The sequence below is a fragment of the Camelus bactrianus genome, chromosome 20 (assembly GCF_048773025.1).
Source record: "Camelus bactrianus isolate YW-2024 breed Bactrian camel chromosome 20, ASM4877302v1, whole genome shotgun sequence".
NCBI classification, from domain to species: Eukaryota; Metazoa; Chordata; class Mammalia; order Artiodactyla; family Camelidae; genus Camelus; species Camelus bactrianus.
The window spans coordinates 19196195-19439987 of NC_133558.1; the positions used below are offsets into that span (position 1 = coordinate 19196195).

The following is a 243793-nucleotide window of genomic DNA, read 5'->3' on the forward strand; positions in this document are numbered from 1 at the left end:
AGGTAAGAACCTGCAGAGTATGAAGGAACACACACCCCACTTGGAAACAGTGGAGTTTTCAAGATTTAACTCAACTCTTGTTATTTTTATGACTGTAAAGTGGAAATAATTATACTTATATCAGAGAGTTGTTTTAAGGACCAAAGGAAATAATTTATATTCATTTATTCAACAAATGTTTATTAAGCACCTACTATGTGCCAGATACTATTGGGAGGTAGGGACTCAGTAGAGAACAAGGCAGACAAGAATCTGCTTCCATGGGAATTATACTCTAACGGGGAAAACAGATAATTAACAAATAAATAAGTGAAATGTACGACAGGTATCAGAAAACAACATAAAGCTTGGAAGGAAGATAGAGGTACTGCATAGGGTGGGCAGGGTTATAATTTCAACAGGTAATATTTGAGCAAGGATTTGCAGCAGGTGAAAGAATTAGACAATTGCTTATTTGGAGGAAGACTGGTCCAGACTGAAGGAAACTCAGGGGCAAAGGGTGAGAAGCAGAAGCAACTGATGTGTGAGATTTAGCATGAAGGCCATGTGGCTGGAGCAGACGGAGCAGTGGGGAGAGTGGGAGGAAGTTAGAGAGGTGATGGACTGACTGTGTGTGGTCTTGAAGCCATTGTGAGCACTTTCTTTGGCACTGAGTGAGGGGATGCAGGGAGGGGAATGAGGTGGTGAGAAGGGGCTGCTTCTGGATATGAGTTGATGGAGAGCTGACAGGGTTTGATGCTGAGTTGGATGTGGGATATGAGAGCAAAATAGGAGTCAGCAAAGCTCAAAGAGATTTGGTTCAAGCATCTGGGAGGATGGTGCTGCCAGTGACTGAGGTGGGGAAAACTGTGGGGAGCCAGTGTGGGTGGGAAGTCAGGAGCTGAATGGTGGACGTGTAAAGCTGAGCTGCCTGTCAGCTATCCAGCTGCTTCATGAACTGTGCAATGTCAGAGGAAATACTCAATAACCATTCTATAATAAGGCTGGAAGAGAGTTTTATTCAACCCAGACTGAGGACTGTAGCCTGGGAAACAGAGATTCCAGGAGCACTTGAATTGCATTCTGCCGGACTACAAAGTGAGGGAGGCTTATAAAGGCAAAAACCACAAAGTTACGCAAGTTGTTTGTCAAGAATTAGAATTGGAGCTGGCAAGAAGTAAGGGTGCCTGTTGAATAAGGATTGGTTGGGATTTGAAATGGTTGCATAGTTACAAGGAGAGACCTTGAGACCATAAGGTTGCAGCTGGCAGCTGCCAAGAGATACTGTTTTGAGAATGGCTGGTGGTGTTTGATATAGTTCAGAAAATTCAAGTTCTCAGTGGTGCAGGAACGCATCTGAAACAACAATCACAATGGCCACCCAGCTCTACTTTGGATTCCTGAACCACAGTTACTCCATTTTAATTTTTTTTTGTCCCCTTCCTCCTCTATTTTAATTTTTAAATGCATTTTTTGATTTTTAAATGCATTTTTTCTTTAATAGTCAGAGCAGATGTCTAATGCATGCTTGACAGGCCATAAGACAGGCTGTTCTAGTTAGCATAAAGTTCACACAAATCATGCGTAAACCAGAATGACTTCCCCATACTTCACCATATGAACATTTCTTCCATCAAGCCCATGTAAGCATATGACGTTATGAGTAGTGGCAGAGCCAAAAAGAATAGTTTGTTTATATAGAAATTTGTAATCTTCAAAGTGTCCCCTCCCCCTCTTTTTTTTTTTTTTTGTTTTACTTTTTAAATTTTACTAACTACTCCATGACAGTGCATAACATCTAGTTACAGGGAAGAAACCAGGGTCCAGGTGTGCTCGTCCAGGGTCAAAGGCTGCAGGGGGCAGAGTCGACGCTGGGATTCAAGCGCTTCTCCCAACCCAGTGTTAGAACCCTGACTCCTGACTCCCCGGGTCAGACACAAAGAGAGTCAGAGACACAGACTATGAGTCAGAGAAATCAAGTCAGAAACATGAAAGGAAGCGTGAGGCAGAGCAGGGACACCCGTGAGGGAGACAGCAACACAGAGAGTGACCTAGAAAAGCCTAATGAGCTGGCGAGCAGTTGAGAGGAGCCCCACGTGCCTCTCAGGTCTTGGCCCACATGACAGACTCTCCCTCCCTCCCTTCCTCTTTCCAGGTGACCTGTCACCAAAACATCACTGGCACGCTGCTGGCATCCAGCCTGCCAATTAGTTCAGGAGCCCCTCCCTTTGACTTCCTCTGGGGCCTCAGGTGTACTCCCTCCCAACACACCCCTCCAGCCCCGTGCTGCCCTGCCTTGCCTCCGGAAGGAAAACTGGCCTGGGGACCTGAGGACTCTGCGGCTCCCCTCACCAAGCCCCGCCCTGCGCGGAGCGTGGCATCTCGCACCCTTTTATCTGCCACCTTTGAGCTTCTTGAAACCAAAGCTTGGTAGAGGCATCAATGGCCACGCCCGGCGCCCCCGCCCCATGGTTGGGGTATGGGGGGGTGGGCAGGAAGGGCAGGGAGGGGCTTCAAGGAAGTGGAGGGAAAGGACCTCACCAAAGCTCGTGGGATGGCGTTGCGGAAGCTGTGAAAATTCATTTACACCTAAGAGGAGAAAGGCAAGCCTGCGGAGGAGTCACGGGAGGAATTAATGGAGAACAGTGCCCACCAAATTAGATAAAGAGGACTGGAGGGTGAAACAATAGCACCAGAAATGAATGGAGGGCAGAGATGGAGAGGCGAGAGATGATCTCACAGAGTGACTGGGCTTGGGGAAAAGATTTGTCAGAACTCAGTTAAGTTGGAAGTGATTTTGGAGAAAGGGTTGTAACACTTGTTACTTTTTAGAGTGTTTTTAGATATTTTCATTTGCTTTATCCTCATAAAATAGATATTTTTGCCCCATTATACAGATCAAGAAACTGAGGCTCAGAGAAGTTAAGTGACTTGCCCCAAATCACACAGCTGGATTCTAAAAGCTCTCCTGTATCCTTGATACTAGAAGTGCAGCTGCTTCTGTACTAGAAGAGAGATTAGAATTTTAGGAAGTTGAAGATTTTCATGCAACAAACATTTATGGAGCCCTTTTTATGTGCCAGGCAATATGCTAAGCACCAAAGATGCTAAGACAGTCTGTCTTCAAAAGGCTGAGCTTAACTGGGGAGGAATGTGAGTGGTACAAACAGGACAGGAAGGCAGCCCAGATGACTGAGGGCTCTTCTCTGAGGGAGTGCAGCTTTCACAGAGAAGGTGACGCTCGGAAGAAGGGAAGTATTTCCCCAGTGGTGGTGGGAGAGGGGAGGAAGAGGGACTTTGAGGCATAAGCAAGCAGTGTCTGGGAGCACTCCAAGGAGTTGAGTGCGTTAAAAGAGAAGAGAGGAGGGCTGTGAAAGGAACCGCATGGAGATCAGTGACATTTAATTCAGTATGTACTTAAAACCATTGCATAGCTGTAGCACGGGCTGAGGAGGAAATCTTACAACTATACTGTTAAGGAATAATGAGAATGTGTCTCCATTATGTTGGAGTAATAGAAACTTACATGAAGTTAAAGAAACATTCATGGAGAATTTCTATGTGCCAGAGAGCATGCATAATCATATACATTATCTAATCTAATCCATGTAGCCATTAAAAAGGATGAGGAAGACCTATTTGGACCGACTTGTGAAGATTTCTAAGACCCACAGTTAAAAGAAACAGTAAGCGCAAGATATTTTGTACTATGAGTTGTGAGCCATATTAAAGACACACAGGGCAGGGTTTGGTCAGAGGGAGCAAGGACTACAGAGCCAGGGAAGCTCATGATAGCAGGGTGTGTCTCTATGGTGAGGACGGTGGGTTGTGTCTGGGGCTGGAGCTAAAGGCTTCATATTAGCCCTGTTCTCCTAGGTGGGTCTCAGAGAGGTTGTTTCTTTACTTTTTTTTATTTTTGTTGAGTTGTAGCTGCTGTACAATATTATGTGTTACAAGTGTACAAATTAGTGATTCACAATTTTTAAAGGTTACACTCCATTTATAGTTATCAGAAAATATTGGCTATATTCCCTGTACAATGCATCCTTGTAGCTTATTTATTTTAGCCATAATAGTTTGTATCTCTTAATCCCCTCCCCCTCTCTGGCCCCTCCCCTGCCCCTTCCCCCACTGGTAACTACTAGTTTGTTCTCAGGGAGTTTAAAGTGGGAAAAACACACTGTGATGAAGCATGTTACAGAGGTGGTTCTGGCCACAGGTGGAGAAGGGACTAGAGCAGGGAGCGGGAGCGCGGGGGCTGCATAGGGCTGGAGCGTGGGATGGAGAGGAGGAGGATGGACCTGTGTGAAACTGGTCTGAGGGAGTGAGGAGGGGAGCAGGTCTCAACATCGCTGATGAGAGAAGAAAGAGGAACGCAGAACCAAGATTAGTTTTGGGGAGTGTAGTCAAAGTTATACACAGGCATGAAAAGTCAAATCATGAGCTAATGAGGAAAACTAGCAGCCCCACCCACCTCCATCACTTTTCAACTTTTTTAGCTGATTGGCTTTTTGGTATTTGTCTCCATATCTGTAAACAGGATTTTATTACCCTATTTTATTTATTGCTCTTTCTATTTTAGGCATTATCTATTTGCTTTTATGAAAGAAACAACCTTTTTTTAACCATCAACCTCACTTGGTCCTCACCTTCCCTACCATCCTCACTTTAAAGCTGTTTAAAAAATACACACACACATTCATATATATATTTCCGTATGTACATAAATATGCACATAAATGCAGAGAAAAATGTCCTGAAAGACCATATCAAATTAGGATCCAAGGGGGCACTGACTGCAGGAGACTTTCTTTCTACCTGTCTGGTTTACATTCTTTACAAGTGAATGTATACATTAATTACTTGTGTAGTTAAAAAAAAAAACTAATCCACACAATAGTAAAAGGTAATTATCATCACCCACAGTTTACAGATGCAAAAACTAAAGCCCAAAGACTTAATTAATTTGTTCAAAGTCTTACAGCAAGCAAGCACAGCTGGTAAAAACCAGACTTGAGCCTGAAGGAGGAGAAGGTTGCAGCGTCGGGACACGACAAAAGGAAATGAAAAAGGAAGCCAGGAATCTTTAACAGGGGAGGAGCCACCTTTGGCAGAAAGGGGTCATGAAGGCAGAGGCAGGAGGCGGTAAAGCATAGCTCCTGATTGGAAGGAGGTGCCAAGGGCTCTGTGGGGGAAGGGATCGCACTAGTACTGAGACAGAAACACTGGACTACAGGACGCAAGGTCACGCCTGTCCTTAGGGAGCATCCCCAGAGAACTCAGGTGCCAGGCATCTGCAGTGAGTCACTAGATCCCAGAAACTGACGGCAAGAGTGAGATCATCACCTCAAAAGGCAGAGAGCAGAGACAACAAGGCCCTTGGGGTCCAGGGAGCTTAACCTGTCTGGTCAGAGGTCACTGTCACAAAACCAACAAAGAATTCATATCTGATAGGTTTTCCTCAGGGCTTAAATGAGTAGGTAGGGGAGTCACTGTGAGGCTATGATATCAGGCAGGGTGACAAACAAAAACAGCCAGGCCAAGGAAACCAGCTGCAGAGTCTGTGCTGGGAGAAAGAGGGATGTCTGCGGAGCAGAAGCCTGGGAGAGGTCACAGCCAAGGCAGCTGGCCCCTCACTAATTGAGACCCAACTTCACCAGAGCCTGGGGTCACCTGTCCCCTCCCATGGCCATGGGGGCGGTGACCATGAGGGCTAAATGTGTCAGCCCTGTGACCTGGGATTATATGACTGAGTTGGGGGCTGGACACTGCAGATAAATTCAAGACTTGATATATTTGAAAATTTCTTGCATTGAACATAAAAATAAACACACATGCGCCAACTCCACTGATTCATCCTTTCCTCATTTCCCATCCCAAACACTGAGAGAACAGCCCAAAGAACCAAAGAACAACCTCTGACATTCAGAAGCTGGCTTGACACTCACAGGTAAACCATGTTGTTCTCCTATTAGGTACAGAACAACAACCTCAGACAAATTTACTCTGAAGTCATATGAGAAAAAGCAAGACCAGTAATCTGAGCACAGACAAAAAAACGAGGTCACTACGCCACCCACAAAATACTAAACACTCCCTCCCTTGGCCAAAAAAAAAAGGCTGCTACTTCTTTACCGATTACAACTCTACCTTCGTTCTAGTCTCCCCTTCCTGTAGGATTGATTGAGATACCCAGTCATAGAATTTACCCTACTTCCTGACAGCATTCTATCTAGAGCAAATCCTGCTTCCTTAGACCCTCCCCAAAATTACCTAACCAAAGGCCAAATCCTATAATAGGTTTTTGTTGTAATACTCTCTCACCCAGATGTCCCACATTTCCCTGTGGTGTGAGTTCTCTTTTGGTGCAAAGAGTAATAAACCCAACTTGTCAACTACAGCTGTGTTTCTGGGGGTCTTTGGTATCTGGAGGACATGGGTAACACCCAGTGTTTCTTTTCTTTATTCTTACCCTCTGGGATCTACACTGAGGATCTGGACCCAGGCTGTGTGGGAAATGGTGGAAAGGCAGGAAGTGCTGTCAGAAGGGACATAACAAGACATGCATTCACTCAGCAAATATTTACTGGGCACCCACGCATGCCACACACTGTTCTAGGTGCCAAGGACAATAGGCAAATAGAGTAGGATCCAAGATTTTTCAGGAAGCTCTTTTGGGGGGGAGAGACACATGAACACACCATTATGATTGACAGATAATCACAATGATTGAGAGATGCCCTGGGGGCTGCTACCTGCTCAAGAAAAGAGGCATCCACACTAGTGTAGCATGGGAGGTGGGCTTTCTGGGGAAGGGAATGCTTAAGGCCTTGGAGGCTGAGGACAATCTCATAAGAAGGGACTAGGAGACCAGGTAAGGGCAATGATAAACAGCGTGGTGAGTGGGGAAATTTTCCATGCCAATGATTTCATTAGAGTGAAAAATACTAAGCAGATTGGGGGAGGGATTAGGCTGGAAGCACCCACAATCGTGAAATGGAGTTGGGGGTTTGGCCTTTATCCTTTAGCAAAAGGGAGCATTATGGAAAATCTGTTAAAAGTTCTCTAAGTCCTGACATGATGAGGTTATGTTTTTAAACATTATTTGAATGTCTGCAACTTACTGGAAAATGCATAAAATGGTAAGACAGACTGACGGATAGATAAAGGGAAGGATAGATGGAAACATTTGATAAGGCAATTATAGTAAAATTGTCATGTTAGAATCTAAGTGGTGGGGAGTTGGGTGGTCCCTGTAAAATTCTTCCAACTATTCTGTTTGAAAATGTTCGTAATTAAATTGGGGGGGGGGGATGTGAATTATGTTGGCCTTGGTCATGGAAGACAGATTGAGCAAGATAAGTCTAGAGGCAGGGAGATGAGGGAAGTAGCTGTCATAATGCAGATGAGTGCTGATGCCCTGATCCAGGCAGCAGCAGGATGATGGCTTGATCTAAGCACCCAGAGGATGGAGGGAAGTGCGTGGAGTCCTGAAGTAGGAGGAACATCAGCAAGGCTGGAGCCTGTAGGACTGTAAGACTGAGGAAGAAGAAGGACTTGGAGTTTAACACTCAGGTGAGGGTGACTGGGTGGGGGATTGTGGCAGCACATGAGTAGAGAATAGGCAGTGGGAACAGATCTGGGGAGGGGACAAGGTGGCTTGATGGTCATGAAGTGTCTGCAGAGACATGTTTTGGGACTCACAGACTCCTGGCTCCTTAAGGGAGCCTGGCTGGTGGGAGAAGTGGGGCTCATCCCTGTGGGTCTCCTTCTCTTGACTGTTAGCCCAGTTTACACTGGACTTCCCCAAGGGTGGGTGGTGTTGCAGGGAAATGGGGTGCGAGAAGATGGCCATGTCCCAGGTCCTGGGCGAGTCCCTGGGATGCACCTCATCAGGTGAGGGTCCTTGGCTTTGCACAGGAAAGAATTCAAGAGGGAGCCATTTTAAAGTGAAAATGAGTTTATTCAGGGAAATACACACTCCGTAGGCAGAGGCAGCCGGCAAGAGGAGGCCTCAGAGCATGGGGTCGTCTAAGAAAGTGAGATCAGTCATGAGGCAAGGGGGGTGGTTAAAGTAAAAATAGATACACACTCCTTAGACAGGGTGTGTGCTGTCTCAGGAGGCAAGAGAGAGTAACCACAAGGTGCAGGGTTGTTAGTTTTTATGCACTCAGTAATTTCACAGGCTAACAAGTAGGAGGGTTATTCCAACTATTTTGGGGAAGGGACAGAGATTTCCAGGAATTAGGCCCCTGTCCACTTTTTGACCTTTTATGGCCAGCCTGGAAACTGTCATGGCACCTGTGGGGGTGCCATTTACCATGCTAATGTGTAACAAGAGCGTATAATGAAGGTCAAGCTCAACTGGAAGTCAAATCCTCCACCACCTTGGGCCTCAGTGTCTGTGGGAGTTGAATCTACCACCATCTTGGGCCTAAATGAGTTTTGACCGGTTTATGTCCTATCCTCAGTTGCTGTGTCATTCTTTTAATGGTTCTGTCTGCCCCATTCCCTCCTGTCTCAGTGGCACTGGTGGACTCTCCCTCCCTAGGGAGCAGCTCCTCTGCCCTCCTAGTGCCTCCTCAACTCCCACTGTGCTGTTTCCTCTTCTGCCTTTGGAAGACCATCTCTCTCCTTCCTCTGGAAACTAATACAGGGGTTGAGGGTGTCAAGGTAGAAGGCAACACCATGGAAAGCTTATTATTTGTTATAACCATACTTTTGTATATTTTATGATATTTTATCTTTTCAAGATGGCTTTTGTAAGTGCTTTGAGTTTAAGCATCAGTGTCATATCTGGAAAGTGGAGGGCTAAGGGATACCTAGTTCAAGTGGTTGTGAGGAACAAATGGAACAATGTGTATGAAACGACTTAGTAAACTGTTAAACTCTGTAAACGAGTTGTTGCTAGCACTGTCATCACCGTGTAGAGGAGTAGAAAACACCTTGAACTAGAGCATGGAAATGCAGTCCCTTGGTCTCAGTAACCACTTGACTTCCCAGCCATGTCCTGTATGACTGGCCAGGACCTTTTTCAGGTTTGTCAGCTTCTGGAAGATTCAACAGTGCTCCTCTCCCCAGGGGCAGAACAGGGAGTGGTCACAGTTCAAGGTTAAGGCCAGGTGGGAAGACCTCCCCAGAGGTAAACTGTGCCACAGAGCATTCCTTCATTCATGAAGAACTGTGCAAGAAGGGTGGGAGAATGAAGCCAAGATGAGTAAGAAGCTGCTTCTGCCCTCGAGGAGTTCTCAGTCTACCCAGGTCAGTGCTCTGGCTTTGGAAGCGTGCACACTTCCTCAGAACCAGCCAAGAACTCTGACTGAGGAGGGCGTCCTGGAGGAGGTGAGGTAAAGCTGGTCCACCAAAATTGAGTGGGATTGCCAAGACATTTGTCTTTTGTGGGAAAAAGGAATTAGGAGACGATTTCAATTTAGTAAACATTTATTAATCAGATAACTCCTTCTAGGATCTGAGCTAGCGTCAGGGGTTAGAGAAAGAAAGTATGAAATCAACATAATTCAGTCCAGGAAGCTCTCTTGTTTTAATAAGGAAGCTAAATCTGCATAGAATTAAAGGAAACAACTTCATAAAGGGTGTGACATCACGGCGAGGGCTTTGAGTTCCTAATACAGGGATTGTGGACTGTGCCGCGGGGATGATTCTGAATGAATGTTCCGAAGGGGTTTCTTGAGGGTCCTGGTCTGCGTGTCCCTAGTCGTCACCTAACAGGCAGATGAGAGCTGCTTACGTAACCCGACGGCGCCTCCCGGGCGACCAGGGGAACTGGACTGGGGAGCCGGGCCAGGGCTGAGTGCGCGCTCCTGGAATCCGCGCTGGGGGTGTTGGCTCACCCCGGCCCGGCACCTGGGTCCGCCCTCCCACCGCGAAGACAGGCGCGCGGCAGCCCTGAGGTCGGCGGGCGACTCCCTACGCCTCCCACCTGGAACCGGGCGGCTGTAAACGCCCGGCAAGCCCGCCCCGTCTGCCTACCCCTCTCCCCGCCCTGTTGAAGAGAGTCGAAGAGGAAGAAACCCATAATAATCTTGAACTCTGGCATACATCCTGGGTCTTGCTCTCCGTAGGTCATCTTGTCGTCCGGTTGGCTCTGGGTTTCCAAGCCTCTAGCCCATTTTACTTTTCCCAGATCACCCTGGAAACAAGGGCCGTCCTTCTCTGAGTTAAACTTCGATCCCTCACTTGGCAACAGTGTAAAAAGATTTTTGTTGCGCGTTGTGGTGGTGAGGGTTACAGAGGAGGATGCACCTTGTCCTGAGATTAATTTTGGTTTCTGAGTATGAGGAAGTAGAAAAGACAGACAAATTTGTCTTTGAAAGGGAAACTACATCCTCTCCCACTCTAGCCTAAACCAATCTTTGATGAGAATCAACATCTTTTCATACCTTTGAAATGATGGTTAGGTTCTGAGTCAGATTCACTCCAAAATATTGACCGTGGGAGACCACACTTAGAGGATGTCTTTACATTTCTTTAAAGTGTCAACTTTTTTATTATGGAAAATTTCAAACATACAGGATGTAGAGAAAAATAGTATGATGAACTTGTGCACCCATCTCCCCTTCAACAATGGTCAACTCATGACCAATTTTGTTTCATCAGTTACCTCCCACTCATCCTCCCCCTTTTCCCAGTGTGTTATTTTGAAGCAAATTCCAGACATTTTATTGATAAAACTTCAGTATACAAAAACTTCCTTTTAAAAAAGCACAATTATCACATCTTAAAAATGCACAACTCTTTAATATAAATGTACAGTCAATGTTCACATTTCTATTTCACATTTTAAAAATTAGATTACAATTAATTTGTTCAAATCAGTATGCAAACAAGTCCACCACTTCATTTGGTTGTTATGTCCTTTAAGTCTCTTTTAATCTATAGGTTCCCTTTCTTCCTCTCTTCCCTGCCCCCATCCCCTTCTTTTTTTTTTTTTTTTTTTTTTTTTTTTTTTTTTTTTAATTTATTTGATGAAGAAACTTGTCCTTTGCTTGTGAATTTTCCCAAACTGGGATTTGCTGAATGCATCTCTGTAGCATTGTTAAAAATATTCTGATAGAGCCAAAACCCTGATGGATTCATCATTTTTGGCAAGTACACATCAAGTCGTTACTTCCTGTTGTATTACAATGGAAGGCACGTAATGTTGGATTGTCTCTCTTTTTATACTGTTAGGACTGATCGTTGGGTTTGGGTGTTGGCAGTCTGATTCATCATTGTAAGTTTCCCCACCAGCTTTTTCATATAATGTTTCTAGCAGCTGTTGATGAATATTGCCTAGATCCATTATTTCATTAGATGTTACAAAAGAATGATATTCTTGCATCCTTCGTTTATTAGCTAGAGTTTGTATAAAGAACTGTCCTTCAACCATTTGGTTATCTTAGATATATTTGTACAAGAATGGTAGCATAGTTTACTATACAGAAATTATACTACAATAAAGCTGTTTAAAAAAAAAAAAAAAAAGAATGGGAGCAGAAAAACTGAGTCTTTACTTATCAGTGTTCAGAAAGTTATACGGGTTCCTAGCATCCTCCAAAAATGACCAATGAGTTTATTTTTTAGTTATCACAATGAACAGATGGAATTTTTTTTTTGCATATTTGATGTTCTTCAATCAATTGCAGTTATTATCCTTATTCATGCTAAAAGTATCCCATCTTTAACCCTTCAAGTTGGCTCCTGAGTCATTTTTGACATGACCTCAGTAGCTTGCTCACAATCTGCTGTGACAAGATGCTCCAGGGTCATCTTGTATATTTCTTCTCCCAGACCTAGAATTAAGCAGGTTTTTCAAGGAGCCATTTTCTTTTCTGTGGAAAATAATAAGACCACCATCTGGGTGTAAGCAGTGCTTGCTCAGTGCATCTAATTAGGCTATTATTATTAGGTCTTCTTTGTGATGGGAGATAAGGAATACAGTTTATTTTGTTTTTTTAAGAGAAAACGCATCATACATTTTCCATTCAAATTTGGGATCACTATGTTTTTATTTCTCTTCTCTTAGGTCATAATCATAAGACAAAACCTAATCCTTTCTTTTAGGTTGAAAATCTTGGTTCCTGGTAACATTAACATAATTGCTTATTTTCTTTATCCTACTATATATGTGTATATATGTACATGTACATAATCTATAATAGATTCATAAGAACAATAAAATATTATTATCAAGATGACAACTGAAAATTTTAAGTTTTACTTACAGTTCTTTTTGTCATTAGACTATATCCCACTGAGGACATGCAGCTAAATTATTGCATTTTAAAGTCACTTAAAATAATTTCTAAGGAGTTACCAACTACAGAGAATTTAAGCTACCAACTGCATATGCAGTTAGGTTCATTTTGTCTTATTTTAATTTAATTTTGTTTTATAATGATGTAAAACATTTACATGATTTCAAAGCCAAAAGTACAAAACAAAGTACATTTAGAAAAGACTAATTTCCATCCATTCTGCCCAGTTTTTCTTTCCCCCCATTGGTGGGAGGGGGAGGTTTCTGTTAGGTTTTGGTTTATCCTTCCACTTAAAAAAATAAATATGTCAAAAATGTATATTTACATTTCTTCTTTTTCTAGGTAAAATGAGCATACTGTAGGCACTGTTGTTCTCTACCTTGTTTTTTCACTTAATATATGCTGGAGGTCATCCTATGGTAATACATAGACAGTCCCCATTTGCAAAATGGCTAGAAGGCAAGGGGGCAAGCCTGGCTGAGTCACCTGGGGAGACGATATCCAGCAGTCGAGAATCACGTTTTTCGAACCCCAAAAGGATGAGGTCTAGATAGGCCAAGCCTGCGTACGCACTTACAGGCTTCGGTGAGTGAGGTGGAGGGGAATGAGTTGCCCGGTCCTCTGTATCTGCATCTCAACCAGGATGCAGCTGGATGCTTTTTCATCGCGAAATTTTCAACCATCACCTATCAATTTCCATTTGAGTTATTTCCAGTCTTGTTCTATCACAACCAGTGCTACAATAAACAGCCTCATGTGGAGTCTTTTCGTGTATCTGAAGCTTCCCCCCCACCCCCGACCTAGACATATGGGGGAGGGGGGACTGAAAGAAAAAAGGAGAATTTAAAGTGGGTCACAGGCATCAGAACTGGACCAGGAAGCCCGAAGAGTGTAACCTTCTCAAAGGGCTCCTGGAAGTCTAGCTTCAACCTTACCTACCAGCTGCACTACATCCCAAAGTGAGGGGGTAACGGGAAATAGACGGAGAGGAAGGTAAAGGAATAACTGTAGGGACTCAGGGTGATCTGGGTGCTGGGAAACAGGAGCCATAAAAAGGGGAAGATCTGCCCCAAGGAGGCCTGGAAGGTGTAAATGTGGTTGCTCATGGTGGCGTTGTAAAAGACTTCCTCCCTGCACTCGTGATTCATGCGGACGCCCACTTTACTGGCACAGAGCGAGAGATCTTCCCAGGGGCTGGCCTTGGTGAGCGCCTGGCACGAGAAGCCCGCGATGTGCATCGCCCGGAAGCCGGTCATGGGCTCCATCACCAGCATGCCCCTCCGCTGTACCGACTCCGAGGCCACGCCCACCACGCAGCCCCGCCCCCGGGCCCTTGGAGCTCCGCCTCCCAGCTCTGGAAGCCGGAGGAGAGTCCCGGCAAGCCCAAAACTCAGCGGAACCGACAGAAACGCGCGAGGTCGGCGGGCTCAGTCCAGCTGGTCTCGGAAACCGGGTCCAACATCACTATCTTCAGATCCTGAGAAGTTATGAGGTCTGGGTGAACCGAGGTAGCATCGAAGATCACTGGGGCTGCGGGAAGATGAGGAGGAGAAAGAAGGGCAGCCCCAGGTCAAGTCGTCCAGTCCCCTACCTCTTAGTGTCCTCTTTCTCTACCAGTCACAGTTCCCTTTGCCCCAGAGAAGTCCTGGCACCCCTCCCCCTCCTTGAAGTTAATCCCTAAATTTCATCATATGCTGCTCCGTGGGTGCTCTCCACTGGTGGTGAGGGGGTATCATTTCAACACTCAAAGCTGAGACTATCTCCTCTTCCTTCCCCTTTTCCTGTGGTTCTCATATCTAGAACAAGATTTGAAGCTTGTATAAGAGATGTTGAGGCTCAGACTGAGCTAAATCACTGTCTTAGTAATTTTCTAAAATGCAGCCCCTCAAAGACAGGGAGGAATGGAGGGTTGGAATACAGAAGGCGGAATAGTCAGCCCCCATCTCACCACACACGCACATTTTGAATTGGATTTGGACATTGAGTCATAGTTTATCAAGGCTAGGAGGCCCCCATCCCCCGTCTACAATGGCTTGTGTAGCTGTGGTTCCAGTCTTTGCTAAAGGCTTAGGAATGGGGGCTGCATTCTATCTCTTGAATTCTTATCTAATCTCACTCCCTCCTACTGAAATTACTTAATTGTCCCTTGCTGGATGGGGATAGGAGGGAGTGGGAGAGATGGAAGATGTGGGAATGTGGGGAAGAGGAGAAAGAGTGGCCAGGTCCATGGGGATGAGTTAGGTGGATTGTGACCCAGGCAGTCTTTGCTGGTCTCTAGATTCCAACCTGGCTGAATGGATTGTAGGTAGTTTTAAAAAATGTTAAAAAGAAGCAGAAAAAAAAAGAGGGGTCAACTATAGTGACTTCCTTTATCCACCAGGCGGCACCACAGCCAAAGCAATAAGCAGAAGCCAGCGCTGGGGTTTCCAGGTTGTCTTCCTCTTTTTGCTCAAGAACACCAGCTTTCTTCTCCAAGTCCTCCCCACCACCCCATCTCCGTTCTCACTAGCCTCGGCCTCTCTTCCACGCTCTACTGAGTCAGGGACTCTTGACTGCTCTCAGCGCCTCAGTGCCACCTTGAGCTCTTCAGTCTAGGCCTCTCCAGTGCTCCCTGGGTTTTCAGAGCTGGCTTGCTTTGGTAAATACGAAGCAAAAGAGGCCCTGTTTCTGCTCCGGAATAGGAGTTGCAATGAAACTGAGAGTGTGGGTATTGGTGGTGCTGGTTTAGTTGTCCCGTCACCTTTGAGGGAGAAGGAGAGGAGAAAAGGGTGGTCAGTGGGAGCAAGGTAGCAAAATCCCCCATGAGCAGGAAGTGCTGCAGAGCTGTAGACACAGCAAGAGGGGTAAAGGTTAGACGCAGAGAAAGTGAAACCCTGCCCGTTACCGTTAACAGAAGCTGGGGACTAACAGAAATTCTTGAGCTTGTCTTACAGAACCACAGATAAGGGAACAGCTTGTTAAAAACCCCTTTGCTTGTAAACTGCCTTCACTGATTAAGCTCGCTTTAGTTATTTTTTCCCTCTCTTTAATTGCATACCCTCCAAGCTTCATGTAGCCTAGGTAGTATATCACAAGACTCATTAGCCAGCCCTAGATAACACCTCTGACATACGGGTTGCTATAGTAACTTAAGTTGTTTTTTAGGAACTTGGAATCAGGTCTTGTCAAGTTCGAGCTGGCTAAGACTGGTTGGGACCACCAACGCTAAAACTGGGCCTGTGCAGATGTCTGATCAACTTTTGACATCAGAGGGCCAAAAACTCCACCCTCAGATTATGCTAAGCACACCCATTTTTTAACATGTGTCCCATGAAGAAGCACGTGACCAATATGCCTGGGCAGAACACTGATTACCTCACCATTTCCCTACCTGCAGTCACCTTTCCCCATGCCCAGACCACCCTGCTTCATGATCCCATGAATATCTCAAGCCCCTCGCCTTCAGGGAGGCAGATCTGAGACTTGCTCTCCCATCGCCTCTTTTGGCTGCCTTACGGATAAATTCTTTCTCTGCGGCAAACCTTGGCATCTCAGCATTTGGCCTGCTGGGTTTCAGGCAAACAGACCTGGTTTGGTAACAAAAGTACATCTGAACGAGTTAGGAGTAAACTGATGAAAATTTGTATTATTTCCTGGGAGAGGTATAATCCAGGAAGGCGGAGAGGAGATGGATGAAATGCCTGCTCTCCCACCCCCATAGCTGCCCATGCCATCTTAACACCTGAAGTCTTCAAGAACTCTAGATTCCGTAGCCCCTCCTCCTCTTCTCCCGACTCCCAGGCCTTCTTACAGTCTCTCAAAATCCGGAGAGGTTGTGCAAGGAACCCATGACCACACAGCAGGGCACTGATTTGAAATGCCTTGGAGAAGCGGGGAGCTGGATTTGCCTCTCATATTCTTAGTGGACCGAGGAGGTATAAAACAGAGAGATGTCATTCCTGCTTCCTCTGAAGTGGCTCTGTAGCCCAGCACTGTCCAGTAGAAACATGCTCTGAGCCACAAATAACATTTTACATTTTCTAGTAGTCACATTAACAAAAAGTCCAAAGGAGCTGGGCAAAATTAATCTTAATTATATTTTCTATTTAACCCAATATTTTAAAAAATATTGCCCTTTCAACATGTAAGAAATTATTGCTATACTTTACATTCGATTACCCTACTCAGTCTTGTGAAATCTGATGTGTTTTCTTCACTAACAGCACACTTGAATTTGGACTAGTCACACTTCAAGTGCCCAAGTGCACGATGAACCCAGGACATCATGCGTGCTAAGTCCACTACCACTGAGTGCTCTGCCAAGACCTTTTGACCCAGCAATTTCATGTCTAAAAATTTGCCCTACAGAAAAATCAAATATATAAGTATTATATAATAATATATCACATAAATATAATAATATAATATAATTATATTTTATTATATTGTATATATTATTAATACATTAATATAATATTAACAATTACTGATTATATTAATTATTAATAATATATTATATATATTCAGGGAAAAGGGAAAAGAACTGTAACTTATTTGTTCATGACAACAGATATTTAGTATTTCTCTGTGCCAGACTCAGTTCTAGGCCTAGTGATAGAGATCACAAGTGGACAGAGTAAACTGAAGCCTCAGCCTCTGAGGAGAGCCAGAGAAATTAGCTAACCAAATAAGTGATACAGTAAGAGGTAATACATCTTACAGAGGAAAAATAAAGCAAGAAGGGGGCATGGGGAGCGGGTGGTAAGCTTCCACTTTTCAATAGGGTGGTCAAAATGTGCCTGAGGTGGTGATAATTGGGCAACAACTTGAAGGCAGTTAGCAGCAAAATGTCAAAAGCTGTTATTGCTGATTGGTGGAATTATGGCTAATTTAATTTCTTTTATACTTTTATACTTTTCTGTACTTTCTGTATTTTCCAAATATATTACAATTAATGTAACTCACTCCTACAATGTAGGAAAAAATGCACAATAAATATTTTTATAAAACCATCTTCAGTCAGACCCGTTTCCACAGGACAAAGTCTAAACTGCTGACAATACTTCAAGGCCTCTTCCCTTCCCTGTAAGCTTATCTTTAGTTCCTCCTGAAGACAAACTGTCTTTTCCAGTCAGACTGATACTCTTGTGACCCAAATGTGCCAAGTAGGGTTGCCAGATTCAGCAACTAAAAGTATAGGACACTCAGTTAAATCTGAATTTCAGATAAACAATGAATAATGCAATATTTGGGACATATTTATCTGCAATTCAAGTTTAACTGAGCAGCCTGTATTTTACCTGGCAATGCTACAAGCAATCTTCTTTCCCCATCTGCTGGAATAATCTCTTCCATCTTCCCAGACCTTTCCAGTGAAGCCCGAGGGTGGGAGTGGCTCCTATATAAAGTATACACTATGCACAGGGTGTGGGTGGGGCGGAGTGAGGGGCTCTTCCTTTACCTCAGGCTGGTGACTCCCCTGTAGACAAAGAATGCACCTTTGATCAGATGCCCCTGACCCTGGAGTCCAGTAAATAAGTGAATGTCCAAAGACTCTGAAGTTCTCCCCAAAGAGAAACTCAATTTTAGTTTACAGGACATTTATTCAATCTTCCAGCTATCCTAATTCAGGTAAAATGTCCTTGGTCATTTTTTTTAAACCCAAGAGTGTTTAAAAAAATGTACATTTTATGCTTTTTTTCAGATGTTGAATAATTTAAGGAGGCTTTAAAAATGGGCAACTTTTGTTCCAAACAAGGTGCATCTGTTCATGTGACCTACCCTTTGCACTGTCCCCCACCCCATCCGTTAGTTTCATGGGGCCCTGAGAGCACCTTAAGGCTGATATGAGCCCACCTCACAGTCAATTCAGTTTCTGCTAAGTCTGCAAGGGAAAGGCTGATACTCGTCCCTCTCCTGCAAGACAGCAGTGTGCTCTGGCCCAGACATGACACAGAAGAACCTCGGGGCCCAAGTGACCAGAAACTCCTGGGCTTATCTCCAGCATCTCCAGTGCCCAAAGCGTCTAACACTGGCCAGCTGTTCCAATGCGTCACATCACAGACAGATGCAGAGCAGTTGGATGATCATTCAGGCCAAATTCTAGAAAATCCCTCCCAAAGCCAAATTTTAGAAAAAATTTCCCCTTAAGATTGTGAGAATAAAGATTCTTAGCCATGGCCACATTTTCCCATCTCCACATTCTCAGCACTTAACATGGTACCTGGTGCAAAAGAGCTCTTTTTTATTGGCATATTAAACTGAGCCAATTTATAGGGGCTCTGTGTACTGGCATGACAAAAAAACTTTAGGTTATATTGTTAAGTGAAAATGGAACATTATTTAGCATGCAAAGTTTTGCTTTATAAAAAAGAAATACAAATATATATACATATGTAGATTATGTACAAATATACAATTGTATGTACTTGTACCTACATAAACATTGACAGGATATGCAGGAAATTAACAAAAGTGTTTACCTGTAGGGTAGGGGTCTGGAGGAAAGTGACAGATGAGGTGAATAGGGGCAAATCTTCTTGATGTACCTCTTTATATTAGTTTTTGAACCAGGTGAATGTAAAACCCTTAAATTATATAGTTAAAATTAAATTACATGGTTTTTTGTTGTTGTTGTTGTTATTTGGTTATTATCATTTTGTGATATCAAAAGCTGAGCTAGAAATAAAAAGCTACTCTCTCCAAATCTCTGTGATCTTTCTTTCTTCCTAGGTTCACAGATGGACCAACAAGACTATCAGTTTCCATGACTTTAAAACTTCACTGCCCATGACACTCTCAAGCTAAAAGTCCTTGTTTTATTTTTACATGTGCTATGCCACTTGTTACAATTCCTAGTTCTCTGCCAGATCTTTCAAGTTTGGCTTTTGTTTCTTTGAACGTAACAAAGTCGTTGTACAGTCTGTGTCAATAATGACAGTGTCTGAAGTCTTTATGGGTCTGATTCTATCTGTTGCTTCTGCTTTTCTTATTGGTAGTTTCTTGTCTGTTTGGTGTCTGGTTATTTTTGCTTATGTGCTGGATATATCTGAAGAAGTATTTGTAGAAATAATCCAAATCCTAGGATTATGTTAGTTTCTTCCCAAAAGGATTTTCTTTGACATTGCAGTCAAGAGTCACTTTAAAACGAGTTCAACACTTGATATTTTGGGGGCTTGGGACTCTAGTTCCTTAAGCCTTTAAAGGTCGCCAAAAATGCAGTTTGAAATCTCAGCAACCTGCAGGATCAGCAGATGTCCCCAGACGGAAGCAACCCCCGGTTCCAGGTTCACCTCTACAGATTCCTTTCCTTTCCCAAATTTTAGCCCAGCAATTCTTTACTGGCCCTTCGAATTTTTAAGATACTTTAAAAATATTTTATCCAGCTTTTTTAGTTGTCTTCATTTGGAGGAAGTCTGAGTTACTCAGTCCACTAATGGGAGAAAAAACCCTTCCGAGTCAGGCCTCAGCCTTTTCAGAAGAGTGGTTTGCTCTTCTTTGGACTGTAGCTTTCAGAAAAGTTTTTTCCTCTTTTTTTCCCTTTTGTAGTAAAGTCTATATGAACGTTTTTTGCGCGTGTGTGTGTGCGCACGCACACACACACACACACACACACACACACTGCCCCCACCACACCCTCAGATAGAGCTGAAATAGAATCTTGCATCCTACACACCTAATATTCCAGAAGAGCTGGAGTCAGAGAAGTCCTCCTTACCAGGCTCAGAAGCAAAAAAACTGTGTGCACATATTCAGGTTGGGGCCTTGAAAACGCAAGCACAGGAGGCAGTCATGCGAATTCTAGCTTCAGCACACCAGCGTAAGGAGTTGCCCTGTGCCCTAAGGGCCCCTGACAGGTCTCAGTTTGCAGACCAGGATGTGACAAGGAGATTGGAGCTGCAGACAGCACTAGAGGCAGAAGGAGGAGCCAAACAGAAAACACTCAGAGGTGCTAATGATGCATTAAAAACCTGTAAGCCCATGTAAGATTTCTGCAGGCCTCACTTCCGAACAAAGCTTTTCCATTCCATGGGTTTGGGGGTGAGCTGTTCCTAGCTCTTTTGCTAAATGGTTCAGTATAGGATGCCTTGAAGGACTGAGAGCCCCGTTGGGGAAAAAGTCCTGAGGCTGTTTTTCTGAAGCTGCCTCTGGTGTAGGAAATCAAGTGTTAATCTTCCCAGAGTCACTTACAGCACTTGCTTTTGGTGACCACTCCCAGGGGGGCTTGGGGCCCGCCTTTCAGGACCCCAGGCTTCAGTTTCTCCATCTGTAGAATGGAGATGGTTACTCGGCAGGAGGTCCAAGGCGCGAAGGACCGAAGTGGGGCATCGACGCTGACACCCTACAGTCTGCAGGGTCAGGAAGGGCCAGGAGGAGGCGGCAAGGAAACTGGAGACTGGAGACCACTCGCTGATGGTGGGAAGAAGAGAGTTGGGCACTGGCGGCGGGCTCCGCTGCAGTGATCGGCTTGGTGCGCAGACAGGCTGGATGGGCCGCCTCCCCCGGCAGGGGCTGGGCCAGGAGTGCCGAGTGGGGCGGTGCGGGTGGCTGTTGGGGACTGTTAGGGTGGTGGGGGTGAGGACCGCCCAGTGGACCTGCTCAGGAACGAGCTGGGAGCATGCCCCCTGGGCCAGAATGACTGAGGTTTTAAAAAGTAACTGGGTTGGGTGGGTATGGCTCAGGGGCAGAGTGCGGGCTTAGCATGTATGCTGTCCTGGGTTCAACCACCAGTACCTCCACCAATAAAAAAAATAGATAATATACAAAGCAACAGATTTGGGGGTGGTCCTTGATGGTATTACCCAAGGTGAGGTGGATTTTTTTTTAAATCCTAATGTAACGGAGTAGGACACTGTGGGGCTTTCCAGAGTGAGATCCCTCACCCATAACCTCTGCTTGCTGATGGAGATCGCGTAGCCCCCAGACCTTCTGGAGCCTAAGGGTTGATAGAGTTGAGTGCCCTGTTCCCTCAACATCAACCAATTAGAGAATCGTGCAGGAGCTGATCAGGTACCCTGAGACCCCCTCCCTCATACCTGGCCTTTAAATATGCTTTGCTGAAACCTTCGGGGAGTTCAGGGTTTTCCTGGGCATGAACCATCCCATTCTCCTTACTTGGCCCTGCAATATACCTTTCTCTGCTCCAAACTTCCATGTTTCAGTTTGTTTGGCCTCATGGTGGGGCGGAGGACGACACAGGAACTGCCTTCGGTAATACTAAAGCACACAGTTGACAAGGAAAGTTACAAAAAAGGTTAGTGAGATGGGGCTGAACACCTGAGGGCCCAGATGCATGTTGGTGAAGGTTTTCTGCAGACCACAGGGTGCAAAGCTTGCCTCTGGAATTCTTGAGCCACTGCAAAGATAGGCACAGAAAACAGCCCAAGCATGTGGAGCTGCAGCCCCCTCCCCGAAAGGGTTATGAACATTCAGCAGAGACCTCCTTTGGATGCACTCAGTCAGGGAGGGGACTCTGCATCTCACCTGTCACTCCATCCGCTGAGTCTTGCCAGCCAGTGCTCCCAAGTCACCTCTGTTCCCCTTCGGGTCTCCTTTAGGGCTTCCTGATGGAAATCGGCTCCATCTGTGGCGCCCACCTGCATCACTGCCCAAAACTTTTATGGGGGAGGGCATCAGGAAGGGGTCAAGTTTGTGCGACCTGAAACTCATGTATTGTTGGGCCCTCTTCTAGAAAAAGAACACAAAATTAAAAATATACAATTAGTAAGCCAAAGTGAATATTTACTTACAATGAGAAAAGCAATGACAACAAATTACAACTTTTAAAAAGCTGACAAATGCTACAAACATAAAAAAAATCCAGAAAAATATTTTTAATTATCTGCTGGACCACTACTGTAATTCCACTATATTTTTAGCTTTATACTTCTTGTCTGTCTCTTCATTGGATAACAATTTTGTAGTAAATTTTCTCTGGTGAGAATGAATCATTTGGTATTTCCTTTAGGATGGTTAATACATTTTTTAAATTGAAAGTTTAGAAAAGTTTATTTCAGTTTCACACTCATTATTGGTAATAATATATCAATTTTTAGTTTGTAAAATTGGGGAAACTTCTGTCAAAATTTCTTATGCAAGCGCAAAGATTTCAGGACAATTCAAATTTTCTTGGACAGTGACTAATCTTAACTCTTTATATTGCTAAAGGTCAATGACCTGTTTATTGTTAATTCCTTGTTATAAAAGGATATTATGAATTCTAGATTATCTTTGTAGATGCCAATATTTCACACCAAATCAACAAGAAATTTTTTATTCTTATTTTTTATTGAAGTGTAGTCAATTTACAATGTTAGTTTCAGGTGTACAGTAAAGTGATTCAGTTATACATATGCATACATATATTTTTCCAGTTTCTTTTCCCATTACAATAAAATTTTTTTTTTTACTGAAATGTGTTTATAGGTTCATTCTTCTTTGTCAGTTGATTATCAAAAAATCTAGGAATCTATTCTTTACTTCTGTTTAAAATTGATCTCTTCCCCTCAATTATCGATTTTGGTTTGAGCTGAATTTTTTTTTTCCAAATCACTTTTTGATGTCAGAATGACTTCTATTGATTTCATGTAGAAATATGTAAAAATTTTTTCTTTTGTTGTGTGTACATACTTGTATATGTTACTTTGCTAAATATATTCCTGGAGAAAAGGACTTCAGGAAGTCAATTTTGACTCATTTTGACTAGATGGTGATGAGACTAAATCCTACACTTACAATTTTCTACATCTGGGGGTTGGAAGGATCTATTGGCTCTGCTGTGCACAGAGTTCTGGTGCCTCATGTCACAGGACACGTTCTTTTGATGACACATTCCTCACCTGGCACTTAAGTCTCTGATGTCAGGTGAGTTGTTTCAGTGGATGCTAGAGGTGTTCCTGGAAGCCATTTCTACACTGAGACACCTACCAATAACTTACAAACTTACTAAGCAATAACTTGTGAATGTTAGTAAACCCAAATAATGGAAGCCAAACTTAATTTCTTTTTAGCTAAATATTGTCCCCCAAAGCTACCTGATACAAGGGAAGATGTGACGGAGGGAAGTTGGAGTGGAAAGAGACAGCAATCTTAACCATGGGTAAAGTAAATTACTTCTGCAAATTTTGCAAAAGAGTGTGGTCATGTCAACACATTACTAGGGCGATCCCAGGGCACTGGGAAAGGTCAAAGCACATGAGGAGCTTCATGGTTGATGGTCATTTGTATACTCTGCCACTGCAGCAAGCTTTTCTCTGAAGTCTTCTCTCCGCTGGGGTCTTCCTTCTGTTTGCCCCCCGACTCTCTGCCTTACCTAATATCACTCTCTGCCCTTGCTGGCTCCTTTTCATTCTTCTTTGTACCTCAGTGAGTTTGGAAGTTCATAAATTTCCCTATGTTATTAATTGTGTAGCTCCATTTTTTTTGTTGAAACAAGTGTGTCCAACCAAGTAATGACAGTAAGTCTTCCACTCAGGGTGGATTCAGCCCTTTCTGCAACCTCTACAACCAAGGAGTCCCTACAGATCCATCTGGCTGTGCTTCTCGGGAGAAGCTGTTCTGTAGGACTCAAAATAAGGACTCTTTATCAACCTGGTGAATGACCAATAGCCAGGACGTTGCTCCATGCCATTGCGTAGAATCCACGAGTTCCACCAAGGACGTGTTCCTTTCACTAGCAGCTCCTCAGTCCTCTGCTGAATTCTCCATGTCTCCTGTTCCTCACTCTCAACTTTTTTTTCATAATCTTGGAGCAGATAGCTTAAAGTTCCATATTAGATATTCTGTTTTTTAAATTCCTTGGCTGCTTCTGCCACAGGACATTTTTCACAGGCAAACTCTCTTCCTTGGTTGCCTGCCTTCTGCTGCCCCGCGGCTATGTCCTGGGCTATACTGCCTCTTCCTTTTGCAGTTTTATGCCCCCCTTCCCTTCCTCCCTCCCTCTCCAGAGCTAACTCTCCACAGCCAGCTATTTCTTGCTCTGAGGAATTACAAGGCCAGATATGAAGGTGTCATTTTTAATGAAATGTCCCAGTGCTCTGAGTCATGGTAGATTCTCCCTCCCAGAGAGGTGAGAATAAAGCTCTGTTCTGTTTTGGGAGACAACGCCACCTACTGCCCACTGAGAGACAGCTGCCAAACGCACAGCTGAAGGACCCTTTCTGTTTCCTCTTCTGGGCTGGGTGGCAGATAATCCAGGTAAGAATAATTTAGAAAGTATTTTGAATTAGAGATGGTGATGAGACATTCAAGGATGCACAGGAATTTAAACTCAGTAAGGACATCAAGACCATAGGTGAAGATCTGGATGGAACTGGGGCTCTGGGAGGTTATAGGACCTGCTTAAGGTTAACAGCTGCAAATTGGCAAAGTGGAGATCTGAATCTTGTCCATCTGCTTTCGAAGTCCACGTAGCTCTACCTCATTTTCTAGGAGGGAGTGGATCTCCTTTAATGAATGGTTGGAGAGGTGAAAGGAAACCCAGGAACCAGCGGAGATGAGAATTTCGAGGAAGGGACTGCTGATGATCTCATGCCTCAGAGTCATCAGTTTGGATGTGGGCTGAGAAAACATCACTGGGATTTGAGTTTAGGGTTTAGTTGGAGACTTTTGAAAGAGTGACTTAAGATGCCTAGCAATGGGCTAGGCATCAGAGGGTAAGCAAAACGGGAAGACATAGCCTCACCTCTCACATAGCTAAGCATGAACCAAAGTAAGGGAAGTCGACAGAAATGTAACAGTAATCAATTAAGAGGTGGTTCAGGAAAGGGAAAGGTGGTGCAAATTAGATGGACCCTCCCCTTCCTCAGTGCCAACACTGCCCTGTGCCAAGGTCCATGGCTTGGTAAGTAGACTGTGGGCTGGGTCTCAGCCCCGACTCACCACCTCTCCAGGCTGCTCTTGTACAGTGAACAACCTGCCCAACTGTAAGTGGAGGCCCTGGAAAGAGGAAGATTGAGTAGTTAGGAAGGTTTCATGCAGGAAACTGGGACATGAGCTGGGCTTAAACTGATGTGAAGAGTTTAGAGCAGCTGCAAGAAGAGGTAGGAGGGCTTCTCTGCCAGGGGGTGTCAGAGCAGAAGCAGGAGAGAAGCAATGAAAGAGAAGGAAAAGATGCAAATCACCCAATTCCTGGCTCCAAAATTTTAAAATAGATGAAATTAGGTAAGGTCACTCATTCAAAAAATTATCAAGCATCTGCTATATGCAAGGAGCTATGCTGAACGGGCTGTGAAGCAGGGGAGTAATAATAACTCCTAATAATTGTGCACTGGTTTGTAATATATAAAGCACATCTATTCCAAGATATGACATTTGATCCGCTTTCCTGGGAAGGAGGCCCAGGTTGTGGCTGTCCCAGAACATGAAGCTCCAACTCTCAGAATCAGGACCATAATCCAGGTCTTTTGGGTAATCCAGAATTCCTTTCATTGTAGCCACTGATTCAACTTCTTCTTTAAATTTAAGTAATTATTTAAATAGATGATACCCTTACTTGGTTCCAAATTTAAAAGTTACAATGGGAACATAGATGACAGTCCCCACCTCCCCACTCCTGTTCTTCATTCATCCAGACATCTAATTTCAGTGCCATTTTAATTTGAATTTTCTTCCAATAGTTTGCATTTTCATATGAGAGAGATTGAGTGTCTTTTCATATGGCTAGAGACACTGTTTTTTCCTCTGACGTGTCTGTTCATTTTCTCTGCCAAGTTTCATACTTGGTAGCTAATAACCTTTTTTTAATTTGTAAACACTCTTTATACATTAGAGAAATTAGCCCTTTGATATTGATGGTAGTTGTAAACATGTTTTCTTTATACATTTTCATTTGTCATTTGTCTCTTGACATTGCTTCCGTAATTTTTTCCCTGCCATGCAGATCTTTTAAAACATAGTTGTGTTTATGTCTATTCTTTTATGATGTCTATGTTTGAACCATTTTTAAGTTAGTGTTAACTTAAAGACAGTAGGTCCCTGCCTTCAAGGTGCTCGGTAAGGCAGCAGGAAAACCAAGAAAAGTACCTAAAAGACTACGATAGAAATTACCATATGGTCAGTACTGCAAGGTGGTACAAATGGCTATTTCTTCATCTGCTGACCCAAAATCCAATTACCAATCTATCTATCCATTCACCTGTTCATTTATTAAGGCTTTACTGAACTCCTTCCAAGGGCAATAAAATGCATGAAAAGATGACATTTTGTGGTGATGAAGCACGTGGGCAAGGATGACAGACATCCGGGTCCAAATCCCAACTCCCTGTTTACCCCTCTGCTGCCTTGGGCATGTTACTTAATCTCTCTACATCTTTGTTTCTCATATTTTCTCATGAGATATAGCAAATGTGGTATGTGGAAGGGTCGAGGAATAGAGACTGATGGGCAGATGTGGTAGTAAGACACTTAGGGAGACAGCTGTCAGACGAGTCCAACGCCTCTATCTGTGATTTCAGGTGGTGAGGTCTGTTCTGACAAGGACCAGCGAATGGTCACCGGGGTGGGCAGCAAAAATAAAGGTCATTGGATGTGAGCAAATCAAGTTGCTGAAGGACCTAAGTGTTGATGGTCATCCACATAGTCCTTGAAATCACCCAGGAGGATGGCAGGACGTGGGGTAGGGAAGAGCCTGCGAGCCTTGATGAATCGTCCTCAATGACTCATCCTCAGTGAATCAAGGGAGATGGCTCCGTGGAGGACAGCACGGAACAGCAAGAACGTGGATGACCAGAGATCTACAAACAGATATTTTTATCTGACTCTTGGTAATCAAGCTCAGGAGGTGGTGGTACAGAGTGAGGAAGGTGCCCACCTCACCCCTGACTCTGAGACTCAAGAGAGCTCTCTCCCTTGAGAAGAAAGCCAAGGAACTGTGACTTTGGAGAAAGTGACTTTTTATTAACAGCACCACAGCTGACAGTGGACAAGTGGGATTAAGGAAAGATACTATGGAGTGAGAGCTGAACAAGAATGTTGGACCTTTCAAAGCCTGAGCAGGCAGCTCTCATTAGTGTTACCCACTGCAGACTCCCCCAGTGTCAGTGCTAAGACCAGCCTGACTAGAGGGAAATTGGAAGAAAGTAGGGTGGGCAGTTGGTGTTCTGGCATGATGAGCAGATGCCATGGTCCTGTGACACCTCTATCCAGAAGTACTGGCATCTCGGGGTCTGGGAGGTCTCCAGTCTGTGCGCTGACTCTCACTTCATATCATATTTACATCAGAGGCACCAAGACTTTCCTCCCCCCCGTGCGCAAACAAGCCACACCTTTCACCAACCAAAGTCCATCTCGCCTTCAAGCTACCCTAGATTGGTCACGCAGCCATGGAGAGGTTGGGCCTCTTCACCTTTCCTCCCATTTTACTAACACGTGAGTGTATATAATCAGCAGAGTTTAAAAAGAACCATTCACCTGCTGACCATCTCTCCAGATCTGGAGCCTGAGAAAATAACCTGAGGTCATAGCAGGAGAAGTTGAGGTAGGATCCCAAGAGAGCTTCTCTGAAGGAGGACTAGGCAAGAGGCTTGGGGATGAGGAAAGAGAAGTAAATGCCCAGTGTTTAAGGGAAGAGAGGACAGGGAGAATTTCCTCCTTTGGGTCATCTTTGGAGATGATTTGAAAGGCAGGGAAAGGGTACATTGAAATATTACACAGCTCTCTGGTCTGCTCTGTGTCCAGGTCTCTTTCTCTTTCCCTTTCATTGTAGAATTTGTACAACCCTGAAAAGGATGCTGGTTGGGAGAATGAACAGCCGACAGAGATGCTGTTGGAAATGGTTGGGTAGTGGATGATAGCAGTAGTCACATTCTTAGAGTGTGACTGTGCGCCTTCAAGCATCACAGGGTGGGAGAGGACACCCCATTTCCTGCCAGATTCTCTCAATTGAGGGCAAATCGGAGAAGACTTTCAAGTTTTTGATGCCCTGGTTTCTAACCAGGACACTCTGGCCTTTTAATTTTGAGCTGTAAAAATATTCACAGAAAGCTCTGAAGAGGGAAATAGAATTGGTTTTTGAATCACCTGCTTCCTCCAGGTGTATGAAAAATAAAGAATGATGTCTAGTAAAGACAAGGAAACTAGAGGGCACATGTCAAAGCTGATGATTTATTTCTGAAATTCGTGCAGCATGGTGGTTTCTGTGGTCCGTGCTACGGCTCCATTGATGGAGAGCGGGCCGTTGACTGAAGTTGGAGAGCTGAGTCGTGTCCTCTAAGCTGCTCCAGGGCTGCCTCCTTCCAGCAGGGCCACCTTCTCTGGACTGTCTACTGTGGCAGGACTTCCAAAGCACCAGTGGGGAAGGAGGCCCTATAGGCAGGCGGCTGGTAGTGTAGAGTGGAGCCCATGGTCCCTTTGCGCCAGGACATCCGGGAAGAGGGCATCTGCCCCATCTGCCAAGAGTGCCTGAAGGAGGCGGTGAGCACTGACTGCGGACACCTCTTCTGTCGAGTGTGCCTGGCACGGCACCTGGAGGAGACCTCGGCCTCCGGAGTCCGCAGCTGTCCCCTCTGCCGAAAGCCCTGTTCCGAGGGGGTCCTGGGGGCTGGCTACACCTGCCGCAGACACCAGAAGAAGGTGTGCTGGTTCTGTGAGGAGAGCAGACATCTTCTGTGTATGGAATGCCGGGTGTCCCCTGAACACAAGTCTCACTGTGAACTGGCCATTAAAAATGCCATCAGCCACTACAAGGTAAGGGGTGGGGGGGTCATCACAGCCAACCACTGCCACCACCTCCCTGAGTTACTCCTTACTCCCCGTCCAGTACTCCTGGCATATCCTAGAGGCTCGGTAACTGACACTTTTCTTCGTCTCTTCAGCTTCATCCTATTTTGGACCCTTGTCTTTGCTTTTCTGTGTTTATTTTGCTACGGATGTTAAAGTTTCAATGCACGCGTCTAAGAGGGGATTCTGACACTGTGATGTCAGATTCTCAGGAAGCATGAGCTCCTCTCACTTCGCTCATCTGTAGAAGGAAGGAGTGGGACTAGATAATGCAAAACTCTTTCAGTTCTAAAACTATATGGTTCCCCTGGTTGTTTGTACTAGAAAACTGGCTAGAAATGTAATCAGGTTTTACATATGTTAAACACATAGGTTGAAACTTGGAAATTAGTACATGATTCTCTCTTTCTCTTCCCTCTTCCTTTGTCTTTTCTTTCCTTCCTTCCTTTCTATAGTGATTACTTTATCTTATTTTATTTTTTTATCATAAAAGTGGTACATTCAAACAACACTGTAAGGTATAAAATGAAAACTAATAATCTTCCTGATTTCCTCCATTCTCAGTCCTCAGAGGTAATCATTGTTAGATTTTGTGTATCATTCTTCTAGAAAATTGTGTGTGTGTGAATTTACTCTCTAACACACACACACAAAGTTTCTTTCTACTGTATTTTTCTGTAGCTCATTTTTAATATCTAAAAATACATCTTGGACATTAATCTGTTTTCGCATCAGTACATACAGATCTTATGAATTCTTTTCAACAACTTCATAGTTTTGCATTATCTCCTCCAACCCCAGCCTCCACCTGTACATGTCCAGTGATGCGGGATTCTTCTTCTTTTCCTGAAGCACACATTTTAAGAGTTTTTAAGAGGAAATGAGGTAAAATGACAAAAATAAAAAATGTACCAATAAAGAGCCAACAACAACAAAACTACCCCCTACCCATTTTTTTCTGACCTGAGGTGAGAAGGATTTACTTAATGAAACACATACTCTCTGTGTTTTGTTTTGTTTGGTGGGGAAGTAATTAGATTTACTTATTAATTTTAATGGAGATACTGGGGGTTGAACCCAGGACCTCACACATGCTAGGCAGGCACTCTACCACTGACCTATACTCTCATCCCCTACCCTCTTCATTTAATAGCACGTTCTTATCTTTAGTCCACAAATCCCATCCCCCTTTTTTTCTGGTTTTTTCATTCCATTTAATCATCTTTCCTTCTTCTCCATGGGCAACCACTTAAAGTGTTCATTCTATTTTTATTTGTAGACAGTTTGGTAACGTACACATTGCTGCATTGGGTGCTTGTGTATTAACAAAATAACATCATAGGCCTCATTCTATTTCTTGTTTTTCCAACCTACCATGCTTTTTAAGATCCGTGCATGTCTTGTGGGTCACGTAGTCCATTGTTTCTGACAGCTGCATAGTAGTCCACAGCGGCACATGCCGCATTTTACTCATCCATCTCCCTGGGAGTGGACTTTACAAGACTCCAAGTCTCTGTTACCACAAACAACATTGTAGTGTGAACGTCCCCTTAGAACCTAAGTGAGGAATTTTCTAGGATTTTTACCCAGAAACAGGACGACTGGACCATAGTGGATAGCACACTTAGGTGACCAGGACCCTCTCCAGAATGGCTGCACCAGAGTAACACCTCAGAGCCCACAGTGTGGTCCTCATATCCACATACATCCCCCACCCCCAGGCATTATCCAGCTGTCTAATTTTTATTAATCTGATGGGAGTCAAATAATATTTCACTGTTATGTTAATTTCCATTTTTCTAATCACTGGTGAGTTTGGGCATCAATTCATTCTCTCTTCTGTGAATTAATTGCTCATATTCTTTGCAAATTTTTCTCTTGGGTTCTTGTCTGTGTTGATTTCTGGGCTTTCCTTCTATGGTCTGTATATCAGTCTCTTGTTGGGTTTCAGACATGGCAGCTATTATCTCTAACCTGTCATTTCTCTGTTCATTTTGTCCATAGTGTTGTCATTGAAGAGAAATGTTTAATTTTGAGGCAATCAAATTAAATAATTATCATGATTTGTGTTTCGAGGATTTAGTTAAGACATCTTTCCCTACTCCGAGGTCACAAATGTATTCTTTATTTTCGATTAACTTCATAGTTTTCCTTTCACACTTAGGTCTTTAATCCATCTGGAGTATACCTTCATACACGTTTCTAGGTGGGGATCTGGCTTTATGTTTCTCCATTGTTGTAGCCAGTTTTTTTTTTCTTTAATGGAGGTGCTGGGTAATGAACACAGGACTCGAGTGCTAAGTGCACACTCTCCCCCTGAGCTATACCTCCACCCGCTGTAAGCCCATTTTCTCAACACTATCCCCCTACAGATTCTGTCCCTTTTATCACTGATCTGTGTACTACTTTTTCTTCTTATTTTATTTTATTTTCTTCCAGTTTCATTTATTTATTTATTTACTTTTTGTATTTTGATGAAGTAGCATATTTTATAGCAATTTGGAATGCTTTATTTTGTGGTTTCCTAGTGAGCTCATTGGGAAAGGTACATTTCTTTCTTTTTTGTGTGTGTGTATATATGTTTTTATTGAAGTCAGTTTACAATATTGTGTCAATTTCTGGTGTACAGCATAGTGCTTCATCATACATGAACACACATGTATTCGTTTTCATATTCTTTTTCACCACAAGTTACTACAAGATATTGAATATAGTTCCCTGTGCTATACAGTAGAAACTTGTCTTCCAATTTTACTGAGATATAATTAACATACAGTACTATATAAGTTTAAGGTGTGCAGTATAATGATTTGACTTACATGCATCATAATATGATCGCTACAATAAGTTTAGTGAACATCCATTATCTCATGTAGATACAAAAGTAAAGAAATAGAAAAAAAATTTTCCTTATGATAAGAACTCTTAAGATATTTATTCTCTTAACAACTTCCATATGTAACATACAGCAGTGTTAATTGTATTTATCGTGTTGTCCATTTCATCCCTAGTACTTATTCATCTAATAACTGGAAGATTGTGCATTTTGACTACCTTCATACAATTACCTCCCCCCCACTTCTGGTAGCCACAGATCTGATCTCTTTCTCTATGTTTGTTTGTTTGTTTGTTTGTTTGTTTTGAAAGTATAATTGACCCACAACACTTTGTTAGTTCCTGTTACACAACATAGTGATTCGATATTTCTATTCATTTCAAAACGATCACCAGGATAAGTCTAGTTACAGTGTGTCACTGTACAAGGATATCTCATAGTTATTGACTGTATTCTCCACACGTACATTCATACCTATGGCTCATGCATTTCAACTTTTTCTTCTTAAATTCTTTTGTAAACACAGATCTGTGCCTGAGCTCTCTCTTCTTTCATTTTCTATTTGTTCTTGCCCCAATACCACACCATTTTGTTATGATGGCTTTGTATGCCCTTTTATCTGGTTGAGCAAATACATTCTGTAACTAAGCTGACTAGAGATTCTAAGAAGAATGTTTTCAGACTCTTTTGCTGACACCCCCATCCTGCACCTTTCTTCCATTTTGATTACTTAAAGGCCTACGTTGATATCGGTATCAGCTTTGTTTATTTTTCCTTCCTACATAGTTTATCAAAAATCAGAAAGTGAATCTTTTACAAACTGAAATCATTCATTATGTCCTTAGCTTCTGGGACACAGTGATCCCTCCTGACACTGATTTAAGATGTAGAGAGATGTCCCATGCTTTCCTGGTCTATGGGTTTGCCTCCAACAGAGGATTCTTGTCCATCCCAGCCAGGATGGGGGAGTGGTATATGAGGCTTTGAGTCACCTCTGTAAGTCAGTTCTCTCTAGACTGGCTTCACTTGTTAATGGGAAGTAGTAAGAATTATCGGTGATCAGCACACAACTTTTAGATGTTGACAGAAAAATATCCTGAAGTCAAGTAGAAAAGGTTCTTTACTGTTATTTTTGTGTAGTTAAGACTTTTTAAAAAATTACCCATTGCTTTCCCCCATCGTTATCCATGAAATAAACTCTCGTGCTCCTTACCCCAAGCATGATGCCTGGAAGGCTGCCTCTTTTCAGGCAGTATGTTACTCTAGCCTCATCTTGTGATCAGAACCCCTACCATCTGTCCCGAGGGCACCGCCCTCATCTCCAGTCTGACCAGCACGGGTGTCTGTCTCTCTAGGAACGACTCAATCGCAGGAGCAGGAAGCTCAGAAAGGACACCTGCGAACTCCAGCGGCTCAGGGCTCAGGAGGAGAAGAAACTGCAGGCTGTGCAGGTGGGGCTCAGAGTCCTGGGAAGGACTTCTGGTTCCGGCCATCTGTCTGTCTGGAGCAGTCTGCTGTCGGGGCAGGTCTTGGAGGCTGGAAACATGGGAGCTGGGCTCTCAGCCTCGGGGTTTGCTGGCTGAGTGACCTGGGGCAAGGCAAGCCCTCTGATCTTCACGTGGTTTATATGTTCACTGAAAGCCAGTCCTGCCCTACTTGGCTCACAGTGAGGATCAGAGGAGACAAGCAGCCCCACAACTGCAAGTTGCTACACAAACCAAAGTCTCCTTCTCATCTCTGACCAGCTATCTTCCTGCTGAGTGGGGTGTATGTAGGTGTGAGTGTGTGCGCGCTACCCACGTGTGACATGGGATCTGTGGATGTTCACAGGAGTGCAAGGTGGGGAGGGGAGGTGTCCCTGCCTTCAAGAGGAACACAGCTGCCTCTCCAATACCTGTGATGTGCAGAGGCAACACCATGAGGTGGGGAGGACTGAGGAATCAACATTCTCACTCAACATTCAGAGACTGAGGGTTGGGGAGCCATGTGACATTGACTCTTAGGGAGTCCGTTTTCTGTAGTTTCAGGTAGACTGTGGGACCCACAGGCTGGAGGCTGAGTTGGAGACCCAGCACCAAACCCGGAGACAGCTGGAGGCCCTCTCTCAGCAGCAGCCAGACCAGTTGGAGGATGTGCCAGCAGAGATGTCCAGAATCTTTGACATCTCCAGGGCAATAGTGCAACTCAGCAGGCTGGTCACTGATCTGGAGAGGATGGCCAGGAAACTGGATGCCAACCTGCTGAAGGTGCAGGCCCTAAGGCACTTCCCAAGGCCCTGGGCTCTCCCCAAACAGCTTACCTGTAGCATCCTTCTGAGAGGTGTAAGGAGAGGCTTCTCTGTGACATGTGGCAATGGCTTGTCCAAGTTGCAGCAGAGCAGGGTACACGGAAGGGGTGTTATTCCCTCTTGTTCTCAAGGTGACAGCCCAGAGGGACATCCACTAGTGGGTGGGAGAGGGGGAATTTGGAGGTGACAGGAACCTGAGAACTGATTGTGATTCTCACTCTCTTTCTCCTAGGACGCCAGTGACTTATTGAACAGGTATGAGCCATCCCATCTTCCTTCCCACGGGTGCTTATACACACAAACCCACCCAAACATAGACGTGTGCATGGGCTTTATCAAAGTCAAGGAGCGCCACTATTCCATTAACCTGCATCTTCATGCTACTTGGACAGTGGAAGGTCCAACAGAATATACTGAATGATTTCTTTGTTTCTAAGGAGCACACCAGAGCAATTAGAGGCTGTTTATCCCAACTTAGAGAAGAGACTTGACGAATCACTTGTTCAGCCATCCTCGGCAGATCTGACCTGTTCATCCCTGGGCCACCTCATCTCAGACTCACCTCAGCCTCCTGGCTTTCATTCTCCCAACCTGTCCAGCCTCCCATTGGGTCTACCTAGTGCGCCTTCAGTCCTGCCCTGTCCTGAGCATGATCCCCTCTCCTCATCTCCACAGTTGTGACCGGATGCCTGACCCTCTGACTCCTGGACAGTTTCACAGCCTATTTCCTGAACCAGGCTCCTGCCTGTGGCTCCCACTGCACAGGTCAGGATCCAAGATCTCCATTTTGCCTGTGAACTGATGGTAGCACCCATCTCTCACAATCTCGTATTAAACTAGGAGTCCCCAGGAACGTGGATGGCATGAGCTCACCAGTGGTGAGGCCACTCTGCCTATGGAGTGGGCATGTCTGTTGGAAGGAATGCTCCTTCTGAGCTCCTGTAGCACCTGTTGTCTGTACCACTCACCTGGCACTTACATTATTTTTATGGTGGGCAGACTCTACTGTGACCCCACCATGGTCCTCCCTTTTTGGTGTTCATGCCTTCATGTGATTCCATGACTTGCTTCTAATCAATGGAATATGGCAAAGGGGATGAGATGTCACTCCCATGGTTAGGTTATGTTATGTGGCAACGGGGATGGAATATCACTTCAGTGACCGTTACACTGGATGGGACTCCTCCTTGCTAACAGACTCACTCTTGAGACTCTCCTTGCTCTGCGGATGAAGTACGTGACCCTGTGGCCAGCAGGCAGCCTCTAGGAGCTGAGAGCAGTCTCCAGCTTTCAGCCAAGAAGCAGGGGCCCTCAGTCCTGCAGCTGCAAGAAAATTAATTCTGCCAACAGCCTAAGTGAATTTGGAAGGGGATTCTTCCCTAGTTGAGCCTCCAGATGAGAACCCAGCCCAGCCGATAACCTCGATGGCAGCCTTGTGAGACCCTAAGCAGAGAACACAAATTTCTGACCCACAGAAACTGTGAAGCAATAGATATCATAGAAACAATGATAGAATAAATGTGTATTGTTTTAAGATACTACATTTTATGGTAATTTTAATGGAGCAATGAGTAATACATTTTTATATTAATTACTTGTGCATCGCTTCTTTGGTTAAGGACAGTTCTCTGTCTTTGTGCCCCCAGGGTTTAGGAGAGTGACTAGCTCATAGTTGGTGTCCAGTGAAATTTATTAAGTGGATGCATGAGTGAATTAATAGAAAGTATAAGGGCCTTCTTGATTTTCCATGTTTAACGAAAAGAACTTCTAACTAGTCTCTATTGAGCCCTTACAGAAGAAGTCAATACTATACTAAGTACTGAAGGATATAAAGAATAAAACATGGCTATGAGGAGGGGCTGCATTGTGGTGGAAAGAGTAAAAACTCAAGAATCAGACTTGACTGGGAGAGACTCGGACAGAGGAGAGAGAGTGAGGCTGGCAAAGCCAGGGTTGGCTTCATGGGGGTGGGATTGGACAGGCAGCAGAGGAAGGCGGGAGAGAAGGGTGAGCATCCAGGATCCAGGCTGGGATACTGCACAAGTGAAAGCGTGGCGGCAGGGAGAAGCCACAGCACATTTGCAGTACAGGAGACTGACCCAGTTAGTCTGGAACACCCGGGAATGGGGAGGATCAGAAGCCAAGCAGAGGGTTAGATGAGTGACACCAAGACATAGGTAGCCATCAAAGGCTTTTGAATTAGGAGTGAAGGGAACAAGAGGTGTTTAAGGAGAACCACTCTGGACTCTGGGTGCTAGAAGGATTGAGGGCAGGGAGTTGAGGGCTAAAAGGGAGAAAGGAGAAGAACCTAGTGTGGATGTTCAGAAAAAGAAGTTACTAGACAGGAAGCTGTAGGTCTCAGGGAAACATGAGACCCACAAGTCTACAAACAAGACATTGGCCAAGGAAAGAACACCCCTGGAGGTGATAGCTAACAATTCCCGTGTTCTAGCTGGGGTTAACGTCTCACAAGAGAATTTGTCCAGAAGCATCCTACCAGGACTGGGAGGAGACTGACAAGCTCCCCGGGTCTCTCTCCACTGGAGACAGTCAATTACCTTGCAGGTGCCTGCCAGGCACTCTGTCCTTTTCTGATGTGACTACAAGTGATTGGGCCGGTGGTCATCTGAGCTGCATATGATTGGCCAAATCAGCCTATAAGCTGGCCTGCCGAGAAAGATCTTATCGAAAAGGGATTATGATGATTAACTGATCATTGGGTTCTCTTGGAAATTCAGAATGGATCTATGATGAATGCATCACTAGTTGGCAGGAAGAGCAGCAGTAGAGAGAATAAGAACTGCACACGTGGCCGTGTCCTACAGCAGATGTCCATGGTCCACGTCACTGAGTGGCCAGAGGTTAATCTAGTCTCTAGGCTGCCTTGGATCTCAAGTCCCCTTCCCACAGTTCTTGGATGTACACAGGCTGTATGGCTTAATGGTCATGAGCATCGACTTCGGAGCCAAACCGTCTGTCTAATGTCTAGCGTCTAGTGTGTATTATTGCTGTGTTATTTACTATCTGCTGATTTAGGACTAGTTACCCAACCTCCATACGTCTCAGTTCTCTCATGTATAAAACGAGGCTATTAATAATAGTACCTACCTCTTGGGTTGTTGTGAGGATTAAATGAGTTAATATATAAAAACATTTATTACAATGACTGGCCAGAGTGAACTCTATATGCTGTTGTTGTTGTTGTTGTTATTTTTTTTAAGATCTCTAGTTCTTCCTTTGGGAACTACTTGTGTTTCCCCATCACTCCCACCACCCTCACCATAGCTTTCTGCGAGAACTGGTAATGGTGCAAAAATCCCATTTTCCTCATTTATGTGCCTGTCCTTGTAATAAATTTTCCTATTATCTGAACTAACTTGAGCTAGCCTCCATTCCTTATAATAGAGGGAGCTGCCGCAGTGTAAGATGTGAAAAAACCAGGTAAACTTGTGAATGTCTCAAGAAAGGTGCCCCAATCCTTTGGAGTCTTGGAGAGGGCGATCGGGAGGTTGGGGGTCCGGACTTCAGTACTTCTCTGGGGGAGGGAAGCCCGAGTCCAGAGTCTGTGACAGGCAGAGCATGCAGGCTCAGGGAGCTGCCTTATCTTGAAGTTATTGTGTTTTAGGACCTACGCACTTTCTCCGCAGTGAGCCCACACTCCAAAACAAGTCAACTTCCAAGTAAAATTACCCTGGGAGAGAAGCAAGTGCTCATAGACCAACATGAGTATTTTCACTCACTAGCAGTTTTACTTCTCAGCGTAAGAAATATAAATTGCCTTTCTGAATCCAAGTCCCTCGTGGGGAATGCGGCCAGCAGTAAAATATTCACACCCACCAGGGCACTCGTTTCTGGCCAAGGCAACCCAGTGGTTAAGAGCTCTTTAGTCAGATGTGGTTTAAAATCCTGGCTGCATGATCTTGGCTGAGTAAGTAACCAAAATTCCCCTGACCTCAGCTTTTTAAACTTTAAATTGGGGATACCAATAGGAGCTGCCTGGCAGGGTTACCAAGGGTAGGTGACGTAATACACACCCAGCCCTCCAACAGGACAAGGTCTTCGTACACACTTACCCTGGAGGCTAAGAGGCATTTTAAAAGACCCAGCTAAAATCAATAAAAAATAAACAGAAAAATACAATCCACTTTTTGTTGGAATCCCAGGTTTGGGGGCTTTTGGTATGTTTTACCATTATTTAGGGACTTGAGTGTGCTTATTTTTCTTTTTTTAATATACAACCTTTCATATGAAATACCGAACACACCCAGCTAAAGGAACCGAACTTGCCTCCAACTCCTGTCTCCTGATCTCCCAGTCTTTTCTACCTGCTAAACTGAGGATAAAGCGCAGGACTTGGGGGATGACTTCTAAGCCTGGGCCTCAATCCACTGTGCCCACCCTCTCTGAGGTTGCACCTGGATGGTTCGCTCCCCCAGGGGCCCTGGGGGCAGATGATAGAACCTTTTAGTTTTTGTCTGAGCAGAGACAACAGAGAGAGTGTTCAAGAGATGGTCAGTGAAGGGTATGTTTAAGCAGAATAAATGATACCACCAACAAAAACTAGAAAATAAGGTAAGACAGGGCTTTTATTTTGCATAGGGTTTATAATTCCTTGGGACAATGGAAATCATTTTACAAATTTTACAAATTCTAGGCAGCCATGTGTCAGTGCTTGTTCCTGTCCCAGCATCAGCACCAGGCAGGGGGATTTCGAGCACCAGGCAGGGGTGCTCAGTTTCTTCGTGCCACCCATGGGTACAGCTTCTGCCAGTACCACCTGCTCTCCTCCAGCTCTCTGCCCCAAACCCACACACCTTCTACAAATCCTTAATTGTCCCCCTTCTCTTGCCCCGACCCTCAGATGGCACTTCTTGTCCAGGCCTAGAGCAGCCCCAATGCTTTGGGCTGAAAGTCACAGCTCACCCAATTCACCCCCTGCCTCCACCCGGCTGTCTATCACCCAGCCCAAAGCTTACGATAGTGCTATTTCTGTGCTCCGAACTGGGCTATCTGGGACTCATTCCTTCCCACCATCTCATTCCTTTCACCTCATTTGTCAACCTCAGGTGGTGAGCAACAGATCAGGAAGAAGATTTTCCCTGGGGGTTGAGTGAGGTCCTTGGGCTGTGGCTTATGGCCATGCCTCCCCTGTCCCCTCCCCACCAAGGCCCCGCACTTTCATCTCAGCCGGAAGTGACACCACTAGGACAAGGGAGGCATTGAGTGGTGTCAGGGGTGGGGGTGGCAGCGCATCTGCTCATGAGGACAATGAATGTGACCCTGTGTCTCATACAGATCATCCAGCCAGTTCTCTGTGGTCCCTTCTTCCTAAGATGCTTCTTCCACTCCTTGAATCATTTACCACACTCATTTTTCAGACTCATCTTTTCCTGACTGAACTCCTGCCTCCTCTGAGCTTCCCTAACACCCCTGTCACAGCGCCCATCACACTGTGCTGTCCTTACCTCCTATGTCTCTGCCTTTTCTCATGAGCTCCTTCTCATTCAGGACATTTTTTGTTTTGTTTTGTTTTTTTCATTTCACAAATGGCTACCATACTGCTTGGTTCATAATTAGCACACAATAAATGTTTCTTAAGGATATGAGTAAATGAACCTTAATATTTGGGGGAGAAAACAAGATGAAGAGAGATGAGAGGCCTAGTTTAAGATCATACAATTAGTTGATTACAAGGCTGGGTCTAGACCCCAAGTCTTCCAGCTCCAAATCTAGTATTCCTTCCTCTACACAGCTGCTTCCGCTCCAGGTGGGGATGGTGGTGGGGAGGCCGGGCAGTGGTCTGAGTCCCATCCACTGGGCATTGTGGAAAGGGTTTGATCAGCAGATTGAAGGTCATCCCACCTTGTCCCTTGCCAAAGTCCCGACTCTATCACATCACCTAAAGTGTAATTACTGTTCCAAATCTCCCAGGTGACCCAGTCAGGGTCAAGTCCTTAGGCCCTTTCTCTGAGTCTTGTGTTTTGGGGAGAGTAGCTGACCCTCTCAGGAGCTCAGGGAGAAACTGGACCCTCGGCCCCAGAGCCCAAAGAAGGGATAGACCTTCTGGGTGAAGGAGGCAGTGAAGGTGTAGATGGGCTCTCGAGTGACAGCATTGACAAAGATTACCCAGCCCACCTCATAGTCAATAGACACCCTCACCTGCCGGGGCTGTTCCTCCAGAGCCAGGCGTGTAGGGAAGGAGCTCAGGGCCGAGATGAAGCCCCATGTCAGCCTCAGGGCCCACACCCCCTCCTCTGGCCGCAGCCGAAGCTCCCCCTTCCGCCGGATGTCCTTACTAACCACACCCAGTGTGCAGCTGCCCCCGTGAGCCAAGTCTACACTCACCACCCATGTGTGTCTCCCCCCTGTGAAGCCATCATGGGCCAGGACACAGGTGGCCTGGTCAAAGCGCTGGGGGTTTCCTGGAGAGTTCTGCCATTTGTAGGAGAACCAAGCCTGCTGGTGGTCCTCAGACAGGAGGAGCTTGGGGTGGGAAGTCTGGGGGTCTAGGGAGATGTGAGCTGTGGGGAAGACCAAAAGGGACACAGATGTCAGAAGACATGCTATCACCTTCAAGAAAAACCTAAAAACTCCCCTTGGCACCCCCCCTGTTGGTGTGATTACCAACAACATATATAGCATCTGCAAGGACCAGCAGCACAGATGTCATCTGGGAATGTGCTAGACCCTCAAACTCCACCCCAGACCACCTGAAATAGAATCTGTAGTTTAACAAGATCTGCACGTGATTCCTATCATGCTAGTGCCTGCCTCGGAGGATGCCTACCTACGTTAGTTGTTAGTTCTAGTTGTTAGTTCATTAGTTAGGACATCCATGCGCTCATCTGGTTCTGTGCGATCCCCTGGAAAGCACTTCTACTCGGTGCAAACTGGCTGACTCCCAAAGCTGTGCGTGCCTGCTCTGACCTCCTCCTACTGCTGACACATCATGTCGCGTATCTCGGAAGGCGGAGACATTCTCCCTTGAGTCCAAACTTTATGATCACTCCCTGGGCACTTATGACTCATTTACACAGCCTGTGCTCCCCCGGCAGGCTCTCTGGCTCACCCAGGGGTTATTCCTTCTGCCTCAGTAATACAAAAACTGGCAGAGTCTGAGGACCACTTTTTAACATCAAAAACTTGTGCAGACCCCAGCATATTGTTACTTTGAATATTCATAAATTGGGACCAATTCATAAATTCAGATATGTCTATGAGTTAGAGAGTCTCTTGCAAGAACTCTATGACTTATCAGGGTCTTTGGCTGATAGACTGGGAACAATAGCCTTGAATGGGGTCCAATCTATTCATTCTTTTCCCACCCACAGGCTGTCCTCCTAAATGGCATCTATGAAATTAACACTTGAGTGGGAGGAGTGGGTCCTGACACATCTAAGAATGTGATTCTTAACCCAGATCAAACTTCCCCTCATCCAGGAAGACTTTCCCAATGGAACTTGTCCCATTCCAATTTAATCGTTCTATTCTGTCATCATGTGCAGATCAGAACATGTGCTTCACGCCAGGTGTATGTGTGTGCTTGTCCCTTTTTCATGGTTTTCCCACAAGTCTTACAAAGGCAGTCACATGTGTCACTGCCATGTGTGACATATGTGTGTGTGTACATTTATATATATGATATGCATGTATTTACTATTATCAGTGTCCAGTGTAAAACCCTGTAAAAGTAACTGTCCTTTTCAACTGTAGATTCCTCACTCCCTCCCATCCTGATGTAGGCTGCTTACCTGGCTCATAGTCCAACTCAAAGCAGAATTTTTCTGTAAGGAGGAAATGAAAAAGGATGAGGTTTCATTAGTCTCACAAAACCATCATAGAACACTTTATGAAGAGGAAACTGAGGCCCTGAGAAGAGAAGGGACAAAGAAGGATGGAAGCTGGAACCCTCCAGACCAGTGGTTCTGAACTTGAACTTGCATCAGAGTCCCTGGAGCACTTGCTCAAACACATGTGTTTTTGATTCAGGTGGCCCAGGGTGAGGCCGAGATTTACATTTCTGGCAAGTTCCCAGGGGACTCGGATGCTGCTGGCCAGGAACCCACTTTGAGCCCCGTTTCCCCAGCTCTGAGTAGGCAGGGACCATGTTTGCCTTCAGTGACTTGCACAGGGCCCAGGACATAGTAAATGCTTGAGAAACATCTATTTAATGAACAGCTAAGTGGGTTAATTTCTGTCTCCTTCTGCTTGGAAATAATTTGGAGGAGAGTCAAAGGTCAGCCTTTGATTAGGGTAGTTTCCTTCACTGCCAGACCACTGGGAGTACTTGGCAGGAAGTGGACTTGTGGGGAAAGCTCTTCTAAGGTGACATTTTGGTGGGTGGGTCATTTGGCAATAGGTGGCATCATTCATGTCACGTGGGAGGAAGAGGAGGTGTTGGCAGCGAGCCACCATTCCCGACTCTCATTTCAAGCCATCCACACCCTCTCCTACCACCACTCCCTATTCCCGGAAAAGGGGAACACGGTCTCCACCAGGGCGGTTCAACTCTGAGAACCAGACTGATGACGGCGGCAGGTGGGGTGGGGGGGTGGGGGTGGGGAGAAGAGGAGGGAGGAAGTCAGCTACCATAGGGCAAAGAGAAACACTCTTGCTGGTTATTAGTTAACAAAGTTCATCATCTAAAACTTATCATATATGACGAATGCCCCTGTGGATTTTTAAAATTATTGACAATGACAGATTTTGTTCATCATTATCTTGTATATCGCTTCATGCCAAGTGATTAGCTATAATTATTTTTCAAATCAGTTGAATGTTTTCTGGAAATCTTCACTTTTATTAGCTCTCTTTGTTGTCACAGCAACCTGATAAGCAGATTTGATAAAGATCTGCCAATAAGGAAACCCAGGCACTGAAGGGAGCAAGCTTTGTCAAAGGTCATGCTTATCGGGCCAAAGAGCATGGAAGACTCAGGCTTCAGGCTGTGCTCCGTGGGGTCCTCTTACCCAGAAATATCTTCATCTCCCTCTGCAGCGGCAGGGCCTGCTGGGAGAAGTCCCGAATCCTCTGGCCCAGCTCAGGGGTTATAGCCTCTGGTTTCCGGCACCTTCTGGTTTCACATCTACGGAGCACAGAAATGGCGGGGTCTGGGAATTGCCCTCCTTAGCGATGCCTCCAGACGCAGCTGGTTGCCTTCTCCTAATTAGGCTTGGAGGTGCCGATTCCCAAGGGGAGACATATTTCCTTTAGGATGGACCCCCTCTCCCACTGCCCACTCCTGGGCAGTGCCACACAGGGGTGTGTATCTACAGCTAAACATGGGAATGCATTCGAGTATTTTGTGGGGGGAGGATTAGGTTTGTTTATTTTTTATTTTTTTAAATGGAGGTACTGGGGATTGAAACCAGGACCTCATGCACGCTAAGCACACACTCTGTCACTGAGTTATACCCTCCCCACAGGAATGCATTTGAGTACGTGAAAGTTCACATGTGAATTTTTAATCCTTAACGTGAGACTGTACATTTGTATGGCAATAAGTTGTACATATGGTGCATGTCTGTACGTGTATATATGAAAAGAGAAGAGAAGAACTTACCTTATTAGAGTGCTTCTGATATGCTAGGAGAAAGAGAGACAGAAAGCAGGGATTCAGTTTCCACTTTCTCCCTCCCACCTTCTCATAACTGGAAAAGACAACATACCGCATTCTCAGCCCTGAATAGAAAAAGGACACCAGATCCATGGAGTCATAGCGTTTTACGGTTTACGAGGCTTCAGGGATCTTATACCCTAACCCCTTTATTTTATAAGATCTGGATGGTGAAGTGACCTGCCCCTGACAGTTAGAGGCAAAGGCAAGCCCCACCCCAAGGTCGTCTGCTTCTCAGTCCCAAGTGTGTCCCCCTAAATCATGCTGCATTTCTGATGCCTTGTTGGGGACCACCCCTGTATCTCTCCTCCAGTGCAAGGAAGTGAAATAGACCAGAAAGAACTTTCTGACTGGTGGGTAGCGACACAGAGAACAGTTTGCCTTGGAAACAGCACTTGACATTTGTTCGCATAGTGCTTGATGCATTTCAAAGTGCTGCTTTCACTTGCATTTTATTGTTGGGTCCTCACAAATAAACAAAATATTTGTGAGCTAAATAAACAAACTGTCTTCCCTATTTCATGGATGTTAGGATGAAGAGACCAAAACCAGGGAGCAAAATGACCAGAAGATTCTTGGGGAAGCAAAGGCTCTTAGAATTTGGAACTTCCGGTCCTGTGACCCATCTTCCCCTTGGGAAACAGAGATGTGTGAGTGAAGGAGAGACGGCTTAACGGGTAAAGATGCAATCACAGGTGAGCACGGGTAAGCGGGGGCGGGGCTCAGGTCTCACCGTCAGGAGCTCCCTTGCCGGCCTCTCGTTCTTCTCCTCCAGTTCTGCAATCAGGGTGCTAAACCGGCAGATTTCCCTAGTGACCAGGACATCAAACTCATCCTGTTGCTTCAAGATGTCTCTATCCAGACTCTCCAACTGGGCTAAGAGGATGTTCCGCTGTTCTTCCAGGAACTGGCTCAGATGTGCAAACTCAGATATCACCTTTTGTTTCTTGGTGGCCACCTGAGTCTGAAGGACAGGAGGAGAGGCCAGAAGGAAGTTATTCCTTCTCTTCCTCTGCTTCCTTTTCCTTCTTTTCCCTTAATTCACTCCCATCTCCCTCCTGGCCTATATCCACATCCTCTGGAGTTTGGTGGTAATGTCAGAGCCCCCTTCCCTGGGTGCCCAGAGAGACTTGGAACAATGGTATGGTTTTCTTTCCACTCACCATGCCCCTTCTGGGTGCTCCACTGCCCAGCATCACCTGGGCTCCTGCAGGAGCTTCTAAAAGGGTGAGGCTCACATGAGGTGTCAGGGAGGTGGTGAGGAGACCCTACCTCCTGCCTTTTATGAAGTGCACATTTTGTGCACAGCACTAAGCTGGCATTACAATCCTTAGAGCAATTCGGTGTCATAGTGATGATTTTTAATTTCCACTTCACAAAAAGATAAACTGAGGATAGAGAGTTGTTTGAGGTCATAGAGCTAGTTAACGTCAGAGTCAGGATTCAAACTCAGAATGACTTCAAAGCCCTGAATACTACGTTGCCTCAGTGTCAGAGAGACACTGGACCCTGAGGAAGGGAAGACGACCCGGGGAGGGATGATGACCTACCAGGAGGACTTGTGTCCTTTGATTTTCTCTTGATTGGATTCCTTGAATCTCCTCTCTCTCTCTTCTTAGACACTCGAGACATTTCTGTATTTGTTCCTGGAGAAAAGGAGCATAAAATATTTAAGCTGTAGAGGGGAGGGATAAATTAGGAGCTTCGGATTAGCAGATACAAACTGCTATATATAAAATAAACAACAAGGTCCTACTAGATAGCACAGAGAACTATAGTCAGTATCTTATAGTAAACTATAATGGAAAAGAAAGAATACAGGGAACTGTATTCAATACCTTGTAATAACCTCTAGTGAAAAGGAATATGAAAAAGAATATGTATATATATGTATGAATCACTATGCTGCACACCAGAAGCTAACACAACATTGTCAATCAACTGTATTTCAATAAAAAAGAATATATAAGTATATATATTTCTGAATCACTTTGCTGTATGCTAGAAACTAATACAACATTGTAAATCAACTATACTTCAATTAAAAATTTTAAAAATACTGAAGATGGAAATGATTTGTTAAGAGGTGTCATTTCTGCCCCTGGGGATGGCATGACAAGGGAAGGAGTCACTCTCTTAGCCGAAAAAGCCTGGCCCTTTATTGTCCTTGACAGCTTACTCTCTTTGGTCTTTTCCCTCTTGTCTTGTCCTCCAAGAATTTTGATCAAGGCTATCTCTTTTTATCCTGCTCCATGTTTCCTGACTCCATGTTCCCACCTGAGCCTTCCTGTCTGCAGGCTAAACACCCTAATTTCTTTCTCCTGTAGTGAGTAGTACCTGGGACCTGTTCTGAGCTTGATATGCCCTTCTTTGAAATTATCCCAACTTTCTCACATGTCCCAAAGGGAACACATCCAAACAACACCTCTGGTGAATGGAATAAACTTTCTGGGTGTGATTCTGGAGGGAACAAGAAACTCGTATAATGCAAAAATAATCAATGAATTGTTTTAAAAATTGCTTGCTCTAGAATAGAGTTTGGAACAAGTATACACACATTAATGACCGAGTAGATACATTCCAAATACATTTAGAACTCTCACCAATAAACGTTAATTAACTAATTGACACGTACACATAGACACCCCCCTGTACTAAAAATGCAGCACGTACACAACACACACTCATTTAATGACAAATAAAATTACATACCACATATATTTACCCAACCTGCATATACGTAAACACCAATTTATTCACAAACATGAGTACTCAGTTACACATACGCACTCAAGTATCCAGATCCCCCCCAAATACACTGCATGCCCTGGTAAATGTGCGGACATTAATACTCGCACACACTGTACAGTCATTCCCTCAAGTGCAAGCCCAGACATCCTCAGACACACCTGACTGATCTATGATCCAGACACACACGCTCATGTTTTGGTGACTCATTCCTTCCACATGCATTTATTGAGCTACTATCATGTGTTGGGCACAAGTAAACAACATCAGACATGCTTAAAACATGAGCCCGATCTTCCACCCCTGGGTCTATTCCCTGGCTGATAGAAGCAGGGGGATGGAATTTGGCTTCAGAGTGGCCCAAATAATTCACAACTCCGCTCTGATTCTCTCAGTCCAGTCCAATCCCAGACCCACCCTGGGAACTTCTCAGTGTCCCCTGTCCTACCCTGTAGGGCCCCGCTGCGTCCTCCAGGAAGCGCACGGTGTGGGTGCGATGCTCCGGGGCCTCGCGGCACACCACACACAGCTGCATCTCATCATCCTCGCAGAAGAAGTAGATTTTCTCCCCGTGCTCCTGGCAGACGTCCTCCTCCTCTGAGCCCAGCCTGGACGCCAGCTCCAGACGCTTGATGTTCTCCACCACGCTGGCCAGCTGCCAGTTGGGCCGGAAGCTCCCTGGGCGGAAAGGCCCCTTGCAGAGTGGGCAGCTGGGGGGCTCCTCGGGGTCCGGGCCGGGGATCTCAAGGTAGCGGGTGAGGCAGCAGTGGCAGAAATTGTGGCCACAGTCGATGGTGACCGGCTCCCTCAGGGTCCCTTGGCAGATGGGGCAGTTGACCTCATCGGCCAGGCTGGTCACTGAGGCAGCCGAGGCCATGGTGCTGCTGCGCTCGTGGCCTCTTCAAGGTCACCCTCTCTGCTTGGCTTGGGGTGAAGGGCCAGGAGAACAATGAGGACACACACCACACACTCACACACCCACAAGCACACACCGCCGGTCACAGGGGCATTTTACAAACCCACTGACCCCTTCATGGTTGCACACACGCGCACGCGCACACAAGGGCAAGGCACCCACTTGCATCTCTGGCAGCCAGGGTTCTGCTGCCCCCTCCCAAAGGAACAGACACACACCCTCCAACAGCAGAGTTAGAGAAAGAGCGGGAGGATGGGGTCACAGCATTCCAGAGATGACCTCAGTTACTCCCATGACCTGGGGGTCGCTGCTCCTTCCCGTCCATCCAGAGACACTCGCAGTAGAAGGAAAGTGGTCGTATCTTAACCATCCACAGTTGAAAGGGGCTGTTCTTTGGGGAGCAGGAGGGAGACTGGGTCCCAGTGCAGTGCTGCCACCCCAGCCTCCCTGCAATATGACCAGCTGGCTCCAGGGAGATTGGAGGTATCAGCCAATCCAGGGGAGTGTGGAGACCCAGATAAGGGCGCAGTGCCCTGGGGGGTGGGGAACATGGCACAAGTAACTTCACCAGTGATGCCCCAACCAGCCTGCCAGAGGCTTCCAAAGGGGTTGGAATGTACTCTGTGTGGGGGAGGAGAAAGAAAAATAACAGCTGGCATTTATTTACGATGATGGTATTCCTCACGCTGCTATAAGTAACTTAAACTTATGATCTTATTTATTCCCCCTGTCTGCTCTACAACATCGGTGCTATTAGGATATTAGCTGGGCTCAGCCAGGTTACTCAGCTTGCCCGAAGCACGTAGGGAGGCGGGTGGGAGGCCATCGTTCACCCTCAGATCTGTCTCAGAGCTGTGTTGTCCCAGAGACATACAATGTGAGCCACATGTGCAATTTCAAAATTCCCAGCTGTCATATTTTTAAAAGCAAAAAGTGAAATGAATGAATGTTTAGCCCCAAACAGTATCAACATGGAATCAGCAGAAAACATTCATCATGAGACATTTTACATTCTTTTAAATTTTTTTAAACTTTATGACTTTTATCCACTTGGGTTTTTTTTTTAAGGGGGGTGTAATTAAATTTATTTATTTATATTTATTTATTTTAACAGAGGTACTAGGAATTGAACCCAGGACCTCATGCATGCTAAACAGGCACTCTACCACTGAACTATACCTTCTCCCTAAATTTTTAATTTAATTTAAGTCTTTGAAATCTGGGGTGTATTTTACACATACAGCACATCTCAGTTGGGACCGGCCCCATCTCAAGGCTCAGCAGCCTCGTGTAGATGGAGGCTCTGGTGCTGGACAAGGGCGGCTCCAAGGGCAGTGCCCTTGGGGGCAGAGGGCGTAGGCGGGGTGGAAAGGGAAGGTGTTGTACAATACAGATGGAGTGAAAGGGGAGTGAAACAGCGAGGGGCGCTGATCATCCACTGGGGGAATGGAAAGAGTTTTCCTTGGTTTTATCCACAAATGTAGGTGACAGCTGAAGAACCGTGGCTGTTTGATCATTGTCTTGGCTCGGAGTTTGGGAGGGGCACAGGGCTGGAAGCCAGGAGACTTAGATTGAACCCAGCCTTGTAACTTTCTAGCTCTGTGACTTTGGGGAAGTCCCTTTACCTTTCAGTTTACATTTCCTTCTCTGTAAAAGAAAAGTGATTATTCCTGCCCCAAAGGGTTGTTATCAGATTGGATGTAATAATATGAAAATACTAAGCTTTAGATAAACGTGGTTGAATCTGTTTATCTTTTTGAGTTTTCTAAATAGTATCAACATGAATTAATTGTATTATGATTTCTTGCCTTCTCTCTGCTGCAGTTAAAAACTAAAATTGAACTACAGTGTTACCCAGACTCCAGGAGGGACAGTGGCATGGGGAGGTGGTGGGGGTTAGGAGTTTAGGAGATACCGGCCTGAACTGGTGAGACTAGGAAAGGAGGGCAGAGGAGGGGCCCCAGAGAGCCATCATCACACTTGCAACGTGTGAACAGAGCCCCTGGGACAGAGTCCCCCGGAAGTCAGACACCTCCCACTCCGGCTGAACTTTGCACACCTCAAAGCCAGAAGTTTACGACTCCCACATGCTCAGTCACACAGGAAGCAGTGTCTCCTCCCCAGTTCTCCCCACCCAACTATGGTCAAGGGAGGGATTCCAGGAAACCCCATCTCCCAGTGACCTCATGGCATGCCCTGCTCCCCACCCCAGGGGCCAGAAGGACCAGAAGGAGTAGAGAAGGGGCTGACCCCGCCACTGATGGGAAATGCTGGGTAATTCGAGATGCCCTGGAGTTTGGACTCACTCAGCTGATAAGTGGTGGCTGGGACTCTGGGAAGCACAAGAGGTGGAGCCAGGTGGCTTCTCTGTCCGGTCACTCCCGCCTTCCCCTCGCTCAGCCTCCTGTTCCTTTCCCTCTGTGACTCACGTAAAAGTGAGTCAATTTCAGGGAAAGAGAATTCGTGCAGACTGAGGCAGAGGCCTGCGTGGACGGGCTGGGGAAGTTATCACGATGCCCTCAACACCCTCTCACAAAGGGGCTGCCTGTTCTGACTGCAAAGGGCCCCTGGAGGATGGAGTGACCGCCACCTGTGGACACACCTTCTGCCGTCTGTGCCTCCCCCCGCCCTCCCAGATGGGAGCCCAGCCCTCTGGCAGGGTCCTGCTCTGTCCCCTCTGCGAGGAGAAGGAGCAGACAGAGACCCTCTTGGTCCCCGTGCCTCTGGGCCCTCTGGGGGAGACTTACTGCGAGGAGCACGGTGAGAAGATCTACTTCTTCTGTGAGAATGATGCCGAGTTCCTCTGTGTGTTCTGCCGGGAGGGACCCTCCCACCAGGCCCACACCGTGGGCTTCCTCGATGAGGCCATCCAGCCCTACCGGGTAAGAGGCATGGGGTCAGCTCAGGGCCAGCTGGGGAAGGACTGTGTCCTGTGGTGTAAACAGGGCAAGGATATGAATGAAGGGCCATGGCTTCCACATCAGGGGACCCCAAGAATGTTGGGACACTGGGGAACTCCTAGACAGAGGGGCATGTGGTTCCACTTAGACGTGTGGTCGTTCACAGTCTTAGGGGGAACTTAAGCTCCAGCTGTGAGAGGACACCACGGTGACAGAGCACAGAGAATGGTAGCCATGGCTTCACTCTCTAGGGAAGGAGAGAGAACAGGTTATGGGCAGGGAGGACTTGGTCTCCCGGATCCAGACTGGATATGAGGTTTAGCAAGACCCTGGCCACTTGGGCTTGGAGGGAAGAGAGGGACGAGGAAGGCGTCCCACAGCACCGCTCTTCTTTCGGATAAAGGGAGGTGTGGCAGTAGCCCATCTGGTCCTGGGGACATTATCCACTTCTATCTGCCTCTCAGATCCCTCTCATCACTCAGCCACCAAGTCTGGAAGCGGCTTCCTCAGAAGTACTTCTCAGTCTTTCACTCTGCATTATCCCCACAACCGCCACTGAATCCAGGCTCTCAACATCTGTCACCCAGAGGCTCCAACAAGGTCCCTGTCTCCACTCTCCAATCACCTTCCAATTTGCTGTGAGGCAGCGCTTCCCAAAACACAAAGCTGATCACGTCACTCCCCTGCTCACAGTCCTTCCATGGACCCCTAGGGTCCAAAGGAAGCCCAAGTCTTTAGCAAGGCATTCAAGGCCACTTGCAGTGGGGATCCTGCCTTCCTGTCCAATGTCTTCTCTCAGCCGCCCTCCCCTGGCATCACATATCCAGACAGACTGACCATTAGGTACCTGCTGTTTTCTGAATTAACACTCTTTCCTTTTGGCATGTACTTCCCTCCTGGAAAGCTCTCCTCTCCCCTCACTTTTTTTTTCTTTAACCATTTTACCAGTTGCTAAGTGTACAGTTCAGAGGCATTAAGTACTCTTCTCCTCCTCCTCCTCTCTCTCTCTCTCTTCTTTTAATGGAGGTTCTGGGGATTGAACCCAGGACCTCGCGCATAGGCTGTACCGCGAGCTATACCCTCCACCCGCCTCCTCTCCTTCTCTAAACCAATTGGATATTACCCACTGTAACTGGATTCTGCTCTCTAAAGCCTCCCCTTGTCCCTGCAGGCAGAACTGCCCCCTCCGCTGTGCTCCCAGCTCACTACCCGCACACCTTGATTACTGCGTTTGTCTGCATTTTTATCACTTGTGAAATACTCCTTCCCTAGGTGGTGGTCTGTTAGGGACAAGAACTGGGCCTTTTTCACCTTTGAATTCTTCAGCACTTGACAGTGTGCCTAGAACAGGGCAGACAATTAACATCTGTGAGTTGAACGATGAATTAAGCCACCTCTGTCTGCCCATTCTTCGCTCCACAGGATCGTCTCAGGAGCCGGCTGGAAGCCCTGAGTGTGGAGAGAGATGAGATTGAAGCCATGAAGAGTCGGGAAGATCAGAAGCTCCAAATGCTCCTGGTAAAGGCCATGTCCTTGGCCACCTCTCCTTTCAGGGTTTTCTTTTCTATTTGTTTATTTTCAACTGTTCAGTTTCTATTGTTTTCCAAATATGCTTTTTCAGTTCTTTTTTTTTTTCTCTTTTAAAATAAATTTTATTTTCTATTTTCCCATTGTCTTTAATTAACCCTTTTAAATGTATTTCTTTGTGTGTGTGGGGGGGTAATTATTAAAACAAATAATTACTTATTTTAACGGAAGTATTGAGGATTGAACCCAGGACCTTGTGCATGCTAAGCATGTGCTCTACCACTGAGCTCTACCCTTCCCCCAGTAAGTATATTTCTAATATCTGAAGTTTATGTGATGTTTAAATTCTTCTGACCCTTCATTCCAGTAGCTTATTTTCTTGGGAGCTTTCCTTGTGGTTCCCACATTTGGGGATCCCACATTTGGAATGGCTCAAATCAGCACTTTTCTTTGTTCATTCCAAGGGGGCAGAGTGGACAAGACACACAGGTATGAGGTCCCTGTGATCAGCCAGTACCTGGAAGAGGCATTGGCTTCTTGGTTTGATCACTCCTCTGGACACTTCTGATTTACTTCTGATACTGAAGTTCCCAAAATTTCCCATCAGCTCTGTCTGGCATTTTAAGGATTCTTGTAACTTTGGAGAATTTTTTGTTGTCTGCATTAAATGACTTCAGCAGGCTAGATATAATTTTGTTCTCAAACATCAAATATCCACCTAGCATCCATGAGTGAAATAGTTCACTGAGACATCTGTGGCAGAACAGTGTCTCGTAAGAAATTCTGATTTTCTTGGTTTAGAAGACCACCCCCCAATATCATATGATAACATTATTTGTAAGTGTAATTATTTTCTTAATACTTGAAAGTGTTTTTATGTTTTGCACAAGTTTCTGAAGTGGTAATCCTCCACTTAAATAAATAACACATGTGCATGGCCAGAATTACTGTTTTTTCTTTTTTTTAAGGGTGCGTTTTCTCTCCCACCCCAGCTTTATTAAGATATAATTGAAGAATTAAAAATGCATATGCTTAAGGTGTGGAACAAGATGTTTTGACATAGATATGTGTGTGTGTGTGTGTGTGTGTGTGTGTGTGTGTGTGTGTGTGTGTGTGTATACTTATAAAATTTAGGTAGTTAGAGTAGAAATAGGTGAATTTAGGTCTTTTGTCTCCAGTCTCTTTTTAGCACTTCTTTCACTCTGTAAAAGTAATCTCAGTTTGGGTTTTCTATTTTATCCAGTAGCTATTCAAAATGATCTTAAGTTCACTTTTCACGTGGTGAGGTAGTCCTGGTTGATTTTACATTAACTGAAGGTTTTTACTGTCATTTCCCAGGGCTGAGAAAATATGACCTGTAGGATTCTGCTGTCAGATTTCATTAAGTTAATGATACCATTTTTAGGTCTAACATCTTGTAATCTTAAATAATATTCTCTGGAACTTGAAAATTACGTCCAACCTCTGTGCTCAAAAATGTTTCTCATTAGTCTACCTGACTAACTAGTCAACCTTTAGAATAAAGTTACTGAGTACTCTTTACATTTCCGTTTTTAAAATTCACTATATTGAAACAAAAACAGTTCACCCATTTCTCCCAGTTGGAAATCCCCATTTAGGGATTTTTCTTAACAGACTCTGGAGGAGCTTGTTGTCTGCTATTTGTTGCCAGGCTGCGAACAGGCAGACTGTTCCTCCTCACCCCCTGCCTGTGCAGAAGGGTATGTGGGGTCAAGGTTGTGGAATCTTAGAACATCAGAGCTGGGAGTGGTTCTGCCATCTTCTAATCCAACATCTATCTTGCCAGCCATTATTTTTCTGAGCAGAAAACTGATGTCCAGAAAAGTGATGCTCCCAAGGCTACACAGCAAAGCCCAAGTTCATGATGAAATGGCTAGAACCTGGGTCTCTTGACCTTTAGTCCATTGCTCTTCCCATTACAGTCTGTCTGCCTGAAAGCCTTGACTTCAGATAGGAAGCATGGGGCCAGATAATGTATATTAGTGTCTGCAATCTATACTGCCCGCCAGGTTGACCCCGAGGACTGTAGGCCAATGGTGTGCTTATGCCTGGTTCCCTCCCATCGCTTTCTTTATGCTACAAAGTTATGCAGGGGGAAATCCACAGTGTGCGAATTTCTGGTACCTTGACCAAGGAAACAGAGTTTTGGGACAAGATCTCTCCAGCATCCATCACTTCCCAACAAAATATGCCCCATAGATGGTGACCTCAGTGGCTAAGACCAATGCCACACCATTCTCTTCTGATAAGTTGTGCTCTAATCGCAGCTTCCTTTTGCTCCAGTTGCTCTCTAAGGAATCATCTCCACCCGACTCTAGGGATGATATGGGAGGGTTAGGATGGTATTGTAGATGTGAAAGAATGTTTGAGAAGTTCAACGTAGCTCTGAGAGTATAATGTGCATTATTAATAGAATCTCTAAAAATCTTTGCCGTCATCATTGCTAAGTCTGTCCTGACACGTATACTTTTACTACGGCATTTTTGGGAGAATGAATCTTGGGACTAGTTACTTCCTATCCCTTTTAATCAATAGCAAGTATATAGATGATCCTCCTGGAACCCAGCTCTGTGAGCTTCTCCCTGACCACATCTGTCTCTCTGCCCCTTGCAGACTCAGATTGAAAGCAAGAAGCAGCAGGTGGAAGGAGCTTTTGAGAGGTTGCAGCAGGAGCTGGGGGAACAGCAGCGTCTCTTGCTGGCCAGGCTGACGGAGCTGGAGCGGCAGATCTGGAAGGAGAGGGACAAGTATATCTCAAAGCTCTCCGAGGAAGTCACCCGGCTTGGAGCCCAGGTCAAGGAGCTGGAGGAGAAGTGTCAGCAGCCAGCAAGTGAGCTTCTACAAGTGAGAGACACCCCACCACCCCGTGGGATAGGAGAGGGATTCCACAGCAAGGGGACACCATGCTGGGGGCTGGAAGATGTTGAGAGAGACCGGAAGGGGAAGCGGAGATTATTTCTAATGGGAGGGACTGATGGTTATTGGGTTCCTTTGGCCCAGAGAGGTTATGGAGATGCAGTCCCAGAAAGCTGGATGACTTCTTGCCCACGTCACGCACTACGGTCATGCCAAGGGCTTTGGAATCAGATGATCTTGGGCCTGAGTATTGGCTCTTCCAGTTGTGTGACCCTGGAAAATCTCATAACCTCTCTAAACATGGGGCTAATAATAGCATCTCCCTCATGGGGCTGTTGCAGATTATAAAAAAACAATCCATGCAAAATGCTTAACATGGTCCCAGGCTCACAGAAAGAACTCAGTAAATGGTGCCTGTTGTGATTAGCATTATATTATCCTGTTTCACATCAGGCCTGGCTGATAACTCAAGGCCTGGTCCCTGCTCTCCACCATCTCCTAATTGTTGGAAGCAGAAGACACTCCTAGGATAAGGCTGAGACAGACAAACCAGTTCAAATGAACTGACTACACAGTCCCACATTAGTAAGGAAGCATAATGTAAATGGATGGTCTGATGAGTAGGTAATTAAAAAGATCAGCTCTCTGGAGGAGGAATTTGGGGCTGATATGTTAAGAAAGAAAGAATTACAGAATCCCTGGTGGGAAGGATGTGTGGAAACTAAGCGTATCTTTTTCTCTTGTAGGATGTCAGAGTCAACCAGAGCAGGTAGGGCCCACTCTCCAGTCCCACCTGCTTTATACTTGACATTGAGACTGAAGGGGGAGGGCACTCACTGACTCACCCAGCCTCCGCAGATGGCTACACAGAAAAGCAAAAGCATACTCAGTGACAGACACACTTTGTCATTCACTCATGCATAGACAGCCCTGATTTACTAAGGTTCGTATTCTAAAGATTCTTTTTTAAATTGATTGTTTGGTATTGGGGACACAATCTTCCCCTTAGAAGTGAAAGTTATAAATAATGATTATGTTTTTAGGCTGAACCAGGAATATCTATTTAATTTTTGAAATTATTAGTCCTAGAGTCAGTATTTAACTTCATTTAAAATGTCATTCTAGGGGGGAGGGTAATAGCTCAATGACAGAGCATGTGCTTAGCATGCATGAGGTCCTGGGTTCAATTCCCAGGACCTCCACATAAAAAAAAAAAAAAGCCATTCTAAGTAGAAATATTTTGTAGAGAATATGATAAGCACAAAACTTGGGAAGACCAGTATGTTTTTTGAATCATCTTTCCCATTCAACTTTCCCATTTCTTCAGAATTTCAAATGCTACTACTATAACAGGACAGTCACCAGGAGCTGGGAGGCCTTGCAAGTAGGGGCTCCTTTCCTTTCAAACATCAGCAGTCCACCCCGGGCTGAGCAGAGACACAACTAGGGAAAAGCTGTCATGTAATGGGTAGGGCGCTGAACCAGGTGTCCATGAATCAGGAAGTTCTCTAAACATACTTTCAGAGAATGTCAGAGATTTAGATCTAAGTGGGCCTCTGGAGGTCTTCTTGTCCAATGAAGAAGCTGAAGCCTAGAGGGGAAGTGCTTGTTCAAGGTCACACAAAAACTGACAGGCAAGCACTGAGCTGGAACCAGAACTGAGGGCTTTTTCACTGCAGTATATGTTTTCTTTCACCTACTTTTTTCATCTCCCCTAACCTCCAGCCCCTTTCCTTTCGTAATGAACAGCGCAGATTAGACTGGTTAAGGCTGTTTTTCAAATGGTACTGTACTGCCCTCTAGAGGTTCATGGGGTAATGATCTCCTCCCTTTTGGTCTCCACATGCCCAAATGTTCTGTGGTTACCATTAGTTCCTCCTAGGTCTAACGTCAATGCCTCTTGCTTTAGCAGCTAAACATTTCCAGCAAAGGTAAAGAGATGATACTCAATCTCATTATTCATCACAGATGTCAAGATTCCTTAGTCTGACTTAACCTCACTCTGTCTGGATGACCCAAACATCGTTTTTGAAGTTAAAACCTGACTGGTTCCCAACTTACCTGCAGATGTGAAATGAAAACTTTTGTGAGTCCAGAGGCCATTTCTCCTGACCTTGTCAAAAAGATCCGTGATCTCCACAGGAAAATACTCACCCTCCCAGAGATGATGAGGGCGTTCTCAGGTAAGGGGAAAGGAGCAGCAGCTTTCCCCATTCTCATCAGTTGCCTTTCTGCCTTCCATCCATCTCCATCTTTCCCCACCTTCCAAACCTGGCTGAAGACGTCTTCCATCCCTGAAGCCTTCCTTTAGTGATCCCACTCTGCCCAGAGGGACCATTCCCTAGAGTGTCTCCTCCTTTTCCCAAGGACGGGCACTGCGCTGAGTCCAGGAAGGTGAGGACTGTGTTTCTTTCATAGCAGAAGCTGAGCCTTCTCTTGTCCTCACATTGCTCCCAGGACACAAGGCCTTTCAGGGCACCTGTAAGAAATAAAAAGTCACAGATCTTTCTATTTTTGCTTCCCTCAGAAAACTTGGTGCATCATCTGGAAACATATTCAGGTAAGTGCCTGGGGGTTTGTGAAGCCATTCATCCATTCAATCCAAGGCAGCAAACAGCAATTAAATATATGAATGCTGGAGCCTGATTGCTTGGGTTCTCTGTTCTCACTTTTGCTAGTTATGAAACATTGGGCAAATCATAAAGTCCTATAGTTTCTTTATCTATAAAATGGAAAATATAATAGTACCCACCCCATAAATAGCTGAAAGTAAATGAATTATTATATGCAAAAAGCTCAGTATAGTACCTGGCACATAATAAGTGTTCAGTTAATGTTAGTGACTTGTATAAACCTAATTACCCCCCCCAATTAAAAAAATGTTAGTTACTTGTGTAGATATTATTTATTTATTCAAAAATATTTATCAGGTCCTTGTTTTTTGCCCAGCATTGTGCTAGACTTTTTTCAAATTGAAGTATAGTTGGTTTAAGTGCTAAACTTTTTATTAACTTGGGCAAATCTTGTACAATTTTAGAAGACAGCATTTCCTTTTAAATTGGTGCTTAATTTAGAAACTATTTTCAGAAGCATCACCTCATTCTGCTTCTGAAAATTAATGTACAGAAAACTCACCTGGAAGGGGTGGGGGAAGGATCTTGTTAAAATGCAGATTCTGATTTAGTAGGTCTGGGATGGGGCCCAAGATTCTGCATTTCTAACAAGCTCCCAGGCAAAGTGGATGCCACTGGTCCGTGGACTGCCCTTTAAGAAGCAAAGCGTTTCAGCACAGCACCACTTGCGGGTCAGATAGAAGAGCTATCATCCTCCGTTGTGCTGGAACAAAAGGGGAAACTGAGGTTCTGAGAAGCTGAGCCAACGACAGGCTGCACAGGGCGGGTGCGCTTTCTGCCTCCCATACACAGCACACGTGCTCTAGGAGTATACCTGGTGCCTCCAGCTCTGTTGATGTCCATGCCTTCCTCCCTCTAGGGGTTGTCACACTGGACCCTCAGACCGCCAGCCGGAGGCTGGTCCTCTCCGAGGACAGGAAGTCAGTGAGATACACCCGGCAGAAGCAGAACCTGCCAGACAGCCCTCTGCGCTTCGAGGGTCTCCCGGTGGTGCTGGGCTCCCCCGGTTTCTCCTCCGGGCGCCACCGCTGGCAGGTGGAGGTGCAGCTGGGAGCCGGCGGCGGCTGCACGGTGGGCGTGGTCGGGGAGGAGGTGAGGAGGAAGGGGGAGCAGGGCCTGAGCGCGGAGGAGGGCGTCTGGGCCGTGATCCTCTCGCACCAGCAGTGCTGGGCCAGCACCAGCCCGGGCACCGACCTGCCACTGAGCGAGGTTCCGAGCCGCGTGGGCGTCGCCCTGGACTACGAGGCGGGGCGCGTGACCCTGCTCAACGCCGAGACCCGGGCGCCCATCTTCACCTTCACCGCCTCCTTCTCCGGCCAAGTCTTCCCTTTCTTCGCTGTCTGGAAAAAAGGTTCCTGCCTTACGTTGAAAAGCTGAGTTGGAGCGGCCAAAGGGCGGTGTAGCGGAGAAAGCAGACCCCTGGGATCCAGCTCCAACCTCCGGGGCAAGTCGTTGTGCCCAAGACGGCAGGAGGATCCGGGATCTCAGGGCCCCTACAGCTTTGTAATTTTTTCACTTTATTTATCTTATGTCTTTCAACTCCCTGACGTTCCTGGTCCCCCCACCCAACCCCCCGCCCCAACCGCTAACGCTCCTGCTTTATGTGCGTGATGAGTGTAGAACCAGAGGTGGGCGAGGCTGCGCCTAGACCAGCAAAGCTGGGGAGCGGGGTGGGAGTGGGGGGGTTGAGAAAAAAAGACTAAAAAAATTTTAAGCTTCTAAGGAACTGTCATGGGAAAAACAGAGCTTTGTGGATCTTGCCCTAATTTATTCAGTTGACTGTTTTTACTTGGGCATATACATGGAGATGCTTTGGCCTTATGGCTTCTTCATCCAGCCCTGTGGAGACGCAGGTCCTCTTCCATTCTGACACCTTCAGGTCTTTTTTCCATAGAGAATATCCTAATAAAGTGTGCGACCCACCCACGCTCCTGCATTTCATGTGTCTAATCAGTGTTGATGGGGCTGAAGGAAAGGCTTTAAAGTCAGTGGAATCTCTGTGACCAAGACACATCCTGCCCCTTCTTTTACTCAGGACTTGCCTGATGGCAGTAGGGCCAGACCTCATTGTCCAACAAAACAAGGCTTGTGTTCAGTTCTAACTAGCCTCTTAGATATTCATTATTATTACTGCTGTTATTATTGGACACAGAAACAGACCACACATTAAAATAACTTTACGAAGCTAAGTATGAATTTCTGTAACGATGATGATTTCCACACCACTACCACCACCCTTTCTGATTCTTGCTCTCTCTCCTCTCAAGTTTAACACTCACATTCCCACTGTCCCACCCAACCCCCGAAAAGATCTACCTTCATCCTCAATCAGGTTCCCTCTAGTATAAGTCTATAAGTATACCTTTTATATCGTATGAGCCTTGCTCAAGTGTGGGGTCAGATGTTTTAAAGACACTCTAAGTGCCTGTGCTATATGTGAATTTCATTACAAGACTGTAATATGATTCACTGGGATTGTGAATCATTACCCCTAATTTACCTGAGCAAATAGAAGTCCTTGATGTAAAAGAAGCCAGAGTTTTGGGGTTTCTTCTGTCCTCCTGAGTGACAAGCAGAATGCATTGCCTAATATTTATTATAAAAGTGGTATATACTGCTGGTTAAAAAAGGATTCAAACATTTGCACAGAGTGTAAGTGAAAAGTCCCTCTCTCCACCTCACTTCCTCTTACCATATTCTATAGGTAAACACCAGTATCACAGTTTGTATAACCTGCCAGTTTTGTAGACAAGTACATTTAGCTTTTTTTTTTTACCCAAATGAGATTATACCATAAGTACTCCTTGCAATCCACCTCCAGAGAAAAACTATATACAACACATGCCTTACTGTAACACTTGTCAAACATTACCGAAGTCAAAAGTTATTTTGCAAAAATACACATCTTCTTTTGAATCTTATAACAAACCTGTGAAATACAGAGATCTCATTTTGTTTTTCTCGCTCTGTGGTTGAGAAAACTAGCACACAGTTAAAGGAACTTGTCTAACAGGTTTCACAGCTGGTCTTCATAATCTGCAGGAAGTGGAATCCGCAGATCCTGGTCCTCGTGCCTCAGTCTGGTGACATTTCAACCACGCTCAGACTTTCCGAACAGACGGCTCATGATGGGGCTTTGTTTCATTTCCTCTGCCCTGAACCAGTGTTTTAGACAGGCAGGGCTTTTTTGGGCTTTCTTTGTATGAAATAGAAAAAAATAAATGAACAACCAACACTATTTCCAAGCTTCTGGTGCTTTTCATTTTAGGGTGGTCTGGGAAATGTAGGGCTGTGGATACACACAAGTGGAGGCTCTGGGCCAGAATTAAATGCTTTATTGCCCTGCATAAAGAAAAGAGAATTTAGGAGTCTAAGGAGAATGTTTAGGGGTAGCCAATACCCCCAGATGAGGACCGGGAGCTGCCTGGAGGGAAAGAGGAGGAAATTAATCCATTCAGTAGCCCGCTGGAGAGTTTGAGGATATCTGTGTTGCGGTGTCTGTGATGTAAAACCATCCTTTATCTCTGCTTACAGGATCCTTGTGGATTTTTTGGTAGAGAGCCTTTATCTAGTTATCAAGTTAAAGAGTGTTTTTCTGTTTCTAGTTTTCTTAGTTTTTCAAATAATACCTAAGATTTCAGATTTATCAAATACAATTTTTCATGTTTCAAGATAGTCATTGTGATTTTTCTCTATTTGTCTATGGAGGTGGTGACTGCTTTGTCAGATCTTCTGATGTTACATTACTATTGCCTTTCTGAGACAAACTCTACATGATAAAGTATCATTTCTTAATAGTTCACAGCTGGAATGTTGCATAATTACACATAGGTTCTTTAACTTACCTAGGACATTCTCAGCTTTGCTGCCACTGTCTACCTCAGTGCTTCTCAAACTTTAGGGTTTAAAAGTCATCTGAGAGTCTTGTGAAAAGTCACATTCTGACTCAGAAGGAGTAGGGAGGAAGCTAAGAGTTTGCATCTCTTAAAAGCTCTAGGGTGACGCTCGAGCAGCTGACCCTGGACCACACTGGAGTAAGACTCTATCCCACTCCTCTGCATCTCACCCTTCAGGTCCTACTGTAGCTATTCAAACTCCAAACTCCTGAGAAAGACTTCTGATTGGCTCAATACTGGTTTTTGTGCCAGACTGAAATCACTAGCTAGTATGTTTGGATGACCCTACATAAGATAGCCATCTCAGGGCCAATCATTGTGGCCAAGGTACAGTTCACAGCCCTTTGACTTTGTTATAAAAATAGTTTAAACTCCATCTCTGCTGGAAGCAAGTTTACTTAATGTCTCTGAATCTTTAAGTCATGTGAAAAAGAGATTAAAATACCTATTCTATAGGATTGTTATGATAAATGTATTCACACATGTAATACGGTTCTGGAATCCAATTCCAATGTGGGGCAGCGGTGCGGGTGGGGTTTCCTCACATCACCAACAATTCTCTGGACACCAGCTGGGTGTCCTACCACCCAACTCAATTCTAACACTATCTACCTGGAGATAGCATCAGATTCCACAGGTTAAGGACTCAGCCCCACAAGACCACCCTCCACTTCAGATGCCAGTCACAAGGCCAGGTTGTTACCTGTACTTCTGTACATGTGACATGTAATGAATGGCCCAACACATAATGGGCCTGGTACAGTGCTTGGCATTCAGTAAGCAATTAATGTTGGCCGTGGAGTTGGGGCAAACTCCCTTAGAATGAGATTCTGGACGTGTCTCATTGATAGTGATTGATGTATCAGATGACTTGTCTGCAGAGTCAGAATTATACTGTGTAAACCACTTAAATGTGCACCAAAAAGAATCAATTTAGAAGCAAGAAAATCTTTACTTATCCATTCTTTTTCTCATGTGTGATGGAGAAGTCTGTGGTCAAAGTTGAAAACTTGGGGTAAGTCCAGTCCAGCACTAGCAGAATCAGAACCACAGATACTCAGAACCATGGGTGAAGGAAGGAGTGGGGCCAGGGTTGGCCTCTGGTCATGGCCAACTGTCCTGCATCTCTAGGGCTGGATGTCCCCTGAATTCAAAAAGAAGTGCAGTTTCGTTGCCTGGGGGTTAGAGTAGGGTATTGTTAAAAATGTATTCTAATCCACAGAACAAAAAAATTAAAGATAAAGAGGACTGCTGTGTAGATTATCTTTAATTTGGAACTATGGGGTTATTACTTACGAATATTATCTTTGTAAATTCTCTCCTTCCTACCCCCATTAGAAAGAAGACACAAGAGCTAATTATCCTCATGATAACAATAAAGCCATTGCCACCAGGATCATTCCCTCACAGCAGTCTCTTTGTCTAGGGACCCCGAGACTGGGTGAGTGGCCCTAAGAACTATGCAGAAGTAACAGTGAATACAAATAAGTCTAGGCGCCCAGCCCTGGGGATGTGAAGGCCTCCTGTTCTGGTCTTGGCTCAGCCAATGACTGACCTTGGGAAAATCATCCCATTTGCCAGGGCCTAAAGCGTGATGGAGTGAGTCCCTTCTAATTCTGAGACCTTATGACTTAATTCCCATCCTCAGGGCGCTGGCCATCTAAGGGAGTGAAGAGTGAGTGCTGCTTCTACCCTCTGAGCATCACCTTGTTTCTCACAGGAATGGGGGCCAATGTCAGATATATTCTTCTAGTCTCTTGGGAGAGCAATGACCTCATACCTTTGTGCTCAGTGAAAACCATGGGCTTTAGAAACGAGAAGACCCTGATTCATATCCTGACTCACGTCTTACTTGTGTGACTTAAAGAGGTTTACTTAATCCCCCAGAGCTTCTAGACTCCTGGTCTGAACACTGGGAACAAGAAGCCACCTTAGAATTGTTATCAGGGACACGAGAAAACACGCACGAAAGTGCGGGGCACATTGCCTGCTGCAGTGTAAGCACCAATGATGATGCTGCCGAGGGTAACTGTGACCTAAAATCTTGGAGCTGGGAAGAATCTCAGAGGATAATCGGACCCAGGATTTTATCTTTAGGCAGAATCTAAGGACGTCCATTTTACAAATAGGCAACTAAAATATAGAAAATTTATGTAATGAGAAAATTGTATTTCCTCTGATAAATGAGACCTGGGGGAAAAGACCATTTTTCCCCCAAGATCAAGGGCTATCGGGAGCTATGTGCTCCTCGAAGGCCTCATTCTCTCCTACTAGAGTGTGTGTCAGGATCGCATCACCTTCCTTGTTGTGCTGTCTTCTTGGGCAAATTCACAGAGGCACAGCAGATTAGCTGTGGGAATTTTTGAAATTTTCATCTTGAATGAAGTTTACAGCTGATGAGTGTAACTCACCCGAGCTTCACCATACTGTAAGCTATCATGTTAAAAACAGTAACATTTCTGCCGTGGCACTGTGAGTTTAGCGGATGGTTAGAACTTTTTCTTTTTTTTCAGTTTCACAAGAAAACAGTTGAGGACACTGACATGCTGACACTGACAAGGAATTTTATTTTTACTCTTTCAATCCCGAGCGGCTGTGAGTTGAGGCCACAGTGGCTAGAGTGTGACACCTCCTCTGCTCCAGACTCAGGCCCCAGGGAACAGGTTCCACATCTCTGAAAGGCCAGCAGATGAAACCTTAGACCAGTAACAGGCAGGGAGTCACAACTGAGACTGGCATACAGCCCGGTCCCCGTGAGGACTGCACACTCTGAGAAAGGGTAAGTTGGAGGAAAACCACCCAGTGGTGCAGGAGACAGGAGGGGAGCCTTTCCTGGGAACCGTTCTGAGAAACAGAACACCTGGCCTAGTGTATGGTTAGTGTTTTGGTTTGTAGGGTAGGAACCCCCGAGCCAAAAAACAAACATAAAATGCTATCGGACTGGTGTTATATCTGGGTTCCCTGCTAGAAGCACTGAATAGAATGCCCTCAAAAAGCCTTGCTGAAGATGAGCACAAAATAAGATATTAAAAACACAAAAATGACCCCCTTCCACATCGTTAAGACACAAACTGGTGGCGCACAACCCCAAGAACTTCAGCTCTAAAACTGTAACAAGCACTGTAGGTCTACTTGACCATATGTGCAGGTGTAGTTCATAAAAAACCTAAAATATGAATATACAAATAACAGAAAAATATAAAAAATTCAAAATAATCTGTTGAACAAATCTTGCCAGCAACCTTCTATACTAAGATGGCACTGTAAAATACACATTTTAATTATCTTCAAGGGTCTTGTATGCTGACACTTTATCTTCTACAGTTTATTTTGAGAGCATGACACTTATAAAACTCACTAAAGCAACAATGACTTGGAAGCGTTAATATTTTGGCCAAATGGAAATATTGCCTATTTAATAACTATTAGCTTTTTATTAAACAATAATCACCTTTAAAAGTTTCAGAAATCTCCCATCATTGTATAAAAACTCTTTCCAAGAAAGGGTAGAAGGCATTTTGAGAATTACAAAATTATTTCATAAAGACTAGTAGTATATAATTTTAGCGGGCAATTCGTACCAATCAAAAAATTTTAAATTTCAAGAATATGCAAGGAATTATTGTCTCTCAGGATTCCAATGGGAGTTAAGAGACTATAATAATAATGCATGTCATTTCCAATAACCCACACACTTTGCACACATGTATTTAGAAAGAAAAAGTAAAATTTTTAAAAAGGGGAAACATGAATGAGTCCACAAACGAGAGTACAGGGAGGAAATGTGCTCTTTGCCACTAGTATGATCTTGGAGGTACTTTGTGTAACCCTCCTTTTTCTACCTTTAAGATGGCAATTTAAGAAAATCAAAAGAGGACAGGAAATGGTCAGATAGTTGAATGTACTGGAGACAGCACTGAATCTCTGTAGGTGACATTTCCTTTGGGGCAGTTTATTTTCCTAGGAAGGATTGTGGGTGTGTCATGCCGGACGTCACCCTTCTCGTGGGAGCCCCACACTCCACAGACACGGAACCTCAGTGCAGGGCCACCACTGCAGGAGAGGAAGAACGAGATGGAACCTTGGCAATGGCTGATTAAGTGTCCCATGGAAGGGCTCTTCTTTGGGGACTTCCAGAAATGACATGCATGTATGAAGATGACAGTAGGCAAAGCTGCAGAGTTCTCAAGGACCCAGAAGGGGCCCAGGAGAGAAGCCCTGGGCTACCGCTGTCAGCGGAACCTCTTTGTAGCCACAGACTGCAAAGGTTTGGTAATATCTGAGTTATAGACGAATCCCAGGCTGTTTATTCAACATGTTTTTATTGAGCACCTACTCTGTGCCCAGCACTGCACTAGGTGCTATGGAAAATATAAGAGAAGTATAAGATACAGTATCCGCCCTCAAGGAGCTTACAAAACTAGAGGCAGAAATCAGATGTGCATGACTCAGGCAGCACGTGAAATACACAGAGTGCAACTTCAGATGATGTCGAGGCGAAGAGACCACCGAGATCCACAGCGGCTGGGAACAGTCTCTTAGAGCAGGGGGAGGAGTTAAGACTGGCTAAGCTGGGTGCTGGCAGAGTGCTTGGGATGGATGAGGTCGAAGGCTGCGAGGTAATATGGCTGGAGCAGGAGCTTGTGCCAAACAGCAAGCACTAGCAGAGCCTGGACAGAGACGGGGACGTGGGTTGGGCCCGTGGGCAAAGAAGATACGCTTTGATTCCTCTCTTGACATGAAGATTTGTGGGTTCTTGAGGTGGGGGCACCTGCTGCCTTCTCCTGGCACAGCCATCTTGCCCTCCCCAGCCCCGTTCCTGGGAAAAAGGAACCTGGATCTTGAGTAGGGCCAATGATGGAAGCTTAATATCCTGCTGCAAAAACAGATCAGGGCTTCCAAGGCAGGACAGGTTTTGCTTGACTGGATATTTTCTTTGCCCTGGTGTTTTTATATGGACTGACAATGACAAGAGCAGGATACCCTGGATTCTTTCAAAAACTCTCCTCCTGAGGACCATCCCCTAGAGGTGATACTGTTACCCCAAAGCCGCATATATCCCGATCCCCACCTCGGCCCTTAGATGCTTTCAGGGAGGCCCCGCTCCCACTTCTGGAAACCCCACAAACTCAGCCCTGGTCTCAGAGAAGCATGGACTCTGGACCTTACGAGGAGATGCTTTCCACGGGCATTCTAGGCGGCTTCAATGGCCTAGGACGCCTCAGTGGAATTCCACTCAGCTCATTTTCAACATTTTCATGTATGACTGACTCTGAGTTGGGATGGCAGTAGGTGTGTTGAAAGTACCAGGAAAGGCAGGTGGCAAAGTGGGCTTGGGCAAAGGGAAGGTATGGGATTAGAGAAGAGTAAAATGGCCCTGGGTGTAGGAGTCAACTGGTCTTTCCTAAGAGCAGCTGGCATTGGATGCCACACTGGGCAAGAAGATGCTGCCTTGCCTCTTACTGAACAAGGAGATGGCAGAGCTGGGTCAAAGGCCATGGGCAGGAGGGAGGGAGGAGACCTCAAGGACTTCATGGTCAGAAGTCAGCCTGGGAACCCCTGGAGGTGGGAGAAGAGCTTTAGGGCAGGATGGAGGGAACAGCACGGAGTGAGATCTCAAGGGGGCCACAGCCACAGGGAGGGGAGTGGCAGCGGACAGGGGTCCCACCTCTCTCCTGATCTGGGTGCTCTGGCCAGGCACCTCCTCCCCTGCCACAGAGCACTGGAATTCCAGAGAAGTGAAGCATCTGCAGGTGTGGGGCTGGGAGCAGGAGTCGGGGCTCAGGGTCTCAGCAGGAGGCGTGTTCCGGGCCACTTGAGCCACAGGAAGGGCAGCAGGCGCCGGGTGAAGGTGGCAGTGAAGGTGTAGATGAGTTCTTGCGACTCTGCATTGGTGAAAGTCACGGTGCCCCCTTCGTAATCCAGGGCGATGCCCACTCTCCGGGGCCGCAGCGCCGGGAAGAGCTCAGCCTCGGGGCTGGTGTTGGCCCAGATGCCGGCCGAGGAGAGGCGCAGCGCCCACACGCCGTCCTCCGGCCGCAGGGAGAGGTCGCCCTTCCTCTTCACCGAGTCTCTGGCCACCCCCACCAGGCAGCTTTCCAGAACTTCCTCCTCCTCCTCCTCCTCTTCTTCCTCTTCATCCCCCAACGATTCCTCGTCCTCATCCGTTTCCCAATAGTCGTATCCGTCCCCGTAGTCGGCCTCCTCTTCCTCCTCCTCCTCTTCCCCCTCTTCCTCCTCGTCCCTCTCCTCTTCATCCTCGGACCAGCCCTCCCTCTCCACCTCCACCTCCCAGTAGACCTTGCCCCAGGTGAAGCCCTTACTGCCCAGCACCCCCGGCTCACAGTCAAACTGCTGCGGGTGCAGGTAAGCGCTCTGGTACAGGCTGCTGTAGGTCACACATTTCCAGTCCTCCGACAGCTGCAGGTACCCACTGGCCGACTGTGGGTCCAGGGTGACACTCACTGTGGGGACAAAGGAAGAAGTAACAGTGTCATCAGCAGGCTGGGAGGGAACCCCCAGTCTCCACGGTGTCCATGGCAGGACTGCCACACTGCACGATCCAATGGGCTCTCTCCACACCTACGGCCATGTGAACAGGCCCCTCGGGTGTGCGGTGCACGACCTGACGGCAGGGCGGAGGCGGAGGTCAGTGGCTGGGCCTGGGGCAGAGAGGCCTCTGGCCTTAGGAAGCCGTCCCAGTTTGCTCTGAATACAGGAGCCACGTGATAGGGCAGGTAAGAAGGAACTCAGTCGCAGGGAAAAGGACTCACCGTGGCAGGACCTCTGAGGACAGAATAACCAAACACGGGGCCGGAAGGGTCAGACTAGCAAATGGGGGCCTCCAGTGCAGACTGGAGCAGCAGACTGGCCAGAAAATGCAAGGTGGGGGCTTTAGATGTGCAGCTGGTGTAAGAGAGTGGGCTACCTGCGGGCAGCAAGGCTCCCCGTGGGGAGAGTATTGTTTATTTGAGGGAAATCTGGGGACGACCCTTTAGATACTCACCTGTCTTATATTCCAAGTCTCTCAGCAGCCTCCCTGGGGAGAAAAAAAGGACAGTGACCCTCATGCAGTGACCCTCAAGCCCAGCAAACTTATGGGTCCTTTCTCACTTAGACAGTACTAATTTCACAACAAGGCTCCAGCCCTCAGATCCTAAGAAGAGAAAACAACCAGGAGGCCTCAGAGGAGTGAGGGCAGAGAATCAGGCAGAAAGGAGCCGGCACCCTCTTCTTGAAGCAGCACCCATGCCCTCCCCAGTCCTCACCTTGGAATTCTCTCAGGCCTCGCTGCAGAGACAGAAGTTTATCTGAGAATTCTCCTGTCCTTTTTTTAACCACTCGAGCAATGGGTTTCCCAATCCAGAACTTCTTCCGTGGATACCTGAGAAGATGACAGACAAACCTGTTACTCAGATCTCCTTACATTACTCTCAACTCTCACACGTGTGGAGGGGGAGGGAAAGGTATGATCATCCCCAGGCAACAGAAAGACAGGGCCTCAGAGACACTAAGTGAACTGCCCAGGACTGAGCCAGGACTTACGACCATCAGCAGACTCAACATCCAGGGCACTTTTGTCTGCCAAGCCACGCCCTACCCTTGCCACCCTGTCCCATCACAGATATAGATCGTGGACCCAGGAGTTGGAGGTAACAGGGAAGATGCTCTGGTACAGAGCAAGTCTCCGCCAGTTCTCAAGGATGTGTTCTTGCTTCCCAGGAGGGAAGGTCGTCAGGATGAACCATGGAGTACGGGTCCCTTTGGCCCCACATCACTCCCCATTAACTGAAATGGACCATGGTCAAGGAACAGGGACAAGGACACAGGAACAGGAAAATGAGGTGCACTGTGGAGAGGAAACTCTTGTACCTGTTTAAGAAGTCTCTGGTGTCCTGGAAGAGAAGACAGCATAAGCATCAATGTGACTCTAAGAAGACATCATTCATACGCATCAACACTATTAAAGACCGGGGATGCATCACTGAACAAAATAAATGCGGCCCCTCATTATGGAGCTGACATTCTAGTGGCGGCACTGGATAAAACAACAAAAAAATAAAGTAAATAAACAAAGTAATCATAATGACAGAGGGAGGGCAGGGGATGACAGCCAACTTCTCTGAGAGGATGACACTTGCACTGAGATTTGAAGAAGGTGCTGGCCAGGTGAAGAATGGGAAGCAAGCAAGGTGGGAAGGGGCTTGGGAGAGGAGGCCAAATCATGCAGGGCTGGACAGGCAGAGCAAGGAGTTCAAGTTCCATTCCACATTCAGTAGGAAGCCACCAAAGGGTTTCAAGTAGAGGAGTGCTATATGTGATCTGCTTTCCACACGGCTCAGACTGCTAAGTGTCCTCCAGGACCCATTTCCCCCTTCTTCCTTGTAATAACAGAACCCGTGGAGTAATAGCTGGGCACAGGGCCACCCAGCAAGACTACATTTCCCAGATTCCCTTGTAACCAGGCCTGGTCACGTGACTAAGCTCCAGCCAACACGATGTGAAAGGAAGCAATGACTATAATTTTGGGGTCACGTCCTTTAAAAACAGAAATCCCATTCTACTTCCCCTTTTTCCTTGGCTCTATTTTGGATACAGTGGTGGTGAGCCCAACATTGACTACACAGCTCAGGACAACATCCCTTGAGGTGAGTGAAACTACCAGATGGAAGTAACCGGCTCTCTGGGTGACCGCATGGCAGCTGCCCTGACAGCTCTAGACCCCTCACGTCTGAATATTGTTACCAGGAGAGAAATAACTTGCTTGATTCAGCAGCTGGCCAAATCCCAAGTGATCAATCAGATCAGAATGGGTTAAGGGAAGCACTGTGAACATGGCAGCGGGGACAGCCAGGGGTCAGTGTGGAGGCTATTTTGTGGACCAGGTGAGAACTAACGATGCCTGAACTCACTGGAGTCAGGGAAGCTGCACATTCCAGGTGTGTCTGAGACCCTGGGCACACTGGTGAAGGATAATCAAGGACAGGCAGTGGCTTGAGCAGGAGGGAGGATGGTGTCATATAAGTGACAGGACATGGGGAGGGGATTCTTGTGAGATGCTGGTTGTTTCTCTTTTATGAGTCTAAAGCCTCCATAATATTCTGTTAATTTTTGCCTTCCTTTCACTCATTCCACGAATGTTAATTAAGTGCTTCCCGTGTGTCTGGCACCACTCTAGAAGCCTGGGATAGGGCAGGGAAGAAAAAGAGACACAAATGCCTAGTAGGGGGAAGCAGAGAGCAAACAATCAACACGACAAATCCATTACGCTATGCTGTGATGGGGTGAGTGCTGTAGGAAGGGGAGGAGCGTGAAGGGGGACCAAGTGAGGGTGGGCGCAGCCTGGCCTCTTTGAGAGAGCGAGATTTGGGAAACAAATGGAACATCACCCAACTGTGGCTGCTGTGGACTGTTCCAGCAAGCCTCAAGAAGAACTTGGGGCTTTGCTCCAGGGGAGGCCATACAAGAGGTCAGAACTCCACCCGCCCCAACCACAAAGCAACTGCCCGGGGACTGGCTGTGAGTTGCTGGCAAATCCCTCTAATCTGTCCGTCACAAGAAGGAAGTCCAAGCCGGCTTCAGAGGTCAGGGTGACAAATCTTGAGAGAGGGTATGCCAACAACTCTGCCGAGATTCGTGGTATCAAAGGGCAAATAAAAGGGCAGTGGGTGGGTGGGGTCAGGGAGCCAAGGGGACATATTTGGTGACACAGGAGTTGCTAGAACAGAGAATGAAGCCCATCTAAGGGTTAAAGGTTGTGAGGACCCGGAGCACCAGTGCAGGAACCCTTCTCCCAAAGGACACAGAAGGGGAGACTGGGGCGACCTGCAGCCTCACACAGGGCCTCCAGAGGGAAGCAACCTGCCCAAGGCTCCTGGACGGCCTCTCTCCCCCAGATGCCTGGGGCTGTCATGAAACAGGCCGTCAGAGCAGAGGGGCTGGGGCAGGCGTCACGGACATGCTGGGCATTAACAGAGAGCACTCCCGAAGGCTATTCATGGGTGTGGAAGGCGACCAGCAGCGGGAGAGGCAGACGTGTGACCTGCCACCCTGCCCTGCAAGGCCGTGCGGGGCTGAAGCAGGAGGGCTCCAGTGTCTCTCTGGCCTCTCTTATCCCCTAGTTCCCTTTAATGTCTTGATATTCCCGGTCCAGAGACCTTTCTTTCTTTTTCTATCACCGTTGTCAAAGGGCCTCTGTTTTTCATCTTTTGTCCCATTGCTTTTCCCTCTCACCTGTATTTCTCTACCACTTTTGGATCAGGGCCCCTGTCTTAATAGGGCCTCATTCTTACTGTCCATTGACAGTCAAATAATCTCTGGGGAAGTACTAGTGACAATTCAGGAGTTAGCTGTCCAGTTCCCCTGCCGCAAAAGCAAACGCAAACAAAACACACAGATACAACGCACCAGCACCAATACTTCTTGTCCTGGCTTTCGGCAGACACCCACTTCTTCTCCCTCACTCCTCCCACCCGGCCCCAGGGATGCTTTCAGTCTGAGTGGTCTCGGAGGCTCTTCTGGGTGGATGGGGAGAGGCTCCCCTCTGGGCAGACGCAACGGGATCTCAGCCCCCACAGCACCCCAGCTGCGTCCCTCTCTCTGTTCCAACAAGCACACAACCACACGGTGGCGGCGGCTGCAGGGAAAGGAAACCGGCAGCTGTGGGGAAAGGAAGGATGTGCATCCCCGAAGGAGAAGGTGGGGGAGGGGGAAAGGCAGCAAGTGACCCAGTCAGAGTTCAAGAGAGAAATTCAAGGGAACAGAATGACATCTGGAGGAAAGGAAGGAGCCAGAGACATTTGGACAAAGTGAGAGAAAAGAACAAAAGTCCAGAGGCCCAGGACAAACGCTTCCACTCTCTGGCCCTCAGTGACTTCATCGGGGGTGCTGGCCTGAAGAGCTCTATGTCCCCGCCAGTCCCGATGCATGAGTCGGAATCCACAAAGGTGGAGAGGCAGGCAGAGGCTACCTGTCCTGGCACAGGTACCTGGAGGGCTCGCCTGACCATGTCTCCCCAGCGTCCCACTACCGACTGGCCCTGCCACTGGCCAGAGACAGCATTTTCCTAGGGGAGATCCTAGGTAGTTCCACAGCCGACAGGCCCAACCACCCCCAGCAACACAAGTGGAAGAGATTATTACGTAGGCCTTCTCCTGGCCCATGGAAGCAGAAAGATCGAGCATGCTCCCTCCAAAGGCTGCTGAGCCCCATTCAACGCAGTATGACTCCTCTGGGAGGCTCCGGTGGAAGGAGTTGTGGTGTCACTTCAACTTGGCAACCTGTTCTCCAGTCCATGACTCCCTTTCGCAGCATCAAAGCCACCTCCTCCAGGAAGTGCTCCAGAGGCACCCTGCCTGCTCTCTACCTTTTTCTCTTGAGGGTAATTTCACAGTCCCAGAGAAAACCACGGCTGCCTCTGTCTTCCTTCACCAGCTGCCCATCCCCTCCAGACCCTCTGGGTCCTTGAGAGAAGCCGCCATTCAGCCTTCCCTCAGCCACCCCAACCCTATAGGCTTCCTCATCTCCAGAACCATCAAGAGCTTCCCCTGGCCCAGTGTCTGCCAGTGACTTGTTAGAAGACAGGCTCGTGATGGCAGTGATGAGGGTGGAGAATAGTAACGAATGTACTAGTAATCTTCCCTTCCATTGCTACAGCACTTTTTAATATTTTAAACTTTTTTTTTGGTAGAAAATTCACTTTTTGAAGTGACACCATGCCAATTATCTCATCTTATGCTCATGGACTAAGTGGCGGGAATAAGGATTATCATCTCCATGCTTCAGATGAGAAAACTGAGGCCCCGAGAGGAAGTGCCTCTCCAAGGTCCTGTAAGTGAGGAGCAGGGCCGTAGGTCGTGGCCCTGGTCTCCGGGCTCCCTGCCCCCGGGAAGGTCTCTCACCTGCATGAGCTCTGCAGCCGGCTGCTGCGCCTTGCCCTCCAGCTCGGAGATGACCAGCGCCAGCCGGGCCAGCTCCCCGACGCCCCTGGTCTTGTACTTCTCCCTGCCCTCTGTGAGCTCCTGCTCCAGCTTCGCCAGCTGGTCCAGCAGGTGCTGCTCCCGCTCCCTCAGGAACTGGTGGCCCTGCTCAAACTCAGCCACGATGCACTGCCTCTGGTCCTGGAGCTTCTTCTGCAGGGGTGGGAAGGGGGAGAAGGGGTGACGCCTCCGCCCCGGGGTGGACTATCCCTCCAGGATCTGGTGCACAGGCTGGGTCTTGGCTCCGAGCTACCTCCGTTCATGAATTCTACACTGTTTGGGCTGGAAGGGGCTTTAGAGCACTCCTGGGCTGACCTCCTTTCCTCAAAGACACAGTAAGTCCATCAGTTCAGTTCCCTCAGACACCACGGGACTGGACCCCTGACTCCACCTGCCACTGATCTGTCCTAGGTAAACCAGTATGTTCTGGGGCCTTTTGAGGAACATTGCAAGCCAGCACACTTCCCTCCTGGATACCAACTGCTGTGAGTTGCCTCTTCCAGGAAGTTTCCCTTGATAAACTTCATCTGAGCCTGACCAATCCTCTCTTCAGCACCCCTCCTCCATTATGTATAAAGTTCTGTGTGTGTGCCCCATCCCTAACATGTAAGACTCTATCCTGTTTCCTCAGTGAAACTGGAACGTCTGTGCTCAGGGACCATGTCCTTTACCGCCTCCGAGTTTCCCTGCCGTGTCCAGCCAGGGATCTGATCAGCATCCTCGGTTCTCTCACTGACTAATTAATATTGGGCTGGAGGCGTCCTTGCACAATGAGGGCCTAGAGGTACTCCCTGGTCCTGAGCCACCTCCCGCTTCACTCTGTCTCTCTCCCAGTGCCTAACTGGTCACTGCTGGGACTGGCCCCAACATCCCTCCATAGTGTCTACTTCCCCAACTGACTTTCCCCCAGAAAATTGGAATCCTCTTATCGGATTTCCCCCTCTGATCCCATCTCTAATCAAGCACACACACGCTGCCTGTTTTCTAACTACTGGCAACCACAGGCACAGGACTCACTAGACACAGTGTCCTCAGAGCTGGTCAGGCCTTGCCCAGCCTACCTCTCTCAGTTCTTATCCTGGAGCCAGCTCCGACCTTCCAAACCCTCGGCTCCCCTGCACTCTCAGGAATATGTCTTTCTCCCTCTCTTTGAAGGAAGAACCAGGCTGGGCCTTACTTGGTTCCCTGCACTCTGGCTCTGCCAAGCAGACATGGCCTGCAGCAGAGTCACAGAAGGAGAAGGACCTTAGCTGACATCCAGGCAACCCACTCACTCGCGAGACGAGGAAGTGGGCCCAGAGCACAGAGCCCAGACTGGCAGGGCTTGAGCCAAAGCCCAGGCCCCCCGGCTGCCAGTCCAGTCAGGGCTCCGTCTCCCAGGGAGCCGGGTGCCCCGCAGCTGGGCCTTGGGAGCTCCTGCTCCTCTCGGCCTCAGGGCTTCCCCTCTACAGCCTCACTTACCAGCGCAGCCAGGATATCAGCTTCTCCCTTGGCCTGAAAGCCCTGAATTTTGTCTCTGTCTCGCCTTAGGGTACTCAGGTGGTTCAGGATTTTTTCCTGTAGAAAGACAAGCAGTGGGGACAGGTGGACGCTCTGGCCTGAGGCAGGAGGGAGGACTTGGCTGGTCCTCCGCAGCAAGAAGCCTTCAAAGGGGTCTGAGCCGAGCCTGGCCTCCAGGTGGATGCCGAGCAGAGCATCCCGCCCTGCGGGGGTGAGGAAGGCTTACCCTGTGGGGCTGGGCGGCCTTCTCCACCAGGACGGCCGAGTGGGGCCTGTGCTCCCGGGACTCCCGGCACAGGACGCACAGCAGCTGCCCGTCGTCCTCACAGTAGTAGTGCAGCTTCTCCCGGTGCCGCGCGCACAGATGCGGGTCCGGCTGCTCCCGGGCCGCCTCCCCTGGCTGCCTGCCCTTGTCCACCTTCAGCCGCTCAATGTTCTCCACCAGGCTGGCCAGCTGCCATACGGGCCTGATGTTCTCCTTCTTAAAAGGCTTCTTGCAGAGGGGGCAGACGGGGCGGCCCCCTGAGACAGGGCGGACGTCGGTGGTACAGCTGCGGCAGAAGACGTGGCCACAGTCAATGGTCACCGGGTCCCGCAGGTAATCGAGGCAGATGGAGCAGGTCACCTCCTCTTCCAGGCTCCGCAGTGGTGCTGACGTGGCCATGGTGTCCTTAGCTCAGAGGGGTCCCTGTTCGCTGGTGGGACTTCTCCTTGGAGACCAGACATGGAGTCAAGAGCAGGCACAGCAGGGGGGCAGCAGTGGCAGCCTCGTACAGGGCTGCCAGCTCCAGTGACCAATCTGTCACTCGACAGACGCTGAGCAGCTCCTACAAGGCTCACACAAAATCAGAGCGATAGGACCTTACCGATCCTCAAGTCCAACCACTCATTTTACAGATGAGGAAACTGAGGCCCAGAGAAGGGAGAGCAGGGCTGCCACCAGCCCATGCCGTGCTGCTGGGAAAGCACTCCTACCTCAAGACCCTTTCCTTCCATCTGTTGGGAAATTGCTCTAATGTACCAATTATGACAAAATAAGACACTAGATAACTAGCTGGAAAATCGACATAATATACAAATCTGCAATGTCTGTTACATACACAGCGATGCCTTACTTGTGCAGTGCACAAGCTGCTCAACTCTTCATGGGGGGCCCTGACAGAGTTAAAAGATTCCTTTGTTTGCCCTCCAGATTTCGGGGTCTAAGAGCTAAGTGCACTGAGGTTCTTTATCAAGACTCAAGAAGCACCAAGAGCCTGAGTTTCAGTGTCCTCCTTTATAGATGTTTCCCTGGGCTGTGCTGAAGTTTTTGACTTGTTTCACTTCCCCAGGAACGCTGGTCTCTACCTAGACCCAGCCTGCCGGCAGAGCATGGCCTGGCCACACTGGACTCATTCTCAGCTGTGACTCCCCCGTGTAGCTGGCTTCGCTACTGTGCTGCTAATAAGGGCGACTGAAACTAATGTGGGAGGAATTCTCAGGTAGTTTGTGACTGTGATGTGCTGATGAGGGCTTAGCCCTCACAGGGAGCCCAGAAGCTGAGCACAAAGAGGACTTTAGTCCTGTTTACCTTTGCAGGCCTGGCCCACTTCCTGTTTGAGGTTAGGGAGCCTCAGCACACCCAACCCAACTGCTGCCTCCTGTCTCCAACTCTGTGTGACAAGAGAGAACCCATTTAATACTCTGAGCCTCAGTTCATCCATCCATAAAATGGGGAGAGTGATACTTACCTTCAAGGGTTTTTAAGTGGGTTGAGTAAAGGAATCATGTTGAAAGGACTAAGCATAAGCACGGTACAGAGGAGAATCTAAGAGAACCCAGAACCCTTGGCTCCCAAATCTACTCAAAGCACAAGTAGAGCAAGAGCAGAAATTTAAAGTTGCAGCAAGAGAGGAAGTGAGGGTGCACCACCATAGTGACACACGTGCTCCCGATTTAAAGCAAACGTGGGCCTCGTGGGGCAGGGGGCTGGGGCATATGCTCTGCCACAGACCCACAGAAAGCAACTCGTGGGAAGACAGCCGGCAGCCAGGGTGCGCAGGTAACTGCGAGGCTGGAATGAAGCCCTTGGAACCGCAGGCAAATCAATATGATTACTGATCATGTACATGAAAGTCCATTACAACCGAGTTCACTGGCCTTCGAGTTCTTTCACTGCAGTGACATGAATGAGCTAGAAATAAAGCCCCAAAGAGAAAACAACACAGGAATCTAAAGTCTACTTCTTGAGGCTCTAACGCAGCACTGTTAAAGTGCTTTATAGAGTAAAAGTTCTGTACAAATGTAAGGGCTTCACGGCTGACGGAAGCTCTGATGGATTTGGAGATGAGCGACTTTTAGAGATGTAATGAGTGTAGAGAAGACATGTACCTACACAGCTCAAATGAAAGAATTAAGGAATTTAACTGGCAAATGAAGGTAATAAAGTTCTTAGAATGCTAGTATTACTAGTAAAATCCTAGGAAATGCCAGGTCCAACTCCTTGGTTTCACTGTTGAGAAAGTAAGTCTGACCCAGCACCTCCAGGTGACACAGCCTGACAGAGGGTTGGGACGGAGGAAAGGGCCACAGTGCTGGTGATTCCTGTGGGCGTTGGAGTCCTTCACCAGCTCCGTTTGCTGAGGGGCTTGGTAGTTCAAAAACTTATTTGTTTCTTTTGTTGTTGTAGGGGGACAGCGTGTGTTATCTTTGGGGCTGGGAATTTAATTCTGTTGCAAGTTATTGGAAGAATAAAAAGGACTATCAAGAGCTCAGCTACAGCTCTCTGTCCATACAAAACCTGACACAGTCAGGTGCCCTCATTACTTAGAGCAGGTGATCTTCACCCAGCCTCCATGCTGGGCTTTGATGAACTTCTAAACCCCCGACACTACATGAAAATGATCGGGCACAGGGGTTATAGCTCAGTGGCACAGCACGTGCTTAGTATGCATGAGGTCTTGGGTTCAATCCCCGGTAATGCCATTAAAAAAAAAAAACGACTGCATACGTACTAGATGAACAAACCTGTCTAGGGATTATAGAAGAACACTGGTAAATAAGTGTAGGACGGATAATAGAATTAGAAAAACACCATCTTGCAATTCCCATTATAATAAGATCATCAATAGATGCTAAAACCGTGAGGTGAAAGGTACTGGGCGACAGGACTGTCCCATGGTGCCAAAGTACCACCCAGTAGGTTACTCCCTAATGTACATTGATAAGGGAGAGACCTGGAGGTGGCCTTAGTCAGGAACCAAATCCAGCATCGCTAATAGAGGGACAAACTGGCATATGTTCCCCAACATGGCACCATGTGAATTGCACGTTACCCTTGAAGTAGTCCTGCCAAAAATGTTTGACGTGGATGAATCTAATCAAGTCTTTCAACCTAACTTCCAGTTTATAGAAAATATGAGGGATAGAGGAATGAGCGAAACTACACCACGAGGAAACAATCACATAAGTCCAGAATAAGCAAATGTCATAAGAGATAAAACAGAGTTATTCTTGATTTTAAAAGACTAAGGAGAAATAGCAACCAAATGCAAATACCTTGATTGGATCCTGGTTTTAAAAAAACTATAAAAACAGTTTGGGGACAATTAGAGGAAATTTGACAAAAGACTGGGTATTGGATCATATTAAGAAATGATTATTGACTTTTAAGGGCATTTATTGAAGTTAGGTCTGAGAATATCCATATTTTTAGGCAATGCATGCTGTAATATTTAGGACTATAAGACCACAACTTAACTTTTCAATGGTTCAATAAAATAAAATAAAAAGTTTTCTCAGGAGAGGGGCTAGAGTTTTCCATTCTTCTTAAAAGAATCCATACAAGGGCCTGTAACTACCAAAGATGTTGAAAATCACTTGACACTTGCAGAAGCTCAATACAGAGGCACTGAACAAATGAATGGATTCAGAGGGAGTGAAGGCAACGCTAATTGTATGTGCACTTGTTTGAGAGTCTTCCTGAACGAGACAAACAAAACATACACAGTCCATTTCTATGTTCAGTCCCATTACTTGGTTATATAGGCTCCACCTTGAACACAGAACACATATTGAAGACGGCTGACTATAGCATTGCTGAATACATGCAAGAACTGAGGTGCAAATCTGTGGGTTGAATTCAGGGTCAAGTTTGGGCTCTAACCCCATACCCAGGTGACTGATGACTTCTTAGCAGCAGCACTTACACAGGACCCACCTTATCTGCCACTTACACATCTTATGTCATTTAATGATCAGGATACTCTTCGGAGGATACCGAGGCTCAGGGATAAGCACCTTCCCAAGAGCGCACAGCAGTGTCTGGTGCTGACGCCTCAGCCCAACCCACCCCACTCTCTTCTCTGCCCAGGCAAACTGGAAAGCGGGTCAAATACCAGCCCCTTTGTCAGGAAGCTCCGATGAGGTCATCCCAATAGAAGGGCTTTGTCAGCTGAAGAGTGCTGACGGAAGTAAAGGGGCACGTAGCACTGCTGACACTGACCAAAAGCACCCTGGCCTTAGATATGACAGGAAGCGGGGTTCGGATGAAACAGACCTGAACAAACTGCTCCCCACCCCACATCCAACCCTTTTGAGCCAACAACGCAAAACTGACCCTCTCCCTAAACCCCTCCCCAACTGACCAAGCTCCCCCAAGATTCTGCCCTTTCTGCTTTTGTGCCTTCAGCATATTCTGATTATCTTAACAGGTTTGGGGGAAAATAAGGGGGTAAAATTCTCATTATCTCCATTCCTGGCTGTTGGGTGGACAGAAACCACAGAAAGCCAGAGCCAGAAAAAAATCTTAGAGATGATGTGGTCCACCCTACGCCCTTTACCCAAATGAGAATTCCGAGACTGCAGGAAGTCATTTCAGGAGTTACCTTGTACCAGAGGCCACACACCCCTGCTCTGGGATAGGCAGGTCTTCTGTCCCTTCAATAACCCAGAAGCTGGTTGCGTTTCCCCAGAACCAGGCAGAACTGGAGACACTCCCGACTTCCAGAGTTCCCCTTGCCCCACGATCCACCTGTCCCCGACTACTCTCCGGGACTTGTAAATACCTGCTCTGCGTATGTCAACAGGCTGGCCGAGGTGACACCACATATTTCTGGCAACGCAGTCAGGATGTGGATGTCATGCGCAATTCTTTGCTGTGAGAACCACTGTGAGCTGCAAAAACTAGCTGAGGGAAGCATCACCAGGAATGCCACACCTGGTAAGGGACAGACACTCACACTCTTCACCATCTCCCTACCCTGGCCCAGTTTCAGAGGGAAAGGACCCCTCCAGTCCCTGCAGTGCACTCTGGCCTCCAGGCTGCTTCTCAAGTCCACATGTGAGGCTCCAAACAAGGAGCCCTTCTTCCGTGTAATCCCAAAGCACAGCCTCGGGCTCCATGCCCCATGGGAACCCCTTAGGGGTTCAAAGGGCTCTTGGGGCTCCAGATTAATCCTGACTTCTTAGGCTGAAATAAGCAAATTCTCCTAGAAATGAACTTCTGTGAGACACCACTAACAAAGCCAGAGAGCACAGAATTCAGGGCGAAAAGCGAGTGATCTGGATCTGGATACTAGGAGTGCCCATGCCCCTGCTGATGACACCAAAGGCCTTGACTCCCCAGATTTTCAAGCCTGGTTGTGGCTGTGGGCTGGGCACCAGGCCATCTCAGGAGATAGTGGACAGTGCATTCTTGAGGTCACACATAGGTTACTTTCCCCCACAGGGCCGAACATCAGCGATGCTCTGAAGCACTGTGCAAGGCCACGCAGAGACAAGCTCTGCATAGTCGGGGTGATGGTGGCAGCAGCCACTGGGAAGTGATGGGACAAGGCTTTAAAGTGCCTCTGAGGCTTTTAAGGAGAAGGCTGTCATCATTCATTCAATAGCTGATGATATTTTGGGGTGACTACTAAGTGACAGGCACTGAGGATACAGCGGAGAACAAAAACTGGAAAATCCCTGCCCTCCCAAAGCTTACATCTAGTGAGTATAATTACTCATTTAACACCAGCTTTTCCCACCACGTTTGGACAGAGACTGCATCTGCCTCATCCCCAGAATCTAGCACAGTGCCTGGCACAGAGGAAACAATAAAAACTGGCTGAGGAAGTGAATAAAGTCCAGGCACAGAGCATCAGATGCCTGCAAAATGCTTCCTAAGTGTCTGCTGAATGAGTGCAAACAATCTCAGCCGCTTGCCCCTTCCCTCCAGCAAGATAGGAAAGTACTAAGAGGCGATTTCTTCAGATTCCCCGCAGCAGCGATAACAGTGGGCTGCCATCACCTGCACAACACGGCTCACAGTATCGCAGGTTTGGCTCCAGGAACGCACAGAAACCAGGAGAGAAGAAAAAGCTGCGTCCCAGAAAATGGTTGCTTTGGAATAAATTATAACAGTGATAATCGCTCCTTCCCTCTTCTTCAGTTTTGTACTAGGTATGCACCCATGAACAATACAGCTTAATTTTCCTGGTTTAGAGCTTCAAATAAGTGGAATCATATTGCATTTGGAGGGGGCAGGGGCTACCAACATCACACTTGTAAGGTTCATTCATGTGATTGTGAGCCGATTTTGTTCCTGACAATTACATAATTCTACTTCTGATGTAGCCTACTTCTCATGGCCCCGAGTTGTTTCCAGTTTGGGACAATCACAAACACTACTCTGTGAACATTTCTGCTCAAGTGCCCTAGTAAATACGGGCAAGTAGGATGCATCTCAACTGGACTGTATCAGGCCAAACTGCTTCCAAAGCGGCTGTACCAGTGTACGTCCCCATCAGCAGGCTACAAGCACCCACGCTGCTCCGCGGTCTCACCAACACCTGATATTGTCACCTTTTACATTTCCGCCACAGTGACTATAGTAAATAACTGTACTGCATATTTGAAAGCAGGTAGGAGAGTGGCTCTTGAAAGCTCTCAACACAAGAAGAAAACATTTTGAAACTATGGTGACAGATGTTCATAGGACTATTGTGATCATTTTACAAATACACAAATACCAAATCATTATGTTGTATACCTAAAACTAATATGTCAATGATACCTCAATTTTTAAAAGTTATGTAATAGATGCTTTATACTCTAAAAAAAAAATTTGCCTATCTAATGAATGAGAAATAGAATCCCATTGTGTGTGTGTGTGTTTAATGCTTTTAAAAAAATAATAGAAAGAAACAGCATGAGAGGCCCAGTAACAGGCCAGGGAATCAGCCCTACAGCAGTAGATCAGATACTGTGCCCTTAATTCAATGAATAAGCGCTGTAAATGTTTATCTTTGAGTTGGGGGGGGGGGGTCTGCCGGGTTTCATTCTTCCTTCTCCTGCCAACTTTACCCAGTTCCTTTCTGGGGATCATGTGGTCAGGGTGGAGTTCCTTCTCAGCTCAAGGGTGGAGCAAGAGAATGAGCCTTAAGCACCCCTGGCCACAGTGCTTGTTTCAGGGGTAGAACATGATTCAGTTACAGCCAGTAACAAGGAGACCTAGTTGAGAAACAGGGGCAAAAAAAGATTCTTGAAAACTTTTTCTCGAGACCTTTCAAGAAGTGAGGTCATATGGTTTGGAGCTGCTAGAACAGCTAGCCAGAGGGTTAGCATGTTTGAGAATGAAGCCAACCCAGGGATGAAGTGAAAGAAACCAGGTCCTGATGGCATCTAGTGAAACCTGTATCGAGCTGTGCCTGAAGCTAGCCTACCCTTGGACTTTTGTGTCCCTGGAGCTAATAAATGCCTTTTCTGCCCAGCCAGCTTGGACTTGTCTATTATCTGCAAAAAATCAAACAAACAAAAAAACGCTACCATATATAGCACAGGAAGTTGTTGAAAGTTATTAGGCTGAAATATACAAAGAGCTTACGCAGAAAAATCAGTCTCTTTATTTAGACAATGTCTTGTGGCCAAGGTAGACACCAAGTGGCAGGTCTGTTCTCTCTCTGGGCCCCACAGGTAGAATACGACCTGCCAGGACATGACAGATCTCCAACCTGCTCTCAGCCATCACAGCCCCTCTCCATAACGCCTAGAAATTGTGAATCTTCTTCCACCCCAGCTGCCATTCTAACCAAAGCCTTCAGTGAAGAGTCCTGGGTTGGCATGAAAATCCAGATCATCACCCAGCTTCAGCTACTCTGCTGTGCAGGTCGGGGCTAGATTCTTGACCTTTCTGGGTCTCAATATAACCATGAAGAAATGTAGTTGGGAGGACACATCCAAGTGATTCACAGGACAAACTGAAATAAAGGTTTGGCAAGTGCATCAGCACATTTACTGTGCAACATAGTCACTACTGTGATCAAGAGCCACTAAGGCAGAATAAACGTAGACGAAATCCTTGGATCAGGCATCCCAGTTTTACTGTTTGTTTGTTTTTACAATCTGCTGTCAGGCAGGAAAAAGTCAGTTTATCAAATTTAGTTTCTTCAAGTGAACTCAACATCTATGAGTGAGTGGAATGGAGATATTCTAACCATTCATTCCTTGGAGAAAGGAAGGCCCTAAGCCTCCAGCTAGGGAGTTACCACTTTTCACCAAATTTGAGATACCCTTGTGGTTATATGTTAGCATCTTTGAAATGTGATTACTGGCATGCCATAATTTAACTAGCAAGACATTTTTCTACATGGAACATAAAATAAATGATGACATCTCGGATTCCGTGAAATGTAGCATATCTTATGCAAAGCCTGCCAGGATCAGCAAACACATGAATCTCATCCAGTCACTCTCCTGCTTCAAAACTCCTAACTGAGGTCAAAACTGCACAGCCGGGCCCCTATCATCTGGCCCCCACTTACCAATCTAGCCTCAGCCTAATGCTAGATACACTGAACTGGAAAGACAGCTCCTTCTTCACCGCCTCCAATCCCACCCCTCGCTCTAGTACATGATCTACTCAGTCCCAGCTTATCCTTCGAAGCTCAAATCAGATCTGCCCCCTTATCTGTGAGGTACTTCCTGTGCCCATCCCACCTCCGAGCTGAATGAATCTCTCCCTCAGGAAGCTCCTGCAAACACTGTATTACATTATTAGTGCTATCACAGCACTGTCACACCACTTCCTAATTGATACTTCTACCCATCTTTCTTCCATCCAGAATGTGAACCCATGGGTCACATCTCAGTGATCTTTCCATATCTCCAGTGTCGGGCACAAAGTCTGTAAATGTTCATGGGACTAAATGCTATCCCATGATTCCAGAGCCCCATTTATCATCTTCATTCTCCCCGACCACGCTCCCCTTCCCACTTTACAATCTTGCTTCAGCAGAAGGCTCCAAGGGCTCCCCTCAGATTAGTCACTCCTGGCCACAAACATTACCCAGATCAACATATAGTGTTGGGGAAAGGTCAACACTGCATTTCTACCAAACTGGCAAGTTTTAATTCACCCTGGTTGCCAGCCAAATTAAGCCTTTGTTTTCCAAAACCTTTCTTCCCTTCTCCATGTCTTTTCTATTCTGATCCTGGGGAGGTCTAAGTCTGAAGTCACCCCAAAAAGCCTCAACTCAGTCTCTCTTCTGCAGTTCAGTGTCTTCTGTAGCAGTCACCCCAGTCTGAGCATAGCCTGTCACTCCCTTTGGGGTAAGTGGCATCTAAGAAGTCATCTGTTGCTCTTGGGCCTCACTTTCCTTACTGCTTAACAAGGTAAGAATAACAACGTCTTGTCAAGTTCGCTGGGCTGTTTGAAGTTCAAGCAAGGTCACATAAGTGAAAGTGTTTTCAACAGCAAAAAGATCTATAGAAATGTATGCTAGAAAGGAGCAGGGGAGCCAACTTCAAAGAGCTCCCACTGGTTAAAGTTGCAACAAAATGATGCAGTACTGGATTATAACCCAAATTATAAAATAAATATCCATAAGCCCACAGTGATACAAATAAATGACTAAGTAAGTTAATAAATAAGGCGAAAAAGACACATCTTCCATGAAGAAAAATTCCAAATAATATATGTACAGAGTTGCCCTTAAGGAAGGAAGAGCATACTCCCCACTCCTCAGGTTCGGCTGCACATAATTTGACTACTTTCCAAAGAGTACAGTATGAGGGGTAGGAGTGGGGAATACTTACACTATCTCAGCCAGGTGATCAAGATCAACATCAAGTCATAAAGCATGTTCCCTTGATGTGAAGTGATGAAAATGGCAATCTGCCTCTGTGGTCCTCCCCTTAGTAACCTATATGCCCAGTCTTAGGAGAAAAACACAAACGAATTCCAAGAGGGGCAGCCTATATAATATAGGTGGTGGGTATTCCTCAGAACTCTCAATATCATTAAAAACAAACAAAATCTGAGAAACTGCCACAGCCAAGCGGAGCATTATGAAAAGTAGTTGGTATGTGGTAGCCAGGATGGGATCATGAAACAGAAAAAGTACTTAGGTAAAAACGAAGGAAATCTGAATACATTATGTATGTTAGCCAATTATAGTGTACAATTGTGATTTATATATTCATCATAGGTCATTAATTTTAACAAACGTTCTATACAAATGTAAGATGTTGAATGGGGAACAGGTTTGGGGTATATGGGAACTCTGTACTATCATCACAATTTTTCTATACATCTAAAAATGTTCTAGAAAATAAAGACTATTTTTAAAAAAAAAAGAATTGCAATTTGAGGAATATTTAAAAAGTCTATTTTTTTAAAAAGCTGATTCTTTTAAACTGGGTGGGGGACACTCTAGGGATTATGGTTTTAGCTAACAGCTAAACAGGAGGCTCAGGCACGGTCCTTGACAGTGATATTTGTTGTATGCATGAATGAATGTGGTGTCAAAATCTGGAATGTACTGGGAGTTTGCCTTGCATTTGCTCCACAAAGATAAATTTACACGCTTTTCTAAGGCCATATAGGGAGAAAAGCAGCACGGAAAATGCTAATGTGCTAATGGGCTGGAAGAGGGAGTGAATGCACAGCTCCAAGTATACGTGGCTAAACCGGTTTATTCTGACCAAATTTAAAAAAAAAAAAAAAAACCACCATGACTTTGATGGTGGAACCAGACTGGCCGTCTACTCGGCTCCAAGCAACGAGACTGTCATCTGGGCCCGCTTACTTCTGCCTCTAGAGACAAGAATGGATCGGTGCCTGAGTTGGAAACTGGAAAGCGAGGAAGACCCACGAGGAAGGAGCGAATGGAGGCCCAAGCAAGCAGGAGGATTAGATTGGGAGGGAGGACGCGGCGAACTTCACCCTTCTCCCGAGCCCGCCCCGCGCGCGGCCCGGCCGCGTTCGGTCCCCCGGACCCCGGGGCGCGTGTGTGACTGCTGCTTTGCTGCATTTCTCACCGGGCGCCCCCTACTCACCGGTCCCCAGCTCCGGGCCGCCAATCCCGGGCCGGGGTCGCTTCTTTCCCGCGGCGGTCAGTTCCGGGTCGTGCTCCACCGCCAGCACCCAACGCGACGGCGCGTCCCCGCCCGGTAATCTCCGGGCTCTACGGAGCCCTCCACCGAGATTTCCCCCAGACCAGCGCCCGGATTGGCCCCTGCCGAACGCCGTCTCCCAATGGGAACCTTTGTCCCCTATACGTCACTGATCACTGGGCAAATCCCCGGGCTGCCGCTGGGGGTGGGGCAGCAGCGGCGGAAAGGAAACTGAAATCGTTCTGAGCCCAGGCTTCGAGACTGCAGCAGCTCGAGTTTGGCGCGTGGTGCGCGCTCCCGCGCTCCTAGGTGGAAGGGAACCGTATTTTGAGGCCTAACTAGACCCCTCTGTAGAGCTCTGGGATGCCAGAATCCACCCACTCCTCCCTATTTTAGCCCGGGTCTGGACCAGGGTCTGAGGGTGCTTGGCTGCGAAGTGGCGCTCGCAAGGTGCTCAACATTAAATAGGACTCCCTGCCCACAAAGTGGCCTAAATTTCCTTCCTGGACCAGGAAGGATCTTAGCAAGAAGATAACCTCGGGGAACTATTTGCAAACATTAACTACCATTTCCCATTCGCCTAGATGAGTAGGGAGCTTTACATAAAAGATCTTTAAACCAGGCAGGCATTATTGTCCCCATTCAACAGAAGGGGAAACCGAAGTTCCAAGACCTTGTGTCTGGGCTGTTTCCCTCTTCAGCGCTGGCTTCAGAAACCACAGAGGCCAAAAAGCGAGCGGGAACTTGGGTTCCCAGGGTCCTCAATGGGGAGATTTCCTAGAGGCTCCATCATTTTCAAGTTTTTGAAAATTATACTTTGACAATACATTGCATTTTATTATTATGTCTTTTAATCCTTTTAGTTACAGCAATCTACTCTCCCTTTAGTTTCATGCTATTATTTTGTTACAGAAATCAGTTCATTTATTCCGTAAAATATTCCACATTCTGAATTTGTCTGATTTCCTCAGCATCAATCAACTTGTTTCTCTGTCCTTGTATTCCTTGTAACGAGTAGTTAGCTCTAGAGGTGTTATCAGATTTGAGCTCCTTGTTGTTGCTGTTTTTAAATATACTTCGGGGGTCCCATTTTTTAAGGCGAGAAATATTTCATAAGTGCTGCTGTGTACCGATTGCAGCATGTGAGGGGTATATGATCCCACTTTTAGTGACTGCGAGTGTGATGGAAGGTTCAGGTATTGTCAGCCTGATGACACCTTCCCCGTTGAGATAATACCCATTATCCCCATATCACGCCTTTCCCATTGGGTTGATTGTGGATTTATTGTTTCTTGGTTCCCATAATGGATCTGCGCCCTTTATTTTTACTTTGCCAGCAGGCACTGAGCTTTGTCGGTAGAGGGCACCAGAGAGTCATTGCAGGGGTAAAAACCGATTTTGCTTCCGGGTTCCGGTGCGGTCCTTGCCAGACTCCTGCAGCTAGCGCTTGGCTTTTCCAGCACCGGCTTCTGAAGCACCAGAAACTTTCTTAGCGTCCAGCTTCTACAATGCATAGTGGTCATCAACAAACAGCGCCAGTAGCTCCCTAGGTAACCCCCTGGGGAGGTTTCATATTTTAGCGTCCCCAATGTGAACAGTTTTCTCCTGCACCCAAGATGGTGGATTTCTGGGAAGTTCCAGAGGGCAGATTTCCACTAAGTTCTAGAGGTAAGGTTTCCAGAAGGTTCTGCTCTGGCAGCACCATCTTGATGGCATCTTCCCTGCCATCGACCGAGCCACGTTTGCACCTTCACTAGCAGGGCCAGATCCCATCCCCTCTGTTTCTTCAAAGACTATGTGCATCTGTAGTATCCCATCTCCTGCGTCATCATTTTTTACCTTTTCACTGACCTATTCTAATGAGTATACACACATATTATAATATCTCCCATAAAAAAGCCCACTTGATACCATAACTTTTTCAAGGATTTTGCTTAGCTAACCCCACCCCCATTTCTCTGTTCCCCATAACTGGAAAATCTTTATTTAATCTCTTCATTTCCTTTCCTCCCTTTCAAACTATGAAATATATATGTTCAAAAGAGTATATATAATGCATACATGCATTTTAAAATAATAATATTATTATTATATAGTAGACACTTGCATTCATCTCTCATTCTAGGAAATCAGACATTTCCATCATCTTTCACTGTGTGCCCTTAACAGGTGTATCATCCTCTCTCCTCTAAAGGTAAGCATCAATTGCTTTTTTGTGATAATCATTCCTTAGCTTTTCTTTATAATTGTGTTACACATGTAGATATCCCTGAACAGTACATTACCTAGTTTTGCCAGTTTTTGAACCTTCTATACATGGAATCATACTGTATGTGTTCTTCTGTGACTTGTCTTTGTTTTTGAGATTCACCATCTTGATGTATTTAGCTTTGGCTCATTCATTTTCACTGCTCTGTAGTATTTCAAATATGAACAGTCTACTTTTTTTTTCTCCATTCTACTGTTCCTGGAATTTGGTTTGTCTCCAGCTTTTTGCTATTATGGATAATGCTGTTATAAACATTCTCATTCATGTATCCCCTTGCAAAACCTACAAAGACTTTTTAGTGTATGTGACCAAGAGAGGAATTTCTGAGTCTTAGAATGTGCATATTCATTGTGTTACTAAGTGAGGCAAGACTGTTTCCCAGAGGTTATATTACTTACCCTTCCTCCATGGCTGGATAAAGTTCCCATTGAACCACATCTCAGCATCACTTGATAATGTCAGGCTTTCAACTCTTTGCCAACCTGTTAGGTGTGAAATATTATCACATTTTAGTTTTAGTTTGCATTTTCCTGATTATTAATGAGGATAAACATTTTTCATTTTTCTTTTTCTTTTTTCCATTTGTATGTCTCCTTCTGTATAATGCCATATGTGTCTTTTATCCATTTTTCTATTAGACTGTTTTTAAATTTTTCTTATGGATTTATGGGAAATATTTGTTTTTTCATATATTGTGGTCACTAATTCTTTGTTGATTATGTATGTTACAAATATCTTAGAGTTTCTGGCTTATCTTGATGATGTCTTTCAACACCATAAGAGAAGTTCTCCATTCTAAAGTAGCTGAATTTATCAATCTTTACGTTTTGAACTCTGGATCGAGTTTGCTAAATCCTGCCCTGTCCCAAGATCATAAATAATCTTGAATATTATTTTCTAAACATTTAAAAGTATTACCTTTCAGATTTAAGCCTTTAATATAGCTGGGCTAATTGATTTTTATGTTTGGAGTAAGATGTACATTTGTTTCTCTTTTCTTGATGGTTATCTAATTATCTCAGGACCATCTACTGCATAGCCCCTCAATTCCCCACTGCTTTGCACTGCCAGCTTTAATCATACACTCTTTTTTTTTTTTTTAATTTTGGAGGATAATTAGGTTTATTTATTTATTTAAAGTCACAGTACTGGGGATTGAACCCAGGACCTCCTGAATGTTAAGCATGCATTCTACCACTGAGCTAGAACCTCCCCTGCTTTCTAATCATACATTCTATCCATTTATTCATTCACCAATACTTGTTAAGCATCTACTTTGTGCCAAGCACTTTTATAGATGCTGGGGCTCTAGCAGTGAACAAGACAAAAATTTCAGTGGAGCTTACATTCTACTGGGGGAAGATATTTTGCTTTGGGAATGGACATGAATTTGGGGGAGCCAGAGGGTGGAGAGTGGGTAGGCTGAATAATTGGCTTCAAAGATATTCATACGGTAATCCCCAGACCCTGTAGATGTCTCCTTATATGACAAATGGAACTTTGTAGATGTGATTAAGTTAAGGATCTTGAGATGATGAGAATATCTTGGATTATCCAGGTAGGCCTTAAGTGTACACACAAGTATTCTTATAAGACAGAGGCAGAATAAAACTAGACGACAGAAAAGAAGTGAAAACTGAAATGATGTACTTTCAAGATGGGGGAAGGAGCCACAAGCCAAATTGGTGGCCACCAGAATCTGAAAAAGGCAAGGACATGGCTCCTCCCCTGAGTCTTCAGAAGTAACCAGCCCTACTGACGTCTTGATTTTGGTCCCATAAGACTCATTGTTATAACTGTTAAATTAACATTTGTTAAGTAGAGCACAGAGTGCTAGATGGTGAGCATGGCTCAACAATAGACCACACACACCAGAAATGGAAATGGGGAAGTTTATCGCTCACAGGTCCTGGAGGAGGTACAAAGCGTGCCTCAAGGGGCCACAGAGGAAGTTCAAGAGAGAGTGCAGAGTGAGAAGCAGGACCTGGGGGCCCTGCCTTTATTAGGATCCCAGGTCAAGGCCCAGTTTGTCAATTCAAACCAAATAGATCAGGTATTGGTAAGCTTCATGGAGGTCTTATCTAAGGGCCGCACAAGGGAATGGTTCTGGGAGGCAAGGGAGACTGTTGATTAGGGGCTGTTAGGGAAAGCGTATCAGGACTTACATTTGCTTGTGATTCCGTGGGCTGTTATCTAGGGCATGTGGTTGTGTGAGGGGGCTAAGGTCAGTTTAAGGTCCCTGCAGGCTGCTTGGCCAAACAAAATAGATACTGAGGCAGCAATATGGGCAGCAATACCATGGAGTCGCTGAGCTGAACTCTCCATACTCATGTTGGACTTCTGGCCTCCAGAAGAGAATAAATTTGTGTTCTTTTAAGCCATAAAGTTTGTGGTCATTTGTTAACAGCACCAGTAGGAAACAAATACAATTGGCCACTGGTTTAATGCCCATATTGCTTCCTGTGGGATAGCATCCTAACCTCTTAGGAGGTTGTCTCCCAGTTGATGCTGTAAGTGAGCCTCAGAGTAGACCATTGCTCCATTTCACAAAGCCTGCTTCTTCTAGATGCTGGGACATTAACATCAGTGAATTCCATGGGCATAAGTCCATTTTCACATTTTCTCTGCTGTAAAATATGTCACTTCTTTTCATTTTTTCATGTGTATAACCATCCATGTGTGAATGATTATACACATGAAAAAATGAAAGAAGAGCAAGTAACTGTTGAAGTTGGATACTTGGGGCTATATCCTCTACATCCATTAGAACAGGATTTCTCAATCTCCGCACTATGGCATTTTATTGTATAGGGATTATTCTGTGCATTGGATGTCAGCAACCTTTCCTATCTCTACCCACTAGATGCCAGTAGCACTCTCTCCTCCAGGGTGACAACCAGAATTGTCTCTGGACATTGCAAAATGTTGGGAGGATGCATTAGAGGCTTCTGTGGTGCAAAGACTTTTGGGCTCAAAGGTAATGATCCTAATAACCTGTCTGGCCTAGCAGCAGTACAGATGTAAGTTCCATGCAGAAATGTTTTTCACAGCTACTGGGATCTTTTTCATCTTTTGTGCTCCTATTTGGTTTGGGGATTCAGATTTGATTGGTTGGTTGTATGTGACTGTGCACTTTGGCAACATGTATGCCTAGTCTGAAGTAAAAAATAATGGGGTGCCTGGCGTCACATGAAGAGTTGCCAAGACCTTACACATTCCTCTAAGGAAAATAATCGAAGAATTCTGGATTACCAATGAGTATGGCTGTCCAGATTGGTGGAACTCCAGTGGTCCACAACCTCTCTAAAAGACTGAGGTTGGAGGTGGAGTGGAGCACTTGGGATTTTCAAAAGGGCGAAAGCGAATTAGTGGTGAAAATGGCAGAAGCACCTGACTCTGGATGGCTGAACCCCCTAGTACAGAGAGTAAAATCTCCACCTTTAGGTCCGGGAAACTAGAGGCCTGCCTGGGAGAATCGGTGCCCCATGTTGCCGGGCAACCATAGGGCTCGGCCCAGGCGGCCGGCAGGGACCTGGTCAGAGTGGGGGCCGCCATCTTGGCCAGTTGATCTTGGCTGCGTTGCCTTCCTTGCTCTGACTGATTTGTAAGCTGGGACAGCTAGTGTCTTTGTGTCCTGCCTGACGGAATTGCTGAGGATCACAACACGGTACAAATTATCTCAAAAGCATCCGTAGCTGGTGAATCCCCGTGGTGCCGCCGGGCCTTCAGTTTCCCCAGCCGACTTGGGCGCGAGGGGCAGGACCGTGGACGCGTGAGTCCCCGAGCAACGAGCAACGGCTACAGCCCTTGGGCTGCCTGGTGGAGGCCTTTCCCGAGGAGCCAAGAGGCGGGGCCGAGGGGCTGGGTCCTGGAGGCGCAGACAGGGCCGAGTTGCCCAGAAAGGCCCGCAGTTGTCGCAGAGGCTCCAGCAGAGCCCAGTGACAGGCCTCTCCGGTGATTACGCGGCGGCAGGCGGCCCGAGTGAGTGCGGGGCTGGGCTCGAGGGCTGAGCGTGGGGTGGACCAGGCGCTGTGACAGTGCGTTCACCGCCAAGAAGAGGGAAAAGAGAAGGTCAAAGCAGGGTCCATATGAGGCTCAGGATGGCAGCTAAAAATGAAATGTTAGCTTCGATTTCTTGGTATGGAAATAATAACCAGCATTCTATACGGCATTTTGCTTTGGAAAGTGATTTTCATTTATTTACCTGATCTCACTGAATCATTTCTGCAGTCCTCTGGGATGTAGCGTTTCTTATTATTATACACCTTTATTGGGGGTGATGGTGGTGGTGGTGGAGGGGAGCTTCATGGCTAGGTTAAGGCCAATTGATGCCCTAAGAACAGCTCTACAGTGGTGTCCCCTTGGACTTTCCAAGGTTTAACATAATATCTTAAGAATATTGAGTCTTCCAATCCATTAATGTAGTATATTTTACCCTTTTTTTAGATCTTCTTTGATTTCTTTCATGTTTTAAAAAACATTTCAGCTTAAAGCATAGAGATCCTACACATATTTTGTAAGATTTATACCTAAGTGTTTCATGTTTTATGGTATTGTTGTAGATGGTACTGTTTTTAAAATTTTCAATCTTCAGTTGTTCATTTATTTGTGTATATTGACAAACAGCTAATTTTTAAAATACTGACCCTGTATCCAGGGGCTTTGTTAAACTTATTTATTAGTTCTGCTTACTTTTTGTAGAATTTTCTTCTTTCCTTCCCCCCCCAAACTTTATTGAGATATAATTGATATATAACATTGTGGATGTTTAAAGTGTACAACGTGTTAATTTGAAACACATATATTACAGTATGATTACTACCTTTGTGTTAGCTAACACCTCCGTCACATCACATAATTACCATTTTTTTTTTTTGTGGTGAGAATATTTAAAATCTACTCTCTTAGCAATTTTTAAGTACACAGTACAGTACTGCTACCTATAATCACAATGCAGTGCATTAGATTCCTAGAACTTATTTATCTTCTGGTTGGAAGTTTGTACCTATTCACCAACATCTTCCCATTTCCCCCACTTTCCTAGCCCCTGGTAACCACAATTCTATTTTCTATTTCTCTGTGGTTTTTTTTTTGGGGGGGGGGTTAGATTCCATGTGATATCATGTAGTATCTGTCTTTCTCTGTCTGATTTATTTCATTTAGTGTAATTAATGCCCTTGAGGTCCATCCACGTTGTCACAAATTGCAAGATTTCCTTCTTTCTTATGGCTGAATAGTATTCCTATGTGTGTGTGTGTGTGTGTGTGTGTGTGTGTATACATATATATATGTCTCACATCATTATCCACTTATTCATAAATAGATACTAAGTTGTTTCTATATCTTGGCTATTGTGAATAATGCTGCAGTGAACTTGGGAGTGCATATATCTCTTCAATATCCTGTTTTCATTTCCTTTGAATATATACCCAGAAGTGGGATTCCTGGCCTGTAGGTTTTCTGCTAAGAAATCCACCGAAAGCCCAATGGGGGTACCTTTGTTGTTTACAGTATTGTTTTTTCTTGCTGATTTTAGGATTCTATCTTTGTCTTATATTTTTGATAGTTTTATTATAATATATCTTGGAGAAGATCATTTCAGATTGAAATAATGGGGTGATAGCCTCATCAACTTGAATGTTCAAATTTCTCCCAGGTTTGGGAAAATTTTAGCCATTATTTCTCTAAATAGTTTTTCTGTGTCCATCTCCCTCTCTTCTCCTTCTGGAACCTCAATGATTCCGATTTTGTTTCTTTTGATGGTGTCTCATAGATCATGTAGGCTATCTTCACTCATTTATTTCTCTTCTGACTGGCTTGTTTTGAAGTTTCTATCCTCTAACTCATTGATTCTTGTGTTTGATTTATTATGATGTTGATGTTCTCTATTGCATTTTTCATTTCATTCACTGATTTCTTCAGCTCTAGAATTTCTGCTTAGTTCCTTTTTATGATTTCTGTCTCTTTGTTAAATTTCTCATTTTTTGTACATATTGTTTTTCTTATTTCACTGAATTGTCTTTCTAGGTTTTCTAGTAACTCATTGGGTTTCCTAAAACAGCTATTTTGAATTCTTTATTGAGTAAATTACAGATCTCTATGCCTTTTGGTTTCATTTTTTGCAGGATTTGGTGATGTCTTATTTCCTTAATTTTTCATGTTCCTTGTAATTTCCATGAACATGTAAAATTTCATGTTCCTTGTCATTTTTCATGTCCCTTAATTTTTCATGTTTCACTTTTGAAGTAGCAACTGTCTTGTTGGGCCCTGTGGTTTCTAATGAGAAACTAACATTTGAATTGTTATTCCCCTCATTTTGATGTGTTATTTTCTTCCGATTGCTTTTGAGATTGTTTCCCTTGTCTTTGGTTTGCAGCAATTTGTTTATGATGTATGGGGGGGTGGTTTTCCTTAAAGTTATTCTCTTTGGCATTTGCTGACCTTCTTAAATCTATAAATCTATGTCTTTTGCCGTATTTGAGAAATTTTCAGCCATTTTTTTTCTCTAAATATTTTTTTTCCTTTACCAGTTTCTTTCCCTCCTCTGGGACTCTAATGACATAAAAGTTAGACCTTTTGATATTTCACAGGTCACAGAGTTCCTGCTTTTAAAAAATTCTTTTGTTGCTCTATTATTAAGATTTGATCATTTTTATTACACTGTCTTCAAGTTCGCTGGCTATTTTTTCCTGTCATCTACATTCTGCTGTTAAGGCTATGCAGTGAAAATTTTATTTCAGATATTGTATTGTTTAATTCAGTGACCAGATACAGGAGGTGGTAGTGAAAGAAAATGAAGTGTCTTAAATCACATCTAGGTTTTGGCTTGAGTAATGGGATAGTTGTTGGTACTTTTTACTGAGGAATAGGAACAATGAGGAAAATTGGAGATGTGAATTTAAGGTGCTAATCAAGTGGTGATACAGGAGGCCTTTGTAGCTTCCTAGAGTTTGCATTCCTGGGTAGAGGTCGGGGTTAGTGATAAAGTTGGTGTGGTTTAAATCAGTGTTTTTCAAAGTATAGATAGCAATACCTTGTATTATGACATCAATTTTGTGGGTTAAAACCAACATTTTAAAAATGGACTGCACTGAGTCTACCTGCTCTCCCCTTGAGAGTGTACTATTGCTTAATAAATCCTCTCTTTGCTTTCTTGGAAAACAAAAAACAAAACAAACAAACAAACAAAACAAATAGAAACTGGACTGCAATTTTTAAAAATCAGTGTATTACATATAATAAAGAATAAATAGTAATTAACAGAACTTGTATTTTAGGTGTGTGTATATGCACGTGCAGGTATGTTAGACTGGGATGTGAATTCATTTCTCACTGTGATGGTCCAAAAAATGTTTGAAAACTATTAGCTTAAAACATCATGATGTTTTCCAGACAGCGTATGAATAGCAGACCTATGATTGAATGTAGCCATTTCTAGTAATCTAACTCTGATGTTCTCAGATGAGTTTTCAAATACAGCCCTAAATTTTTGCAATTCTTATTCTCTACTATTGAATTATTTACAACAAATATTTTTTTTTACTGAGCTGATCTACTAAGAGGGAAATTTTAGACTTTATTGGGGATTTACTTTCCCATTATCTTCTAGAACATCCTCTACTTAACTACATGTATAAATACCTTTTAAAATGTTTACAGCAGAGCTAGTTACCTGAAAATAATACCCATTTAACTTTGGAGGCTGAAATCTATTCTGACTAGTGCTCTGGAAGGAACTTTGGATTTGGAGGAAAAAGATTAGAAGCAATCTGAACATAAAAACTATTTTCTTCTGGGTTCCATCTTGATGTTGATTAAACTCACAATTTCTGTTTTCCTGTATGTCTTCCTAGAAAGTCATTCTGTGCTTTGAGAAGAAACATTCTGCAGGGATTGAGCATGGCTACCATGGCTGCTACCTCTCCTCTGAGAAACCTGGAGGACGAGGTGCTGTGCTCGATCTGTCTTGACTACTTGAGAGACCCTGTAACCATTGACTGTGGTCATGTCTTCTGCTACCACTGCATCATTAAGGTCTGTGAGTCTGCTCGGCAGCCATTATATTGTTCTCTCTGCAAGACAGCCTTTAAGAAAGAGAATATCCGCCACGTGTGGCAGATGGCCAGCCTAGTGGAGAACATCTGGAGGATGAAAGTAGATGAGGAGAGACAGCCCAGAGAGGAAAGGCCATCTGAGCAAAGAGCAGAGAAGCTGTGTGGGCAGCATTTGGAGAAGCTCCATTACTACTGCAAGGATGACCAGCAGATATTGTGTGTTATGTGTCGGGAGTCCCGGGAGCACAGGCACCATGCTGCCGTTCTCCTGGAGAAGGCTGCACAGCCTTATCGGGTAAGAATCTTGCTGGATCCCTGCTCCGTTCTTGTAGCCAAATAAGTTCTATGGTACCGTCAGGACAAGGTCCACATTTTTTTAAATAAATACTTTATTGAGATGTGATTGACATGTAAAAAGTACATATTTAATGTATACAACTTGATAAGTTTGGGGATAAGTATTCACCTGTGAAACCGTCACTGCCATCAAGGCCACAGACATATCCATCCCACCCAAAGTTTCCTCACACCTGTTTTGTTATTATTATTGTGTTATTGTGTGTGGGTTTATGTGTAATGAGATCTAACCTGTTAGCAAATTTAAGTATACAATACAGTGTTGTTATCTTTAAGGACTATGCTGTAGAGTAGATCTTCAGAATTTATTTATCTTGCATAACTGAAACTTTTACCATTTGACCATCACCTCCCCTTTCCCTCCCCTGCAGCTACTGGTAACAACCATTCTACATTCCTCTTCTATGAGTTTGACTGTTTTTAGATTCCTCATATAAATGAGATTATACAGTATTTGTCTTTCATGTCTGGCTTATTTCACTTAGCATCATGTCCTCCAGGTCCATCTATGTTGTTGCAAATGGCAGGATCTCCTTCTTTTTAAAGGCTGAGTAATATTCTGTTGCTCAATATTCTATTGTCTTTATCCACTCATCCATTGGACATTTAGGTTGTTTCCATATCTTGGCAATTGAGAATAATGCTGCAGTGAACATGGAAGTACAGGTATCTCTTCAAGATCCCGATTTTAGTTCCTTTGGATAAATATCTAAAAGTGGGATTGCTGGATCATGTGGTAGTTCTATTTTTAATTTTTTGAGAAACATCCATGTTTTCCATACTGGCTGTGCCAGTTTACATTCCCATCAACAGAGTACCAGAGTTTCCTTTTTGTCACATCCTCACCAATTCTTGCTATCTTTTTTTGTTTTTATTTTGGTATTTTGTTTTTTAATAATAGCCATCCTAACAGGTATCAGGTTCAAATTCTTTTGTGGGGGAAGTTCTTGGCAAAGCATTACCCTTTGAATTTAGATAATAAAGCTGGTTTGTTTTCATATCTTTTATAATAATGAGTGTATCCCATTGCCTTGATGTTTTAGTTCTAAAGCACTTGGATCAGGTCTCAACCTGCAGTGTAGGGCATCAGCCCTCTTGATCCAGAGCTTCAAATTGGGTGTTTCCAGCACATACGTTTTCTAAAAACATTTTTAAGAATATTGCGTCCTGTATATAATCTCTTATAAAAATTTTCTTTCAGAATTTAATCTCAGGGAAAGTACTTTTTCTGAGGTACTAGTATATTTCTTCCTGTCTGCTAAAGAATTATATGATTCATTGTTTTCCCTTTCTCCATAGCTGACAGGAATCTTAAAACCAATTTAGTCATTCTCTCAATAATTTGGAGTTAATATAGATATACTTTCCTTCACTTTTTGTATTGATTTTCTTTTTTTATTTCTGTTATTAATTAATTTTAATATAAATTGTCTGTATTTGTGGTAGAAAGAGACAGTGTAAATATAAATAAAAACTATACTGTAAGTCTGAGTGGTTGTATTAATATTATTTATTACTTTATTTCACTTAATTGTTTCTTTCAGCTTTATGAAGATGTAATTGACATTCAGCACTGAGTAAGTGTAATGTGTGTTCTGTCTCATTTCTGAGAAACTGCTCTAGGCTAACAGCACTCACTTTGTTTCTTCTTCATTAACTAGGAAGGAAACTATTCCACATGACTATTAAACTATATAAGGTCAAACACTATCTGATTTCACTCTGGGGTCATTTTGCATCTTTCTTATTTAGGGCATTTTCATCTTCATCTTGAGATTATTTGTGTTTATTTCCATAGGGTAAAATCCTAAACCATCTGAAGATTCTGAAGGGAGACAGAGACAGGATTCAGAATTTTCAGTCTACGGGAGAAGATGAGATTCAGGCCCTGCTGGTAAGAGAAGTCGCAAGCAAATGTTCTGTGTCCATGTGTGTGTGGTGGGAGTGAGTGTAGGGGAGGAGGGGCATATTGAAGGATGGGGAGAAGGAGGGTATGATGGAAGGGATTTTTGTTCTGAACTTACCCCCAGATCTCACAAATGTTCTGGTGTTTCCTAGCCTCTCGGAGGAAATCCTCTTTCTCTTTCTGCCTTTACTCTAGGCAAAATTCCAGAGCCACAAGCAAGACATAGCATCAGTGTTTGAACAGGGCCATCAGTTCCTGAGAGAAAGGGAGCAGTACCTGTTGGAGTGGCTGGAGGGGATGGAGCAAGAGCTCACTGAAGGGAAGAACAGCCATGTCACCAGGGGCTCTGAAGAGGTGGTCCGGCTTGGAACCTTGATTTCTGAGTTAGAGAAGAAGGCTCAGCAGCCAGCACTTGAACTTTTGCAGGTGAGGGACCAACTGAACTATACCTGAGTCCTCTTGCTCCAGGCTGCTTTGCAGCCTCTCCATTAGCATGAGATTCGGACAAGGAGTCAGGAGAGCCAAGGTTTTATTTTCACTTATTGAGTTCTTTGAAAAGTTAAACAGAAATCCAATAGGTTTTAAGTCCCAAATTACAGTGGGCAGGGGACTACAAAATGCACAGATCATACAAGGAGCTAGTAAGAGCTATACATTTATAATTACAACAAATAATCGAACGTTAAATCTTGTGGTCAAACTGGAAGCCACAGGAATTCTGGAAAAGGCTAAGGTTTAGTCAGGGAAGGCTTCATGAAAGAAGTGGCCCTTAATGGTAGCCTTGAAGAAAATGTAAAGATTTGGATTAGCAGAAAGGAGAAGTTGAACGTTCCATTTGGTGAATGTGAATTGGTTGAAATAATTGAATGTGATAATAAACCTAATGAATGTGATAATAAAAAGATGAGCATAGATACCGAGGAAGACAATTTGGAAGATCGGAAGGGTATACAGAGTGAAAGGAGCTACAATTCTGGAGGAGTCAGTTTAAGTGAGGAGGAAGTTACAGGGCAGATGAGACAGGGCCAGCTGAGAAGAGGCTTCCAAGGCAGGTTGAGATTTAAGTCTTAACCTGATAGACAAGAGGATTCTTAATAGATTAAGGAAGGTTTCCCGGAGGGGATGGTCTAGACTCAAATGGAAGAAAGGAAAGGGAAACATATGTCCCCATAAACTGATACTACAGTGGAGAACAGAGCAGGTCCAGGCTGGTCAGAATAATTCTCTGTACAGTCCTGTCAAGTACCCATTCCCCAGCGAGCCTGTGGGAGGGAATGGTGCCGGCGCCTGGGAACCTTATTTCCATGACAGTCTGTGTTCTCTTCCTTTCCAGGACCCAAGTGACATAATAAGCAGGTAAGTGCTGCTTGCTTTTTTGTTTGTTTGTTTTTAACCATGTAGGTGTCCCTTTGTTTTCTCTTTCTGTCACCTTACATTAGTTTAACAAGGACTGGAAAGGGGTTATTTGGAAGAAGAGGGGTTCTTCTCTGAAAAGGGTAAATTGAAAGATATTCCATGGAATGGGGGAGGGAGTTCTAGAAAAATTACTGTCGTGAAACTTATGTGAGGATGCTAATGGTGTAGGGAGAACTGAAATGGGAGCAGATTATGGGAGAGTATTAAAGAAAATTTAGAATCCATATTTGTTTCTAAAACCCAATATCCTTTCATTCTTTCTATTCCTGCCTGGTTCCCAGCTGCCTCTGCTGGCCATAGCTTCCCCCGTATTCTGTCGAGCACATTTTGTCATCAGATTGTCCTCCATGCTTGTTAGTGATGGTTTCCTGCTTTCTGCCCGACCATAAGAAGAGGACACTTTATGTGGGTCATAGGGATAATGATTTCTCTGACGGTGGGTCTGAGGAAATGTGTGTGAGACAGTCAACAATGACAATTTTCAAAATCACACCCACATAGTACTCAGAAGCTCTGAACAGAGAATCAAGGGCAGGTATTTTGATAATACACAGATCAGCCCAGAGACATCCAGGATTATTGGCATATACTGAGCATTTACTGCAGACCAAACACTGGGTAGAAAGGAGGGTAATGAGATAGGTTACCAGATTCTGGCTGGGGAGACTGGACAGAGACATTAGAGATGAATAATTATATGAGAAAGGAAGGTGATACAGAATGGGTAATGCCTCTGGCCCTAAAGCATTTTATCTGCTTTTAGTACAGTTATTCTAGCTTTCTTTTGATTAATGTTTGCATGGTATTTAACTTTTTATCTTTTAACTCTCAACCTTTCTGTGTGGTTATTTTTATGTATCTTTTATAAGCAACATAAAATTTTGTTTTCTTTTAAAATAAATTCATTCTGACATTTTTAAATTGGAATAGTTAGTATTTATAGATCCTGGAAAATTACCATTTTCATTCATATTTTCAAAAGTATTTATGTAGTTTGCCAAATAATGTCCTTAAGTTTAATTTTTATTTCTGAATATTTTTGTTTATTTTTGTTGTATTTCTACTTTTGTCTCCTCTACTTGCCTCTCTCTCTTTTTTTTCTATTTTTAATTTTGTTTTTGTATGTGTATGTCTATGAGCCCTGCTTTTGTCATAGGCCGTAATTTCTAGTATATGGTATTTTATTGTTTTCTAGGTATTTTTAGACTTTGAATTTGATTTGCTATTTAACATAAGATTTAAGAAAGAGGATATCTGTCAGATGCTAGGATTTTTTTCTAATAGTTTTATGTTTCATAGTTTTTTAATCTTGTGATCTGACGAGTTTGTTGCCATTTCTACCCTTTTGGACTTTATTGAGGCTCTCTGTGTTGTATGTTGTAAATTTTTTGGATGTTCCAAACACTTGAAAAGAAGGTACACTCTCTGTGTTCTTAGGATAGGATTTGCTCTATCTCTATGAGGTATTCCTTAGTAATTTTGTTATTTAGGTATTTTGTTTTGATACTTACTTTTTTATCTTCTTGATATGTCATAGACTAAAAGAAGTCACTCAAAGATTCCTATTAGCAGTGAGTTTTGCCTTTTTATATTTTGATGCTTTTTTTTTTGTATAACCTTTAAGGAGAGTTGTATCTTAATTGTGGGTTATAATCTTCTTAGTAATAAAATACCCTCTGTTTAATTTTCTTACCTTAAATTCACTCCTGCTTGATAATAAGATAAAGACCTCAGATTTCTTTCATTTTGTATTTAGCTTACATATCTCTGCCCAGCTATATCTTAATTTAAAATTTAAAGTTTTTAACAAACATATATTTAAAGCTTAATTTTAATTTGTCTAGTTTATATCCTCAGGTGGTTTCTTTAGAAGTTGTAGTATTAGTAACATGTTTTGAAGATTTTCAAAGGCAGAAAATGGCTTTCTTTCTTTTTTAATATTGTACCTGAATGATATGTTGGTGAGTAGAGAATCCTTGGATCATGGCCCTTTATTCAGAACTGTGTATATCGTTCTTTGACTCTGATGTTGAAACTGAGCACTTGGAAATGCAGCTTTAACGCTCCGCCCCTTTGGTCCATTGTTGGTGTTTGTCCAAGTGCCTGTGGTGACGGTGGGAAATCATGCCTTTCCTCTAGTAGTTCTCACTGTGACTCTGTTCCCTCTAGATATCCCCGAAAGAAGTTCTGGATTGAAAAGCCTATCAGTCCTGCAATCAAAAAGCGGACAGAAGAATTTTCAGATAAACTTCTTTCTTTAGAGAGAGGACTCAGAGGATTCCATGGTAAAAGAAGGGGTTCTGAGCCTAGAAAACCTTCTTTCTATCTCTGTAATGTTTCCTTAGGTTTTGATTGTGGCTGGGGCTTCCCAGAATTCCTTGCTTTTGTGCGTGTCATTCACACCAGACAGGGACACTGGGGAGGGAATCTAACTAAGTTCAAACCCGGGAGTCTTTACACGTGACAGAATGTTACCTAGACTAAAGTAGAATCACAGTCAATAGGTCTCAGAGTTGGCAAAACGATATTTCATATCTAAAAGTGAGGTAAAAGAATATTGGGAGGCGACAGAAAACAGTATAACATTTCCTCGAAATTTCTAAATATAATTACCATATGATCCAGCACTCCCATTTCCCAAAGAATTAAAAGCAGGGTCTCAAAGAGATATCTGCACACTCATTTTCATTGCAGCATTATTCACAATAACCAAGAGGTAGAAGAAGCAACCAAATGTCCATCGACGATGAACGGATAAACAGAATATGATGTACACAGACAGTGAGATATTATTCAGCCTAAAAGAGAAAGGAAATTCTGACACATGGTACAACATGGGTGAACCTTGGGGACATTATACTAACTGACATGAGCCAGTCACAAAGAGACAAGTACTGTATGATTCCATTTATATGAGGTATCTACAGTAGTCAAATTTATAGGAGCAGAAAGTAGAAAAGTGGTTGCCAGAGGTTGGGAGGGGGAAATGAGGAGTTGTTGTTTTGTGGGTGTAGAGTTTCAGTTTTGCAGAATGGAAGAGCTCTGGAAATTGATTGCACAGCAGTGTAAATATACTTAACATTAATGCACTGTACACTTCAAGATGGTAAAGATGGTGAATGTTAGGTGTTTCTACCAAAATTTTAAATTAAAAAAAATTTAAAGACTACTAGGAGAATTAATCTAAAAGAAGCATCTTTGAGAGTGGAGAGAAATAGTGTGATTTAGGACTAGAAGTTTAGGACTTAATTTAAAAACAGGGAATAGGCCTAAAAGTACTCTTGAATGAAGCACCAGGTAGATTCAGCGGATATTGGCATGGATACTCACATGAACCGCCTTAGACTGGACAGGCTCTTGGTGTCTCCTGAATTGATTTCTCTGTTTCACTTGAGCTTTCAGGGTGCCCTGTCACCTTTTAAAGCTATATTAGCCAACAGTAAGAGAATTTGGCCTAGAAGATGTGGAGTCAGAATTGCTTACTGTCCTTTTCTTCTTTTACTCTAGGAAAACTGATAAGGGATCTGGAATATAAGACAAGTGAGTATCTGTAGGGGATAGTGACTGAAATTTGCCTCAAAGTAAATTCTCCTACTCCAAATTGTAGCTTTCCTGTGAAGCTCTCTTACTTATGGGTCAGCTCTTCTGTTTTAAAGAGAAAGGTCTTTGTGTGACTAATGTAACCAAATTCTTTATCCTAAGAATTCAGAGTTCAGTACCACAAACCTTTCCCCAGATTTTCCCAGCTACAATGATCCAGTCCTTATCTTTTCTTCCTCTCAAGTCTCATCACACTGCCTGTGCCCTTAAATTTTCTCTTGGTGTTGTCTTCATTTTCTAGATATGGTTGCTAATAGTATGAACATAAGGTCAAAAGCAGTCTCTGTCCTGGTCCCCTGAGGAGTCTCCCACCATTGTCATAAAGGCCCCAGAACCTACGGGACAAATCTCATTTGATTTCTTTTGTGATGCCACACCTTTGTCTCCTTGTCCGCACAGTGAGGATCATCCTGAATTCCCAGACAGCCAATGGCTACCTCTCAGTGTCTCCGAATGGGAAGAGTATGATATTCACTGGCTTGTGGATGAACAAACACCAACATGGTCAGCGATTTGATCCAGAGCCTGGAGTGCTGGGCAGTAAGGGCTTCACGTGGGGCAAAGTGTATTGGGAAGTGAAAATGGACAGGATATGGTGGGGAGCGGAGGAGGAAGAAGAAGCAGTGAAATACAGGGGCGGAACCAGAGGTGTGTTTGGCAGTAGCTATCTTGGTGGGTTTATAGGCATCACTGATGGGTATAGTTCTCCTGGATATAGAGATGAGAGTGAGGAGTTGGAGGAGGAATGGTCTCAGGAAAATGGAATATGGCCAAAATTCTGCGTGGTAGGGGTGGCAAGAGAGTCAGTGGTGAGAAGAGGATTTCTTAACTTCACCCCTGAGGAGGGATTCTGGACTCTACAGCTGTCTTCAGCTGGGGTTTATATATGTACTAGCCCTGAACCCCTCCAGATCCTGTCCTACTGTCCAAGGCAGATTGGGGTTGCCCTGGATTATGATGGTGGGAAAGTAACCTTTACCAATGCCAGAACTGAAGAATTTATCTATGAATTCTCATCTTCCTTCACTGGGAGAATTTTCCCTTTCCTGTGGCTTAATTGCATGAGATCCAGACTTACACTGAGGCCCTGAGAGAAGACCCCATGGGCACAGCCCTAGGTTTTTTCATTTATCCTTTGTTCCTTGACATCATTCCCAACTCTCTACGTCAGCTAGACTGTCCTGCTGGGTTCTGAATGCAGTTAGATGACTGCAGCGTTATGGTAGAGTCAAGAGTCTCTTGTCCTCACTGCTTGGTCTCTAAAATGAGAATAGTAATATTGATCTGCTTTCTCTACAGGGGAATGGTTGAAATGTCTTTAAACCATTATTAAACCACTTATTAAAATGTGTGTTATTATTAACCTTTCTCTTCTGTTGTCTTTGATTTGATTCTTCACCTGCCACTGAGACAAAGTTATGAGAATGAATGACTATCTCATAGGATTGCAGCCCCTGCCATTAATGGTAATTGATTACAACATCCATATCAATGTCTAAAGCACCTGCTCTGTCACATAATTTTTCCTACCATCCTCCTAAGCAGCTGAAAAAACAGTAAATATTTTGCAATTCATGCCTGCTGAATGTTTGATATATTATGAAATTTGAGATATCTGGAGTGGGAATTGGTTTATTTCTTCTGTGTTCTGATAATTTTTGCAGTAAAAAGGAGGAGGGGAAGCCATATGAGGTTCAGGTGTATATGAGATTTTGGAAGTCACTTGGTCCTAAAGTTAAGTCTTATTTCAGCAGTGTTTTAAGATGATAGAAAAAGATACTTAGCTTAATGTTAAATTAGTAGTCTTAGCCATAAGCAGCAGAAAACAAATTCGGCTAATTCTAGGAAAAGGGAAATTTACTAAACATTACTGGGGCGTGTAGAGTGCAAAGACGGAGGAAGATCTGTACTTACCAGCTTGCAAGTTCTGGAGGTGCTACCATGTTGCTACAAAGAGCTAGAAGTCAGTGTGGGAGCTGCAGTGAGATGGAGGAGGAGGCGGAGGGGTCATCAGAGGTTGAGAGGATTGTTGGGATTGTCAGTATATAAACAGAACATACTAGCATGAGTACAAGTAGCAGATAGTGGATACAATCTCATGGGGAGCAGAGGAAGAAGTAATGAATACAGATAGGGGTGGAGTCAGAGGTGTGTATGGCTATCTTGGTGGATTCATAGACAAGACTGATGGGTATAGTTCTCCTGGATATAGAGATGAGAACGAAGAGCTGAAGAAGACATGGTCTCAGGAAATTAGTGGATAGAACAAGCCTAGTTCTTCATGTAACTAACTCCTACATCAAAATCTGGCATAAGTGCAGCAGATTGCCAGAGTGTGGGGTGACTGCCTGTGCCCCAGCAACAAAGAAGGTTAGGAAAGTGTGTTTCTAGCTTCTGTAACAAGAACTGGTCCTATCAAGGCTCACGTAGTTTAGCATTCTCAAGACATGGGAGCAGATGCTGGTTGCCTAAAAGGAACTTCCAATACTTAAATCTCTGGGTTTAAGAGATGTGGGGAAATTTTTCTGATAGTTCAGTTGTATAAGAATGTTTTGTTGAAAAAATAAGATCAAACAACACAAGATAAATATCCTATATCCGTAGCTAACAATAGAAGCAAGTAGAAGTAGATTTCTGACGTTGTATGTTCAGATCCTCATTATAGCAGGGACAAAGCAGTTTTCAACCAGAGTTTTTCTATATCGTAAGGGGCCAAAGAATTTTTTTAATTGAAAAAAATTTTCTTTTTAATGTAGATACAGGGGATTGAATCCAGAACCTTGTGCATGCTAAGCATGTGCTCTACCACTGAGCTATACCCTCACCCACAAAGGTTTTAACTAGTATATTCTATTACAGCCCAGTCCCTGTTTGACTTACGGGACTGAAGGGAACAGATTTTAAGGATTAAGGATTTAGACAGAGGATGTTCCAATAATTTTGGTTAGAAATAAATGTGAACAGGGTCAGAATTTAGCAAGAGAATGGTGAAACTATTCCTCTTTAGAATATTTTTGTAAAGTCAAAGATTAATGTTAGAGATACTTATTAGACAGATACATAGAAAAAACTATCAGAAGAAAAGAAGCCTAAAAAAGAAATTATGTCTGATGCTAGAATCATAGTCAGCAGCAGATCCAAGCCAACTGCCTGTTTCAAAAGTGTCAGCACTCCAGTATTCAGAGAATAAACCAAAAAGCCACTTTGTTCCTGTTTTATATATTTTGTGATGAATTTAGATCTTATATTGGTTTGTACAAGTTTCCTGCAAAAAAATTGCTAAAATGGATGCATTTCCATAGTTAGTGTGAAAATAATAAAATTTCATAGTGGTAGCTCACAGCAAAAAAAAAAAAAAGTGACAATGAATATATGTATGTTCATGTATAACTGAAAAATTGTGCTCTACACTGGAATTTGACACAACATCGTAAAATGACTATTACTCAATTAAAAAAAATGTTTAAAAATAAAAAAAAAAGGCTGAAAAAAAATTTCATAGTAACCTTTCATCATGATTTTTACCTGTCACAAGCCAAAATATTGACTCATACTTTCTATCAAACTCATTATAGCATGTAACTTTCTGGAGTTGTTGAAACCATTTAATGATTAATAAATATCATTCTGTTATGTATTCTAATCAGTGTGCATAATGCTTTGGATAATGAAAACACAAAATACCCAAACTATCGGATGCCATGAAAGCAGCAAGAAGAGGGAAATTTATAGCTGTGAGTTCTTACATTAAAAAAGAAGAAATATCTCAAATTAACAACCTGATTTTACAACTTAAGGAATTAGAAAAAGGTGGATAAGTTAAACCCAAAGCTACTTGAAGAAAGGAAATAACAAAGGTTAGAGCAAGATAAATACAAGAGAACAAACAATAGAGAAAATTAGTGAAACCAAAGTAAGTTCCTTGAAATGATGATCAATGAAATTGACAGGCTTTTCGCTACATCAACTACGAAAAAATGAGAGAAGACCCACAGAACTAAAATCAGAAAAAGAAGGGACATTACATCTGATTTTACAGAAATAAATGGATTATAAGAGAATATTATGAATAATTGTACACCAACAAATTAGCCTAGAGGAAACAGATAAACTCCTAGAAACACACAACTTACTGAACACTGACTCATGAAGAAACAGAAAATCTGAACAGAGCTATAACTTTTAAGAAGATTGAATCAGCAATCTAAAACCTCCCAACAAAGAAAAGACTACTACCAGATGGCCTCACTGGTGAATTGTATACAGTATTTAAAGAATTAACACCAGTCCTTCTCAAACTCTTGCAAAAAATCTAAAAGGAGAGAACACGTCCAAATTCATCCTAGAAGGCCAACATTATCTTGAAACCAAAGCCAGACAAAAGACAGTACGAGAAAAGAAAACTATACACGATATTCCTCATGAATAGTGGTGCAAAAGTCCTCAACAAAATGCTAGCAAACAGAATTCAACAGCACATTAAAAAGAGTATGCACCATGATTAAGTTGGCTTTATTCCTGCAGTGGAATGGAATTCCTCCAATGATGGTTCAGCATGCAGAAGTCAACCACATTAACAGAGTGACAACAACAACAAAATCCACATGGTTATCTCAATTGATACAGAAAAAGCATTTGACAAAGTTAAACACCCTTTAATGATAAAAACACTTAACCGGCTAGGAATGGAAGGAAACTACTTCAACATGATAAAGGCCATTTATGAAGAGCCCACAGCTAATATCATACAGGCATACCTTGAAGATACTGCAGGTTTGGTTCCAAACTACTGCAATAATTTTTCAATAAAGTGAATCAGATGAATTTTTTCATTTCACAGTGCATATAGAAGTTATGTTTAAACTATACTGTAGTAGTAAGTGTGCTAAAAATAGTACCTACATTAATTAAGAATACTTTATTGCTAAAAACTGCTAACCATCATGTGAACCTTTAGTGAGGCGTAACCTTTTTGTAATAGTAACATCAAAGATTACTGATCACAGATCACCATACTTCTTACCTACTTCTAGTAGGAATGTAAAATGATAGAATATTCTTGGTTGGCACTTTTTTTTCTTCCAGCACTGAATATTTCATTTTGTTCTCTTCTGGCCTGCTAATTTCCTGGTGAAAAATCTGCTGGTAATCTTATGGGGGTTCCCTTGTACATAACAAATCATTTTCTCTTGCTGCTTTTATGATTCTCTCTTTAATTTTTAACAATTAACAGTGGGTCTTAGTATGGGTCTCTTTGGATTTATCTTTTTTGGAACTTTTTGGGCTTCTTGGATCTGGATGTCTGTTTTTTTCCCCAGGTTAGGGAAATTTTCAGCCATTATTTCTTGAATAAGTTTTCTTCCCCTTTCTCTCTTTTCCTCCTGGGACCCTAATGTGACATAGGGTCATTTGATAGTGTTTCAATATTCTGTCACGCTCTTTTTCACTCTTTTTTTCTTTTTGCTTCTCTGATTAAATGAATTCTTTTACCCTGTGTTCAAGTTCACTGATTTTTTTCTCCCACTTTATCTAGTCTTCCCTTGAACTCCTCTATTAAATTTTTTAGTTCATTTGTTATGTTCTTCATCTCTGTGATTTCTGTTTAGTACGTTCTTATATTTTCTATCTCTTTAGTTGAAATCCTCACTTTGTTCATCCATACTTACCCTGAGCTCAGTGAGCATCTTTATGACCATTACTTTGAACTCTTTATCAAGTAAATCACTTACCTCCTTTTTTAAGGTCTATTTCTGGAGTTTTATCTTATTCTTTTATTTGTAACATATTCTTCTGTTTATTCATTTTCCTTGATTCTCTGTGTTGGGTTCTGCACATTAGCTAAAACAGCCACCTCTCTCAGCCTCGGTGGAGTTGTCTCTTGAAAAAAATGAGCCTTACCGTTCAGCCTGGCTCTTGGTCATCTCTGAAAGCTTTCTCATGGTCCAAGCTGCCTTCTTTGTTCTTAGTGGGTACTAGTTAGTTGAGGGGATGCCAAGACCTGTCAGTATCCCAGAGGAGAGGATCTCAGTCAGCATCCACATGCAGGCTGATTGGAAGCCAGACTCTTAGGCAGTGGCTTTTAAGGTATGCAAATAGACCTTTTTTAGGGAAGGACTGGGAGATGGGCATTTCCGTGTGCTGGGTGGAGGGGTGGGGAGCATGCATACCTGTTTAAGAACCATTTCGTTGTTTGCTACTATCCTGTGGGACTGTGAATAGAAGCCCTGCTGGCCACCAGAGCCAGATGATCAAGTGGTGCATCATCTTGGTGGCAGCCACAAAAGCTGGCCCCTGACCCCAGGAAACAGGTGTGACACTTACAGCTGGACCTCCACATTGTTTAAAGCTGGCCTGCTGCTCCCAGCTAGGCCGTGTTATTCTCTTCTTTGACATAAACCGTCTCACAAAATACCAACATTAGACAAAGATACACTGAGACCATGATAAAGTGACACAAAACAAGGCTATTACATCATTATGTTTAAGCACAGAGGAAAGCAGGGCGCTGTGCAACTCACAAAGTATTGAACATCTCCCTGTCCTGGGTAACATGAGTGATGGCTGCTGCTTTACCAATTGCTGCTTTATCCTTGCTCTAGTCTGCCCTCCATATAGATAAGATTGATTAGGCCACCCAATCATATAATTGACCTCGCTTCCTGGCAATACTCAATTTAGAGTGAACCTCTGTTTCCTTAACCTTCCCCCAAATTATCTAGCCAAAGCCCAAAGCCCACCATAATGCATTCTTTCTAATGCCCTCATTCTAAGATGCCCTATGGCTCCCATGGTGTGCTTACTCTCTTGCTGCATCAAGTAGTAAATACCATGTATTCAACTAGGTGAGTTCCTGGTAGTCTTTGGGTGAAGAATACTGACCCATGCTAACCTTTTGTCTGTCAGATTTTTTTTTTCTTTTTTGGTGACTTGGAGTTTGATTATGACATTTGTTTGCATGCCTGTGAGTTTGTGGTTGCCATAGAAAAGTTTTATTTTTTTTCTTTGTGATTTTTCATCTTTGGGTTATGATTAGAAAAATTCTTCATTCTACATTTGTGAAAATTTCATGTATATTTTTATCTAGGTGGAGTGGATGAAGAGAGTGGGGTCCAAGGGTGAAGGGAAACAGAGAAACATGAATTTGGGGGGAAGTATGGGGAGGAATAATAGATAAAGAACTTTAAGGTGGTAGAATTCTAAGGCTTATGTCTTCTGTTTTATAATTGTGTAATTATGCACAGGGCCTACAAGGTGTTTTATATATGGAGCATTCAATAAATACTTTCTTGTGGGCTAAGTGAAGACTTATGTGCTTGCTGATGTTTACCAGGTTAACGAAAATGACATCAAGAGTCTCAGTGTAATATAGACAAGAATTAGTTTCAATGATGGATATTTTTGAATACTGATGACTTTGAAGTGATAGATTCTGTTTTTGCTAATGTCTGTATCCTCTAGATATTAAAATACATATTAATTAAACTTTCTTGGGAGTGCTGTATTTTAAGAATATGTCTAAGACCCATATGGACAAATCTATGGCTTCCATACAAAGATAATTTTAATGTATTTCAATGTATAAGCCATACAATATCTTCTTGAGGTGGGAGATTGAAAACTAAAACACTCTAGATATGCTCTGTCGAATATGATAGCTACTGGTCACATATGAATATTTAAATTTAAATTAAAGAAAATAAAAATTCACCTGCTCAGTGACACTAGCCGCATGTCAAATGCTCAGTAGCTATCTACCATATGGAAAGTGCAGATTTAGAACAATTTCTTCATCACAGAAAGTTCTATTGATGCTTTGTGGGCCTCAAATAAGGTGTATTAGACCCATTTAAAACCAAAGGGCCAATATTATTTCTCATACAGACTGCATCTGATTTCTTTCTGGGATATGGTATGAACAAAACCAAAATGGGTCATGAATGAATTTTCCTCTGGTGCCTTCAGGCATAAACTCTTCCCAGTTCTAACAGGGAAACAACTGTCCTCCAACTCCCTCCCTAGACTGAGGCACTCTCTGGCATCAGATTTCTAGGGGGTAAGTTCTCTTTCAGAAGAGCCAAGGGAGAGAGCCCTAAGCAATGGTTTGGGAGGCAGGGAGTCCAGCTCAGGGAGAGGGATTCCGAGATGTGAAGAGGAGGCAAACAGGTGGGTGCCAATTTGTAGTCCCCCTGGTTTACTCAGAAGAGCAGTTCTCAAAGTGTGGTCTGTGGAACCCTTGAAGTCACTGAGACCCTACCATGGGATCCGTGAGATCAAAACTGTTTTCATAACATTACCAAGAATTCACTTACCTTTTTCACCGTGTTGACATTTGCACTGAGGTAAAACTTAGCAGGAATAGAGGCTACTTGACGAAACAGCAATAGTGGTTATTGTATTCTTCACCACCATTTAATTGGAGAATAAAAAAGCAAGTTTCACTGAAAAAATACCTGGGTGTAGTATTAAAAATTATTAACTTTATTAAATCATCATTCTTGAGTCCACATTTTAGAATATCTGATAGGAAATGGAAAGTACATACAAAATACCTGTGCTATGTTCTAAAGTACTGTGTTCCAAGGAAAATAATTTTTCTAAGTTGACCTAGCCTCTTTTTTATAGAATGCCATTTTTACTTTAAGAATGAAGGACAAAGTACTATGATGATTTAGAGTTAGTTATTTGGCATAATGAATGAGTTATTTGGCATATTAGACTTAGTTAATTGGCAGTATTTATTGCCAGTGATAAAATATAAGTTCTCATGAGAAAATGAATCTTGACAGTTCCCAGTACTAACAAACCGTTCTATTGGAAACTGTGGTAATATTAACAAATATGATTTTTTGATAATCTTAACTAAATGTTAACACTGTAAGATGTATACAGTTTGGTGAAGCAATGCATTACTTTTAAAAATCATGCATCAGTATAAGATTTATTCAGTGCACAAGATAGACCTTTGGATTCTTATACAGAAAATTTGGAAATATTCAGTGATAGTTTCAAGTTCCAAATTGCAAAATAACCTTGTGTAGTTTTAGTGTAGCATCAAAGATGAATAACCACAATTATCTGGAAACGTTTTATTTCCCCTACATATTTGTGTGAGGCTAGATTTTTTTTTTCATATACTTCAGTCAAAAAGATTCAATGTAGAAGCAGATATGCAAATCCATCAGTTTTCTAATGAGACAGACAAGAAAAAAGACTTGAAAAAAATGTAAAATCTAGAGGGAACACTTCTCACTAAACTGTTTTATTTTTGAAAATAGTAGTTTTTCATAAAAATATATATTTTAAACGTAACGGGTTATTAATATTATAATTGAATCAATATTTTTTTTAAGATTTCAATTTCTAATATGGTAAGTGTCAACAGATATAACCCACATAAGTGAAATTATCTTTGAGGTCCCAAATTGTAAGCGTGTATAGAAATTCCGAAGCCAAAAGTTTGTACGTTGCTGACTGACACAGCCCCTGGGCCAGGACTCAGGGAGACAGGGTAACAAAGGGTGCTCCATGCAGGAGGAGAGGAGGGCTCAGGGCGAAGCTCCGGGTTTCTGAGCAGGGCTTTCAGGGTCTTAGGCCCGGAGACCGGTGTCCGGGCGCGGGAGGCAAGCCACCCGGGATTCCCCGTGTCCCCGGGGTTTCACTTCTCCCTCTCACAACCTGTGTCGGGACCTCCTGCCTGGATACTCATGACGTGACCCCAGTTCTCACTCCCATTGCGTGTCCAGTTTCTAGAGAAGCCAATCAGCGTCTCCGTGGTTCCGGTTTCAGGGTTACTCTACCGACCTGCCAGGACTCAGATCTCTTCTCAGACTCCAATGGTAAGGGCTTTAGGAACCCAACCACTCCTCCTGCTGCTTTGGGGGTGGGGGGCGGGCAAGGACCCCTACCCGAGACCAAGACCTGGGCGGGCCTCCGCAGCGGGGAGGAGCAGGGTACCCTCCGCTGCGGCGCAGGAGCCGGGAAAGGTGCATCTCGCGGCAGGCGGCCCAGCCCCAATCGCCGCCCGCTGATCTGCGACGTGGGGAGAGGATTTGGGGCCCGGGGTGTTGTGGGGCTAACTGGGCGGGTATGAGTGCAGGGGCGTCGCTAATATCAAGGGCGGGGCCAGAGTCTCACAGCACTCTGGTGATTTGTGGCTGCGACCAGGGGCCTGGGCCTGATAGGCACTTCCTCCTGTGGTGTGAACAATCCTTCTAAGACCCCGCCTGCATCGCCCTGAACTAGGACCTGAGCTCCTGGACCGCGGTGGACACTGCAGCTCAGATCACCCGGCTTGGTGGTCCGTGTGGTTTGGTGGAAGGCTCCACAGTATCTCGAGAAAGAGAAGGCAGAGCTGCAGCGCACAAGTGCGAGGGGCCATGGGGCCTCCCCAACCCCTCCTGGATCTCCCCCGCTGGCCTCTCATAAGGCGGGAGGGAAATGAGCATGCCGCCCTGTCCTCGGCTCCGGAGAGGGAAGAGGCCTCTGAAGGGTCCAGGATTTTGTACCAAGAGAGTGACTCTGAGGGCCAGCCCTTCCCTCAGGACAATAGGTATCCAGTCTCTCCAGGGATGGAGAGGAAGACAGCCCCTGAGGTCAGCGTTTCCCTTTGACCCCCGCAGCAGAATAGGCACTCCGGGCGACTTTGTCTCAGGCCTTGTTCTCTGCCTCACACTCAGTGTGTTTGGAGGTCTGACTCTAGCTTTTCCGAGCTACTCGGTCTCACACAGAAGTCATGTTCTCCAACTCAAGAGACCTGGAGCCTCTTACTCTGAGCTGTCTCAGCCTGAACTGAGAGCTATCCAGATCCCCAAGTCAATTCTTCCTCACCTGAACTACAGATTTAATGCAATTCCAATCAAAATCTCAGCAAGTTATTTTGTAGATATTGAAAAACTGATCTTAAATTTTAAATGGAGAGGCAAAAGACTCGGAACAGCAAACACAACATTGAAAGGGAAGAACAAAGTTGAGTGGCCTGACAGTGCTTAATTTCAGAACTTACTATAAAGCTACAGTAATAAAGACAGTGTGGTATTGGGGAAAGAATAGACAAATAATTCAATATCCTGTTCAATGGAACAGAATAGAGAGCCCAGAAATAGTCACATAAATGTAGTGAACTGATCTTTGACAAAGGAACAAAGACAATACAATGGAGCAAAGATGGTCATTCAAAAGTGGTGCAGGGACAACTGGACATCTATGTGCAAAACAAAAAAAAAAGTATCTAGATATAGAACTTACACCCTTCACAAAAATCAAATCAAAATGGACCACAGATCTAAATGTAAAATGCAAAACTGCAAACACCTAGAATATAACACGGTAAGTTAAAAACATGTCTACACAAAAATCTGCACATGGATGCTTATAGTTTTATTCATAACTGCCAATACTTAGAAGCAACCAAGAAGTCCTTCAGTAGGTGAATGGATAAATAAACTGTGGTATATGCAGACAATGGAATATTATTTAGTGCCCCCAAAAAATAAACTAGCAAGCCTTGAAAAGACACGGAGGAACCTTAAATGCATATTATTAGGTGAAAGAAACCAATCTGAAAAGCCTATATGCTGTATGATTCCAAGCATATGACATTTCAGAAAAGGCAAAACTATGGAGACAGTAAAAAGACGTGTTGCCAGGGGTTGGTGGATGAGGAGAGGAATGAGTAGGCAGAACATAGAGGATTTTTAGGGCAGTGAAAATACTCTGTGTGATACTATAATGATGGACACATGTCATGATACATTTGTCCAAACCCATAGAATGTAGACTTCCAAGACTGAACCATATTATAAACTATGGACTTTGGGTGATCGTGATATGTCATTGTAGGCTCATCAATTGTAACAAATGTACCACTCTGCAGGAAGCATTGATAATAAGGGCTGCTGTGCATGTTTGAGGGCAGGCAGTGTGAAGGAAATGTCTGTAGATTCCCCTCAGTTTTGCTGTGAACCTAAAACTATTCTACAGAAATAAAGTCTTAAAAAATATGTGAAAGAGTATTATCTAAATATCTACTTACAAATCAATAAGAAAAAATCCATGCGCATGCTCTTCTATGTGCTGTAATCTCCCTTCTTCTGAAGGAAAATGATCATGTAATGAACATGGTACCAACGGTGTCAGCCTGAGTCCCTGAGTGACTGCCTGGAGCAGACAGTGCTGTGTCCCAACCTCCCCCACCAACACACTGCTCAGTTAGAAACACACCGGGCAGCTTACAGGCAAAAGTAACCTTCTATTTTGTGGAGTCACAGAAATTTGGAGGTTTATTTGTTATAACATCAATTTACCATAATAAATGTATATTCTGACACCAATAGCCAGGGTCAGAGCACTGACTCACTTGAGAGAGAAGAGAAACTGAGCTTTGTATTGTTATATCAGAGTTGAGATTAAAGTTTTAACAGGATTGATTTTTAAAATATGCAGTGAGAGTGTTCAGTAACACAAAGTGCTACAGCATTAAGTAACATAAAGTAATGTCAAAGTATATGGCCAGGAAAATGTTAAAGGACCCACTATTTAGTAGGAAACAAAGGACAAAAGCCGCGTTGGAAGCTATTAACAGAAAAGGGGAAAAAAGTATTTACAGAAAAGGGATTAAATAAATTGTTACACTTGTTTAGTGTAGCAAAATGACATAGCAAAGTAGCAGCCAGAAAAACACCAATAAGTTGTAGCAATATCCAGAAGAGAGTAAAAAATGTAAAGGTAATATCGGAAATAACCCTGTCCTACCCTTGGAAATGTTTGAGAGGATCTTCGCAGGTGCTGGGGAGCCTGGTGAGCAGCTGCAGTGAGACTGGAAAATCAGCTGAGACCTGGAGCTAGCTGCCCTCAAGGCACGTTCCCTCCAGCTTTGTTAGAGAGGAGAGCTGGGTCAGCAGATATGAACTGACTTTTGGAAAAAACAGGTCAATGCCGGGCCCTGAGCTCCAGAGGCTCCCACTTTTAACCGGATCACTTCTTCCAACCAGACCTACTGTTGTGTCGTGGTAGCAAAGATGTTTCTGCCTGGCTGTCCCGGTAAATACGCAGAGCATTTGGGAGCATCCTCACGCCCGGACACTGGCCATGGGAATATACTGCACCAGCCCAAGTGTACCCTTCCATGGGACAGTGACAACGTGGAATCAGTTGTGTTCTGACACTTCTCTGCTTATGAATTCTCCTGACTAAATCTCGTTCATAAAGGCACCATGTGGCACCGTGGTGCTGCGCCTGTGCGCCTTTGGGTGACATTTGGTTTACATATTGAAGGGCTTCTCCAGGACTGTTCTGACCCCAGCTACACCATAGACTAACCCCAATCCTGATGTAACAAAGGGAAACCCAGCAGCATTTCCAGCCTAAGCATCAGGCTGCTTAACATCTGTGAACAAGGATGTCACTGCAAGACAGGAGGTTTTCTTGCTACCAGCAGGAAATGAGATGTATTTTAAGAAGAAGGGATTTTTGTTTGTTGGCTTTTTGTCTTGAGAGGACCACACTCAGAGGAGTATAGACCCACAGGAATGGTTACAGCTGGAGGAAGCTGCCTCATGTTTTTCAGAAGGTGTCAATAACTCAGTGTCCCCATCTTTTTCCTTCTCTATCTCTTCCCTTCTCCCTGTACTTTTGGCCCATCAGTGATGACAGCCATGAGGAGCTCACATCCTCAAGGGAGCAACTGAGGTCCAGCATCACAGTAAAGTCTACATTATTGTGACAGGACTCAGTTGCAAGTTAACAAAACTCATGTCAATCTAGCTTTAGCAGAAGAGATTAACATAACATGTTGATTTCCCTGGGAAGGCAAGGAGTGAGTCTAATTTGAAACGTGATTGGATCCAGGGACTCAAACTAGTCATCAGATCTCAATCTCTCTTCTCTTTCTCTGTTCCTGGGGGAAACAGCCAATGTGATTTCTAATCCCCTCACATTACCCACCTTAACAACTTAAGCAGAAAGAGAAACATCTTTCTCACAGCGTCCATTTATAAAGTACTGAAAAAGAAAAATTACCATTGGACCAGTCCCTGTTGCTAAGTGGATGTGGTACAATGTGGTAACCTGATTGGTCAGGCCTGGGTCATGTGATTTCCTTATCCCTCAGTCCATTATATTTCCTAAGTTATTTAAGGCTGTGCTGATTATTAAATCATGTAACTATTGAACACAAAGACTTCTGTAAATTCTCAGATCCATAAGAGAAATAGTGAGAACATTAACTATTAGAACTGTTGGGTTTCTTTTCATTGGCTTTTCTTTATATTTCTACATAGCTTCTTGCCTCTTTCAAGCCCCAAATTGCCTAGAAGACTGGGCCACTTTTCTGGGATCTTAATTATGACCTATATTCCAGTGGGTTGAGCGCAAAATCCCTTTGACCTGAGTTTTGTATATACCACTGATCTCTGCATTCTTGGCTGCAGCCCTGTGAGATGCCACACATTTAGGTGGTTGCCAAAGTCCGCTTTACAATAAGCACACTTCTGAGATGTGATCCCCAGATCACGGTGTTCATGCACTTGTGTAATCCCCACCCTTGGAGCATAAGCTGGACCTAGTGACTCACTTATAATAAACAGAATACAGTGAAGTGATAGAATTTTATGATCACCAGGGCACAGGCTATGAGGGACCTGAGGTCAGCTATCCAAAAATCAGCTGTTCAAACCAGTTTCTGCTCCTGGCTAGGACAAACACTCCTGTGTTCTGCAAAGAGGACAACAAGTGAAGAAACAAAGACTCCCAAATCTAATACCTGGTGAGCCAAACACCCCCAGGGAAGCCCCATGGCTAGAAAGATGAGGAGGGTAACAGTCTCCAATGTCCCTGTCTGCCTCCTCTGGCCCAGCTCTCTTCTCCAACTTAGAATAATCTCCTAGGAGCCCACAGAGGTGAATACCATAAATAAATCTCTGCTCATCTCCACCACGGCCACATGCCCCTGGGAAGTCCTATTCTCTCCATATGTATTAACTCAGCGTGTGCAGCAGAAACGCAAATAACAGTGGTCTAGCAGGATGGAAACTTGTCTGTGTCTCCATGACAGGGAGGCAGTTCCAGGGCTGGTTGGTGACTCTGCATCACGAGGTTGTCCAGGCATCCAGGATCCTATGACCTTTCCTCCTCTGCTGTCCCTGGGATGCTGCCCTTATTAGCATGACCCAAAGTACCTAAGACCATGTCATTGGTCCATGAGCAAACAAGGAAAGCAGGAGAGGAGGGAAGTTCTCATTGTCCATCTCCATGAGAGCTCTTGGGTGACCAGGCACATTGTCAGTGAGCAGTAATATTTTGAAAGGACTCTTTTCTTCTGAGAAGTAGGTCTCAATATTGGGCTGAAAATATTGAGTCCACCATGTTGTAAACAGAAAAGCTGTCATCTAGGCTTTGTTGTTCCATTTATAGAGCACAGGCAGAATGGAGTTAGCATACATCTTAAGGGCCCTAGGATTTTTCTGAATGGTAAATGAGCATTGATTTCAACTTAAAGTCGCCAGCTGCATTAGCCCTTAACAAGAGAGCCAGCATGTCCTTTGACGCTTTGAATCAGGCATTGGCTTCTCCTCTCTAGCTATGAAAGTTCTAGATGGCAGCTTTTTCCAATATAAGGCTATTTCGTCTACATTGAAAATCTGTTGTTTAGTGCAGCCACCTTTACGGATTACCTTAGCTAGATCTGGGTAACCTGCAGTTTTTACATCAGCACTTGCTGCCTCACCTTGCACTTTATGTTACAGAGACGGCTTCTTTCCTTAAACTTTGTCAACCACCCTCTGCTAGCTTCAAATTTTTCTCCTGCAGCTTCCTCACCTCTCTCAGCCTTCATAGAATTTAAGAGAGTTAGGGCCTCGCTGTGGTTTAGAATTTGGCTGAAGGGAATGTTGCAGCTGTTCTCTCCGGACCATGCCAACCTTCTCCATACCAGCAGAAAGGTGGTTTCGTTTTCTTATCATTTGTGGTTCACTGTTAATTTCCTTCAAGAATTTTCCTTTGCTTTCACAACTTGGCTAACTGTTTGGCACAAGAGGCCCAGCTTTCAGCCTATCTTGGCTTTTGACATGCCTTCCTGACTGAGCTTAATAATTTCTAGCTTTTGATTTAAAGTGACACGTACAACTCTTCCTTTCACTTGACCACTTAGAGGTCATTATAGGGTTATTAATTGCCCTAAAGTCAATGTTGTTGTGTCTCAAGGAATAGGGAGGCCTGAGGAGAGGGAGAGAGACAGGGGAATAGCTAATCGGTGGAGTAGTCAGAACAGACACATCATTTATCCATTAAGTTTGCTGTCTTATATGGGAGTGGTTCATGTGGCCCCAAAACAATTACAATAACATCAAAGACCACTGACCACAGATCAGCATAACAAATCTAATAATAATGAAAAAGTTTGTAATAGTGTGAGAATTACCAAAATGTGACACAGAGACATGAAGTGAGCAGATGCTGTTGGGAAAGTAGCACCAATAGACTTGCTCAACGCAGGGTTGGCACAAACCTTCCATTTGTGAAAAAAACGCAAGATCTTCAAGATGTAATGAAAGAGGCATATTCACACAGGTCAACACCAATTATTTAGTGAAACTTTGTCTAAAACTGTAGGAAGGGAGGGGCGAAATCAAAGTGTCTATTTCAGCTCCATAGGCGAAGGTTTCGCATTACAGTGGGTAAAATTGTTGTTTCTTTTCTCTTTTCGGGAGTTCTCCCATCTCTCCCAGGCTGACCACTCTGTGTTGCAGGAGATAGAAGATCTCAAGCAAAACTCAGGCTTTTCCTCCCACTGTTCTTTACACAGTATTGTGATCACCAAATTCCAATGTGTGGAGATTTTCCCCACATCCCCATTAACTCAATTTGGATTCTATCTACTAGAGATAGTATCAGATCCCACAGGCTAGATGCTCTGTCTTGCAAGACTGTCCCCCTTCCTAATATGCCAATCGCAAGTCCAGGTTGTTACCTATGTTTCTGATTGTCTATAAATTGGATGTTCTAATGTTCCCCAACTTGGGTTCAATTAATTTGCTAGAGCAGCTCACAGAACTCCAAGAAACGTTTTACTTACTAGGTTACTGGACATAACTGATGACCAGCCAGATGGAGGAGATGCACAGGGCAAGTAAGGTATGAGGGAAGGACTTGGCGGATGTCCTCTCAGATTGCATCATTCTCCCCAAATCTCCATGTCTTCATCAATGCGGAAGCTCTCTGAACCCCATCATTTTGGGTTTTTATGGAGGTTTCATTACATAGGCACAATTGATTAAGTCATTGGCCATTGCAACTGATTAAACCTTCAGCCTCTCTCAGCTCCCAGGACATGGGGGATGGGGTGGGACTGAAAGTTCCAACTTTCTATTAACATGGTTGGTTCTCCCGGTCCAAAAGTCAACTTTTAACATAGCAAAACACACCTTTGTGGCTCTCATCACTTAGGGGAGTCTAAAGGTTTTAGGAACTGTGTGCCAGAAATGAGGACAAAGACCAAATACATGCACGCACACACACACACACCCACACAAACACACACACACACATATAATTGAAGTATAGTTAATATACAATATTGTGTTAGCTTCACATATATAGCAAAGTGATTCAGTTGTATATATATATATATATATATACACACATACATACATATATACTCTTTCAGATTCTTTTCCATTATAGGCTATTATAAGATACTGAATATAGTTTCTTGTGCTATACAGGCAGTCCTTGCTGTTTATCTATGTTATATATAGTAGTGAGTATCTGCTAATCTCAAACTCCTAATTCATCCTTTCCCCTCAAACCTTTCCCCTTTGGTAACCATAAGTTTGTTTTCTATGTCTGTGAGTCTGTTTCTGTTTTGTGAAGAAGTTGATTTCTTTTTTTGTTTTTAGATTCCACACAAAAGTAGTATCATGTATTTGTTTTTCTCTGCCTGACTTACTTCACTTAGTATGATAATCTCTAGGTCCACCCATGTTGCAGCAAATGGCAATATTTCATCCTTCTTTATGGCTGAGTAATAGTCTAGTGTGTGTGTGTGTGTGTGTGTGTGTGTGTGCGTGTGCGTGTGTGTGTGTATACACCACATCTTTATCCATTCTTCTGTTGATGGACATTTAGGCTGCTTCCATGTCTTGGCTATTGTGAATAGTGCTGCTATGTGTGTTGGGGTGCATGTATCTTTTCAAATTAGAGTTTTCATCTTTTCCAGATATATGCTGGATCATATGGTAACTCTATTTTTAATTTTTTAAGGAAACTTCACATTGTTTTCTATAGTGGCTGCACCAATTTACATTCCCACCAACAGTGTAGGAGGATTCCCTTTCCTCCACACCCTCTCCCGCATTTATTATTCTTAGACTTTTTGATGATGGCCATTCTAACATGTGTGAGGTGATACCTCATTGTAGTTTTGATTTGCATTTCTCTAATAATTAGCAATATGGAACATCTTTACATGTGCCTGTTAGCCATTTGTATGTCTTCTTGGAGAAATGTCTATTTAAGTCTTCTGTTCATTTTTTGATTGGGTTGTTTGTTTTTTGATATTGGGGTGTATGAGCCTTCTGTATACATTGGAAATTAAGCCCTGGTCAGTTGCATCCTTTTGGAAATATTTTCTCCCACTCAGTAGTTTGTCTTTTCATTTTGTTTATGGCGTTCATCGTTTTTTAGCATTTCAATCTCTTATCAAAGTATTCCTCCTATCCTTTTTTTTTTTTTTTTTTTTTTTTGCCATTTCAAACAAGTTGGTTTAATTCCAGGTGGTACAGAATTCAGGATGGAAAAAAGACAAGAACACATTTTGACAGGATTCTGGGCTGTGTTTATGCTGATTTCACAGCTAAGGTAGAAATGATTGAGATGAACTGAAGAGAAGATTAGCCACTGTTTGATTTTTTTTTTTACAAAAGTTTATTCTTAAATGTACAATAGGTTCCAAGACAACACTTCATTCTAGCTACAGGTGGCAACAGATGTTATGGCAGGGAATCCAGATGTTAAAACAGGAATGGAATTAAGGATCATCATTGCCTCAGGCACAAGGAACAGCTTACTTTTTGCCAGATTTCTTAATTCCACCTGTGGCCAGGGGACCCTTCCCCGCAGCCTTCGCTTTTAGCTCCTCGAGTTTCTTCTGCTCCTCTTTCTGCTTCTGCTTGAATGCCATATCTTCCTCGTCCATCTCCTTGGCCTGCTTCTTGGGCTGCTTCAGGGGCTTCTTCTTGCCACCTTCCCGGCCAGACATGGTGCCTGCCGCCCCTTCCCCAGACCCTGCCCCTATTCATTAATTTTATTCCTGAGCTCTTATATTGCCTTTCTGAGTTTTCTTGTAGTTTGTTGAATGTCTTCATGACAGCAATTTTGAATTCTCTATCGATTATATCGCAATAATCCACGACTTTAAGTGTGACTTCTGGAGAATTGTCGTTTGCTTTTTGTGGTACAGTGTTACTGTGGTTCTTCACAGTGCTTGATGTCTTGTTCCTTTGCCAAGCCATTTGAAGCAGGGAACACATTTCAGCTTGATTCCAACAATTCAACAAATTAGAAAATAGAGGCCTTTCCTTCTCTTGTCCAGTAGGTGGCACTACAACATGGGTTTTGGGTTCTCTAGTGTTACCTTTTGTTTGAGAGTTGGCACTTTCCACCCTCCATCACCTCTGCGAGAAATGTGGTCCCGTGCCCTCTTTATTGCTTCATGTGCCTCCAGGGTCGTTGGAGCCTTCTTACAGAGAGTGTCGCTGCCGTCGCTGCCTGGTGAACAGGGATAGTGGGCTCTTCCCTCATGTCTGGGAGCCCCTAATTCCCCGGTGTCACTGCTACAGGGAAGAAGGGGATGGGGGATTTGGGGTCCTGCAGGCACTTATGCCTTGTCCTGTGTTGTAAGGTTCTCTGTTGCTGCGAGTGGGGTGTTGGGACGCTGAAGTCACGGGTTTCTCAGTAGCTGGTGGGTTGGGGTCCCAGGACCCACTCCATTGGCTGCCTAGGTACCTGGGGCCCTGGGCACTGCTGTGGCTGAAAGGCTGGATTCCTGTGATCACCTCCCTGCTACAATGGGTGTCCTAGGGCTTCCAGCTCGGTGGCCACAGCTGGGGACCAGGATCGGAGGCTCTGCCTCTGCTGTTCCCTGGGTTCTGCCTCCTCCATGGGTTCCAGACCACCCACCTCTACATGTACATTGTGTGGAATTCTCTGGAGTCCTAGTGTGGTGGGCAGAGTCACCTTTGTTGTGTTGTGTTTGTTCACTGGTTGTGGATGGAAGGGGAGAGACTGAGGCAGCTTTTTCCTCCTTCATAAGGCTGATGTGTCTCCTCCAGGTCACAGTCTTTTGTCTAAAATCACCTGATTCTGCTCAGCTGGAGGTGGGGCTGAGCTGCAAACTGTGGGGCCCTGGGGAGCCTCCCTTGACCCACGACCCCAACCCTCGGTCATCAGGCAGGGCCAGAAATTAACTTTGGATCCAGGACTACAGGACATGTAATTTCAGGGTCTGGAGGTGTCTGGAGACAGGCCTGAGGGATCCAGATAGCAGATCTCTGTCTGTTAGGTCCACAAAAGGGAAGAAGAGGCAGGACGCCGGGGTCCTGGGCTCTCGGGACTGGGGAGGAGGCGAGGGAGTCCTCGAAGCTTCAAAGAGTGGAAAGTTTGATGCCTGCACAGGAGAAGGGTCCATGCTTGGTGTCCTTGGGTACAGTGTTGGGACTGCTGGGTCCTGTAGGTCTTGAGAGGGGGCAGATGGTTTTCGTGTTCTTAGGGAAATGTTCAGGAAATACCTGGGCCCAAACTCCTGGCTGATCTCCTTGTAGCCACTGAGGTCTCGAGGCTCCACCCCACGTCCTGTCCTCTGCTCTCCAGGAATGACCTCCATGGCCACCAGCTGGGCAGGTCTTTTCCAAAGCCCCTGGGGCCAGTCTTTTTGGCACAGTGGTCCCCACTGTCTTAGCAGATAAAGAGACGGTGTCCAAGTAGCCCAGGCTGTGAGCTGAGGACAGGTTCTCCCTTGATTCTCCCCGCACTCAGCATCCTGTGTGCAGAGGGGGAAGTGGATACCAGGAAAAGGGGTATTTCTCTGCAAGAGAGGAATTTCTTTCATCACCTCCCTTCTCTCCTTTACCCTTTTCCCTTTCTTCCATGTGTATTTGAGTCGCAGCATACCTGTAAGGACAGAAAATACCTAAAACTTAAGTAGAGTTTACTATCAAAATATAGAGCTAACACCCGTGTAATGACCATCAGGGTGAAAACTAGAACCTCTACCAGTGCCCAGACCAGGAACCCCTGTGCCTCTCCCGACACAGACCCCAACCCTCCTGCACACGTGGCCACTGAGCTGACCCCTCCCCTCTCTTCTCTGCTTCTTCCTTCTCCAGTCCTGTTGGCCTCCATCCCCTACTGTCATTGTTACGGAAATGACAGGCCAGCCAAGAAACAAGCACCACTCGGAGGGTTGGAGTACTCAGATTTATTACACCGGCGGGCTCAGAGGGGCTTCTGCTCCTAAGCTCTGAGCACCTCCACGACGTGCACATGAGATTTTATAGAGTTAAGTACAAGCTTGGCATATTCGGCCAATAGGCATGGAACAGCTTTAGCAACATTATCACAAAAGTAGAGACAGTGAGGCAGCAAACCAACATTTCAAGGCCAGATATGTCTCTTTGAAAATCCAGCTGGCTAGCAAAAAACATGAACAGGGAATCAGCAAACCAACACTTATTAACTTAGATTTACGAGTTAGCCCAGCAGAACTCAGATCAGTAATCCAACACTTGTTACACTTAGATTTGTGACTTAGCTTGTTAGCCCAGCTGGGCTTTTCCTTCACATCATGATTTCTTCCTTGTCCTCACTTGTCAAAGAGCCCTGTTACCCTGGGGATCTCCCCCCCATCCCCTTCCACACCATCCTCGGGATGGAGGTTCCAGAGTTGATTCCCTGGAGCAAGAGCCTACATCCTTGTTAGCAGCAATGGAAACAGGTGACAGGGACTTGCGGTTCAAGGTATTATCCCAGGAGATTGAGGGCATCCAGTATGTGTGTGGGGTCCACCTTGGACCTGGGATTCAGCTTTTACGGTTCTCGAGATCTGCTCCTCCCTGAGGTCAAAATCCTTGGTAACTCAATGGGGAGGAAAACATCTATGTAAGCCTGTATTTTGTGAAATAATTAAGATTCTAAACTTGCATTTTGGTAATAATGTATCAGTGGATGGGTCGCCCCCTTGGATGCACAGCCTTGTCTCACTGCTGAGAGCCCAAGGAGACCCTGGGCAGGTCCCTGGTAAGGAGGTCAAAAGGGAGCTCAGGTCTCCTGTCATCATCCCTGTGGCCACACGAGGGCGCTGCTGCTCTGCGCTCTCCTATTCAGGCACAGCCCGGGGAGCGAAGGGGCTGTGGTATGAGTCATAGGCTGACCTGGAGATTGGACAGCAGTGGGGGATGAGGATGCTTTCTGAGTAGCTCTGGGGTCAGGCTCGGGGGGTGGGGCAGGGGATGGAGAAGAGGAGAGCCCTGCAGCCCTGCCCTGTGTCTAAGCTTCCCATCTTCTCTCTCCACAACACACTTTCCTTTCCTTGATGAAAACACCCTGGAAAACTCAAAGTCTGTATTGTTTCTTCCACTCCCTCTTCGTTTCCGGCGGATACTAAATTTTTTTTAAATTATACTAAGGTTTAAAATTTACAAAAAGTAGTAAAGTTAGTACAGAGTTACTGTATATCTCACCATCAGTTTCCCTGTGGGAACATCTCATATGACGACCATACATTTGTCACAGCTAATGAAGCACACTGATACATTATTACCAAACTCCAAGATTTATCTGGATTTCATTAGTTTTTCTTTATTTCTGATCCAGGGTCCCATTGAAGACACCCCATTATATTAAGTCCATGCAGCCTCTCAGACTTCCCTCATTTTCAATAACCTATATATTGTGGAGAGGACTGCTCAGGGATATTGTAGCCTGTCTCTCTTATTTGACTTGAGTGACTGGGGCAAAGGGTTTGGGGGGAGAAGACCACAGACATGAAGTAACATTCTCCACACATCGAGAGTGTGTGCTCTCCACTTGATTATCACCAATAAGTTCACCTCATCACCTGGCTAAGGTACATGTCCCAGGTTTCTCTTTGTGAACTTTTCCTTTTCCTTCCCCACTTTCCATACTGTAGTCTTTAGAAGGAAGTCACTATGTGCAGCCCACACTTGAGGGGCACTCTGCTGTAAACATTGGTGTGCAGGTTTTCTAAAAACATGAGTTTTCAGATGAGTTTTGTAAATACTGGAGTGATCCGCAGAGGGGATGGTGAGCCTCTGTGTAGCTTCATGAGAAACTGCTGCCCGTCCCTGCAGTGGCTACGCTGCTTCGTGTTCCTGCAGCAGTGCCGGGAGGCTTCTGCGGCTCCACATCCTGCTCAGCGCTTGGCATCTCCTGTTCCTGGATTCCAGCTGTTCTCATACGTGTGTGATAGGATAACATCATTGTTTTTATTTGCACATCCTAATAACATATGATGTTGACCATCTTTTCATATGCATTTACATTGATAAATCTTCTTTGATGAGGTGTCTGTTCAGACATTTCTGCATTTTTAAATGACTTATTTTCAAAATGTTGAGTTTAGTGTTTCCATGTATATTCTAAAACAGGTCCTATATCAGATATGCGAATTTGCAAATAATTTCTCCCTGTCTGTGGCCTGCACTCTTTTACTGAGGTAACAGTATACATTCAGATATAGATAAAGTTTTCTGGGAGGAGAAAGAGAAATTGCTAAGTGCAGTGGTTTTTGAGCAGAGGACTTGGGTGACTGGCGAAACGTGGAGACAATATGATTACTTACGTTTTATAAATTCTTGAGTATCTTTTGAATTCTCTTCTGTGCAATGTTTTCAAAAATATATTACATTAAAATCCGTGCACTCATAAAGTACTTAACATGTATCTTCAGCTCATGTGTCAGGACGCACATTCTGATCCTCTACTCCAGACCCATCACCTGTTGACTGAGCTCTTCTGCCACAGAAATTCCATTACTGAAAAAGATAGGCTGGATTGTATGGACAATTCTCCCCACTGAAAATAGCTTAAAAAGCCATGTAAAACACAAAAACTGTCTTAAATGCATCAAAGAGGGGACAAGGTCCTAATAAATGACCACACCCCCAAAAGAAGAGAAGGACCCTCTTTGGCCTCCACAGAGAACATGGTCCTGAGAAAAGGAGAAAAGGCTCCGTGAGTTCACTGCTCAGAGCCCACGTATGGATCCCGGCACATCCAGCTCTGCGCAACCCCCACCCTTGACTTCTTCTATCCACCTGCTTTTACTTTTTAAAAATATAAACAAAGCTTTTTAATTCTGATTATGATGTGTATGTGTATTGCATTACATAAGATATAATGTATATTCACTGTAAGACATGTTATAAAGTGTAGAAAATGAAAAATGACGAAGTAAAAAGAACTGTAATCCTCAGACAGGAGATATTTTGTTGCATTTTCTTTTACTTATTTATACACATCTTCCTGCTGCTGCCCAGGTGCTGGAACTTTCTAAGTTGATGCGCACAGATCTCAGTGGCCCCCACCTGCACTCTCCGGATACCATTTCCTGAGTCAGCTCACTCTCCCACCTCCTAAGAGGGCTGTCTCTCACTTCCTCCTCCCTCGTCAGTCCCCTCCACTCCCTCCCAGTCCTTATCCTTAATGGTGGACTTCTTTTTTCACTCAGAAAATGAAAGAGGACTCAGGTGGTAATGACATCATCATCCTCCCGCACTCCTGCATCTGCACCTGTATCCTTACCTTCCCACCAGTGATGATGGACGGTCCCTCCTGCTAAGGCTGCCCCTCAGGGAGGGTACAGGGTGTGGCTCCTCCCTCCCCTGTGTCAGCAGTTTCCCACTCTCTTCTGCCTCCTTCGTTCCTGCATACAGCTGTCATAACTCCTATTAAAATTAATCAAACAAATCTAAATAAATCAAAACAAAATACTCCCATAAACATCCACCACTCTTGTCCAAGTTTCCTCCCAACACCTGCCCCATGTCTATGACTCTCCTTACAGAGCAATTCCCAAGTCCATCTCACACCTACTGGGTTGTCCTCTTATTTTTAGAAAATGGATATATGCACATGGTTTTAAGAAGTAAAATACTTCTACAAGACTTGATATCCAAGCAGATGACTCAATCTTCCATGTCTCCCCAGCTCTTGAATCTCACAGACTATCTGATTTAGTTCTTTTAGCTGATTCTCAATTGTGACTTCAGTGCCTCTAGACAACATGCTTCTTATAATACTCCTTCTTTGTTTTTCAGTTTTACATAACACCTTTAGTTAATTGGTTCTTCTTTCACACACCCCTGTCCTCCTATTATAATTTATAATTACAGATGTATCAATATTTAACTTATACTAGCTCAATGTGCAAAATTGGTATGATTATGATGATGGAAATGCCAGTCACAACTGAGCATTTAGTAGACTATGGTTACTTTTATTTCCTTGAATGAATTATTTATTGTCCCTGGAATAAATAATAGTTTTGTTGTACTTATTTTAAACCATCCCCAAACTCTCCCCAGAATCTAGTGTTCGTGAACATCTTTGAGCACATCTGATATTCTATCAACTTCCTCTCTGCACAGACCTGTCCCACAGCCCTCAGTCCTGCCTCGTGTGGAAGGGGTCCCTGCACACGTTGGGCAGGGCTGACATCCTGGATCTCCTTCATTTCCTCCCAGGCAGCCCTCTCCTTTCCTTATTTGGCTCCCATGGGGCCTGGATCCCATGTCTTCCCTATTGTTTATTTTCTCCATCATTTTCTTCCATTTTGCCTAACAGTATCCTGAGGAAGGGAACATGGAAAGTGAAGCACTGTAACTCTGAAGGGCCTTAGGCTACCCTAGGACTGAGTCACATCTTGACTAGATATACAACTCTCTGATGGAAATACTTACTTTTTCCTCAAAATTCAGAATGCATTGCTCAATGTCTCCTAGCCTCCAGGCCCAGGTGCGTTGCGTCTTATAGTTTCCAAAGTCTCTTCTTTTCCAGTCTTTTCTTAGATTTCACTGTGATGGGCCCTGGTGTGGGTCTGTTTTCTTCTAGTGCACTAAGAATTTGTGTAGGCCGTTCAAGATGTAAATTTTTGTCTGTAAACTCTGAGAAGTTTTCTTGAGACTTTTTTTTTTTATCATTTCCTACTCTCCATTATTTTTGAAACTTGTATTTGTAATTTGTTGAAATGTCATGACTGACAGACATATTCTTACGGGTCCTCTCTCCTCCTTGCCATTACTTTTCCATCTACTTACTGGGAGCATGACTGTAATCTTTCAGTTCATCTATGGAATTATTCATTTCTATGATCATATTTTTAATTCCCAAGAGCTCTTTTTCATTCTATGATTGTATAGAATTGTATAGAATTCTGTTTTTGTTTCATATTCCATTTATTCTTTCGAAACATCTTTCAGGTATCATTGATAACAGCGGCAGGGGACCTGCCGGGACTCCTGTTACCTGCTCTCATGGCATCACGAGCTCTTCCTCACAGCAATTAGCACAGCCGTGATGTGCATCTGTCTCGGTCATTTCTGTCCCTCTCCCGCACAGCAGAGCCTGTCTCCCATCAGCAGGGGCCTGTTACTCTCCTCCAGTGTCTCCAGATCATGATGGAAGGTGGCCTTGAAATAGATGCTCCTTAACCTCTCTGAGTCTCCTTTCCCTGTCTGCTCAAAGGGATCACAGGCTGGGTGCCTCATGGGTTTGCTTTGAGGCATAAATTTGACCCTGTACGTAAATCACATGGAATGACTGCCTGAGACATAGTCAGAGCTCCTCTATTCATAGTGAACATCATGACAGTGATTGTAACATTAGGATTGTTCCCACTCTTTGCTTCTATAAACCACAATTCAAGATACATCCTTGACTATCTATTTTTGAGAACATGTGTGATTATCTTCTTGGGATAAATTTCTGAAAGAGAAATGTCTGGGTTTCAATGTAAAAATATTGAAATTATTGAGACATTTTGCGAAGTGACCTTTAAGATTTCTGTACCAATTTTCAATCCCATCAGTCTTCTCAACAGTCTGTTCTCCCTCAGTTCCTGTCAATCCTCCCCTCATTCACTTTCATCTTTGCCAAGATGATAGATTTTAAGTCATACCCATTTCTTATTGTACATTTTCATTTTTGTTTACATTTATTTATTACTAATATATGAGTTTAATATTTGCATTTCTTCTTTTCCAAATTGTTCTTTAATATTCTTTTTTGGGGGGGGTGTAGTTATTTTAAAATATTGAATTCAAGAAGGACAAACCAGCCTCCGACCACAGGAATTGGTCTGACACTTACATTGACCTCAGTGTTGTCAGAAGCGGGGGCTTTTGCTCCCCACTCGGCCAGGTTATTCTGCTGTTGACATAAGTCATCTCAGAGAACATCGACATCAGGCAGGGACATCTGAGACCATGATACAGTGAGACAAGACAAGAGCAGGACATGATTCTAAAGACAGACCACATAAGGCAGCACTGTGACCCTCACAATGCACCAAACCTCTTCCTGTGCTAATACAGCGACCACTGCTTCTGTCCAGGTACAGCTGTATTCTTGCTCTAGTCTGTCTTTCCTATGGGTGAGATTCAATCAATGCCCAGTCAAAACTATTTTCATAGCATTACTAAGATATTATTTGCCTTTTTACTATGTTGACATCTACTTTGAGGTACAGCTTAGAAATAATGGAAATTATGGAAGCAAACTGCAATAGTAACTATTTTCACAACTGTAGGAAAAAAACAGGTTTGCTTTAAAACGTCCTAATTGAAGCATTAAAATTATTATCATTTCTAAATCATAATGCTTAAAACATGTTTTAAAAATATCTTCTATGATGACAAGGGACATGCACATCAAGCACTACTGCTACATTTCAAAGTACTGTGTCCCATGTGAAATCATTTGTGTGAGCTGAACTACGCTGTTTTATGAAACACTTACTTGAAAGACTGAATGACACTGTATAACTTAGTAAAACAATGTATTACTTTTTTAAAATCTTCCATTAGTACAAGAGACATTCAGTGTGTAAATTAGGCTTGTGAATTTTAATGTAACAGATCAAGAAATATTCACTGATAATGTTTCAGGTCCACTTTGGAAATAACTTTTGACAAACTACCACTTGTGTGGTTTTAGTTTAGTATTAAAGAGGACCATCCACAATTATCTGAAAAGGTTCTTAAAAATGCTACTCTTACATATGTGTGAGACTTCAACCAAAAAAAGAGTAAATGCACCAGCAAACATGAAAATCCAGTGGTCTTCTAATGAGACAGACTAGAAAGAGACTTGAGAAAATGTAAAAATGTAAAAAGATCCACTCTTCTCACTACCGTGTTTAGTTTGGGAATTTTGAAAATATTAAATGCATGGCTTATTAATATTATTCTCAGTAAGTTAATACAAAAATTTAAACTATTATTCCTACTATGAAAAACATTGATAAATGTAGCCACATGCACAAAATTATCCTTGGGGTCCTCACTCATTTGTAAGACTGTGTAAGTATTCTGATCAAAATGTTTTGAAAATCACAAACTTACACAGACGTGGGCCGGGACTCAGTAAGACGATGTGACAAAGAGCTCTCAGTGCAGGAGGGGAGGGATCAGGGCAAAGTCCCAGGTCCCCAGGAGAGCGTGGCTCTCGGGTTTCACCGAGGAGGGGTCTCGGGCGCGACGCTCAGTGCTGGGGGTTCCCCAACTCCCCGGGTTTCACTTTCTGTCTCACAACCTGTGTTGGTCGCTCCTGCCTGGACACTTGTGACGCGATCGCAATTCTTAGTCCCATTGCGTGTCCTGTTTCTAGAGAAGCCAATCAGCGTCACCGTGATTCCCGGTTATAAAGTACACGCAGACTCGCCTCCACTCAGCTTCTCCTCAGACTCCGAGCAGGCGGGTCATGACGCCCCGAACCCTCCTCCTGCTGCTCTCGGGGGCCCTGGCCCTGACCGAGACCTGGGCGGGTGAGTGCGGGGTTGGGAGGGAACGGCCTCTGCGGGGGAGGAGCGAGGGGCACGCCCGGGGACAGGAGGGCAGGAACCCGGGTATGGTGCGACCTCGCCGCCCCCCGCCCAGACCCATCACCCCAGCCGGGTCCCGGGTCCTCGCTCCCTTGCTTCCCGCCCCCCTCTTCTCTCCCATCTGATCCCGACACTTCTCCACCCGCCGCCCCTTTTCCGTCTCAGACGCGCCCTCCTCCCCGCCCATCACCTCGGACCCGGGACCCAAGGGGTTGGGAGGGTCGGGCCGGGTCTCACCCATCCCCGCCCACAGGCTACCACTCCATGAGATATTTCGAAATTGGGGTGTCTCGGCCCGAACGCGGGGAGCCCTGGTACACGGAAGTCGGCTACGTGGACGACACGCAGTTCGTGCGGTTCGACAGCGACGCCCCGAATCCGAGGATGGAGCCGCGGGCGCGGTGGGTGGAGCAGGAGGGGCCGGAGTACTGGGAAGGGGAGACACGGAAAGCCAAGGGCCACGCACAGACATACCGAGTGGACCTGAACACCCTGCGCGGCTACTACAACCAGAGCGAGGCCGGTGAGCGACGCGAGCCCGGGTCCAGCTCACGACCCCCCTCCCCAGGGACGGGCCGGGGTCTCCGAGTCTCTGGGTCCGAGGGTCACCCCGACATTGTGGGACCCGCCCGGCCCTCGACCCGGGAAGAGCCGGCGGGAACTTTGACCCGGTTTCATTTTCAGTTTAGGTTTAATCACTGTGGGGGGCGGGGCGGGGTCAGGGTCTCACACCGTCCAGAGCATGTACGGCTGCGACGTGGGGCCGGACGGACGTCTCCTCCGCGGGTACAGCCAGGATGCCTACGACGGCAAGGATTACATCGCCCTGAACGAGGACCTGCGCTCCTGGACCGCGGCGGACGCGGCGGCTCAGATCACCCAGCGCAAGTGGGAGGCGGCCGGTACGGCGGAGCAACTGAGGAACTACCTGGAGGGCACGTGTGTGGAGTGGCTCGGCAGATACCTGGAGAACGGGAAGGAGACGCTGCAGCGCGCAGGTACGAGGGGCCGCGGGGCCTCCACGGCCTCCCCTCGGGCTGCAGCTCGGATCCCACGAGGAGAGGAGGAGGGACCCCGCGGGAAACCGCCCCGGCTTCCTGCTGCAGAGGGAGGGGTCCGCCCAGGTCCCCACGTTCTGTACAGGAGAGTGACTTGCCAGGGGCCCGACTTCTCTAAAGCACAGTTAGGAAATCCAGGCTCTTTAGGATAAAGAGGGGGAGACCGTCCCTGAAATAACTGACCCGCGGTGCCCTTTGACCCCGGCCGCCATCTTGTGAACCAGGACCTTCTCTCTCAGGCCTGTTCTCAGCCCGAGGCCCTGTTTGGATCCTGACCCAGCTTTTGTGAGATATTCATCCTCCACCATTGTAAACAGGACTCTGCATTCACCCTCTTTCAGACCTGGAGCCTCCTGTCTTGTCTTTCATTCTGATTCTTAAACATTCCAAGGACTAGGAGATACTCCCAGACATCCAGGTGCAGGCTGGTGTCCCGGGTTTGTGCTTCTTTTCAAACCCATCATCCTGTCCAGTCTCAGGATGGTCACCTGATGCTGCGTCAGTGGCCCATGGAGGTAACCCAGAGTGAGAATTTTCTGATTCTTCTTCCTCAGACCCTCCAAGGACCCATGTGACCCATCACCCCACCTCTGACCATAAGGCCACCCTGAGGTGCTGGGCCCTGGGCTTCTACCCTGCGGAGATCTCACTGACCTGGCAGCGTGATGGGGAGGACCAGGCACAGGACATGGAGCTCGTGGAAACCAGGCCTGCGGGGGACGGGACCTTCCAGAAGTGGGCGGCCCTGGTGGTGCCTCCTGGAGAGGAGCAGAGATACACGTGCCACGTGCAGCACGAGGGGCTTGAGGAGCCCCTCACCCTGAGATGGGGTGAGGAGGGACACGGGGGTGGAGCTTCTTCTCAGGTAAACAGAAGCCCTTCTGAAGACCTTCAGCAAGGCCAGGACTCAAGCCTGAGGTCAGGGTCCCTTCCCTTCTCTTTGCAGAGCCATCTCCTCAGCCCACCATCCCCATCATGGTCATCATTGTTGGCCTGGTTCTCTTTGTGGTCACTGCAGCTGTGGTGGTGGGAGTTGTGATCTGGAGGAAGAGGCGTTCAGGTAGGGAAGGGAGGGGGAATTGGATGTTTCTTGTCTAACCTGGGGGGTGTCAAGCCCAGTAGAAGTTTGGCTGCCTCGTTACTGGGAGGTAATATTCACAGACACATGCTTGCCAGTCTGGAGCTGAGTGCTAACACTTTGTAAAGCACTTATGAAAATGAAAGATGAATTTTCAGCTTGTTAATTCCAGTTGGGGATCAGATTCCCAGCAGTCAAAGGTCAGATGGATAGACCCCCATTGAGGACAGACCTCAAGAAAGTAGTTGGTCCAGTCCCCAAACATCTCCTTCCTTCATGTTCCTTTTCCTGGCCTAGATTTTTGGTCACAGTTCTGGAAAGTTCTTTGTGGTCCAGGACAAGGGGGTCCTCTAACAACTCAGTCTTCTCCCTGGACTCTCACAAAATGTTTTCTTCTGACAGGTGAAAAAGGAGGGAGCTACGCTCAGGCTGCAAGTAAGTATGGCGTGAGTGTGGTTCCTGAGACCCTTGTGATGGTGGAGTCAGGAGGCCATGGGGGGAGCTCACGCCCCTGAAAGTTCCTTCTCTAGTTTCTCTACTGTGGGTTCTGACCACGTCCTGGTTTTGTTCTCCCCCAGGCAGTGACAGTGCCCAGGGCTCAGATGTGTCTCTCACGGATCCCAGAGGTGAGACCCTGGAGGGCCTAGACTGGGAGAGGGGTTGGGGCAGAGGGGATGCCCTGGGTGTGGGGATTCTCTGAGTGGGACACTTTGAGCATGTGGGGGGCTGTTGAGAATGTCAGCACTTCCATGACTGACCTGAATTGGTTCATGATTCTTTTCTTTCACAGTGTGAGACAGCTGCCTTGTGAGGGACTGAGTGATGCAAGATGTGTTCACGTCCCACTTTGTGACTTCAGATCCCCTGACTCCTGTTTCTGCATCTGCACCTGAATGTGTCTGTGCTCCTATTAGCATAATGTGAGGAGGTGGGGAGACTGGCCCACCCCTGCCCCCCACACCCCTCCCCACCCTGACCTGTGTTCTCTTCCCTGGTTGACTTTTCTTTTCCAGCAGAAGCAGGGCTGGGCCGTCTCCATCCCTGTCTTAATTTTGTGTTGCACTGAGTAATAATGTCTTACTTTCCTAATGAAAATAAACCTATGTGAATTTTTTTCTTGTAATTGTTGCCATGAGCTGTTGATGAAATAATAAAGGTGAAGATTCCTAAAATTTGAGAGGAAATAAATGGAAGCACTGAGAACCTTCCAGAACCTGCGTGTTTGTTGTACTGAGCCTGTTGCAGGGCGGACAGAAGGCTGTGAGCAGGGAGTGTGGCAGAACTGTGCCCAGTCAGTGCTCAGTTCCTTGTGGGCTGTGAAGGGGTCACTACTGGGATGGGTCATCTTCTCTGTTCCTGTGTCCCTGTAACTTCAGTAGAACCTGGTCCCACCAAGACCTGTGATCACAGAGACTCAGAAGTCACCTGGGCCTTGTCCTGTCTGGAGGACATTGACAGCGAGGGCTTCCTGTGACCATGTCACCCTAGGCTCAGGAGAAAGTCCAGCCCTCAGCCCCTGTCTTTTTTTGTGTGTTTCATATTTTGCCCTTTTAGGATTTTTAAAATTATGATGTTCTCTTTCATGTGTAGAATTCTGGCCTAATTCTGCTCTGGGTGTCTCCCATCTCTGACATCAGGAGGAGTCATTTTTGCTTGTCATTGTCCCCACGATTCCAATGGAACCCTGCACACAGGATCGCAGTGGTGTCAAGAAGGAAATTCTCAACATTATGCAGCTCTGGCCTGATTCTTCTTTGCATCTTTCTCCCATCTTTTTTAAGGAACTAGATTCTAGAATTAGCAAAGAAGAGGGACCCAAAAGTTTCCCATCTTCATTTAATTCTTGCTGGATTTCTGTCTTCTCTGCAGCCGCTCCCTCTCTCTGCCCTTAGATCTAGTAATCCTAGTGCTGGCTCCACTCCGAACTGACAGTTTATACCACAGATGTAATGCAGATTCACAGCAGGTTGGAATAGGGAGACCCATAAGCATAGGATCTTTTTTTCTGAAGATACAAAGATCACTGTGTGTGCTGTGGAGACAGGTGGCTGTGGGGTGGGCAGGAGATCACCACTTGTGAGATGGAAAAATGGCATGGGGGATAAAAATGTTACAAAATTTATTGTGTGTATGATCACACCTCTCTGTGAATATGTTGTAATCAATTCTTTCCAATGGTTGAATGAGATGGCTCATTTATATCTCAAAGCTGTTCTAACAGAAAGTTCTGGCCACACATCAAATGAAGCAGAGATGCCAGAACCACCGTGCTGATTGACCAGAAACACGTGAAACAGCTCAGGGAAGTGGACGTGCTAGCACAGAATAAAACTGGAAAAACCCAGGTGTCTGCCTTCCAAGGGAAACTGTTTCTCAGGCAATAAGGACTGAGCAAGTGAGCAGAGCAGTGACCTCAGTGTGTCTGCCCTTTGCAGGCGGGGACTGACTCTAGGAGCTAATATTACAGCAGCAACAGGGATAATAAGGTCCCAGAAAGTCAGACAGGTGACAGCAAGACAGAAACAAGGACTAAATCCCTAAAACCAGCAATGTCACAATGGAAGCAGGAAAGTCTGACTGCAAGGACTTTATGGAAATGCTTCGTAGATTGTGGTGTTTCTAGGGGCAAGGTGGGTGGACAGCCAACAAGAGTTGCTTAGCATGATAATTAATAGATAGGAATAACTAAATTTTAGGCTGAGATGAGCTGCCTAAGAGAAAGTTACCATCCGTTATCCAGTTTCCAGACCTGAGCCAATTCTCAGACCCAGGACTCACTGGCTGAAGGGAGCCGAGGTCCCCTAAGCAAATACCCTGCAATACATGGCAACTGTGTGCGGTAGGAATTCCCCACGTCATTCCGTGTACGTACCAATGGCTATTTTTTAGATTTTCATTCATTGACAAAAGGGAAGATCTAGGTCCCTTTATGTCTGTTGGATAAAGTCCATTTTGACAATGATATCTGGGAACCACAGTACCAGCATGAACCCCCGTTAGAGGAGAAGCATTTGGGGAACAGGAGGACATAACTCAAGTCCTGTCTTAGGTCCACCCATACCTCAGTGGGTTCTCTGTCTCCACACATCCACTTGGTGGGAATCTCCCCAGTTTCCAAATATGTCTTTGGAGGAGACATATGCAGAGTTGGCCAGAATCCTCATGTTGGTTCTTTGACCTTTGGGATAAAAGCTTTTAGTGAGAAAAGCCAAGTAGAAGCCCCTGAAAAAGCCTCCCCAGCTCAGCCAAGACAGAACATTAAAGACAATCTTGTATCTTGGGGATAATGACAGAGGTAAACATCCTCCTCAGAGACTTAAAGGTTGGGGATCCCCCTCACACAAGCACTTGATTCATCCCTGAGGTTCTTGCAGAAACTGGAAGTGTCACAGCCAATGACAGTGAGACAGTGCTGACTCAGCACTGCTGCCTTTCTTTTCATTTCCTACCTTTGAGTTTCTATCTACACAATTCGCTCTTTTAATCCCAAATTACCTGGAAGCCTGGACAGGTTTTCGAGAACATAGTTTCGATCCAGATTGCTGTGGACTGAGCACCAAATCCTGTGAACTTGATCTCTTTATTTATTCCAGTCTCCTCACTCCTAGCCTCAGCCCCGTGAGAGGCCATGACGTCAGATGGTTTCCAAAGTCACCCTGTGGTTGGCAGACTCTAAGTTGGTCCCCAGTGTTCCCTCCTCTGGTATCACGCCCATGCGTAATATATGCTTTTGAAATTCAAACTGGACCTAATGACTTGTATGTAACAAATAGAACAGGGCAGGTGCTGGGCTGTGTATTTTGGAATCACTGGGGGAGGAGACACGAGAGACCTGGGGTCAGTTGACTCAGGCTAGCTGTCCAGGCCAGGCTAGGGCAGCAGACATTTCCCATGGAAACCAATGACAATGACCCTGCCTTCTTTTCCTACTTGAGGAATTTCTCCTGTAGATCTCAGCCCCCACACCCTCTGCCATCAGACAGGATGAGGAGGAAGAGACACCAGCAGTGATTCTCATCCCAGCTGGAATGTTGAGGGAACTGTCTGTAAAAAGGACAGGAAGCAAGTGAAGAAATGAAGGCTGCCAAACCTAACACCCGGTGACCCACACACTCCCCTAGGTCAGACCCCATGTAGAAACATGAGGAGGGTAACAGTCTCCAATCTCCCTGTGCTGCCCCCTGGGGCCCAGCTCTCTCTTCTCCAACTACAATAATGTCCCAGGAACCCACAGGGGTGACACTGTGAATAAATCTCTGCTCATCTCCAGAAGAGACCACCATGGCCACACACCTGTGGGAAGTCGTGTTCTCTCCATATGGATTAACTCAGTGTGTGCCCCAGAAACGCAAATAGCAGTGGTCTAACAGGATGGAAGCTTGTCTGTGTCTCCGTGACAGGTAGGCAGGCAGTTCCAGGGCTGCTCGGGTGACTCTGCACCACGAGGCTGTCCAGGCATCCAGGTCCCTTGACCTGCCTTCTCTACTGTCCCTGGCCTCCTGCCCTTGTTGGCATGACCCAAGGTAGCTAAGACCATGTTAAAAGAACAACCAGAGAAAGCAAAGGCAGTGAAAACTTCTTTCCCTTAAGATCAAAATTTAAAATTACACATCTGGGTCATCATATTGTCCAGAACTTAATATTGGAACTGGGGTCTTTATTACCTGGTTTATTATTTAAGCTGTTGTTATTTCTCTTGCCTGGGATCAGTCACTCCTTCTGTTCCCTTAAGATCATTATTACTGAGACCAGTTCAAGGGCAAGCATGTGACCAGGCTTAGATCACAGAATGGCTTAGTCCTCAAATGCCTCTCTTAAGTCAAAAAGCTGTACCTTCCTCATTTCCTCTGGAGACCCTGTACCCTGTCTGCTTACAACACCAACAAAGAATCACCTGAACGGAATCTGTGGGATCCTTTATGAAAGCAAGCTGGAAGGAAGAGTGGGAGCCCAGGATCTGCTGGCAGGATGACAAGGAGAGAAATATATGGTCAAATTTAGTGATAGATCTTTCCTAATATGTAGGAGACCTGAAAATCAAAGGGAAATATTCAGAGAGGACCGTCTCTCAGGTTCACACAGAACGGGAGAGTAACCTTCCAAAGGAAACTTTGGTGCTTGTATCCAGGATGGAGCTTTGTGAACACAGCTCAGTCCTGCAGGTCATCTTGTCCAACGTGGACCCGCAGTGACAGTGAGTGTTCAGTGAAGTGCGGCCCGTGTATGAACACGTCCAGGGCAGAGGCCTCGCTGCCTGGTGTTACTGCTGTCTCTGACCTGGGACGTCCCTGTGCAGACAGACTCTGAGGTGGCACCCAACGATCCCTGTCCCCTGGGAGTCACACTTTGTGGAATCTCCCCCTCAGGAGTGTGGGTGGGACCTGGGACTTGCATCTAACCAACAGAATGTGACAATGGGGATGTCACCCCTGTGATCAGATCCTAGGAGAGTGTGACCCCATCCTGCTAGCTGACCGCTACTGTCCGCACTGCTCCCAAGCTCTGGCGCAGCCAGCCGCTGCGCTGGAAAGGCCCACGTGGTGAGGAGCTGAGGTAGCGCCCGACCCACAGCCAGCAAGAGACAGAGGCCACCAGTCTGACAGCCCACAGGGAGCCGCTCAGGCCTCTTCCCCAAGGCAGCCCTTCCCTTTCTTGAGGACACACCCCCCGCTTTCCCTTTACCAGCACACATGTCAGGCTCTCTCTCTGTCTGAGTTGTTCTCCTCTCCCTCCATCCAGGAGCCCAGCAGGGAGCGGCAGGCAGGGAGGGAGGACATGCTGGGAGCAGGGCTGTGGTGTCACCTTGGACCAGATGGTACCAGGGAGTCAGTGGAAAGGAGAGCAGTCAGGGCAGCAGGGATGGGAAGGAGAGGAGTGACCACCCCTGTGACTCTCAGGGGCACTAGGGGCTGTGCTTTCGGGCTGTGAGATAACACAGTGAGGAGTAAACTCTGCCTGATCCCTGCTGGTCTCTCCTTCAGCATCTGGATCGTCCAGCTCACAGCCTGGATCCAAACACCGCTGATGCCCCACAGCCCAGATCCAAACACCGCTGATGCCCCACAGCCCGGTGTGACCCTCCCTTCCCACCACCTCCAGCAAACACACACCATCAGCCAATGAACAACCAACTCTTCTGTCACCTCAACCCCATGGGCTCACCTGTAGGGGGTGTGAGAAACACAGCAGACTCCAGGCCAGCCTCAGAGCCTGGAGGGGAAGGGAGTCTGTCAGAGCCCCCAAAGGAGGTGACCCTCAGTGAGGCAGGTGAATAGTGCAGAGAGTCAGCGTAACAGAGCGGGGACACACTTGGGCTCAGTGTTCAGACTATTTCCTTAGAGTCATGGCTCAGCCAACTGAGAGTCAGTCAGCCTCTCAGAGGCCTTAGTTTCCTGTCTGTAAAATGGGGTTGATAGCTGTCCCTATCTCAGAGGGCTCTTATGAGGTTTAAATGATTTAATTCATGTTAATTCCTTAAAACAGTATCTGATCCTTTTATTAATGAAGAATCCTGGAAAAAAAGAAAGTCCATGGATTTAGCTCCTGATACATTTTTCCAAGATGATAAGGACCCATTTCCTCAACACACATCACCTGAGCCTCTTCTTAGATGCAGAGAGAGAGCTGCTTGGACTTTTCTGTCCCCTGTGGTGGGAGGGGCAACACAGGGAGGCCAGGGTGGTCCTAAGGATGAGGAAGTGTCAGTGCAACGCACACTCACACACCACGAACATGGACATACACATATAAAGAGCCACACATGCTTATATACATACACACATATACACCAACCTCCACACTCAAGTTCCACATACATTTCTATACCCACGTTAACCCACACAGACAGACACACATGTACATTATCCTCTCCCTCCACTTTTGCCAATTCAGTTCAGGGCCCAGCTTACTCCTACTTCATCTTTATAAAAAATTTAGGATCCTGCTGGAGGATTTTTGTCCCACTAGAGAGAGACCCATTCCCCAGGCATCGGGTATTTTCTAGGCCTCACGTGGCCCTGCTCCTGGAATGCTCAGAGAGTGTCCGGGGACCTGACCTCAGATCAGGGTCCTGTGTCCAGAGGCAGCCACGTGCCCTGGCCTGACCTGGATTTGGGCTCTGGAAGGTCAACAGGTCTCCAGGCTCCCAGCACACCTGCAGCTTCCCCACTGGCCCTCCCACCAGGCAGGGTCCCCCCAGGATTTGCTGCACAGCAGGGGTCTGCACACTGGCTGCAGGAGTCACAGGGACAGGAGTTGCAATTCCACCCCTTGGGGTAAGAGACCCTTAGGTCAGAACAATAAATCCAAGGTTCTCTTCTTCATCTGGTTTCTGTTGTTCTAGGTCACATTTCTTGCGAGCAAAGTTCCAATAATCTAAACTCCTGCAAACAAAACCCCACTGATGACAGCTCCAAGGAGAACCTGGCCTGCAAATGTGCCCTTGATGGGGATATTGGGCTGGGAGGATCAGTATAAGGAGGAAAGGAGAGTGAGGGGCTCTGGCCTCACATCTGAACATGATCCCGCTAAAGTCTCTAGTGGGCTGGTACTTCCCTGAGAAGAAGCTCCACCCCCATCTCCCTCCTCACCCCATCTCAGGGTGAGGGGCTCCTGAAGCCCCTCGTGCTGCACGTGGCACGTGGATCTCTGCTCCTCTCCAGGAGGCACCACCAGGGCTGCCCACTTCTGGAAGATCCAGTCCCATGTAGGCCTGGTCTCCACGAGCTCCATGTCCTGGGCCTGGTCCTCCCCATCACGCTGCCAGGTCAGTGAGATCTCCGCAGGGTAGAAGCCCAGGGCCCAGCACCTCAGGGTAACAGCCCTATTAGGCTGGGATGTGAGTCAGGCGGGTCCGGAGGCTGCGTGGTAGACAAAGCAGGGGGGACTCAGGGAAGGGCCTGTTCAGCCGCATCAACTCCAGAGACAAAGATGCGATATCTCTTGAAGTTTTGGCTACAAAGCAGCGCGAGGCAGTGCGGGTCCTCCCGGCATGGGGGGAAGGGAACCAGCACTAAGCTAAGCCAAGATGAGGACGTTGAAGTCTGTTCAACATTCTTCTCCAGGATAGGAGCCTCTTCCAAGATTCCTCCCTGTTATCAAGCCCATTAGTCCATGTTTCTAGATAAAATTTTTTAGACACTCCCAGCTGCCTGGTTTCTAGTGAGAAGTGGCCTGTGATGTGAATATAAACCTCTGAGAGCCTGGGAACTAACCCTGTGCTCTCCTGGCAGTGGTTTCACCCCAGAGGGGCACACGAAGAGTGGGTGAGGTGGCCCCACCCAGGAGACTGAGATGGATGAGGTGTCCTCACCCCCTGGCCCCATCCATCCCACAGGGCATGTCCGAGTCCCCTTGACTTGATGGGCTCTGGGGAGCCCCCAGCACTGTGGAGAGAGAACTGGCCAAGGCTGGGTGCTGGGGGAGGACTGGGTGGGCCATGGGAGGTCATTCCCAGTGTGGTTCACACTCTCCCCTCCGTGCTCCAAGTCTCTCCGCAGCCACACGACGCACTCCTCAAATACATTTTCTCTATGAAGATCCCCCTGGCCTCCCATTTTTGTGCGGCGGCCATGAAGGAGACTGCGGGGTGCTGCCGAGAGTCCGTATCCAGGCTCAGGGAGTCGTCACCATCACAGCCAGTGCCCCGTGCTCCTGCCGTCCTCCCAGAACTCACAGTCATAGGTGAACAGGCCCAGGCAGTGTCAGTCAGGCAGGCGGGCCTCCGAGGCCTCTCCATCCATGGTCCCTGCCCCTCCCCACTCCTATTCTCTTGGCTTCTACTTAGGGGACGTTCACATTCTAGACTGTGACACTGTGACACAGTAAGAAGGATATGTTTGGGTGTTCATCCAGGGTCCCCAGCACAGAGCCCTTACAGCCTTTGTAACCTCCTAAACCTTGAGCACAGCAGAGCATCTCTTATTATAATACGTGGTTTTTGTTCCCAGTTCCTGAAACAGCTCCAGAGCAGTAAGGAGACAGAAGCGTCTCTTTATAGCATGCAGTCTGTTGTCCTAATTCCTGGAACCGGTCTGAGTGTAAAGAAGAATGCACCTGTCCTTCATCACAAGCCCCTCACAACCCCACCTGAGTTTATGTCAACAAACTGATAACCACAGGATGGGGGCTGGTTGCCCAGGGAAACAACTTTGGGATTGGAAGGTTGGAACTTTCATCCTCATCACCAACTCCCGGAAGGAGGAATGGCTGGGACTGAGCTCAGTCACAGTGGCCAATGGTTTAATCAACCAGGTCTATGTAATGAAGCCTCCACAGAGAGAACAGAGTTCAGAGAGCTTCAGTACTGGGGGTACATCGAGGTGCTAGGAGGGTGACACGCAGATGGGACGGAAGCTCTACAGCCCCGCAATCCATGCCCTATGCATCCTTCCCCTGGCACTTCCTGAGTTGTACCTTTTTGTAATAAACCAATAATCTAGTCAGGAAACTCTTTGTTCAGTTCTGTGAACCATCCTAGCAAATTGTCAAACCAGAGCAGGAGGCCATGGGAACCCCTGATTTATAACCAGTTGGTCAGAAGCCCAGGTGACAACATGGAGCGGAACTGGCATCTGTAGTGGGGCCAGTCTTGGGGGACCGAGCCCTTCATGTGTGGGGTCTGTGCTAACTCAGGCAGACAGTGTCAGAATCACTTGGCGTAAAAAGCACATATATTTGGTTTCCCTCTTTAAGATAAACTGTCCCTGACTCTGATCTAGTTTATTTGCTGTCAGCTCTGCACTGGGGAGTGGGTAACACTCCATTCCAGGATGTATTGAAAAAGCATTGGATGGGGACTTACAGATTTGGGATTTGCCGTGAACTGTGTCATTTAAGAAAGTTATTTAACTTCTGTGGTTCTCTGTATCTTCTGTAAATGGAGGGTTAGGTGATGACCCCACAGGTCTCTTCTCTGCCAATGTCTCAGATTCTGACTACAACTTCCTGAGAACAGAGTCACAGGGCACAGAATGAACATAAGAGTGGGCACCATGCTCAATCCTTGAGGTGCTGGAGATGCAAACAACTCAAAACTAACAAGCACCGAACTTCTGCTGAGAAAGCTGCTGAATGAATTTCAGAATCAAATACAAATAATTCTGGAACTGCCCCAGCCTGGTTCACCACACCCGCCAGGGGGCGCCCACAGTCCCCGCTCAAGCTCTTAGTCCAACCCTTACGCACTTTACCAGCATCAGTGTGCCACTCCCTCCTCTTACACCGTGAGCCCTTAGAAGGCAGGACTACGTGGGTGCCTGGAATGTGACCATCTGGTAAACCTTTGTTGAATTCATGCTCCTAAAATGTTCAACTGATAAAACGTGAACAGTCTCGTTATTTACCCTGAGTTGTACTTCTCACTGCTTGATGCCTTCACTGAACACTCAAAGCCTTTCACAAACTTTCAGTAATGCTAAACACTCAAGAGACATTAACTAGAAATTATTAAATGACAACATATCTTCTGAACTCACGGTGTCCAATTTCCCCCACCCTGGCGCACACTAACTCCTGACTCCTTGAAACAGTTTTTCCTCTTTGTCCTTCATCAGCACGAATATTATGCATTAATCACACAGTCATACACAAATCATTCAAAATCCACCTCATTCACTAAACTCTCCCAACCACTGCGGTGTCATGCCTGTGAACTTGAGTAAACGATTTCTCTGCTTCTCCGCCTAAAGATAGTTCTGATCTATGACATCACTGCATGTACATCAAAGTGTCAATGAGGCGTCCCCAGAAGTATGGGTGCCGCCCCATATTAATAGCAAGCTTTTTCAGGACAAGCACTAGGTTACAACGGTCTGTTTTCCCACGTCCAGAGCCCCCTAATTATATGCGAGGCATGTATCCGTGATCTAATGAAATTGCTGGGTTAATGATTAATTAATTAATGGCTCACAGAACCCCACTTTCACTCTCAAGTGATGACTTGTGCACATACACCTGCCACCCCTGTGCTACTGGAACACTTGTCCAAAGGACCTCCTGCACCTGAAACCTGGGGTGAGGTGATGAGCACTGCTTCCCCTGTTCTCCCAGGCACCCACCTGCTTTCTGCACCAGGTGATGTTTGTTCAGACCACGCTGTATGGTTTGGTTGTAGTATTGTTGCACTTTTTCAGATTTATTGGAAAATCTTCATCTGACTCGTGAAGATTCTGGTCTTTTCATCACAGTAACTTGGCTCCTGCATCAACCACTGAACTCAAGGCTTTGCCTTCACCTCCTCACTGTCATGGGGATGAAGAGTTGTCATCCGTGAATCAAAAGCACTAAGGCAGGGACTCCTGGAGCTGGTCAGACACAGCCACACAGAAATGCTGCAGAGAGTGTGACCTGGGGTTACCATCAGTGGATTCTAAGTAAGCTCCACTATTCATTGAGTGAGACCCCTTCCCAATGTGTGAGAAATGAGTGTATGTCCTGCGTGTGTGTGTGTGTGTGTGTGTGTGTGTGTGTGTAATAGGAGAGACAGGGCACAAACACACAATGATGGGAAAACAACTGTACCACAACCTCACAAGTGAATTCAAATCCCACACTGAATAGGCACTGAGAGTATTTGGAGAAAAACAGTGGAAATGTTAGTTCGACACCTCCATAAGAAAATGTTCCAGAAGGAAGTCGTTCTTGAGCAGGGCTTGAAGAAGCAGAGGATGAGGAGTAGAGGAGTTTGGGAAACGTTCTCATGGCAGAGACGGAGGTGTCATTTGCCTGAAAGTAGGACTCTCCCCCAGGTCTCCTGCCTCTCACCCCCGGTGGTTCCCCCACTCTCCCCACAAAGTCCCCTCCCCCAGATCACCTCTGTTGTCTTGTGGAAAGCCCACTGGCCTCAGAGTCGGGGAGTTCCATCCCTGCCACACCCTCCGCTTCCTGGGGAGGTCACTTCCCTCTGTGGCTTCAGCTTCAGTATCTCCAGAACAAAGCCATTAGACTAGAAGGCCCAGGGCCTCCGGGTCCTACTATTTTGTAATCCTAGGGCTTGTGAAGTCAGCCGGTGGGTCCGCGTGCTGAGTGTGGAGGTGGAGCAGGTGGAGGGAGGGAGCCCCCGGATAGAAGGCACAGCCTGCAGCTGTCCTCGTCCCGGCCACCCTGGTCTCAAATCTGTCCTTTCCTGCCAGGACTTTTGATCCCTTGTTCTTCCTTCATCTAGCACATTCCACCCCAGCGACCTGCCCTAACCTCTGGTCTTGCCCCTTCATCTCTGCTGAAACGCTACTTCCTCAGGGATGGTTCACTTCACCCCCAACATTCCCCCCACCCCCCCCCACCCCCAGCAAGGAGAGTTTCTTCTGCTCACGTGCTTTCCTGGCCAGTGGGTGTCACGTGATTGCACAGCCACCACCTACCTTAGAAATTCCTTGAAAACTGCAAGGGTTTAGCTCTTGTTGTTAGTGCCTGTAACAGTCCTGTATTAGACACTGTGCGTCAGAGAAGCAGAGCCCCAAGACACACGTACATATATAGATAAAAATACATTTAAAACTTGGCTCACGCGACTGTGGGGCTGCAATTCCAAAATGTGCCAGCTGGGCAGGCAAGCCGGAGACCAGGGCAGGGCTGATGTCGCAGACTGAGTCCAAAGGCAGTCTGGGCCACAGCGTGCCTGGACTGTACCTTTGTCACTCTGAGAGTTAGGAAAATCATCAGTTTATCATTACCCTGTATTGCACAACTTCTGAAAAACATGTTTGTTTGCCTTTTCATTTTTCTTATTGTTCGTGTCCTGAAGATTTTTGGAAATAATAGTTGTGCCGTGTTTTGAAACCTATAAATTCAAGAACTTCTAATAGTAAACAGTGAGAATGAAGGACAAAGGAAGTTTGGAAACTTCTTAACATTCAGAAATTAACAAACACAATTTAAACTCATGGATAATCCTGGCTTAAAGAAGAAATCAGAAGAGAAATTAGAAATCTTTTTAACTCAATGAAAATGAAATAAAAATTTGTGGGATGCTTCAAAAGCAGTATTAGAGGGAGATTTATCACTTTAAACGAATAATAAGAGACTCTTACAAACAATTTAAGCAAATAAATTAGATAATGAGTATGAAAATGAACCATTTCTTTAAAGACATCATATACTGAACTGAATTAAGAACAAATAGGAAAACTAATTAATCTCTTATGAATTAAAGAAATTAAATACATAATTTTTTTTTAATTCCACAAAGAAAATTCCAGGCTCTGATGGAGCTGGCGAATTCTATCCAACATTGAAGTATGAACACCAGTCCTATACAAACTCTTGGAGAAAATGCAGGAGGAAGAAACGCTTTCCAAATTGTTTTATGAGGTTAGTAATACCCTGATACCAAAACCAGATAAAGAAGTCAAAAAAAAGTAACTTCAAATCAATGTCGCTCATGAATCCTTAAGGAACATCAGCAAGTGGAAGCCAACATGTTAGGAGCAAGAATGATTTATCTCAGGAGGCACCTTTGGATGAATATATAGAAATCAATATAATGTATCATATTAATGTATCAAATCTCTCAGCACACTGGGAGTAAAAGCCCACTTGTTTAATTTGATGAATGACATTTATGGAAAAGCTAGAATTGACATCATACTTTATGGTGAAAGACTGGATACTTTCTACTTAATGTAAGGAAAAAGGTAAAGATGCCAACAATTACCATTTCTACTAAACATCTAGTATGTTTCTATTGTACTAGAGATCCTAGCCAGAGCATTGATCAAGGAAAAGCAATAAAAGAGACATAAATATAAAAAGAATTTGTTTGCAGATGACATGATTGTGTGCATAGAAATTTCCCCCAAAAAGCTTCTAAAATTAGCAGGTAAATAAAAGGAGACTGCAGGCTACAAGGTCAATTGAGTTGCTATGTACCAGTAATGTAACATTAAGAAAATGAATAATTTAAAATTCCATTCATAATAGCATCAAAATAAAATACTTAGGCATCATTTTAAAGAGAGCGTGCCAGATTTGAACCCTGAAGTCTACGTAGTGCGCCTGAGACAAAGTAAAGAAAAACTAAACAAATGGGGATAAACTCTGTTCACTGATTGGCACAGTCAAAATTGTTAAGGCCCCAGTTCTCCCAAAATCAATCTATACATTGAAAGCAATTCAATTCGGAATCCTAAATGCTAACTCTGACAGTATCTTTTAAGAAACTTAGCCGCTTGTTCTACGATTTATATGCAAGTACAAAAACTTGAAATAGTCAAAATAATGACTAAAAAGGGAGCTAGGGCCTCCTGCCATCATCCCTGTGGCCACACGAGGGCGCCACGACTCTGCTCTCTCCTATTCAGCACACTCCTGGAAGCAGAGGGGCTGTGGTCTCAGTCAGAGATGGGACATGAAGATGCTTTCTGAGTAGTTCTGGGTTCGGGCTGGGGGTGGAGCAGGGAGTGGAGGAGAGGAGAGCCCCGGAACCCTGCCCTGAGTCTAAGGTTCCCATCTTTTCTCCTCAATACCCCTTTCACAACCTCACTGATGAAAACAACCTGAAAAACTCAATAGTTGATCAGTTCTTCCACTGCCTCTTCACTTCTGGGAAATATAAAAATTTTTTGATTTTTAGTATAGTTTGAGGTTTACAAAAAAGTAACAAAATTAGTACTGAGTTACTGTATATCCCACACTCAGTTTCCCTGTGGGAACATCTTATACCACTCATACATTTGTCACAGCTAATGAAGCAATATTGATACATTATTACTAAATTCTAAAATTTATCAAGATTTCATTAATTTTCCTTTTTTCTGATCCAGGATCCTATCAAAATCACACTGCACTGAGTCCCAATCCTGTCTCCTTCAGACTTCTCGGGCTGTGGCAGGCTTCCCCCGGTTTTGATGACCTTGACGTTTGGGGAGCACTGCTCAGGGATGTTGTAGGCTGTCTCTCATTTGACTTCATTGACTGGGGCAAAGGGTTTGGGGGACAAAGACCACAGAGATGAAGTGACATTTTCCACACATCGAGGCTGTGTACTCTCCACTTGATTATCACTAACAAGTTCACCTCGTCACCTGGCTACGGTACATTTCCTGGTTTCTCCTTCTGAATTTTTACTTTTCCTTCCCCACTTTTCACACTGTAGTCTTTAGAAGAAAGCCACTAAGTGCAGCCCACACTTGAGCGGTGCTCTGCTATAAACACTGCTGTGCAGGGTTTTGTGCAAATATATGTTTTCAAATGAGTTGAAACAGTACTGGAGTGATCAGCAAGTTGGACGGTGAATCTGTGCCTAGGTTTATAAGAAACTGCTGCCCGTCCCTGCAGTGGCCGCGCTGCTTCACATTCCTGCAGCAGTGCCGGGGGCTTCTGCGGCTCCACGTCCTGCTCAGCGCTTGGCATCTCCTGTTCCTGGATTCCAGCTGTTCTCATAGGTGTGATGGTGCATCACTGTTGTTTTTATTTACATATCCTGACAACATGATGTGGACCATCATTTCATACCCATTTCCACTGATAAATCTTCTATGATGAAATGTTTATCAGACTTTTCTCCACTTTTAGATTGTTGTTTGCTTTCATATTGCTGAGTTTAAGAGTTCTATGTATGTTCTAAAACAGGTCTTGTATCAGATATGTGAATTTGCAAATAATTTCTCTCTGTCCATGTCCAGAGCTTTTACTCAGATAACAGTATACAGTAACGCGTAAATATATTTTTCTGGGAAGAAAAATGAGAAATTACTAACTGCAATGGTTTCTGAGTAGAGGACTTGAGTGACCGGGGGATAAGGGAAACAATATGACTTACTTACTTTTGTATACTCTTGAGTATCTTTTGAATTCTCTTTTGTGCTCATAAATAATGTTTTCAAAAAGCAAATGACATTAAAATCCCTTACACTTGTGAAACACTTGACATTCGTCTTCAGCTCATGTGTCAGGATGCACATTCTGATCCTCTACTCCAGACCCATCACCTTTTGACTAAGCTCTTCTGCCACAGAAATTCCATTGCTGGAAAAGACTGGTTGGATTGTATGGACAAATCTGTCCATGGATATAGCTAAAAGTGCCACATGAAATACAAAAAAAATTTGCTAGAAGTACCAAAGAGTTTATAATATACTAATAAATGACCACATCCCAAAAAAGGGAGAGATCCTGCTTAGCTCCAGCTCTGCACCCCCTGCTCTTGCTCTTGTCTTTTTCTCTCCATCTGCCTTCCCTTTTAAAAATTTAACAAAGTTTTTAAATCCTGATTATGATGTATATATGGAATGTATAATATATAATATAATGTATATGCACTGTAAAACAGAGTATAAATGTTAAAATGATCAATGACAAAGAAAAATGAACTATAATTCTCATGCCAGCGATAACTGCATTTTCCTTCAGTTTACTACACATCCTTCTGCTGCTGCCCAAGGGCTGGAACTTTCTCTCTCTAAGCTGATGAGCACAGAGCTCAGTGGCCCCCACCCTGCCCTCTCAGATGCCATGTCCTGAGTCAGCTCAGTCTCCCACCTCCTGAGAGGGTTGTCTCTCACTTCCTCCTCCCTCCTCAATCCCCTCCACTCCCTCCCCACTCCTTCTTCTTCATATTTTAAATTTTTTAAATTAAATTTATTTTATTTTTTATTTTTAAACACTTTTTTATTGAGTTATAGTCATTTTACAATGTTGTGTCCAATTCCAGTGTAGAGCACTATTTTTCAGTTATACATGAATATACATATATTCATTGTCACATTTTTTTTTCACTGTGAGCTAACACAAGACCTTGTATATACTTCCCTGTGCTGTATAGTATAATCTTGTTTATCTATTCTACATTTTGAAATCCCAGCCCGTCCCTTCCCACCCCCCGCCCCCTTGGTGACCACAAGTTTGTATTCTGTCTATGAGTCTGTTTCTGTTTTGTATTTATGTTTTGTTTTGTTTAGATTCCACATATGAGTGATCTCATATGGTATTTTTCTTTCTCTTTCTGGCTTACTTCACCTAGAATGACATTCTCCGGTAACATCCATGTTGCTGCAAATGGCGTTATGTTGTCGGTTTTTATGGCTGAGTAGCATTCCATTGCATAAATATACCACCACTTCTTTATCCAGTCATCTGTTGATGGACATTTAGGCTGTTTCCATGTCTTGGTTATTGTAAATAGTGCTGCTATGAACATTGGGGTGCAGGTGTCATTTTGAACTAGGGTTCCTTCTGGATATAAGCCCAGGAGCGGGATTCCTGGGTCATATGGTAAGTCTATTCCTAGTCTTTTGAGGAATCTCCACACTGTTTTCCATAGTGGCTGCACCAAACTGCATTCCCACCAGCAGTGTAGGAGGGTTCCCCTTTCTCCACAGCCTCTCCAGCATTTGTCATTTGTGGATTTTTGAATGACGGCCATTCTGACTGGTGTGAGGTGATATCTCATCGTAGTTTTGATTTGCATTTCTCTGATAATTAGTGATATTGAGCATTTTTTCACGTACCTATTTATCATTTGTATTTCTTCCTTGGAGAATTGCTTGTTTAGGTCTTCTGCCCATTTTTGGATTGGGTTGTTTATTTTTTTCTTATTAAGTCGAATGAGCTGCTTATATATTCTGGAGATCAAGCCTTTGTTGCTTTCATTTGCAAGAATTTTTTCCCATTCCGTAGGTTGTCTTTTTGTTTTACTTATGGTTCCCTTTGCTGTGCAGAAGCTTATAAGTTTCATTAGGTCCCATTTGTTTCTTCTTGCTTTTATTTCTATTGCTTGAGTAGACTGTTCTAGGAGAAAACTTTTGAGATGTATGTCAGATAAGGTTTTGCCTGTATTTTCCTCTAGGTGGTTTATTGTACCTTGTTTTATGTTTAAGTCTTTGATTCATTTTGAGTTTATTTTTGTGTATGGTGTAAGGGAGTGTTCTAGCTTCATTGTTTTACATGCTGCTGTCCAGTTTTCCCAACACCATTTGCTCAAGAGACTGTCTTTGTTCCATTGTATATTCTTGCCTCCTTTGTCGAAGATTAGTTGACCAAAAGTTTGGGTTCATTTCTGGGCTCCCTATTCTGTTCCATTGGTCTATATGTCTGTTTTTGTACCAATACCATGCTGTCTTGATGACTGTAGCTCTATAGTATTGTCTGAAGTCTGGGAGAGTTATTCCTCCAGCCTCTTTCTTTCTCTTCAGTAATGCTTTGGCAATTCTAGGTCTTTGATGGTTCCATATAAATTTTATTATGATTTGTTCTAGTTCTGTGAAATATGTCCTCGGTAATTTAATAGAGATTGCATTAAATCTGTAGTTTGCCTTGGGCAGTGTGACCATTTTAACAATATTGATTCTTCCAATCCAAGAGCATGGGATATCTTTCCATTTTTTAAAGTCTTCTTTAATTTCCTTCATCAATGGTTTATAGTTTTCTGTGTATAATTCTTCCACCTCCCTGGTTAGATTTATTCCTAGGTATTTTTTTACTTTGGGTGCTATTTTAAAGGGGATTGTTTCTTTACTTTCTTTTTCTGTTGATTCATCGTTAGTGTAAAGAAATGCAGCTGATTTTTGAATGTTAATCTTGTAACCTGCTACCTTGCTGAATTCTTCAATCAGCTCTAGTAGGTTTTGTGTGGATCTTTTAGGGTTTTCTATATACAGTAATATGTCATCAGCATATAGTGATACTTTTACCTCTTCCTTTCCAGTTTGGATCCTTTTTATTTCTCTCTTTTGTCTGATTGCTGTGGCTAGGTCTTCCAAGACTATGTTGAATAGGAGTGGTGATAGTGCGTATCCTTGTCTTGTCCCAGATTTTAGTGGGAAACTTTTTTGAGTTTTTCACCTTTGAGTACTATGCTGGCTGTAGGTTTGTCATATATAGCTTTTATTATGTTGAGTTATGTTCCCTCTATGCCCACTTTGGTGAGAGTTTTTATCATATATGGGTGTTGAATTTTATCAAACGCTTTTTCTGCATCTATTGAGATGATCATGTGGTTTTTGTCCTTTCTCTTGTTGATGTGATGTATTACATTGATTGATTTGCATATGTTGAACCACCCTTATGTCCCTGGGATGAACCCCACTTGGTCATGATGTATAATCTTTTTTAAGTGTTGTTGAATTCTATTTGCTAATATTTTGGTGAGGATTTTGGCATCTATGTTCATCAGTGATATTGGCCTATAATTCTCTTTTTTTGTAGTGTCTTTGCCTGCTTTTGGTATCAGGGTGATGGTGGCTTCATAGAATGAGTTTGGGAGTATTCCCTCCTTTTCAATCTTCTGGAAGAGTTTGAGAAGGACTGGTATGAGTTCTTCGTATGTTTGATAGGATTCCGCAGTGAAGCCGTCTGGTCCTGGACTTTTATTTGTAGGGATGTTTCTTATTGCTATTTTGATTTCATTTCTAGTGATCAGTTTGTTCAAGTGGTCAGTTTCTTCTTGATTCAGTCTTGGTGGACAGTATGTTTCCAGAAACTTGTCCATCTCTTCTAGATTATCCAGTTTGGTTCCATATAGTTTTTCATAATATTCTCGTATGATATTCTGTATTTCTATTTTATTTGTTGTAATTTCTCCATTTTCCTTTCTTATTTTGCTAATTTGTGCTCTCTCTTTTTTCTTCTTGTGAGTTCGGCCAGAGGTTTGTCAATTTTACTTACTTTTTCAAAAAACCAGCTTTTGGTTTGGTTGATTTTTTCTATTTTTTTTTAAATCTCTATTTTATTTATTTCCTCCCTAATCTTTATAATTTCCTTCCTTCTGTTGCCTTTTGGGGTTTTTTGTTCTTCTTTTTCTACGTCTCTCAGCTGGTGGGTTAAATTGTTTATTTGAGATTGTTCTTTTTTGAGGAAGGCCTGTATCGCTATAAACTTACCTCTTAGCACTGCCTTTGCTGTGTCCCATAAATTTTGGGTGGTTGTGCTTTCATTTTGATTTGTCTCAAGGTATTTTTTAATTTCAGCTTTGATTTCCTCATTGACCCATTGGTTTTTTAATAGCATATTGTTTAATCTCTATGCTTTCTTTTTTTTTTCTCCTTTGTTTCTCTGTTGTTGATTTCTAGTTTCATGGCATTGTGGTCAGTAAAGATACTTGAGATAATTTCTATCTTCTTAAAATTGCTGAGGTTTCTTTTGTGCCCAAGTACATGATCAATCCTGGAAAATGTTCCATGTGCACTTGAAAAGAATGTATATCCTATTTTTGGGTGGTGTAATGCTCTGAAAATATCCACCAAATCTAATTTTTCTATTGTGTTATTTAATTTCTCTGTTGCCTTATTTATTTTATGTCTGGAAGATCTGTCTAGTGATGTTAATGCAGTGTTAAAATCTCCAACTATAATTGTATTCCCATCAATATCCCCCTTTATCTCTGTTAGTAATTGTTTTATGTACTTAGGTGGTCCTATATTGGGTGCATATATATTAACGAGTATAATATCCTCATCTTGTATCACTCCTTTAAACATTATAAAGTGTCCTTCTTTATCTTTCTTTATGGCCTTTGTTTTAAAGTCTATTTTGTCTGAAATCAGTACTGCAACACCTGCTTTTTTGGCTCTTCCGTTTGCATGGAATATCCTTTTCCATCCTTTCACTCTCAATCTATATGTGTCCTTCTCCCTAAAGTGGGTCTCTTGTATGCAGCATATTGAAGGTTCTTGCTTTATTATCCAGTCTGCCACTCTTTGTCTTTTGACTGGAGCATTTAGTCCATTAACATTTACAGTAATTAATGATAGATGTGTGTTTATTGCCATTTTGAACTTATCTTTGCAGTTGATTTGATATTTCCTCTTTGTTCCTTTCTTCTTCCTTTTGTGGTTTGGTAATTTTCCTTTGTATTATCATGGATTTTATTTAGTTTTTGTGACTCCCTTGTAAGTTTTTGGCTTGTGGTTACCCTTTTTTGTAAGTCTATTACCCCATTACTATAACTGTTTTTATTAAACTGATAGTAACATGATCTCAAACCCATCCTACCAAGAACAATAAATTTAAAGAAGAAAGAAAAAAAAATTGTATATTTTCCTGCCTCCCTCTCCCACTCTCAATGATTTTGATGTCTTCTTTTATAATTTTGGGGTTTTTTATTTGTAATTCATGAGTTATCACCTTTTCAGTTGTGAGTTTCTCATTTCTGTAGCATCCTGCTGCTTTTCTATTTAGAGTAGACCTTTCAATATTTCTTTTAGCATGGGATTATTAGTGTTTTTAAACTCTAGTAGTTTTTTCTTGTCTGTGAAATTCTTTATGCCTCCTTCTATCTTAAAGGTTAGCCTTGCTGGATAAAGTATCCTAGGCTGCACCTTTTTTCATTCAGGACTTTGAATATATCTTGCCACTCCCTTCTGGCCTGTAGTGTTTGTGTAGAGAAATCAGCTGAGAGCCTTATGGGGGTTCCCTTGTAACTCACTCTTTGCTTTTCTCTTGCTGCCTTTAGGATCATTCCTTTATCCTTGACTCTGGCCATCTTGATTATGATATGTCTTGGTTTGGGTCTGTTTGGGTTCTTCCTGTTTGGGACCCTCTGAGCTTCCTGTACTTGGATATCTGATTCCTTCTTTAAGTTTGGGAAGTTTTCAGTCATGATTTCTTCAAAAACCTTTTCAATCCCCTTTGATCTTTCATCCCCTTTGGGACCCCTATTATGTGAAGATTGACATGCTTTATATTATCCCATAGGTCCCTTATGCTATTTTCATTTGTTTTTATTTGTTTATCTTGTAGCTGTTCCGACTGGGTGCTTTCTGTTGTCCTGTCTTCTAGGTCACTAATTCGTTCCTCTGCATTATCTAGTCTGCTTTGCACAGCCTTTACATCATTCCTCATCTCAGCCAATGAGTTTACCAATTCTACTTGGCTCTTCTTTATAGCTTCAATTTCATTTTTGACATATATTATATCTCTAAACACCATCTCTTTTAGTTCCTTCAGTACTTTGATCACTCCTTTTTTGAAATCTTGATCTAGTAGGCTATCAATGTCTATTTCATTGATCGTTCTTTCAGGGGATTTGTCTTGTTCTTTTAATTGGGAATGGTTTCTCTGCTTCTTCATCTTGCTCATACCTCTCTGGCACTGTGGTTTATGGAGTATCAGTTATCTATTGTGGTCCTAAAGGAGTTTACCTACGTAATGCCTATGTAGGAATAAAACTTAGAGAAAAAAAAGAGAGAGAGAATTTTAAAAGAAGGGAGAAAAAAGGTTTCAAAATGGTGTATAATGAATAATAGAAGAGCAAGTTGAAGCAGAATAGCAATCAGGTTGAGACATCCTTTAAAAACCTTTAAAAAAGGAGAAAAGAGGAAAAGATGTATTTGAAACCTGTGTATAATCAATAACAGGCCGTCAAAACCAAGAGAAATAAAAATGAAATGGTGTAGATTTTTAAAAATAATAATAATAAAAATATTTTTAAAAAATTTAAAAGGGATTAAAACTGGGTGTATATATAATTGTTTAAGAAGTAAAAATTAAAAGGGTAATAGAACATAGAACAGGTAAAAACAGATTTTTAAAAAAGGGGGGGGGTGTCAGTGTTCTCCTGGAGTCTGTGTGCTTTTAATGTGAAGTCTTTGTGTCTTGGTCCTGTTTTGGAAGCTCAGCTTGCTGTTTCCAGAGGCCCTCAGTTGGCGCCCTCTTCTGTGCTGCTCCCAGTGCCTGTTGGCAAGCAGATCACCCCCTCCCAACACTAGATCAGGTGCAGCTCTCCTTTGCTGTGGGCGAGGCGGGTCACTGCCCCTCCCGATGCAGCAGTCAGATGTTGCAGACTTGCCGGGTAGGAGCAGATCGCGCCCTCTCCCAGCATCAAGGTCAGGGCTGCATTCCTGCCCAAAAGGCAGGGGGCCGCCTGCTCTCTCCCGGTGCCAGTTGCTCCGCTGCTCTGTCGCTGTGCGCTCCGCGTCGGGTTGGCGCTCGGCAGGCGGGCTCAGGGAAGACCGAGAAACAGCCCTGTCTCAGCTCTGGGCCAAAACCCAGCTCCTTGTTTGTCTTGTTGGAGCAAGTTCTCTGAGGGACCAGGATGGAAGGATCCTACCTGCCTCGGGCTGTAGACACGTCTCCGCCCGGCCCTTGAGGCTGCTAAGCCCTTCCGTGCGGAAGCAGGTTTCGCCCCCACCCCCGCCTGGATGCTCAGCGCCGGAGGACATGGCAGCTGTGCCTGAGCCCCGCCTCTCTTCACCTGAAAGGGTTTTCAGAGATGGGGGTATGCACCCTTCCCCCCAGGGCACATCAGCCGTGTTGTTTTATGGAGGGCCCAGGTTGTTCTGCCCTGTGCACCCACAGCCACGGCGCACAGCCCCCTGCAGTCCCCCAGGGCTGCCTCCGTGCAGCCGCCCCCTTCCTCCGCCTGGCTTGGGTAGCCTGGCCCTGCCCCCAGCTGCCAGCCTGCATCTTGGGCTGGGTGTCGCAGGGACCCTCTGTGCCCGTTTAACTCAGTTCTGTCAGTCAAGGGGTACTCAGGGCAGATCTGAGCCTCGGAGGCTCCCCCTCCCTCCCGCTGGCCTCTCAGTTGGGGAGAGGGAGACCCAGCGAAGGAGCTCCAGTCCTCTTTTGCTGCTCCCTCCCCGTGGGACCTGGCCTGCTCTGTTTTGCCTTTTCTTATTTCTTTTTCCCTTTTCTCCTACCAGATTTTTGGTGTCTCTATCTTTTGAAGAGGACGATGTTCTGTCGGAGTTCTGCAGGTGCTCTGGTTGGCTGAGTGGGTCTGAGGATGTGAATCTTGGTGTAACTGTGGGAGAGGGTGAGCTACAAGCATCCTTCTACTCTGCCATCTTGGCCTTCTCTGATGTGTTAATTTTTTAACTCAAATGATATTCATGTAGCACATGATATCTGCCAGGCATGGGGGAGGCATAAATGAGCAAGTCAAATATGCCCTGTGTGTTTAGACGCTAAAGAGTCCTGCTGAAAGACAGGCATCTGGAGTGTAGAGCAAGGGCTCCCACCCTAGTTGAGAGCAGCTCAGGACATCCTCCCTGAGGAGGTGACATTGGAACTGAGCCCTGAAGATGAACAGGAGATGACAGGGCAGGTGTGGTCTATATGGAGGGAAACCACTGATGAGAAGTCCTGTATGTATATTGGACAGTGTGGGGGGTTCGTGGGACTGACCAGGTCCAGGGAGGCTGGAGGCAGCCGGACATGGTGCTGAAGGGTGCGGGCTCCACCTAGACAGCCTGGACCCGGCATCTCCTGTCCCACCCACTTAGCTGTGTGACCCCGGCAGGTGACTGACCCCAGTGCCCTTCACTTTCCTCATCTGTAAAATGGGTGAGGATTTAGGGACGAGGTGAGGACTGGCTGAGCTGACACCTGTGAGGTGCTCAGAACAGTGCCGGACACACAGCTGATGCTAAACCCTGTTTGCTCTGGTGGCGGGAGGAGAACAAGATGGGACACAGAGGGGAGGCTGAGGAGAGAGGCCAGGCCCTGGGAGCCCTCCTTGCTTGGTCTTGGAAACAGAGCAGCACAGGTGAGCTTCCATTCTCAAAGAGATCCCTCTGTCTGCAAGTGGAGAAGAGACTGGAGAGGATGAGAAGTATGTGTGGGGACCAGTGAGGATGCTCCTGGGGAGGCCCCGCACCAGTGGCCGAGATGACCCCTCTCCATCACGAACTCCTCCTCTTCCCCCCTCAGGTCCTGTTCACATTCCTCACCGCTTCCTCCTCCTGCCAGAGTCACGGTTGAGAAGGAAATGCTGAGCACACCGTGGACGGCGGTCACGGCAAGCGGGCCCACCGCGGGGGACCTCCTAGGAGAGGTGACCTGCAGGATCTGCCTGGAGCACACGCCGGACCCTGTGAGTCTCTTCTGTGGCCACAGCTCCTGCCAGGCCTGCGTCACCAGGTGCCGCATCACTTTCAGGTTCCCTGAAGAAGCCCTGTGCTGTCCCTTCTGAAAGCAACCATCTCAAAAGGGGACCTCGGGCCCAACTGGATTCCGGCCAGTTTGGTCCCCAGCCTCCTAACACTGGAGCCCAGGGGTGAGACTCCAGCACAGGAAGTCTGGTTCTGTGAGCAGCACAGGAAAAGCATCTTTCTCACTTTCCAGGAGGAACAGCTATTCCTGTGTGTGGTTTGCCAAGATCTCACAGAGCACAAGTGCCTCTCGGGGCTGCAGGTGGAGGGAGACACTCGGCCTCACAAAGTAAGTCTGCCCGTCACTGTCTTGTCTGAACCAGGTGCAAACTCTGGGGTGGCTTGCTCTCCTACTGCCTCACTCACTAGTACAGACGAGTAAACTGCTGTGTTCTAGACACAGTTCTAAATGCACCAAGAGCTGCTCTTTCAAGCCTGGGTTCTACTCGTTAAAATTGCTGTGACTGCTCACTGTCTCTAAACGTCTCCAGCAGCAGAGGCATCGCAGCTTCTCCACCTGCAGACACAGCAGCCTCGGGGTTGCTTGAGATCTCGCAGCCCCTCCAGGATCCCCTCCGGGTTTCCGGGGTTGAAGGAAACATGATTGGACACAGAGTTGTAAAACCAAAAATGCTCTTGTTAAACAGGGCTTTTACTTGATGTGGGCTCTACAGTTTGGGCAAATAAGAACACTGTTATTTCTAGAAAAGGGAATTTTGCTGTATTCATCACTTACATTTTGGCTCAAAATGGCCCGAATTCAACTTAGGTTTGTCAAAGGAAGAGTCCTTGTCTTCTTGAGCAGACTAAAGGAAAGCAGGGGACCAGGGAGTCTCAGGTACAAGTAGCACCAGGGGCTCGACTGCAACTAACACTCCCACCTCCCTCTTATTTCCTCTTTGCTCTGACTGACTCACTTTTCAGACCAGTGACCTGTACAAACTGTATCCTCAGCCATGTCTAGGGTCATATCTCTCACCCTGCCAACAAAGAAAGTCTGAGACTTACTCTCCCTCATCCTGAAATAGAAAATCCAAGGAATGAATTTGAGTCAGTGGCCTGAACCCTGGCTTAGCTGTACTGGGTACCGCTGAGGGGCTGGCTGAAGCGTCAGCTAGCAGCAAGCTTTAGGGCTAGAAGCTGAGGTCAGATTCAAACCCTAGTGTCTCAGTGTATCGGGATGGACTCGGTTATGCTGCAGTAACAAACAGCACCCCTCTGCCGGTGGCTTAAAGAAAAAGATTTCTTTCCTTCCAGTGCTCCTTGTCTGTGGTGGGTGGTGAGAGGGGCTCTGCTCATTGGAGTCACAGGACAGCCTCCACCTCAACACGGGTACTGGCTGTGCCAGAGGGGAGAGAGCGGTGGCTGCATCTGCAGTTAACCCCTTGCAGAAGGAATCCCTGTCACCCCTGCTGACAACTCACTGGACAGTCCTGACCTGAACTCCCACCTGCCACACACATGACACTAGGACCAAGAAGTCAGTTTCACTGTGAGTCTAGAAAGGGGAGAACCAACACATGCCAAGAACACTCATGGTGACACCCTTCATAGTCTCATCAGTGGTGGCCGGGGGCGGGGGTGGAGCTGCTCAGGAGATGGACGGTCTCAACTGACCCTCAGTGGAGCTGAATGTGTGCTCCCTGGAGGACTGAGGGCTCTGTCCTGCTTAGATGAAAACAAACCATGTCTACCACATTAATTAAAAAAAAAAAGTAGGCAAAAGCTATTTTCTTTAAGAACAATAAACCTTAATCAGTTTTTATTTCTTCTTGTGATCCCTATTTGAAACCCTGCACAAATGGGCCTTAAGCTTTTCTTCTGACAATAAAGCTCAATTCCTAACCTCCTGCTGCCTGAATCGCCTGGAAAACCAAGAAGGTATTAGCTGTGACTTGTACAGGCCCTATTTCCTCACACTTTCTTCACGATCAGCCCCTGACTTCTCCTTCCTCTGCAACCACTGCTGTTCCCTCTGCAGCCCGACTCCCAGCTCCACACAGACCCAGCTGTGCCTGGATGGGGGTCATGATTCCATCAGCAAATGTGACTTTATTCTCTCAGGAAGAGGCCATCAGTCCTGGAGTGAATAGGACAATGAGATGGGAGAGGGAGGTGTTCTTTATCAGACACGTGGTTAGAGTGAGGCAGGTCATCAGAGGACATTTGCTGAAAAACTCTACTTAATGTTCCCCAAAACCCACTTCAATACACTCTAGTCTCACAGGACCCTTGTTCTGTTCCTAATCACTTCTTTATTTCACTCCCTCCCTCATTCCATTTCACTCTCTCCTTCTCTATGAGGCCCCTTAGATCTCTATGGTTTCACTATCTAATTGATCATTCACCTGTCAGGATAATCTGGATCCGTGGAAATACAGAAGTGTTGACTCATGACTGCATGAATATTGTATGTAGGTAAAGTGTATGCAGCACATCGTTTCCATTTTCCATATAACTGATGATTATAGGCTTTTGTATTCTTTTAAAATTATTTTATTTTTAATTGAAGTGCAGTTGATTTAGTTTATTATACCAGGTTCAAGTGCACAGCATAGTGATTCAGTGTTTTTACAGATTATGCTCCATTAGAGACCATTACAAGATAATGGCTCTGATTCCCTGCCCTATACAATATATCCTTGTTGCTCATCTATTTTATACATAGGAGGTTGTATCTCTTAATCACATGCCCCTAACTTGCCCCTCCGCACTTCATTCTCCCCACAGGTAACCACTCGTTTGTTTTCTATATCACTGAGTCTGTTTCTGTTTTGCTATACACATTCATTTGTATGCTTTTTTAGATTCCACGTATAAGTGATATCATACGGCATTTGTTTTCCTCTAACTGACTTACTTCACTAAGTATAGTTTCTCTGGATCCATCCATGATGCTGCAAATGGCAAAATTTCATTCTTGGCTGTGTGATAGTCTATTGTCTGTACATACCACTTCTTTATCCATTCATCTGTTGATGACCTCTTGGCTTGTTCCATATCTAAGCTATTACAAATAGGGCTGCTATGAATATTGGGGTGCACATAGCTTTTCAAATTAGTGTTTTTGTTTTTTTCTGGATATATACCTAGGAGTGGAATTGCTGGATCATTATGATAGTTTTAGTTTCAGTTTTTTGATGAGACTTCATATTGTTTTACATAGTGTGTGTACCAATATACCTTCCCACCAGCAGCGTGGGAGGGTTTCCTTTTCTCCACAGCCTCTCCAGCATCTATTATTTGTATACTTTTGGATAATAGCCATTCTGACAGGTGTGAAATGATCCCTCATTGTGTTTTTGATTCGCGTGTCTCCCATTATTAGCCATGATGAGCATCTTTTCATGTGTCCGTTAGCCATCCCTATGTTTCGTTGGGAAAATGTCTAGTCACATCTTCCTGCCATTTTTTTTTTCATTGGGTTGTTTGGGCGTTTTTTTAAACTGAGTTATAGGACCTGTTTATATATTTTCGATATTAAACCCTTGTCAGTCGTATTATTTGCAAATATCTTCTCCCATTCAGTAGGCTGTCTTTTTGTTTTGTCAGTGATTTCCTTAAAAGCTGTGCACAAGCTTTTAAGTTTAATCAGGTCCCATTTGTTTATCTTTGCTTTTATTCCTTTTGCTTTAGGAGACAGATCCAAAAAATATTGCTACAATCTATGCCAAAGAGTGTTCTGCCTGTGTTCCCATCTGGGATTTTTATGGTTTAAGGTCTTATATTTAGGTCTTTAAACCATTTCCAGTTTATTTCTGTATATGGTGTGAGAGAATGTTCCAATTTCATTGTTTTACATGTGGCTGTCCAGCTTTCTCAACACCACTTGCTGAAGAGACTGTCCTTTCTCCATTGTATATTCTTGCCTCCTTTGTCATAGATTATTGACCATAGGTGCACTGGTTTATTTCTGTTTCTATTCTGCTTTCTATTCTGTTCCGTAGATCCATGTGTCTGTTTTTGTGCCAGAACCATGCTGTTTTGATTACTGTAACTTTGTAGTAGAGTCTGAAGTCAGGGAGCAGGAAATCTTCAGCTTTGTTTTTTTGCTCAAGATTGCTTGGCAAATCTGGGGTCTTTTGTGGTTTCATATAAATTTTAGGACCATGTGTTCTAATTCTGTGAAAAACGTCATGGGTGTTTTGACCGAGATTGCATTAAATCTGTCAGTTGCTCTGGGTAGCATGGACATTTTAACAAAATGAATTCTTCCATTACAAGAACATGGGGTATCTTTCCACTTTTTGGTATCATTTTCAAATTCCTTCATCAGGCTCACTAAAATAAACCTTTGACCAAAGACTTTTTATAATGATAAGAGGTCTGTATGACAAGACTAAAGTAATAAATGTATAAATGCTTAATTACAGAGCTCCAAAATAGAAGAAGCATGGAGTAGCAGAACTGGTAAAGAAATAGATTTATTTCTCTAATATTTATATATCAATTACCTTTAGAAATCAATTATATTCATAAATCAATTGTCCTAGCTCAATAATAGAACCAGTCAACAAGAAACAAGTAAGGATATAGAGAATTTAAACCAGATCCTAAGCAAACTTGATCTACTTGACATGTATCACATCCTAAAAGAAGAGAATAGACTTTCTTTTTCAAGTGCACCTGGAATATTAACAAAAATAAACTACATTATGGCTCTAATCAAGTCTCAGGCAGTTTAAAGGAATTGAATACAAAGTATATTCTCTGACCACAGTTATATTAAATTAAAAGTGCATATCTGGAAAATCCCCAAATATTTAGAAATTTAACCAACCCACATCGAATCCATGGATCATCATGGCTTAAAGAGAAAATCAGACAAAAAATTAGAATTCTTTTTAACTCAATGACAATGAAATTAAAACATGCGGGAGGCTTCAAAAGCAGAGTTGGGGGAAATTTGTGACATTAAAAGATAATAAGAGACTATTACAAACAACTTAAGCAAATAAATTTGATGACTGGTATGAAGTAAATGAAGTTCATTAAAGAGCCACTTACTGAGCTAAGTTAAGAAGAAACAGGAAATCTAAATAATCCTATAGGAATTAAAGAAATTAAATTTATCATGAGAAATACTCCACAAAGAAAATGCTAGGCTCAGATGGCTTCATTTGTGAATGCTATCCAACACTTAGGTATTAATAGCAGCACTACATAAACTCCTGGAAGAAACACAAGAAGAAACACTTTCCAAATTATTTTATTAGGCTAGTTTTAACACTAATACAAAAACCAGAAAAGGATGTCAAAAGGTCACTGTAGACCAGTGTCATTCATGAAACAAGAAAACATCAGCAAATCGAATCCAACCAAGTATGACCAAGTACGTTTTATCTCAGGAGGCTTGTTTGGATGAGTATAAATACATCCATGTAATGTGTCGTATTAATGGAATAAAGAACAATAACCATCGGGTCATCTCTATGGAGAAAAAGCATTTAAAAATTCAACACTCATTCATGATAAAATCTCTCAGCAAACTAGGAATAAAAGGCCACGTCTTTCATTTGATAAAGGGCATCTGTGAAAGACCTACTGCTGACAACATACTTGATGGTGGAAGACTGAACACTTTCTACTCAAGGCAAGGAAGAAGGCGAGGATGTCAACTCTCACCATTTCTATTACACCTCTGGTACATTTCTATTTGTACTAGAGGTCCTAGCCAGAGCAGGAATGCAAGGAGAAAAGAAATAAAAGGATACAATTCATTTAAAAAGAAATAAAGTGTAGATATGCATTTGCAGCTGACATGATCCTGTACATAAATTCCTTGGGCAAAGAAGTCTTCTAGAAGTGATAGTTGAACTTAGGAAGACTTCAGGGTCCAAGTCAGCTGTGTTTCTATGTACCAGTAACGTGAAATTAGGAAAATGAATTATTTTAAATTCCATTTATAATATCATCAGAATAAAATAATTAGGTATCAATTCAAACAAAGCGTGCCAGATTTACACTGAAATCTACACAGTTTTTTTTTAAGAGTTTCAGCCTCTTTGGTGAAGTATTCTTTCTGTTTTCATCTCATTCCCGAGCTCATTATTCTGCCTTTCTGAGTTTTCTTGTAGCTTGCTGAGTTTCTTCATGACAGCAATTTTGAATTCTACGTCATTTATATCAGAATACTCCATGACTGGAAGTTTGGTTGTGGAGGGCTGTTGTTTACTTTTTGTGATACATGTTACTGTGGTTCTCCTCGTGCTGGATGCGTGGTTCCTCTGCCAACTCATTGGAGGCAGGGAGCACTTTTCAGCTTGAATTTAACAATTCAACCGATGAGACAGTAGAGGCTTTTTTTTTGTCTTCCTGGAGGTGGCGATAGAGCACCTGTTCTCTTCCCTCTGTCCCTACTTGGGAGAGTTGGCACTTTCCATCCCTCACCTCTGGCAGGGGTGTCGCCCCGCCCTCCTTATTGCTTCCCGAGCCTCCAGGTACTTTGGTGCCTTGATGCTGCCAGTGTCGCTGGCATCGCTGCTTGGTGAACGGGGATAATGAGCTCTGCCTTCGGGTCCAGTATCCCCTGAATCAGAGGGGGGAAACAGGGGAGAGGGGGAGCTAGGGGAGCTCCTCTGCCATGTCCTGTGTTGTAAGGCTCTCAGGCTCTGCTACCGTGAGTGGGGGGTTGAGGGGGGCCAAAGTCATGGGTGGCCCAGTGGCTGGTGGGTTGGGGTCCCAGAACCCATTCCTTTGGCTGCCTAGTTATACCTGGGGCCCTGGGCATTAATTCGACTGGAAGACTGGATTCCTGTGAGTCACCTCCCTGCTACACTGGATGTCCTGGGGCTTCCAGCTCAGTGGCCACAGCTGGCGACCAGGATCGGAGGCTCTGCCTCTGTTCTTCCCTGGGTTCTGCTCCTGCATGGGTTCCAGTCCACCCACCTCTATATGTCCATTGTGTGGGATTCTCCAGAGTTCTAGTGTGTTGGGCGGTCACCTTTGTTGTGTTGTTTGTTTATTGGTTGTGGATGGAAGGGAAGACACTGAGGCAGCTTTTCACTCCTCCTGAGGGTGATGTATCTCCTCCAGGTCCCAGTCCTTCATCCAAAATACTTAATTCTGCTCAGCTGGAAATGACGCTAACCTGCCCTGGGGAGACTCCCCTGACCCACGACCCAAACCCTGAGTCATCAGGTAGACCCAGAAATTAGCTTTGGGTCCAGGACTACAGGACATTTAACCTCAGGGTCTGGAGATGACTGGAGAAAAGCCTGAAGGATCCAGACAGCAGGTCCCTGTCTGTTAGGTTCACAAAAGGGAAGAACAGGCAGGACACCGGGGTCCTGGGCTTTCAGGACTGAGGAGGAGAAGAGGGGGCCCTCAAAGTTTCAAAGGGTGGAAAGTTTGATGCCTGCACAGGAGAGTCTATGCTTGGTCTCCTTGGAAACCATGTTGAGACCTGTGGGTCCAGTAGGTCTTGTGAGGAGAGGGGCAGGTGGTTTCCTTGTTCTCAGGGAAATGTTCGGGGAACACCTGGGCCCAAACTCCTGGCTGATCTCTTTGTAGCCACTGAGGTCTCCAGGCTCCACCCCACATCCTGTCCTCTGCTCTCCAGGAATGACCTCCATGGCCACCAGCTGGGCAGGCCTTTTTTCAAAGCCCCCGGGCCAGTCTTTTTGGCACAGTGGTCCCCACTGTCATAGCAGATAAAGAGACGGTGTCCAAGTAGCCCAGGCTGTGAGCTGAGGACAGGCTCACCCAGCATCCTGTGTGCAGAGGGTGGATGGGTACTGGGAGAAGGGGTATTTCTCTGCAAGAGAGGAATCCCTTTCATCACCTCCCTTCTCTCCTTTTTTCTTTTCCCTTTCCTCCATATATATTTGAGTCGCAGCATACCTGTAAGGACAGAAAATACCTAAAACTTAAGTAGAGTTTACTGTCGAAATACAGAGCTAACACCTGTGTAATGACCATCAGGGTGAAAACAAGAGCCTCTCCCAGCACCCAGCCCAGGAGCCCCTGTGCCTCTCCCCACACAGACCCCATCCCCCCTGCATACGTGGCCACTGAGCTGGCCCCTCCCCCCGCCCCTCTCTTCTCTGCTTCTTCCTTCTCCAGTCCTGTTGGCCTCCGTCCCCTACTGTCATGATTTCTTCCTTCTTCTCACTTCTCAAGGGGCCCCGTTACCCTAGGGATCTCCTCCCCCTCCCCTCCTCCACAGCATCCTAGGGATGGAGGTTCCAGAGTTGATTCTCTGGTGCAAGAGCCTACATCCTTGTTAGCAGCAATGGAAACAGGTGACAGGGACTTGTGGCTCAAGGTACTATCCCAGGAGAGTGAGGGCATCCAGTATGTGTGTGGGGTCCACAATTGACCTGGGAACCAACTTTTATGGTTCTCAAGATCTGCTCCTCCCTGAGGTCAAAGTCCTTGGTAATTCAATGGGGAGAAAAATCTATGTAAGCCTGTAGTTTGGGATACAACTCAGACTCTAAACTTGACACTGGATGGGATACCCCCTTGAATGCACAGCCCTGTCCCACTGCTGGGAGCCCAAGGAGACCCTGGTCAGGTCCCTGGTAAGGAGGTCAAAGACGAGCTCAGGTCTCCTGTCATTACCCTTGTGACCACATGAGGGCGCTGCTGCCCTGTGGGCGGCTATTCAGCACAGCCTGGGGACAGGAGGGGCTGTGGTCTGAGTTACAGGGAGATGGCTGACCTGAAGGCTGAACAGCAAAGAACAGATAAGAATGCTTTCTGAGTAGCTCTGGGGTCAGGTTTGGGGGTAGGGCAGGGAGTGGAGGAGAGGAGAGCCCTGCATCCTTGCCCTGTGTCTGAGGTTCCCATCCTCTCTCTCCACAACACACTTTCCACTCCTTGATGAAAACACCCTGGAAATCTCAGCATCTGTATTGTTTCTTCCACTCCCTGCTCCTCTTTGGAGGAGACTAAATTTTTTTTAAATTATACTGCAGTTTGTAATTTACAAAAAAGTAGCAAAGTTAGTCTAGAGTTACTTTATATCTCACACTCAGTTTCCCAGTGGGAACATCTCATACAATGATCATGTATTTGTCACAGCTAATGAAGCACTACTGATACATTATTAATAAAGTCCAATATTTATTTGGATTTCATTAGTTTTTCTTTATTTCTGATCCAGGGTCCCATCAAAGACACCCTATTATAGTAAGTTCAAATCAAGTCTCCTTCAGGCTCTGTGGTTGTGACAGTCCCTCATTTTTGTATATTCTTAAGTATCTTTTCAATTCTCTTGTCTGCTCATAAATAATGCTTTCAAAAGACGATATTAATATCCTTACACTTGTGAAGCACTTGACAGATCATCAGCAGCTCACGTGTCAGGACGCACATTCTGATCCTCTCCTCCAGACCCATCACTTCTGACTGAGCTCTTCTGCCACAGAAATTCCATTACTGGAAAAGATGGGCTGGATTGTATGCATTGACAATAGCTTAAATAGACATGTGAAATACCAAAACTATCTTAAACACATCAAAAAAGGTGACAAGATACTCATAAAGGGCCACACCCAAGAAAGAAGGGAAAGATTCTGCTTGGTCTCCCCAGAGAACATGGTCCTGAGAAAAGGAGAAAATGCTCCATGAGTTCACTGCCCAGAACCCAGCACATCCAGCTCTGCACCCCATGCTCTTGACTTTTTCTATCAATCTGCTGTCCCTTAAAAATTTTTCAATAAAACCTTTTAAAATTCTGATTATAATGTACTTGTAATGTATCATATATTGTATAATGTATATTCAATGTAAAACAAGTTATAATGTGTTGAAAGTGATCAATGACAAAGTAAAAAGAACTACAATCCTCTGGAAATATTTTGTTACATTTTCTTTTACTTTTTTATACATCCTCCTGCTGCTGACCAAGTGCTGGAATTTTCTCTCTCTAAACTGATGAGCACAGACCTCAGTGGCCCCCACTCTGCACTCTCAGATGCCATTTCCTGAATCAGCTCACTCTCCCACCTCCTAAGTGGGCTGTCTCTCACTTCCTGCTCCCTCCTCAATCCCCTCCATTCCTTCCCCATTCCTTATTCTTAATGGTGAGCTTCTGTTTTCACTCAGAAAATAACAGAGGACTCAAGTGAGAATGACATCATCATCTTCCCACACTCCTGCATCTGCAACTGTATCCTCACCTTCCCACGAGTGATGATGGATGGTTCCTCCTGTCTAAGGCTGCCCCTCAGGGAGGTCACAGGATGTGGCTCCTCCCTCCCCTGTATTATCAGCTTCCCACTCTCTGCTGCCTCATTTGTTCTTGCCTATAAACATGCTATAATCCTCCCCCCCCGACACACACACACACACACACACACACAAAATCTAACAAAACTAAATAAATCAAACAAAATCCTCCCATAAAAACCCACCACTCTGTGTCCAGTTTCCTCGCAACTACTGCCCCATGTCCATGACTCTTCTTACAGAACAATTCCCGAGTCCATTCTGACACCTACCGAGTTATCTTTTCATTTTTAGCTAATGGATATTTGCACATAGCTTTTAAAAATAAAATATTTTACAAGACTTGATATCAGGACAGTCGTCCCCGATCTTCCATATCCCCCCAGCTCTTGAATCTCACAGATGAGCTGTTTTAGTTCTTGTAGATGACTCTCTAATAGTTACTTCAATGCCTCTAGACAGCATGCTCCTTATAATACTCCTTTGTTTTCAGTTTTACTTATCACCTTGAGTTAATTGGTTCTTCTTTCACACACCCTTGTCCTCCCAATATAATTATAATTTATTATAAATTTATTAATATTTAAATTTTCATTAGCTCAATGTGCAATATTTGCCTTATTATGATGATTGAATTGACAGTCACAAATGAGCATTTAGTAGACTATGACTACTTTTATTTTCTTGAATGAATTTTTTAACTTCCCTGGAATTAATTATCCTTTTGTTGTACTCATTTTCAACCATTCCCAAACTCTCCCTAGAGTCTAGTCTTCATGAACATCTTTGAGCACATCTCATATTCCACTAACTTCATCTCTCTGCACAGACCTGTCCCACAGCCCTCAGTCCTGCCTCATGTGGACGGGGTCCCTGCACACCTGGGGCAGGGCTGACATCTCTGGTCTCCTTCACCTCCTCCCAGGCAGCCCTCTCTCCCCCTTGTTTGGCTCCCGAGGGGCCTGGATCCTATGTCTTCCCCACTGTTGATTTTCTTCATCATTTCCCCCACTTTGACTAACAGTATCCTGAGAAAGGGAACATGGAAAGTGAAGCACTGTAACTCTGAAGGGTCTCAGGCTACCCTAGGACATATATCTTGACTAGATATACAACTCTGTGCTGGAATCACTTATTTTTTCCTCAGAATTCAGAAGGCATTGCTCAATGTCTTCTAATCTCCAGGCCTATGTTTGCTGCATTTTGAAGTTTTCAAGGTCTTTTCTTTTCCAGCCTCTTTCTCATATTTCACTGTGATGGGCCCTGGTGTGGGTCTGTTTTCATCTAGTGCACTAAGAATTTGTGTAGGCCATTCAAGATGTAAATTTTTGTCTGTAAACTCTGAGAAGTTTTCTTGACTTTTTAATCATTTCCTACTATCCATTATGTTTGAAACTTGAATTGTAACCTGTTGGAATTTCTTGATTGACAGACTAATTGACTTACAGGTCCTCTCTCCTCCTTGCCATTCCTTTTCCATCTACTTACTGGGAGCATGACTGTAATCTTCCAATTCATCTATGGAAGTATTCATTTCTATGATCATATTTTTAATTCCCAAGAGATCTTTTTCATTCTATGATTGAATATAATTGTATAGAATTCTGGTTTTGTTTCATATTCCATTTATCTTTTCCATCTTTCAGACATCATTGATAACAGCGGCAGGGGACCTGTCGGGACTCCTGTTATCTGCTCTCATGGCATCATGAGCTCTTCCTCACGGCACTTAGCACAGCCGTGATGTGCATCTGTCTCGGTCATTTCTGTCCCTCTCCCGCACAGCAGAGCCTGTCTCCCGTCACCAGGGGCCTAACTGTTGCTCTCCTCTGGTGTCTCCTGATGCAAGGTGGCCTCGAAATAGATGTTCCTGAACTTCTCTGAGTCTCCTTTCCCTGTCTGCACAGAGGGATCACAGGCTGGGTGCCTTATGGATTTGCTTTGATAAATAAATTTGACCCTGTATGTAAGTCACATGGAATGACTGCCTGAGACACAGTCAATGCTCCTCTATTCACAGTGACCATCATTACAGTGATTGTATTATTTAGACTTTTTTCCATTCTTTGCTTCTATAAACCACAATTCAAGATACATTCTTGAACATCTGTTTTTGAGAACATGTGTGATTATCTTCTTAGGATAAATTTCTAAAAGAGAAATGTCTCTGTTTCAACGTAAACATATTGAAAATATTGTGACATTTTGCAAACATGACCTTTAAGATTTCTGTATGAGTTTTCAATCCCATCAGTCTTTATGACAGTCTGTTCTACCTCATTTCCTGTCAACCCTCCCCTCATTCACTTTAATCTTTGCAAACTTGATAGATTTTAATTCATTCCTATTTCTTATTCCACATTTTCATTTTTGTTTACACTTATTTAATACTAATATATTTGTTTAATGTTTGCATTTCTTCCTTTCCAAATTCTTATCTAATATTCTTTTTTTCTTTTTCTTTTTTTTTTTTTTTTTTTTTTTTGAATGTAGTCGTTTTAAACTACTGCATTCAAGAAGGACAAAGCAGCCTCCGACCACAGGAACCGGTCTAACATTTACACTGACCTCAGTGTTGTCAGAAGCGGGGCTGATGCTCCCCATTCGGCCGTGTTATTCTGCTGTGGACATAAGTCATCTCACAGAACTTCAACATCAGGCAGGGACACCTGAGACCATGATACAGGGAGAAAAAACGAGACCACATCATTCTGTCTAAGCACAGACCAAACAAGGCGGCACTGTGTCCCTCACAGTGCACCAAACCTCTCCCTGTGTTAATACGGCGATCACTGCTTCTGTCCAGGTACAGCTGTATCCTCGCTCTAGTCTGCCCTCCCTATGGGTGAGATTCAGTCAGATGCCCAGTCAAAACTATTTTCATAGCATTACTAAGATACTATCTGCCTTTTCACTATGTTGACATCTGCTTTGAGGTACAGCTTAGAAATAATGGAGATTATGGAAGCAAACTGCAACAGTATTTTCACAAGTTACTTGTAGGAAAAAAAAAAACAGGTTTGCTTTTAAATGTGCTGGTTGAGGCATTAAAATTATCATTCCTAAGTCATCATCCTTAAATCACATTTTAAAAATATCTTCTATGATGGACATACACATAAAGCACTTCTGCTACATTTCAAAGTACTGTGTCCCATGTGAAAGAATTTGTGTGAGCTGAACTATGCTCTTTTTTATGGAATACTATTTTTACGTGAAAGAATGAATGACACTGGAAGATCTGTATAACTTCATGAAACAATGTATTTTTTTAAATCCTCCATTAGTACAAGAGGCACTCAGTGGGCAAAATAGGCCTGTGAATTTTAATGTAACAGAATAAGAAATATTCACTGATACTGTTTCAGGTCTACTTTACAACCTTTGACAAACTACCACTTGTGTAGTTTTAGTTTAGTATTAAAGAGAACCATCCTCAATTATTTGAAATAGTTACTTAAAATACTACTCCTACATATGTGTGAGACTTCAATCAAAATAACTGATTAATTGCAGCAGCAAACATGAAAATCCAGTGGCCTTCTAATGAGAGAGACTAGAAAGAGACTTGCAAAAATGTAAAAATGTAAAAAGTTCCACTCTTCTCACTACCGTGTTTATTTTGGGAAATTATTTTTATATTAAATGCATGGGGTATTAATATTATTCTCAGTAAGCTCATAAAAAATTTGAACTGTTATTCCTACTATGAAAAATACCGATAATTGTAGTCACATACACAAAATTATCCTTGGCTCCTCACTCATTTGTAAGACTGTGTTAAGTATTCTGACCAAAATGTTCTATAAACAGGAAACTTACACAGCCCTGGGCCAGGACCTAGAGAGACTGTGATAAAGAGCTCTCCGTGCTGGAGGGAAGGGATCAGGGCGAAATCCCAGGTCCCTGGGAGGGCGTGGCTCTCGGGGTCTCACCGAGGGCGGGGTCTCGGGCGGGGACCCTCCGTACTGGGGGTTCCCCATCTCTCCGGGTTTCAGTTTCTCTCTCACAACCTGTGTCGGGCCCTCCTGCCTGGATACTCGTGACGCGGCCCCACTTCTCACTCCCACTGAGTGTCCGGTTTCTAGAGAAGCCAATCACGTCACCGCGGTTCCCGGTTATGAAATCCGCAAAGACCCGCTTAAGCTGAGCTTCCATTATGACTCCGAGCAGGCGGGTCACGACGCCCGGAAGCCTCCTCTTGCTGCTCTCGGGGACCCTGGCCCTGAACGAGACCTGGGCGGGTGAGTGCGGGGTAGGAGGGAACGGCCTCTGCGGGGGAGGAGCGAGGGCCCGCCCAGGGACTGGAGGGCAGGACCCCAGGGAAGGAGAGACGTCGCCGCCCCTCGCCCAGACCCCTCACCCCACCCGGGTCCCGGCTCCTCGCTCCCTTGCTTCCCGCCCCCTCTTCTCTCCCACCCGATCCCGACTCTTCTCCACCCGCCGCCCCTTTTCCGTCTCACGAGCTCCCCCGTCCTCCGGGCCCCGTCACTTCCGACCCCGGACCCGAAGGGTTAGGAGGGTCGGGCCGGGTCTCACCCTCTCCCCGCCCCCAGGCTCCCACTCTCTGAGGTATTTCGAGACCGCCGTGTCCCGGCCCGGCCGCGGGGAGCCCCGCTTCATCTCCGTCGGCTACGTGGACGACACGCAGTTCGTGCGGTTCGACAGCGACGCCCCGAATCCGAGGGAGGAGCCGCGAGCGCGGTGGGTGGAGCAGGAGGGCCAAGGTATTGGAATCGCAATACGCGGATCTACAAGGACACCGCACAGTGGTACCGAGGGAGCCTGAACACCCTGCGCGGCTGCTACAACCAGAGCGAGGCCGGTGAGCGACGCGAGCCCGGGTCCAGCTCACGACCCGCCTCCTCAGGGACGGGCCGGGGGTCCCCCGAGTCTCCGGGTCCGAGGGTCACCCCGACATTGCGGGGCCTGCCCGGCCCTCTACCCGGGAAGAGCCGGCGGGACTTTGACCCTGTTTCATTTTCAGTTTAGGTTTAATCACTGTGGGGGGCGGGGCGGGGTCAGGGTCTCACACGGTCCAGAGCATGTACGGCTGCGACGTGGGGCCGGACGGACGTCTCCTCCGCGGGTACAGGCAGTTCTCCTACGACGGCAAGGATTACATCGCCCTGAACGAGGACCTGCGCTCCTGGACCGCGGCGGACGCGGCGGCTCAGATCACCCTGCGCAAGTGGGAGGCGGCCGGTGATGCGGCGGAGCAGGAGAGGAACTACCTGGAGGGCACCTGTGTGGAGTCGCTCGGCAGATACCTGGAGAAAGGGAAGGAGACGCTGCAGCGCGCAGGTACGAGGGGCCGCGGGGCCTCCACGGCCTCCCCGCGGGCTGCAGCTCGGATCCCACGAGGAGAGGAGGAGGGACCATGCGGGAAACCGCCCCGGCTTCCTCCTGCAGAGGGAGTGGTCCGCCCAGGTCCCCATATTTTGTACAACATGGTGTCTCGCCAATAACCCGACTTCTCTAAAGGACAATTAAGGAATCCAGTCTCTTTTGGGATAAAGAGGGGGAGACCGTCCCTGAAATAACTGACCCGAGGTGCCCTTTGACCCCGGCCGCCATCTTGTGAACCAGGACCTTCTCTCAGGCCTGTTCTCAGCCGACACCGTGTTTGGATCCTGACTCCAGCTTTTCTGAGTCATTCATCCTCTTCCACAATAAACATGACTATGTATTCCCCCCTTTCAGACCTGGAGCGCCCTGTCTTGTTTCATTCTGATTCTTAAACATTCCGAGGACTAGGAGATACTCCCAGACATCCAGGTGCAGGCTGGTGTCCCGGGTTTGTGCTTCTTTTCAAACCCATCATCCTGTCCAGTCTCAGGATGGTCACCTGATGCTGCGTCAGCGGCCCATGGAGGTAATCCAGAGTGAGAAGTTTCTAATTCTTCTTCCTCAGACCCTCCGAGGACACATGTGACCCACCACCCCATCTCTGACCATAAGGCCACCCTGAGGTGCTGGGCCCTGGGCTTCTACCCTGCGGACATCTCACTTACCTGGCAGCGCGATGGGGAGGACCAGGCGCAGGACACGGAGCTCGTGGAGACCAGGCCTGCAGGGGACGGGACCTTCCAGAAGTGGGCAGCCCTGGTGGTGCCTCCTGGAGAGGAGCAGAGATACACGTGCCATGTGGAGCATGAGGGGCTTGAGGAGCCCCTCACCTTGAGATGGGGTGAGGAGGGACACGGGGGGGTGGAGCTTCTTCTCAGGTAAAGCAGAAGCCCTTCTGGAGACCTTCAGCAAGGCCAGGACTCATACCTTAGGTCAGGGCACCTTCCATTCTCTTTGCAGAGCTGATGCCTCAGCCCACCGTCCCCATCATGGGCAGAATTGTTGGCCTGGTTCTTTTTGTGGTCGCTGCAGCTGTGGTGGCGGGAGCTGTGATCTGGGGGAAGAGGCGCTCAGGTAGGGAAGGGGGGAGGGGATGTGAGTTTTCTTGTCTCACTGGGGTTTCAAGCCCAGGTAGAAGTTTGGCTATCTTGTTTTTGGGAGATACTATTCACACACACATGCTTGCCAGTCTGGAGCTGAGTGCTAAGACTTTTAAAGCACCTGTAAAAATGAGAGACAAATATCTCACCTTGATAATTCCAGTTGAGGATCAGATTCCCAGCAGTCAAAGGTCAGAGCGATAGACCCCCATTGAAGACAGACTTCAAGAAGGCAGCTGGTCCAGTCCCCCCACATGTCCTTCCTACTTCTTCCTTTTCCTGGCCCAGATTTTTCGTCTGCAAGTTCTGAAAGTTCTAAAAATTTCTCTGTGGTCCAGGACAAAGGGTTCCTCTCATGACTCAGTCTTCTCCATGGCCTCTCATAAAATGTCTTCTTCTAACAGGTGAAAACGGAGGGAGATTTGCTCAGGCTGCAAGTAAGTGTGAAGTGAGTGTGGTTCCTGAGACCCTTCTGGTGGCGGAGCCTGGAGGCCATGGGTTCCGTCTCTAGTTTCTCTCCTGTATTTCTCTGTGTTTCTCTCCTGTCCTGATTTTGTTCTCCCCGAGGCAGTGACAGTGCCCAGGGCTCTGAGGTTTCACTCACGCATCCCAGAGGTGAGACCCTGGAGGGCCTAGATTGGGAGAGGGGTTGGGGCAGAGGGGATGCCCTGGGTGTGGGGATTCTCTGAGTGGGACATTTTGATCATGTAGGGGGCTGTTGAGAATGTCAGCACTTCCATGACTGACCTGAATCTGTTCATGATTCTCTTCTTTGACAGTGTGAGACAGCTACCTTGTGAGGGACTGAGTGATGCAACATTTGTTCACGACCCACTATGTGACTTCAGATCCCCTGACTCCTGTTTCTGCAGCCGCACCTGAATGTGTCTGTGCTTCTATTAGCATAATGTGAGGAGGTGGGGAGACTGGCCCACCCCTGCCCCCCACACCCCTCCCTCCCACCCTCTCCCCACCCTGACCTGTGTTCTGTTCCCTGGTTGACTTTCCTTTTCCAGCAGAAGCAGGGCTGGGCCGTCTCCATCCCTGTCTTAACTTTGTGTTGTACTTTGTAATAATGTTTTATTCTCCTAATGAAAATAAATCTGGGTATGAATTTTTCTTTTATAATTGGTACCATGAGGCTTGAGGAGATAGTAAAGGTGAGGATTCCTAAAGTTTGAGAGTGGAAATAAATGGAGCACTGAGAAACTTCCAGAACCTGTGTGTTTGTTGTACTGAGCCTGTTGCAGGGGGTTCAGAAGGTTATGAGGAGTGAGTGTGAACAGGGACTGTGCCCATAGAGTGCTCAGTTCCTTGTGGGCTATGAAGTGGTTACTACTTGGATGGGTCATCTTCTCTGTTCTTGTGTCCCTGTAATTTCTGTAGAACCTGGTCCCACCAGGACCTGTGATCACAAGGACTCCGAGTCACCTGTGCCTTGTCCTGTTTCGAGGACATTGACAGCGAGGGCTTCTTGTGAGCGTGTCAGCCTAGCCTCAGGGCAGAGTCCAGCCCTCAGCCTCTGTCTTTGTACCATGTGTTCATATTTTGCCTATTTGGGGTTTTTATAATTTTGATGTTCTTTTTCATGTGTAGAGTTCTAGACTCATTCTGCTCTGGGTTTCTGCCATCTCTCACACCAAGAGGATACATTTTTGCCTGTCACTGTCCCCATAATTCCAAGGAGATCCTGCACACAGGATCTCAGTGGTATCAAGAGAGGAACTCTCAGCATTGTCCAGCTGTGGCCTGATTCTTCTTTCATCTTTCTCCCTTCTTTTTTAAGGAAATAGATTCTAGAATTAACAAAGAGAAGGGACCCAAAAGTTTCCCAACTTCACTTAATTCTTGCTGGAATACTGTATTCTCTGCAGCCACTCCCTCTTTCTGCCCTTAGATCTAGTGACCCTAGTGCTGGCTCTGGGGGAGACTCATGGTTTATACCACATTATCTAATGTAGAGTCACAGCAGGTTGGAATAGGAGACTCATAAGTATAGGATCTTCTTTTCTGAAAATACATATATCACTGTCTACGCTGTGGAGACAAGTTGCTATGGGATGGCGTGGAGATCACCACTTGTGAGAGATGGAAATATGGTTTAGGGGATAAAAACGTTCCAAAATTCATTGTGGCTATGGTCACGCCTCTCTATTAATATGTTGTAATCAATTCTTTCCAATGGTTGAATGAGATGTGTGATTTATATCTCAATAAAGCTGTTCTAACAAAAGGTTCTGGCCCCATATCAGATGAAGCAGAGATGCCAGAACCACCGTGGTGATTGAAAAGAAAGACATGAAAAAGCTCAAGGAAGTGGACATTCTAGCATAAAATAAAACTGGAAGAAACACAGGTGTCTGTCTTCCAAAGGAAACTTTCTCAGGCAATAAAGACTGAGCAAGTGAGCAGAGTAGTAACCTCAGTGTGTCTGTCCTTTGTAGGCAGGGACTGACTCTAGGAGATAATATTACAGCAGCAACAGGAATATGATGGTCCCAGAAAGTCAGAGGACAGGAGACAGCAAGACAAACAAGGACTAAATTCCTAAAAACCAGCAATGTCACAATGGAAGCTGGAAGTTCTGACTGCAAGGTCTTTATGGAAATGCTTAGTAGATTGTGGTGTTTCTGGGGGCAAGGTGGATGGACAGCCAACAACAGTCGCTTAACGTGATGATTAATAGATATGAATAACTGAATTTTAGGCTGAGATGAGTTGCCTACTATAAAGTTACCATCCCTTATCCACTTTCCAGACCCGAGGCAATTCTCAGACCCAGGACTCACTGGCTGAAGGTAGCCGAGGTCCCCTGAGGAAATACCCTGTGATACATGGCAACTGTGTGCAGTAGGAATTCCACACATTCTCCCGTGTAGGTACCAACAGCTATTTTTTAGATTTCCATTAATTGACAAAAGGGAAGATCTAGGTCCCTTTATATATATTGGATAAAGTCCAATTTGACACTGATACCTGGGAACCGAAGTCCATTATGAAACCACATTAGATGAGAAGCTGTTGGGTTACAGGAGGACTTAATTCAAGTCCTGTCTTAAGTCCACCTGTATCTCAGTGGGTTCTCTGTGTCCACATGTCCACTACTGGGAATTTACCCAGTTTCCAAATATCTCATTGGAGGGAACATATGCAGAGCTGGTCAGAATCCTCATGTTGGTTCTTTGACCTTTGGGGTAAAAGCTTGTAGTGAGAAAAGCCAAGTAGAAGCCCCTGAAAAGCCCCCGAAGCTCAGCCAAGATGGAACATTAAAGACAATGTTGTATCTTGGGGGTAATGACAGAGGTAAACGTCCTCAGAGACTTAAACAATGAGACGGGGTCCCCCTATCACAAGCACTTGTTTCACCCCTTAGGTTCTTGCAGAAACCGGAAGGGTCACGGCCAATGGCAGTGAGACAGCACTAACTCAGCTCTGCTGCCTTTCTTTTCGTTTCCTACCTTTATGTTTCTATCCCCACAGTTCTCTCTTTTAATCCCAAATTACCTGGAAGACTGGGCCAGGTTTTCGAGAACATAGTTTTGATCTGGATTGCTGTGGAGTGAGCACCAAATCCTGTGAACTTGATCTCTTTATTTATTCCAGTCTCCTCACTCCTAGCCTCAGCCCCGTGAGAGGCCATGATGTGAGAGGTTCCCAAAGTCACCCTGTGGTTGGCAGACTATGTGGGTCCCCAGTGTTCCCTCCTCTAGAATCACGTCCTTGTGTAAGATATACTTTTGAAATTTAAACTGGACCTAATGACTTGCATGTAACAAGTAGAACACGGCAGCTGCTGGGGTGTATATTTCGGAATCACTCGGGGAAGACACACGAGGGACCTGGGGTCAGTTGTCTCAGGCTGGCTCTCCAGGCCAGGCTGAGGCAGCAGACATTTCCCATGGAGCCCAATGACTATGACCCTGCCCTCCTTTCCTACCTGAACAGTTTCTCCTCTAGATCTGAGCCCCCACAGCCCCTGCCATCAGACAGAATGAGGAGGAGGAGGAGACACCAGCAGTGATTCTCATCCCGGCTGGAATGTGGAGGGAACTGTCTGTAAAAAGGAGAGGACAGAAGTGAACAAAAGAAGGTTACCAAATCTAACACCTGGTGACCCACACGCTCCCCGAGGTCAGACCCCATGCAGAAAGATGAGGAGGGTAACAGTCTCCAGTCTCCCTGTGCTGCCCCCTGGGACCCAGCTCTCTCTTCTCCAACTATAATAATGCCCCAGGAGCCCACAGAGGTGACACTGTGAATATATCTCTGTTTATCTCCAGAACAGACCACCAACACGACATGCCCCTAGGAAGTCCTATTCTCTCAATATATATTAATTCAGTGTGTGCAGCAGCAATGCAAATAACAGTCGTCTAACTGAATGGAAGCTTGTCTGTGTCTCCATGACAGGGAGGCAGGCAGTTCCAAGGCAGCTCAGTCACTGTGCACCATAAGGTTGTCCATGTATCCAAGTCACTTGACCTCCCTTCTCTACGGTCCCTGGCATCCTGCGCATGTTGACATAACCCAAGGTATCTAAGACCATATTAAATGAACAACCAGAGATAGCAAAGGCAGTGGAAAATTCTTTTCTTTAAGATCAAAATTTAAAACTACACTTCTGGGTCATCATATTGTCCAGAACTTAATCACAGAACTGGGGTCTTTATTACTTGATTTATTATATAAGCTATTATTACTTCTCTTGCCTGAAGACAGCCTCTTGTTGTTTTGTTCCTTTGAGATTACTATTACTGAGACCAGTTCAAGGGCAAGCATGTGACCAGGCTTAGATCACAAAATGGCTCAGGCCCCAAATGACTTCTTTTATGTCAAAAAAGCTGTACCTGCCTCATTTCCTCTGGAGACCCCCTACCCTGTCTGCCTACAACACCAGCAAAGTGGAATCACCAGAAGGGACTTTGTGGGGTCCTGTATGACAGCAGGCTGGAAGGAAGAGTGGGAGCCCAGAATCAGCTGGCAGGATGACAAGGAAAGAAATACATGGTTCACTTTAGTGATAGCTCTTTCCTATGTAAGAGACTGGAAAATTCAGGGGGAAACATTCAGAGAGGACCCTTTCTCAGGTTGACACACAACCACAGAGAAACCTTCCAAAGGACACTGTGATGCTTGTATCCAGGGTGGTGCTTTGTGAACACAGCTCAGTCCTCCAGATCATCTTGTCCAACGTGGACCTGCAGTGACAGTGAGTGCTCAGTGATGTGCGGCCTGTGTGTGGACTATTCCAGGGCAGAGGCCGCACTGCCTGGTGGTCCCCTCTCTGACCTGGGACGTCCCTGTGCAGACAGACTCTGAGGTGGTGCCCAAGGATCTCTGTCCCCTGGGAGTCACACTTTGTGGAATCTAACCAGGAGTATGGGTGGGAACTGGGACTTGCTTCTAACCAATAGAATGTGACAACGGGGATGTCACCCCTGTAGTCAGATCCTAGAAGAGCATGACCGCATCCTGCTTGCTGACCGCTAGTGTCCACACTGCTCCCAAGCTCTGGCGCAGCCAGCCGCTGCTCTGGAAAGGCCCACGTGGCGAGGAGCTGAGGTCAGCGCCCGACCCACAGCCAGCAAGAGACCGAGGCCCCTAGTCTGACCGCCCACAGGAAGCCGCTCAGGCCTCTTCCCTAAGGCAGCCCTTCCCTTTCCTGAGGACACACCCCCCGCTTTCCCTTTACCAGCACACATGTCAGGCTCTCTCTCTGAGTTGTTCTCCTCTCCCTCCATCCAGGAGCCCAGCAGGGAGCGGCAGGCAGGGAGGGAGGACGTGCTGGGAGCAGGGCTGTGGTGTCATCTCAGAGCAGATGGTACCAGGGAGTCAGAGGGAAGGAGAGAAGTCAGGGCAGCAGGGATGGGAAGGATGGAGTGACCACCCCTGTGACTCTCAGGGGCAAGTGGGGTTGTGCTTTCGGGCTGTGAGATAACACAGTGAGGAGTAAACTCTGCACGGTCCCTGTTGGTCTCTCCTTCAGCATCTGGATTGTCCAGCTCACAGCCTGGATGCAAACACCACTGATGCCCCACAGTGCGGTGTGACCCTCCCCTCCCAGCACCTCCAGCAAATACACCCCATCAGCCAATGAAAAACCAGTCTCCTGTCACCTCACAACCCATGGACTCCCTTGTAGTGGGTGTGAGAAACACAGCAGACTCCTGGCCAGTCTCAGAGCCTGGAGGGGAAGGGAGGCTGTCAGAACCCCCAGAGGAGGGACCCTCAGTGAGGCAGGTGAACAGTTCAGGGAGTCAGCATAACAGAGCGGGGACACACTTGGGCTCAGTGTTAACAGTCTTTCCTTAGAGTCATGGCTCAGCCAACTGAGAGTCAGTCAGGCTCTCAGAGGCCTCAGCTTCCTTATCTGTAAAATGGGGTTCATAGCTGTCCCTATCTCAGAGGGCTCTTGTGAGGTTTAAATGATTTAATTCACGTTAAAATAGTATCTGATCCTTTTATTTGAAGAATCCTGGGAAAAAAGAAAGTCCATAGATTTAGATCCTGATACCTTTTTCGAAGATGATTAGGACCCATTTTCTCAACACGCATCCCCTGTGCCTCTTCTTACGAGCAGAATGAGAGCTGTTCCAACTTTTCTGTCCCCTGTGGTGGGAGGGGCACCACTAGGAATCCAGGGTGGACCTTAGGGTGAGGAAGTGTCAGAGGAACGCAGACTCATACACCATGAACACAGACATACACATACACAGACCCACACATGCTTACGTACACACATATACACCAACCTCCACACTCAAGTGCCACACACGTCTCTATACCCACGTGAACCCACACAGACAGACACACATGTACATTACCCTCTCTCTCCACTTCTGCCAGTTCAGTTCAGGGCCCAGCTTACTCCTGCTTCATCTTTATGAAAAATTTAGGATCCTGCTGGAGGTGAACTTGAGAATTTTTGTCCCACTAGAAAGAGACCCATTCCCCAGGCATCTGGTGTCTTCCGGGTCTCACAGGGCCCTGCTCCTGGAACCCTCAGAGAGAGGCCGAGGACATGATCTCACGTCAGGGTCCTGGGGTCCAGAGGCAGCCACATGCCCTGGCCTGACTTGGATTTGGGCTCTGGAAGGTCAACAGGTCTCCAGCGTCCCAGCTCACCTGTAGCTTCCCCACTGGCCCTCCCACCAGGCAGGGTTCCCCCAGGCTTTGCCGCACAGCAGGGGTCTGCACACTGGCTGCAGGAGTCACAAGGACAGGAGATGCAATTCCATCCTTTGGGGTAAGAGACCCTTAGGTCAGAACAATAAATCCAAGGTTCTCTTCTTCATCTGGTTTCTGTTGTTCTAGGTCACATTTCTTGTGAGCAAAGTTCCAATAATCTAAACTCCTGCAAACACAACCCCACTGATGACAGCTCCAAGGAGAACCTGGCCTGCAAATGTGCCCTTAATGGGGATGTTGGGCTGGGAAGACTGATATCAGGAGGAAAAAAGAGTGAGGGGTGCCAACCTCACATCTGAACCTGGTCCTGCTTAAAGTCTCTAGTGGGCTGGCACTTCCCTGAGAGAAGTTCCACCCCCGTCTCCCTCCTCACCCCATCTCAGGGTGAGGGGCTTCTGAAGCCACTCGTGCTGCATGTGGCACGTGTATCTCTGCTCCTCTCCAGGAGGCACCACCAGGGCCACCCACTTCTGGAAGGTCCCGTTCCCTGCAGGCCTGGTCTCCACGAGCTCTGTGTCCTGGGCCTGGTCCTCCCCATCATGTTGCCAGGTCAGTGAGATCTGCTCAGGGTAGAAGCCCAGGGCCCAGCATCTCAGGGTGACGTCCCTCTTGGGCTGGGATGTGGGTCAGGTGGGTCTAGAGGCTGCGTGATAAACAAAGCAGGGGGAACGCAGGGAAGGGCCTGTTTAGCCACATCGACTCCAAAGACAAAGATGCCATAACTCCTGATGGTCTGGCCAAAAACCAGCACGAGGCAGTGCAGGTTCTCCCAGCAGGAAGAGAAGGGAACCGGCACTAAGCAAAATCAGCGCCAAGACTAGGGCGTGAGAAGTCTATTCAGCGTCCTCCTCCAGCATAAGAGCCTCTTCCAAGACTCTGCACCCTCTTATCAAGCCCATTAGTCCATGTTTCTAGATAAACATTTCAGACACTCACCAGTTGCCAGATCTCTAGTGAGAAAGGGCCAGTGATGTGACTATAAACCTCTCAGAGCCTGGGAACTAGCCCTGTGCTCTCCTGGCAGTGGTTTCACCCCAGAGGGGCCCAAGAGGAACGGGTGAGGTGGCCCCGCCCAGGAGACTGAGATGGATAAAGTGTCCTCACCCCTGGCCGCATGCATCCCGCACGGCATGTCCGAGTCCCCTTGGCTTGATTGGTTCTGGGGAGCCCCCAGCACCGCAGAGAGAGAACTGGCCAAATCAGGGTGCGGGGGGAGGGCTGGGTGGGCAGCGGGAGGTCATTCCCAGTGCGGTTCACACTCTCCCCTCTGAAATCCAAGTCTCTCCACAACCATGGGACACACTCCTCAAATACACCTTTTCTCTATGAAGTTCCAACGGGCCTCCCATTTTTGTGCAGCGGCTGTGAAGGAGACTGCGTTGTTCTGCCAAGAGTCCATATCCAGGCTCAGGGAGTCGTCACCATCACAGCCAGGGCCCCGTGGTCCTTCCATCCTCCCAGAACTCATGGTCATAGGTGAAGTGGAGAGGCGGGGGCTGGCCCGCCCTCAGGCCCAGGCAGTGTCAGTCAGGCAGACGGGCTTCCAAGGCCTCTCCATCCATGGTCCCTGCCCCTCCCCACTCCTATTCTCTTGGCTTCTCCTCAGAGGACATTCACGTTGTAGACTGTGACACTGTGACACAGTAAGAAGGATATGTTTGAGTGTTCATCCAGGGTCCCCAGCACACAGCCCCTACAACTTTTGTAACCTCCTAAACCTTGAGCACAGCAGAACATCTCTTATTATAATACTTGATTTTTGTTCCCAGTTCCTGAAACAGCTCCAGAGCAGTAAGGAAACAGGAGCATGTCTTTATAATATGCAGTCTGTTGTCCTCTATTCCTGGAAAAGTTCTGAGTGTAAAGGTGAATACACCTGTCCTTCATCACAAGCCCCTCACAACCCCACCTAAGTTTATGTTAACAAGCTGATAACCACAGGATGGGGGCTGGTTGCCCAGGGAACCAACTTTGGGTTTGGAAGGTTGGAACTTTAATCCTCATCACCAACTCCCGGAAGGAGGAATGGCTGGGACTGAGCTCAGTCACAGTGGCCAATGGTTTAATCAACCAGGTCTATGTAGTGAAGCCTCCTCAAAACACTCTAAGAGAACATTTTCAGAGAGCTTCAGGACGGGGGGGTATATCGAGGTGCTAGGAGGGTGACATGCCTGCAGCTGGGACAGAAGCTCTACACCCTCCAATCCATGCATCCTGCCCCTGGCACTTCCTGAGTTGTATCTTTCTGTAATAAACCAATAATCTAGTCAGGAAACACTTTGTTCTTCTGTGAACCATCCTAGCAAATTGTCAAACCAGAGCAGGAGGCCATGGGAACCCCTGATTTATACCCAGTTGGTCAGAAGCCCAGGTGACAACATGGAGTTGTCACCTAAAGTGGGGCCAGTCTTGGGGGACCGAGCCCTTCATGGCTGGGGTCTGCGCAAACTCAGGCAGGCAGTGTCAGAATCACTTGGCGTGAAAAGCACATATATTTGGTTTCCCTCTTTAAGATAAACTGACGTGGTTCCCTGACCCTGATCTCCTTTACTTGCCGTCAGCTCTGCACTGGGGAGTGGGCTACACTCTGTTCCAGGATGTATTGAAAAAGCATTGGATGGGGACATATAGACTTGGGGTTTGCCATGAACTGTGTCATTTAAGAAAGTTATTTAACTTCTGTGGTTCTCTGTATCTTCTGTAAATGGAGAGCTAGATGATGACCCCACAGGTCTCTTCTCTGCCAATGTCTCAGATTCTGACTATAAGTTCCTGAGAACAGAGTCACAGGACACAGTATGAACATAAGAGTGGGCACCATGCTCGGCACAGTTTTCCTTGAGGTGCTGGAGATGTAAACAACTCAACACTAACAAGCACTAAACTTCGGCTGAGAAAGCTGCTGAATGAATTTCAGAATCAAATACAAATTATTCCTGGACTGTCCCAGCCTGGTTCACCACACCCGCCGTGAGGCTCCCATGAACCCCACTCAAGCTCTTAGTCCAAACTTTAAACACTCTGACAACGTCACAGTGTGCCACTCCCTCCTCTTACACCGTGAGCCCTTAGAAGGCAGGACTACGTGGGCGCCTGGAATGTGACCATCTGGTAAACTTTTGTTGAATTCATGCTCCTAAAATGTTCAACTGGTAAAATATGAACAGTCTCATTATTCACCTTGAGTTATACTTCTCACTGGTTGATGCCTTGATTGAACACTCAAAGCCTTTCACAAACTGTTTCAATAATGCTAAACACTCAAGAGACATTAACTAGAAATTATTAAATGACAACATATCTCCTGAACTCACTGTGTCCAATTTCCCCCACCCTGGCGCACACTAACTCCTGACTCCTTGAAACAGTTTTTCCTCTTTGTCCTTCATCAGCACGAATATTATGCATTAATCACACAGTCATACACAAATCATTCAAAATCCACCTCATTCACTAAACTCTCCCAACCACCGCGGTGTCATGCCTGTGAACTTGAGTAAACGATTTCTCTGCTTCTCCGCCTAAAGATAGTTCTGATCTATGACATCACTGCATGTACATCAAAGTGTCAATGAGGCGTCCCCAGAAGTATGGGTGCCGCCCCATATTAATAGCAAGCTTTTTCAGGACAAGCACTAGGTTACAACGGTCTGTTTTCCCACGTCCAGAGCCCCCTAATTATATGCGAGGCATGTATCCGTGATCTAATGAAATTGCTGGGTTAATGATTAATTAATTAATGGCTCACAGAACCCCACTTTCACTCTCAAGTGATGACTTGTGCACATACACCTGCCACCCCTGTGCTACTGGAACACTTGTCCAAAGGACCTCCTGCACCTGAAACCTGGGGTGAGGTGATGAGCACTGCTTCCCCTGTTCTCCCAGGCACCCACCTGCTTTCTGCACCAGGTGATGTTTGTTCAGACCACGCTCCATGGTTTGGTTGTAATATTGTTGCACTTTTTCAGATTTATTGGAAAATCTTCATCTGACTCGTGAAGATTCTGGTCTTTTCATCACAGTAACTTGGCTCCTGCATCAACCACTGAACTCAAGGCTTTGCCTTCATCTCCTCACTGTCATGGGGATGAAGAGTTGTCATCCGTGAACCAAAAGCACTAAGGCAGGGACTCCTGGAGCTGGTCAGACACAGCCACACAGAAATGCTGCAGAGAGTGTGACCCTGGGGTTACAATCAGTGGATTCTAACTAAGCTCCGCTATTCATTGAGATCCCTTCCCAGTGTGTGAGAAGTGAGTGTGTATGTCCTGCATGTGTCTGTGTGTATAATAGGAGAGACAGGGCACAAACATAAAATGATGGGAAAACAATTGGACTGCAACCTCACAAGTGAATTCAAATCCCACACTGAATAGGCACTGAGAGTATTTGGAGAAAAAAAGTGGAAATGTTAGTTCGACAACTCCATAAGAAAACGTCCCAGAAGGAAGTCGTTCTTGAGCAGGGCTTGAAGAGGTAGAGGATGAGGAGGAGTGGGGGATGTTTTGGAAATGCTCTCATGGTGGAGACAGAGGTATAATTTGCCTGAACGTAGGACTCTCCCCCAGGTCTCCTGCCTCTCACCCCCAGTGGTTCCCTCACTCTCCCCACAAAGTCCCCTCCCCCAGATCACCTTTGTTGTCTTTGTGGAAAGCCCCCTGGCCTCAGAGTTAGCGAGTTCCATCTGTGCCACACCCTCTGTTTCCTGGGGCGGTCACTTCCCTCTGTGGCTTCAGCTTCAGTATCTCCAGAACAAAGCCACTAGGCTAGAAGGCCCAGGGCCTCCGGGTCCTATTATTTTGTAATTCTAGGGCTTCTGAAGTCAGCCGGTGGGTCTACGTGCTGAGTGTGGAGGTGGAGCAGGTGGAGGGAGGGAGCCCCCGGATAGAAGGCACAGCCTGCAGCTGTCCTTGTCCTGTTACGGAAATGACAGGCCAGCCAAGAAACAAGCACCACTCGGAGGGTTGGAGTACTCAGATGTATTACGCCGGCGGGCTCAGAGGGGCTTCTGCTCCAAAGCTCTGAGCACCTTCAAGATGTGCACATGAGGTTTTATAGGGTTAATTACAAGTATGGGGCTATTAGCCAATAAGGTTCAAACAACAAAAAGCAAGGAATCAGTACACTGGAGCTTATCAATTTGGAACAGATCACGTTACTGACACTTGTTGAGCGTGGATTTACGAGTTAGCTTGTTAGCCCAGTAAACTGACACTAAACTTCAGATTTATGAGTTAGCCCGGCAGAACTTAGATCAGTAAACAGACACTTATCACACTTAGATTTATGACTTAGCTCGTTAGCCCAGCTGGGCTTTTCCTTCACAGTCCCAGCCACCCTGGTCTCAAATCTGTCCTTTCCATGCCAGGACTTTTGATCCCTTGTTTTTCCCTCATCTGGCACATTCCACCCCAGTGACCTGCCCTAACTTCTGGTCTTCCCCCTTCATCTCTGCTGAAACGCTACTTCCTCAGGGATGGTTCAACTCACCCTCCACCTTCCCCCCAGGCAAGGAGAGTTTCTCCTGCTTTTTTGGCCAATGAGCATCACGTGATCGCAAAGCCACCAGCTGCCTTAGAAATTCCATGAAAACCACAAGTGTTTAGCTGTTGTTATTAGTGCCTGTAACAGTCCTGTATTAGCCATGGTGAGTCAGAGAAGCTGAGCCCCAAGATGCACGTACATATATAGATAAAAATGCATTTAAAACTTGGCTGACGCGATTGTGGGGCTGCAATTCCAAAATGTGCCTGCTGGGTGGGGGTGGGTAAGCTGGAGAACAGGGCAGGGCTGATGTCAAAGACTGAGTCCAAAGGCAGTCTGGGTGACAGCGTGCCTGGGCTGTACCTTCGTCACTCTGAGATTTAGAAAAACCATCCGTTTATCATTACCCTGTATTGCACAACTTCTGAACAATGTGTTTGTTTGGCTTTTCTTTTTTTCTTATTGTTGGTGTGCTGTAAGTTTTTGAAAATAATTGTTGTGCTGTGTTTTGAAATCTATAAATTCAACAACTTAAAATAGATTTCTAAGAGTAAACAGTGAGAATGAAGGACAAAGGAAGTTTGGAAACTTCTTAACATTCAGAAATTAACCAACACAATTTAAACCCATGGATTATCCTGGTTTAAAGAAGAAATCAGAAGGGAAATTAGAAATCTTTTAAACTCGATGAAAATAAAATAAAAATTTGTGGGATGCTTCAAAAGAGAGATTTATTACTTGAAATGAGCAATAAGAGACTCTTACAAGCAATTTAAGCAAATAAATTTGATGAGTATAAAAATGAACCAATTTCTTTAAAGACATCATTTACTGAACTGAATTAAGAAAAATTAGGAAAACTAATTAATCTCCTATGAATTAAAGAAATTAAATACGTAATTTTTTTTAATTCCACAAAGAAAACTCCAGGCTCTGATGGAGCCTGGCGAAGTCTATCCAACATCGAAGTTGAACACCAGTCCTATACAAACTCTTGGAGAAAATGCAGGAGGAAGAAACGCTTTCCAAATTGTTTTATTAGGCTAGTAATACCCTGATACCAAAACCGGATAAAGACATCAAAAAAACTAACTTCAAATCAGTATCACTCATGAATCTTAAGGAAACATCAGCAAGCAGAAGCCAACATAATATGAGCAAGAACGATTTATCTCAGGAGGCACCTTTGGATGAATATATAGAAATCAATGTAATGTATCATATTAATGTATCAAATCTCTCAGCACACTGGGAGTAAAAGGCCACTTGTTTAATTTGATGAATGACATCGTCGGAAAAGCTAGAACTGACATCATACTTTATGGTGAATGACTGAATACTTTCGACTTAATGTAAGGAACAAGGCAAGGATGCTAACACTCACCATTTCTACTTAAGGTCTAGTTCATTTCTATTGTACTAGAGGTCCTAGCCAGAGCATTGACCAAGGAAAAGCAATAAGAGAGATATAAATATATAAAAAAAAAAAAGTAAAGTGTATTAATTTGCCAATGACATACTGTGGGCATAGAAATTCCCCAAAGAAAGCTTCTAGAACTCCAGGTAAACAAAAGGAGACTGCAGGCTACAAGCTCAATTGGGTTGCTATGTACCAGTAATGTAACATCAAGAAAATGAATAATTTAAAATTCCATTCATAATAGCATCAAAATAAAATACTTAGGCATCATTTTAAAGAGAATGTACCAGATTTGAACCCTGAAGTCTACATAGTGCACCTGAGAGAAAGTAAAGAAAAACTAAAGAAATGGGGATAAACTCCGTATTCACTGATTGGCATCGTCAACATTGTTAAGGCCCCAGTTCTCACAAAATCAATCTATACGTTGAAAGCAATTCAATTCGGAATCCTAAACGCTAATCAAAACTCTGACAGTGTCTTTTAAGAAACTTACCCGCTGATTCTACAATTTATATGCAAATACAAAAACTTGAAATACTCAAAATAATGACTGAAAAGGGAGCTCAGGTCTCCTGTCATCATCCCTGTGGCCACACAAGGACGCCACCACTCTGCTCTCTCCTATTCAGCACAGCCAGAGGAGCAGAGGGATTGTGATCTGAGTCAGAGAGAGATGGGAGATGAAGATGCCTTCGCAGTAGTTCTGGGTTCAGGCTGGGGGTGGGGCAGGGAGTGGAGGAGAGGAGAGCCCTGGAACCCTGCCCTGACTCTAAGGTTCCCATCTTTTCTCCTCAATACCCCTTTCACAACCTCACTGATGAAAACAACCTGAAAAACTCAAAAGTTGATCAGTTTCTTCCACTGCCTTTTCACGTCTGGTGAATATTAAAAATTATTTGAATTTTAGTATAGTTTGAGATTTACAAGAAAAGTAGCAAAGTTAGTACGGAGTTACTGTATATCCCACACTCAGTTTCCCTGTGGGAACATCTTATATCACTGGCATACTTTTGTCACAGCTAATGAAGCAATATTGATACAATATTACTGAATTCTAAAATCTATCAAGATTTCATTAACTTCCCTTTTTTCTGATCCAGGATCCTATCAAAACCACACTGCATTGAGTCCCAATCCTGTCTCCTTCAGACTTCTCGGGCTGTGGCAGACATCCCCCGGTTTTGATGACCTTGATGTTTGGGGAGCACTGCTCAGGGATGTTGTAGGCTGTCTCTCATTTGACTTCATTGACTGGAGCAAAGGGTTTGGGGGAAAAAGACCACAGACATGAAGTGACATTCTCCACACACCCAGGGTGCGTACTCTCCACTTGATTATCACTAACAAGTTCACCTCGTCACCTGGCTACAGTATGTTTCCCAGGTTTCTCCTGGGAATTTTTACTTTTCCTTCCCCAATTTCCATACGGTAGTCTTTAGAAGAAAGCCACTAAGTGCAGCCCACACTTGAGGGCTGCTCTGCTATAAACACTGCTGTGCAGGGTTTTGTGCAAATATAAGTTTTCAAACGAGATGAAGCAGTACTGGAGTGATCAGCAGGTTAGACGGTGAGTCTATGTCTAGGTTTACAGGAAACTGCTGACCGTCCCTGCAGTGGCCGCGCTGCTTCGTATTCCTGCAGCAGTGCCGGGGGCTTCTGCGGCTCCACGTCCTGCTCAGCGCTTGGCATCTCCTGTTCCTGGATTCTAGCTGTTCTCATAGGTGTGATGGTGCATCGCTGTTGTTTTTATTTACATACCCTGACAACATGATGTGGACCATCATTTCATATCCATTTCCACTGATAAATCTTCTATGATGTAATGTTTATCAGACTTTACTCCACTTTTAAATTGTTGTCTAATTTCATATTGTTGAGTTTAAGAGTTCCATGTATATTCTAAAACAGGTCTTGTATCAGATATGTAAATTTGCAAATAATTTCTCCCTGTCTATGGTGGGAGATATTTCTCAGATAACAGTATACAGTAATGCATAAATATATTTTTCTGAGAAGACAAATGAGAAATTACTAACTGCAGTGGCTTCTGAGTAGAGGACTTGGGTGACCAGGGGATAAGGGAAACAGTATGACTTACTTATTTTTGTATACTCTTGAGTATCTTTTGAATTCTCTTTTGTGCTCATAAATAATGTTTTCAAAAAGCAAATGACATTAAAATCCCTTACACTTGTGAAACACTTGACATTCGTCTTCAGCTCATGAGTCAGGATGCACAGTCTGACCCTCTACTCCAGACCCATCACCTGTTGACTGAGCTCTTCTGCCACAGAAATTCCATCGCTGGAAAAGATGGGCTGGATTGTATGGACAAATCTGTCCATGGATATAGCTAAAAATGCCACATGAAATACAAAAAAAATTTTTTGAAAGTACCAAAGAGTTTATAAGATACTAATAAATGACCACATCCCAAAAGAAGGGAGAGATCCTGCTTGGCTCCAGCTCTGCACCCCCTGCTCTTGCTCTTGTCTTTTTCTCTCCATCTCCCTTCCCTTTTAAAAATTTAACAAAGTTTTTAAATCCTGATTATGGTATATATGTGTAATATATAATATATAATATAATGTATATTCACTGTAAAACAAAGTATAAATGTTAAAATGATCAATAACAAAAAATTGAACTATAATTCTTACACCAGAGATATCTGTTTGCATTTTCTTTTAGTTTATTACACATCCTTCTGCTGATGCCCAAGTGCTGGAACTTTCTCTAAGTTGTTGAGCACGGACATCAGTGACCCCCACCCTGCACTCTCAGATGCCATGTCCTAAGTCAGCTCAGTCTCCCACCTCCTGAGAGGGCTGTCTCTCACTTTCTCCTCCCTCCTCAATCCCCTCCACTCCCTCCCCATTCCTTATTCTTAATGGTGAGGTTTTGTTTTCAGTCAGAAAATGAAAGAGGACTCTGGTAAGAATGACATCATCATCCTCCCGCACTCCTGTATCTGCACCTGTATCCTCACCTTCCCCCCAGTGATGACGGATGGTCCCTCCTGTCTAAGGCTGCCCCTCAGGGAGGGCACAGGGTGTGGCTCCTCTCTCCCCTGTATTATCACTCTCCCACTCTCTGCTGCCTCCTTCATTCCTGCCTACAGCTGCCATTCCTCCCATTAAAATGAATCAAACAAATCTAAATAAATCAAAACAAAATACTCCCATAAACATCCACCACTCTATGTCCACTTCCCTCCCAACTACTGCCCCATGTCTATGACTCTCCTTACAGAACAATTCCCAAGTCCATTCTCACACCTACTGGGTTGTCTTTTTATTTTTAGCTAATGGATATATGCATATAGCTTTAAAAGTAAAACACTTCTGCAAGACTTGGTATCAAACAGATGTCCCCTATCTTCCTTGTCCCCCCGTCTTCTGAATCTCAGAGACAAGCTATTTTTTGACTTTTAACTGAGGGGGGAGGGTATAGCTTAGTGGTGCATATGTGTTTAGTATGCACGAGGTCCTAGGTTCAATCCTAAGTACCTTCATCAAAAAATAGACAAATAAATAAACTTAATTCCCCTGCAAAAAATTTTTAAAAACTTTCAGTTGATTCTCTAATTATTTCTTCTGTGCCTCTAAATAGCATGTTTATAATACTCCTTTGTTTTCAGTTTTATGTACCATCTTTAGTTAATTGGTTCTTCTTTCACACACCACCATCCTCCCACTATAATTGTAATTCATAAACTTAGAAATCTTACCATTTTGATTAGCTCATGGTGCAGTGTTTGCATTGTTATGATGATGGAAATGTTAGTCACAACTGAGCACTTAGTAGACGATGATCACTTTTCTTTCCTTGAATGATTTTTTTTATTTTCCCTGGAATAAATAATACCTTAGTTTTGTTGTACTCACTTTAAATCATTCCCAAACTCTCCACAGAGCCTAAGTCTTCCCAAATATCTTTGAGCACATCTGATATTCCACTAACTTCATCTCTATGCACAGACCTGTCCCACAGTCCTCAGTCCTGCCTGGTGTGGACGGGGTCCCTGCACACGTGGGGCAGAGCTGACGTCCCAGATCCCCTTCACCTCCTCCTGGGCAGCCCTCTCCGTCTCTTGTTTGGCTCCCCTGAGGTCTGGATCCCATGTGTTTCCTGTTCTTTATTTTCTCCATCATCCCCGCCTCCCCCACCAACTTTGCCTAATAGTGTCCCAGGGAAAAGAGCACAGAAAGTACAACACTGAAACTCCGAAATGTCTTAGGCTCCCCCAGGGCTTACATGATGATTTCATATTGAACTCTGTTGGAAATACTTTTTTCTCTCAGAATTCAGAAGGCATTGCTTCACTGTCTTCTAGCCCTTTGACGTTTTCAAGGTCTCTTCTTTTCCACCCTCTGTCTGAAATGTCATTGTGATGTGTCTTGGGCTGGGTCCGTTTTCATCTCCTGCACTAAGAGTTTGGTTAGGCCATTCAGGATGTAAATGCTGGTCTTAATCTGAGTTTTCTTATGATTCCTACTCTCCATTATTTTTGAAACTCCTTTTATTACCTTGTTAGAATCCCTTGATTGACAGGCGAGTGTTCTAACAGGTCTTGTCTCCTCCTTGTTGGTACTTTTCCATCTACTTACTGACAGTATGACTCTAATCTTCCACTTCATCTGTTCAAGTATTCATTCTATGACATTATTTTTAATTCCCAAGAGCTCTTTTTCATTCTATGATTGTATACAATCATATAGAATTCCGGTTTTGTTCCATATTCCATTATCTGCTCCATCTTTCAGATATTATTGATAACAGCGGCAGGGGACCTGTCGGGACTCCTGTTATCTGCTCTCATGGCATCATGAGCTCTTCCTCACGGCACTTAGGACAGTCGTGATGTGCATCTGTCTCGGTCATTTCTGTCCCTCTCCCGCACAGCAGAGCCCGTCTCCCATCACCAGGCGCCTAACTGTTGTTCTCCTCGGGTGTCTCCAAATCCTGATACAAAGTGGCCCCAAAAGAGACGTTCCTTAACTTCTCTGAGTCTCCCTTTCCCTGTTTGCACAAAGGGACCACATATTGGGCCCCTCATGGGTTTGCTTTGAGGCATAAATTGACCCCGTATGTAAATCACATGGAATGACTGCCTGAGACATAGTCAGTGCTCCTCTACTCATAGTGACCATCATTACAGTGATTGTAGCATTGAGATTATTTCTACTCTTTGCTTCTATAATTCAAGATACATCCTTGAATGTGTATTTTTGAGAACATGTCTAATCATCTTCTTATGATAAATTTCTAAAACAAAAATTTCTGTGTCAAAATGTAAGCATATTGAAATTGTTGAGACACTTTGCAAAGGTGCTCTTTAGAAATTTTGTAACAATTTTCAATCCTATTAATCTTTATAACAGTGTATTTTTCCTATACTCTTTTCAAAATCAATACTCTCCTCATTTATTTTCATTTTGTCAAAATGGTGGATTTTAATTCATTCCCATTTCTTATTCCGCATTTTCATTTTTTGTTTACATTTATTTATTGCTAATATATTTGTTTGACATTAGCATTTCTTCTTTTCCAAATTGTTTTCTAATATCCTTTAGTTATTTTTAGTTTGGGATATAGTTACTTTAAAATATTGAATTCAGAAGGACAAAGCAGCCTCCGACCACAGGAACTGGTCTGACACTTACACGGGCCTCAGTGTTGTGAGAATCAGGGCCGGGGCTCCCCACTCGGCCGTGTTATTCTGCTGTTGACATAAGTCATCTCACAGCACTTCGACATCAGACAGGTACACCTGAGACCATGACACAGGGAGACAAGACAAGACCATGACATCATTCTGTACATTGGAAGATCTATATAACTCAGTGAAACAATGTATTAGCTAAAAAATTTCGTTCATCAGTACAAGAGACATTCAGTGTGCAAGACAGGCCTGTGGATTTTAATGTAACAGAACAGGAAATATTCAGTTATATTGTTTCAGGCCCACTTTGCAAATAACCTTTGAGAAGCTACTACTTGTGTAGTTTTAGTTTTGTATCAAAAAGGAACATTCCACAATTATCTGAAAAGGTTATTAAAAATACTACTCCTACATATGTGTGAGCCTCTTTATAGACTTCAATCCAAATAAGGGATTAAACGAATTGAAATTAAATTGAAAATCCAGTGGTCTTCTAATGAGACAGACGAGAAAGAGACTTGCAAAAATGTAAAAATGTAAAAAGCTTCACCTTCTCACTACCATGCTTATTTTGGGAAATAGTCATTGTTCGTATTAAACGCAGTGGGATATTAATATTTGTTGCGGCCAGCGCAACAACGGTTCCTTTAAACAGACAGGCGACACAGCACTTACGAAAAATAGACACAAGAATAAGATAAAAGATGGGACCAGGGGACTTGAGACCTCATGAATCAAGAGCCCTGAATGCCCGGTCTGCATCATATTTATTATGATTCTCTAGCAGGAAATAACCTAAGAGTAGTTTAGAGGATGACTGAAGCCTAGTACCAACCACCAGGCCCCCAGCGCTCTAGGTTAGCTATTAAAAGATAGTCTTCATCCTGTCTCCCCCTGGCTTCATTCTTCCGACTTGTGAATTGGTCAGGTCTGTGTCACAGACAGCCTTTTGACCTCCCTTTAGCAAAAGGCAGAGTGTAAATGCTGGAGCAGTTTTCTGTTCATGTTTGCTCAGTTTTCTGAGACTAACATCATTTGCCTCCAGGAAGCATCTGGTTTCTGTTTAACAGCCTTAACCTGTTAAAGGGAATTTTGTATACTCGTTATTCTTTAGGAGACATCACATTGTTCTGTATTCCCACAAATATTTACTTAAGTGAATTATTTAAATTGAAGTACTGTCAATTACAATGTGTCAATCTCTGGTGTACAGCACAATGTCCCAGTCTTACATATACATATATATTCGTCTTCATATTTTTTCCATTAAAGGTTATTACAATTTTTTAAATTTAACAGTATTATTCCTAGTATGGAAATTATCGATAGAAGTAGCCACGGAAACAACATTATCATCCTTGAGGTGTTCCTAACTTGGAAGACTGTATAGATATTCTGACCAAAAGCTTTGAAAATTGCTGAATTAGCCCCTGGGACAGGACTCAGTGAGACAGCGTGAAGAACAGCTCTCAGTGCAGGAGGGGTGGGATCACAGCAAAGTCCCAGTTCCCCGGGAGGCCGTGGCTCTCGGGGGTGGAGGGGTCTCATCGAGGGCGGGGACGATCTGTGCTGGGGATGCCCCATCTCCCCGGGCCTTCCTGCCTGGACACTGGTGACGCGGTCCCAGTTCTCACTCCCATTGGTGTCGCGTTTCTAGAGAAGCCAATCGGTTTCCAGTTATAAACTCAGTATGGGCCTGTCCTCACTCTGGTTCTCGCAGACTTTCAGGGTGAGGATCTGGTGGCCCCGAACCCTTCTCCTGCTGCTCTCCGAGGCCCTGGCCCTGACCCAGACCTCGGCGGGTGAGTGCAGGGTTGGGAGGGAATGGCCTCTGAGGGGGAGGAGCAACCCCCTCCCCCCGCCGCCCCTCGCCCAGACCCGTCACCCCTCCTCTAACCCTCCCACTCCTCTCTCCCACCCTGAGGTCCTGGCCCTTTTTCCACCTGCCACCGCTTTAACGTCTAGCGAGCACCCTCATCCCTGCCCCGCTTTCGCCCCTTCAACATCAGATCCTGGGACCCGCGTCCGCAGGAGGGTCGCGCAGGGTCTCACCCCTCCCCGCCCCCAGGCTCCCACTCCATGAGGTATTTCGAAACGGGGGTATCCCGGCTTGGCCGCAGGGAGCTCTGGTACGTGGAAGTCGGCTATGTGGATGACACCCAGTTCGTGCGGTTCAATACTGACGCCGCGAATCCGATGGATTCGGAGCGCTCCAATGGAGCCGCGGGCGCTGTGGGTGTAGCAGGAGTGGCCGGTGTACTGGGATCGGGAGACACGGAGAAGCAAAGGGAACGCACACATTTTCCGAGTGGGCCTGAACACCCTGCGCGGCTGCTACAACCAGAGCGAGGCCGCTGAGCGACGCGGGCCCGGATCCAGGTCACGATCCCCATCCCCAGGGACGGGACGGGGGCCCCCGGGTCTCCAGGCCGAGGGTCACCCAGATATTCCGCGACCCGCCCGGCCCTCGACCCGGGAGTACTCGGCTGGTCTTTCACCGGGTTTCATTTTCGGTTTAGGTTTAATCGCTGCTGTTGGTCAGGCCAGCGGCCGTGCTGACCGCGGAGGTGCGGGTGAGTGGGCGGGGCTGACCCGGGGCGGGGGCGGGGTCTCGCACCTATTAGGGCAGGTAAGGCTGCGACGTGGGGCCGCATGGGCGCTTCCTCCACGGGTACGTGCAGGACACCGACGACGGCGCGGATTACATCGCCCTGAACGAGGACCTGCGCTCCTGGACCGCGGCGCACCCTGCGGTTCAGATCACCCTGCGCCAAGCGGGAGGCGGCCGGTGTGGCCGAGGACGACAGGAACTACCTGGAGGGCACCTGCCTGGAAGGGCTCCGCAGACACCTGGAGAACACGAAGGAGACGCTGCAGCGCGCAGGAAGGAAGGGCCGCGGGGCCTCCACGATCTCCCCTCGGGCTGGAGCTGGCGTCCCACAAGGAGAGGAAAATGGGATCCGAATGGCACAGAATATACATAGTGACTCACCAGTGCCTTGATTTTCTCTAAAGGACAATTAAGGAGCGCAGCCTCTTCTGGGATAAAGTGGGAGACCATCCCTGAAATTAACTGATCAGCTGTGCCCTTTGCCCCAGGCCGCCATCCTGTGAGCCATGACTCTCTCTCAAGGCCTGTTCTTAGCCTGAGAACACCTTTGGATCCTGACTCCAGCTTTTCTAACATATTCACCCTCCACCCACTCAAGACCATTAGTCTGTATTTCTCCTCTTGCACTCCTGAAGCCTCCTGTGTTGACTCTCAACCCGATTCTATACTTTGAAAGCAATACGAGGTATTCCCATACCTACCCAATCCAGGCTGGTGTCCCAGGTTTGTGCTGCTTCTTTTCAAACCCATTGTCCTCTCCCTTCTCAGGACTGTCACCTGATGGTGCTTCAGTGACCAAAGGAGGTAACCTAAAGTCTTTATTTTCTGATACTCTTTGCTCAGACCATCCAAAGACCCATGTGTCCTGCCACCCCATCTCTGACCATGAGGTCACCCTGAGGTGCTGGGCCCTGGGCTTCTACCCTGCGGAGATCTCACTGACCTGGCAGCGTGATGGGGAGGACCAGGCCCAGGACACGGAGCTCGTGGAGACCAGGCCTGCGGGGGACGGGACCTTCCAGAAGTGGGCGGCCCTGGTGGTGCCTCCTGGAGAGGAGCAGAGATACATGTGCCACGTGCAGCATGAGGGGCTTCAGGAGCCCCTCACCCTGAGATGGGGTGAGGAGGGAAACAGTGGGGTGGAGCTTCTTCTCAGGTAAAGCAGAAGCCCTTCTGGTGACCTTCAGCAAGACTGGGACTCAACCCTGAGGTCAGGGCCTGTTTCCTTCTCTTTGCAGAGCCATATCCTCAGCCCACCGTCCCCATCATGGGCATCACTGTTGGCCTGGTTCTCTTTGTGGTCACTGCAGCTGTGGTGGCGGGAGTTGTGATCTGGAGGAAGAAGTGCTCAGGTAGGGAAGGGAGGAGAGATCTGAGTTTTCTTGTCTCACTGGGGTTTCAAGTCCAGGTAGAAGTTTGCCTGCCTCCTTACTGGGAAGAACCATCCACACACACATGCTTGCCAGTCTGGAGCTGAGTGCTAGCACTGACTCTTTATAAAGCATGTGTGAAAATGAAAGACAAATTTTTCACCTTGATAATTCTGCCTGGGGACCATTTTACCAGAAGTCAGATGTCAGACGGGAAGGTCCCCACTGAGGACAGACTTCTGGGAGGACAGTTGGCCCAGTCCTCCCACATCTTTCTTCATGTTCCTGATCCTGTCCTGGATTACTAGTCACAGATCTGGAAACTTCTCTGTGGTCCAGAACTAGGGGGTTTTCTAGGAACTCATGACTCAGCTTTCTTCCTAGCCTCCCATAGGATGTTCTCTTCTCACAGGTGAAAAAGGAGGGAGCTACACTCAGGCTGCAAGTAAGTAGGGAGTGAGTGTGGTTCCTGAGACCCTTGTGACGGCTCAGCCGGGAGGCCATGGGGGGAGCTCACCCCTCAGAGTTCCTTCTCTAGTTTCTCTCCTGTGGGTTCTGACCACGTCCTGGTTTTGTTCTCCTCCAGGCAGACAGTGCCCAGGGCTCTGATGTGTCTCTTACGGATCCCAGAGGTGAGACCCTGGAGGGCCTAGACTGGGAGAGGGGTTGGGGCAGAGGGGATGCCCTGGGTGTGGGGATTCTCTGAGTGGGACATTTTGGGCATATGGGGGGCTGTTGAGAATGTCAGCACTTCCATGACTGACCTGAATCGGTTCACAATTCTTTTCTTTCAGAGTGTGAGACAGCTGCCTTGTGAGGGACTGAGTGATGCAAGATGTGTTCACGTCCCACTTTGTGACTTCAGATCCCCTGACTCCTGTTTCTGCAGCTGCGTCTGAATGTGTCTGTGCTCCTATTACCATAATGTGAGTAAGTGGGGAGAGTGCCCCACCCCTGCCCCCCAGGACCCCTCCCCACCCTGACCTGTGTTCTCTTCCCTGATTGACTTTTCTTTTTCAGCAGAAGCAGGGCTGGGCCGTCTCCATCCCTGTCTTAATTTTGTGTTGCTCTGAGTAATACTGTCTTACTTTCCTAATGAGAATGAATCTGGATATGAATTTATTACTGCCTTGATGGGTTGATGGAATAATAAAGGTGAGGATTCCCAAAGTTTGAGAGAGGAAATAAATGGAGCACTGAGAACCTTCCAGAATCTGCATGTTTGCTGTGTTGAGTCTGTTGCAGGGGGGACAGGAGAAGTATGTGAGGAGTGTGGGCAGGGACTGTGCCCAGTCAGTGCTCAGTTCCTTCTGGGCTGTGGAGGGGTCACTACTGGGATGGGTCATCTCTGTTCCTGTGTCCCTGTAACTTCAGTAGAACCTGGTCCCACCAGGACCTGTGATCACAGGGACCCAGAAGTCACCTGGGCCTTGTCCTCTCTGGAAGATATTGGCAGTGAGGGCAGTGAAGGCTCAGACCAGAGTCCAGCCTTCAGCCCGTTTATTTTTGTGTTTATATTTTGCCTATTTAAAAAAATTTTTTAAAGTATGACTGTTCTTTTTCAAATTTAGAGCTCTGTTCTCATTCTGCTCTGGGTGTCTCCCATCTCTGACACCAGTAGGAGTCATTTTTGCCAATCATTGTCCCCACAAGTCCCAGGGGTCCCTGCACACAGGCTCTCAGTGGTATCACGAGAGAAATTCTCAGCCTCATCCAGCTCTTGCCCTCCTTCTACTGCTATTTCTGGGATTCTTCTCTGCGTGTTTCCCTCACCTTTTTTGTAGAACAAAGATTCTGGAATTAGTGAAGAGGAGGGACCGAGTAGTTTCACATCCTCATTTAATTCTTACAGGATTTCTGTCTTCTCTGCAGCCACTCCCTCTCTCTGCCCTTAGATCTAGTGATGGCTCCAATCCCAACTCATGGATTAATAGAGCAGATCTGATGTATATTTACTGTAGGTTGGACCATAGGACCCATAAGCGTAGGATCATCTTCTGAGAAGACAGATATCATTGTGTGTACTGTGGAGACGGGTGGCTGTGGGGTAGAGGGGAGATCATCACTTGTGAGAGACGGAAAAATGCTTTGAGGGGATGAAAATGTTCCAAAATTGACTGTGGTTATCATCACACCCCTCTGTGAATATGCTAAAATCAATACTTCCCAATGGTTGAATGAGATATGTGAATTATACCTCAATAAAGCTGTTCTAACAAAAAGTTCTGACCCCATATCAAATGAAGCAGAATTGCCAGAACCACCATGGTGACTGAGCAGGAAGACATGAAAAAGCTCAGGGGAGTGGACATGCTAGCATAAAGTAAAACCGGAAAAAACCCAGGAGACTGTTTCCCAAAGGAAACTTTCTCAGGTAATAAGGAATGAGCAAGTGAGCAGATTATTAACCCCATTGTGTCTGTCCTTTCTAGGAGAGGACTGATTCTAGGTGATAATATTATAGCAGCATCAGGGATAATAGGATCCCAGAACGTCAGAGGACAGGTGACAGCAAGGCAGAAACAAGGACTAAATTCCTAAAAGCCAACAATGTCAAATAGATGCAGAAAAATCTGACTGCAAGGTCTTTATGGAAATGCTTGGTAGATCGTGGCATTTCTAGGGACAAGGTGGATGGACAGCCAGCAAGAGTGTTGTTTAGCTTATAACCAAGAATACTCTATCCTGCAAGGCTCTCATTCTGATTTGATGGAGAAGTCAAAACCTTCACAGTAAACAGAAGCTTAAAGAATTCTGTACCACTGAACCAGCTTTACAACAAATGTTAAAGGAACTTCTCTAGTCATCAAGTAAGAAAAGAGAACAAAAATAAGAATGGGGGGGACCTATAAAAGATTGCTTTGGCAATTTGGGGACTTTTATGGTGCCATAAAAATTTTGGAATTGTTTTTTCTCGTTCTGTGAAGAATGTCGTGAGTATTTTGACAGAGGTTGCATTGGATCTGTAGATTGCTTTGGGTAGTATGGCCATTTTGATGATGTTGATTCTTCCAATCCAGGAGCACAAGCTATCTTTCCATTTCTTTGTATCATCTTCAGTTTCCTTCATCAGTGTTTTACAGTTTTCAGAGTATAGGTAACCTCCTTGGCTAAGTTTATTTACAGGTATTTTGTTGTTTTTTGATGCAATGGGAATGTTTATGCCAGTTATAAAATTCTGGTTTTTGAAGTGAAAAAAAAAAAAAAGATTGAAGGGGTGCAAATGGCAAAATAGCCTTCCTTTTTATGGGTGAGTTGTATTCTATTACATGTATATGCTGCATCTTCTTTATCCATTCATCTATTGATGTGCACTTAGGATGCTTCCATATCTTGGCAATTGTAAATAATGTTGCTATTAATAGCGGGTGTATGTATCTTTTTGAATTAATTTTTATTTTGTTGTTGGCTTTATTCCTTTGATAACTATGTAAGTTTAAAAAGCTTAAAGCTCTAAACATTCTTAGAAACAATGAACAGTACATATATGTTAATTTTTAAAAATACATGCAGTGTATTGTGTATATGTATTTACATGCAATATATTGTATACATGCAGTCAAATTGTAACAATTCTACCTAATAAAACTGAAAAATGAAAAAAAAAAAGATTAAGAAACCTTATTACAGCCTGAGAAATTAAATCTATTCTTAAAGTTAAATTTGTGTTTAGCTGAGCTAAGTCCTTGAAGACTTCAGTGCCTCTTGAAGACGTGTCTCCCTCTAGCTCATGTCCACATTTACATGCCTGCTGGCTCTTGTAAGCAGTTTTGGCTGAGACCCCTGCATGGACTGTAAGAACTTTGCCCCCCCCCCATATTTGCTTGTTGACTTTTGATTTTGTACCAATACCATGCTGTTTTGATTACTGTAGCTCTGTAGTATTGTCTGAAGTCTGGGAGAGTTATTCCTCCAGCTGCTTGTTGACTTTTGAATAAATAATATTTTAAATTTTAAAAAAGTGTTGTTTAACATGATAATTAATAAGAATAACTGAATTGAGAGCTGAGATGAGTTGCCTAATAGAAAGTTATCATTTCTTATCCAGCTTCCAGACTTGAACCAATTCTGAGACCCAGGACTCACTGGCTGAAGGGAGCTGAGGTCCCCTGAGGAAATACCCTAGAATATATGGCAACTGTGTACAGTAGGAATTCCCTTCGTCCTTCCATATAGGAACCAATGACCATTTTTCAGGTTTCCATTAACTGAACAAAGGAAGATCTAGGTCCCTTTATGTCTGCTGCATAGAGTCCAATCTGACACTGATACCTGGAAGCCAAAGCACCATCCTGAACCCCCACTAGAGAAACATTGACAGAGATGACTTAATTTGAGTCCTGTCTTAGGCCCACCCGTATGTCAGTGGGTTCTCAGTCTCCACACATCCACTTGGTGGGAATCTCCTCAGTTTCCAAATATTTCGTTGGAGGGGATGTATGTAGAGTTTCTAAGAATCCTTATATTGGTTCTTTCACCTGTAGAGCAAATGTTTTTAGTGAGAAAAGACAAGAAGAAGCCCCTGAAAAAGCCTACCAAGTTCAGTCAAGACAGAACATTAAAAACAATATTGTATCTTGAGAGTAATGAAAGAGATAAACGTCCTCCTCAGAGACTTAAAGGATGGGGGGGGGGGTCCCTTCCCACAACCACTAGATTCACCCCTGAGGTTCTTGCAGAAACCGGAAGTGTCATTGCCAATGGCAGTGAGACAGCGCTAACTCAGCCCTGCTGCCTTTTTCTTCATTTCCAACCTTTGTGTTTCCATCTACACAGTTCTCTCTTTTAATCCCAAATTACCTGGAAGACTGGGACAGGTTTTCGGGAACGTAGTTTTGATCTGGATTGCTGTGGAGTGAGCACCAAATCCTGTGAACTTGATCTCTTTATTTGTCCTATGCTCTTCACTCCTAGTCTCAGCCCTGTGAGAGGCCGTCAGGTGGTTCTCAAAGGCACCCTGTGGTGGGCAGACTCTACGTTAGTCCCCAGTGTTCGCCCCTCTGGTATCATGCTCTTGTGTAATAGACACTTTTGGAATATAAACTGGACGTAATGACTTGCGTGTAACAAATAGAAGAGGGCAGGTGCTGGGCTGTATATTTTGGAATCACTGGGGGAAGAGACATGAGGGACCTGGGGTCAGTTGTCTCAGGCTGGCTGTCCAGGGCAGGCTGGGGCAGCAGAGATTTCCCATGGAGCCAAATGACAAAGGACCCTGTGTTCCTTTCCTACCTGAGGAATTTCTCCTCTAGATCTCAGCCCCCACAGCCCCTGCCATCAGACAGTTTGAGGAGGAGGAAGAGACACCAGCAGTGATTCTCATCCTGGCTGGAATGTCGAGGGAACTGTCTGTAAAAGGAACAGGAAGGAAGTGAACAAACCAAGGCTCCCAAATCTAACACCTGGTGATCCACACACTCCCCTAGGTCAGACCCCATGTGGAAAGATGAGAAGGGTAGCAGTCTCCAGTCTCCCTGTGCTACCCCCTGGGGCCCAGCTCTCTTCTGCAACTGAGAATACTTGCTAAAAGCTTTTGTCTGAACCAATATGGGGATTCTGGCCAACTCTACATATGTCCCCTCCAATGACATGTTTGGAAACTGGGGAAATTCCCACCAAGTGGATGCGTGGAGACAAGAGAACCCACTGACATATGAGTGGACCTAAGAGAGGACTTGAATTTTGTCATCTTCCTTATGTGCTTCTCCTCTCATACGGGTTCATGGTAGTACTTTGGTTCCCAGGTATCAGTGTCAAGTTGGACTCTGTATCCAGTAGAAATAAAAGGACCTAGATCTTCCTTTGTTCAGTGAATGGAAATCTGAAAAATGGCCATTGGTACCTATATGGAAGGACGTGGGGAATTCCTACTGCACATAGTTGCCATGTCAGAATTGATTTTAGCATATTCAGAGAGGTGTGACCATACCCACAGACAATTTTGGAACATTATCATCCCCCAAAGCATTTTTCTGTCTCTCACAAGTGATGATATCACCTCCACCCCATAGCCACCTGTCTCCACAGCACACACAATGATGTCTGTCTCCTCAGAAGATGATCCTACATTTATGGGTCCTATGGTCCAACCCACTGTGAAATTACATTAGACTGTGTTACAAATCCATGAGTTTGGCCTGGAGCCAGCACTAGGATTACTAGATCTAAGGGCACAGAGAGAGAGAGCAGGCTGCAGAGAAGACAGAAATCCGGCAAGAATTAAATGAGGATGCGAAACTACTGGGTCCCTCCTCTTCGCTAATTCTATCATCTTTGTTTCATAAAAAAGACGAGGAAAACATGCAAAGAAGAATCCTGGAAACAGTGGTAGAAGAAGGGCAAGAGCTGGATGAGGCTGAGAATTTCTCTCTTGATACTGAGAACTGAGAACCTGTGTGCAGGGACCCCTGGGACTTGTGGGGACAATGACTGGCAAAAATGACTCCTACTAGTGTCAGAGATGGGGGACACCCAGAGCAGAATGAGACCAGAACTCTAAATTTGAAAAAGAACAATCATAATTTTTTTTTAAATCCTAAATAGGCAAAATATAAATACACATAAAAAAGATGGGCTGAGGGCTGGACTCTGGTCTGAGCCTAAGTTGATCTGGTCACATGAAGCCCTCACTACCAGTGTCCTCTACAAGGCCTGGGTGACTTCTGAGTGCCTGTGATCACAGGTCCTGGTGGGACCAGGTTCTACTGAAGTTACAGGGACACAGGAACAGAGATGACCCATCCCAGTAGTGACCCCTCCACAGCCCACAAGGAACTGAGCACTGACTGGACACAGTCCCTGCCCACACTCCTCACATACTTCTCCTGTCCCCCCTGCAACAGACTCAACACAGCAAACATGCAGATTCTGGAAGGTTCTCAGTGCTCCATTTATTTCCTCTCTCAAACTTTGGGAATCCTCACCTTTATTATTCCATCAACCCATCAAGGCAGTAATAAATTCATATCCAGATTCATTCTCATTAGGAAAGTAAGACAGTATTACTCAGAGCAACACAAAATTAAGACAGGGATGGAGACGGCCCAGCCCTGCTTCTGCTGAAAAAGAAAAGTCAATCAGGGAAGAGAACACAGGTCAGGGTGGGGAGAGGTCCTGGGGGGCAGGGGTGGGGCACTCTCCCCACTTACTCACATTATGGTAATAGGAGCACAGACACATTCAGACGCAGCTGCAGAAACAGGAGTCAGGGGATCTGAAGTCACAAAGTGGGACGTGAACACATCTTGCATCACTCAGTCCCTCACAAGGCAGCTGTCTCACACTCTGAAAGAAAAGAATTGTGAACCGATTCAGGTCAGCCATGGAAGTGCTGACATTCTCAACAGCCCCCCACATGCCCAAAATGTCCCACTCAGAGAATCCCCACACCCAGGGCATCCCCTCTGCTCCAACCCCTCTCCCAGTCTAGGCCCTCCAGGGTCTCACCTCTGGGATCTGTGAGAGACACATCAGAGCCCTGGGCACTGTCGCTGCCTGGGGAAGAACAAAACCAGGACGTGGTCAGAACCTACAGGAGAGAAACTAGAGACGGAACTCTGAGGTGGGGATGATCTCCCCCCCATGGCTTCCCAGCTCCACCATCACAAGGGTCTCAGGAATGACAGTCACTCTGTACTTACTTGCAGCCTGAGCATAGCTCCCTCGTTTTTCACCTGTGAGAAGAAATTATCATGTGAGATGCTAGGGAAGAAGACTGAGTCATGAGAAGAACCCCTTGTCCTGGACCACAGAGAACTTTCCAGAACTGTGACCAAAAATCCAGGACAGGATCAGGAGTATGAAGGAAGAGATGTGAGGGACTGGACCAACTGCCTTCCTGAGGGGAGTCTATCCTTCTGAATTTTGACTGCTGGGAATCTGATCCCCAACTGGAATTATCAAGGTGAAAAATCTTTCATTTTCACAAGTGCTTTACAATAAGTGGTAGCACTCAGCTCCAGATGGGCAAGCACGTGCGTGTGGATAGTTCTTCCCTGTAATGAGGCAGACAAACTTCTACCTGGACTTGAAACCCCAGTGAGACAAGAGAAGTCAGATTCCCTCTCTGTTCCGTACCTGAGCGCCTTTTCCTCCAGATCACAACTCCCGCCACCACAGCTGCAGTGACCACAAAGAGAACCAGGCCAACAATGATGCCCATGATGGGGACAGTGGGCTGAGGAGGTGGCTCTGCAATGAGAAGAGAAGGGGCCCTGACCTCAGGCTTGAGTCCCGACCTTGCTGAAGGTTTCCAGAAGGGCTTCTGCTTGATCTGAGAAGAAGCTCCACCCCCGTCTCCCTTCTCACCCCATCTCAGGGTGAGGGGCTCCTCAAGCCCCTCGTGCTGCATGTGGCATGTGTATCTCTGCTCCTCTCCAGGAGGTACCACCAGGGCTGCCCACTTCTGGAATGTCCCGTCCCCTGCCGGCCTGGTCTCTACGAGCTCCGTGTCCTGGGCCTGGTCCTCCCCATCACGCTGCCAGGTCAGTGAGATGTCTGCAGGGTAGAAGCCCAGGGCCCAGCACCTCAGGGTGACCTCATGATCAGAGATGGGGTGGCGGGACACATGGGTCTTTGGAGGATCTGAGGAAAAAGAATCAGAAAATTCACACTTTGGGCTACCTGCATGGGCCACTGAAACAGCATCATGTGACCATCCTGAGACAGGACAGGATAATTGTGCGGTGCCAACTGGTGCCTACTGAGGCCTTGTGATCACCATCCCTGGGCCCTCAGATGTCTGCCTGCAATCCCGCACAAAACCAATGTACACCTTTTCCTGATGTGTGTTTGCCTTAGCGGAATTAACAGCCTTGGAAAATGCCTAACCTCCCCATAGCTCAGGCTGACTTGTCTCAGGCCACATGTCCTCCTTATTGGAGTCATAAATCCCACTACGCTGCTCATGTCAGCCAATCAGAAATCTGCTCCCCTATCCCTTTGTGTTCACAGCCCCTTCCTCAATAAAAGACCCTGCATGGTCACCCTCGGTGCTCACACAGGCACCTCTCATCTGTGTGGCCCGCTGTTGTCTATGACAGTATACCTAATAAACTCCTTCCCTATTTTCATTCTTTGTCTCAGGTAAATTCTTTTACTGCCTGTGCATCAGCCCATTGTGTCCCCCAATGTTTGGTGGCCCATATAGGGAACCCCAAAACACATGGGGACCCCACCAAGTATGACGAGCCCTACGGGTGGATCTCCCTTTCTCTGTCCTCCCTCCCCTTCCTACGGGAGCCGCTCCCCTTGGCTGGATGAATGCATACTGGAGGGCAGATTGCCAGGCAGGCTTCCCCCTCCCCTTCTCTGCTTTACTCTCTCTCTCACTTCCCTTCCTGCTGTTCCCTAGCGTTTGGGACTTCCCCAAGTCTTAGGGAGGACTGAGGAACCCTGGGTGGGCTACTCTAGTGGGCTCTAAAACTCGGTCTGACAGAGGGGAGTGACCCCAGCCCACAGTGGTGACCACACACGGAGAGGGTCTTCTTTTCCAAGTCCCGTCTCTGGGTCAGAGGGGACTTTGCATCTAGTCAGGGAAGGCACACGTAAGGACTGGTCATCTCGTGCCTTGAGACACCCAGGACCCTGTATCCTGGTTGGCTTCAGACACATAATAGGGAGCGGTCGGGCCAGCAAGTAAAAGCAGTGGGAGGTCCACCCCATAAACTCCACACTGTGACCCAGTACAGACTTGCCTCTTCTTGCTCTCTGTGGCCTTAATTTCTGAGCCTAACTGCCAGACACTGTCTTCCTGCGTCTCCCTCCCACACTGCCTCTGTGACCTGGACACTTCAAATACATCAGCTGAGCCTCCGATCCCCATGCCAGGTAGAAGCTGCCAGCGGATGAGTCTCTCCCCTCTTCTCTTCTTTCTAAACTGCTCAGCCCTTGTGCCAGTTCAGCCTTGGCACCAACTCCCTTTTAGCCTTGGTGCTGGTGGGCTGGTTGCCCTCAGCTCTTGCACTGGTCAGTTTCTCAGCCTCTGCGCTGGTGGCCTTGGCACTGGTTTCAGCTTCTCTTTCTCAGGGGGTGCCCAAAGTAAGAGGATGCTGGCAGTTTGACCTCTCTTCTTCTGGGTTTAGCCGCCTCTTTCTTGTTAGCCTCTCTCTTTCTGGGGGACAGACGCCCCAGAATAGAGTCTGCACTGGTTTCCTTCTCTCTTTGATACCTGCCCTTAATCACTACAGGAAATGCTCCCTCTATCCCCCAGGACTCACCTTTGGGTTTCATTTTAAAGAACTGGGATAAGTGTGATCCCCAGGCCTTAAAGACAGAGTGCCTTGTCTTTTTCTCTAACACTGCCTGGCCACAATACCAACTCCCATATCAGGACACTTGGCCCCTTAATGGGACTCTGTAACACCATCTGTCAGCTCGATCTCTTCAGCCACAACTTAAACAAATAGCCCAAGGTCCCATATGTCCAAGCCTTATGGCTGTCTCTCATGGAGTCCTCTTGGGCAAGTTCTGTCTAACTGGAAAGATTTTAGTTATGAGCGTATGAGAAAAAAATTATATTATAACACTGTGTGACCACAATATTCTTTAGTCTCCAAAGAAAAATGGTTTAGAGAAGCTGTTTGAAAATTCCAAAACTAGTTCTTTTGCATATATAGTTAGAAAAAAAAAAACTAGCTTCAAAATCCTAAACCTGAGAAAACAAAGATATTCCTAAGAGAAAGCTTGAAGTTAACCTTTATAATGTCCTTATAATACAAACACAGCCTGCTATGTCTAAGACTTCAGCGTTGGGCTAATTAGTAAAATTTCAAACCAAAGGAAAAAAGTGGTAAAAGGCCTTCTAAAAACTCAAGCAGAAAAACTATGAGATCTCTGTCTGTGTCTGTCTGGATATATGTATGTCTGTGCACACATTATACGCATGAGATGTCTCTACCTCTAAAAATGTTATCAGAATTAAATTTATAAAAGAGCTCTATTTAATTGACCTAAAATAAGTGCTTACAAACTAATTCTAAAACAGCTAAACAAAGTAACTTACAGGGTCACGTGAACTGGAAAATATTCAGTATTAAATTAGTAGTACCTGGCATTAAAGTTCACTGATTTAATTAATATAGACAAGTCATCCATGTTAAACACAATACTTCTGTTGTACATAGGCTTAATAAAAGTCAAATAAGACCTTGTTATATCTGTTACAAATTTGTCAACAAAAAATAACTTGGTATGGTGAAATTCTTATAAGTAAATTAAATACAAATGAGATAATAAGACACTAAAACGTTAATTACTAAACACTGGCTTCCCCTTGGAGAGAAACTAAAACTATTTAAGACTATTAATAAGTATGTTTGGTGCCCCCCTGAGATGTTCTCTATAAGAAAACGTGGTTTTTAGAAATTGTTAGTATTTACGTTTGCCAATCTACAGAATGCTAATGTAAAAGACAATTCATACTTGCCTACTTCTTAGTTTTCACTGGAAATTCCAATTTAAGAGTTGATGATTCTATTTTGAATATTTATTTGGAGCTACTAGAAAAAAATAAAGGAAACATTTCAGTATACAGTAGGAAAGTGAGATATATGTTTTCAGTAAGAAAGGTGCGAGGGATGGAACTGTGTTCAGAGAAAACAAAAGTAGGTTTGTCCTATAGCTGGTTGTTTCTGGATGGAAAAATAAGGGACAAAGTAATACAGATTCAGAAAGTGATAAAAGGTTTGTAGAGAAGAAATCCTGAGAAAAGAGTTTTGTGTATGGTTGGGATTGACTAAACTTAGTCTAAATAAATAGATTTTGTTGTTAAAAGTAAGTTGATACATACTGAGTTTTGATTCTCTATGTTAAAAAAAATTAAGTTTCTTAGAGTACAACTTTTGATAACAGATTGTGTATCTGTGCCTTTAAGTGACTTATATCTGTTTTTAAAACCACTGTCACTTTGGTTGAATGAGTAAGTAATGTTTCACAGTGACCAATGATTTTACCTGACCAAATGTTTTAAAACTTTTAACAAGCCTCCCAAATATCAAATTGTAATTAACGTCCTTTTAACCTCCAGCTAACTTTGGAATGCTTCAGAGAGCCCCTGAAACTTCCCAAAGCGAGACTGAAACTAGTTAGGTTCATTTGGTATGTTAAATTACATGGGAACTATTGTCAAATAAATAATAAATCTTCTAAGGTTATACTGTATGAAAAAATATTATTAGTATAGATATTCTAAAGATTTTAAGGAATCCTAAAGATCTGGTATGTCTGGTAAAATGTTACCAGTTATAATTCTAGTTACTATCTTAAACTGTTCTGTCACAGTAGTAACAAAGTTTCTGGACAATTGCTTTGTAAACAGGGTTATAGCTGTGTCTGCTTAAGTCTTTTGTCATTCATAAACAGTACAGTTTTACTCTGATGCCTGTTTTGAAAAAAATGCTTTCTCTTCAAAAAGGTTAATTTTAAAAAAGGAATTCTTTAACACATACAGGTTTCTAATAACTTTTAAATCATACTGCTAAACTGGGTAATAAAATTTTTTTAAGTCTAATAAAAACTCTGATTTCATAAAACTGTTAACAAAAAAAGATTAGTTACATGGAATTGAGTAAAACAATAAATATGGTTATAATTTTTAATTTTATCTAAAATAGTACTGGCTTTTAATCCATGCTTTTCCAGATATTAAAAAAAAATCCTTCTCAAGCTAATTCTGACATAACAATTCAGTAAATTATACCTCTGTAAACAAAAGTGAAACATTTATCTTTTTCTCTCTACCTGATCCCTGCAAAGACTGAAAACTCTTAGGCTCTCAACAGCTTTATAATTCGCCTAAATCTGTAAGACATGGCTTTCCTGGCCTTGAGAGACCTTTTAAAAATTCAACCTGAGACAACTTACAAAAAAAAAAAAATTCCAACACAACCAATTTAAAAGAGCCTATATGACCAGTTAATCAGACAATTTACAAACAAATTCATCTTAATTTGTCTGTATTTGATAAATGAGGGTAATTATAGAGGAAAACAAGATTATGTTTCAGTGGATATTTTAGTTTTGTTAACTGAAATCTGTATTTACTAAGACACACTGCCCAGACCATTCCTTGCTGTTATGTTATATTGTTACAAAGTTTAATTAAATTATTAAAAGGAAACTCTAGGTTTGTTTCTGAAGCTCAGTAATCTACCCTTGGATGAAAATCAAATGCCCCATGACCTACCAGAAATTATGCATACTAAAAACAACATAATTTAAGGGCAATCTTCAACCTAAACGGAAGGACCTTTATCAGGTACTCTTAATTAGCTCACAGTAAATTGAAGGAAATTGACTTTTGGATTAATTTCCACTCCAAAAAGGGCCCCCACACTGGACTGGCCAATAGAGAGGGCTGCTGCACCTTAAAATGATGCTCAAATGGAGAAAAAGCTACCAGACCAGAATGAGAAAAAGACGACATCTGAAGTAGACAGCTGACCCAAGACAGCAGATCAGGCCTGTATACCAATTACTTTGATAATTGTTCACACCTTTGCCTAGAAACTAAATGTATCTCACAATCTTATGTAGAGCTAAGTCTTACATAACTGTGTGACTGAGCCTCTGATAAAATGATGACAACTTAAAGCAGTTAGCCAGATACATAGTTCTATAGATTTATGATTGTAATAGTGTAACTCTAAATATGGAAAGAAGCAACAAGAGGGAATATTTTCCTGGACCATAACAGACTAGCAAGGCAGGTGGTCCAGAGCCTTCTTGGTGCTGTTAATAAGGCCTAGTCCCATAATAACACATGGCCTATCAACAAAATCTTCGCCTGACCTAGGGATGAGCATTCCTAGCAACAAGGAACAAAATGGTCATAAAATGCCTCCCAAGCTGTGGTCAAATTTATGATCATCAGGGGCCCTGCCAATTAAAGTTAGCACTTGCCATCTGCCACTACAGTCACTAACCTCCAGCACACCCTAAAAGGAGCTCAGGGTGGAGATCAGGAATGAGACTGGGACTGTGCTCTGGGACAACTGGCAAAATAGGCCTTCAGATAGTTAGACATTTTCAGGAAAAGATGTTATGAGCTCAATTCTTGCATCTTCTCATATCTAGAAAAATACTAAAATCATTAATGGTGACATCTACTTTGGCCATTAAAGAGAGCTGTTCTTACAAACCAAAAGATGAGACCTCCGCCCAAATGCCAAAGATCTGATGTTGCCAATCTGTTGAGGGGGAAGCAGTGTCACCTGGTGCCTGCTGAGACCCTGTGACCCCCATTCCTGGGCTCTGAGATGTCTGCCTACAATCCTTCAAAAAAACAAAGTACACCCTTTCCTGATGTGTGTTTGCCTTAGCAGAATTAACAGCCCTGGAAAATAGCTAACATCCCCACAGCTCAGGCTGACTTGTCTCTGGCCACGTTTCCTCTTTTTTTGGAGTCATAAATCCCACTACCCTGCTCGTGTCAGCCCATGTCTCCATCTTACTGGAGATGTAAACTCACTGTCCTCCAGTATACCAAAGCCCCTTACCTCACTTCTAGCCAATCAAAAGTCTGCTCCCCATCCCTTTGGGTTCACAGCCACTTCCTCAATAAAAGACCCTGCTCGGTCACCCTCGGTGCTCGCACAGGCACCCCTCGCCTGTGTGACCCGCTGTTGTCTATGACAGTGTACCTAATAAACTCCTTCCGTATTTTCACCCTTTGTCTTTGGTAAATTCTTTAACTGCCTGTGCACTGGATCGCTGTGTCCCCTCAACAAATGGTTTTGAAAAGAAGCACAAATCCCAGACACCATCCTGGACTTGTATATCTGGGAATATCTCCTAATCCTTGGAAAATTCAAGAATCAGGATGAAAGCCAAGGTACAAGACTCCAGAACTGTAAGGGGGAGAATACAGAGTAATATTCATGACTCTGGGGGAGGATGAATGAATCAGAAAAGCTGGAGTCAGGCCTCCAAACATGCTCTCAGGTTGAGAACAGGCCTTGAAAGAGAAAGTCCTGGTTCACACGATGGCAGCCGGGGTCAAAGGGCACCACTGATCAGTTATTTCAGGGATAGTCTCCCCGTCTTTATCCTAAAAGAGACTGGATTTCTGAACTGTCCTGTAGAGAAGTGGTGCCACTGGCGAGTCACTCTATTGTACAGAATATGGAGACCTGGGCGGATTCCTCCCTCTCCCAACAGGAAGCTGGGGCTGCATTCCCGTAGGATCCCATCCTCCTCTCCTTGCGGGACGCCAGCTCCAGCCCGAGGGGAGATCGTGGAGGCACCGCGGCCCCTCGTACCTGTGCGCTGCAGCGTCTCCTTCCCGTTTTCCAGGAATCGTCTGAGTGACTCCACACACCTGCCCTCCAGGTATTTCCTCTGGCGCTCTGCCTCACCGGCCGCCTCCCACTTGCGCTGGGTCATCAGCGCTACCGCGTCCGCCGCGGTCCAGGAGCGCAGGTCCTCGTTCAGGGCGATGAAATCCGCACCGTCGTAGGCGAACTGATCGTACCCGCGGAGGAGGCGCCCGTCCGGCCCCACGTCGCAGCCGTACAGGTTCTGGTAGGTGTGAGACCCTGACCCCGCCCCGAGGTGAGCGCCGCTCCCCCAGCCCCCCACTGATTAAACCTAAGTTGAAAATGAAACCGGGTCAAAGTCCCCGCCGGCTCTTCCGGGTTCGGGGAGAGGGGAGGGTCCCGCGATATCGGGGTGACCCTCGGACCCTGGGACTCAGGAGACCCTGGCCCGTCCCTGGGGATGGGGGTCCTGACCTGGGCTCACCGGACTCGCTCTGGTTGTAGTAGCGACGCAGACTGTTCAGGTTCACTCGAAAAATCTGTGCGTGGTCTTTAGAGATCCGCGTGTTCCGATCCCAAAACTCCGGCCCCTCCTGTTCCACCCACCGCGCTCGCGGCTCCTCCCTCGGATTCGGGGCGTCGCTGTCGAACCGCACGAACTGCGTGTCGTCCACGTAACCGACGGAGATGTAGCGGGGCTCTCCGCCGCCGGGCCGGGACACCCCCGTGTTAAAATACCTCATGGAGTGGGAGCCTAGGGGCGGGAAGGGGGTGAGACCCGGCCCGACCCTCCTCCTGGCGAGGCCCCGGGTCCGAGGTGATGTGGCCGGGTAGGGTGATGGGTCTGGGCGGGGGACGGCGACCTCGCACCTTTCTCGGGATCCCTGCCCGCCCCTACCCCCGGGCGGTCCCCTCGCTCCTGCCCCACAGGGGCCGTTTTCTCCCGACCCCACACTCACTGGCCCAGATTTCGGTAGGAGCTAGGGCCCCCGAGAGGACCAGGAGGAGAGTTCGGAGCCCCAGTGCCAGCATCTTCGGAGTCAGTTGAGAAGCAGAGTCCAGACCGATCGACGAGGACTTCATAACCCGGTGACGCTGATTGGCGTCTCTAGAAACCCGACACCCAATGGGAGTGAGAACTAGGACTGTGTCACGAGTGTCCAGGCAGGAGGACCAGGCACAAGCTGTGAGAGAGAAAGTGAAACCCGGGGAGATGGGGAACCCCAGCACCAAGCGTCCCCGCCCAAGACCCCGCTCTCGGTGAGACCCCGAGAGCCACGCCCTCCAGGGTACCTGGGATTTTGCTATGATCCCTCCCGTGCTGCACTGAGAGCTCTTCGTCCCACTGTCTCCCTGGGTCCCGGCCCTGGGTTGTGTAAATTGATGATTTTCAAAATATTTTGGTCAGAATACTTAAACTCGTACAAACTAGTGATGATCACAAGGATAATTTTGTTTATGTGGTTATTTCCATCGCTATTTTTCACACTAGGAATAAATTTTTATTTTTCCTTAAGAGATAACATTAGTAACCTTTGCATTTAATATAAAAAATAATTTCCAAAAAATACACATAGTAGTGAGAAGACTGGAGCTTTTTACATTTTTACAAGTCTCTAGTCTGTCTCATTAAAAGACCACTGGATTTTCATGTTTGCTGCTGCATTTATTACGTTATTTTGATTGAACTCTCACACATATGTAAGAGCAGTATTTTTAATAACCTTGTCAGATAATTGTAGGTGGTCCTTTTTGATACTAAACTAAAATTATCAAAGTGGTTGTTTGTCAAAGGTTATTTGCAAAGTGGTCCTGAAACAATATCAGTGAATATTTGTTATTCTGTTACATTAAAATTTACAAGCCTACTTTGGACACTGAATGTCTCTTGTACTAATGGAAGATTTTTTAAAATAATACATTGTTTCACTAAAAAGTTATACAGATCTTCCAGTGTCAGTCTTTCAAGAAAAAATAGTATTCCATAAAATAGAGGGTAGTTCAGTTCACACAAATTATTTTACATGGGACGTAGTACTTTGAAATGTAGCAGAAGTGGTTGATGTGTATGTCCCATGTCATCATAGAAAATATTTTTAAAATATGATTTAAGGATGATGATTTAGGAACAATAATAATTTTAATGCTTCAATCAGGATGTTTTAAAACAAATCTGTCTTTTTTTCCTGCAAGTAAATTGTTAAAATAATTACTATTGCAGTTTGCTTCCATAATCTCCATTATTTCTAAGATGTACCTCAAAGCAGATGTCAACACAGTGAAAAGGCAAATAGAATCTTAGTAATGCTACGAAAATAGTTTTGACTGGGCATCTGATTAAATCTCACCCATAGGGTGAGAGGATACAGCTGTAACAGCACAGAAGCAGTGGTCGCTGTATGAGCACAGGGAGAGGTTTGGTGCACAGTGAGGGACACAGTGCCGCCTCATGTGGTTTGTGCTTTGAATCATGTCCTGCTCTTGTCTTGGCTCCCTGTGTCATGGTCTCAGGTGTCCCTGTCTGATGTCGATGTTCTGTGAAATGACTTATGTCAACAGCATAGTAACACGGCTGAGTGGGGAGCATCAGCCCCGCTTCTGACAACACTGAGGCCCGTGTAAGTGTCAGACCAGTTCCTGTGGTTGGAGGCTGCTTTGTCCTTCTTGAATTCAATATTTTAAAATAACTATACCCTCTCCCCCAAAAAGGAATATTAGAGAACAATTTAGAAAAGAAGAAATGCAAATGTTAAACAAATATATTAGTATTAAATAAATGTAAACAAAAATGAAAATGTGGAATAAGAAATGGGAATGAATTAAAATGTATCATCTTGGCAAAGATGAAAGTGAATGAGGGGAGGACTGACAGGAATTGAGGGAGAACAGACTGTCGAAAAGACTGATGGGATTGAAAATTGGTACAGAAATCTTAAAGGTCACTTTTGCAAAATGTCTCAATATATTCAATATGTCTCCATTTTGACACAGAAATTTTTCCTTTAGAAATTTATCCTAAGAAGATAATCACAAATGTTCTCAAAAATAGTTAGTCAAGGATGTATCTTGAATTGTGCTTTATAAAAGCAAAGAATGGAAACAATCTAAATACTACAATGACTGTCATGATGATCACTATGAATAAAGGAGCACTGGCTATGTTTCAGGCAGTAATTCCATGTGATTTACATACGGGGTCAAATTATCCCTCAAAGCAAACCCATGAGGTGTTCACCATGTGATCCCTTTGTGCAGACAGGGAAAGGAGACTCAGAGAGGCTAAGGAGCGTCTATTTGCATCAGGATCTGGAGAATCTGGAGGAGAGCAACAGTTAGGCCCCTGCTGATGGGAGACGGGCTCTGCTGTGCGGGAGAGGGACAGAAATGAGCGAGACAGATGCACAGCACGACTGCACTAAATGCCATGAGGAAGAGCTCATGATGCCATGAGAGCAGATAACAGAAGTCCTGACAGGTCCCCTGCCGCTGTTATCAATGATATCTGAAAGATGGAAAAGATAAATGAAATATGAAACAAAAACAATTCTATACAATTATATTCAATCATAGAATAGAAAAGAGCTCTTGGGAATTAAAAATATGGTCATAGAAATAAGTTATTCCATAGATGAATTGGAAGATTACAGTCGTGCTCCCAGTAAGTAGATGGAAAAGTAATGGCAAGGAGGAGAGAGGACCTGTAAGAATATGTCTATCAGTCACAATGTTCCAACAAGTCACAAATAAAAGTTTCAAAAATAATGGAGAGTAGGAAATGATAAAAAAAAAAATTCAAGAAAACTGCTAAGTTTACAGACAAAAACTTGTATCTTGAACAGCCTACACAAATTCTTAGTGCACTAGGTGAAACAGACGCACACGAGGGCCCATCACAGTGAAATCTGAGAAAGAGGTTGGAAAAGAAGAGACCTTGAAAACCTCAAGAGGCAACAAACACGTGCCTGGAAGACATTGAGCAATGCCTTCAGAATTCTGAGGAAATAAGTATTTCCAACAGAGATCTGTACATCTAGGCAAGATGTGAGTCAGTCCTGGGGAAGCCTAAGGCCCTTCAGAGTTACAGTGATTCACTTTCCACATTCCCTTCCTCAGGATACCATTAGGGAAAGTCAGAGGAAATGATGGAGAAAATCAACAATAGGGAAGCCATGGGATCCAGGCCCCCAGGGGAGCCAAACAAGAGAGGAAGAGGGCTGCCCAAGAGGAAGTGAAGGAGATCCGGGACTTCAGCCCTGCCCCAGGTGTGCAGGGACCCTGTCCATACGAGGCATGACTGAGGGCTGTGGGACAGGTCTGTGCAAAGAGAGGAAGTGGACAGAATATCAGATGCGCTCAAAGATGTTCACGAAGACTAGACTCTGGGGAGAGTTTGAGGATGGTTTAAAATTAGTACAACAAAACTACCACTTATTCCAGGGAAAATAAAAAATTCATTCAAGAAAATAAAAGAAAAATAATCATAGTCTACTAAATGCTCAGTTGTGACTTTCATTTCCATCATCAACATAATGTAAATATTGCAGGTTGAGCTAATCAAAATTACAAAATTGATAAATTTTTAATTATGAACTATAATTATAGTGGGAGGACAGGGGAGAGTGAAAGAAGAACCAATTAACTAAAGATGATACATAAAACTGAAAAACAAAGAGGGAGCATCATAAAGAGGATGCTGTTTAGAGGTACTGAAGTAACAATTAGAGAATCACCTGAAAGAACTAAAACAGCTTGTCTCTGAGATTCAAGATCTGGGGGAGCCTGGAAGATTGAGTCTTCTGCCTTGATATAAAGTCTCGTAGAAGTCTTATACTCTTTAAAGCTATGTGCACATATCCATTAGATAAAAATGAAAAGATAATCCAGTAGGTGTGCCAATGGACTCGGGAACCGTTCTGTAAGGAGAGTCACAGACATAGGGCAGTAGTTAAAATGAAACTGGACATAGTGGTGGGTTTTTATGGGATGATTTGTTTTGATTTATTTAGTTTAGTTTGATTATTTTTTTTTTAGCGGGAAGAATTATAGCATGCTTGTAGGCAGGAAGGAATGATCCAGAAGAGAGCCAGAAACTGCTGATACAGGGGAGGGAGGAGCTGCATCCTGTGTCCTCACTGAGGGGCAGCCTTAGACAGGAGGGACCATCCATCGTCACTGGTGGGAAGGTGAGAATACAGGTGCAGATTCAGGAGTAGGGGAGGAGGAGGATGTCATTCTCACCTGAGTCCTCTTTTATTTTCTGAGGAAAACAGAAGTTCACCATTAAGGATGGGAAATGGGGAGGGAGTGGGGGGGATCAAGGAGGGAGAAGGAAGTGAAAGACAGCCTCTCAGGAGGTGGAAGAGTGAGCTGACTCAGGATATGGCATCTGACAGTGCGGGGTGGTGGCCACTGAGGTCTGTGCTCATCAACTTAGAGAAAGTTCCTGCCCTTGGGCAGCAACACAAAGATGAATAATAAACTAAAAGAAAAAGCAACAAAATATCTCCCATGTGAGGATTTCAGTTCTTTTTACTTTGTCATTGATCACTTTCAACACTTTGTAACTTGTTTTACAGTGAATGTACATTGTATCATATATGATACATTACATATACATCATAATCAGAAGTCAAAAGCTACATTTATATTTTTAAAAAGTAAATGCAGGTGGATAGAAAAAGTCAAGAGCGTGGTGGGGGCGGAGAGCTGGACGTGCCGGGCTCCACGCCTGGGCTGTGGGCAGTGAATTCACGGAGCCTTTTTTCCTTTTCTCAGGACCATGTTCTCTGCGGAGACCAAACAGGATCTTTCCCTTCTTTTTTGGCATGTGGTCATTTATTAGTATCTTGTCATCACTTTGCTGCTTTTAGGACGGTTTTTGTATTTTACATGGCATTTTTAGCTATTTCCAGTGGGGAGAATTGTCCATACAATGCAGCCCATCTTCTCCTGTAATGGAAATTCTGTGTCAGAAGAGCTCAGTCAAAAGGCTGAGAATGTGCGTCCTCACACATGATCTGCAGATGATCTGTCAAGTGTTTTTGGAGCGTAAGGGATTTTAATGTCTTTTAATTTTTGAAAACATTATATGCACACAGAGAATTTAAATGATACTGAAGAATATATATATATATAAAAAAAACCTCTTATTGTCCCCCTCACCCCCTAGTCATCCAAGTCTTCTAGTCAGAAACCACTGCAGTGAGCAATTTCTCTTCCCAGAGAAATATATCCATGCGTTAGTGTGCACTGTTGTGTCAGTCATAGAGCTCAGGGCACAGACTGGGAGAAATTATCTGCAGATTCACATGTCTGATAGAGGACTTGTTTTAGAATATACACAGAACTCTTAAACTCAGTAATATGAAAACAAATAACTCAATGAAACAGAATAAACAAAAGCCTGAGCAGATACCTCATCAAAGAAGATACACAAATGGAAATACATATGAAAAGATGGTCAACATCATATGTTATTAGGATATGGAATTTAAAACAATCATTTTTGGTTTGTTTCCCCCAGGGTTTTTAAATGTTATTTATTTATGTATTTATTTTACAATACCAAATATTTAAACTGAAGTATACTTGATGTACAATATTACATGTTACAGGTATACAATACATAGTAAGTTTCAATTTTTAAAGGTTAGGGGATAGTGATTACAAATTATTGGCTATATCCCCCATGTTGTACATGCATCCTTGTAGCTTATTTTACACCTGACAGTTTGTACCTCTTAATCCTGCACATCCATCTTGCCCTCCCCCTTCCTCCCCACTGGTAACCACTAGTTCCTTCTCTACATCTGTGAGTCTGTTTCTTTTCTGAAAAACAATGATGTGATCCTATCACACACTGATGAGAACAGCTAGAATCCAAGAATGAGTAATACCAAGCGCTGAGCAGGACGTGGAGCCGCAGAAGCCCCCCGGCACTGCTGCAGGAACACGAAGCAGCGCAGCCACTGCAGGGACGGGCAGCAGTTTCTCATGAAGCTACACGGAGGCTCACCGTCCCACCTGCTGATCACTCCAGTACTTACAAAACTCATTTTAGAACTCATGTTTGCACAAAACCTTGCACACCAATGCTTATAGCAGAGTGCCTCTCAAGGGCACATAGTGACTTCCTTCTAAAAACTACAGTATGGAAAGTGGGAAAGGAAAAGTAAAACTTCAGAAGGAGAAACCTGGGACATGTACCATAGCCAGGAGTTGAGGTGCACTTATTAGTGATAATCAAGTGTGTAGGCCCCCGAATGTGGGAACAAAGGAACGAGCCTTGGGCTGGAATGGTTAACAAGTTATAAAAAGCTGCAGACTCAGAAGTGAGAAGGCTGGTTAGCCAAGGACGGGTAAGATACCCAGAGGGGGGCAACCTAAGACGGGCACAGCCGCCTGAGTCAAGAAGAATATTGTTAAGCAGCTGTTTCTCATACCTTCCACCCTGATAAGCTGTGAGGCTCGCTGGTGCCAACACGAACCAAAACATAAAGGGTCTTCTGACCTTGAGCCAGACACTGCCTGTTAACCATTTCCCTTGTCATTCTTCTTTGCTATATAAGACTGTGTAACTTAATAAAGCTTCGGAGTAGCCATCAGCTCTCTCCGCATATGGTGTGTATGTGTACGTGATATCGCGACACCAACATTTGGTGACCCCGACGTGATGTCAGCGTAGCAACTACATGTAAGTAAGGGGAAAAATTTATATCGGGGATTTTCAGCCTATCAGGCGTGCCGCGAACTAACCATGGGACAGCAGCTAACAGTACAACAGAGGATTTATTTAAAGGCTATTTCAAAGTGGGGCACCCTCCCAGGTGCCCCTCGAAAACAAATATAGGAAATCACTATCAGCCAAAGTCTCATTCCACCATTTCTGACCTCATCGCAGCTTCCCCCGGGAGCACAAGTTTAGATACTATTGATAATGAGTTGATAAGTGACAGTAATAAGACCTACTTAATTTCTACTGGAGTTTGGGGACCTTTACCTTCTGGGTATTTTGGATTGCTAATAGGGAAATCATTTGTGGGCTTGAAAGGGTTAACAGTTTTACCTGGTGTTATTAATAATGATTATACTGGAGAAGTTAAAATTATGGTTCATGCTTCTTCTTTTACATTATTCCTAAGCAATCTCAAATCGCTCAGATTATTTTAATACCTTATTTACCTGCTCAAAAATTTGCTAAAAATAATAGAGGAGATAAGGGCTTCGGACAGGACAGCAAGCTTTTTGGACACATTCATTAACCGATAACAGACCTATATTAACAGTTTCAATACAAGAAAAGCAATTTACGGGGTCATTGGACACAGGAGTGGACAAAACTATTATTTCTAGTTTTCATTGGCCTTCTGATTGGCAAAAACACAAATCTGATGTTACTGTACAAGGAGTTGATGGACTGATGGCACCTAAAATAAATTCTCACCCACTAAAGGTCTGAGGGCCTAAAAATAAAATGGCCTTTGTAACTCCTTTTATATTACCAATACCCTGCACTCTATGGGGCAAGGACCTTCTTGCTCAGTAAAACCTAACCTTAAAGATTGATCATTTTTAATAGGGGCTGCTGCTACTATCCCAAATTTTATTCGCACTGCTCTAACATGGACCCAACAGCAACCTGTTTGGGTGGAGCAATGGCCCCTTCCTAAAGAAAAACTACAAGCATTACAAAAATCGGCTACAGAACAACTAAAGCTGGGTTATTTAAAACCTTCTACTAGTCCTTAAAACACACCTGTTTTTGTAATCAAGAAAAAATCAGAAAAATGGAGGTTATTGCAAGATATGCGTGCTATAAATGCTATAATGCAACCTATGGGACCCTTACAAAAGGGGCTACCCAATCTTTCACTTATTCCTGACTCTTGGCCCTTAATTGTTATTGACATAAAGGATTGTTTTTTCTCATTACCTTTGCACAAAGCTAATAAAAAAAAATTGCCTTTACTGTTCCTACCTATAACAATCAGGAGATTCCTAAACATTATCAATAAAAATTCCTTCCTCAGGGTATAAAAAATAGTCCTGCTATATGTCAGCAATTGGAAAAAAATTTTAAAACCTATACGTCAACAATCTCCTCAAATATATATTTTTCACTATATAGATAACATCTTCCTGGCTGTAAAAAACAAACCTAACCTCCTTCTATTATTTCAGAAAACTATTACATTTTTACAAACTAAGGGCCTTTTATTGCTCAGGATGAAGTACAAAAAATGCAACCTTAAAAATTTCTTAGGATAACTATTAACACACAAACTATTAGGCCACACCACATAAAATTAAATATCAAGCCTTGTTTAACATTAGCTCAATTGCAACAATTGCTAGGACATATTAACTAGATCAGACCTTTTTTAGAAATAACTACAGTCCAATTACATCATTTATTTCAATTGTTAAAAGAAGATAAGAAACCTGCCTCATTACGTACAGTAACCCCTAAAGCTATCAAAAAATTTTAAAAGGTTAATAAAGCTTTAAATTGTCAATTTTTACACTGGTTAAAACCTAAATTACCTATTATTCTTATTGTTTTAAATACACCTCAAACACCTACAGGGGTACTTATACAAAATGGGACACTTTATTCTTTTTAAAGTGGGTTTATGTGTCTCACTCATTAACTTGGGCCTTAACCACTACTTATCATGTCTATGCTAATATCATAAACAAAACTCGACATCGCTGTTTACAGTTAATGGGACAAGATCCTGCAAATATAAATTTACCATGTACTGCCAGCCAATTCCAAAAATATTTTATAAAAAATGAGGATATCCAGGCCTCTTTAAAAAATTATCTGAAAAAAATTACATTTAAAAATATTCACATCCCCTGTTACAATTTTACACACAAGTGCCTCTAAAATTAATGACTATTATTTCTAAAAAACCCTTATTGCAGGCAGTTACATTGTTTACTAATGGTTCTCAAAAAACGTCCAAGGCTGCCATTGCATGGTTTAATAAAAAACAATGGCATTCAAACTTTACTACAGGACATAAAAGTACTCAGATAGCTAAAATTGCTACAATAGAGCTAGCCCTATTTTTTAAAAAAACCTAATAAATCTTTAAATATAATTACTAATTTTCAATATACGGCAAATGCATTGCCATTATTAACCACTGCTATATTGCCTCAAGCATCCTCAAAAATACATTTACAACATTTTTTAAATACTAAAAATTTGCTACACAATAGACAATATCCCTCTTTTATTGCTCATATGAGATCTCATACTAATTTACCAGGACCATTGTCAGAAGGCAACAATTATGTTGATAAAATAGTATCTAATTATGTTCAAACCCAACCTGCTATTAGTAAATTTAAAAAGGCTAAACAATTTCATGCCTTACACCACTGCAATGTCCAGGCCTTAAGAGCTATTTATGATAAAACTAAAAGACAAGCAAAACAAATCATACAGACATACTCACAATGTAATCAATTTACAATTGCTAAACTAAATTATAATTTAGAGGACGTTAATCCAAGAGGTATTCAGAGTAATCAAATTTGGCAAACAGACACCATCTTGTTTCCCTCCTTCGGACGTTTAAAATATATCATAGCTTCTGTGGACACTTTTTCTAATTTTATATATGCCACTTTGCATACTAAATGTAATGCCCACAATGTCATTTGACATTGGTTATCTGCTTTTAGTGTTTTAGGCAAACCCCACAAAATTAAAACTGACAATGGTCCTGAGTTTTCTGCACAAATTATTTCACAGTTTTGTCAAAATTTAAAAATTAACCATACTACTGGTATTCCTTATAATTCCACTGGTCAAGCTATTGGTAAGCAATGTCATCATTAAACATTAAAATCTTATTTGCATAAATTAAAAGGGGGAGTAATTGTAGAATACAAAAAGCCATAATATATTACATCATGCACTTTTTACACTCAATTTTTTAAATCGAGGACTAGATAGATTGACACCAGCTAGAAAGTTTATAAACACACCTTTAGATGTAAAAGGAGTTAAGATGTAAATAAGAAAACCATTTACTGATATTTGGGAAGGGCCTTTTGATGTAAAATGTTGGGAGAGGGGGTCTTTATGTATTGATACAGGTGCTGGATTAAAGTGGGTACTTTACCCAGAAGAATGTTAAGAAGTTCACTGAAAAGGGCAGCTGAAGATGGGTAAAGTATGGTTCTATACCCTTATACTTACTTCTTTCTTCTTTGCATGCTTGCATGCTGAGCTTAATCTATCTTATTGGACTTATGTTCTGAACTCTCTTTTATTCACACCTTTAACTTGGTGGCATGCAGATCCCCGTCTTGCCTCTAATGATTCTGAGTGAACAGGTGAAACATAGATCTCACCGGTGACCAGTACTGAAAATTATCTGCGCAGCAACGATTTTTTGATCCTGTACTCTTATAATCCTCCTATATGCATCCAATTTAATAACACAAGTAATTCTCCTTGCATACAATTACAAGCTCAGTTGTATTTATATTACCAACCTAAAAAGGGAAACACTACAACAAACCTTACACTTATTACTGCCATATCCACATCCTCCAAAACACTTGTGAATGCCTCTCAAGTTCCTCCTATACCCACGTGCCGACCAAAACCAGACTGGAAGTATAAGTTCTACTCGGTACAATGGACTCCTTGTCAAATTCCTCAACCTAAGAAAAGCTCCATTTTTAATGTGACTCTACTAAATTGGGAACCTCACGGACATTTAAACAGTAACAGCGTCACCATACAATTCAATACGAATTCCACAGCACCCATCACATGGAGTAAACACAGTCTATCCAGGCCTATTCTATCACTCATGGATGGAAATACAATTTTTAGTCCTATACATAAAACAATTTGGAGGTTAAGGTTGCCTTTTATTAACAGGGTTCTTTATCATGGCCAATATAACAACCATTCTGATAAATACTCTATAAAACTGAAACAAAATGTTTCCAATTCTGTTATGATATGTATTACACATCCATATATCTTGGTGTGGGGGCCTAACAGGCCTAATATTACTGTTAATCAATTATATATGGTTAACTTACCCTCGCCTTTTTAATACTTTGACTGTTTATCCAACGCTAATGTAACCTCTAAAAATGTGTTCTTTGTTATGGTATTAAAAAAAAGCTCATGTCTGGTTTCCTGTAACACTTAACAAAACCTGGTCTAATGAACAATGTTTATATGTAATTTTAGAGTAAACAAATACAAAATGGCTTATATTGGCTCAAGCCAAAAAACTGGTTCTCAGAACTAAATTTACAAATCTTTCTCAATGTAGGGCTTTTTTGCCTCCTCGGCGTTGCTATCCCATGTATGTTGTGGTGTATATGTCGGTTGCATAAACAACAACAGGCTCAAAACAAACATTGGCTATGTTGGGGCTTCTAGCTTCTACACAACATGATTGTTTTGTTGCTTTAAAACAAAATAAAAACGGGGGATATGTAGGCCCCCCACTGTGGGAACAAAGGAACAAGCCTTGGGCTGGAATGGTAAACAAGTTATAAAAAGCTGCAGCCTCAGAGGTGAGAAGGCTGGTTAGCCAAAGACCAGTAAGATCCCCAGAGGGGGGCAACCTAAGACAGGCACAGCCGCCCGAGTCCAAGAAAAATATTGTTAAGCAGCTGTTTCTCATACATTCCGCCCTAATAAGCTGTAAGGCTCGCTGGTGCCAACACGAACCAAAACATAAAGGGTCTTCTGACCTTGAGCCAGACACTGCCTGTTAACCATTTCCCTTGTCATTCTTCTTTGCTATATAAGACTGTGCAACTTAATAAAGCTTCAGAGTTGCCATCAGCTCTCTCCACATACAGTGTCTATGTGTACGTGGTATCGCAACACCAACAAAGTGGAGAATATGCACCCTGGATGTGTGGAGAATGTCAGTTCATCTCTGTGCTCTTTTTCTCCCAAACACTTTGCTCCAGTCACTCAAGTCAAATGGGAGACAGTCTACAACATCCCTGAGCAGTCCTCTCCACAATATACAGGTCATTGAAAATCAGGGAAGTCTGAGAGGCTGTCACAGCCACAGAGTCTGAAGGAGACAGGACAGGGACTTGATATAATGTGTCTTTGATAGGATCCTGGAACAGAAAAAAAAGAAAGAAAAACTATTGAAATCCAAATAAATTTTAGAGTTTACTAATAACGTACCAATGTTTCTTAATTAGCTGTGATAATTTGTGATGGTGAGGTTTCCTCAGGGGAAACTGAGTGTGGGATATACAGGAACTCTCTACTAACTTTGCAATTTGTTTGTAAATCTCAAATTAATCTCAAAAAATTTTTATTAATTAAAAACTATCCCTTAGAAATGGACTGTGAGTGGAAGAAATAATACAGACTTTGAGTTTTCCAGGGTGTTTTCATCAAGGGCGAAGAGTGTGTTGTGGAGAGAAGAGATGGGAACCTCAGACACAGGGCAGGGCTGCAGGGCTCTCCTTTCCTCCACTTCCTGCCCCACTCCCAACCTGACCCTCCACTTTTGTTATTTTATACACACTTCTGGAATATAATCTGGACCTAATGACTTGCGTGTAACAAATAGATTAGGGGAAGTGTTGGGATGTATGTTTTAGAATCACTGGGGTAGAGACATGAGGGACCTGGTGTCAGTTGTCTCAAGCTGGCTGTCCAGGCCAGGCTGGGGCAGCAGACATTTCCCATGGAGCCCAATGGCAATGACCCTGCGTTCCTTTCCTGAGGAGCTTCTCCTCTAGATCTCAGCCCCCACACCCCATGCCATCAGACAGGAGGAGGAGGAGGAAGAGACACCAGCAGTGATTCTCATCCTGGCTGGAATGTCGAGGGAACTGTCTGTAAAAAGGACAGGAAGGAAATTAAGAAGGTAAGATCCCCAAATCTAACACCTGGTGACCCACAGACTCCCCTAGGTCAGACCCCGTGTAGTAGAAAGATGAGGAGGGTAACAGTCTCCATTCTCCCAGTGCTGCCCCCTGGGGCCCAGCTCTCTCTTCTCCATCTACAATAATGCCCCAGGAGCCCACAAGGGAGACACTGTGAATAGATCTCTGCTCATCTCCAGAGCAGAACACCATGGCCACACACCCCAAGAAGTCTTGTTCTCTCCATATGTATTAACTCAGCGTGTGCAGCAGAAACACAAATAACAGTGGTCTAACAGGATGGAAGTTTGTCTGTTTCTCCATGACAGGGAGGCAGGCAGTTCCAGGGCAGCTCGGGTGCCTCTGCACCACGGGGTTGTCCAGGCATCCAGGATCCTATGACCTTCCCTCTCTAGTGTCCCTGGGATCTTACCCTTGTTGGCATGACCCCAGGTAGCTAAGACCATGTCCATGTTCCATGAGCAACCAGAGAATGCATAGACTGAAGAAAAGTTTGTTCCCTTAAAGCTGGACATTTAAAACTTCACATCTGCTTCATTATATTGGCCAGAACTTAATCAGAGTGACACAACTGGCCTCAGGAGAGACTGGAGAATGAATGTAATTTTTAATCTGGGAGACGGAGCCCAGGAAAAAACTCAACTAGCGTGGGAGAGAGATGACTTTTGCTATACATACATTTTTAAAAATCAGAAGTGCAGAATTGTTATTAAAATTATCTTGACCTGAACCATAATTATATTTTAAAAATGGCATAATCTCAGAATATATTGTTAATTGTTAACAAAGGTTCAGAGAGAATGTGTGGTAAATACAGCAGATACAATGGAATCTCTATACCACTGTTGAGACTGGTAACAGTCACCTTGTCCTCAGAGGAAATTTGGAAGAATTATGAATAGGATGAAGCCAGAAATGTAATTTTCACTGTTTATCCTTTACGTCATAGGAATTTTTTCAACCTTGCACATGTATTAGTCCATTGAAATGAACGTTGAAGGACGAAAGAAAACCCCACACTCATTTAGTAATTGTTTTATCCTGGATGTCGGGCTCTCTGCTGGGCCTCAGTGAGTGAAACACCAAGAGTTCGCACTGGGGTGGAAGAGCCTGAATTACTTGCAGCAATTGAAGAGAACGCGCTGCATCTTGCCAAAGCAGTGTCTCCCCAAACAGCCAAGTTGGGGAGGTTTTAAGCTAAGGGCACAACTGAAGGGGCTTACGCAGAGGAAAATTCAGTATAGAATTGGGGCAAATGGCAACAAAGTCCAAGTTTAAGTAGATGGTGGTCTCTGGGTTCATAAAGGTCAGCAGCATCATCCCCAAGGTTCCAGGTCACGTGGAGGTTGAGCGCCCGCTGGGGCTTGAAGTTCTGCAAAACCCTCAGGAAAGTGCTTCAGGCCCATTTTACCATTGACATAGATCTGGGGTCTTTATTATCCGGGTTATTATGTAAGCTGTTGTTACTTCTCTTCCCTGGGATCAGTCACTCCTTCTTCTGTTCCCTTAACTTCATTATCAGGGCAAGCATGTGACCAGGCTTAGATCATAAAATGGCTCAGGTCTCAAACAGCTTCTCTTATGTGAAAAGGCTGTACCTGACTCATCTCCTCTGGAGACCCCCTGCTCTGCCTGCTTACAACACCAGCAAAGTAGAATCACCAAAGGGACTCTGTGGGATCTTGTATGACAGCAAGATGGAAGGAATAGTGGGAGCCCAGGATCTGCTGACAGGATGACAAATAAAGAAAAATATAGTTCATTTTAGTGATAGATCTTTCCCAAGATGTAGGAGACCTGAAAATTCAGAGGGGAATATTCAGAGAGGACCCTCTCTCAGGTTCACACAGAACTGGAGAGAAACCTTCCAACGGAAACTTTGATGCTTGTATCCAGGACGGTGCTCTGTGAACACAGCTCAGTCCTGCAGGTCATCTTGTCCAACGTGGACCCGCAGTGACAGTGAGTGTTCAGTGATGTGCGGCCCGTGTATGAACACGTCCAGGGCAGAGGCCGCACTGCCTGGTGTTCCTGCTCTCTCTGACCTGGGACGTCCCTGTGCAGACAGACTCTGAGGTGGTGCCCAACCATCCCTGCCCCCTGGGAGTCACACGTTGTGGAATCTCCCCCTCAGGAGTGTGGGACCTGGGACTTGCTTCTAACCAATATAATGTGACAACGGAGACATCACCCCTGTGATCAGACCCTAGAAGAGCATGACCACATCCTGGTAGCTGACCGCTACTGTCCACACTGCCCACAAGCTCTGGTGCAGCCAGCAGCTGCGCTGGGAAGGCCCACTTGGTGAGGAGCTGAGGTAGTGCCCGACCCACAGCCAGCAAGAGACTGAGGCCACCAGTCTGACAGCACACAGGGCCACTCTTCCCTAAGGCAGCCCTTCCCTTTCTTGAGGACACACACCCCACTTTCCCTTTACCAGCACACATGTCAGGCTCTGTCTCTATCCAAGTTGTTCTCTTCTCCCTCCATCCAGGAGCCCAGCAGGGAGCAGCAGGCAAGGAGGGAGGACGTGCTGGGAGCAGGGCTATGGTGTCACCTTGGAGCAGATGGTACCAGGAAGTCAGTGTAAAGGAGAGAAGTCAGGGCAGAAGGGATGGGAAGGAGAGGAGTGACCACCCCATTGACTCTCAGGGGCACGTGGGGCTGTGCTTTCGGGCTGTGAGATAACACAGTGAGGAGTAAACTCTGCGTGGTCCCTGCTAGTCTCTCCTTCAGCATCTGGATCGTCCAGCTCACAGCCTGGATCCAAACACCGCTGATGCCCCACAGCCCGGTGTGACTCTCCCTTCCCACCACCTCCAGCAGACACACCCCATCAGCCAATGAGGGGCCAACTCTCCTGTCACCTCACACTCCAAGGACTCACCTGTAGGGGTCTGAGAAACACAGCAGACTCCTGGCCAGTCTCAGAGCCTGGAGGGGAAGGGAAGCCATCAGAGCCCCCAGAGGAGGGGACCGTCAGTGAGGCAGGTGAATAGTCCAGGGAGTCAGCATAACAGAGCGAGGACACACTTGGGCTCAGTGTTCACACTATTTCCTTAGAGTCATGGCTCAGCCAACTGAGAGTCAGTCAGGCTCTCAGAGGCCTCAGTTTCCTTGTCTGTAAAATGGAGTTAATAGCTGTCCCTATCTAGAGGGCTCTAATGAGATACAAATGATAAATTTCCTGTAAATCCATTAAAACAATATCTGATACAAAGACAAACACCATATGATATCATTTATCTGTGGAATCTAAAAAAAGATACAAATGAATTTATTTACAAGACAGAAACAGACTCACTGGCATACAAAACAAATTTTTGAGTATCAAGGTGAAAGGGGAGGAGGAAGAAATTAGGAGTTTGGGTTTAGCAGATACAAACTACTCGATATAAAATAGGTCAACAGCAAGGTCTTGCTGCATAGCCCAGGGAACGACAGTCAACATCCTGTAATAACCAATAATGACCAAGGACACATACATGCACAACTGAATCACCCTGCTGTCCACCAGAAAGGAACACAACATTGTAAACCAACTATTATTTTTAAAAAAATAAAAACAACAATGTCTGCCAGTGTTATTAAGGCAGAAGGACCCACACATGTTCAAGTTCACTCACCTCCACACATACACACACCTCCTCACACAAACAACACACATTTGTGGACCCATGTGCGCCGCACACACACTCACACACAGTGCACTCTCCCTCAGATTTGTCAGTTCAGTGTGGGGCCCGGCTTACTGCCTTGTTACCTTTCAAACAAGATCAAGATGATGCAGGAGGAGGACCTGAGAATGTTTGTCCCACTCGATCCCTAGGCATCTGGTACCTTCCGGGCCTCACGGGGCCCTGCTCCTGGAGCCCTCAGAGCGGGGCCGGGGACCTGACCTTAGATCAGCGTCCTGGAGGCCAGAGGCCGCCACGCGCCTGCCCTCACCTGGGATTGGGCTCTGCGAGTCCAGCAGCTCCCAGGCCTTTCCTGTTAACAGTTTATCTGTGAGCAGAGTCATTGAGAAACAGAAAGGACAGGCACAGGGAGGAACAGAATAGCAGAAGTCATGTGACTTCCTCATGCTCACTCTTCGCCTTGTTTGGACCTGGCTGATGTCACCAAAGAAAACTTGGGTCCGCTTGTCATCCCACAGTAACGCTAATTGTACTGACATAGGGTTGTGGTGAAGGAAAGTGTGGCATTTATCGTGTTGTAAGGGGACAATACAAGGGGACGGGTGGCCTGTGCTCAAAAACCCTGAACTTCCCGAAGAGTTAAGGGCAGGTGAGCGAGGGGGTCCCAGGCTATGTGATCCGCTGGTACACAATTCTCAGATTGATGGTGAGGTAACAAGGCAGGGTCACAGGGGTTAATATCATCAGTCCTTAGGGTCCAGTAGGTCTCATGGTCATCAAGGAGTTACTTTCTTCACCTAGGGGTGGTTTGGCACCTGTAAGACTCAGGAAATCTGCATCCGGTACTATTGTCTCGCTCTGGGCACCTCAGGGAGCAGTTGCAGCAGAGGACACGGGGAAGGGCTCTGTCCTGGGAAGGCCCCAGAGGGCCCTGCTCAGTTACACTGACTTGTCCACATGGGCATCCCCATTTGGAGACAAGGCTCGGAGGAGAGCAGGACTGTTCTTCTTCCCCCGTTTCCTGATGAAGCCGAAGATTTGTGTGCTTTGGTGGCCGCCACTAGCTCTGCGGTGAGCTGCACAGGTGAGGGCAGCAGGAGTCAGGAGAACACAAGCTCCCTAAGCAGCTCCAAGGGCGCGAAGCTGCGGGGTCGAGGGTGCAGGAGGATTTTCTGAGTAACTGAGATCACTGGGCACTAGACAGACCTAGTCAGGAAAGGAGTCATTTCCTGATTGCCTGTGGGGAAAGGAAGCTTGAGTCTTTAGGTGGAGCAGTCTGGGTGGGGTCCAACACAAGAGAGGAAAGTAAGGGCAGAGCAGTCTCCTGAGGGGCAGACAGAGGGCACCTTCCATCCCCACAGTGAACTCTCCTCCATCCTTGCAGGGAGTGCCATCTCCCAGAACCCACTCCTCATCCTGCTGTCCCACTCTGCTCAACAGACGTCAGGAGGGTGGTCAGGGAGGGAGTCCAACAGGCTGGGAATGGGGGGAGTATGTGCCCTGGCTGACTTGGTTTGGGACTCACGATCAAAACAGGTCGACACCAACTACTGAACTGAACCCTTGTCCAAAGCTCTAGGGAGGAAGAGGGGAGATGGAATAGTGTCTATTTCAGCTCCTTAGCGGAAGGTTTAATGATAGAGAGCATACAATGGCGGTTTCTTTTTCGTCTCCTGAGTTCCCCCATCTCTCCCAGGCAGACCTCTCTGTGTGCAGCAGGATCTCAGGCAAAAGCCAGGATATTTCTCCCCCTCCCTTTCTTCTTCACCATGTGTTGAGTTCAAGATGAATCTTCTTAGTATTCATTCTCAGAGGGAAAAGGGCAGACAGGACTGAGTTGGAACTCACTCACATGTCTACACACAGCACTTGAGGAGACAGGAGAATAGCGGAGGGGAGGGAACAAGTTATATTGATCAAAGGTCTGGAGAAAGGAGACAAAACCATGTTTATTTATTTTCTCTTTCCCATACATACCTTTGAAATCGGTTTCCCTTCCAACCATCCAAGCAAGCACCACTCTTACTGTTCTCGCACATGACACGTTTTGGAGGGGCATAAGGCTCCCAGGACTGGTGGGGGTGCTGTTAACTGATGTGGTTTTTCAGGTTAGTTCCCAAGGCCATTCTTGGTGACACAGGAAGAAAATGAACATGTTATATTATTATATTAGGTAGTGGGATTGCGAGTGAATTTTTTTTCCAATAAAAAATTTATTTGCTGTCCTTTTTGTTAGTGTGTGATGTTGTGCAATCAGAAAAAAATGGGAGAAGGAAGAGTTGATCTTGGCTGCTGTGATGCAAAGAAAAAACAAAACCAAAAATAAAACAAGAATTTACATGGATTATCCAATGTATTCCACTCATAGCTCTGTGAAGGCAGTCAGGTACTATAATCGCAGCTTAACTGTCCTGTGTTAGGAATGAGACTCAGAAGTGCCAAGCCCAGGATCACACGGCTCACAGAACCCAGGTCCCCAGAACCCCAGCCAGGGCTCCATCTACAATGGTCACTTCAGCATGGAGGGATCTCGGAGACCTGGTGCTTGGTCCCCTCACGTGTCACACTTCTCTCTACAACATCAAGAGGGAACGGCTGAAGCCTTTTAGTGATGGAGAACTCAGTTGCTACCAAGGAAGCGGATTCCTGTGTCAAGTCTAATTAAAAAGCAAAACAAACAAAGCCTTATGATGAGCCCAATTCTGTTTCTGTGATGCTTCCACAGAAACAACCAATTTTTCACCTTTATGGTCAAATAGAATTAGTTTAATTCTTCACATAACATCCTTCAAACATTTGAAGTGTATTCTATTAATAAGCAAGGTATATTGCATCAAGGTAAAGAAAAAAACTATTATCATGGGGAAGGTTGGTCCAAATACGTTTCAGCCCGCTAGAAACATAAAGTTCTGCCTATCGACACTTTGGGGAGGTGTGTTAATTTTTTAACTCAAATGGTATTCAGTTAGCACGTGATATCTGCCAGGCAGGGGGGGAAGCCTAAATTAGCAAGTCAAATATGCCCTGCGTCTTTAGACACTAAATAATCAAGTGGAAAGACAGGCATTTGGAGTGTTGGGCGAGGGCGCCCACACTAGTCGGGAGCAGCTCAGGACGTTCTCCCTGAGGAAGTGACATGGGAACTGAGCCCTGAGGATGAACAGCAGTTGACAGGGCAGGTGTGGTCTATATGGAGGGAAACCACTGATGAGAAGTTCTGTATGTATATTGGACAGTGTGGGGTGGTTTGTGGGACTGACCAGGTCCAGGGAGGCTGGAGGCAGCCGGACATGGTGCTGAAGAGTGCGGGCTCCACCTAGACAACCTGGACCCAGCATCTCCTGTCCCACCCACTTAGCTGTGTGACCCCGGCAGGTGACTGACCCCAGTGCCCTTCACTTTCCTGATCTGTAAAATGGGTGAGGATTTAGAGACAAGGTGAGGACTGGCTGAGCTGAGACCTGTGAGGTGCTCAGAACAGTGCCGGGCACACAGCTGATGCTCAACCTTGTTTGCTTGGTGGTGGGAGGGGAGCAAGGTGGGACAGAGAGGGGAGGCCGAGGAGAGAGGACAGGCTCTCGGAGCCCTCCTCACCTGGTGCTGGAAACAGAGCAGCACAGGTGAGCTTCCATTCTCAAAGAGATCCCTCCATCTGCAAGCGGAGAAGAGACTAGAGAGGATGAGAAGTATGTGTGGGGACCAGTGAGGATGCTCCTGGGGAGGCCCCGCACCAGTGGCCGAGATGACCCCTCTCCATCCCAGACCCTCCTTTTCCTGCCTCAGGTCCTGTTCACATTCCTCTCGGCATCCTCCTCCTGCCAGAGTCACGGTTGAGAAGGAAATGCTGAGCACACCGTGGACGGCGGTCACAGCAAGCGGGCCCACTGCGGGGGACCTCCTGGGAGAGGTGACCTGCGGGGTCTGCCTGGAGCACGCGCCGGACCCTGTGAGCCTCTTCTGTGGCCACAGCTCCTGCCAGGCCGGCGTCACCGGGTGCCGCGTCACTTTCAGATCCACCGAGGAAGCCCTGTGCTGTCCCTTCTGCAAGCAGCCATCTCAAGAGGGGACCTCGGGCCCAACTGGATTCCAGCCAGTTTGGTCCCCAGCCTCCTAACACTGGAGCCCAGGGGTGAGAATCCAGCACAGGAAGTCTGGTTCTGTGAGCAGCACAGGAAAAGCATCTTTCTCATTTTCCAGGAGGAACAGCTATTCCTGTGTGTGGTTTGCAAAGATCTCACAGAGCACAAGTGCCTCTCGGGGCTGCAGGTGGAGGGAGACACTCGGCCTCACAAAGTAAGTCGGCCCGTCACTGTCTTGTCTGAACCAGGTGCAAACTCTGGGGTGGCTTGCTCTCCTACTGCCTCATTCACTAGTACAGACGAGTAAACTGCTGTGTTCTAGACACAGTTCTAAATGCACCAAGAGCTGCTCTTTCAAGCCTGGGTTCTACTCGTTAAAATTACTGTGACTGCTCACTGTCTCTAAACGTCTCCAGCAGCAGAGGCATCGCAGCTTCTCCACCTGCAGACACAGCAGCCTCGGGGTTGCCTGAGATCTCTCAGCCCCTCCAGGTTCCCTTCCGGGTTTCTGGGTGTGAAGGAAACATGACTGGACACAGAGTTGTAAAACCAAAAATGCTCTTGATAAATAGGGCTTTTACTTCACGTGGGCTCTACTATTCAGACAAATAAAAACACTTTGTTATTTCTAGAGAAGTAAAACCTTGCGATAGTCATCACTATTTTTTGGCTGAAAGTGTCAGAAATTCAACTTAGCCTGGTCAACGGGGGTCACTATCTTCCTGAACAGATTAAAGAAAAGCAGGGGACCAGGAGTCTCAGGTACAAGTAGAACCAGGGGCTTGACTGCAACTAACACTCCCACCTCTTATTTCCTCTTTGCTCTTATTGACTCATTTTTCAGACCAGTGACCTGTACAAACTGTATCCTCAGCCATGTCTAGGGTCTTACCTCTCATCCTGCCAACAAAGAAAGACTGAGAGTTACTCTCCCTTATCCTGAAGTAGAAAATCCAAGGAATGAATTTGAGTCAGTGGCCTGCACCCTGGCTTAGCTGTACTGGGTACCGCTGAGGGGCTGGCTGAAGCATCAGCTAGCAGCAAGCTTTAGGGCTAGAAGCTGAGGCCAGATTCAAACCCTAGTGTCTCAGTGTATCAGGATGGACTCAGTTATGCTGCAGTAACAAACAACACCCCTCTGCCGGTGGCCTAAAGATAAAGATTTCTTTCCTTCCAGTGCTCCTTGTCTGTGGTGGGTGGTGAGAGGGGCTCTGCTCGTTGGAGTCACAGGACAGCCTCCACCTCAACACGGGTACTGCTGTGCCAGAGGGGAGAGAGCGGTGGCTGCATCTGCAGTTAACCCCGTGCAGGAGGGATCCCTGTCACCCCTGCTGACAACTCACTGCACAGTCCTGACCTGACCTCCCACCTGCCACACACACCACGCTAGGACCAAGAAGTCAATCTCACTGTGAGTCTAGAAAGGGGAGAGCCAACACCTGCCGAGAACACTCATGGTGACACCCCTCATAGTCTCATCAGCGGTGGCCAGGTTTGAAGGTGGAGCTGCTCAAGAGATGGACGATCTCAACTGACCCTCAGTGGAGCTGAATGTGTGCTCCCTGGAGGACTGAGGGCTCTGTCCTGCTTAGATGAAGACAAATCATGTCTACGAAATTCTTTATTTTTAAAGCGGGCAAAAGCTATTTTCTTTAAAAAAAAATCTTAATCAGTTTTTACTTCTTTCTTGGGATCCCTGTATTGAAACCCTGCACAAATGGGCCCTAAGCTTTTCTTCTGACAATAAAACTCCATTTCTAACCTCCTGCTGCTTGGATCACCTGGAAAACCAAGGAGATATTAACCGTGACTTGTACAGGCCCAATTTCCTCACAGTTTCTTCATGATCAGTCCCTGACTTCTCCTTCCTCTGCAACCATTTCTGCTTCCTCTGCAGCCCGTCTCCCAGCTCCGCAGAGACCCGGCCATGCCTGGACGCGGGTCGTGATTTCATCAGCGAATGTGACTATTCTCTGAGCAAGAGGCCATCAGTCCTGGAGTGAACAGGACAATGAGAGGGAGAGGGAGGTGTTCTTTCTCAGACATGTGGTTAGAGTTAGGTCATCAGGGAACATTTGCTGCAAAACTGTACTTAATGTTCCCCCAAACCCACTTTAATACACTCTGGTCTTATAGGACCCTTGTTCTGTTCCTAATCACTTCTTCATTTCACTCCCTCATTCCATTTCAGTCTCTCCTTCTCTATGAGTCCCCTTAGATCTCTATGGTTTCACTATCTAGTCAATCATTAACCTGTCAGGGTAATCTGGATCTGTGGAAATACGGAAGTGTTGATTCATGACTGCATGAATATTGCATGTAGGGAAAGTGTATGCAGCACGTCGTTTCCATTTTCCATATAACTGATGATCATAGACTTCTGTATTCTTTTTTAATTATTTTATTTTCATTGAAGTATAGTTGATTTACTGTATTATACTAAGTTCAGGTGTACAGCATAGTGATTCAGTGTTTTTACGGATTATAATCCATTAAAATTTACTACAAGGCAATGGCTATGATTCCCTGCTATAGAATGTATCCTTGTTGCTCAGCTATTTTATGTTAAATAGTTTGTATCTCTTAATCACATCTTCCAATCATGCCCCTCCCCACTTCCCTCTTTCCACTGGTAACCACTAGTTTGTTTTCTATATTAGTGAATCTGTTTCTGTTTTACTTTACACATTTGTTTATATTATTTTTTAGATTCCATGTATAACTGATATCATACAGTATTTATCTTTCTCTGTCTGATTTATTTCATGAAGCATAATATTCTCTAGGTCCATCCACAATGCTGGCAGTATCAGAATTTCATTCCTTTTTATGGCTGAGTAATATTCCATTGCATATATAATATATGTGTGTATGTATATACATATATATAGACACACCATATTTTGTTTATATATTTTCTGTTGATGGATATTTGGGGTTTTCCATATCTTGATTAGTATAAATAGCACTGCTATGAACATTGGGGTGCATGCATCGTTTCAAATTAGTGTTTTCACTTTTTTCTGGCTATATATCCAGGAGAGGAGTTGCTGGCGCCTTATGTTAGCTCTGTTTCTAGTTATCTGAGGAAACTCCATACTGTTCTCCCTGGTGGCTGCACCAATTTATATTCTCACCAGCAGTGTACAGTGGTTCCCATTTCTGCACACCCTCTCCAGCATTTATTATTTATATGCTTTTTGATGATGCCCATTTTAACGACTATGAGGTGATACGTTGTTGCAGTTTTGATTTGCATTTCTCTCATAATTAGCAATGTTGAGCACCTTTTCACATGCTCTTTAGCCACCATATGTCTTTTTTTGAAAAATGTATATTCTGGTCTTCTGCCTACTTTTTGATTGGGTTATTTTGGCTTTTTTGATATTGAGTTGTAAGAGCTGTTGATACAGTTCTGATATTAACCCATTGTCAGTCATATCATTTGCCAATATTTTCTCCCATTCAGTGGGTTTTCTTTTCATTGGGTTGATGGTTTCCTTTGCTGTGAAAAAGCTTTGAAGTTTACTTCAGTCCCATTTGTTTTTGTTTATTTTGGGCTTTATTTCTTTTGCCTTAGGATACTAATGAAAAAAATATATTGCTACCATTCATGTTAAAGAGTGTTCTGCTTAGGTTCTGAGCAGCTTTGTGTTTTCAGGTCCTGCCCTTAGGTCTGTAATTCATTTTGCGTTTATTTTTGTATATGTAAGGAAATGTTCTAATCTCATTCTTTTACATGTATGTGTCCAGTTTTCCCAGGACCATTTATAGAAAAGACTGTCTTGTCTCCATTGTACATTCTTACTTCCTTTGTTGTAGATTAATTGACCATAGGTGCATTGGTCTCTTTCTGGGCTCTGTATTTCCCTCCCTTGATCCATGTGTCTGTTTTGGTGCCAGAACCATGCTGCTTTGATTACCTTAGCTTTGTAGTATATTCTGAAGTCAGGGAAAAGGATACCTCTAGCTTTCTTCCTTTTTGCTCATGATTGCTTGGCCATTCTGGAGTCTTTTGAATTTTAGGATTATTTGCTTTAGTTCTGTGAAAAATGTCCTGGGTGTTTTCATAGGGATTGCATTAAATGTGTAGATTGCCCTGGGTAGGATGAACATTTTAACAATAGGAATTCTTCCAATCCAAGAACATGGGATATCTTTCTATTTCTTTGTATTATTTTCAAATTTCATTGTCAGACTCACCAAGATATACCTTGGACCAAGGATTTTTTATAATAACAGGTCTGTATCACAAGAGAAAGGTAATAAATGTATAAAAACCTAATTACGGATCCTAAAATAGATGGGGTATGAAGTAACAGAACTGATAAAGAAATATATTGCTCTCTGTTATATTTATATATTAATGAACTTTACAGATCAATTATATTTCTAGATCAGTTGTCCTATCTCATAATAAGAACAAGTAAATAAAAAATAGCTAAGGTCATAGAAGACTTAAACCAGAGAAAGAGCCCACTTGACCTCACTGCCATGTACTGAGTATCACAACTAACCAGGATAGAATAGACTTTCTTTTCCATGTTCACCTAGAACAGTCACAGAAATAGACTATATTCTGGGTCTAAACAAGTCTCAAAAAGTTGAAAGGGACTGGAATTATACAGTTTATTCTCTGACCACAATTATATGAAATCAGAAATGCGTATCATGAAGATACCTGGGAAATCCCTAAACATTTAGAAATTAACCAACACACTTCAAACCCATGGATAATCATGGCTTTAAGAAGAGATCAGAAGAAAAATGGAATTCGTTTTAACTCTAAGAAAATGAAGTCACAATTTGTGAGTTGCTTCAAAAACAGTGTTAGAGAGGCCTCTCGGCAGACAGACCGCTCCGCATGGAAGGAACGGCTGCGCTTCAAGATGCTGCCTGACCACGCGCGTGCTGCTTCGGGCCCTGGCCCCGGCTGCACGTGCCGGGCATCCCAGTGGCCGGAGCCTCCACAGCAGCGCAGTCGCAGCCACCTACAAATATGTGAACATGCGGGTGCCCTTGATGGACATGAAGTCGGTGACCGACCGGGCAGCTCCGACCCTGCTGTGGACCGAGATCATCCGAGGCCTGGGCGTGACCCTGAGCTACCTGTTCCGGGAGCCAGCCACCATCAGCTACCCATTTGAGAAGGGCCCGCTGAGCCCCCGCTTCGGTGTGGAGCACGCGCTGCGCCGCCACCCGGCGCGGGAGGAGCGCCGCATGGCCCGCGGGAGGAGCGCCGCATGGCCCGCGAGCTTTGCGAGGCTGTCTGCCCCGCCCAGGCCATCACCATCGAGGCTGAGCTACTCGCCGACGGCAGCCACCGGACCAGGCGCTACAACATCGACACGACCAAGTGCAACTTTGCGGCTTCTGCCAGGAGGCCTGCCCCCTGGACGCCATCACAGAGGGCCCCAACTTCGAGTTCTCCATGGAGACGCACGAGGAACTACTGTACAACAAGGACAAGCTGCTCAACAACGGGGACAAGCGGGAGGCCGAGATCGCTGCCAGGCTGACTACCTTTACCGCTGACTACCCAGCAGACCCGTGGACCCTCCTGCCCAATAAAGAAGCTCCCCACCCCCCACCCCCCCCAAAAAAAAAACAGTGTTAGAGAGAAATGTATCATTTTAAACGGATAAGAGACTCTGATAAACAACGTAAGCAAATATATTTGATAACTGATATGAATTGACCCAAATTTCTTTAAAGACACCATTTACTGAACTGAATTCAAAAGATATAGGAAACATAAATAATCCCCTATGAACTAAGTAAACTAAATTCATAATTTAAAACGTATTCCAAAAAAACTTCCAGGCTCTGCTGGCTTCCCTGGTGAATTCTTCCCAACATTTAAGTGTTCACAGCACTCCTACACAAACTCTTAGAGAAAATACAGGAAAAGAAACACTTTCCAAACTGTTTTATACTTTATCACTGATACCAAAACCAGACAAAGATGTCAAAAGGTAACTTCAGACCAGTGACGGTCATAAATCCTTAACAAAGCATCAGCAAATTGAATCCAACTCATTATGACCAAGTAAGTTTCATGTCAGGAGGCAGGTTTGGACAATATATACAGACATCAGTGCAGGTGTCACAGTAATAGAATAAAAAACAGTAAATGTAGGGTCATCTCCATGCAGAAAAATCATTTTAAAAATTCAACAGCCATTCACAATAAAACTCTCAGCAAACTAGGAATAAAAGGCCACTTCCCTCATTTGGTAAAGGGCATCTGGGAAAGACCACCAGCTGATACCACACTTTATAGTGAAAAACTGAACATTTTCTACTTGAGGCAAGGAACAAGGCAAAGATGTCAACAGTCACCATTGCTATTACACATCGCACTGGAGCTCATAGCCAGAGCATTAATACAAGGAGAAGAAATAAAAGGGATATAGTTTATAAAAAGGAAGTTAAGTGCATTAAATTTGCAGCTGACAAGATCATGGACATAAATTCCTCAGGCAAGGAAATATTCTAGAAGTAATACTTGAATTTAATAAGACTGCAGTGTATAAGGTCAATTGGGTTTCTCTGTATCAGTGACATACAATTAGGAAAACAAAAAATTTAAATTCAACTTGTAATAGCATCAGAAGAAAATATTTAGCTTTCAACTGAAAGAACGGGTGCCAGATTTGTACAGTTAAATCTACTTAGTTTTCTTTAGCATTTCAGTCTCTTTGGTAAAGTGTTCCTTCTGTTCATTCACTTTATTCCCGAGCTCATTATAGTGCCTGTCTGAGTTTTCTTGTAGTTTGTTGAGTTTCTTCATGACAGCGATTTTGAATTCTCTATTGGTCAGATGGCAATATTCCACGGCTGTATGTTTGATTTCTGGAGAACTGTCATTTACTCTTTGTGATACAGTGTTAC

General features: G+C 45.0%; 9 protein-coding genes, 5 long non-coding RNA genes and 2 pseudogenes across 28 annotated transcripts; 8 read left to right on the forward strand and 8 right to left on the reverse strand.

The window, feature by feature from the left end:
• Positions 1-27317: 27317 nt before the first annotated feature.
• On the forward strand, positions 27318-37217 carry TRIM40 (tripartite motif containing 40). Its single transcript, XM_010974088.3, has 6 exons — positions 27318-27690; positions 28338-28898; positions 33123-33218; positions 33789-34013; positions 34287-34309; positions 34492-37217. Exons 2-6 carry the CDS (start codon positions 28554-28556, stop codon positions 34733-34735), a joined length of 933 nt encoding a protein of 310 aa, XP_010972390.3. The 5' UTR covers positions 27318-27690; positions 28338-28553; the 3' UTR covers positions 34736-37217.
• A 1405-nt stretch (positions 37218-38622) lies between these two features.
• Positions 38623-56942, reverse strand: LOC105084055 (tripartite motif-containing protein 10). 3 transcript variants are annotated; one of them, XM_074348311.1, is made up of 10 exons: positions 56793-56942; positions 51546-51683; positions 50082-50209; positions 46867-47955; positions 45221-45316; positions 44404-44634; positions 43617-43639; positions 43024-43139; positions 41806-41838; positions 38623-40575 (listed from the first exon to the last, which is right to left on the reverse strand). In XM_074348311.1, exons 4-10 carry the CDS (start codon positions 47293-47295, stop codon positions 40058-40060), a joined length of 1446 nt encoding a protein of 481 aa, XP_074204412.1. In that variant the 5' UTR covers positions 47296-47955; positions 50082-50209; positions 51546-51683; positions 56793-56942; the 3' UTR covers positions 38623-40057. The 3 variants fall into 3 exon arrangements, with proteins under 3 accessions (XP_074204412.1, XP_010972389.3, XP_074204413.1); XM_010974087.3 differs by having other exon boundaries at positions 56700-56835; XM_074348312.1 differs by lacking the exons at positions 50082-50209; positions 51546-51683; positions 56793-56942 and adding an exon at positions 49641-49876.
• Positions 49353-59193, forward strand: TRIM15 (tripartite motif containing 15). The gene is made up of 7 exons (XM_010974086.3): positions 49353-50216; positions 51657-51752; positions 54396-54626; positions 55385-55407; positions 56706-56821; positions 57166-57198; positions 58131-59193. The coding sequence occupies exons 1-7, from the start codon at positions 49848-49850 to the stop codon at positions 58646-58648; spliced, it is 1386 nt and encodes a 461-aa protein (XP_010972388.2). The 5' UTR covers positions 49353-49847; the 3' UTR covers positions 58649-59193.
• A 6277-nt stretch (positions 59194-65470) lies between these two features.
• LOC105084052 (tripartite motif-containing protein 26) lies at positions 65471-86097 on the reverse strand. Of its 3 annotated transcripts, none has more exons than XM_010974085.3 (8): positions 85941-86097; positions 74872-75355; positions 74607-74702; positions 73068-73298; positions 69040-69062; positions 68436-68551; positions 68174-68206; positions 65471-67631 (listed from the first exon to the last, which is right to left on the reverse strand). In XM_010974085.3, exons 2-8 carry the CDS (start codon positions 75307-75309, stop codon positions 66949-66951), a joined length of 1620 nt encoding a protein of 539 aa, XP_010972387.2. In that variant the 5' UTR covers positions 75310-75355; positions 85941-86097; the 3' UTR covers positions 65471-66948. The 3 variants fall into 3 exon arrangements, with proteins under 3 accessions (XP_010972387.2, XP_010972386.2, XP_045365491.2); XM_010974084.3 differs by having other exon boundaries at positions 74872-75472; positions 85941-86095; XM_045509535.2 differs by having other exon boundaries at positions 74872-75352; positions 85941-86086.
• Positions 86098-86706: 609 nt separating this feature from the next.
• On the forward strand, positions 86707-105174 carry LOC105084051 (tripartite motif-containing protein 26). The gene is made up of 9 exons (XM_010974082.3): positions 86707-87665; positions 88123-88191; positions 96120-96615; positions 98476-98571; positions 98779-99009; positions 99917-99939; positions 102169-102284; positions 103507-103539; positions 103999-105174. The coding sequence occupies exons 3-9, from the start codon at positions 96166-96168 to the stop codon at positions 104688-104690; spliced, it is 1641 nt and encodes a 546-aa protein (XP_010972384.2). The 5' UTR covers positions 86707-87665; positions 88123-88191; positions 96120-96165; the 3' UTR covers positions 104691-105174.
• An 8164-nt stretch (positions 105175-113338) lies between these two features.
• Positions 113339-115613, forward strand: LOC123614046 (uncharacterized). Its single transcript, XR_006721495.2, has 2 exons — positions 113339-113435; positions 113842-115613. It is a non-coding gene; the product is annotated as an uncharacterized LOC123614046 (long non-coding RNA).
• Positions 115614-122498: 6885 nt separating this feature from the next.
• On the reverse strand, positions 122499-122909 carry LOC123614044 (translation machinery-associated protein 7). Its single transcript, XM_045509534.2, has one exon. It carries the CDS (start codon positions 122849-122851, stop codon positions 122657-122659), a length of 195 nt encoding a protein of 64 aa, XP_045365490.2. The 5' UTR covers positions 122852-122909; the 3' UTR covers positions 122499-122656.
• Positions 122910-125098: 2189 nt separating this feature from the next.
• LOC105084050 (uncharacterized) lies at positions 125099-132487 on the reverse strand. Of its 5 annotated transcripts, XR_012501033.1 has the most exons (5): positions 132231-132487; positions 130978-131085; positions 129570-130593; positions 128413-128555; positions 125099-127643 (listed from the first exon to the last, which is right to left on the reverse strand). It is a non-coding gene; the product is annotated as an uncharacterized LOC105084050 (long non-coding RNA). The 5 variants fall into 5 exon arrangements; XR_012501034.1 differs by lacking the exon at positions 130978-131085; XR_012501032.1 differs by having other exon boundaries at positions 129570-131085.
• Positions 132488-132495: 8 nt separating this feature from the next.
• LOC105074082 (saoe class I histocompatibility antigen, A alpha chain) lies at positions 132496-201234 on the forward strand. Of its 4 annotated transcripts, XR_012501025.1 has the most exons (9): positions 132496-132652; positions 132963-133232; positions 133432-133707; positions 134322-134632; positions 134714-134827; positions 135248-135280; positions 135424-135471; positions 200814-200943; positions 201038-201234. XR_012501025.1 is itself a non-coding variant. In XM_074348337.1 (7 exons), the coding sequence occupies exons 1-7, from the start codon at positions 132589-132591 to the stop codon at positions 135543-135545; spliced, it is 1155 nt and encodes a 384-aa protein (XP_074204438.1). In that variant the 5' UTR covers positions 132496-132588; the 3' UTR covers positions 135546-135698. The 4 variants fall into 4 exon arrangements, 2 of the variants coding, with proteins under 2 accessions (XP_074204438.1, XP_074204439.1); XR_012501024.1 differs by lacking the exons at positions 200814-200943; positions 201038-201234 and adding an exon at positions 135636-136062; XM_074348337.1 differs by lacking the exons at positions 200814-200943; positions 201038-201234 and having other exon boundaries at positions 134322-134597; positions 135424-135698.
• LOC141574225 (uncharacterized) lies at positions 135770-138947 on the reverse strand. Its single transcript, XR_012501038.1, has 2 exons — positions 138341-138947; positions 135770-138023 (listed from the first exon to the last, which is right to left on the reverse strand). It is a non-coding gene; the product is annotated as an uncharacterized LOC141574225 (long non-coding RNA).
• Positions 142581-147425, reverse strand: LOC141574220 (uncharacterized). The gene is made up of 3 exons (XR_012501020.1): positions 147205-147425; positions 145903-146175; positions 142581-142704 (listed from the first exon to the last, which is right to left on the reverse strand). It is a non-coding gene; the product is annotated as an uncharacterized LOC141574220 (long non-coding RNA).
• LOC105061640 (BOLA class I histocompatibility antigen, alpha chain BL3-7) lies at positions 173912-177491 on the forward strand. Its single transcript, XM_074348336.1, is given in 9 exon segments — positions 173912-174068; positions 174381-174545; positions 174548-174649; positions 174850-175128; positions 175739-176014; positions 176134-176247; positions 176678-176710; positions 176785-176888; positions 177053-177491. Coding segments are annotated over 9 exon segments (1179 nt in total). The 5' UTR covers positions 173912-173983; the 3' UTR covers positions 177074-177491.
• On the forward strand, positions 197697-201234 carry LOC105074139 (popy Class I histocompatibility antigen, A-1 alpha chain-like; annotated as a pseudogene).
• A 5644-nt stretch (positions 201235-206878) lies between these two features.
• On the reverse strand, positions 206879-216411 carry LOC105074081 (HLA class I histocompatibility antigen, B alpha chain). Of its 3 annotated transcripts, none has more exons than XM_074348334.1 (8): positions 216231-216411; positions 215756-216025; positions 215275-215550; positions 208325-208600; positions 208094-208207; positions 207658-207690; positions 207464-207545; positions 206879-207299 (listed from the first exon to the last, which is right to left on the reverse strand). In XM_074348334.1, the coding sequence occupies exons 1-7, from the start codon at positions 216352-216354 to the stop codon at positions 207487-207489; spliced, it is 1152 nt and encodes a 383-aa protein (XP_074204435.1). In that variant the 5' UTR covers positions 216355-216411; the 3' UTR covers positions 206879-207299; positions 207464-207486. The 3 variants fall into 3 exon arrangements, with proteins under 3 accessions (XP_074204435.1, XP_074204436.1, XP_045377589.1); XM_074348335.1 differs by having other exon boundaries at positions 206879-207301; positions 207464-207511; positions 208325-208513; positions 216231-216385; XM_045521633.2 differs by lacking the exon at positions 206879-207299 and having other exon boundaries at positions 207375-207511; positions 216231-216407.
• A 4350-nt stretch (positions 216412-220761) lies between these two features.
• On the reverse strand, positions 220762-233214 carry LOC141574221 (uncharacterized). 2 transcript variants are annotated; one of them, XR_012501021.1, is made up of 4 exons: positions 232946-233214; positions 232070-232116; positions 231620-231739; positions 220762-221220 (listed from the first exon to the last, which is right to left on the reverse strand). It is a non-coding gene; the product is annotated as an uncharacterized LOC141574221 (long non-coding RNA). The 2 variants fall into 2 exon arrangements; XR_012501022.1 differs by lacking the exon at positions 220762-221220 and adding an exon at positions 228511-230909.
• A 3021-nt stretch (positions 233215-236235) lies between these two features.
• On the forward strand, positions 236236-242434 carry LOC105074118 (NADH dehydrogenase [ubiquinone] iron-sulfur protein 8, mitochondrial-like; annotated as a pseudogene).
• The last annotated feature ends 1359 nt before the right edge of the window (positions 242435-243793 follow it).

Coding starts and splice junctions, on each gene's coding strand:
- TRIM40 (XM_010974088.3), top strand. CDS start 28,554: ATGGTCCCTTTGCGCCAGGACATCCGGGAAGAGGGCATCTGCCCCATC. Junction 33,219..33,788: donor AGAAACTGCAGGCTGTGCAG/GTGGGGCTCAGA, acceptor CGTTTTCTGTAG/TTTCAGGTAGACTGTGGGAC. Junction 34,014..34,286: donor TGGATGCCAACCTGCTGAAG/GTGCAGGCCCTA, acceptor TCTTTCTCCTAG/GACGCCAGTGACTTATTGAA.
- LOC105084055 (XM_074348311.1), bottom strand. CDS start 47,295: ATGGCCTCGGCTGCCTCAGTGACCAGCCTGGCCGATGAGGTCAACTGC. Junction 44,635..45,220: donor AAAGGACACAAGTCCTCCTG/GTAGGTCATCAT, acceptor CCTGTCCTTCAG/ACTCAGGTGGCCACCAAGAA. Junction 41,839..43,023: donor GGAGATGAAGATATTTCTGG/GTAAGAGGACCC, acceptor TCCTCCTTACAG/AAAAATTCTGCTTTGAGTTG.
- TRIM15 (XM_010974086.3), top strand. CDS start 49,848: ATGCCCTCAACACCCTCTCACAAAGGGGCTGCCTGTTCTGACTGCAAA. Junction 51,753..54,395: donor AGAAGCTCCAAATGCTCCTG/GTAAAGGCCATG, acceptor TGCCCCTTGCAG/ACTCAGATTGAAAGCAAGAA. Junction 56,822..57,165: donor GATGATGAGGGCGTTCTCAG/GTAAGGGGAAAG, acceptor TGCTTCCCTCAG/AAAACTTGGTGCATCATCTG.
- LOC105084052 (XM_010974085.3), bottom strand. CDS start 75,309: ATGGCCACGTCAGCACCACTGCGGAGCCTGGAAGAGGAGGTGACCTGC. Junction 69,063..73,067: donor CGGCTGCAGAGCTCATGCAG/GTGAGAGACCTT, acceptor CTTCTCTTCCAG/GACACCAGAGACTTCTTAAA. Junction 68,207..68,435: donor AGGCCTGAGAGAATTCCAAG/GTGAGGACTGGG, acceptor TTTTCTCCCCAG/GGAGGCTGCTGAGAGACTTG.
- LOC105084051 (XM_010974082.3), top strand. CDS start 96,166: ATGGCTACCATGGCTGCTACCTCTCCTCTGAGAAACCTGGAGGACGAG. Junction 96,616..98,475: donor AGGCTGCACAGCCTTATCGG/GTAAGAATCTTG, acceptor TTATTTCCATAG/GGTAAAATCCTAAACCATCT. Junction 99,940..102,168: donor CCAAGTGACATAATAAGCAG/GTAAGTGCTGCT, acceptor TGTTCCCTCTAG/ATATCCCCGAAAGAAGTTCT.
- LOC123614044 (XM_045509534.2), bottom strand. CDS start 122,851: ATGTCTGGCCGGGAAGGTGGCAAGAAGAAGCCCCTGAAGCAGCCCAAG.
- LOC105074082 (XM_074348337.1), top strand. CDS start 132,589: ATGACGCCCCGAACCCTCCTCCTGCTGCTCTCGGGGGCCCTGGCCCTG. Junction 133,708..134,321: donor GGAGACGCTGCAGCGCGCAG/GTACGAGGGGCC, acceptor CTTCTTCCTCAG/ACCCTCCAAGGACCCATGTG. Junction 134,828..135,247: donor CTGGAGGAAGAGGCGTTCAG/GTAGGGAAGGGA, acceptor TTCTTCTGACAG/GTGAAAAAGGAGGGAGCTAC.
- LOC105074081 (XM_045521633.2), bottom strand. CDS start 216,354: ATGAAGTCCTCGTCGATCGGTCTGGACTCTGCTTCTCAACTGACTCCG. Junction 208,208..208,324: donor GCCCCTCACCCTGAGATGGG/GTGAGAAGGGAG, acceptor TTCTCATTGCAG/AGCCACCTCCTCAGCCCACT. Junction 207,512..207,657: donor GAGCTATGCTCAGGCTGCAA/GTAAGTACAGAG, acceptor GTTCTTCCCCAG/GCAGCGACAGTGCCCAGGGC.